Here is a 288,358-nt window from a genome sequence, read left to right on the forward strand (position 1 = left end):
GATCCTGCACTGAGCTATGCAAAGGACACTTGCCATTGAGATGATCCTGCACTGAGCTATGCAAAGGACACTTGCCATGGAGATGATCCTGCACTGAGCTATGCAAAGGACACCTGCCATGGAGATGATCCTGCACTGATCTATGCAAAAGACTCCTGCCATGGAGATGATCCTGCACAGAGCTATGCAAAGGACACCTGCCATGGAGATGCTCCTGCACTGAGCTATGCAAAGGACACCTGCCATGGACATGATCCTGCACTGATCTATGCAAAGGACTCCTGCCATGGAGATGATCCTGCACTGAGCAATGCAAAGGACACCTGCCATGGAGATGATCCTGCGCTGAGCTATGAAAAGGACACCTGCCATGGAGATGATCCTGCGCTGAGCTATGAAAAGGACACCAGCATGGAGATGATCCTGCACTAAGCTATGCAAAGGACATCTGCCATGGAGATGATCCTGCTCTGTGCTATGCAAAGGACACCTACCATGGAGATGATCTTGCACTGAGCCATGCAAAGGACACCTGCCATGGAGATGATCCTGTACTGAGCTATGCAAACGACAAATGCCATGGATATGTTCCTGCACTGAGCTATGCAAAAGACAGATGCCATGGAGATGATCCTGCACTGAACTATGCAAAGGACACATTCCATGGAGATGATCTGGCACTGAGCTATGCAAAGGACACCTGCCATGGAGATGATCCTGCACTTAGCTATGCAAAGGACACCAGCCATGGAGATGATCCTACACTGAGCTATGCAAAGGACACATGCCATGGAGATGATGTGGCACTGAGCTATGCAAAGGACACCTGCCATGGAGATGATCCTGCACTGAGCTATTCAAAGGACACCAGCCATGGAGATGATCCTGCTCTTAGCTATGCAAAGGATACCTGCCATGGAGATGATCCTGCACTGAGCTATGCAAAGGACACCTGTGCTTATCTATGCAAAGGACACCTGCTATGGAGATGATCATGTACTGAGCTATTCAAAAAGACACTTGCCATGGAGATGATCCAGCACTGAGCTATGCAAAGGACACATGCCATGGAGATAAGTTGGCACTGAGCTATGCAAAGGACACCTGCCATGGAGATGATCCTGCACTGAGCTATGCAAAGGACACCAGCCATGGAGATGATCCTGCTCTGAGCTATGCAAAGGACACCTGCCATGGAGATGGTCCTGCAGTGAGCTATGCAAAGGATACCTGCCATGGAGATGATCCTGTGCTTAGCTATGCAAAGGACACCTGCCATGGAGATGATCGTGCACTGAGCTATGCAAAGGACACCTGCCATGGAGATGATCCTGTGCTTAGCTATGCAAAGGACACTTGCCATGGAGATGATCCTGCACTGAGCTATGCAAAGGACAATTGCCATGGAGATGATCCTGCACTGAGCTATGCAAAGGACACCTGCCATGGAGATAATCCTGCACTGAGCTATGCAAAGGACACCAGCCATGGAGATGATCCTGCACTGAGCAATGCAAAGGACACCAGCCGTGGAGATGATCCTGCACTGAGCTATGCAAAGGACACCTGCCATGGAGATAATCCTGCACTGAGCTATGCAAAGGACACCAGCCATGGAGATGATCATGCACTAAGCAATGGAAAGGACACCTACCATGGAGATGATCATGCGCTGAGCTATGCAAAATGACACCTGCCATGGAGATGATCCTGCACTGAGCTATGGAAAGGACACCTGCCATGGAGATGATCCTGCACTGAGCTATGCAAAGGAAACATGCCATGGAGATGATCCTGCACTGAGCTATGCAAAGGACACCTGCCATGGAGATAATCCTGCACTGAGCAATGCAAAGGACACCTGCCATGGAGATGATCCTGAGCTGATCTATGCTAAGGACACCTGCCATGGAGATGATCCTGCACTGAGCAATGCAAAATGACACCTGCCACGGAGATGATCCTGCACTGAGATATGCAAAGGACACCTGCCATTGAGATGATCCTGCACTGAGCTATGCAAAGGACACCTGCCATGGAGATGATCCTGCACTGAGCTATGCAAACGACAAATGCCATGGAGATGATCCTACACTGAGCGATGAAAAGTACACCTGCCATGGAGATAATCCTGCACTGACCTATGCAAAGAACACCTGCCATGGAGATGATCCTGCACTGAGCTATGCAAGCGACAAATGCCATGGAGATGATCCTGCACTGAGCTATGCAAAGGACACCTGCCATGAGATGATCCTGCGCTCAGCTATGCAAAGGACACCTGCCATGGAGATGATCCTGCTCTGAGGTATGGAAAGGACAACAGCCATGGAGATGATCCTACACTGAGGTATGCAAAGGACAACAGCCATGGAGATAATCCTGCACTGAGCAATGCAAAATGACACCTGCCATGGAGATGATCATGCACTAAGCAATGCAAAGGACACCTACCATGGAGATGATCCTGCACTGAGCAATGCAAAGGACACCTGCAATGGAGATGATCCTGCGCTGAGCTATGCAAAAGGACACCTGCCATGGAGATGATACTGCACTGAGCTATGCAAAGGAGACCAGCCGTGGAGATGATCCTGCACTGGATAAGATCCTGCACTGAGCTATGCAAAAGATTCCTGCCATGGAGATGATCCTGCACTGAGCTATGCAAAGGACAATTGCCATGGAGATGATCCTGCACTGAGCTATGCAAAGGACACCTGCCATGGAGATAATCCTGTACTGAGCAATGCAAAATGACACCTGCCATGGAGATGATCCTGCACTGAGCTATGCAAAGGACACCTGCCATGGAGATGATCCTGCACTGAGCTATGGAAAGGACACCTGCAATGGAGATGATCCTGCACTGAGCTATGCAAAACGACACCTGCCATGGAGATGATACTGCACTGAGCTATGCAAAGGACACTTGCCATGGAGATGATCCTGCACTGAGCTATGCAAAGGACAATTGCCATGGAGATGATCCTTCACTGAGCTATGCAAAGGACACCTGCCATGGAGATAATCCTGCACTGAGCTATGCAAAGGACACCAGCCATGGAGATGATCCTGCACTGAGCAATGCAAAGGACACCAGCCGTGGAGATGATCCTGCACTGAGCTATGCAAAGATCACCTGCCATGGAGATAATCCTGCACTGAGCTATGCAAAGGACACCAGCCATGGAGATGATCATGCACTAAGCAATGCAAAGGACACCTACCATGGAGATGATCATGCGCTGAGCTATGCAAAATGACACCTGCCATGGGGATGATCCTGCACTGAGCTATGGAAAGGACACCTGCCATGGAGATGATCCTGCACTGAGCGATGCAAAGTACACCTGCCATGGAGATGATCCTGCACTGAGCGATGCAAAGGACACCAGCCGTGGAGATGATCCTGCACTGAGATATGCAAAGGACACCTGCCATGGAGATGATCCTGCACTGAGCTATGGAAAGGACACCTGCAATGGAGATGATCCTGCACTGAGCTATGCAAAAGGACACCTGCCATGGAGATGATACTGCACTGAGCTATGCAAAGGACACTTGCCATGGAGATGATCCTGCACTGAGCTATGCAAAGGACAATTGCCATGGAGATGATCTTGCACTGAGCTATGCAAAGGACACCTGCCATGGAGATAATCCTGCACTGAGCTATGCAAAGGACACCAGCCATGGAGATGATCCTGCACTGAGCAATGCAAAGGACACCAGCCGTGGAGATGATCCTGCACTGAGCTATGCAAAGGACACCTGCCATGGAGATAATCCTGCACTGAGCTATGCAAAGGACACCAGCCATGGAGATGATCATGCACTAAGCAATGCAAAGGACACCTACCATGGAGATGATCATGCGCTGAGCTATGCAAAATGACACCTGCCATGGAGATGATCCTGCACTGAGCTATGGAAAGGACACCTGCCATGGAGATGATCCTGCACTGAGCTATGCAAAGGAAACATGCCATGGAGATGATCCTGCACTGAGCTATGCAAAGGACACCTGCCATTAAGATAATCCTGCACTGAGCAATGCAAAGGACACCTGCCATGGAGATGATCCTGAGCTGATCTATGCTAAGGACACCTGCCATGGAGATGATCCTGCACTGAGCAATGCAAAATGACACCTGCCACGGAGATGATCCTGCACTGAGATATGCAAAGGACACCTGCCATTGAGATGATCCTGCACTGAGCTATGCAAAGGACACCTGCCATGGACATGATCCTGCACTGAGGTATGGAAAGGACAACAGCCATGGAGATGATCCTACACTGAGCGATGAAAAGTACACCTGCCCTGGAGATAATCCTGCACTGACCTATGCAAAGAACACCTGCCATGGAGATGATCCTGCACTGAGCTATGCAAACGATAAATGCCATGGAGATGATCCTGCACTGAGCTATGCAAAGGACACCTGCCATGAGATGATCCTGCGCTCAGCTATGCAAAGGACACCTGCCATGGAGATGATCCTGCACTGAGGTATGCAAAGATCACCTGCCATGGAGATAATCCTGCACTGACCTATGCAAAGGACACCTGCCATGGAGATGATCCTGCACTGACCTATGCAAAGGACACCTGCCATGGAGATGATCCTGCACTGATCTATGCAAAAGACTCCTGCCATGGAGATGATCCTGCACAGAGCTATGCAAAGGACACCTGCCATGGAGATGCTCCTGCACTGAGCTATGCAAAGGACACCTGCCATGGACATGATCCTGCACTGATCTATGCAAAGGACTCCTGCCATGGAGATGATCCTGCACTGAGCAATGCAAAGGACACCTGCCATGGAGATGATCCTGCGCTGAGCTATGAAAAGGACACCTGCCATGGAGATGATCCTGCGCTGAGCTATGAAAAGGACACCAGCATGGAGATGATCCTGCACTAAGCTATGCAAAGGACATCTGCCATGGAGATGATCCTGCTCTGTGCTATGCAAAGGACACCTACCATGGAGATGATCTTGCACTGAGCCATGCAAAGGACACCTGCCATGGAGATGATCCTGTACTGAGCTATGCAAACGACAAATGCCATGGATATGATCCTGCACTGAGCTATGCAAAAGACAGATGCCATGGAGATGATCCTGCACTGAACTATGCAAAGGACACATTCCATGGAGATGATCTGGCACTGAGCTATGCAAAGGACACCTGCCATGGAGATGATCCTGCACTTAGCTATGCAAAGGACACCAGCCATGGAGATGATCCTACACTGAGCTATGCAAAGGACACATGCCATGGAGATGATGTGGCACTGAGCTATGCAAAGGACACCTGCCATGGAGATGATCCTGCACTGAGCTATTCAAAGGACACCAGCCATGGAGATGATCCTGCTCTTAGCTATGCAAAGGACACCTGCCATGGAGATGATCCTGCACTGAGCTATGCAAAGGACACCTGTGCTTAGCTATGCAAAGGACACCTGCTATGGAGATGATCCTGTACTGAGCTATTCAAAAAGACACTTGCCATGGAGATGATCCAGCACTGAGCTATGCAAAGGACACATGCCATGGAGATAAGTTGGCACTGAGCTATGCAAAGGACACCTGCCATGGAGATGATCCTGCACTGAGCTATGCAAAGGACACCAGCCATGGAGATGATCCTGCTCTGAGCTATGCAAAGGACACCTGCCATGGAGATGGTCCTGCAGTGAGCTATGCAAAGGACACCTGCCATGGAGATGATCCTGTGCTTAGCTATGCAAAGGATACTTGCCATGGAGATGATCCTGCACTGAGCTATACAAAGGATAACTGCCACAGAGATGATCCTGCACTGATCTATGCAAAGGACACCAGCCATGGAGATGATCCTGCACTGACCAATGCAAAGGACACCTGCCATGGTGATGATCCTGCACTGAGATATGCAAAGGACAACAGCCATGGAGATGATCCTGCGCTGAGCTATGCAAAGGACACCAGCCATGGAGATGATCCTGCACCGATCTATGCAAAGGACACCTGCCATCAGATGATCCTGCACTGAGCTATGCAAAGGAGACCTGCAATGGAGATGATCCTGCACTGGATAAGATCCTGCACTGAGCTATGCAAAGGATTCCTGCCATGGAGATGATCCTGCACTGAGCTATGCAAAGGACAATTGCCATGGAGATGATCCTGCACTGAGCTATGCAAAGGATACCTGCCATGGAGATAATCCTGCACTGAGCAATGCAAAATGACACCTGCCATGGAGATGATCATGCACTAAGCAATGCAAAGGACACCTACCATGGAGATGATCCTGCACTGAGCAATGCAAAGGACACCTGCAATGGAGATGATCCTGCGCTGAGCTATGCAAAAGGACACCTGCCATGGAGATGATACTGCACTGAGCTATGCCAAGGAGACCAGCCGTGGAGATGATCCTGCACTGGATAAGATCCTGCACTGAGCTATGCAAAAGATTCCTGCCATGGAGATGATCCTGCACTGAGCTATGCAAAGGACAATTGCCATGGAGATGATCCTGCACTGAGCTATGCAAATGACACCTGCAATGGAGATGATCCTGCACTGAGCTATGCAAAACGACACCTGCCATGGAGATGATACTGCACTGAGCTATGCAAAGGACACTTGCCATGGAGATGATCCTGCACTGAGCTATGCAAAGGACAATTGCCATGGAGATGATCCTGCACTGAGCTATGCAAAGGACACCTGCCATGGAGATAATCCTGCACTGAGCTATGCAAAGGACACCAGCCATGGAGATGATCCTGCACTGAGCAATGCAAAGGACACCAGCCGTGGAGATGATCCTGCACTGAGCTATGCAAAGATCACCTGCCATGGAGATAATCCTGCACTGAGCTATGAAAAGGACACCAGCCATGGAGATGATCATGCACTAAGCAATGCAAAGGACACCTACCATGGAGATGATCATGCGCTGAGCTATGCAAAATGACACCTGCCATGGGGATGATCCTGCACTGAGCTATGGAAAGGACACCTGCCATGGAGATGATCCTGCACTGAGCGATGCAAAGGACACCTGCCATGGAGATGATCCTGCACTGAGCGATGCAAAGGACACCAGCCGTGGAGATGATCCTGCACTGAGATATGCAAAGGACACCTGCCATGGAGATGATCCTGCACTGAGCTATGGAAAGGACACCTGCAATGGAGATGATCCTGCACTGAGCTATGCAAAAGGACACCTGCCATGGAGATGATACTGCACTGAGCTATGCAAAGGACACTTGCCATGGAGATGATCCTGCACTGAGCTATGCAAAGGACAATTGCCATGGAGATGATCCTGCACTGAGCTATGCAAAGGACACCTGCCATGGAGATAATCCTGCACTGAGCTATGCAAAGGACACCAGCCATGGAGATGATCCTGCACTGAGCAATGCAAAGGACACCAGCCGTGGAGATGATCCTGCACTGAGCTATGCAAAGGACACCTGCCATGGAGATAATCCTGCACTGAGCTATGCAAAGGACACCAGCCATGGAGATGATCATGCACTAAGCAATGCAAAGGACACCTACCATGGAGATGATCATGCGCTGAGCTATGCAAAATGACACCTGCCATGGAGATGATCCTGCACTGAGCTATGGAAAGGACACCTGCCATGGAGATGATCCTGCACTGAGCGATGCAAAGGACACCTGCCATGGAGATGATCCTGCACTGAGCGATGCAAAGGACACCAGCCGTGGAGATGATCCTACACTGAGATATGCAAAGGACACCTGCCATGGAGATGATCCTGCACTGAGCTATGCAAAAGACTCCTGCCGTGGAGATGATCCAGCGCTGAGCTATGCAAAGGATTCTGCCATGGAGATGATCCTGCACTGAGCTATGCAAAGGACACTTGCCATGGAGATGATCCTGCACTGAGCTATGCAAAGGACACATGCCATGGAGATGATCCTGCACTGAGCTATGCAAAGGACACCTGCCATGGAGATGATCCTGTACTGAGCTATGCAAACGACAAATGCCATGGATATGATCCTGCACTGAGCTATGCAAAAGATACATGCCATGGAGATGATCCTGCTCAGCGCTATGCAAAGGACACCTGCCATGGAGATGATCCTGCACTTGAGATGATCCTGCACTGAGCTATGCAAAGGACACCTGCCATGGTGATGATCCTGCACTGAGCTATGCAAAAGGACACCTGACATGGAGATGATACTGCACTGAGCTATGCAAAGGACACCTGCCTTGGAGATGATCCTGCACTGAGCGATGCAAAGGACACCTGCCATGGAGATGATCCTGCACTGAGCTATGGAAAGGACACCTGCCATGGAGATGATCCTGCACTGAGCGATGCAAAGGACACCTGCCATGGAGATGATCCTGCACTGAGCGATGCAAAGGACACCAGCCGTGGAGATGATCCTGCACTGAGATATGCAAAGGACACCTGCCATGGAGATGATCCTGCACTGAGCTATGCAAAAGACTCCTGCCGTGGAGATGATCCAGCGCTGAGCTATGCAAAGGATTCTGCCATGGAGATGATCCTGCACTGAGATATGCAAAGGATACCAGCCGTGGAGATGATCCTGCACTGAGCTATGCAAAGGACACCTGCCATGGAGATGATCCTGCACTGAGCTATGCAAAGGACACTTGCCATTTAGATGATCCTGCACTGAGCTATGCAAAGGACACTTGCCATGGAGATGATCCTGCACTGAGCTATGCAAAGGACACATGTCATGGAGATGATCCTGCACTGAGCTATGCAAAGGACACCTGCCATGGAGATGATCCTGTACTGAGCTATGCAAACGACAAATGCCATGGATATGATCCTGCACTGAGCTATGCAAAAGATACATGCCATGGAGATGATCCTGCTCAGCGCTATGCAAAGGACACCTGCCATGGAGATGATCCTGCACTTGAGATGATCCTGCACTGAGCGATGAAAAGGACAGTTGCCATGGAGATGATCCTGTGCTGAGCTGTGCAAAGAGCACCTGCCATAGATATGATCCTGCACTGATCTATGCAAAGGTCACAAGCCATGGAGATGATCCTGCACTGAGCTATGCAAAGGACACCTGCCATGGAGATGATCCTGCGCTCAGCTATGCAAAGGACACGTGCCGTGGAGATGATCCTGCACTGAGCGATGTAAAGGACACCTGCCATGGAGATGATCCTGCACTGAGCTATTCAAAAGACTTCTGCCATGGAGATGATCCTGCACTTAGCTATGCAAAGGACACTTGCCATGGAGATGATCCTGCACTGAGCTATGCAAAGGACACATGCCATGGAGATGATCCTGCACTGAGCTATGCAAAGGACACCTGCCATGGAGATGATCCTGTACTGAGCTATGCAAACGACAAATGCCATGGATATGATCCTGCACTGAGCTATGCAAAAGATACATGCCATGGAGATGATCCTGCTCAGCGCTATGCAAAGGACACCTGCCATGGAGATGATCCTGCACTTGAGATGATCCTGCACTGAGCTATGCAAAGGACACCTGCCATGGTGATGATCCTGCACTGAGCTATGCAAAAGGACACCTGACATGGAGATGATACTGCACTGAGCTATGCAAAGGACACCTGCCTTGGAGATGATCCTGCACTGAGCGATGCAAAGGACACCTGCCATGGAGATGATCCTGCACTGAGCTATGGAAAGGACACCTGCCATGGAGATGATCCTGCACTGAGCGATGCAAAGGACACCTGCCATGGAGATGATCCTGCACTGAGCGATGCAAAGGACACCAGCCGTGGAGATGATCCTGCACTGAGATATGCAAAGGACACCTGCCATGGAGATGATCCTGCACTGAGCTATGCAAAAGACTCCTGCCGTGGAGATGATCCAGCGCTGAGCTATGCAAAGGATTCTGCCATGGAGATGATCCTGCACTGAGATATGCAAAGGATACCAGCCGTGGAGATGATCCTGCACTGAGCTATGCAAAGGACACCTGCCATGGAGATGATCCTGCACTGAGCTATGCAAAGGACACTTGCCATTTAGATGATCCTGCACTGAGCTATGCAAAGGACACTTGCCATGGAGATGATCCTGCACTGAGCTATGCAAAGGACACATGCCATGGAGATGATCCTGCACTGAGCTATGCAAAGGACACCTGCCATGGAGATGATCCTGTACTGAGCTATGCAAACGACAAATGCCATGGATATGATCCTGCACTGAGCTATGCAAAAGATACATGCCATGGAGATGATCCTGCTCAGCGCTATGCAAAGGACACCTGCCATGGAGATGATCCTGCACTTGAGATGATCCTGCACTGAGCGATGAAAAGGACAGTTGCCATGGAGATGATCCTGTGCTGAGCTGTGCAAAGAGCACCTGCCATAGATATGATCCTGCACTGATCTATGCAAAGGTCACAAGCCATGGAGATGATCCTGCACTGAGCTATGCAAAGGACACCTGCCATGGAGATGATCCTGCGCTCAGCTATGCAAAGGACACGTGCCGTGCAGATGATCCTGCACTGAGCGATGTAAAGGACACCTGCCATGGAGATGATCCTGCACTGAGCTATTCAAAAGACTTCTGCCATGGAGATGATCCTGCACTTAGCTATGCAAAGGACAATTGCCATGGAGATGATCCTGCACTGAGCTATGCAAAGGACACCTGCCATGGAGATGATCCCGCACTGAGCGATGCAAATGACACCTGCCATGGAGATGATCCTGCGCTGATCTATGCAAAATGACACCTGCCATGGACATGATCCTGCACTGAGCTATGGAAAGGACTCCTGCCATGGAGATGATCCTGCACTGAGCTATGGAAAGGACACCTGCCATGGAGATGATCCTGCACTGAGCGATGCAAAGGACACCTGCCATGGAGATAATCCTGCACTGAGCGATGCAAAGGACACCAGCCCTGGAGATGATCCTGCACTGAGATATGCAAAGGACACCTGCCATGGAGATGATCCTGCACTGAGCTATGCAAAGGACACCAGCCGTGGAGATGATCCTGCACTGAGCTATGCAAAGGACACCTGCCATGGAGATGATCCTGCACTGAGCTATGCAAAGGACACCTGCCATTGAGATGATCCTGCACTGAGCTATGCAAAGGACACTTGCCATGGAGATGATCCTGCACTGAGCTATGCAAAGGACACCTGCCATGGAGATGATCCTGCACTGAGCTATGCAAAGGACACCTGCCATGGAGATGATCCTGAGCTGATCTATGCAAAGGACACCTGCCATGGAGATGATCCTGCACTGAGCAATGCAAAATGACACCTTCCATGGAGATGATCCTGCACTGAGCGATGCAAAGGACATATGCCATGGAGATGATCCTGCACTGATCTATGGAAAGGACACCTGCCATTGAGATAATCCTGCACTGACCTATGCAAAGGACACCTGCCATGGAGATGATCCTGTACTGAGCTATGCAAACGACAAATGCCATGGATATGATCCTGCACTGAGCTATGCAAAGGACACCTGCACTTGAGATGATCCTGCACTGAACGATGAAAAGGACAGTTGCCATGGAGATGATCCTGTGCTGAGCTGTGCAAAGAGCACCTGCCATGGATATGATCCTGCACTGATCTATGCAAAGGTCACAAGCCATGGAGATGATCCTGCACTGAGCTATGCAAAGGACACCTGCCATGGAGATGATCCTGTGCTCAGCTATGCAAAGGACACGTGCCGTGGAGATGATCCTGCACTGAGCGATGTAAAGGACACCTGCCATGGAGATGATCCTGCACTGAGCTATGCAAAAGACTCCTGCCATGGAGATGATCCTGCACTGAGCTATGCAAAGGACAATTGCCATGGAGATGATCCTGCACTGAGCTATGCAAAGGACACCTGCCATGGAGATGATCCCGCACTGAGCGATGCAAATGACACCTGCAATGGAGATGATCCTGCGCTCAGCTATGCAAAGGACACGTGCCGTGGAGATGATCCTGCACTGAGCGATGTAAAGGACACCTGCCATGGAGATGATCCTGCACTGAGCTATGCAAAAGACTCCTGCCATGGAGATGATCCTGCACTGACCGATGCAAAGGACACCGGGCCATGGAGATAATCCTGCACTGAGCGATGCAAAGGACACCAGCCGTGGAGATGATCCTGCACTGAGATATGCAAAGGACACCTGCCATGGAGATGATCCTGCACTGAGCTATGCAAAAGACTCCTGCCGTGGAGATGATCCAGCACTGAGCTATGCAAAGGATTCTGCCATGGAGATGATCCTGCACTGAGCTATGCAAAGGACACCAGCCGTGGAGATGATCCTGCACTGAGCTATGCAAAGGACACCTGCCATGGAGATGATCCTGCACTGAGCTATGCAAAGGACACTTGCCATTGAGATGATCCTGCACTGAGCTATGCAAAGGACACTTGCCATGGAGATGATCCTGCACTGAGCTATGCAAAGGACACCTGCCATGGAGATGATCCTGCACTGAGCTATGCAAAGGACACTTGCCATTGAGATGATCCTGCACTGAGCTATGCAAAGGACACTTGCCATGGAGATGATCCTGCACTGAGCTATGCAAAGGACACCTGCCATGGAGATGATCCTGCACTGAGCTATGCAAAGCACACCTGCCATGGAGATGATCCTGAGCTGATCTATGCAAAGGACACCTGCCATGGAGATGATCCTGCACTGAGCAATGCAAAATAACACCTTCCATGGAGATGATCCTGCACTGAGCGATGCAAAGGACATATGCCATGGAGATGATCCTGCACTGATCTATGGAAAGGACACCTGCCATGGAGATAATCCTGCACTGACCTATGCAAAGGACACCTGCCATGGAGATGATCCTGTACTGAGCTATGCAAACGACAAATGCCATGGATATGATCCTGCACTGAGCTATGCAAAGGACACCTGCCATGGAGATGATCATGCGCTGAGCTATGCAAAATGACACCTGCCATGGGGATGATCCTGCACTGAGCTATGGAAAGGACACCTGCTATAGAGATGATCCTGCACTGAGCGATGCAAAGGACACCTGCCATGGAGATGATCCCGCACTGAGCGATGCAAAGGACACCAGCCGTGGAGATGATCCTGCACTGAGATATGCAAAGGACACCTGCCATGGAGATGATCCTGCACTGAGCGATGCAAAGGACACCAGCCGTGGAGATGATCCTGCACTGAGATATGCAAAGGACACCTGCCATGGAGATGATCCTGCACTGAGCTATGGAAAGGACACCTGCCATGGAGATGATCCTGCACTGAGCGATGCAAAGGACACCTGCCATGGAGATGATCCTGCACTGAGCGATGCAAAGGACACCAGCCGTGGAGATGATCCTGCACTGAGATATGCAAAGGACACCTGCCATGGAGATGATCCTGCACTGAGCTATGGAAAGGACACCTGCAATGGAGATGATCCTGCACTGAGCTATGCAAAAGGACACCTGCCATGGAGATGATACTGCACTGAGCTATGCAAAGGACACTTGCCATGGAGATGATCCTGCACTGAGCTATGCAAAGGACAATTGCCATGGAGATGATCTTGCACTGAGCTATGCAAAGGACACCTGCCATGGAGATAATCCTGCACTGAGCTATGCAAAGGACACCAGCCATGGAGATGATCCTGCACTGAGCAATGCAAAGGACACCAGCCGTGGAGATGATCCTGCACTGAGCTATACAAAGGACACCTGCCATGGAGATAATCCTGCACTGAGCTATGCAAAGGACACCAGCCATGGAGATGATCATGCACTAAGCAATGCAAAGGACACCTACCATGGAGATGATCATGCGCTGAGCTATGCAAAATGACACCTGCCATGGAGATGATCCTGCACTGAGCTATGGAAAGGACACCTGCCATGGAGATGATCCTGCACTGAGCTATGCAAAGGACACCTGCCATTAAGATAATCCTGCACTGAGCAATGCAAAGGACACCTGCCATGGAGATGATCCTGAGCTGATCTATGCTAAGGACACCTGCCATGGAGATGATCCTGCACTGAGCAATGCAAAATGACACCTGCCACGGAGATGATCCTGCACTGAGATATGCAAAGGACACCTGCCATTGAGATGATCCTGCACTGAGCTATGCAAAGGACACCTGCCATGGACATGATCCTGCACTGAGGTATGGAAAGGACAACAGCCATGGAGATGATCCTACACTGAGCGATGAAAAGTACACCTGCCATGGAGATAATCCTGCACTGACCTATGCAAAGAACACCTGCCATGGAGATGATCCTGCACTGAGCTATGGAAAGGACACCTGCCATGGAGATAATCCTGCACTGAGCTATGCAAAGGACACCAGCCATGGAGATGATCCTGCACTGAGCAATGCAAAGGACACCAGCCGTGGAGATGATCCTGCACTGAGCTATGCAAAGATCACCTGCCATGGAGATAATCCTGCACTGAGCTATGCAAAGGACACCAGCCATGGAGATGATCATGCACTAAGCAATGCAAAGGACACCTACCATGGAGATGATCATGCGCTGAGCTATGCAAAATGACAGCTGCCATGGGGATGATCCTGCACTGAGCTATGGAAATGACACCTGCCATGGAGATGATCCTGCACTGAGCGATGCAAAGGACACCTGCCATGGAGATGATCCTGCACTGAGCGATGCAAAGGACACCAGCCGTGGAGATGATCCTGCACTGAGATATGCAAAGGACACCTGCCATGGAGATGATCCTGCACTGAGCTATGGAAAGGACACCTGCAATGGAGATGATCCTGCACTGAGCTATGCAAAAGGACACCTGCCATGGAGATGATACTGCACTGAGCTATGCAAAGGACACTTGCCATGGAGATGATCCTGCACTGAGCTATGCAAAGGACAATTGCCATGGAGATGATCTTGCACTGAGCTATGCAAAGGACACCTGCCATGGAGATAATCCTGCACTGAGCTATGCAAAGGACACCAGCCATGGAGATGATCCTGCACTGAGCAATGCAAAGGACACCAGCTGTGGAGATGATCCTGCACTGAGCTATGCAAAGGACACCTGCCATTGAGATAATCCTGCACTGAGCTATGCAAAGGACACCAGCCATGGAGATGATCATGCACTAAGCAATGCAAAGGACACCTACCATGGAGATGATCATGCGCTGAGCTATGCAAAATGACACCTGCCATGGAGATGATCCTGCACTGAGCTATGGAAAGGACACCTGCCATGGGGATGATCCTGCACTGAGCTATGCAAAGGAAACATGCCATGGAGATGATCCTGCACTGAGCTATGCAAAGGACACCTGCCATTAAGATAATCCTGCACTGAGCAATGCAAAGGACACCTGCCATGGAGATGATCCTGAGCTGATCTATGCTAAGGACACCTGCCATGGAGATGATCCTGCACTGAGCAATGCAAAATGACACCTGCCACGGAGATGATCCTGCACTGAGATATGCAAAGGACACCTGCCATTGAGATGATCCTGCACTGAGCTATGCAAAGGACACCTGCCATGGACATGATCCTGCACTGAGGTATGGAAAGGACAACAGCCATGGAGATGATCCTACACTGAGCGATGAAAAGTACACCTGCCCTGGAGATAATCCTGCACTGACCTATGCAAAGAACACCTGCCATGGAGATGATCCTGCACTGAGCTATGCAAACGATAAATGCCATGGAGATGATCCTGCACTGAGCTATGCAAAGGACACCTGCCATGAGATGATCCTGCGCTCAGCTATGCAAAGGACACCTGCCATGGAGATGATCCTGCACTGAGGTATGCAAAGATCACCTGCCATGGAGATAATCCTGCACTGACCTATGCAAAGGACACCTGCCATGGAGATGATCCTGCACTGACCTATGCAAAGGACACCTGCCATGGAGATGATCCTGCACTGATCTATGCAAAAGACTCCTGCCATGGAGATGATCCTGCACAGAGCTATGCAAAGGACACCTGCCATGGAGATGCTCCTGCACTGAGCTATGCAAAGGACACCTGCCATGGACATGATCCTGCACTGATCTATGCAAAGGACTCCTGCCATGGAGATGATCCTGCACTGAGCAATGCAAAGGACACCTGCCATGGAGATGATCCTGCGCTGAGCTATGAAAAGGACACCTGCCATGGAGATGATCCTGCGCTGAGCTATGAAAAGGACACCAGCATGGAGATGATCCTGCACTAAGCTATGCAAAGGACATCTGCCATGGAGATGATCCTGCTCTGTGCTATGCAAAGGACACCTACCATGGAGATGATCTTGCACTGAGCCATGCAAAGGACACCTGCCATGGAGATGATCCTGTACTGAGCTATGCAAACGACAAATGCCATGGATATGATCCTGCACTGAGCTATGCAAAAGACAGATGCCATGGAGATGATCCTGCACTGAACTATGCAAAGGACACATTCCATGGAGATGATCTGGCACTGAGCTATGCAAAGGACACCTGCCATGGAGATGATCCTGCACTTAGCTATGCAAAGGACACCAGCCATGGAGATGATCCTACACTGAGCTATGCAAAGGACACATGCCATGGAGATGATGTGGCACTGAGCTATGCAAAGGACACCTGCCATGGAGATGATCCTGCACTGAGCTATTCAAAGGACACCAGCCATGGAGATGATCCTGCTCTTAGCTATGCAAAGGACACCTGCCATGGAGATGATCCTGCACTGAGCTATGCAAAGGACACCTGTGCTTAGCTATGCAAAGGACACCTGCTATGGAGATGATCCTGTACTGAGCTATTCAAAAAGACACTTGCCATGGAGATGATCCAGCACTGAGCTATGCAAAGGACACATGCCATGGAGATAAGTTGGCACTGAGCTATGCAAAGGACACCTGCCATGGAGATGATCCTGCACTGAGCTATGCAAAGGACACCAGCCATGGAGATGATCCTGCTCTGAGCTATGCAAAGGACACCTGCCATGGAGATGGTCCTGCAGTGAGCTATGCAAAGGACACCTGCCATGGAGATGATCCTGTGCTTAGCTATGCAAAGGATACTTGCCATGGAGATGATCCTGCACTGAGCTATACAAAGGATAACTGCCACAGAGATGATCCTGCACTGATCTATGCAAAGGACACCAGCCATGGAGATGATCCTGCACTGACCAATGCAAAGGACACCTGCCATGGTGATGATCCTGCACTGAGATATGCAAAGGACAACAGCCATGGAGATGATCCTGCGCTGAGCTATGCAAAGGACACCAGCCATGGAGATGATCCTGCACCGATCTATGCAAAGGACACCTGCCATCAGATGATCCTGCACTGAGCTATGCAAAGGAGACCTGCAATGGAGATGATCCTGCACTGGATAAGATCCTGCACTGAGCTATGCAAAGGATTCCTGCCATGGAGATGATCCTGCACTGAGCTATGCAAAGGACAATTGCCATGGAGATGATCCTGCACTGAGCTATGCAAAGGATACCTGCCATGGAGATAATCCTGCATTGAGCAATGCAAAATGACACCTGCCATGGAGATGATCATGCACTAAGCAATGCAAAGGACACCTACCATGGAGATGATCCTGCACTGAGCAATGCAAAGGACACCTGCAATGGAGATGATCCTGCGCTGAGCTATGCAAAAGGACACCTGCCATGGAGATGATACTGCACTGAGCTATGCCAAGGAGACCAGCCGTGGAGATGATCCTGCACTGGATAAGATCCTGCACTGAGCTATGCAAAAGATTCCTGCCATGGAGATGATCCTGCACTGAGCTATGCAAAGGACAATTGCCATGGAGATGATCCTGCACTGAGCTATGCAAATGACACCTGCAATGGAGATGATCCTGCACTGAGCTATGCAAAACGACACCTGCCATGGAGATGATACTGCACTGAGCTATGCAAAGGACACTTGCCATGGAGATGATCCTGCACTGAGCTATGCAAAGGACAATTGCCATGGAGATGATCCTGCACTGAGCTATGCAAAGGACACCTGCCATGGAGATAATCCTGCACTGAGCTATGCAAAGGACACCAGCCATGGAGATGATCCTGCACTGAGCAATGCAAAGGACACCAGCCGTGGAGATGATCCTGCACTGAGCTATGCAAAGATCACCTGCCATGGAGATAATCCTGCACTGAGCTATGCAAAGGACACCAGCCATGGAGATGATCATGCACTAAGCAATGCAAAGGACACCTACCATGGAGATGATCATGCGCTGAGCTATGCAAAATGACACCTGCCATGGGGATGATCCTGCACTGAGCTATGGAAAGGACACCTGCCATGGAGATGATCCTGCACTGAGCGATGCAAAGGACACCTGCCATGGAGATGATCCTGCACTGAGCGATGCAAAGGACACCAGCCGTGGAGATGATCCTGCACTGAGATATGCAAAGGACACCTGCCATGGAGATGATCCTGCACTGAGCTATGGAAAGGACACCTGCAATGGAGATGATCCTGCACTGAGCTATGCAAAAGGACACCTGCCATGGAGATGATACTGCACTGAGCTATGCAAAGGACACTTGCCATGGAGATGATCCTGCACTGAGCTATGCAAAGGACAATTGCCATGGAGATGATCCTGCACTGAGCTATGCAAAGGACACCTGCCATTGAGATAATCCTGCACTGAGCTATGCAAAGGACACCAGCCATGGAGATGATCCTGCACTGAGCAATGCAAAGGACACCAGCCGTGGAGATGATCCTGCACTGAGCTATGCAAAGGACACCTGCCATGGAGATAATCCTGCACTGAGCTATGCAAAGGACACCAGCCATGGAGATGATCATGCACTAAGCAATGCAAAGGACACCTACCATGGAGATGATCATGCGCTGAGCTATGCAAAATGACACCTGCCATGGAGATGATCCTGCACTGAGCTATGGAAAGGACACCTGCCATGGAGATGATCCTGCACTGAGCGATGCAAAGGACACCTGCCATGGAGATGATCCTGCACTGAGCGATGCAAAGGACACCAGCCGTGGAGATGATCCTACACTGAGATATGCAAAGGACACCTGCCATGGAGATGATCCTGCACTGAGCTATGCAAAAGACTCCTGCCGTGGAGATGATCCAGCGCTGAGCTATGCAAAGGATTCTGCCATGGAGATGATCCTGCACTGAGCTATGCAAAGGACACTTGCCATGGAGATGATCCTGCACTGAGCTATGCAAAGGACACATGCCATGGAGATGATCCTGCACTGAGCTATGCAAAGGACACCTGCCATGGAGATGATCCTGTACTGAGCTATGCAAACGACAAATGCCATGGATATGATCCTGCACTGAGCTATGCAAAAGATACATGCCATGGAGATGATCCTGCTCAGCGCTATGCAAAGGACACCTGCCATGGAGATGATCCTGCACTTGAGATGATCCTGCACTGAGCTATGCAAAGGACACCTGCCATGGTGATGATCCTGCACTGAGCTATGCAAAAGGACACCTGACATGGAGATGATACTGCACTGAGCTATGCAAAGGACACCTGCCTTGGAGATGATCCTGCACTGAGCGATGCAAAGGACACCTGCCATGGAGATGATCCTGCACTGAGCTATGGAAAGGACACCTGCCATGGAGATGATCCTGCACTGAGCGATGCAAAGGACACCTGCCATGGAGATGATCCTGCACTGAGCGATGCAAAGGACACCAGCCGTGGAGATGATCCTGCACTGAGATATGCAAAGGACACCTGCCATGGAGATGATCCTGCACTGAGCTATGCAAAAGACTCCTGCCGTGGAGATGATCCAGTGCTGAGCTATGCAAAGGATTCTGCCATGGAGATGATCCTGCACTGAGATATGCAAAGGATACCAGCCGTGGAGATGATCCTGCACTGAGCTATGCAAAGGACACCTGCCATGGAGATGATCCTGCACTGAGCTATGCAAAGGACACTTGCCATTTAGATGATCCTGCACTGAGCTATGCAAAGGACACTTGCCATGGAGATGATCCTGCACTGAGCTATGCAAAGGACACATGTCATGGAGATGATCCTGCACTGAGCTATGCAAAGGACACCTGCCATGGAGATGATCCTGTACTGAGCTATGCAAACGACAAATGCCATGGATATGATCCTGCACTGAGCTATGCAAAAGATACATGCCATGGAGATGATCCTGCTCAGCGCTATGCAAAGGACACCTGCCATGGAGATGATCCTGCACTTGAGATGATCCTGCACTGAGCGATGAAAAGGACAGTTGCCATGGAGATGATCCTGTGCTGAGCTGTGCAAAGAGCACCTGCCATAGATATGATCCTGCACTGATCTATGCAAAGGTCACAAGCCATGGAGATGATCCTGCACTGAGCTATGCAAAGGACACCTGCCATGGAGATGATCCTGCGCTCAGCTATGCAAAGGACACGTGCCGTGGAGATGATCCTGCACTGAGCGATGTAAAGGACACCTGCCATGGAGATGATCCTGCACTGAGCTATTCAAAAGACTTCTGCCATGGAGATGATCCTGCACTTAGCTATGCAAAGGACACTTGCCATGGAGATGATCCTGCACTGAGCTATGCAAAGGACACATGCCATGGAGATGATCCTGCACTGAGCTATGCAAAGGACACCTGCCATGGAGATGATCCTGTACTGAGCTATGCAAACGACAAATGCCATGGATATGATCCTGCACTGAGCTATGCAAAAGATACATGCCATGGAGATGATCCTGCTCAGCGCTATGCAAAGGACACCTGCCATGGAGATGATCCTGCACTTGAGATGATCCTGCACTGAGCTATGCAAAGGACACCTGCCATGGTGATGATCCTGCACTGAGCTATGCAAAAGGACACCTGACATGGAGATGATACTGCACTGAGCTATGCAAAGGACACCTGCCTTGGAGATGATCCTGCACTGAGCGATGCAAAGGACACCTGCCATGGAGATGATCCTGCACTGAGCTATGGAAAGGACACCTGCCATGGAGATGATCCTGCACTGAGCGATGCAAAGGACACCTGCCATGGAGATGATCCTGCACTGAGCGATGCAAAGGACACCAGCCGTGGAGATGATCCTGCACTGAGATATGCAAAGGACACCTGCCATGGAGATGATCCTGCACTGAGCTATGCAAAAGACTCCTGCCGTGGAGATGATCCAGCGCTGAGCTATGCAAAGGATTCTGCCATGGAGATGATCCTGCACTGAGATATGCAAAGGATACCAGCCGTGGAGATGATCCTGCACTGAGCTATGCAAAGGACACCTGCCATGGAGATGATCCTGCACTGAGCTATGCAAAGGACACTTGCCATTTAGATGATCCTGCACTGAGCTATGCAAAGGACACTTGCCATGGAGATGATCCTGCACTGAGCTATGCAAAGGACACATGCCATGGAGATGATCCTGCACTGAGCTATGCAAAGGACACCTGCCATGGAGATGATCCTGTACTGAGCTATGCAAACGACAAATGCCATGGATATGATCCTGCACTGAGCTATGCAAAAGATACATGCCATGGAGATGATCCTGCTCAGCGCTATGCAAAGGACACCTGCCATGGAGATGATCCTGCACTTGAGATGATCCTGCACTGAGCGATGAAAAGGACAGTTGCCATGGAGATGATCCTGTGCTGAGCTGTGCAAAGAGCACCTGCCATAGATATGATCCTGCACTGATCTATGCAAAGGTCACAAGCCTTGGAGATGATCCTGCACTGAGCTATGCAAAGGACACCTGCCATGGAGATGATCCTGCGCTCAGCTATGCAAAGGACACGTGCCGTGGAGATGATCCTGCACTGAGCGATGTAAAGGACACCTGCCATGGAGATGATCCTGCACTGAGCTATTCAAAAGACTTCTGCCATGGAGATGATCCTGCACTTAGCTATGCAAAGGACAATTGCCATGGAGATGATCCTGCACTGAGCTATGCAAAGGACACCTGCCATGGAGATGATCCCGCACTGAGCGATGCAAATGACACCTGCCATGGAGATGATCCTGCGCTGATCTATGCAAAATGACACCTGCCATGGACATGATCCTGCACTGAGCTATGGAAAGGACTCCTGCCATGGAGATGATCCTGCACTGAGCTATGGAAAGGACACCTGCCATGGAGATGATCCTGCACTGAGCGATGCAAAGGACACCTGCCATGGAGATAATCCTGCACTGAGCGATGCAAAGGACACCAGCCCTGGAGATGATCTTGCACTGAGATATGCAAAGGACACCTGCCATGGAGATGATCCTGCACTGAGCTATGCAAAGGACACCAGCCGTGGAGATGATCCTGCACTGAGCTATGCAAAGGACACCTGCCATGGAGATGATCCTGCACTGAGCTATGCAAAGGACACTTGCCATTGAGATGATCCTGCACTGAGCTATGCAAAGGACACTTGCCATGGAGATGATCCTGCACTGAGCTATGCAAAGGACACCTGCCATGGAGATGATCCTGCACTGAGCTATGCAAAGGACACCTGCCATGGAGATGATCCTGAGCTGATCTATGCAAAGGACACCTGCCATGGAGATGATCCTGCACTGAGCAATGCAAAATGACACCTTCCATGGAGATGATCCTGCACTGAGCGATGCAAAGGACATATGCCATGGAGATGATCCTGCACTGATCTATGGAAAGGACACCTGCCATTGAGATAATCCTGCACTGACCTATGCAAAGGACACCTGCCATGGAGATGATCCTGTACTGAGCTATGCAAACGACAAATGCCATGGATATGATCCTGCACTGAGCTATGCAAAGGACACCTGCACTTGAGATGATCCTGCACTGAACGATGAAAAGGACAGTTGCCATGGAGATGATCCTGTGCAGAGCTGTGCAAAGAGCACCTGCCATGGATATGATCCTGCACTGATCTATGCAAAGGTCACAAGCCATGGAGATGATCCTGCACTGAGCTATGCAAAGGACACCTGCCATGGAGATGATCCTGTGCTCAGCTATGCAAAGGACACGTGCCGTGGAGATGATCCTGCACTGAGCGATGTAAAGGACACCTGCCATGGAGATGATCCTGCACTGAGCTATGCAAAAGACTCCTGCCATGGAGATGATCCTGCACTGAGCTATGCAAAGGACAATTGCCATGGAGATGATCCTGCACTGAGCTATGCAAAGGACACCTGCCATGGAGATGATCCCGCACTGAGCGATGCAAATGACACCTGCAATGGAGATGATCCTGCGCTCAGCTATGCAAAGGACACGTGCCGTGGAGATGATCCTGCACTGAGCGATGTAAAGGACACCTGCCATGGAGATGATCCTGCACTGAGCTATGCAAAAGACTCCTGCCATGGAGATGATCCTGCACTGACCGATGCAAAGGACACCGGGCCATGGAGATAATCCTGCACTGAGCGATGCAAAGGACACCAGCCGTGGAGATGATCCTGCACTGAGATATGCAAAGGACACCTGCCATGGAGATGATCCTGCACTGAGCTATGCAAAAGACTCCTGCCGTGGAGATGATCCAGCACTGAGCTATGCAAAGGATTCTGCCATGGAGATGATCCTGCACTGAGATATGCAAAGGATACCAGCCGTGGAGATGATCCTGCACTGAGCTATGCAAAGGACACTTGCCATTTAGATGATCCTGCACTGAGCTATGCAAAGGACACTTGCCATGGAGATGATCCTGCACTGAGCTATGCAAAGGACACATGTCATGGAGATGATCCTGCACTGAGCTATGCAAAGGACACCTGCCATGGAGATGATCCTGTACTGAGCTATGCAAACGACAAATGCCATGGATATGATCCTGCACTGAGCTATGCAAAATATACATGCCATGGAGATGATCCTGCTCAGCGCTATGCAAAGGACACCTGCCATGGAGATGATCCTGCACTTGAGATGATCCTGCACTGAGCGATGAAAAGGACAGTTGCCATGGAGATGATCCTGTGCTGAGCTGTGCAAAGAGCACCTGCCATAGATATGATCCTGCACTGATCTATGCAAAGGTCACAAGCCATGGAGATGATCCTGCACTGAGCTATGCAAAGGACACCTGCCATGGAGATGATCCTGCGCTCAGCTATGCAAAGGACACGTGCCGTGGAGATGATCCTGCACTGAGCGATGTAAAGGACACCTGCCATGGAGATGATCCTGCACTGAGCTATTCAAAAGACTTCTGCCATGGAGATGATCCTGCACTTAGCTATGCAAAGGACACTTGCCATGGAGATGATCCTGCACTGAGCTATGCAAAGGACACATGCCATGGAGATGATCCTGCACTGAGCTATGCAAAGGACACCTGCCATGGAGATGATCCTGTACTGAGCTATGCAAACGACAAATGCCATGGATATGATCCTGCACTGAGCTATGCAAAAGATACATGCCATGGAGATGATCCTGCTCAGCGCTATGCAAAGGACACCTGCCATGGAGATGATCCTGCACTTGAGATGATCCTGCACTGAGCTATGCAAAGGACACCTGCCATGGTGATGATCCTGCACTGAGCTATGCAAAAGGACACCTGACATGGAGATGATACTGCACTGAGCTATGCAAAGGACACCTGCCTTGGAGATGATCCTGCACTGAGCGATGCAAAGGACACCTGCCATGGAGATGATCCTGCACTGAGCTATGGAAAGGACACCTGCCATGGAGATGATCCTGCACTGAGCGATGCAAAGGACACCTGCCATGGAGATGATCCTGCACTGAGCGATGCAAAGGACACCAGCCGTGGAGATGATCCTGCACTGAGATATGCAAAGGACACCTGCCATGGAGATGATCCTGCACTGAGCTATGCAAAAGACTCCTGCCGTGGAGATGATCCAGCGCTGAGCTATGCAAAGGATTCTGCCATGGAGATGATCCTGCACTGAGATATGCAAAGGATACCAGCCGTGGAGATGATCCTGCACTGAGCTATGCAAAGGACACCTGCCATGGAGATGATCCTGCACTGAGCTATGCAAAGGACACTTGCCATTTAGATGATCCTGCACTGAGCTATGCAAAGGACACTTGCCATGGAGATGATCCTGCACTGAGCTATGCAAAGGACACATGCCATGGAGATGATCCTGCACTGAGCTATGCAAAGGACACCTGCCATGGAGATGATCCTGTACTGAGCTATGCAAACGACAAATGCCATGGATATGATCCTGCACTGAGCTATGCAAAAGATACATGCCATGGAGATGATCCTGCTCAGCGCTATGCAAAGGACACCTGCCATGGAGATGATCCTGCACTTGAGATGATCCTGCACTGAGCGATGAAAAGGACAGTTGCCATGGAGATGATCCTGTGCTGAGCTGTGCAAAGAGCACCTGCCATAGATATGATCCTGCACTGATCTATGCAAAGGTCACAAGCCATGGAGATGATCCTGCACTGAGCTATGCAAAGGACACCTGCCATGGAGATGATCCTGCGCTCAGCTATGCAAAGGACACGTGCCGTGGAGATGATCCTGCACTGAGCGATGTAAAGGACACCTGCCATGGAGATGATCCTGCACTGAGCTATTCAAAAGACTTCTGCCATGGAGATGATCCTGCACTTAGCTATGCAAAGGACAATTGCCATGGAGATGATCCTGCACTGAGCTATGCAAAGGACACCTGCCATGGAGATGATCCCGCACTGAGCGATGCAAATGACACCTGCCATGGAGATGATCCTGCGCTGATCTATGCAAAATGACACCTGCCATGGACATGATCCTGCACTGAGCTATGGAAAGGACTCCTGCCATGGAGATGATCCTGCACTGAGCTATGGAAAGGACACCTGCCATGGAGATGATCCTGCACTGAGCGATGCAAAGGACACCTGCCATGGAGATAATCCTGCACTGAGCGATGCAAAGGACACCAGCCCTGGAGATGATCCTGCACTGAGATATGCAAAGGACACCTGCCATGGAGATGATCCTGCACTGAGCTATGCAAAGGACACCAGCCGTGGAGATGATCCTGCACTGAGCTATGCAAAGGACACCTGCCATGGAGATGATCCTGCACTGAGCTATGCAAAGGACACTTGCCATTGAGATGATCCTGCACTGAGCTATGCAAAGGACACTTGCCATGGAGATGATCCTGCACTGAGCTATGCAAAGGACACCTGCCATGGAGATGATCCTGCACTGAGCTATGCAAAGGACACCTGCCATGGAGATGATCCTGAGCTGATCTATGCAAAGGACACCTGCCATGGAGATGATCCTGCACTGAGCAATGCAAAATGACACCTTCCATGGAGATGATCCTGCACTGAGCGATGCAAAGGACATATGCCATGGAGATGATCCTGCACTGATCTATGGAAAGGACACCTGCCATTGAGATAATCCTGCACTGACCTATGCAAAGGACACCTGCCATGGAGATGATCCTGTACTGAGCTATGCAAACGACAAATGCCATGGATATGATCCTGCACTGAGCTATGCAAAGGACACCTGCACTTGAGATGATCCTGCACTGAACGATGAAAAGGACAGTTGCCATGGAGATGATCCTGTGCTGAGCTGTGCAAAGAGCACCTGCCATGGATATGATCCTGCACTGATCTATGCAAAGGTCACAAGCCATGGAGATGATCCTGCACTGAGCTATGCAAAGGACACCTGCCATGGAGATGATCCTGTGCTCAGCTATGCAAAGGACACGTGCCGTGGAGATGATCCTGCACTGAGCGATGTAAAGGACACCTGCCATGGAGATGATCCTGCACTGAGCTATGCAAAAGACTCCTGCCATGGAGATGATCCTGCACTGAGCTATGCAAAGGACAATTGCCATGGAGATGATCCTGCACTGAGCTATGCAAAGGACACCTGCCATGGAGATGATCCCGCACTGAGCGATGCAAATGACACCTGCAATGGAGATGATCCTGCGCTCAGCTATGCAAAGGACACGTGCCGTGGAGATGATCCTGCACTGAGCGATGTAAAGGACACCTGCCATGGAGATGATCCTGCACTGAGCTATGCAAAAGACTCCTGCCATGGAGATGATCCTGCACTGACCGATGCAAAGGACACCGGGCCATGGAGATAATCCTGCACTGAGCGATGCAAAGGACACCAGCCGTGGAGATGATCCTGCACTGAGATATGCAAAGGACACCTGCCATGGAGATGATCCTGCACTGAGCTATGCAAAAGACTCCTGCCGTGGAGATGATCCAGCACTGAGCTATGCAAAGGATTCTGCCATGGAGATGATCCTGCACTGAGCTATGCAAAGGACACCAGCCGTGGAGATGATCCTGCACTGAGCTATGCAAAGGACACCTGCCATGGAGATGATCCTGCACTGAGCTATGCAAAGGACACTTGCCATTGAGATGATCCTGCACTGAGCTATGCAAAGGACACTTGCCATGGAGATGATCCTGCACTGAGCTATGCAAAGGGCACCTGCCATGGAGATGATCCTGCACTGAGCTATGCAAAGGACACTTGCCATTGAGATGATCCTGCACTGAGCTATGCAAAGGACACTTGCCATGGAGATGATCCTGCACTGAGCTATGCAAAGGACACCTGCCATGGAGATGATCCTGCACTGAGCTATGCAAAGCACACCTGCCATGGAGATGATCCTGAGCTGATCTATGCAAAGGACACCTGCCATGGAGATGATCCTGCACTGAGCAATGCAAAATAACACCTTCCATGGAGATGATCCTGCACTGAGCGATGCAAAGGACATATGCCATGGAGATGATCCTGCACTGATCTATGGAAAGGACACCTGCCATGGAGATAATCCTGCACTGACCTATGCAAAGGACACCTGCCATGGAGATGATCCTGTACTGAGCTATGCAAACGACAAATGCCATGGATATGATCCTGCACTGAGCTATGCAAAGGACACCTGCCATGGAGATGATCATGCGCTGAGCTATGCAAAATGACACCTGCCATGGGGATGATCCTGCACTGAGCTATGGAAAGGACACCTGCCATAGAGATGATCCTGCACTGAGCGATGCAAAGGACACCTGCCATGGAGATGATCCCGCACTGAGCGATGCAAAGGACACCAGCCGTGGAGATGATCCTGCACTGAGATATGCAAAGGACACCTGCCATGGAGATGATCCTGCACTGAGCGATGCAAAGGACACCAGCCGTGGAGATGATCCTGCACTGAGATATGCAAAGGACACCTGCCATGGAGATGATCCTGCACTGAGCTATGGAAAGGACACCTGCCATGGAGATGATCCTGCACTGAGCGATGCAAAGGACACCTGCCATGGAGATGATCCTGCACTGAGCGATGCAAAGGACACCAGCCGTGGAGATGATCCTGCACTGAGATATGCAAAGGACACCTGCCATGGAGATGATCCTGCACTGAGCTATGGAAAGGACACCTGCAATGGAGATGATCCTGCACTGAGCTATGCAAAAGGACACCTGCCATGGAGATGATACTGCACTGAGCTATGCAAAGGACACTTGCCATGGAGATGATCCTGCACTGAGCTATGCAAAGGACAATTGCCATGGAGATGATCTTGCACTGAGCTATGCAAAGGACACCTGCCATGGAGATAATCCTGCACTGAGCTATGCAAAGGACACCAGCCATGGAGATGATCCTGCACTGAGCAATGCAAAGGACACCAGCCGTGGAGATGATCCTGCACTGAGCTATGCAAAGGACACCTGCCATGGAGATAATCCTGCACTGAGCTATGCAAAGGACACCAGCCATGGAGATGATCATGCACTAAGCAATGCAAAGGACACCTACCATGGAGATGATCATGCGCTGAGCTATGCAAAATGACACCTGCCATGGAGATGATCCTGCACTGAGCTATGGAAAGGACACCTGCCATGGAGATGATCCTGCACTGAGCTATGCAAAGGACACCTGCCATTAAGATAATCCTGCACTGAGCAATGCAAAGGACACCTGCCATGGAGATGATCCTGAGCTGATCTATGCTAAGGACACCTGCCATGGAGATGATCCTGCACTGAGCAATGCAAAATGACACCTGCCACGGAGATGATCCTGCACTGAGATATGCAAAGGACACCTGCCATTGAGATGATCCTGCACTGAGCTATGCAAAGGACACCTGCCATGGACATGATCCTGCACTGAGGTATGGAAAGGACAACAGCCATGGAGATGATCCTACACTGAGCGATGAAAAGTACACCTGCCATGGAGATAATCCTGCACTGACCTATGCAAAGAACACCTGCCATGGAGATGATCCTGCACTGAGCTATGCAAACGATAAATGCCATGGAGATGATCCTGCACTGAGCTATGCAAAGGACACCTGCCATGAGATGATCCTGCGCTCAGCTATGCAAAGGACACCTGCCATGGAGATGATCCTGCACTGAGGTATGCAAAGATCACCTGCCATGGAGATAATCCTGCACTGACCTATGCAAAGGACACCTGCCATGGAGATGATCCTGCACTGACCTATGCAAAGGACACCTGCCATGGAGATGATCCTGCACTGATCTATGCAAAAGACTCCTGCCATGGAGATGATCCTGCACAGAGCTATGCAAAGGACACCTGCCATGGAGATGCTCCTGCACTGAGCTATGCAAAGGACACCTGCCATGGACATGATCCTGCACTGATCTATGCAAAGGACTCCTGCCATGGAGATGATCCTGCACTGAGCAATGCAAAGGACACCTGCCATGGAGATGATCCTGCGCTGAGCTATGAAAAGGACACCTGCCATGGAGATGATCCTGCGCTGAGCTATGAAAAGGACACCAGCATGGAGATGATCCTGCACTAAGCTATGCAAAGGACATCTGCCATGGAGATGATCCTGCTCTGTGCTATGCAAAGGACACCTACCATGGAGATGATCTTGCACTGAGCCATGCAAAGGACACCTGCCATGGAGATGATCCTGTACTGAGCTATGCAAACGACAAATGCCATGGATATGATCCTGCACTGAGCTATGCAAAAGACAGATGCCATGGAGATGATCCTGCACTGAACTATGCAAAGGACACATTCCATGGAGATGATCTGGCACTGAGCTATGCAAAGGACACCTGCCATGGAGATGATCCTGCACTTAGCTATGCAAAGGACACCAGCCATGGAGATGATCCTACACTGAGCTATGCAAAGGACACATGCCATGGAGATGATGTGGCACTGAGCTATGCAAAGGACACCTGCCATGGAGATGATCCTGCACTGAGCTATTCAAAGGACACCAGCCATGGAGATGATCCTGCTCTTAGCTATGCAAAGGACACCTGCCATGGAGATGATCCTGCACTGAGCTATGCAAAGGACACCTGTGCTTAGCTATGCAAAGGACACCTGCTATGGAGATGATCCTGTACTGAGCTATTCAAAAAGACACTTGCCATGGAGATGATCCAGCACTGAGCTATGCAAAGGACACATGCCATGGAGATAAGTTGGCACTGAGCTATGCAAAGGACACGTGCCATGGAGATGATCCTGCACTGAGCTATGCAAAGGACACCAGCCATGGAGATGATCCTGCTCTGAGCTATGCAAAGGACACCTGCCATGGAGATGGTCCTGCAGTGAGCTATGCAAAGGACACCTGCCATGGAGATGATCCTGTGCTTAGCTATGCAAAGGACACTTGCCATGGAGATGATCCTGCACTGAGCAATACAAAGGATAACTGCCACAGAGATGATCCTGCACTGATCTATGCAAAGGACACCAGCCATGGAGATGATCCTGCACTGACCAATGCAAAGGACACCTGCCATGGTGATGATCCTGCACTGAGATATGCAAAGGACAACAGCCATGGAGATGATCCTGCGCTGAGCTATGCAAAGGACACCAGCCATGGAGATGATCCTGCACCGATCTATGCAAAGGACACCTGCCATCAGATGATCCTGCACTGAGCTATGCAAAGGAGACCTGCAATGGAGATGATCCTGCACTGGATAAGATCCTGCACTGAGCTATGCAAAGGATTCCTGCCATGGAGATGATCCTGCACTGAGCTATGCAAAGGACAATTGCCATGGAGATGATCCTGCACTGAGCTATGCAAAGGATACCTGCCATGGAGATAATCCTGCACTGAGCAATGCAAAATGACACCTGCCATGGAGATGATCATGCACTAAGCAATGCAAAGGACACCTACCATGGAGATGATCCTGCACTGAGCAATGCAAAGGACACCTGCAATGGAGATGATCCTGCGCTGAGCTATGCAAAAGGACACCTGCCATGGAGATGATACTGCACTGAGCTATGCCAAGGAGACCAGCCGTGGAGATGATCCTGCACTGGATAAGATCCTGCACTGAGCTATGCAAAAGATTCCTGCCATGGAGATGATCCTGCACTGAGCTATGCAAAGGACAATTGCCATGGAGATGATCCTGCACTGAGCTATGCAAATGACACCTGCAATGGAGATGATCCTGCACTGAGCTATGCAAAACGACACCTGCCATGGAGATGATACTGCACTGAGCTATGCAAAGGACACTTGCCATGGAGATGATCCTGCACTGAGCTATGCAAAGGACAATTGCCATGGAGATGATCCTGCACTGAGCTATGCAAAGGACACCTGCCATGGAGATAATCCTGCACTGAGCTATGCAAAGGACACCAGCCATGGAGATGATCCTGCACTGAGCAATGCAAAGGACACCAGCCGTGGAGATGATCCTGCACTGAGCTATGCAAAGATCACCTGCCATGGAGATAATCCTGCACTGAGCTATGCAAAGGACACCAGCCATGGAGATGATCATGCACTAAGCAATGCAAAGGACACCTACCATGGAGATGATCATGCGCTGAGCTATGCAAAATGACACCTGCCATGGGGATGATCCTGCACTGAGCTATGGAAAGGACACCTGCCCCTGCACTGAGCGATGCAAAGGACACCTGCCATGGAGATGATCCTGCACTGAGCGATGCAAAGGACACCAGCCGTGGAGATGATCCTGAACTGAGATATGCAAAGGACACCTGCCATGGAGATGATCCTGCACTGAGCTATGGAAAGGACACCTGCAATGGAGATGATCCTGCACTGAGCTATGCAAAAGGACACCTGCCATGGAGATGATACTGCACTGAGCTATGCAAAGGACACTTGCCATGGAGATGATCCTGCACTGAGCTATGCAAAGGACAATTGCCATGGAGATGATCCTGCACTGAGCTATGCAAAGGACACCTGCCATGGAGATAATCCTGCACTGAGCTATGCAAAGGACACCAGCCATGGAGATGATCCTGCACTGAGCAATGCAAAGGACACCAGCCGTGGAGATGATCCTGCACTGAGCTATGCAAAGGACACCTGCCATGGAGATAATCCTGCACTGAGCTATGCAAAGGACACCAGCCATGGAGATGATCATGCACTAAGCAATGCAAAGGACACCTACCATGGAGATGATCATGCGCTGAGCTATGCAAAATGACACCTGCCATGGAGATGATCCTGCACTGAGCTATGGAAAGGACACCTGCCATGGAGATGATCCTGCACTGAGCGATGCAAAGGACACCTGCCATGGAGATGATCCTGCACTGAGCGATGCAAAGGACACCAGCCGTGGAGATGATCCTACACTGAGATATGCAAAGGACACCTGCCATGGAGATGATCCTGCACTGAGCTATGCAAAAGACTCCTGCCGTGGAGATGATCCAGCGCTGAGCTATGCAAAGGATTCTGCCATGGAGATGATCCTGCACTGAGCTATGCAAAGGACACTTGCCATGGAGATGATCCTGCACTGAGCTATGCAAAGGACACATGCCATGGAGATGATCCTGCACTGAGCTATGCAAAGGACACCTGCCATGGAGATGATCCTGCACTGAGCTATGCAAAAGATACATGCCATGGAGATGATCCTGCTCAGCGCTATGCAAAGGACACCTGCCATGGAGATGATCCTGCACTTGAGATGATCCTGCACTGAGCTATGCAAAGGACACCTGCCATGGTGATGATCCTGCACTGAGCTATGCAAAAGGACACCTGACATGGAGATGATACTGCACTGAGCTATGCAAAGGACACCTGCCTTGGAGATGATCCTGCATTGAGCGATGCAAAGGACACCTGCCATGGAGATGATCCTGCACTGAGCTATGGAAAGGACACCTGCCATGGAGATGATCCTGCACTGAGCGATGCAAAGGACACCTGCCATGGAGATGATCCTGCACTGAGCGATGCAAAGGACACCAGCCGTGGAGATGATCCTGCACTGAGATATGCAAAGGACACCTGCCATGGAGATGATCCTGCACTGAGCTATGCAAAAGACTCCTGCCGTGGAGATGATCCAGCGCTGAGCTATGCAAAGGATTCTGCCATGGAGATGATCCTGCACTGAGATATGCAAAGGATACCAGCCGTGGAGATGATCCTGCACTGAGCTATGCAAAGGACACCTGCCATGGAGATGATCCTGCACTGAGCTATGCAAAGGACACTTGCCATTTAGATGATCCTGCACTGAGCTATGCAAAGGACACTTGCCATGGAGATGATCCTGCACTGAGCTATGCAAAGGACACATGCCATGGAGATGATCCTGCACTGAGCTATGCAAAGGACACCTGCCATGGAGATGATCCTGTACTGAGCTATGCAAACGACAAATGCCATGGATATGATCCTGCACTGAGCTATGCAAAAGATACATGCCATGGAGATGATCCTGCTCAGCGCTATGCAAAGGACACCTGCCATGGAGATGATCCTGCACTTGAGATGATCCTGCACTGAGCGATGAAAAGGACAGTTGCCATGGAGATGATCCTGTGCTGAGCTGTGCAAAGAGCACCTGCCATAGATATGATCCTGCACTGATCTATGCAAAGGTCACAAGCCATGGAGATGATCCTGCACTGAGCTATGCAAAGGACACCTGCCATGGAGATGATCCTGCGCTCAGCTATGCAAAGGACACGTGCCGTGGAGATGATCCTGCACTGAGCGATGTAAAGGACACCTGCCATGGAGATGATCCTGCACTGAGCTATTCAAAAGACTTCTGCCATGGAGATGATCCTGCACTGAGCTATGCAAAGGACAATTGCCATGGAGATGATCCTGCACTGAGCTATGCAAAGGACACCTGCCATGGGGATGATCCCGCACTGAGCGATGCAAATGACACCTGCCATGGAGATGATCCTGCGCTGATCTATGCAAAATGACACCTGCCATGGACATGATCCTGCACTGAGCTATGGAAAGGACTCCTGCCATGGAGATGATCCTGCACTGAGCTATGGAAAGGACACCTGCCATGGAGATGATCCTGCACTGAGCGATGCAAAGGACACCTGCCATGGAGATAATCCTGCACTGAGCGATGCAAAGGACACCAGCCCTGGAGATGATCCTGCACTGAGATATGCAAAGGACACCTGCCATGGAGATGATCCTGCACTGAGCTATGCAAAGGATTCTGCCATGGAGATGATCCTGCACTGAGCTATGCAAAGGACACCAGCCGTGGAGATGATCCTGCACTGAGCTATGCAAAGGACACCTGCCATGGAGATGATCCTGCACTGAGCTATGCAAAGGACACTTGCCATTGAGATGATCCTGCACTGAGCTATGCAAAGGACACTTGCCATGGAGATGATCCTGCACTGAGCTATGCAAAGGACACCTGCCATGGAGATGATCCTGCACTGAGCTATGCAAAGGACACTTGCCATTGAGATGATCCTGCACTGAGCTATGCAAAGGACACTTGCCATGGAGATGATCCTGCACTGAGCTATGCAAAGGACACCTGCCATGGAGATGATCCTGCACTGAGCTATGCAAGGGCACACCTGCCATGGAGATGATCCTGAGCTGATCTATGCAAAGGACACCTGCCATGGAGATGATCCTGCACTGAGCAATGCAAAATAACACCTTCCATGGAGATGATCCTGCACTGAGCGATGCAAAGGACATATGCCATGGAGATGATCCTGCACTGATCTATGGAAAGGACACCTGCCATGGAGATAATCCTGCACTGACCTATGCAAAGGACACCTGCCATGGAGATGATCCTGTACTGAGCTATGCAAACGACAAATGCCATGGATATGATCCTGCACTGAGCTATGCAAAGGACACCTGCACTTGAGATGATCCTGCACTGAACGATGAAAAGGACAGTTGCCATGGAGATGATCCTGTGCTGAGCTGTGCAAAGAGCACCTGCCATGGATATGATCCTGCACTGATCTATGCAAAGGTCACAAGCCATGGAGATGATCCTGCACTGAGCTATGCAAAGGACACCTGCCATGGAGATGATCCTGTGCTCAGCTATGCAAAGGACACGTGCCGTGGAGATGATCCTGCACTGAGCGATGTAAAGGACACCTGCCATGGAGATGATCCTGCACTGAGCTATGCAAAAGACTCCTGCCATGGAGATGATCCTGCACTGAGCTATGCAAAGGACAATTGCCATGGAGATGATCCTGCACTGAGCTATGCAAAGGACACCTGCCATGGAGATGATCCCGCACTGAGCGATGCAAATGACACCTGCAATGGAGATGATCCTGCGCTCAGCTATGCAAAGGACACGTGCCGTGGAGATGATCCTGCACTGAGCGATGTAAAGGACACCTACCATGGAGATGATCCTGCACTGAGCTATGCAAAAGACTCCTGCCTTGGAGATGATCCTGCACTGACCGATGCAAAGGACACCGGGCCATGGAGATAATCCTGCACTGAGCGATGCAAAGGACACCAGCCGTGGAGATGATCCTGCACTGAGATATGCAAAGGACACCTGCCATGGAGATGATCCTGCACTGAGCTATGCAAAAGACTCCTGCCGTGGAGATGATCCAGCACTGAGCTATGCAAAGGATTCTGCCATGGAGATGATCCTGCACTGAGCTATGCAAAGGACACCAGCCGTGGAGATGATCCTGCACTGAGCTATGCAAAGGACACCTGCCATGGAGATGATCCTGCACTGAGCTATGCAAAGGACACTTGCCATTGAGATGATCCTGCACTGAGCTATGCAAAGGACACTTGCCATGGAGATGATCCTGCACTGAGCTATGCAAAGGACACCTGCCATGGAGATGATCCTGCACTGAGCTATGCAAAGGACACCTGCCATGGAGATGATCCTGAGCTGATCTATGCAAAGGACACCTGCCATGGAGATGATCCTGCACTGAGCAATGCAAAATGACACCTGCCATGGAGATGATCCTGCACTGAGCGATGCAAAGGACATATGCCATGGAGATGATCCTGCACTGATCTATGGAAAGGACACCTGCCATGGAGATAATCCTGCACTGACCTATGCAAAGGACACCTGCCATGGAGATGATCCTGCACTGATCTATGCAAAAGACTCCTGCCATGGAGATGATCCTGCACAGAGCTATGCAAAGGACACCAGCCATGGAGATGATCCTGCACTGAACTATGCAAAGGACACCTGCCATGGACATGATCCTGCACTGAGATATGCAAAGGACAACAGCCATGGAGATGATCCTGCACTGAGCTATGCAAAGGGCACTTGCCATGGAGATGATCCTGCACTGGGCAATGCAAAGGACACCGGCCATGGAGATAATCCTGCACTGAGCTATCCAAAGGACACCTGCCATGGAGATGATCCTGCACTGACCTATGCAAAGGACTCCTGCCATGGAGATGATCCTGCACTGAGCAATGCAAAGGAGACCTGCCATGGAGATGATCCTGCGCTGAGCTATGAAAAGGACACCTGCCATGGAGATTATCCTGCGCTGAGATATGCAAAGGATGCCTGCTATGGAGATAATCATGCGCTGAGCAATGCAAAGGACACCTGCCATGGAGATGATCTGGCACTAAGCTATGCAAAGGACACCAGCATGGAGATGATCCTGCACTAAGCTATGCAAAGGACACCTGCCATGGAGATGATCCTGCTCTGTGCTATGCAAAGGACACCTGCCATGGAGATGATCCTCCACTGAGCCATGCAAAGGACACCTGCCATGGAGATGATCCTGCACTGAGCTATGCAAACGACAAATGCCATGGAGATGATCCTGTACTGAGCTATGCAAACGACAAATGCCACGGAGATGATCCGGCACTGAACTATGCAAAGGACACATTCCATGGAGATGATCTGGCACTGAGCTATGCAAAGGACACCTGCCATGGAGATGATCCTGCACTTAGCTATGCAAAGGACACCAGCCATGGAGATGATCCTACACTGAGCTATGCAAAGGACACATGCCATGGAGATGATCTGGCACTGAGCTATGCAAAGGACACCTGCCATGGAGAGGATCCTGCACTGAGCTATTCAAAGGACACCAGCCATGGAGATGATCCTGCTCTTAGCTATGAAAAGGACATCTGCCATGGAGATGATAATACACTGAGCTATGCAAAGGACACCTGTGCTTAGCTACGCAAAGGACACCTGCTATGGAGATGATCCTGTACTGAGCTATTCAAAAAGACACTTGCCATGGAGATGATCCAGCACTGAGCTATGCAAAGGACACCTGCCATGGAGATGATCCTGCACTGAGCTATGCAAAGGACACCAGCCATGGAGATGATCCTGCTCTGAGCTATGCAAAGGACACCTGTCATGGAGATGATCCTGCTTGCGAAGAACACCTGCCATGGAGATGATTATGCACTGAGCTATGCAAAGGACACTTGCAATGGAGATGATCCTGCACTGAGCTATACAAAGGATAACTGCCACGGAGATGATCCTGCACTGATCTATGCAAAGGACACCAGCCATGGAGATGATCCTGCATTGAGCTATGCAAAGGACACCTGCCATGGACATGATCCTGCACTGACCTATGCAAAGGACACCTGCAATGGAGATGATCCTGCGCTGAGCTATGCAAAGGACACCAGCCATGGAGATGATCCTGCACTGATCTATGCAAAGGACACCAGCCATGGAGATGATCCTGCACTGAGCTATGCAAAGGACACCTGCCATGGAGATGATCCTGCACTGAGCAATGCAAAGGACACCTGCAATGGAGATGATCCTGCGCTGAGCTATGCAAAAGGACACCTGCCATGGAGATGATACTGCACTGAGCTATGCAAAGGACACCTGCCATGAGATGATCCTGCACTGAGCTATGCAAAGGAGACCAGCCGTGGAGATGATCCTGCACTGGATAAGATCCTGCACTGAGCTATGCAAAAGACTCCTGCCATGGAGATGATCTTGCACTGAGCTATGCAAAGGACAATTGCCATGGAGATGATCCTGCACGGAGCTATGCAAAGGACACCTGCCATGGAGATAATCCTGCACTGAGCTAGGCAAAGGACACCTGCCATGGAGATGATCCTGCACTGAGCAATGCAAAATGACACCTGCCATGGAGATGATCCTGCACTGAGCGATGCAAAGGACATCTGCCATGGAGATAATCCTGCACTGAGCTATGCAAAGGACACCTGCCATGGAGATGATCCTGCACTGAGCTATGCAAAGGACACCTGCCATGGAGATAATCCTGCACTGAGCAATGCAAAGGACACCTGCCATGGAGATGATCCTGAGCTGATCTATGCAAAGGACACCTGCCATGGAGATGATCCTGCACTGAGCAATGCAAAATGACACCTGCCATGGAGATGATCCTGCACTGGGTGATGCAAAGGACATATCCCATGGAGATGATCCTGCACTGAGCTATGGAAAGGACACCTGCCATGGAGATGATCCTGCACTGAGATATGCAAAGGACACCAGCCGTGGAGATGATCCAGCACTGAGCTATGCAAATGACACCTGCCATTGAGATGATCCTGCACTGAGGTATGGAAAGGACAACAGCCATGGAGATGATCCTACACTGAGCGATGAAAAGTACACCTGCCATGGAGATAATCCTGCACTGACCTATGCAAAGAACACCTGCCATGGAGATGATCCTGCACTGAGATATGCAAAGGACACATGCCATGGAGATGATCCTGCACTGAGCTATGCAAAGGACACATGCCATGGAGATGATCCTGCACTGAGCTATGCAAAATACTCCTGCCATGGAGATGATGCTGCACTGAGATATGCAAAGGACACATGCCATTGAGATGATCCTGCACTGAGGTATGGAAAGGACAACAGCCATGGAGATGATCCTGCACTGACCTATGCAAAGGACACCTACCATGGAGATGATCCTGCACTTAGCTATGCAAAGGACACCTGCCATGGACATGATCCTGCACTGAGTTATGCAAAGGACAACAGCCATGGAGATGATCCTGCGCTGAGCTATGAAAAGGACACCTGCCATGGAGATGATCCTGCGCTGAGATATGCAAAGGATGCCTGCTATGGAGATAATCCTGCGCTGAGCAATGCAAAGGACACATGCCATGGAGATGATCTGGCACTGGGCTATGCAAAGGACACCAGCATGGAGATGATCCTGCACTAAGATATGCAAAGGACATCTGCCATGGAGATGATCCTGCTCTGTGCTATGCAAAGGACACCTGCCATGGAGATGATCCTGCACTGAGCCATGCAAAGGACACCTGCCATGGAGATGATCCTGTACTGAGCTATGCAAACGACAAATGCCATGGAGACGATCCTGCACTGAGCTATGCAAAGGACACCTGCCATGGAGATGATCCTGTACTGAGCTATGCAAACGACAGATGCCATGGATATGATCCTGCACTGAGCTATGCAAAAGACAGATGCCATGGAGATGATCCTGCACTGAACTATGCAAAGGACACATTCCATGGAGATGATCTGGCACTGAGCTATGCAAAGGACACCTGCCATGGAGATGATCCTGCACTTAGCTATGCAAAGGACACCAGCCATGGAGATGATCCTACACTGAGCTATGCAAAGGACACATGCCATGGAGATGATGTGGCACTGAGCTATGCAAAGGACACCAGCCATGGAGATGATCCTGCACTGAGCTATTCAAAGGACACCAGCCATGGAGATGATCGTGCTCTTAGCTATGCAAAGGACACCTGCCATGGAGATGATCCTGCACTGAGCTATGCAAAGGACACCTGTGCTTAGCTATGCAAAGGACACCTGCCATGGAGATGATCCTGCACTGAGCTATTCAAAGGACACCAGCCATGGAGATGATCCTGCTCTTAGCTATGCAAAGGACACCTGCCATGGAGATGATCCTGCACTGAGCTATGCAAAGGACACCTGTGCTTAGCTATGCAAAGGACACATGCCATGGAGATAATTTGGCACTGAGCTATGCAAAGGACACCTGCCATGGAGATGATCCTGCACTGAGCTATGCAAAGGACACCTGCCATGGAGATGATCCTGCTCTGAGCTATGCAAAGGACACCTGCCATGGAGATGGTCCTGCAGTGAGCTATGCAAAGGATACCTGCCATGGAGATGATCCTGTGCTTAGCTATGCAAAGGACACCTGCCATGGAGATGATCGTGCACTGAGCTATGCAAAGGACACCTGCCATGGAGATGATCCTGTGCTTAGCTATGCAAAGGACACTTGCCATGGAGATGATCCTGCACTGAGCTATACAAAGGACACCTGCCATGGACATGATCCTGCACTGAAATATGCAAAGGACAACAGCCATGGAGATGATCCTGCGCTGAGCTATGCAAAGGACACCAGCCATGGAGATGATCCTGCACTTATCTATGCAAAGGACACCAGCCATGGAGATGATCCTGCACTGAGCAATGCAAAGGACACCTGCCATGGTGATGATCCTGCACTGAGCAATGCAAAGGACACCTGCAATGGAGATGATCCTGCGCTGAGCTATGCAAAAGGACACCTGCCATGGAGATGATCCTGGACTGAGCTATGCAAAGGACACGTGCCATGGAGATGGTCCTGCACTGAGCTATGCAAAGGACACCTGCCATCAGATGATCCTGCACTGAGCTATGCAAAGGAGACCAGCCGTGGAGATGATCCTGCACTGGATAAGATCCTTCACTGAGCTATGCAAAAGATTCCTGCCATGGAGATGATCCTGCACTGAGCTATGCAAAGGACAATTGCCATGGAGATGATCCTGCACTGAGCTATGCAAAGGACACCTGCCATGGAGATAATCCTGCACTGAGCAATGCAAAATGACACCTGCCATGGAGATGATCATGCACTAAGCAATGCAAAGGACACCTACCATGGAGATGATCATGCGCTGAGCTATGCAAAGGACACCTGCCATGGAGATGATCCTGCACTGAGCAATGCAAAATGACACCTGCCATGGAGATGATCCTGCTCTGAGCTATGCAAAGGACACCTGCCATGGAGATGATCCTGCACTGAGCGATGCAAAGGACACCTGCCATGGAGATGATCCTGCGCTGATCTATGCAAAATGACACCTGCCATGGAGATGATCCTGCACTGAGCTATGGAAAGGACACCTGCCATGGAGATGATCCTGCACTGAGCTATGCAAAGGACACCAGCCATGTAGATGATCCTGCACTGAGCTATGCAAAGGACACCTGCCATGGAGATGATCCTGCACTGAGCGATGCAAAGGACACCAGCCGTGGAGATGATCCTGCACTGAGATATGCAAAGGACACCAGCCGTGGAGATGATCCTGCACTGAGCTATGCAAAGGACACCTGCCATGGAGATGATCCTGCACTGAGCTATGCATAGGACACTTGCCATTTAGATGATCCTGCACTGAGCTATGCAAACGACACTTGCTATGGAGATGATCCTGCACTGAGCTATGCAAAGGACACATGCCATGGAGATGATCCTGCACTGAGCGATGCAAAGGACACCAGCCGTGGAGATGATCCTGCACTGAGATATGCAAAGGACACCAGCCGTGGAGATGATCCTGCACTGAGCTATGCAAAGGACACCTGCCATGGAGATGATCCTGCACTGAGCTATGCATAGGACACTTGCCATTTAGATGATCCTGCACTGAGCTATGCAAACGACACTTGCTATGGAGATGATCCTGCACTGAGCTATGCAAAGGACACATGCCATGGAGATGATCCTGCACTGAGCTATGCAAAGGACACCTGCCATGGAGATGATCCTGTACTGAGCTATGCAAACGACAAATGCCATGGATATGATCCTGCATTGAGCTATGCAAAAGATACATGCCATGGAGATGATCCTGCTCAGAGCTATGCAAAGGACACCTGCCATGGAGATGATCCTGCACTTGAGATGATCCTGCACTGAGCGATGAAAAGGACAGTTGCCATGGAGATGATCCTGCACTGATCTATGCAAAGGTCACAAGCCATCGAGATGATCCTGCACTGAGCTATGCAAAGGACACGTGCCATGGAGATAATCCTGCGCTCAGCTATGCAAAGGACACGTGCCATGGAGATGATCCTGCACTGAGCGATGTAAAGGACACCTGCCATGGAGATGATCCTGCACTGAGCTATGCAAAGGACAATTGCCATGGAGATGATCCTGCACTGAGCTATGCAAAGGACACCTGCCATGGAGATGATCCTGCGCTGATCTATGCAAAATGACACCTGCCATGGAGATGATCCTGCACTGAGCTATGGAAAGGACACCTGCCATGCAGATGATCCTGCACTGAGCGATGCAAAGGACACCTGCCATGGAGATAATCCTGCACTGAGCGATGCAAAGGACTCTGTAACGCTCACCTGGTTCCCACGGAGGCGCAGCGTCGAAGGCGCAGAACTCTGAAGATGGACAGGAAGGGCCCCTCTATTCTGGCTTCCCTGGCTCGTTGGATACCCTCCTTAGGGTTTGGAAGGATGAGCTCTCCATCCTGCTTCTGATGCAGGGGCGCGTTGAAACCCAGTTACTTCACTGGATTGACGATTGATGGGAGTTCAGGTAAGCTTGACTGTTCAGGTAAGGCGCTGTAAAAGTTCTGTTCAAAAGTTCAAGCTTAATAATAATGTTCGTTGTCTAATTGCAGCAAGCGCTAATGCTCATTTCTTTTTCCCCTTAGGGGCCGGGGTTCGGGGTGCCGGAGATATGGCGCCGACCCGAAGTGAAACAGTTCTGGATGAGCGCTCAGGTAATGTCTTTGCATTCGCTCATTCAATGTCTTTGTCTTTTTTCCCCATAGGGGCCGGGGTCCGGAGATGCCAGGAAGCGGCAGGACCCGAAATGCAGTGGGAGTAATCCAACAGGTAAGACTTAAAAGGAAACTGAGCTTTCCTTATTCCTTTTCTCCCTCTCACCTTTGTTCTTGTCTTTTTTCCTCTAGGCGCCGGGGCGTAGCTGAATCCGGAAGATCGCTGCTGAAGATGGAAGCGCCTTGCAAAGGTGAGTAAAATGCAGCGCTGCAGCGATCGAAACGAAATGCCTTTAAAATGATGTCTTCCTTTTCAGGGCCGTTGGAGAAATGACTCCAGGATGCAGATTTAGCAGGTAAGGGCTTTTCTTCTCCTATTCTCTTCCTTTCTTCCCTTACAGGTGTTCCAGGGTGCTGGCAGGCGTGGCTGAAGTCAGGATGCAGGAGCTGACACGGTGAGCGTCCAGCTGCTAGGTGCAGAACAACGCGAAGCATGTGTGGCTGTTCGGGTGGGGTTTAAATAGCCTTGGAAGAAGTTCCTGGTATGTATCCTTCCACCAATCAGGTATGTATCCTTCCCCGACCACACCCGGGTGGTGAAGTAGTCCTACAGGTTAAGTAGTCCCATTCAGGCCTCAAGAGGGCCTGGATGAAGCAGCAAGGTCTGCATCAGGTAAGTGTGCACCCAAGCACTTAAACACATATCCTCTTCTATGAGCCTGGCGCCTAAGGCGCCAGGACTGGGGTCCGCTATGAGCCTGGCACCTAAGGCGCCAGGACTGAGTCCAGAGGGCCCCGACTTGGGCCCGCTGAGACTTCCCTGGGAAAAATGATGTCTGCCTCTGGGGTTGCTGGGCCCGGCCTGGCTCCTTAGAGGTAGGCATCATGACAGTACCCCCCCTCAAGGCCCCTCCCAAGGTCTTTTCCTCCGGGGGTTTTGGTTTGTGCGGGAATCTTCGATGGAATCTTTGAATTAATCGTGGTGCGTGAACATAGTTACTGGGTTCCCAAGATCTTTCCTGAGGTCCATATCCTTTCCAATCAACAAGATAGAAGAGTTTCGACTTAACTATCTTGGAATCTAAAATGTCTTTCACTTCGAATTCTAATTCTCCATCAATTTGGACAGGGTCTGGGGGCTCAGACAGTCTGGTTCCAGGTTGTACTGGTTTTAGAAGAGATGCGTGAAAAACGGGATGAATCCGCATGTTGGATGGTAAATCGAGTTTAAAGGCCACTGGGTTGATAATAGCTTTGATGGGGTAAGGCCCAATGAATCTGGGATTAAAAGTTCGCTGACCCTTGAGGGGTAGATGTTTAGTTGCTAGCCATACCTGATCTCCTACTTGGTAAGGAGGAGTTTTACTTCGGTGCAAATCAGCGTTTTCTTTATACTTTTTCTTGGCTTGCTGTAAGTGGGTTGTAGCTTCTTTGAAGGCTTGGGTTATTGTGGAATGTAGGTGATTTACTGCAGGCATCTCCAGGGTCAGAGGTGGATCTAGGTCAGAGGTCCGAGGATGGTGACCATACAGGGTATAAAAAGGAGTCTGTCCGGTTCCAGAATGCACTGAATTGTTGTATGCATATTCTGCAATCCAAAGGATGTCCTTCCAATTCAACTCGGATTGGTGTAACATGCACCGCAGATATTGCTCGAGAGTCTGATTGGTTCTCTCGGTTTGTCCGTCGGTCTGGGGGTGGTGGCTGGTGGATAACCGCACGTCTATTTGTGCTAGTTGGCAACATTTCTTCCAAAAGCGGGAGATAAATTGACTTCCACGGTCTGAGACTAATATGGAAGGGAAACCATGTAACCGCACTATATTTTCCATAAATTCCTTGGCCAAGGTGGAAGCTGACGGCAATCCTTTTAAAGGGATAAAATGGGCCATTTTGGAGAATAGATCCACTATTACGAGAATCGTGTTGTAACCACCACAAGGAGGCAGGTCAGTAATAAAGTCCATTGACAAGGTGTGCCAAGGTGCTGGTGGAATGTACAAAGGTTGAAGTAGGCCGGCTGGCCTTTTCTTTTGACTCTTATTTTGGGCACAGATTCCGCAAGACAACACAAATGACTTTATGTCTTTTCTCCAAGAAGGCCACCAGAAGTGGCGTTTGATCTTTTCTTCTGTTTTCGCGATACCGGGGTGTCCTTCCATTAATGATTCATGATGACGGGTAATGACAAGTTCCTGCAATTCTTTACTTGGCAGAAATAACCGCTCTTGGAAGTAGGGTAAAACATCCTTAACGGTGTAGTGAGGACCCTTTTGACTCCATTCCAGTAAGGCAGAAGAGTCAAAAAGCTGTTTTACTTGAGCTTGGATGTCCTCAATGGTTTGCAATGAAGTCAAGCCCAGAATTCTTTGTTCCGGTATGATTGGCACAGGTTCTAAACTCGAATTGGGTTCTTCCATGCCTATCCGGGATAAGGCATCTGCCTTACCATTCTTGCAGCCAGGGCGATAGGTAATTACAAAATCAAATTCCGCAAAGAATAAAGCCCATCGGAGTTGTCGCGAAGATTGAGCTTTGGCCGTCTTTAAATACTGCAAATTTCTGTGGTCCGTAATTACGGTGATGGTGTGTCTTGCACCGAGAAGATAGTGACGCCAAGCCTTGAAAGCTGATTTAATAGCCAGTAGTTCTTTGTCGGTAATTGCGTAATTGAGTTCAGGTGGAGAGAATTTTCTGGACCAAAAGGCTACAGGGTGTAGTTGGTTAGTTTCTGGGTCTCTTTGCGACAGGACAGCTCCCATGGCCGAACTGGATGCATCAGTTTCCACGATGTAAGGGAGATCTGGGCGCGGGTGCTTCAATACAGGTGCAGAGGTGAATTTGGTTTTCAGGTCCTGAAAGGCTTGTTCAGCCTCAAGAGTCCATTCAAAGCGTTTGTTTTTCTTTAGGAGAGCTGTGATGGGTTGAACAGTTCGAGAAAATTCCGGGATGAACCTTCGATAGAAATTGGCAAAGCCAAGCATGCTTTGCACTCCCTTCACAGAGCTAGGAGATGGCCATTTGAGAATGGCGTCCACTTTCCGCGAGTCCATTCGGATTCCTTGAGGTGTCAGGATGAATCCGAGAAACTCCACTTCTGTGGTATGAAAAACGCATTTTTCGAGCTTGGCCAATAATTTGTGCTGGCGCAATTTCTCAAGAACTGCCCTAACATGGTTTCTGTGATCAGATTCTGAGGAGGAATACACCAGGATGTCGTCAATATAAACGATGATACAAACATCGATAAGTTCCCGAAGAACATCATTCATGAAGTACTGAAAGGCGGCAGGTGCGTTGCACAAGCCGAAGGGCATTACTTGATATTCGAAGAGACCAAATTTGGTGCGGAATGCAGTCTTCCACTCGTCGCCCTCTTTTATACGTACCAGGTGGTAAGCTCCTCGGAGATCTAGCTTGGTGTACACATGAGCATCTTTTACTTGGTCGATAAGCTCAGGTATCAGGGGCAAAGGGTAACGATTCTTAATCGTTATCTGATTTAGGGCGCGGTAGTCAATACAGGCCCTAAGGTCTCCTTCCTTTTTAGGTACGAAGAACAAAGCGGAAGAGACTGGTGACTTTGATGGGCGAATGAAACCATTGGCCAGGTATTGATCCAAATACTGGCGCAAATGCAGATTCTCAGGTTCAGTAAGAGCATAAATCCTACTACAAGGTAGTTGTGCATTGGGTACCAAGTCGATTTGGCAATCGTAAGATCGATGGGGAGGTAAGGTGTTAGCCTGCTCTTTCTGAAAAACGTCTTGGAATTCTTGATATTCAGATGGTAGCTGTACAGGGGTGGAAGTTACAGAGGCTAGACCCATAGCTGGATCCCTTGGGTAACAGGTTGGTTCACAATCAGGAAAAGTTATCTTCTTTGCTCGCCAGTCTATTCTCGGATTATGTGTTTCTAACCAAGGGATTCCAAGAAGTACTTGAAATTGTGGGGCCTTGATCACATCAAACACGATTGCTTCCCGATGTCCGTCCTGACCCACCAGAGTGATTTCAACTGTGGAATGCGTTACAGGCCCTGAAGCTATTTCGGTTCCATCAACTGTAGTAATTACATCTTGGGTTACTTTCGGGCGGAGAGGAAGCTTAATCCTGGAAGCCAATTCACGGTCTATGTAATTTCCAATAGCTCCACTGTCTATGTATGCTTTTATAGCATGCAACTGCTGAGGCTGTTTTGGGTTCACAAGCACCATTGGCATGACAAAATGCGAGGTCAAAGAGTTTGTTTTCAAGCTCGGCAAGCGGACTCCTACGCTTGTCGGGCTAGGTCGTTTCCCGAACCAGGTGTCAATAACTCGTTATCAGTGGCTCCAACCACCTTCTTGGGTGGTTTAACTGGACAACTTTGAAGAAAGTGACCGGAAGTTCCGCAATACAAACAAAGTTGCATTTGTCGCCTTCTCTCTCGTTCCTTCTGCGTTAATGGTCCTTTAACACTGCCAATTTGCATAGGTTCGGAAACGTCAGTACTCTTGGAGTTAACGTGGGTCTTGATAGGTACTCTGGTTTCATACTTGAGCCGATCTGCTTTTCTATTTTGAAGTCTGTGATCAAGTTGAACCACTAAGTCTATGTAGTCTGCGCAGGCCTGGGGTGGATCTACTATCTGAGCTATAACATCTTTAAGCTCTCCGCGCAGGCCTCGATGAAACAATGTGATCCTTTTGTTTTCAGGCCATCCGGTTTCCACAACTAGTCTATTAAAGGTGGCGATATAGGACAAAAGATCCTGATTACCTTGTCGTAAGGATAGCAGTTCATTGTCAAGGGCCTGTCCCTGCGAGTGTCGAGCGAACAATCTTTCCATGCTGGCCTGGAAGCCCTGGAAATCCCGGAGAATGGGATCATCCTGATTTACCAATGGAATAGACCAATCGGCAGCACAGCCATTGAGGTAAGATAGTACAAAGGCTACTTTGGTCTGGTCGTTGGGGAAGGCCCCGGGCCTGCATAAAAAGTGTAAACGGCATTGGTTCATAAAAACGGCATATTTCTTGGGATCCCCCGCAAAACGTTCCGGCGGGGCCAAAGGCATGTGTCCAGGTAGATTGATTTGTACCGGGTTATTCGAACCCATTGTTGTAGAAATATCTCCGGAAACAGGTAAAGGAGTGTGCTCTGCCTGGCCCTGCAATAACCTTTTGGCCAGATCATCAGTTCTTTCCTTGGATAGGATTAGTTCCCTTCTGAGAGCATTAGTCTCCTGGCGGGCTGAGTGCACTTCTGCCTGTAATTCCCCTAAAAGATGGGTCAGCTGATCTGTCTCGGAAGTCTCCATAGCGCCCAGGTGGGAAATTGTGGTAAGGCTTCGCGTTCTGTAACGCTCACCTGGTTCCCACGGAGGCGCAGCGTCGAAGGCGCAGAACTCTGAAGATGGACAGGAAGGGCCCCTCTATTCTGGCTTCCCTGGCTCGTTGGATACCCTCCTTAGGGTTTGGAAGGATGAGCTCTCCATCCTGCTTCTGATGCAGGGGCGCGTTGAAACCCAGTTACTTCACTGGATTGACGATTGATGGGAGTTCAGGTAAGCTTGACTGTTCAGGTAAGGCGCTGTAAAAGTTCTGTTCAAAAGTTCAAGCTTAATAATAATGTTCGTTGTCTAATTGCAGCAAGCGCTAATGCTCATGTCTTTTTCCCCTTAGGGGCCGGGGTTCGGAGTGCCGGAGATATGGCACCGACCCGAAGTGAAACAGTTCTGGATGAGCGCTCAGGTAATGTCTTTGCATTAGCTCATTCAATGTCTTTGTCTTTTTTCCCCATAGGGGCCGGGGTCCGGAGATGCCAGGAAGCGGCAGGACCCGAAATGCAGTGGGAATAATCCAACAGGTAAGACTTAAAAGGAAACTGAGCTTTCCTTATTCCTTTTCTCCCTCTCACCTTTGTTCTTGTCTTTTTTCCTCTAGGCGCCGGGGCGTAGCTGAATCCGGAAGATCGCTGCTGAAGTTGGAAGCGCCTTGCAAAGGTGAGTAAAATGCAGCGCTGCAGCGATCGAAACGAAATGCCTTTAAAATGATGTCTTCCTTTTCAGGGCCGTTGGAGAAATGACTCCAGGATGCAGATTTAGCAGGTAAGGGCTTTTCTTCTCCTATTCTCTTCCTTTCTCCCCTTGCAGGTGTTCCTGGGTGCTGGCAGGCGTGGCTGAAGTCAGGATGCAGGAGCTGACACGGTGAGCGTCCAGCTGCTAGGTGCAGAACAACGCGAAGCATGTGTGGCTGTTCGGGTGGGGTTTAAATAGCCTTGGAAGAAGTTCCTGGTATATATCCTTCCACCAATCAGGTATGTATCCTTCCCCGACCACACCCGGGTGGTGAAGTAGTCCTACAGGTTAAGTAGTCCCATTCAGGCCTCAAGAGGGCCTGGATGAAGCAGCAAGGTCTGCATCAGGTAAGTGTGCACCCAAGCACTTAAACACATATCCTCTTCTATGAGCCTGGCGCCTAAGGCGCCAGGACTGGGGTCCGCTATGAGCCTGGCGCCTAAGGCGCCAGGACTGAGTCCAGAGGGCCCCGACTTGGGCCCGCTGAGACTTCCCTGGGGAAAATGATGTCTGCCTCTGGGGTTGCTGGGCCCGGCCTGGCTCCTTAGAGGTAGGCATCATGACAGACACCAGCCGTGGAGATGATCCTGCACTGAGATATGCAAAGGACACCTGCCATGGAGATGATCCTGCACTGAGCTAGGCAAAAGACTCCTGCCGTGGAGATGATCCAGCGCTGAGCGATGCAAAGGATTCTGCCATGGAGATGATCCTGCACTGAGATATGCAAAGGACACCTGCCATGGAGATGATCCTGCACTGAGCTATGCAAAGGACACTTGCCATTGAGATGATCCTGCACTGAGCTATGCAAAGGACACTTGCCATGGAGATGATCCTGCACTCAGCTATGCAACCGACAAATGCAATGGAGATGATCCTGCACTTGAGATGATCCTGCACTGAGCGATGATAAGGACAGTTGCCATGGAAATGATCCTGTGCTGAGCTGTGCAAAGAGCACCTGCCATGGAGATGATCCTGCACAGATCTATGCAAAGGTCACCAGCCATGGAGATGATCCTGCACTGAGCTATGCAAAGGACACCTGCCATGGAGATGATCCTGCGCTCAGCTCAGCTATGCAAAGGACACGTGCCATGGAGATGATCCTGCACTGAGCTATGGAAAGGACACCTGCCATGGAGATGATCCTGCACTTGAGATGATACTGCACTGAGCGATGAAAAGGACAGTTGCCATGGAGATGATCCTGTGCTGAGCTGTGCAAAGAGCACCTGCCATGGAGATGATCGTGCACTGAGCTATGCAAAAGACTCCTGCCATGGAGATGATCCTGCACTGAGCAATGCAAAGGACACCAGCCATGGAGATGATCCTGCACTGAGCCATGCAAAGGACACCTGCCATGGAGATGATCCTGCACTAAGCAATGCAAAGGACACCTACCATGGAGATGATCCCGCTCTGTGCTATGCAAAGGACACCTGCCATGGAGATGATCCTGTGCTGAGCTATGCAAATTACACTTGCCATGGAGATAATCCAGCGCTGAGCTATGCAAAGGACACCTGCAATGTAGATGATCCTGTACTGAGATATGCAAACGACAAATGCCATGGATATGATCCTACACTTAGCTATGCAAAAGACACATGCAATGGAGATGATCCTGCACTGAACTATGCAAAGGACACATGCCATGGAGATGATCTGGCACTGAGCTATGCAAAGGTCACCTGCCATGGAGATGATCCTGCACAGAGCTATGCAAAGGACACCTGCCATGGAGTTGATCCTGCACTGAGCGATGCAAAGGACACCTACCATAGATATGATCCTGCACTGAGCTATGCAAAGGACACCTGCCATGGAGATGATCCTGCACTGAGCGATGCAAAGGACACCTACCATAGAGATGATCCTGCACTGAGCTATGCAAAGGACACCTGCCATGGAGATGATCCTGCACTGAGTTATGCAAAGGAAACCTGCCATGGAGATGATCCTGCACTGAGCCATGCAAAGGACACCAGCCGTGGAGATGATCTTGCACTGAGCTATGCAAAGGACTCCTGCCATGCAGATGATCCTACACTGAGCTATGGAAAGGACACATGCCATGGAGATGATCTGGCACTGAGCTATGCAAAGGACATCTGCCATGGCGATGATCCTGCACTGAGCAATTCAAAGGACACCAGCCATGGAGATGATCCTGTACTCAGCTATGCAAAGGACACCTGCCATGGATATGATCCTGTACTGAGATATGCAAACGACAAATGCCATGGATATGATCCTACACTGAGCTATGCAAAGGACACCTGCCATGGACATGATCCTGTACTGAGCTATGCAAAAGACACATGCAATGGAGATGATCCTGCACTGAACTATGCAAAGGACACATGCCATGGAGATGATCTGGCACTGAGCTATGCAAAGGACACCTGCCATGGAGATGATCCTGCACTGAGCGATGCAAAGGACATATGCCATGGAGATGATCCTGCACAGAGCTATGCAAAGGACACCTGCCATGGAGATGATCCTGCACTGAGCGATGCAAAGGACACCTACCATAGAGATGATCCTGCACTGAGCTATGCAAAGGATACTTGCCATGGAGATGATCCTGCACTGAGTTATGCAAAGGAAACCTGCCATGGAGATGATCCTGCACTGAGCAATGCAAAGGACTCCAGCCGTGGAGATGATCCTGCACTGAGCCATGCAAAGGACACCTGCCATGGAGATGATCCTGCACTGAGTGATGCAAAGGACACCTGCCATGGAGATAATCCTGCACTGAGCGATGCAAAGGACACCTACCATGGAGATGATCCTGCGCTGAGCAATGCAAAGGACCCCAGCCGTGGAGATGATCCTGCTCTGTGCTATGCAAAGGACACCTGCCATGGAGATGATCCTGCACTGAGCTATGCAAAGGACACTTGCCATGGAGATGATCCTGCACTAAGCGATGCAAAGGACACCTACCATGGAGATGATCCCGCTCTGTGCTATGCAAAGGACACCTGCCGTGGAGATGATCCTGCACTGAGCTATGCAAAGGACTCCTGCCATGGAGATGATCCTGCACTGAGCTATGCAAAGGACACCTGCAATGTAGATGATCCTGTACTGAGATATGCAAACGACAAATGCCATGGATATGATCCTACACATAGCTATGCAAAAGACACATGCAATGGAGATGATCCTGCACTGAACTATGCAAAGGACACATGCCATGGAGATGATCCTGCACTGAGCTATGCAAAGGACACCAGCCATGGAGATGATCCTGCTCTGAGCTATACAAAGGACAATTGCCATGGAGATGATCCTGCACTGGAGATGCAAAGGACTCCTGCCATGGAAAGTGAATCTTTTCCATTATCATTCACCCCCAAGTCTCAGTCTTCACCCATGTCCTTAGCAGCAAGCCTCATGATTCCTTCAACCGTAGAACAGTGGGGTCTATGTGGCACCTGCATGTGGCTGGCTCCCTTCTTCTTACCAATATCCACATGATTAAACATTACATCATCTGGATTAAGTGGGCCCTCCTCAAATTCATCCTGACAAAGACGATATTCAATAATGTAGCTATTAGTGAACTATACTATTGCAGCAGCATCCTTGTTGATGTGTCACAAAGCACATGTTGTTGGGTTAACACATGTATAAATGTTGCCACACAATCTGCTTTCAGGTTTTCAGACATGCTTGTGCATCCTCCAAACCATTCCATCTCCAAACTTCCTGGCTCTCTTCACATCAGTATGGCAGTCTCTTTTAAATCATCTCACTCTATACAGCAAGTCACTGTACATAATTGCAATACCAGCATTTCCTAGCCGACCCTGTGTTAATGAGCCACACCTCAATATACAGATCATTTCTTCTTTCTTCTTTGATAAAATCCCCACCTGCCTTACACCACAACTCTACAACGACATCTTGCTGTGATGTACTCAGAGAACTCAGTCATTTATTACACTCTTCTAGACCAATGGTATCTGTGACAGGTTTCTGAGTGTGCTACTATGTACCTACTTGTATTATCTCACTCACATTTTCTTTCACTTTTTGTTTGGCTGTAGCCACATGTATCAGTCTTTCTTTTGATCACTGTTTTCAGATGATTATTCTCTATGTCTTCTCTTTCTCTATTTCTATCTGCCTCTCTCTCGTTCCTGCTCTTCATTCATTCTCTAATTGTCGCCCACCCTCTTCTCTTGTCCATTAAGTCTTGCTTGTGGGTTTCTTGTTTCTCAGTGCCTCACTTGATCTAATCCACTTGATCCCTATTTACACTGTAATATTTCCTGTGTGCTCTATCTTTCACTCTCTGTCTCTATACTGCTCTATTGTGTTGTCTTCCGTTCATTGCCCTATTTCTCTGCCTCTCCCTTTCTTTCTTTACTTCTATGCCTATAGGTCTGTTTGCTTTCCCCTCTCTCTTGTATTCTCTCTTTCTCTTTCATTCTCCCTCTCCCTGCTCTCTCTTTTCCCTTCTTCTCATTATCTCTTTAACTCACTCTGTCATTTAACTATACTTTTCTTCCTGTCTGTATGGTTGTCTCTGTATGTCTAGTCTTTTCCTTTTTGATTTTCCTCTTACACTTTCCTTCCTGTTTTTCTATCCCTTAGTGTTTGTCCGATGTATTATGTTTCTATCAATTATAATTTCCCATACATGTTATTATATTTTCAGTCAAAGCTTCTAAGAATAAAATACATTTAAACCTCCAAACATAACCCTTCTTTAACTCCTTAATATTAATATTAACATCTATTTTGATATCACTGTTTCCTCCATGTGCAATATATATATATATATTTTTTTAATGAAAGTAGGCTATGTATATTTTTTTGCGCACAACATAAGTAAAGCACTGTTGATGGTATTTTGGCGATGCTTTTATTCATTCATTTATTTGTTCAATATGCTCTTTATAATCGCCAACTAATAGCTGCCGCAGGAATGCTGACAGGCATGAGAGGTGAGCATTATGCCAACCTAGACACACAATTGTTCAAGCACTGTCACTTTAATAACAATGATTTTATTGCTTATGTTCACATTTTAGTATCAAGCACTGTCACTTTAATAACAATGGTTTTATTGCTTATGTTCACATTTTAGTATCAAGCACTGTCACTTTAATAACAATGATTTTATTGCTTATGCTCACATTTTAGTATCAAGCACTGTCACTTTAATAACAATGATTTTATTGCTTATGTTCACATTTTAGTATCAAGCACTGTCACTTTAATAACAATGGTTTTATTGCTTATGTTCACATTTTAGTATCAAGCACTGTCACTTTAATAACAATGGTTTTATTGCTTATGTTCACATTTTAGTATCAAGCACTGTCACTTTAATAACAATGATTTTATTGCTTATGTTCACATTTTAGTATCAAGCACTGTCACTTTAATAACAATGATTTTATTGCTTATGTTCACATTTTAGTATCAAGCACTGTCACTTTAATAACAATGATTTTATTGCTTATGTTCACATTTTAGTATCACGCACTGTCACTTTAATAACAATGATTTTATTGCTTATGTTCACATTTTAGTATCAAGCACTGTCACTTTAATAACAATGGTTTTATTGCTTATGTTCACATTTTAGTATCAAGCACTGTCACTTTAATAACAATGGTTTTATTGCTTATGTTCACATTTTAGTATCAAGCACTGTCACTTTAATAACAATGATTTTATTGCTTATGTTCACATTTTAGTATCAAGCACTGTCACTTTAATAACAATGGTTTTATTGCTTATGTTCACATTTTAGTATCAAGCACTGTCACTTTAATAACAATGGTTTTATTGCTTATGTTCACATTTTAGTATCAAGCACTGTCACTTTAATAACAATGGTTTTATTGCTTATGTTCACATTTTAGTATCAAGCACTGTCACTTTAATAACAATGATTTTATTGCTCATGTTCACATTTTAGTATCAAGCACTGTCACTTTAATAACAATGATTTTATTGCTCATGTTCACATTTTAGTATCAAGCACTGTCACTTTGAATGGGTTCATGTGTTAAAGTCTTTCTTTCATGGCAACTATGTAACAACTATATTTTTTTTACCATGGGTTTATGGGAAATGGAGTGCAAATTAAATAGGATTTAAAAAATGGATTGTCACGTATCATTTGTTATTACCATGATTAATCTGCAGCATACAACAAAATGCTGGCTGAATGGGATGTGATCCCTTTTGGAATTTGTTTTTATAATTGAAGAAATGTTCAGATCATTTAAATATCACATAGCCCTCAGAGGTGCTTTCCTTGCAATGTTCTAGTCTAGCAGTGCACACTCGTTTTTGTGGTTTCTATAATCCTTCTTTAACTTTATTTCCAAATTGCATTTTTCCAATTAAATATTGTTTAGTGTTTTCTTGAGGCTTGAATAATATAATGTAGCATTTGGGTATGAATATGCAGCCGAGCAGCCCCGCGCTGGAGCAAAAGATGGCAAACACCTCCACGGCCACCATGTACTTCCCGCGCGTGCTCAGGTACGCTGGGATGAAGGAGATCCAGACACTGACAAACACCAGCATACTGAAGGTGATCAGCTTGGCCTCGTTGAAGCTTCCAGGGAGATTCCTGGAGAGAAAGGCCACGATGAAGCTGACGGTGGCGAGGAGGCCCATGTATCCCAGCATGCAGTAGAAGAAGATGGCGTCTCCCTCATTACATTCAATGATAATCTTATCAATATAAGACTTCATGTTCAGTTCTGGAAATGGAGGAGACTTCAATAGCCAAATAAAGCAGATTATCATTTGGATAAGTGAGCAGAATATGACTGTACAAAAGGGTGTCTTTGATCCAAGCCATGTCCTTGCATGGCTGCCTGGATTTGTTGCCTTAAAGGCAAGAACGACAATTATTGTTTTAGCCAGAACAGATGAAACACTTATAGAGAAAATGATGCTAAAGACAGTCTGCCGGAGCATACAGTTGACCTTGCTGGGGCGGCCGATGAACATGAAGGAACAGAGGAAGCAGAGCATGAGTGAGACGAGGAGGAGGTAACTGAGCCCGCGGTTGTTGGCTTTGACGATGGCTGTGTTGTGATACCTGATGAAGACGAACAGCACAGAAACAGAAAGGAGAAACATGGAGGAGGCAGAGATGGTGAGTGCTAGACCCAAGGGCTCTTCGTATGAAAGGAACTCAATCACTTTTTGGATGCATTTGTCACGTCTGTGATTGGACCATTGGTTTTCAAAACATCTTGTGCATTTAACTGTATCTGAAAAATAAACATGGTATTTTGCAAGTTCATAACTTATATAACAATTAAGAATTGCCAGAAATAACAAGGAATGAGCTTTGGAAGTAGTTGTCTATTATGGAATTGTCAGTGGCTGTACACCTGTTTGGTACACAATATTTATCACAAAGTGGATATTTTTGAGGTATACAAGCAATAATTAAGAGTACCCTTACAGTGAAATTGTACCCCTTTGTTTTTGCAATAAACACATACACACATGTCTTGCAAATATTCACTAAATGTGATTTAAAAAATATATTATACCAGGGTAACAAAATGGTGTTCACCCTTTTTCCTTCACCACTTACAATCATAGCATTTGCTACATCAAACATTGGATTAGCGCAGGATAACTCTCAACTCTCAGATCTTCACCAATATGTTTTCTAAATATTGTGGCATCGTAAATCTATGTTTTTCCATTGGATCAAGAGTTAAATAAGTGAAGGTTCAAAGCAAAACAACAATGGGGCAGCTACCACAATCCATGGCAATGCAGTATAACTTTCAATGTCAATATCATGGTGGGAGAAGAGCTCAAACAAGGTGGCAGAGGTCAGGCTCAGCTCGATTGGACAGAGGCGTCCTTGAGTTGGGAGCAGCATTTTGTAAAATAGGCGACTTTTGGAGTTAGAAACGGTCTTGGAGCTCACATATTACATGGCGGAGCTTGTCAAAGACATGCATCAAAGATAAGGCAAAGGAAACTACTCAAGCTTAAGATTGTCATGATTGTCCCAGAACAGTAGCACTGCAGAGATAAGAAAGATCCTGGCTGAAAAAAGGCATCAAGCACTGAAGCGTGGCATGTCATTGCAGGCTGTAAAAGGCACCAGGCACTGAAGCGTGGCATGTCATTGCTGGCTGTAAAGGGCATCAGGCACTGAAGCGTGGCATGTCATTGCTGGCTGTAAAAGGCACCAGGAACTGAAGCGTGGCATGTCATTGCTGGCTGTAAAAGGCACCAGGCACTGAAGGGTGGCATGTCATTGCTGGCTGTAAAAGGCACCAGGCACTGAAGCGTGGCATGTCATTGCTGGCTGTAAAAGGCACCAGGAACTGAAGCGTGGCATGTCATTGCTGGCTGTAAAAGGCACCAGGCACTGAAGCGTGGCATGTCATTGCTGGCTGTAAAAGGCACCAGGCACTGAAGCGTGGCATGTCATTGCTGGCTGAATATTGTGACAACTCGGTCGCATGGTTAACACTGATGCATATGTAGCCCAGCATTTTAGCAGCCAATGGCTTGAGGCGTGTGCTGTGAGGGCTTCACAAAATCACAATGCGTGAGACATAATTATTTAGCTGGTGAGAGGTAGGGGGCTCCTAAGGTGACCACTAAAATGGTGGTCCAGCACAGTGGTGTTTCTAATGATGGTGCTGGTGGCATTTATATCCCTGATGCAAGACATCATCACAAGTGATGACTGACACTGGGCGTTCAGTCTCAGATGTTACAATAGATCTGAATGAAGAGTGTTTGCTCAGCAGCTACCTCTGATGGATTACAAGTAGGGTGGATTCAGTCAGCCATCATTGCTTGATTTGCCTGGCAGCAGTAAAATGCTGCTATGCAGATTTGATGTATTCTTTAAATGAATTATTTATTGCCTAGACACGCTCTAGAGTAGTGGAACCCTGTATAGAGTGTCTGTAGCCAGCAGTTGGGCTGGGGTCTTTAAAAAAGGTGATGGCTGGAAGGTTTAGAATTAATCTCAACCTCTGGCACAGCTCTGGGCAATCCTTCAAACTATCTTTAGCCTGCCGAGCCATTTCAGAGAGGGGAAACACCATATGCAAAACAGGCTTATTCCCACTCCAAGAAGGGGCACCCCATCCCAAACTGCTGGGTGACAGCCCTTCTGAATGAGACCACAAGCATCTCCAGACACGTTTTGCCTCTTTAGGCATCATCAGTGCGTACCTTGGGTCTTTAAGCTAGGCAGTCTCGGGACCCATGTCTGTGCACACCCGTCCCACACGGGGGACTATAGAAAAACCAAAGGTGATGGCTGGAAGGTTTAGAATGAATCTCAACCACTGGTACAGCTCTGGGCAACACTCCCTTCACTGTCTCGTCAGATATTGTTGAAATGGTTACATTTTGAGAGATTCGCTTAGTCGCAGAATTGTGGGGGCATTCTGAGCTGATACTGGGATCGAGTTCCTTTTTTGTGCTGACCTTTGTTGAAGCCCAAATTTCTCACCATACAGTCCAATCAGCATTCTCAGAAAGCAAAGGTAGAGACATGATTCATTTTAATAAAGCTGTGCAGAAATTAGCATGGAAATTGGCATAGTATCCCAGTCCCGTAAGGAGGCAAGCAAGCTCACAAAATGTAGGTTTTTACGCAATGAGCCTTATATTCATGAGCCAGTTTAATACATCTAGTCGGATACATTAACTATGAACTTCCTAACAGAGCATCATCCATCCTTGGAGGGTATGGCTTTGCAGCACCATCAAAACCTATACAATTCAGCTTGGCCAACCCCTGAGATACCAACCACCGCCTCTGGCCAATCTTTCCAATACATGTAATAAGATGTGACCTGGTGCCCATGCGTCTCTTATGCCAGTTCTCTGATGGCTAAGCACACCTTCATGTGATGGTGTGGGGAGAGTTGCTGATCAAACATGGACCTCAGACAGTGGATTAGATCATTCCCTGATCTCCATATGGGCTTTAACTGCACCACATTCCTAGACATGGCCGTGGTGTCTGTGGTTCTGTTCTGTATGTGGTTCATGTGTCCATTGATCATCAGAAACTCAATACTGTCGGCTATGACTCCTTCAATTCATAAATATTTTTAACTAATGCTGGAAATCGCACACTTGTCATGTCCCTTATAATTCTTGCGGTACAACACACTACTTTACTGCACATCTTCATACTTTAAGGAGCTGCTCTGCAAGTCTCCCATAGAGACCTTTGCCTTTAACAGTAACCGGCCGCTGTCAAAAACCTTCAAGCTCTTGAGGCTTTCATATCAATATCAAGGAAGCAAAATCAAGTCACAGTACATCTGTGTCTCACTGACCTAGGAACAGGATCTCTCAAGATCAAGTCACAGTACACCTGTGTCTCACTGGGATAGGAACAGGATCTCTCAAAATCAAGTCACAGTACATCTGGGTCTGGATTAGGATCTCTCAATATCAAGGAGGCAAAATCCAGTCACAGTACAATTGGGTCTCCCTGGGCCTTGAGCAGGATCTCTCAATATCAAGGAGGCAAAATCAAGTCACAGTACATCTGGGTCTCACTGGGCCAGGAACAGTATCTCTCAATATCAAGGAGGCACAATCAAGTCAGAGTACATCTGGGTCTCACTGGGCCAGGAACATGATCTCTCAATATCAAGGAGGCATAGTCAATTCACAGTACATCTGGGTCTCCCTGGGCCAGGAACATGATCTCTCAATATCAAGGAGGCAAAATCAAGTCAGAGTACATCTGGGTCTCCCTGGGCCAGGAACAGTATATCTACTGATCCCACAATGCAAGTGTAAAGAACATGCCTTCTTGCACCAAGAGAGTCAAGCCGCAGTCAGGATGCTCCAGGAATTCTGGCTTCCAGTGTAACGTTTTAGCCGACAAAAAACCTTTTCTAATTGGTGCACTTATTACCACATCATTTGCACTAAAATGTACTCTTCTGCCAGTTATTACATGCCAATCGTATTACTGCACTGTGCTTTAACTTGCTGTGCTTTAACTTGCACAGGGATATCCATGTTATGTCACAAACGATCCAGATCCAATATGGCCATAACATATTTTTTGTGAAATTGCTCCCTAGGTTGGTCAGTCAAACCAATGGAATGTTGTCTCTAGGAGGAAGTAGACATCAAAGGTTGTGTGCCACAGCTCTAATGATGTTTGCCTATTGGTAGAAAAAGGATACACGTAGATGTGGGCATACCTGTCTATCCTTTCGTGGTTCTAATTTTTCATTCTTTTTTTTTATTTTTTTTTTTTTTATTTATTATTATTGCATCAATTAGTTACCAAAGGAAACTTTAAATGCATTATGAAGGTAAAAGAGAAAAAAAAATTGCAAAAAAAAAAAAGGAAAAAAAAGGAAGAAGAAAGAAAAAACACAATTATATCAGTTATATATATAGGGGAGAAACAGTATAGCTCAAGTAAAATAACTAAATGTCCAGAATTGTAAAAGTTTCTCTCATAAAGTTCAGCAAAGCCAAGGTCACAGATACTTTTTCCCCCCTTCTCAGAATTAGCCACCTATCTTGCAAGGTTAAAGTACTTAGATTTGAAAGGTGCGTCCCCAACCATTTCTCTCTGGGCTTAGTTAAGGGGACACAGTTCATCACTAGATGCTGTAAGGTTTCAGCCTCTTGCCCACATCCTCGACACAGCAAACTAGGTTTTTCCTCTTTTTTGTTTCTTCTCCCTAGAACTTCTCTTGTGTGGAAGAGGTTTAGTCTAAATTTTAAGAACCACTGTCTTTCCCTATTTGAGGGAAATTTGTCCAAGTAAGGGTGGACAGTGCCTCTGCAATAGTGCTCGTCCATACCTTGGATGATTGATGGCAAAGCACTGAGCCTGTCCAGGGTGGCTGTCCAGTCCCAGTCCAAGAGTTTCCTCTTTACCATAAGCGGATTTAACATAAGATTGTCTGGTTTTAGTGCTATGGTGTTCAGGATTTCTAAACAAATTATTTGCCACTTGGTGAGGACCGGAATCAGTTGTCTTTTGATTGCTTCATTAATTGCCACAAATCCACTTCTTTCCTGGGGGTGCAGACATTTGCCAAGGAGTGTCAGGGATTTCCAGACCGTAGCTATGTAAAGGGAGGATAGGCCTGGTTCCTTACGCACACTTTCCATTGAAATTGATGTCGGTAAGCCCAATACTCTTTTCCAGAATAGGCACTCCAACAGTTTCCAAACATCTGAATTGATGAAAAAGTTTGCCTCCGCTGCGTAAGTGAGAATTGGCACAACTTTAAGTTTATAGAAATCTGTCAGAGGACGAAGGGAAAAAGAGCAGTATCGTCGCTTGAATAACAAAGCTTGCGAAGCTAAGTTCATAACTTTACTTCTAAGCCTGCTGATACCTGGACCATCTTGGATGCTGTTGTTTAAGGTTACTCCAAGGTATATCATGGACGAGACCACTGGTACTTCTTCCCCGGAAAGGTACCACCTTAGGTTTTTCATGCCGATAGTAGGTCCTAGCCTCAAGATCTTTGATTTTTTTGGGTTTATACGGAGGCCCTTTCCTTGTGTGTATGACTCGAGTGCCTTTAGTTGCCGCTGAAGTCCGATGGCCGTTTGGTCTAGCAACAGAAGATCGTCCGCAAATAACAGCCTTCCCACGGCGATCTCCGCGATTTTTGGGGGGGAAACACCTCACTGCTTCGAAAGCTTCCTGCATGTCGGATATAAAAAGGCAAAAAACAGCAGGAGCCAACCGACATCCCTGTTTCAGACCATTCATGGCCACCACATTGTTTGAAAGGTTGCCCTGTCTATCCAACCTTACTTTGAGTGTTGTCCCCGTGTGTAGTGCTTCGAGAGGTTCTCTCAGGTTGGTCGGACATCCCCATTTCCTCAATTTATGCCATAGCATTCTGCGGTCAACAGAATCGAATGCCTGTTCCAAGTCTATTGACGCGATATAGATGTTCTTATATTTCTTGGCCTTAACCATACATTTGATTATATTGATAAGTAGCACATTTAGGGATGTTCCAATGCCCTTTCGAAAGCCTGATTGCCAAGGGTCCAAATGGTCTGCCAGCCGACTCCAATCATTTAGATGTTTCAAAATTAGTGCTGCAAATATTTTGCCGACGACATCCAAAAGGGCAATCGGTCTGTAGTTTGTGGGCGTGCACCTGTCTCCCTTCTTAAAGATCGGCACAATTATGGACGTCGTCCAAGATTTAGGTAACTTTTTTAGTCTTGTTATATTGTTGTACAAAACCAGCATGAACGAAGCCCATTTTTCCGGGTCCCTTTTAAGGATGTCGTTAGTAAGTCCATCGGGTCCTGCGGCCCTTGAATAATTGGACTGTTTAATAAGATCTAGAATATCTTGTTTTCCAAATTGGAAGTCCCAAGGCTTGTTCGATGGTAAGAATGAGGCAGGACCACAGATTTCCCCCATAGAGTAAAGGTTCCGAAAATGAGTTTCCCAAACTTCTGAGGCTATTGGATTTACCATTTTTGAGTCGGAAGGGATGTTTATTTCATTGATCAACTTCCAAATACCAGTGATGTTCTTAGTAGATAGTAGGTGAAGCATCTTCTCACTGTCTTGTTGCATTATTTGGTATTTGTGTTGCTTAAACCAATTCCTGTAGGTGTTTCTAGCTTTAGTGTACAGGACTAAGTCAGCTGGTGCACTGGTTTTAACATATAACCTCCTGGCTTTTTTACCAGTTTTTTTTTTGTCACTACTTGATGATCGTAGTAGTGCTGCTTGCATTGGTGACTTTCCTTGGCAACTACTTTTGGGCAAAAGATCTTCAGTGTTTCAGCATATTCTGTCAAGTTGGGACCTTGGTCCTTGATTAAGGAATCCAGTACCAGGGCCATCTCTTTTCTTCCATGCGTAGTCTATTGCCCCCAGGAGTTGACTCAAGAAACTGGTTTGGTAGATGTTTGCCTGGTACAGACGGGAGCTTGTTCCAGGCCTCAGATTTGAGTTCCAGGATGTTGTGATCACTCTGGATCGTGGGGATCACTTCCAACGATATTAATTTGCCAAAGAGGTTTTCAGATGCAAAAATATAGTCCAATGTACTTGTTTGGGCACCCCGTTTCCATGTACGGGCGGCCGGTTTGTCGCCCGACAAGTTTCCGTTTACCATGTGTATATTTCTGGCTATTAGTTCCTTCTCCATGGCCACGCCTCTCGTTATATTTTTTGAGGCGTTCAAAGGCAGGAACTCTATTTTCCTCTGCTTCTTGTCTTAACATTCCATGTTCAAGTCACCGCATAGCAGAATTTTGAGTAATGGACATTCAATCCTGGCGTCGTCTATGGCTTCCAGTAGGACTTCCATGAGGTTGTCCTCATCTCGGGCTATCGGGCCCCAATATACGTTGCATATGAGCAACTGCCAGTCTGGAGTAAGTGAAGCTGGTTCTGACGTGGATGAAATCGTAGTAAGTTGGATCCAAGGGTTTCTGTTTAGAGAAGAGAGCACTTTTATGCCACTAGTGCGCTTTACCCCCAAAAGTAAACCCGAGCTCGGTCTACCTTTCGTGCCCTTTGTTGCGGGGTTTAAATATAACTCGAACCTGTCCAGAAGAGGTAGATCACACAACCAGGTTTCTTGCAAGCAAAATAGGTCGTAAGAGGACAGATGTGTTTCTGAATTGCCAAGTAGATGCACATAACCCCTTGTATTCCAACTCATGATCTTTATCCCTTTTGATTTGGAGTTGGAGTGGGCACTCGTAGATAGGTGTTGGCATTATGACTTAGCAGATAGAACCCCAGCCAGCCAACTCCAGTCATCTTGACTATTCACCAAGTTTAATCCTGCTTTTTCTGATTGAATATGCACTTGGTCTCCTCTACTATCAACCTCTCGGGTCCCTCTACCACTATTTCCTGCTTTCATCGGATGATCCTTATAGGGTTTGTTGGTGGTACTTCGGTGGTTATGTAGTAGATGTTTCAAGTCCTTTGTAGCTACACGGTCGGATCTGTTTTCCTCCCTCTAACTCCCTAAGCACGAATCCACATAGGTTAAGTTTTGGGCCCAGCTCTAGGAGTGAGTTTTTAGTATTTTGATCACTTGTGTGAAGAATCACACTATCGTGTCGCTGCTCATTGTGAAATTCGATCCAGTCAAAATCCCTCGATTTTAATTTCTCCGGATGATCCAGGGATTGTAAGAGCCTGATAACGTTGGCCCGATTCATAATTAAGTTGTCTTCGTAGCCTAAAGTTCTTTCCAATAGTATTCTATAGTGTTCCTTGGCATTTTTTGCCCCCGGTCCTTTATGGGCATTCTGATTGTTAGGCCCACGTGCCGGCTTTCTCTCAATCGTTTCTGCCCATGACACTGTTCTTTTTATTTCCTTTGACGCGCCAGGGCAGACTCCTTTATTACTGGTGGTTTCCAGGCATCTCTGGACAAGAAAGTTCCGTCTGTCTTCCAGAGTTGTGTAACCCAAGGCGTTGGATGGATGTGTGTCTGACCTTTCTTTTTCTGTGGGGCTGGCTGATTTTTCTCTACCAGAGTGCACTCTAGTTTTCCACTTGAGTTTTTTGTCGAAATCCGAGTTCACAATCGACAACGTGGGCATTGAGGGCTTTTTAAAGGACACTAGCCGCACCACCCTGTCTTTGATTGTCTGAGCCTTCGTCTCCCCTTTAAATTCGACTTCTTTTGTCTTGCTGTATATTTCTGGATCTTCTTCCTCGGTACCACTTTTCGATCCTGACTCCCCCTCCCATGAGGTGTTTATGTCTGAGTATACAGATAAGTCCATGAGAGAGATGTCCGTGTTGTCATTTGTCAACGTGATGTCCAGTGGGCGAGGGGACTCATCAGGACTTACTTTTGGGCGGGCAGCGGAAGCAATTTCTATTTTTTTTATTACTGGTCTCTCATGAGTAGGCAATTTGCAGGGAAGTGCCAAGTTCCTTGGAAGGGATAGACCAGTTGCGATTTTAGATCTCAATGTGGGTTTCCTTGTAGGCAAAGGGCTCTGTCCTATAGGTTTGTCCGTTGGTGTAACCATTTTCCCATAGTTTTTATCGCCTTTCTTGTTTACTTTAAGTAAACCTTCCTTCATTGGGGATAAACCTGATTTTGGTTTCTTAAATAAGTCAAACAATTTGATGTTGCTAATTGGCACTGGAGCCTCGAGCTGATCCCGTGTAACCAGGGGCAGAGTATTAATTGCAATGGAAGACGCTGAACATCCTACTTTCGGTGCTTGCCTACCCTCCTTCGTTGCTGGGCTAATTGCCCACACAGAGGGGTCCGTGTTGGTAGAACTGTCCTTATATTTAGTAGTGGAAAATTCCTCAAGAGTACTCTTTGTAGGCAAAACCACCTGTTGGTTGTGAGTCTGTTCCAGGGATGACGGACCACTCTCCGGGCCACCTACACTCCCTAACCGAAGACTTGTCCTTTCCGATCTTCTTATTTCTTTTTCTTTTATGATTGGCTCTATGATACTTTTCAAAATGTTTGTCATGTGTTTGTCATTTTTTTCGAGTTTCGACTGAATTGCAGAGACGAAGCCTTCTATAAAAATCATTTTAGAAAACATCATTGCAATTGTTGTTGTATGGTCCCGAAGCTGATCGTTTTGCGACTCTATAAGTTTCATGAAGGGGGCCATTACCAAAGCAAAAGCTGTGATCATTCCAGGATCGATTTGGGGATCCTTTTTAGAAGGAGCATCACCTTGAGTTGATTCCAAGACAGACAAGAGATCCTCGTCTGTGGGAGAGGGTTGTCTTCTTTGCCGTTTACTTGGAAACAGCGCTTGCTGAGGGAATACTCCTTTATGGAATCTTTGCGGGGGTCCCTGAGGTAAAATTTTGTTGACTGAGGCAAGAGTCCCCCCCATTTATTTGGTGGTGACCCCTTACGCTCAGGTATAAATGTGTACGACCCTGAGGTGATCATTTGTTGGGATCTAGGCCGTGGCGTAGAGGGGTCCAGAAGACGCTCTCGAGTAGTCACCCTGTTTTGCTGGTTCTTACTTGAGTAGTTTGTGTGGAAATCGGTGTTCAGTAAGGAAATCCCGAAGGGTTTCCAGCCGTTATCCGATTTTTTTGCTGGAGGCTGATCTCTTTTGTTCTCATTTAAGGAACCGAAGACAAAGGGGTTCACAACAGGAGATGCGGTTGGCCTTAGAGAACCCATCTCATCAGCATAAATTGCGCCCAAATCCTTTGGGGAGGAGAGAGTAGAATTTAAGGGAATTGAATTGGGGGAAACCTCCCGCACTGTGTCCTTAGGGGACAGTCCTGTTTGTGGTTTCGTGTTCTGACCCCTATCATCAGTGTCCACCGCACTAATAAAAGGTCCCCGAGTTTCAATTTCTATGGGGGGCACTGATGTATCCAAGGTCTTGGGAGACTGTTGGGGCTGTAAGTGAAGCTGTGTGTGGGAGCCTTCCCCTTCTCCTAAACTTGATCCGTTCACCACCTCCTCAGCCGTTTCCACATTTATTTGTAAAATATTTTCAAATGAGGCAGTGCTGCATGTAATAGCTACCTCGGGGTAGCAACCCGCCCCAGTCCTATGTGGCGAGGGCTTTGTGACCATGGAGTCAGCCATTGTAAACAGTTAGTCAGTAAGACCTGGCCGAATTTACTAGGATTTCGAAAGTACCAAGTTGATGTACAAGTCTTTCAGAGTAAATAAATCTCGCAATTACCTTGCTGCCTTCTTGTCTCCCTGCCGCATACTGCACTTAGCCGCACTTCCCGACTGGATGTGGCACCACCAGCGCCTAACAGCCGCAAAACAGCCGATGGGCTTTTCCCCGCCGGGCTTAACGCCGCAAGGGTGGGTGGCTTTCCGTGAAGTAGCTGGTCAAAGTCACGTGATGTGTCACGTGAGCCGAGTAAGCTCCGCCTCCTACAGGAAGCGACACGGCACCACAGGCACCAGCAAGAGCCCCTTCACGGCTCACGATGCTGGAAAGAGCATGTACAAGTGTTCGTTTTCAGTTACAGTGCAGTTCAGATGAAGCTGCAGCGTTTAATTTTTCATTCATGTAATTTCAATTAGGTCTACAATGGAAATGTAATTGATAACATATAGATTAATTAGCATATGTCACCTTACTAAAGGTGGATTGAACCTTTGAAGCACTTTAAATACAAATAAATCCAAAATAGCTGTGGGATCTGATATGTCTTTAGGCTGGTTCGTACAACATAATTTGGACCAAAGCAAGGGCGGAATGTCCAATCAATACTTGCCCTTTTACAAGTGGGCATCCTAGCTGAACATATTTTTCCAAACTCCAGCCCAGGGGGAGGGTATCAGAACTATATAAAGACAAGTAGGAATTAGTTAGTGTAGATGTTTGAGAGCCGAAGGGAAGAGAGAGATGGAGAGAAAGGTGTGACTTGCGAGCTGGGCTGAGACCTCAGAGTGCTGCCCAAAGACCAGAATGTTAGTGACGAGACTCATATGCCAGGTTCTTATTAATATTAAGGTCCCAAAAGATAAGCTTAAATTATTATTATTATTATTATGATTATTATTATGATAAGTATTATTGTATTTGTTGAGCACCAACCGAGCTTTGAAAAGCAATTGAGCACTTTACAGAGTTATACAACAATACAGATGCATAACGGAGCACTTGAAAGAGGTATAGATCAGTACAGATGCATAACGGAATGCTTTTCAGAGGTAACAACAGAACAGGTATACAGTGGGGGTAGGATAAAGAGGGGCACAAAGGAGGGGTACAGGTGTACCGGGTGGTGGGGAAGTGAGGGGCGTCTAGCGAGTCAGATGCTACCAGGGTTGATGTGATGGCCTAGGTGTTGAGGAGGAGAGACTCCTTGAAGAGGTTGGTCTTGAGTTCTTTTCTGAATTGTAGGAGCGTGGAGGCAAGTCTGATGCTGATGGGGAGGAGGTTCCATATTCTTGGGGGATAGGCAGAGAAGGTTTGTTTTCTGGTAATTTCCTTTGTGCAGCAGTGAATTTTAAGTCGGCACATGTCCTAGCTTCTGGTGGTGCACTGTCTGGCAGAGATGCAGAGTCTCTCTGTGAGGTAGCTGGGTAACTTGAGGGTGACTACCTTATAGATGATGCAGCAACACTTGAAAGTGATTCGTTCATGCAGTGGGAGCCAGTGTAGTTCGATGATGGCCAGGTTGATGTGGTTTTTTCTGTGTAAACCCTTGATGAGGTGTGTGTCTGTGTGTAGGACACTTCTGAGGGGCGCAAGGGAGGATTACAGGAGGCCTTTGAGGAGTGCATTCACCCGTCTAGGTGGGATAGGAGCAGTGCTTGAACAGTGGATCTAAAGCTGTCCGCAGGGAGGAAGGGCTTGACTTTCCACAGACGGGCAAGCTGATACCAAGCTGTCTGAGTTTTCTTAGCTGTGTGTCTTGAAGGAGAGCTGTTTATCAATGTGGAACACAAGGGAATTGGCGCCGGAGGTGAACTCGGGTGTGAAGCCCTCAGAGTTCATGGTTGATAGCCAGTTCTGCATGTATGGGTGTTCAGTGTTGTTGGTGAGGAGTAGGAATTTGGTCTTGGAGGGTTTGAGCTTCAAAACGACCAAAGTGAACCCCTCTCCACCATTAAGGTACACGAGGTACTAAGGAACTCAAAGATGGCCGCCGCGACATGCCTGCAGCCCCCCATGCCTAACGTGGCTACCAGCAGCCTGCTGATTGGCTACTCGGCCTACATTACCCCCCATTGGTGCCGGCAGGCGAAGCCGGCCCACTTTACCCAAGGCCCACGGAGACAAGGCCAGTAGTCCCCACCACCAAACTGAGGAGGAGGAGCTCCAGGTTGCGTCCCTGCAGGAGCAGTGGACCCACAGAGGAAAGCATCCAACCAACCAGGAATACTGGTAAGCGCAGATTCACCCGCGCCACCTTTCCAGAATTTGCCACTTAATCCTGTGCATCACTGCAGACGAGTGATTGCCAAAGCCTGCAGAAGGAAACCCCTTCATGCGCTCAATTTCGGCCAAAACGACCAAAGTGAACCCCTCACCGTCATTAAGGAACACAAGGTACCTAGGAGCTCAAAGATGGCCGCCTGCGACATGCCTGCAGCCCCCCTTGCCTAACGTGGCTACCAGCAGCCTGCTGATTGGCTACTCGGCCTACACTACCCCCCATTGGTGCCGGCAGGCGAAGCCGGCCCACTTCACCCAAGGCCCACGGAGACAAGGCCATCACCTGTTTTATGCCTGTTTGATGCCGTGACTGCCGTTGCCGGTCCCTCTGGCACTCCTTCAAGCGCTCCTTTCAAAAGGTAACATTTCCACCTCTCCCCAGGCGCTACAATACCACTGCCCAACCCAAAGTTGACTAACTCGCACATTCGATCTATTACACGTATGCGTGACCGATTGGCATAAGAACTGCTCCTATATGCCGCCTGACTGTTCCTACCAAGTCTCTAGTCTCTCCATCACCCCTCTCACAACTCGCCCCCACCCATTGACAAATGTGTGCGTACAGCTCCTCCTACCATCACTTCTAGCGATCACTATAACCCTATGCTCATCGCTGTTTTTGCTCCCGTGACTAGACCTATTGTGCTTGCAACTGTTCCATTCTACCCACGCACATTTTATGCTTTAAATGGTATTTACTGCGCGATTCATATGAATACCCAATTCATCTGGCACTCCTTCAGTAAAATCGAACGTGCCCACCACCGCATTGCATTAGCCAAATCAAACTTACCTACTTGCGCACTTTACCAAAAAAGTCGATTTAGCCCACTTTCACACTGCATTAGCACAACTGAAACTGCCTATCTTTGCATTCTACCAGCATACTTGACCTAGCCTATTGTTGCACCTTACTCGCATAGCTGCATTTAGCCTGTTTTGCACTGCATTAGCAAATATTGAATCTGCCTATCATTGCATTCTACCAGCATATTCAATTTAGCCTATTGTTGCACCCTACTTGCATAGTTGATTCTAGCCTGTTTTGCACTGCACCAGCATAATTGAATCTGCCCACCTTGCTAAAATATAGACTAAGTCACACCTGCATACGCCTAATCTCCTATAATTGCCCACTGTGCCTACCTGCATTTGTCCTGCCCACAGCACCTAGCACCACGCTGCTCTACAGCCTTACCTATACTGCTTTCCCAATTATGTCCGCCTGGCTCATCCTCATCATGTTCCCTTTCTGAGCCATGCCCAACAATACGCCATGCAGCAGAAACAGCTTCATATCACTTAGCAATGGACTAGCCAAACTCGGCTGTCCAAGACATTACCCTATCCCCTGCCCCACACCCTTCCTCCCCACTCTGACACCATTCTCCCACAGTGCCCACTCATACCACACCGTTAAAATTAGTGCCACCTCAGACAACTTGCTACCCAACCCCACCAAAGATGGCTACACCTTTACCAACCAGAACCCCCCCCCAAGCTACCAGAATACCGGCCTTCAGCCTATCCTAATCTTACTACACGCAACAACAGACTAGGCTCCAGGCTCCACATCCTACCCAGCACATGGCCTGCAACATCTATGACTAAGGCCACGAAAAATAACACCACCAGCGCTGCTAACACTGCCTCGCTAAAAGGTACGTTACTCAATGTTAGATCCCTTGTTGTCCATCCCACTGCAATTGCTGACATCATCCGCTCAGCAGATCTAGACTTCCTTGCTACCACAGAAACATGGCTACATGATGCAACAGGTCCCCATCTAACGCTTGCGGTTCCCGACAATTTCTCCATCCTTAGGGCCGACAGACCTAATGCCCGCAGAGGAGGGGTAGCTATCATATTTAAATCCTAGCTTGGCATTAGATCTGTTACCTCCCTCCCCCTGAAATCATGTGAGCGACTCACCATTAAAATACAAACCACCCCTAATAATACTATCACTCTGGAACTAATATACAGACCCCCTGGTCCCACAGGTACCTTCGAGGAAGTCATTTCCTCTCTCATAACCGGGAATTCTAAGCCTCTCTCACAAAATATCATTCTAGGTGACTTTAACCTAGGGTACAATGACCCTAACGACATCCCTGCGTCCTCCCTTGCTAACACACTCTCTGAACACGACTACACTCAACTCAACACATTACCTACCCATCAAAAAGGCAGAACCATTGAGTGGCTTGCTGCCCACAACTGCAATATTACCTGCAAAGCACCCCAACCTCTCGTATGGACTCACCATTGCCTCATATCGTTTGACATTAGCATTAACAACCAGAACCTCAAACAGTGCCCCCTTGCACCAGCCTGTCTGACCAGAAACAAGTGCAACATTAGTGCGGAAACCCTTATGACACTGGCTCTCCCTATCCTAAATACGCTCCCTGCCACTGCTGACCTTAATCTACTAGTAAATACCTACAATGACGCCATGACCAAAGCCATCGACACCGTTACCCCATTAAAACTACGCAAAGGCAAATCTAGAGCTCATCTGAACTCAAAATACTCCGAAAAAAGAAAGCCAAGTTGGAAACCTTATGGAAAATGACTCCATCAGCTGAAAATAAAACTAACCTCACGAATATCTCCTACCTCTATAAAAAGGAAATAATCCGCACCAAGAAGGAAGCCTACAATGTCAGAATAAACAATGCAGGATCCAGTGCTAAAGAACTCTTCATCATCCTAAAGGAGTTAGAAAACCCTAACCCACCGACAGACACGTCTGTGAAAGACAAACCTTGGTGCACAAACATCCAAGATGCTCTTGCTAATAAAATCACTGGCCTATAAACTAAAATTGAGGTCAAAAGACTACAACTTTCCAACAACAACTCCTCCACCCCTAGCATACCTACTACCACTGATACCACCTCTGGCTTCACATTCAAAAAGGTAACTATACCAGAAGTCCAAAAAATCATAACATCCCTCAAACCATCAAATTGCAAAGGGGACAGCTGCCCCGCACAGATCATCAAGGATGCAGCAAGAGACCTATCCTCTTTCATCTCCAAGATAATAAACCTTTCATTCTCCACTAAATCAGTATCCAACAACCTGAAACAATCATGGGTTCTCCCTCTTCTAAAAAAACAATCTCTAGACCCAGCCATTCCCACTAATTACAGGCCCATCACCACGGTTCTTTTCCTGCTAAAAATCCTTGATAGAGATGTCTACCTGCAAATTCAGGATTACCTAGAAACCAACCAACTGTCAGGATTGCGTCAATCTGGCTTTCGACCTCAACATGAAAGAAACCGCCCTTGTTGACCTCAAAAGTCAGATTGATGACATTAAAGACAAAGGAAAGGCTGCCATCCTACTCCTTCTAGACCTCTCAGCAGCTTTCGACCTGGTCGACCATAAAATACTTTGTAACCACCTCTTTTCCACTGCCCTTTTCTCCTCCTCTGCTGTCACGTGGATACAATCCTTCTTGGCCAACAGAACTATGAGGGTCTTTTCTTCCGTGGCAGCAGCAGACCCTATCCACATCACCTGTGGTGTCCCACAAGGTTCCTGTGTTTCCCCCACCCTATATAACATCTTTACAAAGCCTCTCTTTGACAAACTGGACCATGTGGGTGTCCCTTACACCAACTATGCGAATGACACCCAGATACTCATCGCCATCTCGGGCAACTACAGCGCTGATGTCACTAGGATTAAAAAACTCTTTTCTATCATTCAGGAATGAATGGCCACACATGGACTTTGCCTGAATGATGAGAAGACTGAACTTCTCATTGATAGATCACCCAATAACTTACAAAAACGGAGCCCTGACTACTCCAACATCACCATCGACGGCAACACCATCCCAGTCACTAAAAATGTGAAAACCCTCGGCTTTTATCTGAACACCAATACCAACCTCACCAAACAAGTTAACACGACTGCCTCAGCTACCGCCTACACAGGGAAACTAATTAGAGCCTGTAGACCTTTTTTATCCACTAATAGCTGCCTCAAGCTGGCTAGGGCTCTCATAAAATCTAAGCTAGACTATTGCAATAGCCTCTACCTAGGTGCCAACCAATCTATAATCAACAAACTTCAGGTTCTCCAAAATAATGCGCTACAAGCAGCACTAAACATTCCGAGGCGTGAGCATATATCCGCCATCAGAATTTCATGCAAATGGCTTTCCATTCAACAAAACAATTGACTTAAAAACGCTTTGCCTTACCTACAAAGCCCTTAACCACATAGTCCCTCCCTACCTCACCAACAAATTCACCATGAAACCTGCCACCAGAATCACTAGATCTTCCAACACGCTATGCCTCACCGTGCCCAGATTCACTGCTAAAAGAGCCCGCGGCTCAAGCTTCACGGTCCTTGCCTCTCAACTGTGGAACACCCTGCCTTTGAAAATGAAATCGACTAAATCCTTCCTATTATTCAGGAAACTTGTCATTGGTTGGTTACTGACTAAAATCCAATCCTAAGTTTGATCCAGCCTACCACAAAATTGTATATATTGTACATGCCTCACCTATGCTTCAACTGCAAGTCTTAACTACCTCTGTCTGTATATATTATACATTACTTTACTACTGTATTACTGCAAATTCTATATATATTGTGCCTTGTAACCTGTCCTAAGCGTCCTTTTACTCCAGGGTCTGGAGCGCTATATAAATAAAATAAACAAACAAACAAGTATGCACTAGACATCCACGACTGGATCAGGGAGAGATATGTTTTGAGCTTATGGATGTCCTCGATGGAGTTGATCTTGAGGTATAGCTGTGTGTCTGTTATGTTCTCTAACTGCGCCGATGACACCCAGTGCGTCATTCCCCTAATAGGCTCTCACTCGCAAGATGAATTGGAATTTAACAGAGTTTTTACCCTGATAGAGAACTGGATGATGTCTAGCAACCTTGCCCTAAACAGAGGGAAAAAACGGAACTTATGATTGTGGGTACTTCTGCTACCTTGGCTAAGCTTGGTCCTGCTTACAACAGATTCCTACTGGGGGATGTGAAAATAATCCTGTAGCCGAAAGTAAACATTCTTGGAGTGGTCGTGGACAAAGTGTTGAACATGAATTCTCATGTGGCCAGTACTGTCTCAGCAGCCGTCTACTATGTTAAATTACTGGCACACCTCAGACCATACATTTCTTAGACAAATGCAGAATCGATTGCGAGAGCAATCATTAATTCTAAGATTGATTATTGTAGTAGCCTTCTGGTTGGAATCTGCAATGCAGATACAAGCAGACTACAAATGGTATAAAATGGAGCGGTCAGAGTGGTTGTGGGACTTTGTCGCTGCAACGACGTCTTGGAGGTCAGACGCTCCCTGTACTTGGCTCCCACTTGAGGCTTGGGTTGGGTTCAGACTCTTGATCATCACCTTCAAATTCAGACTGGGGTTGATGCCTATGTACCTGCAAGACCTAATTACAGTGAAGGTGGCCGGCAGGAACCTTAGGACCAGCAATGAGAATTTTCCTGTTTCTTCCTAGATGTAGAATGAAGAAGGTAGAAAAAGTAGCCTTCTTCATTGCCGCCCCTAAGTCATGGAATCTTCTGCCATCTGAGCTGTGAGGACAAATATCACTAGCAGTCTTCAAGATATAACTGAATACATTGTTTTTCTCATGAGTAATAGCTCTTAGTTTCCAAGTGCCTCTGAGCCATCTGGTCAGTTAGCGCCCACCGCTCTCCTTTTTTTGTATGTTTGTCCTTGTTTGCGCCCTAATGCTTAAGAGTCCAAGGATGTGCATTACAAATATCGTAAAGTAAGTAGTGTCATCGGTGTATTGGTGGATGTGGATGTTGAGTGAGGCTAGTAGGGCTCCCAGCAGCTCCATGCATAGATTGAACTGGAAAGCTTGAACTAAACATAGCACAGGAGCTATGCCAAGGGTCTAGCTGGAGAGTCCAAGATCCCAGTACAGAAGCTGGAGTCCAGAATACAAAGAGTTAAATGATAGTCCCTAATGTACATTTATATGTTAATCTAATGTTTGAGAATCAGACATTTTGTGAAATCAACTGCATGAAGAAAACAATAGGCTGAATCACAGATGTTATTTCTAAGAAGCAGACGATTGGCTATGATGATTACTGGAGGACATTTTAGATCAGCCTATGACATCATCATGACAAGAACACTGCCATTTTAACATAGTCAATGGGAGGTATATAGGAAACAAAGCTCCCAGGAGGCTTCTGATATGGCTGATTTAATGGTCTAATCTTTGCTGTGGGGTGGCTCTATGTTTGGAGGAGCTTACTGATCACGTTTGACTGACAAACTGTCACTTCTACAAATCCTGGCAGAGTCTATGAGAGTCAAATCTCTGGGCAGGATCAAAGATTAAAACTAGAGATTAAGATACTGACACCCACAAGTCATGACTGGATGGCCAGGAATTAAATGGGGATCAAATAAATCTCTCTGCACTTAAAGTAGTGCACTAAGCACAGCCTTCATGCAAAAGGTTCTGCATCTCCACATTTTCATTATCACACTTCTTCTTCTATGCAGGGATGGGCCAGCCTTTCTTTGTCTGATGATTGCTTAATTGTTTCCAGGTGAGAGAATTTGGAGAAATATGATGTTGCCTGGTGTCATTTTCCCAGCTTATAATGTAACGCTATTTGCTTCAATTGGAGATTGCACCAATGTTCTCCAATTTTGTTGGTGCGATTGCAAAGCAACATTGGCACATGTTGTGGAGGTTTTTGCTCTTTATATAGTTTGGTGCAACTTGCTGCATTTTACAACAACTTTAAATAAACGATGTTTGCCCCTTTACAATGAGTGCTAGATTCACGCTTAGTGTTACACTGTGGATGCAATCTTTAACTGCAAGCAGTTTTATGTTCACCCACTTGGCAACATCATACTTTTTATATAATGACTCGCTCACTAGAAGAAGAGCAACACAATGTGATGACTTTTTAAATGTAACCAGATCATGCATTTCATATATAGACGATCAAACGTAATCCCACCTGTGCCATTGCTCATCTCACCCTGGGGACATGGGACACAATCAAAGCAGCAGACGGGCTGCCCCTCTCTGGCAGCCTTTCTGTACCCTGGAGGACAGGAGTCACTGCAGACAGAGCGTGGGACCTGCAGGAGGAAAGGAGAGGGCATTCATGAAAAAGGTTGCAGAGATCTGGACACTCAGGTGGGATGGAGAATGCATTCTTGGAAAAGGTTACAGTGGTTGGGACGAAATCTTTGATCCAGCAGGGCTATTTGCTGAAGTTACACCATACTATCTCTATTCTTTTCGTCAACGTCCCAAGCACGCGAATATTTAAGCTGCAAACGAGCCCTTGGGATGGAAGATTATCTGGATATCATTGGTACACCATTGATGAGAATCCTGTATATTAAACATCGTCTGGGCATGCTGACCATCAATACATTATCATTCTAGTGGCACGCGGCTGCACATGAGACTTGCACAGCCTGCACATCGACAGGGAATCAATTGAACCTTTCTTGTTTATCTGCCCCTATTATCTGGCTCTTAGGAAAAGGTCCATGAGGCCCATTCTGCTGAAATGTAATATTAGACACCTCCATGAGGCCTTACCACTGTCCAAAAGCACAGCTGACGATCATGTGGTCTTTGCCTTTTCCCACTACATCCAGCGGGCATTGGCCTTCAGGAGAACATTGTGTAACCATCAATAAGGGGCGCATGGGGCTTATTAGGGTACATGTATACTCAGGACTGCACATTGCACTTTATTTCCTGTGACTCTTACACATCCGTGAGCTGAGTTTTGCTGCAAATTCCCTAATGTCTCTGATGCAGGGTCTGCATTCCACATCAAATCAGTTATCAAATATGGTTGTGCGTGGCATTTTTAGTCTAGTAGTCCCTATTTTGGTTTAGGTGGGTTGTCATTGTCTTAGGTCACAAGTGTATGCCAAATTGTTATGTATTGACATTTTGCAATATTTTTACATGATTTTATTTTATTTGTATATATTGAAGTTTGGACATGTGTTTAGTTTTACTGTGGCTCGATTGTGAATTTTTGAATGTCTTGATTGGTGTCTTGCATGAACCTTTTATGGCGTAAGCTGAAATGAAAGTATAGATGATGATCTAAAAGGTTGCAGAGATCGGGTCGCTCAAGTGGGATGGAGAATGCGTTCATGGAAAAGGTTACAATGGTTGGACCTGCAGGAGGGATGGAGGGACTATCAATTGTAAAAGAGATGGGGATCAATAGGAGGACTTGAGAGAGTAGTCCTGCAAAGGAACAGTGTGGACGAGTTCTGTACGATGTAGAAAGAACATTAATGGCGACTTCAGCAAAGCATGGGACCTCCAGGTGGAAAACAGAAGCTTATGATAAGGATTACACAGCAAGGAGTGAGCAAACAGAGAGGATTGCAATCTGAAAGATCACATATAAAATGTGCAGGTTGCAAGAGAGACAAAGGACAGTATTAAAGACTCTGTAGATTTCACAATTCGGCTTCATTAAGTTTAGTAAATCCAAGTTTAATCTCATCAACTTATTCCAGAACATCTCATCTTTAGTTCTAAACCTTAAAACCTATATATCCCCCATTAGACTTTTGGCAATTCTGAAGAATTTGAGAATTCACCCCCACAATGTATTTCCCTTTCTCTCAGTTAACAATGCATTTGTTTCTTTACCACCCAATGTCCTTTTGAGGTGAACAAGTGCTTTAAAAAAGCCTTTCCGCAACATACCATACACAAATAATGTGTGCAGGGTGCGTTATATAGGATGATTTAAACGGGAGACATCTAGATTGGGGGAATTTTCTAGGTACTGCAAATCAGGCATGCACAATTTTCATTTATTTAAGAAACTTTTTTTATGATTCTGGGACATGCCCGTTTAACAGAATCGATTCAATATAGCCTCTCTCCCCTTTCGGGACATGAAACACACAGGTTTACACAGTAAGTCTATGAAATAATGAAATAGAGACAATCAAATCAATTAAAATATAAACAGAACATTATCTTTACCATTCTCTGTGAATGAAATCCCAATGTGAATGGTTACTATAATGATATATGATCATGTCCTGGTCAATTGAATTGTTAAAGCTGCATTTTACTTAAATGTTGACTTTTTAAAGCATACACATCACAATGATATGATACGATAGGTCATTTAGAGCGTGCTTAAAACCCAGAGGTTTATAAGCGCAGACCCGGGGATCGAACCTGTGGTGCTTCATGTCCTCTTGCTTCCAAGGTGATCAAGTTGCCTCTGAGCTATCCTCCCGAGACAATATGTACAGTTGGTTTACCCTAAACATACATTCACCATGCAATTAAAATTGAATGAGTATTCAGGACAAAGCATTCCTTTCCCAGAAAACAAAATTAAAAAAGAGCATCTCTGCCTACCTATGTCTCTCTATTTTTCATGTATTCAAAATAAACACCTCCCCCTCACACAATAGACATGTCAGTAGTTCGAAAGATATTAGAGAAAACTCCATTTAAAAAAAGACTGCTTGAAATTCCCGGATGTAAATTGCTTCAAAAATATATATTCAGCGTGTAAGTTAACTAGGGTCCCCTCAATCGTGCTTCTGTTTCATTATTATGCAAAAAGTGTACATTTGTAATTTTTTCAATGGGGAATTTAAAGTGGGAAAAATGGGTGGCAAATAAAAACCCTCTCCTTATTCTCTTGAGTGGTTCAGAGTTAGAAACTGGAGTATGCTCCGTGATATAACCAGGAAATGACTTCAATTACTTTGTTTTCCCGGCATGTGCAAAGGGAGATATTATGTCCCTCAGAGTCAGTACTTGGCGATTACACAGAAAATAGATTTCAGTGTTGTTCACAAACTAAGATTCATAAATGCACCCAAGACTAACAAAGAGACAACAATGAACCACAATGTAAAGCGCAAATGAAAATCAACAAATATAATACTCTTTCTTCACAGCTTAAAAACATATCACTCATCTCAAAAGTTCTTGTGCATAAGTGTGAATCGAGTATATTTAAAAACGTTGTAAATATAGTCAATACACAAGCATTAAAATCAGAAAAGTCAACAGGTTAATAGTAATTACTAATATGCTAAAATGCTTTCCATCACAATTAGTTCCTTTTACTTTCAAGCAATCATTCATGTGCACAATCTTAGTTAGTTTAAACCCAAAGAGAATAAGGCAATTGTTAAACAAAATTATATGGATAAGGCTTGTATTGAAATGACAATAGGGACCAGCTCACCCGCGGGTTCTTTGCCCATCTATCTATCTATCTATCTATCTATATATATATATTCACTGAAACAACTTTGTTAAAGGGACGTTATGGTTAAGTTGCACTAACAAAAACCTATAAAATTCACAGACAACATTTTGTTAAAGGGATCTTATGGTTACAAGTAAAATCGAAAAACGTCAGTAGTTAGTCGTTTATGGTAGGCTAAGCAACCATAACTCACGCCACCACCCTGCACTGCTAAGACTAACACACAGGACATCAAAGATGACATCACAAATGTCATTGATGACATCACATATGAAATTAATGTTGATGAAAAGTCCCTACAAGGGATTGTGTTTATGATGTTGGTAACACAATGTCACAGGTGATCGGGAGACCTATCATGAACTACTTAATCTGTTAAAGAATGTACTTATTTAAACAAAACATTATATTATCACAACTGATGTTGACAACATGCAAGTATACCTTTTTGTACAAATACCTATGTTTAAAAATACAAATTATTTTTTTAGGTAAGACACATTGCAATGGAATGCACCAATCACAAACCATAACTATTTATTTTTCTATTATTAGCTTTCATTACATAAACATGTGTTATACGACATAAGCCCTTTTTTTTCTTACAGAAATGGCAAGCACACTAGAATGGTTGGAACAAAACTTCCTGAGAGATGAAATGAGGGACGATAACATCTTAAATGTTATGCAATAGCATATTTTACTGTCAACAAATAATCTACTTTGTACAAACTGTACTAAAATAATTATTTCTATTTCTCTTACAGTACATAGTGTTCATGGTGAAAGCACGCCCCAGTTTAATTGAATTTTTTTCAGTCCCTAGAATCAGAAAGAGAAGTTGTATCCCAGAATGTAAATACTCACATCAAGAACTTGTCCCAAAAAATTGGATAAACTAAGTAATGATGTCAATGAACTTGTATAATACATCAAAAAACACCTGATTAAACATGTTCCTTATCACTGTCCTACTTGCACCTGTACCCTTGTCCCCAGCAATCATCCCCATCCAATTCTTAACATTTTAATCAAAGACGATTTGATGAAACCTCAGTCCCTTCCTCCCCCATGATTATTCTACACAAATGCCTAATTCTCCCATTTTTGTTTCCCATTCTGACACCACATCCATTTCCTAAAAGTATATATTTCTTGTAATACAAAGGTTTTGTTCATTGTTGTGTGTTATTTCTTTTTTTTGAAAACTCCCATTATGAATCCGCGGACTATGCGACTGTCAGGGGTGTCCGCACTCAAAATGGGTGTGCCCCTGGACAGGCACAATGTCCGGACATGTCCATTTATGTGTGACACACTTTAATTAGTCTGTGGACAGAATGACTACCCAGGGGTTTCCACACTCAAAATGGAGGTGCCCCCGGACTGGAGGGTTGTCTGGAAATGACTGCACGCGTGCAGTGTGCCGGCTGTGTCCGCGAATGGTGTGCGTGGCCATGTACAGTTTAGAAGTCAATTTCCTGCCAATCTAGGGTGTTTCAAGCAGAAACTGTACCCTTGCATATCTCCCAGACCCATTCTACATTGATCTGGCAACTTTTTACAACTTTTCAAGGTATTTTTGTGACTCGGTAGTCAGCGGACAGTACGACTTTCCACGGATGGTGCCTCTAAAGGGACTCACCCATTATTTTTCTTCATTCTCAATATGGTTATCCAGGGGTGAGCATCTTGCAGGGTACCATACAAAAATGTCGGCCTCATTTGTGCGCCCCCACAGTCACTGTGACATAGGAGGCACACAAAATGAGGGTGACATTTACTGCGTCCAAGCAGAGCAGGGGTTGCGGGGGTGTCCCCCACTCTTCCTGGGTGCAGTAATGGGATCGGGAGTTGCGGGGGTGTCCCCCGCTTACCATTTCGGAAAGCGGGGGACACGTAAAAAAAAAAAGCTCCCTGTGCATCAGCTCCAACCCACATTAGTGGGAAGAGCTGACACTGCAGGGATCGCAGAGTGCGGGCAGCACACGCAGAAGTGTGCCGCCCCAAAGGTAAGTGGGGTGGGGGTTAGGGAGGGGTAATGCAGGCCAGGGGAAGTGGGCACAGTGATCCATATGATCACTGCGCCGCGGCATAACTTCCGTCAGCATTTTCGGGTCGCAGTTGCGGGCCTCGCAGTGATCACATAGATCCTCTTGCAGGACATTCTTTGTAGAACTTTCTTTGTGTACAGTGGACAGCATCAAGGCATCTCCTATGGCCAGTTCTGCTCCCCAACCACCCCCACCATCACCATCTGGAGGGCCTAGACAGGGGAACAGGATTGATGATGGAGAGGAGGAACAAGCAGAAGAGGAAGATGAGGTAATGGAAGTCCTGGGTGTGGCGGTTCTTTAAGACCATGGGTGGAGTCCCAAAGGCAAAGGCTGTCCGTGTTGAATGTATTGAGTGTGGGGTGAAACTCAGTCACAGACAACAGGGGCACTAATCCTTCAGGACTACATAACGTGCCACTACGTCTGTGCCAATCACCTGGTTGCACTGAGAAGAGCTGTCCATTTCTCAAGGAGAAGCAGGCTATCTTCCTCTGCACCTTCTTCTTCTCCAGCTTCTCCTGTGGGGGAGAGGATCCCACTAGCTGCCTTGCAGGCCATACAGGATGCTATAGATCCTTACCTTTCGAGGGTCACAGTAACATACAACGTTTCAGGGAGGAACAGTTTTGCAATGCTTTTGAGGCAGAGCACGAGTAACAGTGCCCTTTACCTTGAATTTAAGGCATGCCCAACATCTTCCCCTGTCCACCTGCCCCTCCATCTCTGTAGTTGGGACCCCTTTCCTCCCTTTCCTTCCTTCCCTTTTCCACCTTAACTTCCCTCTCTTGCAAAACAAAACCTGAAAACGCAAAAAAGAATACAAAACCAGAAAAAACACACAAAAATGGTTCCTTTAGGAGCCACCTTCCAAAGTTAAAAAATGAAAGTGAGAACAAAGTCACAGGCATGGGACAGTTGAAATCATTTTAATTGTTTTGCATTCAAAAAGGGTGTCTCTTCAAATAACCTTTTTTGTGTTTTTGGCTTTTATATTTTTTTCATTTTTTTCTTACAAACTGAACTAAGAAAACATTTCACTAATTTTGATATTTTCTTCTCACCTTCACAAAAACTGCTTCAAAGCATTTTGAATGTTTTCCACACAAATCTGATTACCCACATCAGTTAAAAAACCCAGGTGGGTAAACTGGACTCCCAGTGCGCAAAGCCCTGTCTATAGTCAATCAATTTGCCAGCCGCATTGACTAGTATGGCGGTGCTACCCTTATAACACAGTAAAGTACATCACAAAACTGAAAATACTGGTCCAATGCGCTTAGCAACACAAGTTTTTATTTATTCATTTTTTCACAGTAGTCGGTTGCCCATGTGGTACCGTGTTTCAACGATTTGTCTTTATCAAGGCCGCCCTATGATTCTGGGGCTGTGGAGAAAGAGCGCGAGCAACAGCGCCCCTACGTTAAATGTAAGGCACGCCCAACATCTTCCATGTCACCCTGCCCCTCCATCTCTGTTGCTGATGCCCCTTCCCTCCCTTTCTCCCTTTCCCAACTTTAACTTCCCTCTCTTGCTCCCTTTCCCCACTTTAACTTCCCTCCCTTCCTCCCTTTCCCCACTTTAACTTCCCTCTCTTGCAAAATTTCCCCACTTTAACTTCCCTCTCTTGCAAAATAAACCCTGAAAAAGACCAAAAAATAGAAAACCAGAAAAAAGGGTTCCTTTAGGTGCTACCTTTCACAGTTAAAAAATAGAAGTGGGAGAAAAAGTCATAGGCATGGGAAAATTCTGTACATTTGAATTGTTTTGCATTAAAAAAGGGTGGCTCTTAAAAGAACTTTTATGTGTTTTTGGCTTTTATATATTTTTGTCATGTTTGGTCTTACAAACTGAACTAAGAAAACATTTCACAAATGTTGAATAATTCTTCTCACTTTCACAAAAACTGCTTCAAGCATTTTTTATGTTTTCCACAAAAATCTGATTACCCACATAAGATGGATCCATCTCACCTAAAAATGTTGCTCCCATCAAATTCAATGTTCTCATTGTGAAACAATGTCATGCCGACATCACAAACAAAAGCACACACGGCTTTATTGACGTTGTGCTTCATTGTTTCCATTTGCGGACCAAATGAACTGGAATGCATCCACATCTGTCTCTGCACAATGTGTGAAAAAGATGTTTTGGAATTAAGGAACATTTCCATCTCCTCCTGTACACGACACTCAAGAAAACCTGATTGGCTATTCCTCTGAAGTCTGCAGATACCGCGACTGTTCGTGGCTTCTGCAGGCCCCTTTCAATGCCAGGCAACCTAAAAAGATCCAGATGTGCCATGTGCCGTCCAGACGTGCTGTCCGCGGACTACCGCGGTGTTCAGGAAGAGATCATCCAATTGAAGGGGGTAGGGGTACTTAAACACAATGTAAGTTATTTAATCTTTAGTGATGGCTCTGAAAGTAATCATTTTGGTTCTTTGGGGGTTTGTTAACAAACACCTTTTTTTCCTTTTTTTGCATTTATGTTTTTCTCTTCAATGCATAAGATTGTAAAGGAAAAATACATTTCCAACATCTGTGAAGTGAACCCAATCTGGACAAAAAAAATCACACCCTGAGAATTAATATTATCATTCTCAAAATATGGCATTCCTGCAGCATACAAAAAAGCAGATACACCTTTATTGACAATCTGCCTTGATTGTTCAATTTGAAGACTGATAAAGGTGGACATCTCCATGTGCGTCTCTGATTTATTTTTGAAAAAATAATGTGAGCAGCAGGAAACAGTTGCATTAGGCTTTTTTAAAAAATCCTTCAGCGCAACTTACAAAGACACTGGAGTCACAACCCCCAAACTGTCCCCTTCACAATGGAATATCACAATATCTCGACTTTTAAAGTGAGCCTTACTCTCACAGAATGAAAGCAAGCTTGTCCTGTTTGAGCCACAAACTGCATGCCAGGAACCCTCTACTTCTGCCAATCCAATATTTCCAAGGATGCAATGATTCTCAGTATATGCCTTCAAAGACTGAATTGAAGAGTCCCCAAGAATCCACACAGTCTGCCTTCTCAAACAAATAGCCATTATCCCTGCTCTCACAACTCTTGCAAACAAAACTCCTACTACCCGCTCTTCCTGTACACCAAACCTAGCTAACCTAATTGGCTGCTTCCTACAGTCCCCTTTCCATGCCAGGCATCCACAAAAGACCTGGATGTGGCACGTGCCATCAACGGATTACCACAGTGTCCACGGACCTGCTTACAGGGGGCAGCCCCTCTACCCTTTCCACTTCCATGTTCTCAACACTCCCTCATTGGCTGCTTTCAAAGAGTCACACATCCATCCACCAATCTATTACAAAACTGCTACACCTAACCATGTCATCTCACTTCAACACTTCAGATGTACACTTGCACTCTCAGAGTACATAGCTCCTGTTAATGAAAGACATCTGCATCAAAAACTACTGTTCAACTACCCAAGATTTATATTTCCAGATTCAACAAGATCTGCATCTTTCAAAACAAAGTACAGGCATGAATATATTTTTTTAAAAAGTGTTCTTAAACTTTATGTACATATGTACATATACATATGGTTCCTGCTACTTACCCTGTAATAAGCTTTTCAATGAACATATTCTCTTTTTTAACGACTCAGGCAAATGCCATGCAGTGCAGCGTTCAGCACCTGCTCACATGAAGCAGCAACCAATTAGAATGCTCTGCATTTCAAAATGATTATTTTTACAAGCTTTTCAATGAAAGCTAAAAAATACATATGTGCATGTACAGCAGCACTGTGTCACTTTTCCATAAAATAAATGAAAATCAGATACAATAGACATGTACACCATTTTGAAATGGCACTCACAGTTTAATATGTTGGTAGTACATGCATTCATCCCAACACCGCCCCTTCCAATGCATAGGTGCATCTTAAGTCTTTCTTTATTCCTGGACATGCAATTGACTTCACCCATTATAAAACTGAAACTACAAGTCCCAGAATGCAACGAAAACAAGACAACTAAACTTCACAATTCCAAACTGTGACATGTATATCAAATAAATATCAAATGTATGTATATGTATATCAAATAAACTTTTGAAATGCTGTATCACTTTTTCATAAAAGAAACTAAAAGCAGAAAAAATAGATTTGTAGACCATTTGTAATTGGCACTCAGTGTGTGTCAGTTTAATAAATTAAGAGTACATGTATTTATCCTAACATAAGCCATTCCAATCTTCAGCTGCTTATGCAGTGCCACGTTTTTCTCTACATTCTGTGACTTGTACTTCAACTTTCACAATGGTAAAAGTGGAACTACAAGTTCCATAATGCAAACAAAAACTCTATGGTTACATAAACACCTAAAAATTAGAATGCATCATGTTGGCAAGTATGCATATACTCCTAAAACATTAAACTTATACACGACAACTGCCATTTAAAAGTGTACTACAACTCTTTTCCATGAACTTTTTCTATCTTTTAGAACATGTTACAGAGTGTCTGCAAATGCACATACATATTTCTTAAATTTCATGAAAATGCTCCTAAAAGCAACAATTTCTAACTGTCCACCAATTTTAAGAACTTTTTCCCCACCACTCCTTCCTCCATTGTAAATAAAAACCTTGCTTCCTTACAGTACTTTGCCATTACCACATATCCCCACTAACTTTATTTTGCAATTAGCGGAAAGGAACACATCATTGCAATCACAGCACAGTTACACTATATATATCACGCCAGAATACTCTTTTCAGACCAACATTTCTTTCATTCTACCCATTATATTCCACTGTTCACACTACTGCTATTCCCATCTACACACCACCATTGCAACACCCACTCTCATTCTGAAAACAGTACAATCACCGTACAGATTCCAACACACCACGAATGCCTTCCTAACTAACCCAACACCATCACACCTCTGTACACTTGTGTTCTCACAACCTTCCCAACCACACCTACTATACCACCTCACAAACAGCACTTTAATCATCTCTACAATCACACCCATGAACCATGCATGCATATACATTGCACAACTTTCCAATACAACCTTTCTCTTTTCCCAACAGACACAACAAAATGCCTACTAAATAGCAACTCCATAGAAAAGAAAGAAAAAGTAGAGCATGTACGAATAAAGGTCCACCACATAGTCATCCACCTCTCAAGCAATTTATAGAAAAAATTAAAACGAAAGAGCTTGTAACCTCACTCAAAAAAACTAAACCAACCACGACTAAAAAAGGAAAGGCCCCTCTTGCAAAAACAAAAAGTAAAACATTATGTACAAAGAAAAGCAGACCTACTAACAAATCCAATCCTCTATCTTCCAGTGTTAACGTAGTCACATCCGAAAACCCAAAAAAAAAAAAAAAAATGTCCCCCCGTAGTCTTCTTCACAATCTTATAAAAACATCTGAAAAGTCACAATCTACCCTTAAAAACTACCACAGGAGACTAATCCTGCAAGCTCTAATTGACAACACTTTTCTACTGAAGAGAACATTGTTTATATTGATTTTAAACAGAATGAAACCACTAACTAAATTAATCAATAAATGACAAAAAGTACTTCTCAATACACACAGTCTCAATATAGAGACCTTTTCAAACTTCTGTGATGGTGAATGGATTCACACAAGGAGCACAGAACCATACTTCAATGAAGACGCTTATAAACAAGAACAACAAAAAACAATTGCCATAGACAATAATGGTCGAGGGAATGAAATAATTTGCCATAATGGTGGAACAAGCCATTATGGCATAAGAAACCCTTATAAGTGTGGTGGTGCCTAGAGATGTGACTGAAGCACTTCCTGCAGTACTGGTGGTAGTGGAGGCTGCTGCTCCTCCACGCTGGACTATCCTGTATTGCCATGGTGGTATTGGGCTGCTCGAGCTCTCGTAGCGGTGTCTGGAGCAGTGACTGAAGCAAAACCTGCAGTAGTGGTGCTGATGGAGGCTTCTGCTCCTCCACACTGGACTGTCCTCTATTGCCATGGTGGTAATGGGCTGCTCATGCTCTGGTGGTGGTTTCTGGAGCCATGACTGAAGCACCGCCTGCTGTAGTGTTACTGGTGGAGGCTTCTGCTCCTCCACGCTGGACTGTCCTCTATTGTCATGGTGGTATTGGGCTGCTCGAGCTCTGGTAGTGGTGTCTGGAGCAGTGAATGAAGCACCGCCTGCTGTAGTGGTGCGGGTGGAGGCTGTTGCTCGTCCACTTTGGGATGCAGCTCTGGTGTTATATTTGGGTTTGTATAGTGGGTGTGTGTTGGTGGTCTGTTGTGTGCTTGTGTGTGGAGGGCTGCCCAGGGCAACTCTGTGAATGGGCACTATTGGATGGCACAGGCTTCTGGAAGGGTGTCTGGGTTCTTTACAAGGACTGTTGAAGGAGCCTGAGATGGCTATGTTCTCTGGGGAAGGGGCCTCTACCCACTATTTGCCTTGCATATACCAGTAAGAAAAAAGGAGAAGAGGAAATATTTACTGGTCTGGACATGGTCATTCATCCTGCTCAGAATAAAATATCCAACCTCTATTGTGGGTGAACAACTGACAGGGTGGGGGGGGGGTCGACAGTCATCTGCAAAAGCACAGCCTATGTTGGTGTGGGCTGCTGTTTCTCTTCTCCATGGGCCTTCTTTGTTTGGGGCACAAGTTGTCCTCTTAATTTTAAAAGCTCCACCTTACTCTCCTTCCCCTTCCCCCTTTTTTCTTCTACAACTGTAGCCTTCCATCCTTCTCTCTCTTCTCTCTCTCTCTCTTTCTCTTTCTGACTCTCTCTCTCTCTCTCTCTCTCTCTCTCTCTCTCTTTCTATCTGTCTCCCCTTTCTCTCCCTATCTGTCTCCCCTTTCTCTCTGTCTCTCTCTGTCTACCCTTTGTCTCTCTCTGTCTCCCCTTTCTCTTTCGGTCACCCCTTAATCTCTCTCTCCCCCCTTTCTCTCTCTCCACTCTCTCTATCTCTCGCTCTGTCTCCACTCTCTCTGTCACCCCTTTCCCTCTCTGTCTCCCCTTAATCTCTCTCTCTCTCTCCTTTCTCTCTCACCATCTCTGTCTCCACTCTCTCTCTATATCCCTATCTGTCTCCACTCTCTCTGTCACCCCTTTCCCTCTCTGTCTCCCCTTAATCTCTCTATCTCTCCCCTTTCTCTCTCTCCATCTCTGTCTCCACTCTCTCTCTATCTCTCTCTCTTTGTCTCCACTCTCTCTGTCTCCTATTTCTCTCTTTGTCTCCACTGTCTGTCTCCCCTCTCTCTCTCTATCTCTCAGTCTCACCGCTCTCTCTGTCTCCCTTTTCTCTCGCACTCTCTCTCTCGTTCTCTCTCTCTCTCTAGTTGTTACTCGCTATGTCTAGAAAGTCTGCAGCAAACACTAAGAATTGCGACCTGTGACTTTAATCGATTCAGCACAAGTTATTAATATGTGTGAGTTGACTTGACATGGTGCAAGCCAATTCATGCCTGTTAGCTCAGAGCATGTTGAATAGGGGCGAGCTAAAATCTCTGGAGGACCAGGCAAAGCTAATTATTGTGTGTGGTCCAAAAGGCTTTGAGTTTGCTTGAGCTGGTATTATCGTTTTGTTAGGGAGAATTCTCCAGAATGGCTAATTGCCCTTACCTTTTAAATCCCTCAATAGCTTTGCTGGATTCTAGGGTGTAATATTTTTACCTGGTAAGAGTATGAGCCTTTTCCCCACTATTACATGTGTTTTGCTGTGTGTTGTACATTGTATGCTCATGGACTATGGAGTCTCACCCACCCCATAGGGATTATCTTTTTACTGTGTGTCACCCATCACCTTTAGTGCAGTGACACAGGGTTGTCTTTTCAGACTTCCCACTTTAAACTCCATTTTCTGGGACTGACTACTGTCTCCCAGAACATGTAAAGTTACCATTGACTTTACAGTTCTTTTAAATTAACAGACCCAGTATTTATTTATTATTATTTTTTTTTCTTCACATTTGTATAGCGCACATGCAGCCCAAAGGCATTTCGGCACTGTTACTTGTGGCAGTCTTAGTTACATAAAGGTAACATACATGTCATGGAAACAGATTTCAAGTAATCAGGTAACGGAGCGTGGGAATGGGGTTAGGGTACTTTGAACACCCTATCTTCCAATAGAGTACTAGAGGAGTTAATAGTTATGCCCTTTTGTCTGATTCTCATGGAACATTAGTATGCTCGCCTTTCTCCAAGATTTGCTGGTAGCAGTGGTATCTACCATTTTTATTCTACCGCAGACAATGAAAATAGCCTTTTGTACCTTTGAAGGCTATGGTGGTAGCCTCAAACTCAGCCCCGGTAATCCACTTTTAATTTTACTTGGTTCTGGTCGAGTTGTTTCGCCATATCTTTTTGTAAAAGTCTTTCTCGTGTTTTACTCTACGCGCCAAACCAGGTTTGGTTCCTTTGTTCGCCGTCCTTTAGCGGCTTCTGAACAAAAGCCCTCCTTAGTCGCCTGAGTGTCTGGGGGGACAGGATGTGAGGGAGGGGTTTGATGCCCCCTGCACAGGGTCTCCTTGGAAATCCAAGTCGCACTCTTGTTTGATTGGCTAGGTGGCTGCCCTGCCAGGCCAGCAACCCGGCTGTGTGATTGACAGCCGGGCTGTGTAAATGGGGGATTTGGTGCATAAAAAGCCAGTCTCTGGGACTGGAAGGCAAAGTCGCCACTGGAATGAGAGAATCAATGCGAAACTGAAGGAAGACGACGGCTGCAACTACTGGACACCCGGTGAAGCCCTGCTGCAGGTCCGAATTGCCTGAAACTTAGACGATAGAGGAGATCTGCAAGGAATCTTCTTCCCTTGAGCTTGTTGAGAACAACCAGATCACCAAACACCAGACACCGGTCCTCATCCTGGTTGAATTTACTGTGCATCTCTGCAGTAGATCGGATAGCCAGTGGGAAGAGAACCAGTTTGGGTTTTAAGGAGCGCACCTTTTATTTGTCGTTCTGCTCCACTGCTGGTTTCTTCCCTGGGCAGTGCAGGACCCTCCAGCCATCCTCCTTCTTGTCACCACGACTGAAGCTTCAGGAATCCGGAGCCTGCAGGAACTGCCAGGAACAAATGCCTCAGCTACAGCCTTCTTCTTCTTTTAAGGTACTGTGCAAATTTGGTCGTTCATTTCATCCGACCGCGGTGAAAGTGCGGGTAATCTTTCGCCTCTCCAAAGGCTGGTCCTTCTCTTCTCCTTTAAATAACTTTTCCTCCGACCAACTTCGTTTTGAACTCTTGGCAAAGACTTAACCGTAAACTACTTTGAACTGTGTGGTCCTCTGCAAAGACTCTGAACCATTAACATTGGCCAAAACCTATTGGGCCTCATTACGATTTTGGCAGTAGCCATGCCACTATTGGCAGCATGGCTGCCGCCAAAATCGGGTCCGGGTTCCCAGAATGGGGAATTACCGGGCCATTCCGAGTTCAGAGGGCCCGGTAATTCCTCCCTCCAGGAACCCGGGCCCGGACCTTCCCCATTCCCATTTCAGCCCCCATAGGGCTGAATGGGAATGGGGGAGGGAGCTAACAACGGGCCGATTACAAGCGGCCCGTTGTTTGCACCCTCCTCCACTCGCGGGACCCGCTCTTCACGTCTGGTAAAACCAGACGTGCAGAGCGGGTCCCGCGAGGGGACCTAGTAATGAGCCGGTACGGGGTTAACGGCGCCGGAACCTTTACCAGCGCCGTTAACTCCTTACCGCTTCACTTATAATGAGGCCCATTGTCTTGAATCCTAGTTGTAGTAACCTTTTCTAGATTGCCCTGCCTATAACGTGTTGGTGCTATTGATTTTGAATAACCTTGTCTTTCCTCCCTTTCAAATTGCTGCAGTGCCATTTTGCTCACACTTCTATGTGAGCTTAACTTGTCCACAATTAATTGGGTGTTGTTGTAGTATATTAAGACTGTGATTTTCTGCTGCTTTATGATAGTGAACTGTTTTATAAATGATGGTGTAAATAAATGTATATTCTTTTACTCGGAAACCTTGAGTCAGTGTTTGTTTGAACCATAGTAATTGTTGTCCTTTGTGTAAACTCTTGTACTGCTCACTTTCCTCTTGAAATAAGTCTGGCTGCTCAGCCATCGCTACCACTTTACTGTGTAGTACAGGCTTATACCAAAAGTGAAATTGTACTTACACTTGTAGTCTTAATTCTGTGTAGTGTTCCCAAAGGGTAATGCATATGATTCTGCCTAACATGCTTGGTGACATACATCCGGTTCTTATCCTAACTAGCGAGGTGATTGGAGCCAGGCGCCAGTCGATTCAGGAATTGCCAGGCTCGTCTCATCGCTTGATGACATACATCCGGTTCTTCCCCTAACTAGCGAGGTGAATGGAGCCAGGCACCAGTCGATTCAGGAATTGCTAGGCTTGTCTCATCGCTTGATGACATACATCCAGTTCTTCCCCTAACTAGCGAGGTGATTGGAGCCAGGCACCAGTCGATTCATGAATTGCCAGGCTTGTCTCATCGCTTGATGACATACATCTGGTTCTTCCCCTAACTAGCGAGGTGATTGGAGCCAGGCGCCAGTCGATGCAGGAATTGCTAGGCTTCTCTCATCGCTTGATGACATCCATCCGGTTCTTATCCTAACTAGCGAGGTGATTGGAGCCAGGCAGCAGTCGATTCAGGAATTGCCAGGATCGTCTCATCGCTTGATGACATATATCCGGTTCTTATCCTAACTAGCGAGGTGATTGGAGCCAGGCACCAGTCGATTCAGGAATTGCTAGGCTTGTCTCATCGCTTGATGACATACATCCGGTTCTTCCCCTAACTAGTGAGGTGATTGGAGCCAGGCACCAGTCGATTCAGGAATTGCCAGGCTTCTCTCATCGCTTGATGACATACATCCGGTTTTTATCCTAACTAGCGAGGTGATTGGAGCCAGGCACCAGTCGATTCATGAATTGCCAGGCTTGTCTCATCGCTTGATGACATACATCTGGTTCTTCCCCTAACTAGCGAGGTGATTGGAGCCAGGCGCCAGTCGATTCATGAATTGCCAGGCTTGTCTCATCGTTTGATGACATACATCCGGTTCTTATCCTAACTAGCGAGGTGATTGGAGCCAGGCACCAGTCGATTCAGGAATTGCCAGGCTTCTCTCATCGCTTGATGACATACATCCGGTTCTTATCCTAACTAGCGAGGTGACTGGAGCCAGGCGCCAGTCGATTCAGGAATTGCCAGGCTTCTCTCATCGCTTGATGACATACATCCGGTTCTTATCCTAACTAGCGAGGTGATTGGAGCCAGGCGCCAGTCGATTCAGGAATTGCCAGGCTTTTCTCATCGCTTGATGGCATACATCCGGTTCTTCCCCTAACTAGAAAGGTGATTGGAGCCAGGCACTTGTCGATTCAGGAATTGCCAGGCTCGTCTCATCGCTTGATGACATACATCTGATTCTTCCCCTAACTAGCGAGGTGATTGGAGCCAGGCACTAGTCTATTCAGGAATTGCCAGGCTTCTCTCATCGCTTGATGACATACATCCGGTTCTTCCCCTAACTAGGGAGATGATTGGAGCCAGTCACCAGTCGATTCAGGAATTGCCAGGCTCGTCTCATCGCTTGATGACATACATCTGGTTCTTCCCCTAACTAGTGAGGTGATTGGAGCCAGGCGCCAGTCGATTCAGGAATTGCCAGGCTTCTCTCATCGCTTGATGACATACATCCGGTTCTTATCCCAACTAGCGAGGTGATTGGAGCCAGGCGCCAGTCGATTCAGGAATTGCCAGGCTTCTCTCATCGCTTGATGACATACATCCGGTTCTTATCCTAACTAGTGAGGTGACTGGAGCCAGCCGCAAGTCGATTCAGGAATTGCCAGGCTTCTCTCATCGCTTGATGACATACATCCGTTCTTATCCTAACTAGCAAGGTGATTGGAGCCAGGCACCAGTCGATTCAGGAATTGCCAGGCTTCTCTCATCGCTTGATGACATACATCCGGTTCTTATCCTAACTAGCGAGGTGATTGTAGCCAGGCACCAGTCGATTCAGGAATTGCCAGGCTCGTCTCATCGCTTGATGACATACATCCGGTTCTTCCCCTAACTAGGGAGGTGATTGGAGCCAGGCACCAGTTGATTCAGGAATTGCCAGGCTTGTCTCATCGCTTGATGACATACATCCGGTTCTTCCCCTAACTAGGGAGGTGATTGGAGCCAGGCACCAGTCGATTCAGGAATTGCAAGGCTTCTCTCATCGCTTGATGACATACATCCGGTTCTTATCCTAACTAGCGAGGTGATTGGAGCCAGGCACCAGTCGATTCATGAATTGCCAGGCTTGTCTCATCGCTTGATGACATACATCTGGTTCTTCCCCTAACTAGCGAGGTGATTGGAGCCAGGCAGCTGTCGATTCATGAATTGCAAGGCTTGTCTCATCGCTTGATGACATACATCCGGTTCTTATCCTAACTAGCGAGGTGATTGGAGCCAGGCGCCAGTCGATTCAGGAATTGCCAGGCTTCTCTCATCGCTTGATGACATACATCCGGTTCTTATCCTAACTAGCGAGGTGACTGGAGCCAGGCGCCAGTCGATTCAGGAATTGCCAGGCTTCTCTCATCGCTTGATGACATACATCCGGTTCTTATCCTAACTAGCGAGGTGATTGGAGCCAGGCGCCATTCGATTCAGGAATTGCCAGGCTTTTCTCATCGCTTGATGGCATACATCCGGTTCTTCCCCTAACTAGAAAGGTGATTGGAGCCAGGCACTAGTCGATTCAGGAATTGCCAGGCTTCTCTCATCGCTTGATGACATACATCCGGTTCTTCCCCTAACTAGGGAGGTGATTGGAGCCAGTCACCAGTCGATTCAGGAATTGCCAGGCTCGTCTCATCGCTTGATGACATACATCTGGTTCTTCCCCTAACTAGTGAGGTGATTGGAGCCAGGCGCCAGTCGATGCAGGAATTGCCAGGCCTCTCTCATCGCTTGATGACATCCATCCGGTTCTTATCCTAACTAGCGAGGTGATTGGAGCCAGGCGCCAGTCGATTCAGGAATTGCCAGGATCGTCTCATCGCTTGATGACATACATCCGGTTCTTATCCTAACTAGCGAGGTGATTGGAGCCAGGCACCAGTCGATTCAGGAATTGCTAGGCTTGTCTCACCGCTTGATGACATACATCCGGTTCTTCCCCTAACTAGTGAGGTGATTGGAGCCAGGCACCAGTCGATTCAGGAATTGCCAGGCTTCTCTCATCGCTTGATGACATACATCCGGTTCTTATCCTAAATAGCGAGGTGATTGGAGCCAGGCACCAGTCGATTCAGGAATTGCCAGGCTCGTCTCATCGCTTGATGACATACATCCGGTTCTTCCCCTAACTAGCGAGGTGATTGGAGCCAGGCACCAGTCGATTCAGGAATTGCCAGGCTTCTCTCATCGCTTGATGACATACATCCGGTTCTTATCCTAACTAGCGAGGTGATTGGAGCCAGGCACCAGTCGATTCATGAATTGCCAGGATTGTCTCATCGTTTGATGACATACATCTGGTTCTTCCCCTAACTAGCGAGGTGATTGGAGCCAGGCGCCAGTCGATTCATGAATCGCCAGGCTTCTCTCATCGCTTGATGACATACATCCGGTTCTTATCCTAACTAGCGAGGTGATTGGAGCCAGGCACCAGTCGATTCAGGAATTGCCAGGCTTCTCTCATCGCTTGATGACATACATCCGGTTCTTATCCTAACTAGCGAGGTGATTGGAGCCAGGCACCAGTCGATTCAGGAATTGCCAGGCTCGTCTCATCACTTGATGACATACATCCGGTTCTTCCCCTAACTAGGGAGGTGATTGGAGCCAGGCACCAGTCGATTCAGGAATTGCCAGGCTTGTCTCATCGCTTGATGACATACATCCGGTTCTTCCGCTAACTAGCGAGGTGATTGGAGCCAGGCACTAGTCGATTCAGGAATTTGGAGGCTCATCTCAAATTAGATGGTGACTGACCAAGTTGAGCTAATTGAAAATATCTTTTAAAACAAGTTGAGTTGACATCGAGTGTAGCAGTTTAAGGCTCACATAGCTCTACTTTGTATGTTCCTGGGTGGGGATCACACATCCTTATCCTACTGTCTGTATGATGATGTGTGTCCTCTGTGCTTGTGTGTGCACCTCATGCAGTTCCTGTAATGGGATTGTCATCTTTGGGATGTCTTCCAGTCGCAGAGCATGGCTGGCTGCAGTGGTGCCAGTGCACAGGCAGATAACCTGTCACAGAGCATGGCTGGCTGCAGTGGTGGCAGTAGCTGGCTGCAGTGGTGGCAGTGGCTGGCTGCAGTGGTGGCAGTGCATGGGCAGATAACCTTTCGCAGAGCATGACTGGCTGCAGTGGTGGCAGTGCACGGGCAGATAACCTGTCGCATAGCATGGCTGGCTGCAGTGGTGTCAGTAGCTTGCTGCAGTGGTGGCCGTTGCTGGCTGCAGTGGTGGCAGTGCACAGGCAGATAACCTGTCGCAGAGCATGTCTGTCTGCAGTGGTGGCAGTGCATGGGCAGATAACTTGTTGCAGAGCATGTCTGGCTGCAGTGGTGGCCGTGCACGGGCAGAAAACCTGTTGCAGAGCATGGCTGGCTGCAGTGGCGGTAGTGCACGGGCAGATAACCTGTTGCAGAGCATGTCTGGCTGCAGTGGTGGCAGTGCATGGGCAGATAACCTGTCGCAGAGCATGGCTGGCTGCAGTGTTGGCAGCACAGGCAGATAACCTGTGTTGTATGCCTAAGGCTAACCACAGGGTCTGTATGAATGCCCTGCACCTAATACCAATGAATTCTATTGTTTTAGGATTCAGTGTTATATGTCCAACTGTTGAAAGATTGCACAATGTTTGCCCCATTTCATCAGTGGCATACTGCGCTTGTTTGCTGAACTGTTCCCCACGTGTCACATGTTGGGCTGCTATCACATCATTGGTCTTTAAATGGAACCCCGAATAATGCATGTGCTTTCATTAATACACATGTTTTAAAGTTTCTCACTATAAGCATGTGCACAGGTGTGAAGGCGTGAGGATTCTTTTTCCTGTTGATGGCATTAATGACGGGTGCGTCAATGTAAATGCAACAGTAATTGCATGAGCAGTCGCTAAGCACTGGAGGATACTGTGTAATTTTCCTCTGACTGCGTGTTTGTACAAACTGATATTCACATAAGTTTGGTCATTATGCTCTATTTTAGAGGGCGTACCCTTCTGGGTTTCATAACTCCCCTTAGGTTATTCTAATTCCAGTTCAGATGGATGTATCTCGCAGAAAGAATGACACACAAAGGAGGGAGTGAGTGAGCACTTGTATGATGTGTTCCAATCCTTGAGTGGCATCTGCAGGAGGCATACAGAAATCAGTATTGTACATGGAGTCCTTACATATGTGGGCTCATTATGGCCCGACTGTGACCCAGGCGATAGAGATTTGCAAAGCACTGCTTTCGTGCATCCAAAGGGCTAACTAAGGCTACACGTAGTGAAACAAATAGCCCATGGCCACAAACGGACAGCAAACTCAGGCTGTCCTCCGGGTTCAGTTAACCCCACCACATAACGCATGCACCTAAAATATACAGGAGCTTGTTTTCAATGTGCTTTTCTTTTGACAGTGAGGAGCCGATATGTAAGCACTGCAAAAGTTCCCTGCTGAAAATTTGTTGTCATTTGCTCAGCAGAGTGCAAATGTGCAAGGCAAAAGGCAGCGTACACAGTATACACCACATTTTCCATGCACTATTGCACGCTGCTGTGCAAAGTGAGCCAACCCTGCCTGCTATTTACTTTTAATTGTGTACACTGCTTGCCATGCTTACATGGTAAGCAGCTCTCACAATTACAATTGATGTTTAATTTTCATTGTGAGCACTGTTACCATGCATGGTAAGCAGTGTTCACAGTTACAAGTAAACGCTGCCTGTCATGCTAGCATGTTGGGCTGATTTTAATTGTAACTGTGCACGCTGTCTGCCATGCCAGCATGGCAGGCTGGGTGTACAATGCATCCCTAGTCCTTCTGCCTACTTTATTCCATTGCATAAAGAAGGTGGTCCCCATTAGGATCTCCAGCATTTGTGTCGGCATGAAAATCCAAGCCGGTACAAAAAAAGTGGAAGTTATTTAAAACGTTGTGTGGTGTGAATGCAAGGCGTTATACAAGGCTTTTACGACTTTCATTCACATTACATCACGATGGAACATGAGCTCCGCAGACACCACATACATGTTGGATGCTGCTTTTGTGTTTATCCATATTTCCCTTGGGCCCCACAATCATCAGTGCACCGGAATCACATGACCTCCTCCGTTTTAGAGCCCCTTTTCAGCAGGACTGCACTAGGTGCATTGAAGCAATGACGCAGTGCATGCACCGATCCGGCGCATCATCTCTGAGCCACTGCCTGAACACACAGCATGATGAATAGGAACGACTCAGAGTTATTGATTCCGATGACATCAAAGGCAAAGGCCTAGACTTCCCATATTCAGATAATCAACTTCTGACTACTAGTCCAACATCATCCTGGCTATGCACAGTGACTTACTAACTTCTTACACAAGCTCTGCTCTGTCCCTGCGTGCCCTCCAGAACGTGCCCACCATAGGTCGCAGACCCTATCTTGTCATTATTCATGTTAGTCACATGTGTAGAACGCTTAGCGCTGCTTAATGTCTGCTACAAAATGTGGCTCGAGATCTCTGGAGCATAACTCTCGAAAGACTCTGTGAAGTGGCATTAGATTCTATGTGCCAGTAAACATTGATGAATCAAGAATAGATGTCCAGCACACTAGTGCGAAGTGGTGTCTAAGTGGTCTGGCGTGGTCGGAGTCTGTTCTTCATTGCCACTGTTTTGAAGGAGGAGCTGCAACAACTATAAAACACCATCCGCGGCGCGGAGCGCGCGCGGGGCGAAGTGGTGTCTAAGTGGTCTGGCGTGGTCGGAGTCTGTTCTTCATTGCCACTGTTTTGAAGGAGGAACTGCAACAACTATAAAACACCATCCGCGGAGCGCGCGCGGTGCGAAGTGGTGTCTAAGTGGTCTGGCGTGGTCGGAGTCTGTGCTTCATTGCCACTGTTTTGAAGGAGGAGCTGCAACAACTATAGAATACCATCCGCGGCGCAGAGCGCGCGCGGTGCAAAGTGGTGTCTAAGTGGTCTGGCGTGGTCCGGCGGAGGGCCGCGGTTGGGTCGGTGCCCTCATCCACAAATACAAGCTCAACTCATGCGGTAAGATCTCTTAAGCTTTCTTTGAACCCAGCCCCACAAGCTCCAAATCCAACACCCATCCCTGTGGAAATCATTAACATTGCAGTTCATTAACTTAAAACACACGCACAAAATCAGCTTACTCCAAGCATGGACGAAGAAGACGGGCGTCGCCTCCGTGGCTCGAGGAAAGGAGCGGGAGGGCCCCGAACCGGTGTGGCTATTGAAAGTAACGAAACAAATAGACCAACAAAGAAGAATGACGCTCCCTCTGAAGTCATCAATGCACCTTTAACACCCCTCATGCAAACAAGTTGTGAACACACCAGCCCGCTGATAGTCAATCTTGAAAAAAACTACAAAACCGTGCACACTCCCACCACAATTACAGAAATTACTGCAAACGAGGAAACAACAACTAGCGTCAAAAGTTGTAACCAGTTGGATAATGAAAAGAGCGAGGACGGGAAGACGTCAACTTCCCCACAACTTGGCACTCTCAAGCTAGCCACACCGTCAACCCCCAGAGGGGGGTCGGAGTGCAGGCATGAAGAGAGCCTAGAGCAAAGTGAGGAAATAGACACATGCCCACGAAACGAAGACGCCGAAGAAACGTTGCAATCAAGCCCCACCAAGTTTCGACTGTCAACAGTCACCACTGAATTGCCGTCGGATGGGGAAGATCGTGCGCACATGAAGGAGACGCGACTCGCAACCGAAGTAGAGAGCTCTGAATCGTGCAAACGGAAAGGAAAAAAATGTGAAAAACAGACTCAGGACCAATCACCAACGAGGGCTCATCAACGAGTAAAAGTCCTAGTACACGCCTCAAACAATGAAGAAGATCTCCAAGAAAGTGTAAATTGTATGGAACACGCTCCACCAGAGAAGAACTGCGTAGAAAGCGCACTAACATCAGCGCGAAACATGAAAAAAAGAAGCAGAGATTGTTGTGAAACCATACTCGGACAATCGAGCTCGCATAAATTCACCAATCAGAAGAATAACAAATCAAACCTGCATGCAAGAACCAAAGTGAATCGATCCACCAAAAACGCATCACACACTGTGAAAGAGCGCATGATTAAAAGCACAAACATCGCGAAATCGAAAAAAACAAACACCATGCGTATGTTGACTGACTTCTTTGAACTCCAGCTACTAAAGAAATCACGAAACTTCGCAGAAATTTCTGATGCAGATATGTTAACAGCCATAAGCGAAAACATACCACATGCAAAACAACGAAAAATGGACCTCCCACCTGAAGCAGGTTCGTCACAAGCAGACAAATCCGCAGCTCAAAGGCTCATATCAACAGACTCTAGTCTTGAGGAAGGCGAAAAAACAAATGAAAGCGATGAGAATGCAATAAGACAAATGTCAAAAGCCGACCTCTCCAAGAATATAGGCGAAGACATACCCAATGGAAAAAACGCACCTAAGCAAGACAATGTAGAAGGTGAGCCCTCAACACCGTTTAACATGGACCAGGAGAGCACGACGAGCGACGAACAACTGATTCAAGGCAGCAAAGAATCCAAAGAGCCCCAAAAGGCCACTGCGGTCACGGCCAAAACACAAGAACGAGAAAGCCTGCCCCAGACCTCTGCGTCAGAAGCATCTACATCTCCAGCTGCATCCAGTCAGAATCTCAGTCCATGCTCAACCAGTCATCACGTGGCAGATGCAAGAGAACCATATAAACGCCCAAAGATAGTGGAACTCGACATTCAAGTGAAAAAATCCGACAGAAAAAATAATACAAACGGAATCAAGAAGCTCACAGCAACCACGAACACCCAGGAGAAGTCAGAGTGAGTTTGAACATCAATCAGGCAGAACTTCATGCCCACAAACGCCAAATGCAGTACAAGAGGCATCCTCGAAAAAAACGGACTTACAAGGAATCATGTCCGTCATAACTATTGCACTCAATCCTTTTTGCAAACTATACGAGACCATGAATGATGCAGTAAAAAATCAACAAGTCATCCTAGCAATGCTTCTGACGAAAATAGTATACTTGGAAGGCTACATTACAGCAAAAGAAAATCCAATAAACAACAAAGGTACGACTGAGCCACGCATCGATGAGATGATTAACAACTGCACAGAAATGACAAATGAAACAACACTGTCCAATCGACTGAGCAAGTCAGTCAATACAAATCAAGTAGGACCACAAACAGAGACCATCATTGACTTAACAGTCGATACAAAAGCAACTGACAAAGAAAAAACCCAGCAAAACACAATAAGCAATAACGAGATAACAAACAGTATAAACAATGTGACCACGGGACAACAAACGCCACTGGTAATGTTGGTGTTAAATCAAGCAAACGCCAAAGACAAAGGTGAGATCAGAGTTGCAACCCCCTCATATGGCATTTTCGAGGTAACTGGCCGGAAAGACAAACCGAATAACGATTTAGAAACAGCTGCAACCCGCACTAAAAAGGATGTCCCAAAAAATACCTCCAGTAAACAAAACATAGAAAAAGAATCGAACTCAAGTCTTGAAATAAGAGCACCAGTCGCAGTACCAAAATGGAATGCGAATAGCTCAACGGCCACCACAATGAGGGAAAACGAAAATTCAAAAAACTATAAAAACAAACTGACCAAAGAACGGAACTCCAAGGATAAACTGGATTTAACGGATCCCCTAACGAACCTGAGCACATATTCGGATGAAGTCATTGATTCACCGACAGCATTAGTTGCAGTCAATCAAAAGGCGGAACAAACACAATCACCGAAACAAAAGACTGCAGCAACTACAGAAGAAAAATATGCGGAAATGCTGCAAGAACGCGACTTTGAAACCCTGGAACAAAAACGAAATCGTCTAACAAAGTGTGCAGCATACCGTGAGAACAAAAAAGAGCACAAGCAAATCCATATCACAGATGGATGTACGGAGACTATCCAAAGAAAGAACATCAATAAAACAAAATATATCAGAAACAAATCAGAAGAACGCCTTACAAAAAAGAAAACAACAACGGACAGAGAGTCAACAACCACTCTATGAACACAAAACAAAACACAAGAACCTCAAGGAGAAAAAAAACTAACACTAAAGGTGTACAAAGATACACCCAAGAAACGAGAACACGAAGTAAGAAAAACTAACAACAATACCAAACATGATCCCAGCTCAGGATATAAACAACAGAACGATCCACACAAACGAGCATCTCACGCTCCAAACACAAGAAACACAGAAACTGAAGAAAACGACGGGAGATACCACACAAAAAATGTCTCAAAATATTCAATTAGAATGACCCAACGAAGTTGCATCAAAGAAGAGACTATTTTAAATCGAAGAACGGTCTTGAAAATACTGCATCAAATTAAAGATTTACAGAGACTTCACACAGACGACTTGAAAATCGTTGAACCATGGCATACGCAACATGGGGCAGTCACAATACTGCATCTAACGTCCTCAACGATATTCAAAAAAATGCTAAAACATAGAAGAGACATCTACAATTCTGGTTACTACGTGGAAGACCTCACAGTACCCAGTAACGAAGAACGCATCGAATCAGCTAAAACTAGAGAGACTGATGCCACGGAAAACAAACCCTTAACCACGAAGTACAAGACGCATGCCAAAAAAGATACAGAGTATTATCCTCAGAAAGACCACAAAGTAACAAAGGGACTTGAAACATCAAAGAAATATCAGAGATCACATTACGATAAGAGCAAAAATGAGCACTATAAAACCAAGAATGACTCAGTACACAACAAAACAACGGAGAAAGAAAAGATGGTAAAGCCACAACGGACACCAATCATAGATGGTACCACAAAAATAACCTGCACGCAAAGAGTCGGCTCAACACCGATGGCTCAATTCAAGCAAAGCCCAAATACAAGCAGTAAAACAGGAATCTGGGCTTGGTTGCCAAAAGCACTAAACCTACATCGCAAACAATAGCCACTCAAGCGGGCGGAAGCAGTCACATGTAATGAACCCATAGAAGTCATCAATGACATCAAGTTATGTTCATGGAATATGCAAGGTCATATGCATCTGACTGCTCCAGGAGGCCCCAATCTTGGAGAATTTCACATAATCTGTCTACAGGAAACTTGGCTTCAGCAAACCCCCACACTAGAAGGATATCAGATCATTCTATCCCCTGCTGCAAGAGGAACCAAAGGACGTCCAACTTCAGGTCTCCTGAGAGCCTGCCGAAACGGCTCTGGAGCCTCCATCGTACAAACGATAATTGCAAATCAATCAATTTTGGCAGTAGAGATTGCCTGGCAAGGCGACGAAAATCATAAGACAGATTTACCAAAAATTGTTATAATAAATCTTTACTGGAACCCAGCTGCGATCATCGCAAAAAAATTCATAGACCTTTGTGAAAGGACAATTGATGCAGTAAGAACCGAACATGACATAGAGGACATTTTGATATGTGGAGATCTAAATGTCACCCAAACAACTAGTATGAATGCAACGGAACTACAAAAGGCGTCCACACACCGTGGCACAATTTGGCGAAAGTTCTCCGACTCGCGTGAGCTATACAACTTGGATGAAGTGTTCGTGGAAACAGACAGAATAGCAACTTGGGAGCGAGCATCCTCGGCCTCCACGATCGATTACATCTATGTATCCAAATCCATGTTGCACTGCCTACAACTTTTTAAAGTGCGGCACACTCCAACAAGCGACCACAACCTGCTTGAAACCGCATGGAACCTCAAAACCAACACAAACTGTCAAATGAACACACAAATTGAGGCAAACGCGAAAGGCACCAGAATCAAACTAAGTACTGCTGAAATTCTCAAAATCACAGCAAAATACAAGGCTATTACCTCAGCGACATGCCCCAGCATCGACTACCAACCTTTACTGTTGCCGTATATACAAACAACAAAAAGAAAAGGAAACGCAACAAACAGAAATACTAAACACGCATACAATAAAGTTCTAATTGATAAAAGGCGCGAGCATAGAAGAGCTCTTCGAACAGCCTCCAAGCAAATTACCACAGATGGTACATCAGAGATTCAATGTATCAAAACAAAATACAAAGCCTGGGTAAGATCATATAGACATAAACTGTACCAAGAGGACGCTGAATAAATAACAAAAGCGCTTATGAACAACAACAGTAGGAATTTCTGGTCCTTAATACATAACGTTGAACAATCCCAGGACAATCAAATTTTAAACAACATCAGTCAACACACTTGGGAAAGTCACTTCAGCAAAGTCTTCAAATCTGATTTAAATGTAAAACCACAGGTGCAACAACTAAACGCTGTACAATGGTCGAACCTAGATAGAAAAGGGGATATTATCGACATCATCAAAAAATTGAAAAACTCGCGTGCACCAGGCCCAGATGGCATCAGTAATGCAGAACTAAAAAGTCATCCAGAAGAATGGGCTACCTTGCTAAGCGTCATCTTCAAGCGATGCACTGAAACGAGATCAGTGCCACAATCATGGACCAAAGCAATCGTGGTACCGATTTATAAAAAAGGCAGCCTCACCGATCCAACGAACTTTCGACCGATCGCCCTACTAGATGTCATGGGGAAAGTATACGCCTCATTACTCTTGACGAGATTTCAAAGATGGGCGGCCTCTGCAGAATGTAATGATGAAATGCAAACAGGGTTCAAGAAACACACAGGTACAACATTCAATATACTAGTGTGCAGTATACTAAAAGCAAAAACCCTAGAAAAGAAGCACCGTCTGTTTGCAGCTTATATTGACTTCTCTCAAGCCTTTGACAGAGTTGAAAGATCCCTCTTGTGGAACAAACTTGAAGCATGGAAATGTCCCCACGCTCTGTTAGAGCCAATTCAAGCATTGCATCATGACACATCCATAAGAGTCAGACTCAGCCGTGAAGGAGACCTATCAGCCGAAATAAACACCACACGAAGAGTCAAACAGGGTTGTCCACTGGCATCAGCACTCTTTATAACCTATATCGGCGACATTCAAAATATGGGAAGTCAAACACGAGTCTTCCCACCAACACTGGGGAAAACGCAAATCGGACACCTACTTTATGCTGATGACCTAACAATTTTTGACCAGACCCAAATTGGGCTGCAGCGCAAACTTGACGCCCTTCTAATCTACGCCAACAGAAATCATTTGGAAATCAATATCAATAAAACAAAAATCATGATTTTCCAATGTCACCCAAGAAAGGAAAACTTTCAGTGGCATTTGGGCAAGACCAAAATTGAAGTGGTCTCAAACTTTAAATATCTAGGAGTCTACATGGATAGTTCCCTCCATGAAACCACAATGCAGCAGGAACTACATACAAAAATGAGTAAACTAGCAGCTCAAGCAAAAAAAATTGACAGCAAATTTGGAAAATTCTCCCTGAAACCAATAATAAACTTCTACAAGATGAAGGTCGTCCCCACCGTCACTTATGGCATAGAAGCCAAGATGAAGGTCGTACCCACCATCATATATGGCACAGAAGCCATGCTGACGATTCCACAGAAAGTTTGGTGCAAATTAGAAGCACATTTCTGGCGCAAAGTTCTTAAACTACCAAATTCGACTCCAGGGGTAGCAATACGACGCAAATTAAGTTTACAATCTCTAGAATGTGCCGCAACTTGCAATGCCATCATGTTATACCATAAATGCAGAATGGACAGCAAAAACAAAATCTTCAGCATCATTAAACAAGAAATGAACAACAACACTTGTGATATGATAACCAACTGGCAAAAGCAAAATCAAAAAGTATTAGATGCAATCATCTCAGATGAAGACGAACTCATCACAAATCCATGTAAAGTGCTAAAGAAAATAAAAGATATGGACTGGGCCAAAACGATTGACGATACCGCGACATTAAAACTCATCGCTCATTTACCAAGTTTCAATGTAAAAAGAAATGAACTGCAAAACTACATAAAGCAATTTCCAAATAGGCAAGCACAGAACCTAATTCTACGAGCTAGGCTCAACCTGTTCAAAACAAATGAAATAAGATATGTTCGAGGACAAGCACAGTCAAACATCTGCAGATTCTGTTCCAACGACACACAACCTCCAAAGGAGACAATAAGACATTTACTTATGGCATGTACAGCGACTGCAGCACTTAGACAGTGCTATCTGCCAATGATACCGGGTTTCAGCACACTGCCAGAAGAGCAATTGTGGTGGTGCAGACTCATTGGGGGAGATGAAACAACGTGGCAAATAGCAACTGCAAAAATGCTAGAACACATTGACTCGAATCTACTAAATGTTAACAGCGAACAGTAAAGAATAAGCCTCAAAAATAGAAAACACAAAGACATGTTTATTGTAGTTTACTACAAAGTTTCAGTATTGTAAAATCACATTTTGATCAAACAATAATAAAAAAAAAATGTGCCTAGACATAACTCAATTGCCCCTAAGGGATCTCCCCAACTACGAGCAAGCTACCCAAAACTATCCAGAAACCTACACAACTTTCAGGAAACAATATTGACAATTCAACAAAAGCATGTTCTTAAAATTATAAAACACTTAAACAGGCCTAAGATAGGAAAGGGTTAATGTATCCAAATTCATTCACATGTCAATCATTTTGTCTCATTTTGCACAGGGCACATACATCTAACTTCCCCAACCTTTTTAGGAAATGACATAGGGCCTCATTACACGGTAGGCGGTAACCATGGCGGTATTTTACCGTGTCCGCCTTGGTGGATGGCGGAATTACCGCCCTATTCCAAGGTGAGCAGGGGCGGTAATTCCCCATTCACCAAGGCACTTCCCCATTCCCATTTTTGCCCCCATAGGGCATAATGGGAATGGGGAAGGAGCTAATTACGGTACCGCAAATTGCGGTACCGTAATTAGCACTGAGGTCCCTTTGTGGCACCCTACTTTAACAGCTGGTAAACCCTTACCGCCTACCGTGTAATGAGGCCCACAGTCTTCTGCAACTCTCACTACAAATGATGTACATTATTCAAATGCTTTAGGTTCTGAAACATGTAGGCCCTGATTCACAGAGTGTTTTTTAATGCGGTTTTGCCATTATAACACGCTTCTGTGGATTAGACCTTTAGACCTTTAATGTGGGCAAGTGTTAACTTGCAAATCTTTACTGTGACTTTTGATATCCAATCAAAAATCAGTTGCCTCCAACTTTTGCAGAGGAGAAATGTGACCTGATGTGCAATTCTCCTATGAATTTCATGCACTAGTTTGCCCTAAATTTTAAAATATTCGTGTTAAACACAAATTCCTAACCAATGCTGCACCTTTCTCTTTTTTAGGCTCAATGCACATATGCGAACGTGTGGCAATGCACTGTGGTCAAACGGAGGAGCCATTCCGCCTTCTCTCACTGTTTTAAAAACCACACCAAATAGCAATAGAGGCACTCAATTGTGAACAAGCTTTCCCTTAAAAGACAGTAATATATCGCCCTATCAAATATTCACTACATAAAGATTCCAATACATTAAAGTACCCCATCCCATCAATCCTAATTGTCCAAGAAAAACTGCCCAGATTTACTGAGCGGTTTTCAATGGGACTTTCCCTTTCAAAAACGCAATTGTAAATCAGGCCTACTGTGTCCCAAATCCACACAACACCAGTGCACAAACCTTAGGGGAGGTTAGGGTGAGATTAAAGTTAGGGTTAAGAGTAAATAGAGAATTAAAGGGCACTGTCAAAGAAAGAGTTTCTAGAAACCTACATAGAGTTCGAGACAAGGAAACACTCGCCCAACATCAACCTTGCCCATAAAGTTTCTCCTGAGCACTGAAAAGGAATATTTATCAACGAAGCACAGTGTTTAGTTCTCAATACACACATTTCCTGGCAATGAATGACCAGATGTTTTAGTGTTTCAATGTCATGTCTGTCAGTACAACATCGACAGATATAATGAAATGTACCCTGTGTGACAAGTTGTGAGATTATGGATAACTTTATTTGCAAGTATGAGCACCATATGTGTTCGATACCTGGAGTCCGGCACTGAGTCCCAGTCTGCTCCAGTCTTGCCTGCTTGTTCGTGTGTGAGGAGCTGCTGCGACGCTGCAGGGAATTTGAATACTGTGGCTTTAATGGAACTCTTTTTCTGCATATAAACGAGATCTCAGTGCGGAGTCCGGCACTGAGTCCCAGTCTGCTCCAGTACGCTGCTGTTGGCATGTGGCAATGCCTAATGCAAAACCTGGCCGGTGACACCACAAACAACTCTACAATAATGCCATAAAGTCAATCCGTGGACACTTGCACAATCGCAGCCTCCATGCAAGGAAAGGTGAGCGCGCATCTTGCTACATTGACTGTTTTCAATACCGAAAACACTGAACTAACTGACTCAAATGAGCCATCAACGGTAATTGGGCCGTTACCATCTGTTATTGACATTATTTCTGAAAGTATTGTGATGCCTGATGACTCCTTGACAAAGTCGATTCACCCACACACATTAAATAATCTTTGAAGCACTCACTGCTTTGACTTCTGGAGATATTGAGACGCAATTTGGCAAGTTTGCTGTGGATGGTCATTTTTCTCCGTTTGATGTGACAGACGCGGAGCTAATGGGTGCTTCATCCGTGGGCACCTTGAGCCCTGCAAGGCAAGTTCATTTTGCCTGTCAGCTGGCAGGATCTATTTCCTCGCAGCCCGGAGGCAAGGAGATACAAAACTCTCCAATTTCCAATAGTGTGGATGCTGCAGGACCAGCCAACATAACCGACCATTTTACTGATGCTGCTTTAAATGTCACAATTGAATCCGATGTGCAACAAGACTTTTCAGTGCCTGCTGATTACGAGAATAATGGGTTGGTAAAACTTAAGAACATTATAAAGTGTAACAGCAAGCAACACACTGCTGAATACAATGCTGATTTTGAGAGACATCACAGTGAAGCACCAAACCATACTGAAGATGTCAAAAGAAAGCAGCTCAGGTGTGTGGACCTTACAGTAACTAAACTACCTACAGACATAGCGGTGCCAAGCCATGATGTTACAAATAACTCTCCCTTTACTCGGCTTGAAGTATTGAAAGGAAATGCTAGCACCCCACGTCCAACCAACCTCAAGGCTGTACCACATAGAAACATTCCTAAACAAGTGGGTGACCTTACTCCAGCGGCTCGTGACCAAAGCCAACTATTGTCAAATTCATCCTCCGCACAACACACTGGTTCCTCAGATTCTGGTTCAAGGTCCAGTTTATCTGCGGTGGCTTCAAACCAGATCCATAATAACGTCTTGGAAGCATCCTCATTGACAATGATTCCCTTTGTGAAACTTTACAAAGCTTTAAATGAGACCATACGCCATCATGGGGCAATGCTTCTAGATTTGACCAAGAAAATTGACCAATTTGAAACACTCAATCTTTTTCTGCAACATCAATTAAAAAATGAAGCCGACTTGACGGCTCGTTGGCAGCTGCGGTTGACGGACCTCGCTGCGCGCCATCATTGCCAAAATGACAACTTAACTGAAGGGCTCCTCGAAGCAGTAAAGTGGATGAGACACAATACTAGTGGCCTAAATAAGAGAACTCAGTGCAACTGTGCAGATAAAGACTTCACGCAGCTCCCAAGGGGTGATGTGACAACACTATCTTCAAGGCCAAACTCCAAAACATCTATAGAAGCCGTACAATCAAAAATGTCTTTTGCCACTTTGGCGACTGTGGCAGCCAATAAGAAAGTAACCATCTACTACCTAATCAGGTCCCTGTGCCCACCTCAAGTGACACTCAAGACATCTTAGAACTTGGTTCATCTGGGCGTATGTGTGTCGACTCTGGTGTGATGTTTGGTCAAACCACTAATGACACACACAATAATATTAAAGATGTAAATGTCTTACCTGCGTAACCATTTACTTGTTTTGGAATTTTTTCAGGATCTGCAAAGACGGTGGAAACTGCAAAAAAAAACTTAAAGCCTTCTCTTAAGGAATCAGCTGTCAAAGAGACCAATATTCAGAAACTGACCGACAAAACAAATAAGAAATGAAGTGGTCAGAAGGCTAAGACCTTTATCCGAAATTTGTCGACTCCTCCAAGTCTATTCAACTGGCCCTCCCAAGAAAATGCAATGAATCCTCGTGTAGTCCCAACAATAAATCTGTTCAGAACCCTGTGAAGGCAATTGACAAACCTTCTAATAAACAAAGAAGAATACTTTCTGATGAGTCTTTAGCTCCTTAATCGCCCACGTCTTCAGAGATCAACTTGTGTAATTTGTCAACTTACTCCCATCGTGAGGTTTCACAAAATGACTAAATACTGCTGGCTGAGGAACCCTCGCCTGCTTCCGTTGCATTGATTATTCCAACACTGCCACGCAACAAAGTGATAATATGTCCTCAAAAAAAATTGAGTTCAACAAAAGAACAAAGAACTAATGGACGTGAGACAGTCTTATCAGTCCTCCAGCCTATGGATTCCAAGCTCAATCCGAAATTTACTGCAACTCAACGTAATAATCGGACACATTACACCTCGCAAGTGCACTTGCAAAGTAGCGCTCCCCATCGGCCTCAGACTTGTAAATTAAGGCTTCAAAACATCCAGGCTGATGACTCCGAAGTCAACCTAAATCGAACAAACTTTATGAAGTTATTTAAATGTGTTCTCTCTCTGAGGACTATTCAATCTGATGACATAAAAATCGTCGAGTATGCCACCGAAAAAACATCGGACCAAGTTCTTCTACCCATTGAATATGCAGTAATACGCAATACCATTTTGAAGGCAACCGATGAATTGCTGTCCTTCAGGCTCGACATTCGTTTAGAACCCGATGCTGGAACCCAAACCTCTGCAAATGCTAATTCAGATTGGGTCGCTCAAAATACCAATGTAGACAGTGTATCTACACTGAGGAATGTGTTGCGGGTGGCTCCATTAAAACAGCAACATGGTCTGCATTATGCCTTCAAGACCTATAACAAGGTTGTTGCTCCTGAAAGACAATATAACTCACAATAGGATTCCTGGCAATCACAAGAATGTCCTTGTGAGATTCTTTCCTGGAACACTCGTGGACTCATGTATTTATTCAATGACTTTAGCATCTCCTTGGAAAAAGTGTTAGTCATTTGCCTACAAGAAACGTGGTGGCGGATCAGTCTGCACTTTATTTGGGTACTAGCAGCAACAAACGTAATAGTCCTTCAAGATACCTGCTACATTGCCCTTCACGCCATCACCGTAATCAATTCTTAAGATTCAAATTGAACGCCTTGAGCACAAAAGAAAATAAAGGGCGTCAATGAGATGGAGCTGTGGAGGATAATCTCTGCCGATTTTGCAGACAAACAAATGTTATCTTCTGAGCACCTATTAATCCGATGTGTGGGCACTTGTGATCAAGGAACCAAACATCTTGCAAACTTTGCGCCTTCAAATGACGACATTGATGCGTGGTGGTCTTATGTGGTTGCAGGGAACAACATGAAACTTACCTGTGCAGTGGTTGACTAAATAGATTCCGTTCTAGCGATTGAATTTAAATGAAATAATCCTGGGCCATGAGACAATGAAAACGAGGTGCCACATTGGTTATGATTGTAAATGACTTAATGAACGATTAGAACATCTGTCTTCTTAAATCCTGTAATGAGAGATGGCTTTAAATCTAAAAGTTAAAATGACCGAGAAAGTAGAGGATTGAATGTATGAATGTATGAATGTATGAATGTACTAAACTGAAGTCTTTTTCAATAAAAAAATAAATAAAAATACCTGAAACGTCCTCAAAATAAACATCCCATTTTCTTGGACCAGTCAAGATAAGCATCATCTTTGTTTGCTCATGCTTAATTATGCTTAAAATCCCCTGAAATAGACATTGTTCACATTACTCACTTTTGTGGCAGTGCGTAGTTTTGCTCAATCTGCCTTTCAATGTCAAAACATCAAGGAATATACCCCAACACTTTGCACATTTCATGTTTTGAAACCTGCAGCACTATGCAGAATATTCCATGGACTTTGACAGAGCAACCCACAAGTTGTTCACGGTAAGCACCTGTGTGCTTAGTTCACCCAAATGACGCAAAAGACAAATCAAGTTCAGAAAAACTTTGCTTAGGTTATGTGTTCAACAGCCAAACATGGTCCTGCAAATATTGCAGCATTTAGTTCACACTCTGCAAATTATTGACATGAAGGACTTTGTTGTGTGCGTTTAGCACGCACAGAGGGGCCAAAACATAGACCATGTCCTGCTCCTGTCATGTTTCCGACTGTCCATACATAACCTGTAGACACATATCATTTGTTGGACCAGTCTGAAGGCTATGTACATTAGACACTTTGTGCCTAAAAGTGCTAGAACATACACAACAGACACTTTGTAGACACTCTTAAATGGTGTTGAGCCATTGGAAATCCAACCTTCAAATTATTCGAATTAATACAGCTTTACCCTCTGTATCACGCCCCTGCTGTATATCGGTTCTGTTGTTACCTTGGTAAAGTGCTCCGTTATGCATCTGTAATGTTGTTACCTTTGTAAAGCGCTCTGTTGCTTCTCAAAACTAGGTCTGCACTCAGTAAATACACTAATAATAATAATAATAATAAAGCAATATGCCCCGAGCTGCGGGGGCATTACCGAGTCAAGTAATGCCCCGGGGTCCACAGTTATATGCCCAAGCGAAGTGAGGTCCTTAACGAAGGCCCCAGGTCATTATCAAACTCGGTAATGCCCCAGCGGCGAGGGGAATATTGCTATTAGGATCCCGGCCTGCAAGACCGGGGTACTAATAGCATTATTTTCTGTTCCGACACGCTGCAGCGTATCGGAACAGAAAAAAAAAAAAATGTCCAAGGAACTGGCCGCCAGGAAAGGAAATACAGAGTCCGTTTTCCCTTTCCATAGCGGCCATCGGGAGCGGACGCGCTGGGAACAGAAGTGTTCCCAGCGCGTTTGCTCCTTGAAAAGAAGAAATCAGAAGGTAAGTAGGGTTGGGAGGGCGGGGACCGGGTAGGAAAAAAAAACACATTCCTGAATCCCCGGCGGGGGACGATGGCGGCCTCCAGCCAAGGGATGGCCCCGCTTCGAGCCTCCTCATTGGCTGAGGGGCTGCCACGCCCCCCGCCAGGGACAAAGGAGTGGAATCCCAGCCAAGGGATTCCCGGCCGGGTAATAATAATTTTGCCCTTATTTGGAAGTACTACATGTTCCTTAACTTTGATGGCCTGACTTGCAAGTTCTTAATGCTAAGCAGTTTTATCTAAATGCTAAACATTGCTTAATGTGTCTAAAAGTGTTGACATACAAATCATGGGCTATTGAAAATGTGTGTATGACATGTTCCCAAATAGATAACCATATCCTATTAATACCATGGAATTTGGAGGCACAACATCAAAGGTGTTAACATTAGGCATGTTTATTATGCAGTTAATGTTGCTTGATGTACCTAACAGTGCTAGAACATAAACCACATGACTAGGAACATTTAAAACATTTTCTTTTTGCATGTGGTTCAGCAAGCAAACTTTACACACATCTAATTACAATAAATTAAGGAAGCGGAAAGGTCATTGCAAAACTATAAACATTAACAATGCAATTCATTAAAACCAACAATACTCTGTAAACATTACAATTCAAATTACAGCAGTAGAAATACTAACAAGGATAACTAACAAAACATCATGTATTTAACTCTGAAAACCTATCCTGAAAATGTTGCAGGCTTTGGCAATCAAACCGACAATGTATTCATATTAGTCGGCGGTGCTTAATCTTGCTTTATGTGCCGAAAAGTGCCAAAGCATAACAATTACTTCAAAAGTTTCATGTTTCCAACTCCCCAAACCTATGCTAATGCCCCTTTACAACTTGGTGGTCAACCAGCAAGTTATTGAAATGACACACTTTTATGCAAGTACATAATATAGAAATCACCCCTGAGTTGGGGGGGCGGACCTGGCAAGTAAAGGTCGGACAGCCCAAGCCTAGGCATGCCAGTGTGAACCGAGGGGCTTGCGAGGGCTTTGGGCTCTTACCGGAAATGCCGGCCCCCTGATGAGAGGGTGATAGCTATATTCGCACCCCAGGATTTGCCTGGGGTGAACATAGTTTATTACATTTCTTTTTCAATGAGCGATGTACTCTGCGCATGTTAAGTGAGCATAATCTCCTGTAAAATAAAAAACAAGATGGCAGCTGCCATTGGAAAAGGGACTGGTGCGGGGTAGGGTGGGGAGGGACCAGGAAGAGTCTCTGTTACCTCCCCAGAATCATCATGGCTCCCCCAGGGAAGGGCTTTTGGGTGGCTGGAGAGAGTGGGCAGTAAACAGTGTGTTCTGGCCCACTGTTCCAGACAACTGATTGGCTGAGCGTCCTTCTCCAGGTGCCTCCAGGTGCAAATATTGTTTAATGTGCCTAAATGTGACAACACTGTGTTGTTGTCCATAAACCAATTTTTAATGTGTTATTCCAGAGAACCCACTGTAAAGTGCAGGACTTTTCAGATCATTCCTCCCCAAGAATGTGCTGAAAATGCATCATTACAACTCATTACTTTAAAAAAGGTCTTAGGGACAGAGCACACCCAATCTCGACGCTCTCGAGGCTTCAGTAGTCTCGGGAGGATAGCTCAAAAGGCTCACCTTGGAAGCAAGACAATGCAGAGCAACACAGGTTCGAGCCCTGGGTACACGCTTAGAAACCTCTCGGTATTACATGCGTTATAAATAACCAATCATAATCATAATCAAACGCTGGTACTAATATGGGTCAGAAGTTCATTTTGCTCCACATAAAATATTCTCCAGGCGCGACTGCCTTTGATTTGAATTGCCTGATTTGATTTTCCTCTCTGTACTTACCCAGAGACGCACTGCCCTGGCTGAACTTACTCAGAGCAATGCTGCCCTGATTGCACTGCCCCTTCCCTTTAGCTGGCACTTGCCCCTCTCCCTTCCCCCTGCATCTGACATTGTATCACTTGAATGATTTGAATGACACACGGCCTAGTAAGATCCTTTGTGTGGCCCTCCCTCTGTTTTGGTCCACCTTCCTTGCCCTTCGAGGTAATACACTTTGATTTCATTAAAATGTAGCAATGTCAAAATCTTGAATATGTGTTGGTGATCGTTTGTGTGTTTAGAAAATGGGTTGAAGCTTTTCCTATGAAGAACAATACAGCCATCCCCAATGCAGAGGATATGTTAAACGATTACTTTCCCTGCTTTGGATTACCAAGGGTGATCTGGTCTGATAATGGGCCGCATTTCACAGCCTCAGTTATATAGCACGTGTGTGAAGGGTTACATATAAGGAAGAAATTCCATGCAGCAAATCATGGGCAACTGGCTGGTTTGGTGGAGAGACATAACTGTACCCTCAAAAACAAGTTAGCAATACTATGTGCACAGTAAACTAATATAGCCCAACGCTCTCCCATTGGCCTTAATGTCCATGAGAACCACAGTTCAGGCAAGAACAGGCCTCTATCCGTATGAGATTGTGGTGGGGAGACCTGCCAATGTGTGGAGCGTACTGAGACCAAACAAGTTGTCAGAAATTGAATATCCATTATGGTTTGATTACTGTAAACGGTTGACTCAAAACTTGCGTTTGATTCACCAACAAGATCGCAAAGCACTGCCGATAAATACGTGGGTCCTTGTCACACCATTCCACTGGGAAATGACGTCTTGGTGAAAGATTAGAAGGGACCCTGTCAGGTGTTGCTAGCTACTCGAGCTGTTGTGCTTGTGGAAGGGAAGAAACATTGGATACACGCAGCACACCTGAAGAGAGTAACCTAGCCTTTGCATGTTACAAATGGGTAGAAGAGGTGGTAGGTACATCCCTCAGTATGTACCCTTCAGTGACGGAAAATATATCGACCCTGATTTTGAACAGCCAGACTTTTCACCCACTACAGACATGAACACGCTGTTTGAGGATCATTATGTGCCTGGAGTGCCCAGGAATAGTCTCCTACCAAAAAAATAGATAGGGAAGGACTTCTTGAAGGTAGTACAGTGCAGCTGTCAGTTACACCCACAAGAAACCAATCATGTTCCTTCCATACCCCCAAACATGCCTGGAGGTAGATGGGGGCAGGGAGCATAAGACTTCAATCAAGGCAGGCCACATGGTCAGGTGTCACTCACAGATGAACTTTTAAGGCTATATCTGTAAGGCTTCTTAACAGACACTGAGAAACTATGCCGCTTTTTGGACTACACAGGCGTGAGGATATGTAAGGGTTTATACTGGAATTGTCAGGACCAAACGCCTGTGATCAACCATAAAAAAATATTTAATAATTGGTCTGGTTCATTGTGTCATGATAATATTGATTACTGTTTTGTGGGTCATTGAGAGCTCACACCCACTCAGACTGCTGTTGCTCATGTCTAGCTCACCTGCCATGTCTCCTGTCTGTGTGCACACTTGGAGAACAGGGACTAGCATGGTATGTACATCCCCTCCCTTTGTCCACAGCATGTTATGCATCCTTTAGGGCCATGATCCTGTGTTCAAATGCAATGACAGCACTACAGGGAACTTTGATGGGACAAGTATTAATGCTTTCGATCGACAGGTGCTGTTGACTTGGAATGTGCAGTGTTAGCTAATACAATTGTAAAATGCACTGCCTCTACCAAACACACAAAAAGGGATTCCAGGCCATATCATTCACTGATATCTTTCCCAATGGCTTCAGTGGGGACAAAAGAAGCAATTCCACCAGCATATACTATTAATAATGATCCTGCTGCGGCTCCTTTATGTTTAAGTAAGGAAGGATCCAGATACATGGGTACATATGATGTGTGTATAAATACCACTGTCTTAGTGAACCAAACAGGGCCCTTATACATTGGCGGGGACATTTATTTTGTTTGTGGAAGGATGGCGTTCCCATGGTTACTTAAAGATTGGAAATTAACGTGCTATTTAGGAATACTGCTACCAGGGGTGTATTTAACAACTTCCTATGAACTTTTGAAACACCGCCCAGATGAGATTTAGAGGATTATTCTACTGGAGAGGTATTGGGGGATTTGGCAAAACCGGTAGTGCCCTTCTGGGGCCCTGCTATGAACTCACAAGACATTAGGAGATTAGCACGGCTGTTAGAAGGAACTATAAATGAGACAACTCACATACTGTCTAATATAGCTCTGGAGCAGAGAGCAATTAGATTAGTAACACTACAGAACAGGATGGTGCTAGACACAATGCTAGCTGAATGGGGAGACGTTTGCAAAATGGTGGGGACCTCATGTTGTGTTTAAACACCTGACTCCTCCCCTTACAGTGTTTCAGGCCATCAAAATATTGCACACCATGGGAGCTGAAATTCATACAGATGAAGGGAGTTGGGACATTAGGACCTGGACTTGGCATTTGTTTACAGATTGGGGTTGGAAAATATTTGCCTCACATGCATTGTTTGCTGGTGTTATTCTATGCTGCTGCATGCAGTGCTTATCTGGTTAACTGGTAGGGTCAGTGCAATGTCAGTGTTGTTCCAGGGCTCTAGAACACCAACAAACCAACCCCTTGCCCCTGGTAAATGTGTCTAATGACCTCATTGTGCAAGATATGGAGATCCAAAAATTCATGGCAGTTGACATGCAGAAATATAATGACCCATAACACAAAATGTGTTAGCTTAGGCTAAAGGGAGGGTTTGTGAAAATATACATATCAGGTTAGCCTTAAGCTCCTCCATTTTATTTCCACTGAGGAATCCATTTTGTCATATGTATGCAACTGGAGAGGACTTGTGAACTCTAATCATGGTGTATGTGCGAAGGATAGTTAAACATGCAATAACAGGAAAGGCTTATCTTAAACAAAGTATAGCTCCAGCTGCAGAGTAACCTTCATATCGGATGAGTGGGAATGTCTCATCTTCTGGACATCGTCTGTTAGCTGGCAAGGTCAGGTTGTTTGTGTAAAGAAGTGCTGACAAATGTATTTTTCTCAGAAATTGTGTACATTACAGGAAACCATAAAATCTCTGCACAACTGACAGCTTCTGTAAGTCAATGTGTATAAAAAAGGAGATTTCTCTTCTGTAAATTGCTCACTTCACTACTCTCCCTGAAATATGGGTTGTGTTTAAACCTGGGCCCACTCAAGTGAAAATAAAACTTGGTATTTGCTTTACTCCATGTCTGATGACTTTACAGATATAAACAGGGTCTTCAACCAAGACTATGGACTATGGAACCTCCTCCCCATCAGCACCAGACTCACCCCAACGCTCCCACACATTCAGAAAAGAACTCAAGACCCACTTTTTGAAGAGTCTCTCCTCCTTAGCACCCCAGTTATCATGTCGCCCCCGGCGCCACCTGACTCGCTAGACGCAGTCCGCCCTTTGCCTCCCCTTTACCCTTTATAATTGTACAATCCTCTGTGCCCCTCTGTATCCTAGCCCCTGATGCATATCTATTCTGTCATTGCCTCGGAAAAGCACTCTGTTGTCTTTCTGTATCATTCCAATCGCTATGCAAAACTGCTCATTTTATGCCATGAACAGAGATATTTATCACTACCATGGTGGTATTCAATATTGTGCACCCAATTAAGGGTTTAACACTGACCCAATGGCAATAAAAAAAGTTATTGAAGGAATACCACTGGTGGTATTTCAGCATCCCGCCTTTTCATAAATATATCTTTTACTGTTTATATCAATTTCCCACAACATGTTGACAGTGGAAATGGATAATCTAGAGTGGTGCTTTCCCTAAATAGCTGTACTACCTTTAACCTAGAAAAAGGCTACATTTCAGGGATCAAATGATACATTTTAAAATTGTGTGTTGTCAATCTTCTATTAGAAAATTACTTTTTGCTGGTTCAAGCTACACACATGTGTTTCTCATGCTTTAGAGTTGACAATCGTTATTGTATTATTTGGGCACCGTCTTTAAAGTCATACCAAAAAATGATATTCATGATTTCAGAGCTAAAGTTGTCAGACCCCATCAGCAAGCATACTCTGTCTGCCAGTTGTCAATACCACTTAGCGCAAGAAAACAAGGATTTAAGAAGAAAAGGCAAGTTGGTTATTTGGTTCCCATCCTCTTGCGACTTCCTTCTCACCTGAGATGAGCCGTCTCCCCACAGGATGGCATCGGTGTTGACAATGATGGCTTCTCCTTCGTGCGCTGTTGAATCTAACTTGCCCACTTTTACTAGTCGGAATTCCTCATCCGGGGATATCTGCACATTTACGATATCATGCGTGGCTGGAGTGTCTCCATTTACATCAAATGATATTTCAACCCCGGTGAGGGTCTTGAAGCGCACGTTTTTCAGATAGTGAAGGATCTGCAGGGAGAGAGATGGTAACACATGCATCAGTGTGCATCTTACTCCTTAAGGTTGGTTACACAGGGGTAGGGTAACACACATGCCAGGAGGATGCCATGCGTCTCTCCATGTTCAGCTCCTTCCCTAGGATGCTTGTCTCATGTCTGTTTTTCATTCTCTGTACTCATTTCTGCAAAACTTTGTTTTTCTGTTTGTTTCATTATATTTCATAGGATTTTTTCAGATGGTATTTAGACTCTGATAACCACGTTAGAACTTTGATAACTGACCAAGCTAAGTACATACCTAAGGTTTTCATGTGAAATCCCCAATTCTAACTTCAGAACATGGCACTGCCCATGGCACCCCAGTCCCTCATATAGAGAAACATGATCATATTATCATTCTCTTTTTGCATTACTCACGCCCTAGCCCTCACCCTGAAGCTTAACCCTCCCACCCTATCTTCCCTGCTAGTTTCTTCAGCTATAACTTTCCATGCCTTCACCCCTCCCAAGCGCTACAGCCGACAATGAAACCTAACCCACACACCACATCTGTCCATCTAAATGTTTTTACATTTTCTATTTTGTGTTGATTTCATCAGAACACCCATCATCATACTTGAAATGGTTGATAGGAGATGCATTGCTCATTCATTATAATGTTATTTCTGATGAATCCCTCAAAACTAACACGAAGAGTAACAACCCCGTCTTGAAAACGATAAAAGCATACCTTAATTTACTGAACAACTGATCACAAATGGATCATTTTTCAAATTCACAGAAAGCACTAGCGTTGCACAAGCTGCGCTGAGGATATCACCCTAGCAGAGTGGCTTCTGTCCTCGCTCATCTTGCTTCTAGTCTGATTGCAGCATGTGCCACTTGCAGGTAGACCAGCATGCCACTCCCCATTGGAGTTCCACTAAGCTTAGAGTTTTTTCAGACCTGTGATCCTGCCCACTCCCTGACTAATGTATGCTGATGCTGAGGGTGCAGTAGCAGAGCTTTGGAACTGCAGAGCAGCAGAACCTATGAAGAAGGAGGTGGCCCCTGAGTGATGATGCTGGTTCCTAGCTCATTGCATTCTCTATGAACCTAAGATTATCCTGGCTGGGAAGGTAGAGAGTGAACTTTGGAGTGGACAGGGGATAGTTCATCAATATTTCATCCCTCCCCTGTGGCTCTTACTAAGAGCGGAAACACATACCCCAGACACAATGTTGTGGCGTGAAAGCGGTGGAGAGGTGCACTTTTATTTTGCCTGGCTGCCTCACCTCTCCCCTACGCACCCATTCCCCACCATCCGGCACTATTGGGACATACTTGCTGGGACCTTGAAGCAGACACGTAAGGTGAGGAAGATGGAGGGAGAGAAAACATTGCATGACCTAAGACTTATTTTCTCGCCCTCCAGGCATTCTACCTTTTAGCCTCAAATCATGTGTGGATATGGCAGCACAACACAGTTGGCTTTTCCAGGGCATACATGATTGCCAAGTGTGGCATGAAACCTATACATATTATACTTTCCTCCAGATATTAAAATAGTGATACTGTAAAAGGGCACAACACTGAAAAGAAGTGCTGCTGATACAGAGTAGCCCATAAGATGGTCCAGCATCCAGTGACTCTGTACAAGGGCAGACATACTAGGAGCCTGAGTACCTGCGTGAGGGGCTAGGTGTAGTGCCTGTCAGGGAACTGACTGGTAACTCAGGGATGGCGGTGCATCCAGAGGGCAGGTTTCCCTTTTCCCTTCCCATCTACACAGAATCATTGCAGACGCAGGTCAGACAACTGCCTTGTGGGTAATCATGGAACTGTATCTCCCACTGGAGTTCATGTCCTTCTTCTGATTCAAATCCTGCACCCTGGGCCTGCGTGGACTCGTTCCCTATTGGATTTGTTAACCTTTCATCTTTCTGGAGACTGGACTTCTGCTTGTTGATTATATGACCCTGCCACCTCGATTTTGAAACTGCAGATCTCTCTTGAAATCCATTCTTCCTTGCAACAACTGAAATGAGTGCCCCTCTATGTGGGCTGTTACTTCCTCCCACTCGGGCTGTTACTTCCTCCCACTGGAGCTGTTACTTCCTCCCATTGGAGCTATTACTTCCTCCCATTGGAGATGTTACTTCCTCCCACTGGAACTGTTCCTTCCTCCCACTGGAATTGGTCCTTCCTCCCACTGGAACTGTTCCTTCCTCCCACTGGAATTGTTACTTCCTCCCACTGGAGCTGTTACTTCCTCCCACTGGAACTGTTACTTCCTCCCACTAGAACTATTGGTCACCACAAGAAATGTGATTAATCCCACTGGAATTGTTGTTTGACCACCTACTCTGCTAACTATGTCACCCACTCTCTGAAACGTTGGTCCATCACTTGGTCACTGTTAATTTGCCCCCTGAGACGATGTGCTTCCTGGCAGTTCTACTGGCGGGTTGCCGCCTGACTCGTTACACTTTTCTGGCACCTGATATACCAGTGCCGCCGAGTGTAAAGGACCGGTAGGGGGTGTCTGTACCTCTGCTCTCTATATGGTAGAAGAGAGGCACAGAAGACCCCAGCCAAGATTCTCTATTACGGTAGCAATGGACGAGCAATCAAGGCCTAGCTTCTCAGGAGGTGATGCAGGCTGGTTCTTAAGTACAGTGTAGTCCCCAAGCCCCCACAAAGGAATGTCCACACACTGTATTGGTTAGAACACAGTCTTTATATAATCAATATTCAAGGTTATGTACACTTATCATAATAACTCACTTTGTACTTAGGAAAATCAACAATGGCAAATATATACAATTCTAAAGTGGTACCACCCTTTGTATTAGATCTCATTAAAGTGCATCAACAATACTGTAACAATGTCACACAGATCAATAGAGTGAAACCAGCAATAGAGGGAGGAGAGAAAATAAAATGGTTGAGCAATAGGCAGAATACTGGCCCCTACCACTAGACACAGTTCTGTGTGGAGATCCCCCCACCTGGGCAACCTGTAAAATAAAGATATAGCACAAGCCCAGTCCATATATTGTTCTGTAAGTCTTATTCCCTCCTATAATGTTTTTACCCCCCCAATGTACCTGGTGGAGTCGAGTTCTTCGAAGAGGCGTCGACAGATCCTTCTTGAGCGACCCCCTTTCAAGCGGGAGTCACGGATCGTCGAGAGGCGTCGAGAAGCGTCGAGGAACTCGGCGTTCGGCGGCGGGGAATCGATGGCCCTTCTTGAATGCCTTCCCTTTCAAGCGGGAGACAAGGGGCGTCGAACGTCCGTCGAGGAACTCGGCGTTCGGCGTCGGGGAATCGACGGCCCTTCTTGAATGCCTTCCCTTTCAAGCGGGAGACACGGGGCGTCGAACGTCCGACAACAAACAGGGTAGAACGGCGTCGATGAGGCGGCAGCTTCGTCCGAGCGGTGCTCGTCGGCGTCGGAGCGTCAGCGTCCTGCAAGGCAGAGGCGTGCGGGGCACCTCGGTGACAATAGTTCTGGACCACAAAGATTGTGGAGACGGTGGCCCAGCAAGGGCGTCGAGTCGTTCGAGTCTTTGTGGTCTTCGGGTGGTGGGAAACCCACCGGCAGGTTTCTCCTCGGCGCGTTGGTCGTCCTCGACTTTCTCCGGCAGGATAAAGCGGTCGACGGTGCGGACGAGGGAGTCCTTCGATTCGAATGTTCTTAGGCAAAGGAGCGGGCTGCTCCGGTCGTCGGCGGCACGGCGTCAAGTGGTCCCCACGGCTGGGCAACACAACTTCGACGGGCCTCCAGCGGTTACACAAACCTGCGAACCCTGGTCGACGGCAATGGACTTCGACGGCGGCCATGTCCGGGTGCTTCACTTCGATCTCCTCGGCGGTCCCGTCTCGGGTCGGCAGCCTTTCGAGGGTCTGTCTTCCAGGGCGCTTCAGCGAAGATGGAGCGGTGCTCGATGGTCCCTCGGAGCACGGGAAGAGGGCGCCTTACCAGGTCCTCTCTCGGGTCAGTCTTCGACGATTTCGGCAGCCTTCGGATCGGTCGAAGCAAATGTAACAGCAAGTCTTCTTCTTCCAGCTGGACGTCGAGGATCAGCAGTTCCAGTTACTCTTAGAGTGGAGACTCAGCTTCTGAACGCTTCTGAACAATTACCAGTGGCGAGAGGTCCCCAGATATACTATTCTGTCTCTCATCCACACTGCTGGCACACACTCAGCAGCCAATCATACAGAAGGGCATTCATGCAGTCAGTCAGCCAATCAGGCACACAGTGCATTCAGGCCACACTCCTCCCTTTCAGACACTCACACCAAGGAATGTGGATTGGGACAAGTACCCAGCCATTTAACACTACACACTGCATTCAGGCCAGTTTCGGGCAGGGCTGTCTCAGTCTTTGTCTCTCATGCCAGAAACCAGACAACCACAACAAGGAGTGTATATTGGTCACACACTCCATTCACCCAGGTCCCACCCACAGGAGGTACCCACAACAGACAGTCACTGGGAAGGCTCCAGTCAGTCTAGCTGGGCCTTCACAACAACACCATATATGGAACTTCCACCCAACAGCCAGTCAGGGGGAAGGGACAGAGTCAGGGCTTCCCAGGACTTTGGGAAAACAAGGTAACAGGCAATAGAAAGCAAGAGGCCACAGGGGCCATCTTGTTTCCTATCAGGAATCAACTGATCCCAATGGCAGGGCCTGGGTATCCCAAAATGGAGGACACCCAGAGCACCTGTCAAATTCAGCATGGAGCTGCCACCAGCCCATACCCTGCTCTGTGGGCCACCCATAGGTGCCAAAAACATACACTAGGGGCACAGGGTTGTACCCCTACCCATGGGTGCCATAAGGGTATCCCATGGGTCTGTTCACCAAACCAAAAGAGAGAGCTGCACTGCCAGGAGTCCCACATGGACTCCTGGGCAGAAAACATGACAGAACACACGATAAAAAGCAGTAAAGGACAAGGATTCAGAGGCCCTGTCCCTCTGATGCATTTCCAGCATCACACCGAGACATTACAAATCCCTGTGAATCGAGAAGTCAGGTGCCGGAAAATGTTTTTCCCTATTTCTGTGGAATGCAATAGGACTCGATGGGATTGCGGAGACAGAAGCACTGGCACCATTGCTAACGGTGCTGGTGCTTCCATGACAAGTCTGCCTACCAGGACTGTTGCGCCCGGCAGGTCAGACCTGAAAGGGAACACCGGCTGCTGCAGGCATTCTTGTAGGTTGGCGATTGGGAAAGGGTGCCGGTACGTTGCTACTGACACCCTTATTTCGGGACTAACGAATTTTTTTATGCGGCCCAATGTCTGGATTCGAAATACTGGTTTGGTTGTCAAAAGGCAAAGCAAGTTTGCTGGGCCCATGTGTGTGCCTAAGGTTATGAGTGATGCTGTGGTGCTTGATGATGGAAATTGCTGTGAGACGATGTTTGGGTTGTAATTGTGTGAGAAGGGGAGGTTTGTTATATTGGACTGTATTTACTGTAAATATGTTGCCATTTGCATTCCATTTGTGCAGGCACCTTGGACCTTCTTCTTCTTCTTCTTCTTCTTCTTCTTCTTCTTCTTCTTCTTCTTCTTCTTCTCCTCTTCTTCTTCTTCTTCTTCTTCTTCTTTTTCTTCTTCTCGTTCTTCTTCTTCTCCTTCTCCTTCTTCTTCTTCTTCTTCTTCTTCTTCTTCTTCTTCTCGTTCTTCTTCTTCTTCTTCTCCTTCTCCTCCTTCTCCTTCTCCTTCTCCTTCTCCTTCTCCTTCTTCTTCTTCTTCTTCTTCTTCTTCTTCTTCTTCTTCTTCTTCTTCTTCTTCTTCTTCTTCTCGTTCTTCTTCTTCTTCTTCTTCTTCTCCTTCTTCTTCTTCTTCTTCTCCTTCTCCTCCTTCTCCTTCTCCTTCTCCTTCTCCTTCTCCTTCTTCTTCTTCTTCTTCTTCTCGTTCTTCTTCTTCTTCTTCTTCTTCTTCTTCTCCTCTCCTCCTTCTCCTTCTCCTTCTCCTTCTCCTTCTCCTTCTCCTTCTTCTTCTTCTTCTTCTTCTTCTTCTTCTTCTTCTTCTCCTCTTCTTCTTCTTCTTCTTCTTTTTCTTCTTCTTCTTCTTCTTCTTCTTCTTCTTCTTCTTCTTCTTCTTCTTCTTCTTCTTCTCCTTCTCCTCCTTCTCCTTCTCCTTCTCCTTCTCCTTCTTCTTCTTCTTCTTCTTCTTCTTCTTCTTCTTCTTCTTCTTCTTCTTCTTCTTCTTCTTCTTCTTCTTCTTCTTCTTCTTCTTCTTCCTCCTCAAGGACTGGAGCTGGCTTTTTCCATCTGGAGAGATGCTGTTTACTGTTAGTCAGCTATGTCAGCCACGCACCTCCACTAACGTTCCTTCCACTTCCCAGTCTCCCTAACATACTGAAGGAGGAACCTGCACTGCATATCCTCTTACCCCATTCTAATGTGAAACAAGACAGATGTACTCCTCACTGCTTGTCATCCGGGCTATTAGCAATTCCCTCGGAATTCTGAACATTTCACATCCTATCATGTAGTGATCCACCATTTCTGGGCTTCTGCACGCATCACAATACGCAGAAGTGACTCTACCGATCTTAACCTAACATCCTTTCAAACCTGCATGGCCCACTCTTAGCCAATTCAAGATAGTTTCCTCCTGCGTGCCAACTCTGCATTCCCTCCACATCTCTTACACTGAATCTTCCTTTGTACCGCATACAGTTGGTTGGAGCTGGAAGGGGGGCATTTTCCCCTGTAAATCTCCCAATCTTAATAAAGGAAGCTTCAGGGACCCTAAATGTCTTGGTGCTCTGATGTGACTTATCTTATACTAAGGCAAACAAAAGAATCAAGGTGGGGTTGACACTGACAATTTGAAAGTGCTCTCAGACATACACATAAAAAGTGTGGCGTTGAGAGAGCAATCTGCATTCAAAGCTTCTGGACATTTGAGCAAGACTCCATCCGTTATCGTAGAGGAATATACTTTATAAAACATGGACGCTGTTACATTAGGGTTGGATAGATGAAGTAGTCTTTGGGCTCGATAATCATTTGTATTTAAAACAAACAACTCATAGTTTTCCATGATAGTATTTATTAGACTAACATATTGCTGCAGAAAAGACCTTGGGGCCTGAAAATTGGTTCTGAACTCTTCAAAAGTTAGTGGGGTACCTTGAGTGAACTGTTGTCCAATATATTTAATGCCGAGAGATAACCATGGTCTCCAACAGATAGCCCTCCAATTAATTTTAATTATGGGGGGTCATCCAAATATACTGTCATATAAACTGAGATCTTTTTGTACAGGGCACGAGTAAGTATGCACGCAGGTACTTAATAGAGATATTAATACTAGTCCTTGTAAAGTATCTATTACTGTTATTAATGTAGGGACTGTCTAGGAGAGCATGAGGGGAGACCATCGCTCTCTCTGTGAGAAACCACTTTGGCATATAAGAACTGTTAGGAAAGAGCCATAACTGTGTTTGTCTTGGAACAAAAGCCATACAATATTTTTTATAATCCGGGAAACCCACTCCACCTTCAGATCTGAGTTGTTTGAGTTTACACAATGAGATTCTCCTTTTATCCCTACCCCAAAGAAATGTGAGGCTACAGGAACCTAATGATTTAAAGAAAGAGGCAGGAATGGGAATAGGGAGCATGTAAAGAAAATAGAATAAAACAGGTGAAATCATCATTTTAACAGCTTCAAGTCTACCCCACCAAGATAGGAAAAGAGATGACCATGTATTTGTTAGTTCTTTTACTCTAGTATTTATATTAGCTGTATTTTGTTTAACAATATTCTTAATCAAGGATGTAATTTGAATACCTAGATATTTATTACCTGTTGGACACCATTTCATTCCAGAGCCTGAAAAATGATGGCTTGTGCCGTGTATGTTAAGCGGTACAATTTCAGGTACTTATCTGTGTTGAGTCTGTACCCTGATGCAAGTGAGAACTGTGTTATGATACGGGTCAGATGTTGTAGACAAGTATCTGATACATTCAATCAGAGTAAAACATCACCATTTTAATCTTAATGTCTTTATACTGAATACCACTTATATTATGTTCTTTTCTTATTGCTTCTAGAAGGGGTTCTAATGCCAGGATAAGCAGAAGAGGGGAGAAAGGACAGCCCTGACAAGTAGCGCTTTGAAGAGGAAATAAGGGGGGCATTTGAGGGGAGAAAGGACAGCCCTGACAAGTACCGCTTTGAAGAGGAAATAAGGGGGGCATTTGAGGGGAGAAAGAACAGCCCTGACAAGTACCGCTTTGAAGAGGAAATAAGGGGGGCGTTTGAGGGGAGAAAGGACAGCCCTGAGAAGTACCGCTTTGAAGACGAAATAAGGGGTGCATTTGAGGGGAGAAAGGACAGCCCTGACAAGTACCGCTATGAAGAGGAAATAAGGGGGGCATTTGAGGGGAGAAAGGACAGCCCTGACAAGTACCGCTTTGAAGAGGAAATAAGGGGGGCATTTGAGGGGAGAAAGGACAGCCCTGACAAGTACCACTTTGAAGAGGAAATAAGGGGGGCATTTGAGGGGAGAAAGGACAGCCCTGACAAGTACCGCTTTGAAGAGGAAATAAGGGGGGCATTTGAGGGGAGAAAGGACAGCCCTGACAAGTACCGCTTTGAAGATGAAATAAGGGGGGCATTTCATTATTTATAAAGACTGATGCTGTAGGGTTTGAATACAATACTTTAACGATTGATAGGAAAGAATCGGGAACCCCATGCCAAGCCAGGGCTTCAACCAAAAAATCCTGTTCAACCCTATTGAAAGCTTTTTCAGCATCTAGCGCTATTGCACAAAAGGATTAGGAGAATTTTGAATGATACTAATAATATTTGTAAATAGTCTAATATTAGCTGAGGGCAGTCTACCTTTGACATAACCCACCTGGTCATTACAACATCTTAATCAGTTGTGCTATTGCTGCTGTTTCTCGTCTTTATTTGAGTATATGCTATGTAGCTCAGCTTGCAAAATTGTGCTATTGCAAAATGTAATCCTAACTTTGTTTTCTTTTTACTAACTTCTGCATCCCACAGAACATTAACCATTGCTTTATTTGCAGCCATTTTTCAAGTCTGCTGGATTACAACATTTTACGTCCAAACTTGCATGTGTTCTGCATAGGCACAGCTGCTAAAGGAACATCCAAGTCACTTATATTCTAGCATTATTTTCCAATATCAGCATGAGAATATGAATGGAGATAGCATCAATATTCCTATTAGTCCAGATAATACCTGTGTCTTTCCCATTGTGTGTTCAATGGGCCCATTCACTTATATTGTAACGGTGGAGATGAAGACCACTCCACCTTCAAAGTCATGTTAACAGGATCACTTGCATAATAATTGAATTCTAGTCAAACTCAAGTATTCAAAATGTCAACATTTGCAAATATATAATCAATTGTTGATTTAGAGAAGGCATCATATTTTTTGAGTAGCAATATTACCATAACCCAATTGCTAAAAAAACTCTGCACACCCCTGTAGTATTACTCAGTGACAGTAGTACATGGGGTCCCCTTCCCTCATCAAGTACATTTTGACAGCTGGCAACACCCCCTTTGTGTCTTTAGTCCCGCCCCGTTCATATTTTATTTATTCATGTATTTATTTATTTACATTTGTAAAGCGCACAAACGCCCCTTTGGCATTTTGGCGCTGTTGCAGTATTCTCACTTAGTTGCATGAGTAGTACAGAGAAATTACATTTAGGACATTACACTACAGTAATGATAAAAACAAACAGTAGAAATACAGGTTGTGGGGAGTGGTAGGCGATGTGTTCCTTGGTTACAGTGGAAAAATGTTGAAGTATATGAAAGCTAAGTACATTTACAGATTAATTAAACAGTTTAGTTTTAAGAGAAAATTGTGTCTGATGCTTCATTTCTGAGAGCCGTGGGCAGGAATTCCAGTGTTTGGGCGCTAGATGTTGGAAACTGGATCCCCCAGCTTTAGTTCTTTTCAGAGTGGGAACATACATCATGTTAGAGTGGTGTGATCGAATGGGTCTGGTGTATTTGAGAGCTGTAATCTTTTCTGATAGGTACGGGTGGCAGTGCAGGAGATGCACCTGTGAGGCTATCATGGTCTACGAGATCGAAGGCAGCCGACACATCTCATAGGAGGAGAAGTGCCAGATGGCCTTTATTCATAATGTCACTTAGTTGGATCTTGAGATCTAGTACGGAAGACTCAGTCCCATGTCTGGGACAGAACCCTGATTGCCAGGATGCTACTGGCTTCTAGGAACTGCTGAATTTGAGTGTAGGCAACTTTGTCAAAAATATTCAACAGGAAAGGGACCGTGGTGATAGGTCTGTAATTATTGGGTAATTCCGGGTCTAGGCTGTTTTGTTTTTAGTTATGGGTGCTCCCATGCTTCTTTAAGGCATGAGTGGACTGTGTTGGTGTTGAAAGAGGCATTAATGAAAGATGTCAGGAAGGGGGCTAAAGAGTCCACTCAGTCTTTGACTAGTCTGGCTGGGCAAGCATCACTTTTACAATTAAACGGTTTGGTTTACGGATAATGTCCAGGACCTCTGTCTCAGTTACTTCACTAAAGGCGAATAGTGCTTTGTCCTTAATGACTGTGCTGGTAGAGTCCTTAGTGACTGTGCTGGAGGTAGAGCAGGCAGTCATGTGATCTTTGGAAAGGTAGATGAGGTGGTCCTTGATCTTATTATGTAGTAGTTCAATTTTATTTCTCATAGCTTTTCGTATATTGGTGCACCAGGATTCGTCTTTAAGCACTTATTTTGTGTTGGTGACAGGGGTAGACAATTCTTTAAAGATGGAGAACAGCTCCTTTGATTCAGAGGTGGCATTAGAGATCATATCGTATGCAGACTTAGCTATCACAATAGCTTTTTTGTATTGATTTGCCTCAGTTTTTTAGGCAGTTAATGTGGAATCCTGTTGTGATCTTTGACACTTGTGTAAGGCTATGCGTTTGAGGGAACGCAGTTCTTTGAGTTCGGAAGAGAACCACGAATTGGAATGTTTCTTTTTTTTAGCTTTCTTGACTTCTAGTGGGGCAATCGCCTCTACTGCTTTGTAAAGCGCGGTGTTGTAAGCCTCCGCCAGCCTAGAAGAGTCTGAGGAGAGTGGGAGCTGTAGAACCGGGATGTCTAGGTAGGGGAGGATCCTGTCTTTGGTTAGATTGCGTGAGCTTCTGGCTAAGGCAGGTAGGACAGGCAGCCATTTTTTTAAGGCAGTATTGTTGATAGGGATGAAGAAGTGAATAAGGTAATGGTCAGTCCATGGAGACGGGGTATTGGAGCTACTGTCCACATCATAGTTGTGGTCTACTACCCAGTCAAGTGTGCACCTTTTGCAGGGGGTAAAATTGACTATTTATTGCTGGAATCTCATTTCCTGTAGACCTTTGGCTAGAGCTTTGGGGTGTTTGTCTATAGGGTCATTTATGGCCCAGATTGAAGTCCCCTAGAAGAATGGCTTTAGTAGAGGTTTTTAGGTTGTCCCCCAGGTGATGGATTAGGTTGCCATGAAAGTCAGCTAGTGGGCCGGGTGGATTGTAGGCTAGAAGAATATCAATGGTGGTGTTTGAGGAGATAGTAATCTTGACGGAGAGGGAGTCCACATTCTCATCTAGATGTGAAGAGGTTTGTCTTGCTGCTAGAGTGTCTTTGACTATTTGTATTTGTATTTGTTTTATTTGTAGCGTGTTCCCTCAGGCCCGGAGGCATCAGGGCACAACTTTGACAAGGTTACATAGCAAGCATACATATATTCAAACTATAGGTACAGTGCAAAGTATTCAGAACATACAGCTATATACATCAATTACAGAGTAGAGATTAGCGCAGGCACATTACAGACACATAAGCAGTCAAGGTTTCAGGACTGATTGAAGAGCCAGGCTTTTGTTTTGGCCTTGAAGGCACTGAAGCATTCTTCCGATCTGATGGTGAGGGGAGAGCATTCCAAAGCTTGGAAGCTAGGACGGGGAAACTTGATCCGCCCGCTTTTTGTAGTTTGAACCTGGGGATAGTTAGACAGTGGGTCTGGGTGGTTCTTTGAGGGCGGGTAGGCGCGTGGCGGGATAGCCGGCTGCAGAGATACGGGGGGCTTGGTTGGCTAGGCATTTGTGGGTGAGGCCTAAAGCTTTCAGTGAGATTCTTTGTTTGACCGGTAGCCAGTGTAGATTGGATCTGGATTCCGAAATGTGGTGGTTTCGCAGGATATTTAGAGCCGCTCTAATGGCGTTGTTATGGGAGATTTGCAATTTGTTCAGATTCTCTTGGCTTGTTCCTAGGTAGAGGGCGCTACCATAGTCGATTTTTTGGCCATGATGAGGGTTCTGGCCAGTGTGACCGTGTTTGGCGTGGTCAGAAATGACCTGCAGGCTGCAATGAGTTTGCAGGTGTATGCTGAGGCAGATCGGACTGCATTTGTTTGTCGGGATAGGGATAGGGTGGCGTCAAGGTAAGCGCCTAAGGTTTTCATGTCTTTCGAGACTTGGATGGTGTTGCCATCGATGATGAACGATTAGTAAGACATTTTCAAGGTTACTAAGACGTTGCGTAGTGCCCAAGATGAGGAGCTCAGTCTTGTCATTGTTGAGGCATAGTTGGTGTTGTGCCATTCAAGCTTGGATGACTAAGTAGACATCATTCAGGGCCTTGGTGTCAGCCAAGTAGTCTCCAGTGATGGGAATGAGTATCTGGGTATCGTCATCATAATTTGTATAGAAGACACCCAGATAGTCAAGTACATCAAAGAGCAGTTTTGTAAAGACATTATAGAGAATTGGCAACACGCAAGATCCCTAGGGGACACCACAATGAATAGGGGAAGGATCAGCAGCTGTAGATTGAGAAAAGACCCGAATAGATCTATTACTCAAAAAAGATTTGATCCAAGCTGTAGCTGACGGGGAGAAATGGGCGGCAGAGTGCAGATGCTTGCATAAGATTTGGTGACCAGATCGAATGCCGCGGAGAGGTCGAATAGGAGTAACAGGGCCAGTTTGCTGTTGTCCTTTAGAACTTCAATTTGAGTTTTTAATTCTAGTAGAACTGTCTCATTTCCGTGTCTGGGGTGGAAGCCAGATTGTCTGAGACCTACGAGATTATTAGCTTCCAAGTACTCTTGGATTTGCAGGTATGCTGCGCGGTCCAGGATTCTTAGCAAGAACGGGACAGTAGTAATGGGTCAGTAGTTGGTGGGTATGCTCGGGTCCAAGGAGGGTTTTTTGAGCGGGGGGATCACCCATGCGTCCTTGAGGTTGTCAGGGACAGTTCCTGTTTTAAAGGAGGCGTTAATGAAGGATGTGATGAATGGGGCCAAATCATGTGCTGAATCCTTAATGATTGGGGCAGGACAGGGATCACCCTGGCATTGGATGGTTTGAGCCTCAGGATAATGTTTTCCACCTCTGCAATGGTGAGCGGAGCGAAGGCAAACCGTTTGAGATTGGGCAAGTCAGGGGAGGGGGCCCCAGCTGGAGTGGGAGGGCGATTGACCAGTTTCAGACTGTCTTGCTTAGCTATAATTTTAGATTGGAGCATGGTGATTATGTTCAGTGACGCTGCCTGAATGTTAGAACACCATTTGCTATCTTTGATGCAGGTGTCGGGGGGGGGGTAACGGGAGTTTCAAGCTCTTTTAGGATCTTAAAGAGTTCCTTGTAATTGGAGTCTGCTTGCAGGATGCGATTATTGAGGGACTCTTTTTATGCCTCTATAATGGCTGCTTTGTAAGAAAGCGATGCCAAGAAGAAACCGTCTTTGTGTGCGTCAGAAGGGTGACTTTTCCAATGATTTTCAGCACAACGTTTGGTTTTACGGAGTACTCTTAGCTGTGGTGTGAACCAAGAGTTAAGGTGTGCCCGTGGTTTGGCCTTCCTCAGTTTGATAGGGGCAATAACGTCTATAGCTGTGAGCATGCTAGAGTTATAGATGTCAGCTAGAATGGTGGGGTCATTGCTGGAGTCAATGGAAGCTTTAAGCGAAGGGAGTAGCAGAGGGAGCAGTTTCTCCTTGGTTATGTCCTTTTTGTTTCTGGTCGGGAGGGCAGGCGCTATCAAGGTCGGGATGCGGGGGGAAGCTTCAATATTAAAAGTGATAATGTGGTGGTCTGTCCATAAGCATGGGGTATTAGCCAAGACATTAATGTTGCAGTTAGAGCTGGCTATCCAGTCAAGGGTCCTGCCTTTGGAGTGTGTGGGCTCTTGGATGTGCAGGGTGAAGCCAGAGTTAGAGAGGGCATTTTCCAGGTCTAATGCAATGGGGTCTTTGGGGTCGCCAAGTCCTAGGTTGAAGTCTCCAAGGATAATGATTTGTGAGTTTGTTTTTGCATTGTCAAGGAGGAGGGTAGAGATTTCGCCGAAGAAGGAGGGTGCGGGGCCTGGGGGCCTGTAAATTAGGTGAAGGGTGGCTGTTTTATTAGGCGTTAGTGAGAGTTTGACTGATAGTAGTTCAGCGGACTCGAGTTTGGTGTTTGTCGATACTCTTAAATCGAGAGTAGTTTTGTGGATGATGGCTAGGCCACCACCTCTGGTGTGTTAGGCAGAGGTGCGGTCACATCTCATGATGCCGAAGCCGGGTGGTATGGCAAGGGATAAGGAAGGACCAGATGCCGCATGAAGCCAAGTTTGAGCTACGGCAATGAAGTCGAGATCAGAAGATATTATAAGGTCTGCAATATCTAGTGTGTGCGCTGGGAGGGATCTGGCATTAATGAGGGCGCCCTTGATAATTGGCAATTTCGCCTCTGTAGAGGGGGATTTGCTATTGGTGGGTGCAGTAGATGAGCACAGTGGATTGTGTTGTGTTTGTTTGTGGAAATTACTACGGGTGGTGCGTATACGTAATCTGGTGCCTAATCTTTTGTTTCGGAGAGATAAGGAGCACGGTTGATTCGGAGTAGGTTTACTAGCGAAGTGTTTCAGCCAGAGGGCTGGGTCATTGAAGTATGGGTTAATGTCAGTGTTGAGGTGCTGGAGGCCTATGGTGGGAGTCATACGGTCCATTGTGGGGGTCGCCATGCGCGGGGTCGGGGGGACAAGGCTAGGGAGAAATAAGGTGGCTGATGGCTGGAGGTGTGTCGGCCGTATGAGTGGCTGGGTAATAATTGCTGCTTCAACAGGCAGAATGTGGTACAGTATGAGGAGTGCCCTAAAGAGCATGGTGGATAGGCACCTAGGAGGAGGTGCGTCGTGGCAGTAGGCAAATTTGAATATACTAAGGCGGAGAAAAGTCAACAATAGGCAGGTTCAAATTTAACTAAGGCAGTGCAAAGTCAACAATAGACAAGTTCGAATTTAACTAAGGCAGTACAAAGTCAACAATAGGGAAGTTCGCATTTAACTAGGGCATTGCCAAATCAGCAGTATGCTGAGATACACAGGGCGGGGCAGCACCTAGATTTGACACAGCACAGTTAGGCTAAAAAGCATAGCGCAGGGCACCATCTAGAATTGTAATGTCACAGTAGCACAGTTAGGCTAGAAAGCACAGAGCAGGGCACCATCTAGAATTGTAGTGTCACAGTAGCACAGTTAGGCTAAAAGCATGGCGCAGGGCACCATCTAGAATTGTAATGTCACAGTAGGCTAGAATACACAGGGCAGGGCAGCACCTAGATTTGACACAGCACAGTTAGGCTAAAAAGCATGGCACAGGGCACCACCGAGAATTGTAATGTCACAGTAGCACAGTTAGGCTAGAAAGCACAGAGCAGGGCACCATCTAGAATTGTAGTGTCACAGTAGCACAGTTAGGCTAAAAAGCATGGCGCAGGGCACCATCTACAATTGTAATGTCACAGTAGGCTAGAATACACAGGGCAGGGCAGCACCTAGATTTGACACAGCACAGTTAGGCTAAAAAGCATGGCACAGGGCACCATCTAGAATTGTAATGTCACAGTAGGCTGATATGCACAAATCAGGGCATCAACTATAATGATGGTGTCACAGTAGAATGCAATGCACAGGGCAGGGCAGTACTTTGGGGTCCAGGTATGGATAAGGGGAGTGCTGATAGGTTGAAAACTCTGTGGCACATTGATACTGGAGGCGAGAAAGTTACCTTGGTGGGCGTGTTTTGAGGGCCAGGGGGTCTGGCAGACGGCAGAGTCGGCGGAAAACAGGCGTAGAACAGGCCTTTTCTCCATGGCCTTCTCTACAGGTGGCCGGCTTCCGCCTGCCGGTGTGGGCTTCTGGGGGAAATGAAGCTCTGTTGCCTAGCAGCGGATAGGGAGCCTCGCTTCCATGCCGCTCGTAGCGATGGCCATCTTGTGATCAGGCATGCCAACAGCTGATCGAGTGTGCGCTCAGGATTGCAAATGCAACAGGGCTCACCTCTCTGCAGATAACGATGAGGGAGATCCTGTGTGGCCAAAACGGGGCATCAGTTGGGATAAGCAGGTGGGGGGGGCTCCTCTGCCTAAGATGCAGCATCAGGCGAGCAGGGCACTGCTTGCACGCAATGAAGAGCTGTGGCTGGGGAGGGGCTCCTGCCCGCTTCAGATCTCCGGATGCAATGGGGGAAGTAGGCATAGAACAGGCCTTTTCTCTGTGGCCTTCTCTACAGGTGGCCAGCTTCCGCCTGCCGGTGTGGGCTTCTGGGGGAAATGAAGCTCTGTTGCCTAGCAGCGGATAGGGAGCCTCGCTTCCATGCCGCTCGTAGCGACGGCCATCTTGCGATTAGGCATGCCAACAGCTGATCGAGTGTGCGCTCGAGACCACACATGCAACAGGGCTCACCTCTCTGCAGATAACAATGAGGGAGATCCTGTGTGGCCAAAACGGGGCATCAGTTGGGATAAGCAGGTGGAGGGGGGCTCCTCTACCTAAGATACAGCATCAGGCGAGCAGGGCACTGCTCGCACGCAATGAAGAGCCGTGGCTGCGGAGGGGCTCCTGCCTGCTCCAGATCACCGGCTGCCCGTACACTGCATGGACCCGACTATAAGGGCTACCCCACCACCTTTGGCAGTTGGTCTGTCTTTTCTGAAAATAGTGTATCCTGGTGGAAGGGCTAGTGCAATGGCGGGTCCTGAGGCTTCATGAAGCCATGTTTCGGTGATGGCTATCGCATCCAGATTCTGGTTAGTAATAAGATCAGGGCATTCGGTCGCATGTGCTGGCAGAGATCTCGCATTTATGAGCACACATTGTAGGGGGTATGGTTCAGCTTTGGTAAAGGTTGTGCGTTTAGGTGGCTGGTTGGTTGTGGAAACCCTAAAATCAGAAGCTGGGTACTGCGTAGGAGTCACAAAGGGGTGTGGGCAGTGTGAGATGGTTTTGCGACATTGGTTTATTGAGGTATGTCATGATCTGTGACCTAGTGGTTTGTTTCTGGTGCCTGTTGATTTGGGGCACTTGTAAACATGGTGGGGTCTAGGGCAATGTCTTCATATTCAGGCGGTCTTATATTGGCCATAACGGGTTAGCACAGGGAGAGCGGGCAGAAATTCTAGCATGAGTAGTAATGAGCGCTTTTTATTTGTAATACGCTTTTCTATGCCATATCTGTTTGTAATTGATGGGCCATTGTTCTAGGGGAGGGACTAATGTGTAGAGAATGATGAGGGAGTACAGCACAATTTGGTTCGAGTATACAGTCAGATATCACATTACATACCTGTTCAGGGAGTACAACACAATTTGGTTCAAGTATACAGTCAGATATCACATTTCATACTTGTTCAGGGTGTACAACACAATTTGGTTTGAGTATACAATCAGATATCACATTTCATACCTGTTCATATAAAAAACGGGCCATTGATTCAAGGTAAAGGTTTAATACGCAAGAAGTGAATAGGGGATGCAGTCCAATTCAAAATGGAGTATTCAATAGGTATCACAATCGCAAGACAACTATATTTTCAAATACGCTGTTCTTATGAGGAACATACCCAAAGAGTTGTTTTCAGATACGGGGCAGATGTGCGCAAACATATTCATACAGATATAAACATAGGGGGTAGTGAACGTGCAGCTAGAGCACCAAAGCTATGCATCAGACACAACACAGGTTTCGATGGGTATGGAGCTGGCGTGGCAGGCCCACACTGTAGCTGGTTGGCAATGAGAGGGGCAGATCGTAGTGGATGCTCACCACTGGGCTGGTTTGTAATGAGCGGTCGCGATGCGGTCACGGTGCCGCTGCAATCCCATTAGGTGGAGGTAAGATAGAGGGGAAAGGGAGGGTTGTGAGGTGGTTAAGCACACGAGGAGCAGTGAGTGCAATATCTAGTAATAGACGATGGCGCAGACCCTCTGTACAGTGGTATGGGTCAGTGGCCTGTTGCAGTAGTGAGGTGGGCAGCTGATATGGGGGCTAATAGCAGTGGGCAGTGAGGAAGGGCTGTTAACAAAGTGACAAGAGTGACGTCATACTTCAGCAACATAGTAGTGGCGAAAGACCTATGCTATGGGGGAGACAGTAGCTGTAATACCTTGCTGGCAAAGGGATGGGGAGAGGGAGAGATGCTATAAACGAGGTACTATTAGGTTTCTTACCGCAGATTTGTACAGGAGCACATGCTAGTCAGCAATGTTCTGGATAATGTATCCAGGAGCTGACTTGAGGAGCACAGGAATGGTAGAGAGTACGTGGAGCCCTCCAGTCCTCCAGACTGATTTAGATATCAATTTTAATATAAAAAATGTGTGATATCAAAAATATATCAAATTGATATTAAATGTATATTTGTATAGAAAGGTTGTTTTTGTATTATGATGTGTTTTGATATAAAGTGAATTTTGATTTTCTATTAAAATAATTTTAATAAAAAGTTTATAGTAAAATGATTTTAATATGGGAGCCCACATTTGCGCTGTTGCTTGGTCGAGGGCAAAGTTGTGAGGAGTTAGCAGCAAGTGCGAGCTAGTGTTGACGTGTCGATGACACACAAGTGGCTTGGAGCCTTAATGGTATGATGTTATTATTTTATATAAAGCTGGTGTGGATTTTGATAAGCCTTTGAATAATTTTATATAAACTTTATATTATTTCTATTTATTAACAAAATGTGATACATTTTTTTTATATCAACAATTTTTGGTAGCAAAATTATGTCAGAATGTTTTAATATCAAAATAAAAAAATGATATAAAAATGTTGATATCAAAATTAAAACAAATTTGATATCCATATGTATGATATCAAATGTATATCGGAATTTTTTGTATATCAACATTAAAAAAATGTGTTATCAAAATGTGTTGATATCAATATTAAAAACATATAAAAAATGTATATCAAAATTATATAAGTTTTTGTTTATATCAAAATGAAACGTTTTTGATTTCAAAATATCTTTATATCAAAATGATATCCTGACATGAAAGCATTGTGAACATATTATACCAAAAGTTGTGCTGTTTAAAAAAAAAACAGCTGAGTCACACAGTCTGTGAATATATATTTTATGAGCATTATTTTTGATGGAATCAGAATAAGGGTTTTTAAATGAAAAGTTAAGATCTAATTCCAGGACTACAAAAAAACACAGACCCATTTGATAAGCCTTTGAATAATTTTATATAAACTTTATATTCTTTTTATATAAAGCTGGCAGGGTTTTTTTAAATCAGAACCTGAATAATTGTATATAAACTTTGAATAATTGTATATAAAGCTGGTGGACATTTTGATCAGAACCTAAATAATGTTTGTATGAACTTTATATTAGTTTTATATAATGCTGGAATACATTTGATAAGCCCTGAATACATTTTATATACACTGTATATATCATTTTAATATAACATTTGATTGAAATTGCTGGCTTTAGGCTAGGGTGACACAGGGGTGGGCTTTAGAACCCGGATATATAGTTGTTTGCAACGGATGGAAAACACAGCACTTTTTGAGCTATCCAAGGGCTATTCAGAAAATGGCGACTATGACCAGCTATAGATATGAAGAGGGGAGAAACAAATCTAGGAACCCTGGTGGATTTTATGGTGTATGACGGGATGGATGATGCTCAGGATTTAATGGCTGGTTATGAACCCAATGAGTTTTCGGACAATGATGATGCAGTTATGGAGCAGCCATTTGCAGTCGATGCAAGCTCTGATGACAAAAACTGTGAAGCTATGATGCTGCAGGCGGATGCAGCGATGATGCCTGAGACGGATGCCGTCCCCGTGAACCGTGATGAAAATCAAGGGCGTGTGTGCAGGGATCGAATGATCCAGACGGCGGTCGGAACTATTAACACTTATTGTGTCAGTTGTTCAAACCTACATGAAAACACATGTTATTGTGAAAATAGCCTGTGTAAGACCTGTCTTCTGTTGATGGAGACCGATAGCCTTCAAGACAGTGCTATTATTCAGTGTGCTTGCTGCTCAAAACAAATTGAAAGCCTGAGGATAACATTCTGTGTAAGGACTGTCTGCTAATGGAGACTGACATGGACACAGCAGCCCCGCTTTGCACCAATATTCAAGCCGTTCAGGGGGTCACGGCCATAGTGGCTGTGGCATGTTTAAAACAACAATTTTACAGATGGTGCTATGGACAGAAAATTAATGATCCCCAGCAGGATGCTCACGAATGTCTGGAACTATCTTACGCAGATAATTTGCTACATAAAATATGTTTTGTGTTGAGCCCTAAATGCATTGAAGATTTGCTGCGCTTGACGCAGATAAGGATCAGTGCTGGTACTGAACGAGGCGTATATAAAACATTATGTGCTATAAAATCTGCAAATAACCAGCTCTTGAAAAGGAAGCAGTTTCGACACATGTGCTAGATGGGGGTTAGAAACATCATTTAGAAAACAGATCCCAATTGGGCAGGAAGCGCCTAATGGAGTGTAACGAAGTAGCGGCATGCAATGTGTTTGTGCGGTATTCACTTGTATTATGGATTCTATAAACGGCGGATTATTTTAGTATTTAAATATGAATATATATTGAATAAAAATTGCTGTTTTAAATATGAATACAAATCTGTTGTTTATAAAAACAGATTGTGTTTTTATGTTGAGCTGTTACGGGGTAACATGTCTTATCGAAATCTGTTGAAAATACATTATGATGAAGGAGTTGTCGGCAGTTATGGAGCGGTTGACAGCCTGTATTGTAAACTGCGAACCGATGGCGAGTTGTCACAGGGAGCGCTTAAGATGTGACTTTCAAGGGAGGATGCCTGCATGCTAAATAAACTGGCCTGAACACATTTTAAACAGAGAATTACAGTGGAATGCAATGTCAATCAGCAGTGGCAGGCAGATATTATGGATCTGAGTCAGTTTCGCGAAGATAACAATGGTTTTCAATACATTGTATTCTAGCTGTCATCGACGATCTATCAAAATATGATTATGTTGAGGCTTTGAAGAACAAGACGGTCCACAGCGTGGCAATGGCTTTTAAGTGCCTATTTAACAAAGGCAGAGTTACCACTAAACTACAGACGGACACTGGTAAAGAGTTTTTAAATAAGCCGTTGCAGAAACCTCTAAAGCAACACAGTGTGCACCATTTTGGAACACACTCTGAAGTTAAAGCCTCCATTGTAGAATGTTTTATAGGAAAATTTAAAACACGACTCTGGTGATTTTCTACAGCTAAAAACATCCAAAGATATGTGGGGGTGCTACCCGCATTTATAAATGTATATAACAATACGCATCATAGAACTATTAAAACCACCCCTGCTGATGTAACGTCACAGAATGCCCTGGAGGTCTGGAAAAAACTGTATGGTGAAAGACTTCTTAAAAAGACAAAACCTATAAACCTTTAGAGGGGGATCATCTGTGGGTTTCAAAACACAAGTCGGTCTTTACAAAGGGGTATGAGCAGAACTACAGCAACAAGATCTTTATCGTAGACGGAGTGACTCACAGGGAGGATGTCTATATATGCACACTAATTAATTAATGATTCGGGCAAGGGTGTTCAAGGTGTTTTTTATATGGAGGAGATCCAGAAAGTCAGTAATGACCACAAGCGAGTACCTCCTCAGAGGGATTCTTCCTTTCCTCTCCTTCCCCCAGAAGCTCACTGTCTCCAGAGCTCTGGTTCTCTCTAGACTGGACTATTGCAATAGCCTCCTCCTAAATCTCCCTGCTTCTACTCTCCGCCCCCTGCAACTCATCCAGAACAGGACTCTGAGATTTGTCCTTGGCATCAAGCCCAGGCATCGTATCTCTCCAGGACTGAAATCCCTGCACTGGCTCCCAGTGGCTGCGAGGATTAAGTTCAAAACACTCTGCATTGTCCACAAGGCCTTCTGGGGCATGGGGCCTCAATACCTTCAACTCTTGCTTCCTAAATATCTCACTCTCGAGCTCTTCGCTCATCCACCTCCAACTCCCTCAGGGTCAGTCTCTTCTCCAAGCAATGAGTTGGTTGTAGATCTCTTTCTTCAGCTGGGTCCTCCCTCTGGAACAGCCTCCCTACCTCCCTGAAACTTGATCAGAACCATATCTGGTTCAGGAAGCATCTCAAAATCTTCTTCTGTGCTTCTGCTTTCTCTCCTCCTCTCCCCTGCTGAAGTCCTGGCTGAAACTGTACAGGTTACGTGGCCACCCTCTAATCTCAGGCCGAGGTTCCCTCCCCCACCAGGTACACACCTGCACTGCCTCCCTGGCAACTCCCACACTTGGGGACTGTTGTATGTATCCTTACATTCCCCCACCAGCATTTGACACCTGATGCCTTCACTTACCCTTGCACTTGCCACCAGTTGGCCCTACTTCTCTTATTGTTTTTATTGATTCTATTACCCCATGTACTGCACTGTCCCCTCCCCCTCCACTCTGCACTTTCCCTCTTCCCCCTTCCCCTGCACTTAAGCCATCTGATTGGCACTTGGCCTAGTTGGATCACTGTCCCTGTTTTCCCTCTGTTCCCCCTCCCTTGCCACATTGCGCCTTGAAAAACAGGTGTATAGGTGTGTTATAAATGCCATATCATATCATATCATATCATAGAATCGAAAAAGTCATAAAAAGTAAAGGCCGTGGAGCCAGAAAACAATATTTAGTTATATGGCTGGGGTGGCATGACAAATTCAACAGATGGGTACCTGCCGGATCTCAAGAGACACAGGTGTGTCACGGTGGTCGAAATGGAGTCTGCATCTTTTTATATCGGGCTCTCCAGCAACGCTTCTACCTAGACCTTTCCAGGGTACAAAATATCCAACTGCAATGTGATGCTGGCCCAACCCCTAAATCTGGGGTACGACGTCCTTTCGTCGCGGGATGTTTTTACACAGGGATTTTTACCGGAATTTTATTTTCAGAGAAACCCATCGAATTTTTTAGAAAATGGGGGGGGGTTGGTGGGGGAATCCCCCACAAAAAAAATTAGATGGGTTTTGTTCGAAAAAAATCGCAGTAAAAAACCAGGTGAAAAAACATCCCGCAATGAAATGACATGGAACCAAATCTGGAGGGGCAGTGGATGGTGGCGCTCACTGAAGTTCAGTAAGTCTGATCATGGGACACTTTAGCCCCAGGGGAAGGAACCTTTATTCATTAACAAGGGTGTATCAATCACACCCGAATATGAGGACCCAGCGCTACAACTAAACCCACAGCAGTGTTACGTTTTTCCACAGGGTCCAGACCCATCTGTTAGGTTTTCAACAGCGGGTAGACTGCGCAGCAAATTGGGGACAAGCTTTGCGCAGTGGCAGTATTGTAGCTCATGATGTTTAACCCAGGCGCGATTATTGCTTAACAAAAGAAAAAAAAACATCTTGGGGACTGTGCAGCCCATTGCAGTAAAGAACCGTGGGATAATACCTACGCTGACATTAACAGGGTATTTATAGCTTATTGCTCTATAGCAATGCTGTGGAGTATCAACGGGTGGGGGATAGCCACGCCCGCTACTTACAACCGTGGAGATTAAAGGGGACAACAACAATATTTTGAACATTCAATACAACAAACCTGACTATGTTCCCATGTGTAAAAACTATTTTGACACCATCAACATTCATTTAAGAGACAACCAAGGGCAGTTTGTATCATTTAAATATAGACAAATTTGGCTGCAGCTGCACTTCAGACCGCTCCGGCTGAAAGATTAATAAAACAGTATTCTAGGGGGTGGAGGGGGCGTATCAAGGCCGCTGCCTGAGAGATAAAACACGGTTCCCACTGAGCTTACAAGTTGGCAAAGCCATCAGCCGTGGTCAGAAGATATTGAGCATCAGCAGTTCCAATATCGGAAGCTAACGTGCAGTACTAATGCTTAAAATGCTGCCGATGTGTCCGAGGTTGCAGCACCAGGGTGCCTATATTGAAGACGGAAGCAGGGAGGATGAAGGGAGGAGAGTCTGTCCTCCGGGGAGTGAATGATTGGAGCAACTCCCATAGCTTGCCACAGCCACGCGGCAAGTGGACATGCTCGCTCGACTTTGCATAGCAAGCCGAAGATGCGCGGAGGGTGTACGTGATACCAGTGAATGCCCCAGAGTGCTGACTAGGAGAAGCGGGAGGTGACTTGCCCCTCCTCCATGCCGGGCCGCAGTGAGAGAACTGGCCCCCAGGCAGGTTACAATGCCTGGGCGGCTGCAACATCTTCAGCCAAGGAGCCCTGTGCTGCGCTGAGCTGCGGATACCAACAAGCCAACACAGCCAACCTCTCCAGTAGTGCAGCCCAAGAGGAATACTCTCTGCCGCAGAGAAACCTGCAGTACACACCGGGGTCCCCAGGGTAGCAGAAAACAACACTATGCCACGAACGGTTGGGCCGGCTGGTACTGCAGGAGAGAAGCTGCTCACCCCTGTTCGAGACATGTCGGTGAGCCCACTGGGCATAGACGGGTGTATCTGCTCCCCTCCGCTTCACTGTACGCATGACACTGGGGAGAGGTGCAGTCAAAGGAACACCAGCGTGGCAGCGCTCTTGTAAATTGTCCACACAGAGTTGAAGAGTGGGACAGGCTGAGGAATGCCAGCTTGGCAGCACACTCAGGACTTCAGCTTAGTAAACTAAGGTGATTCAACTGAGGGGATAGGAAGGCTGCCCCCCCGCACTGTGAATCCTGGTTCCACAGCAAGGGCAGCTTCTCCACGCAGTTAATCCTGGACCTAAAAGGGATCACCCCTAGCAGCATTGTCACCCAAACTGACCATTCCTTTTGAGGGCCCAATGAAGCAGCTTCTAGGCCATCGGGATAGCAAGCCCCCTTACCCCTTCTGCTCTATCCAGGGGTGGCTAGGGAGCCTTCAAACTCACAACATCTTACCAGCTGACTCCCCCCGCCATAGAGAAAGCGGGTCACTAAGGCATGGACGCATTCCAACAGTCACCTCAGTAGCATGGATCCTGAAGTTGTGCACCCCTAGTAACAAGGGCGAACAAAGGCAAACTTTCCTGGCTCCTGAGAGGCATCCACCGGTCAGCTCCTACAACAGCAGGAAATCTGCATTGCTCAAGGAGATATCCCTACTATGTCCAAACACCTTAAAATCCCTAAGAGTGGAGATATCTCTATCATGTTGCTCCCGGTGGAAAAAGGGAAGAAGCCAGAGACAACCACAAGATTCACCTGGGGGAGCCAGACAACTGGCGTTTATGATGGATATCAAATCAGAATTCCGCACCTGTATGACAGAACTCGCCACCAAACTCAAGCGTACAGATCAAAGAGTGATGGAGGTAGAGCGAAGACTGGGAGAAGTAGAGGACCTGACTCAGGAGCATTCCGCTTCAATTCTTGAAGCAGGAGGACTTGGAGAACAGGGCCCGACAAAATAATCTGCAAATTATGGGGGTGCCTTCTTCGATCCCAGATCAGAACCTGGCGCAATATGTAGGGGACCTATTTCAATCCCTCCTGCCACATCTTGAGAAGTAACAACTCTTGTTGGATCGCACCGACAAACTGCACCCTCGAAGAGGATTGGAAACAGAATCCCCCCAGATGTGATCACCCAAGTCCACTTCTATACAACAAATAAGAGGCAATAATGGCGCTAGGCCACTCCCGAGATGAACTGTCATTCCAGGGGTATCCCCTCAAAACTTCCAGGATCTAGCCGCAGTAACCACACAGAAACGGAGGCCCCTCAGGCCAACAACGCTATTCCTATGAGATCACAAGATCAGGTATCGCTTGCTGTTCCCCACCGTGATCCAATTTTCCTACAAAAGGGTCTCCTTAGCGATTGAACATCTAGAAGATGCAGAAATTATCCTGCACCTCACCTCGCCAGATAAAGGAGGTGGCTCCTCTCTCGCCTCTCCCTGGGGTGCAGACAACCTCCCCCGAAAATGACGCCCGGTCTGGTCAAGGGTCCAGAAGGGTCACAATAGGAGATGAATGTTCCCCGCAGCCTGCATCCTCGGGTCCCAGATGGTGTCGGCAACACCGAAACCTACAGTACCTTACCCTGGACGCCCCAGATGGCTGGTCCGACAGAGTTTATGGAAACTGGGAACATGATGATAGTAATAATGGGCTTCACACGGTCCAAGCCCAACTCCAAGGTGGATGTCACCTGAAAGCCCTTGGAGTGTACTGCCAGTGGTTTGTGGCAGTGGAACAGTTTGGAGTCCAGGGTTCAGACTCAGTTCAAGGTTATTTAGTTCGACTTTAGGGAAAAATTCAGTTGGAGCATGTACGCATTAATTCTTATACTATGACTGGCAACTTCTGATCACTTGATTTCTCCCCTCCCCTCACCCCCGCAACGGCAACAGAGGATAGCTTGGAAACACCATTTCAGAAGGTGAACTTTGAATGTCAAAGGCCTCAACTCACCGGTGAAATGGAAGTCCATACTGAAGCGTCTGAGAGATCTAGAGGGAGCAGTGATATTTCTTCAGGAAATCCACCGGCTCCCAGAGGACTATGCCCGTCTCCGGAGCAGGGATTTTCCAAAGCAGGGGGGGCAGCAATCTGGGAGTGCTGGATGCTTGGAGGGTGCTACATCCAGAGAAAAGGAACGATACCTTCTTCTCACAGGTCCACTGCACTTCCTCGCACATTGATTTGCTCCTGGTCTTGCCCCATCTCTTATCCTTCACAAATAAGGTGGACATTTCCCAAAGTTTCTCACAGACCATGCCCCGGGTTAGATCTTGGAACCCGGCCCCCGGATCCAGACCACAATGGCGTCTGTATAACCCAATCTTGAATAATATGGGTTTAAGAGATGAGGTGGCAAAAGCAATTAAGGACTACTTCCGAGAAAACCTCAGGGAACTAACTTCCCCGCCCACAACATGGAATGCCATGAAGGCGGTTATTAGAGGGCTCTTAATAGCACACGTGGCAGCATATTACAGAAGGAAGAAACAGACGAGATCCCGCCTGGAACAAGAGATTATGGATATTGAAGGTAAATAGAAGAAGGGATGGTCCCCTAAGGTTTGTGCTGCCCTACGGGTGGCCCATAATAAACTAGAGGCTCTTTATGCGGAGGAGACGGCACAGACCCTATTATCAGTTAGGAGATTGCAAAGTGAAGATAAGTCCAACGCGCTGATCCTGAGTATTATCAATAACATTAATCCAAATGGTTAAGAATTGTTTTTGTTGCTTTGACATCAGATCTTGTAATAAAGTATCTTTATATGTGTATCAATTGTTGTGTGGAACCAGCTGACACGGGTTTCGACCCTCTGGGTCATTATCAAGGCGTGTGTCTGTGTGGGCGCATAAAAAAAGCGGTCAATGGATTGCTGTTAAGGCACAAATATGAGGCCACCCTGTTTGCAAAGTAGCAAATGCTAAAATAAACGTGTGTATAGTAGATCAGTCTGCTAACTGTTGGTCCAAACCCCATGCAATGAAATTCAGGTGTCCAATTCCCATCTCTTTGTTGTTTGAGCACCAAGTATGATCTACTATACTTGGCACTCATTCAACATCATTCATCAGAGGTTGCCAGCAACTGTAAAACCAAATAATATATTCGGGAAATGTGATACCGCAGTGTGGGCATTTTCTAAAGGTTTTTTGACAAAGTAACTCATCCCGCAGCTAGAGGGACGGGCCAGCACACACGCGATGTGTTGTTGTAGCCTGGTATCCATAATTACAAATACCTGCGCAGTAGCAAAGTATTTACAGATATCCATGTGTGAGCATCTCAGGTGAGTTTAAATCACTGCGGATGGCTAGCCTTTCAATTGTATAAAAGTTGATAAAACAAACATTGCTATATCTGCTCCCTTCTATGCAGTGTTTAAACGCTATGTGGAAACTTACACTGAATTGTACATAAAAAAGCTGTCAATAAAAACAATGATGCAGTATACATCTTGAAAACTCTATAAAACACATGTATTATATATCACACACAACATAGCTTTAGAAGTTATGATGAATCATTCAGCATATAGCATTGCATCACACCTGTAAAAACACTGATCACACCTGTAAAAAACATTGGGCTGTGATTTGGTAGCTGTATCATGACACCTGTTTTAAGAAATAAAAGAACAACTCTGCTTGTTGGGGCCTCAGGCCCCTCGGGATGAATCAAAAGAACTCTATGCTTTGCCCCCCCCCCCAGACAATCCTGGGACCCCTTGGAAGAATCACTAACAACAATAAAAACCAACTCCAATGGATGCAAGCTGTAATACAGGCATGACTAGTGATGGAATTACCAAACAACTCCTTAGCTTCGGGCCCCGCAAACCCATCAGCCCTTGCAAAACATTGGACCAATCAACCTTGGGGCATTTAAAACATTCATGATTTGTTGATCCCAAGAGAGTCAGGCGGGTCTGTTGATAAATTTACAAAAGAACTCTGCAGCATATGCCCCCCAGATCCGCTGGGCTTTCCCGCGGTAACAACACTGTCGGACTGCATACTTGGGTCGTTGAAACATTCCAAATCTGTTGTTCTGTGCAATCAGGCCCCATCCCATCCCCGTGCTCTCGAAACATTCAGAATTTGCTGATCCACACCACGCACCCCGGCCCTTGGAGACTTTTGTATAACTTATTAGTCCCAGGACATTCTGGCCTGTGTTACAAAGACTCCAGAACCCAGCGACACCGTTGATGATTTCACAAAAGACATCTGTGGCGGCGGGCCCCCTGATCCATTGGTCCTTGCTGCTGTAACAAAAGCATTAGACCCTGTCCTGGTACATGAACACATCCAAGGTTTGTTGATCCAGAAACAACAGGCTACCCCATTCCAAAGTCCTCGAGTTGTCCACCAGCACAGGCTGTTTTTCCAGAAGCTCCCTGTTGCAACATCCAATTGCTAAGAGCCATTTCTGTAAAAAACATAAAAACATAGAGTCAGCATCATCATATTAAACCCATATAACAACCAAACACAGGGTACTGAAAATTGAAATGTCAATCCACATATATATATATATTTATATAAATGAATCTCGGCTACAACACTTTGTCAATGCATGATCTGTGCCACATTGGCAGAAGCACAATTTTATAAAAGTTACAATGATATTCTCAATTCCCGGCACACAATGAATAAGTCCCAGTGCAACTCTTAAATTTTTAAAATGACTAACACTCTAATTCAGCCTTCACATGTTTTCCAAACACCCTGGTGTATAAATGAATATAATGCATTTCAAAACAGCGCCCACAGGTCCAACACCGACAATAAGACTGCACATGACCATTTATAAAATGCAATCTCCAACCATATACAATCAGTGTTAATATTTTCACCCTGATTCAAAATATAACATCCTGAATCTTGGTGATCATAAAAATGTCAGCCGCCATTGTGATCTGTGACACATTGACAAAACGGACATTCAAGCTCTAGTTATATTTTAAAATCATGGCACACAGTTAAGAACCCAGCACAATGTCGCCGGCACAACCGACACAGACAGCAGAACAAATCCCTGCCGCCAAGCCCTGTTTATAAAATAGTGTTGTAGCGGCTGCATTGGTTCTGCTGTTTGTGATGGTTTTGTGGTTCTGTGGTTCAACTGTCCGTGATGGTTAACTGTGATCTCCAACAAATTTGAAAGAGCTTGCAGCAAATGTATTTGGTATAAACACTACTTCAAAATACCTTTCTGCATCACTATATAAAAGTGACGCCTATTCCCTTTGTCAATGTATTTTTTTCTTGTGAATGTGTGCACACAGTTTCAGGCACTAAGTGCCCATGTATCATTTTTATTTTGTCACTGTGATTACTTTAAACAAGGCTCACCACACCCAGTCACTTTGTCAGCGGTCTACAATTAAAAACCACACCAACAAAGCACGTATGCCGTGTGTGTGCACAGCTGTTTTCCTAGAACCAAAAGTGTTGATCACATTCTAAATACTTATACATGTCTAAAACTCTCTCCAATCAAAACAAATATATTTTTTTTAAATTACAAATCTTTATAAATGCCATGCCTCTTGGGTCTGTCAATGGCTTTTTCTTTCTTCTAAAAATAGGATCTGCGTGATTTTTTCGTTGCGGAAAAGTCAGCGACGGAAAAGTTTGCATAAGAAATGTGTGAAGCACAAACGGTTCACAAATTGCCCATGTGAACATGCATTTAAAACCCCTATATACCGACACCCCCACCCACATCCACAACATACCCACAACATTCCCCCACCCACACCGTCAACACACCCCCACCCAAACCCCCAACATAAACAAATCCTACTTACCTTTTTTACACGCTGAGACCCTGCAGCACCAGTTCCCTTTCACTTCCGTGATCGGGGGCTGGCGCCGCAGGGTCCTTTTCTTTTTTTTTTGGGAGCTGCAGGGGTGTCCCCTGCAACTCCTGCTCACTATACTACACGGTATAGCGAGTGGGGTGTTGTGGGGGACACCCCTGCATCCCCAGTTCATTTATTTTTCATTTTTTTTCGTTTGTGCTGCCGGGGTGTCCACCGTAACACCCCACTCACTATACCACAAAGTAAAGCGAGCAGGATGTTGCGGGGGACATCCCCGCAGCCCCACAGTTTTTTTTTTGTATACTTATCTACAACCTACAATGCTAACACCAAAGGTTCGAACATTTGGTGTTTGAACTTTTGGTGGTACCATTGTTCAGTCTTTTTGTACGGTCTGACCTTTTTTTTCAGTCCGATCATACAATTCATAAAAATGTGCTAATTTGTAGCATTGTTTATCGCAGCATTTTCGTTTTTTTAGTGCTGTGCCATAAATAAAAGTGGGATTTTATTCACAGTGCCTCATGTGTGCATAGTCAGAGCTCAACATTTAAAAAAGTGTAATTGCATAAAACCAAGTGAATAGCTACAAAAGGTTATAACTGGCATTATTGTGTGTGCGATGTCAGCTCTGTATGTGGCGAGCAACCCTAGCCCAAGGCTTTTCATTTACACAAAGAATGTAGCCGCTACTGGAAACTTCGTAAACAAGCTGGACATTTATAAAAGTTAAATTGCCTAAAACCTTGCATGTCAAAGAGCCTCTCCAACAAAACAAACATAAAATGAGGATTACAAAATGACCTTATCGTGCCAGACAGATCCCAGAGATAATGTTTCCATTTCCAGGCACACTCTAACTTAAATATAGAAAAATGCAGGCTGGCAGTTAATCATGCCTGCAGCTAAAGAATACACACATTTTGTTTTAAAATCTCTGTTTGCACCATTAAACAAAAATACACAGGGCTAGATTCTAGAACTTACACTTTTAAATAAAAATGTTTTTCACATTGTGTTGAAATATATCACACTTTTAAACACAGCTATTTATTTACAAACTTGCATTAAATAAATAAAATCATCTTACTTTTTTAAAAGTGGAATGCCTCTTTCGTCACCGGACTTGTAGATGGCCTGGGATCCACAGGGGCCTGCAGATCTCTTGAAAACCACTGCGCTGTTCTGGCAGGGGTTCAGAGTCTGGGTTTAAAAAAATCGAACACCCCCTTAGCACTCCGCAATCTGGCCTTTTAAACGAGCAGACTGCTGCGGGCCTTTCAAAACCTCTAGTCCCGGGGAGTTTACAATACAATGGGGTCATTCAGATGCACTTTAGACACAGCAGCCACATTCTGGTTGGAGATTACATGCGCCTTGGGGCTACGCTTCCTTTACAATGAAATGGGCAATGCAAATACAGTTTAGTCACACCAAGTAAATGGTCGCACGTGATTACACTAGCCTCACGGTTTCATTATAGGGACGTGGTTTCATATAATTTCTAATATACAGAGAACCAAAATAAATGAGCCAGAGCGATGGGCCTCGTGTGTGTCGTCATCTGTGAATTCTCTGCCCTGCTGAGGCATCTTCATAGATAAAGGCCAGCTGCAGCAGTGTTGCTGTGAACTCTGAGTTTTGCACACCAGGCAGAATGTCAGAATCCAGTATGCCAGCATTTTGCTTGCCTGGGTCTGTGTGTATTGTTTTTGTAGCCTTGGATTTAGATCTTCATTTTTCATTACAAACCCTTATTCTCATTCTATCAAAAATAATGCTTGCAAACTATATATTCACAGGCTGTGTAACCCAGCAGTTTTTGTTTGTTTAAAACATAGCAAAGCTTTTGGTATGATATGTTCTCAATGCTTTCGTGTCAGAGCATGCCCGGGCATTCACTGGCAACTCCCCATTTAAAAATGTGTATATCAAAATGTGTTGATGTCAGCCCTTTCTATGAATCCAATATAATTTTGATATCAAAACATTTTTATATCAACATTTTTAAACAAACGTTGATGAAAACATTTAATTTTGATTTAGAAAAAGGAAGATATAATTTTGATATCAAAACATGTTCATATAATTTTTTTACTTTTGATATCAAACCATTTTGATATACATTTATTTCAATTTTGATATAAAAAAATCTGATATAATTTTGATGTCAATTTTTTTAATATCAAGTATGATTTCATTTTTATATAAAAATATCTGATATTTTGATATCAAAAATTTTGATATGACATTTGTTTAATTTCGCTATAAAAATATTCCGATGTAGTTTTGGTATCAAACATTTTTGATATCAAAACAATTTTTTGAAATCAATTTCTTTTTTCTTTTTTTATAAGTAGAAATAATATAAAGTTAAAATTATTCAAAGGCTTATCAAAATCCCTGCCAGCTTTATATAAAATGATAACGTCATACCATCAAGGCCCCAACCTACTCCTGTGTCATCGACACATCACCACCACCTCACACTCGCCGGCTAAATCCTCACAACTCACTTTGCCCTCGACCAAGCAACAGCGCACACGCACTCTCCCATATTAAAGTAATTTTAATATAAACTTTACATCAAACTGATATAAAAAAACATTTTTAAATCAAAAATATCAAAATACACAAACACACTTCCTATAAAAATATACATTTGATATCGATTTGATATCTTTTTGATGTCTTTTTGATATCAAACATTTTTTATATTAAAATTGATATCAATATCATAGCAAAAGGGGGCAGGACTAAAGATGCAAAGGGGGCATTCCCACCCATCAAAATGTACTTGATTAGCAAAGGGGACCCCATGTACTAGTTACTTGTAACCCCTTAAGTGCCAAGGCCGAGTGTGCTCATTCTTTTTGCATAGACTTGCATAATTGCCTGGCACGTAATTAAATGATTTAGCGGTTCCTTATCAATGTGCCTGGCATGTTGTATATTTATTGTATTTGATAATAAAAATGATTTTGAACACAAAATAAATATTGGAACAAGTTACTTTCAACTGGGTGTTTTGACCAATGTAACAGCACTCTCTTGGTTTACTCTGAACTGCATTCTATAGCTGATTCTGTAGCAAAGCTGTCCCTACAGGTCCGCACTTTCACTTACATGTTCATGAATGCCTTTAATATCCGAACGCATATCATACATATGGATCTCTTTCACGCTCCTTATTCAGAAAGAAAATGTTAATTTTAAATTGTTTTGGAGTCTAATATGATGTGTTGAGAGTATGATTGCTTTTACATATTTTTTATTTAATTGAGCTTGTTTTTGATAGCAATGCTTTTTGCACCCATTCCATTTGTTAGCAATGATTCAAGATCTCTTAATCTGTTACCTGCCAAGACCGGATATCCCTGACGTTAGCACATGATCGATAGAGGAACGGTCCTTGGCCTGACTTGCATGCTATCAGATCATGCAAGGCATGTGCGATCGCGTAAACTGCTGTGTAACTATGATATGTGTAGCTAAGATCATTCAACTCAAATACAGATCTGATCCGCTTCAATGCCACATCCCCGAGGCAAGAACCTGGCATCTTTCCCAGATCTTCTGTGGCCATACTATGATTCTCCTTGGTCTCTGAAATTTTACATGGGAAAGCTTTTTCCATAAACAGATTAATGAATATGTCGTCAGGGTATTTAAAAGGATGCAAGTCGGATAAGAACTCTTCAAAACCCAGCATTTGATCTGTGAAGGGGGCAATTCCCAAAGATCCATTCATTATCTTCCAAGCCTTATTGTCCAGTAGCCCTGGCGTTATAATAAATATTGCTGTGAAGATCAGTACTTTGCTGGTTACATTCAGTTCGTATAGAGTTTGAAGTAACACCTTGACGTGCACCTCAATGCTGTGAACAAGTATCACTTTTACAGAATGTCTTCGTATCATTTCAGCAATTTGGAGGACCTTCTCCTTGGAGAATCGAAGGCTAATCTTCTCCATGAAAGCCACACAGCCACCATTGTCTTCAATTCCTTTCTGTATACCCTGCCCGCCCTGCAGACCCACCTCATCATTAGATATGATCATTCCAACCCACGTCCAATTCAAGTGCATCAACAATCTTGCAAGGGCAGTATTCTGGAATGTGTACCCAGGCAAAGTGCGGAGGAAGGAAGGGAACTGCTGCTTGTCACTCAGTGAAGGAAGCATAGCGGAATGACTGATCTGTGAGAGAAAACATCAGAAAGCATGAATCAAAATTAAACAGAATATAACAGAAAATTATGTGTGAAAAAGTGGTTCGATTATATCAATTAAGAAACATGACTTTTTGAGTTCCAATACAATCAGATCGTGTAATTTGAACATGTTGGTCACACAAGTATGTATTGTCATTTTTTGGAAGCATTTTCCTTTAGCTAGTTGGGAATTATCTTGCTCTGTCTTAGTTGATTTCTCGTGAACAGGTTGAACTCTACTATGCACAGTAAGGGTGTTTGTTTCACATAGATCTGCATAGTCTTGCACAGTATATTTTCCTTGGTTAGGTTTGACAACTGCATCTGCAAGACTTCATACCATTATACAAGGTTTCTCAAGGCTCCTTGGTTGTGGCACATTTTTGTGGAGCTTGTGCTATAAAATTGCAGAAACCATTATCACAGAAAGAGAGACAAGGAATGGGGATTCTGAATTGAGAAAAACTGGTTGGCATGGCAACGGCAGTGCCATGGTATGAAACAGCCGAATCACTAAAATCTCTTTTTCCAAACTCCTCTGCCGTTCTACCTAATGTGAAGTTCCCTAACAATATTTGATCCAATCAACAGCTTTGTAAGACACAAGTCGGGTGGTGGGCTTTCCATTTTCCAGCTGCGAAAGGATTTCATGTTGGGCAATTTTAGGGTATTTCTGCTGTTATTTGGGGTATTTTTTCCAGTTGAATCTGACATTCTACACCCTTCCCACTGTTGCTACCACCACCCACCCTCACACATCTCTTTTCTGGGTGATGTTTGGGTTATGGTTTGGCTATTTTGGCTACATTTGAAGGCTGCTTTGTTTTTTGCTCCCAAGCAACTACCATCACCCATCGACCCCCAAACCCAACTCCACTCTCTCTAACCCACCCACTCACTCTACCCCTGCCTTCTCTAGCCCTACCCACACACTCTGCCTAATAATCCTCATTCCGACTGTGCCTAACAAAGCATGGGAGGATATATACAGCACTTGCATGTGTAGGCGAGTGCAAAGCATGGGAGGATATATAGCGCACTTGCATGTGTAGGCGAGTGCAAAGCATGGGAGGATATATACAGCACTTGCATGTGTAGGCGAGTGCATAGCATGGGAGGATATATACAGCACTTGCATGTGTAGGCGAGTGCAAAGCATGGGAGGATATATACCGCACTTGCATGTGTAGGCGAGTGCAAAGCATGGGAGGATATATACCGCACTTGCATGTGTAGGCGAGTGCAAAGCATGGGAGGATATATACAGCACTTGCATGTGTAGGCGAGTGCAAAGCATGGGAGGATATATACAGCACTTGCATGTGTAGGCGAGTGCAAAGCATGGGTGGATATATACCGCACTTGCATGTGTAGGCGAGTGCATAGCATGGGAGGATATATACCGCACTTGCATGTGTAGGCGAGTGCAAAGCATGGGAGGATATATACCGCACTTGCATGTGTAGGCGAGTGCAAAGCATGGGAGGATATATACAGCACTTGCATGTGTAGGCGAGTGCAAAGCATGGGAGGATATATAGCGCACTTGCATGTGTAGGCGAGTGCAAAGCATGGGAGGATATATACAGCACTTGCATGTGTAGGCGAGTGCATAGCATGGGAGGATATATACAGCACTTGCATGTGTAGGCGAGTGCAAAGCATGGGAGGATATATACCGCACTTGCATGTGTAGGCGAGTGCAAAGCATGGGAGGATATATACCGCACTTGCATGTGTAGGCGAGTGCAAAGCATGGGAGGATATATACCGCACTTGCATGTGTAGGCGAGTGCAAAGCATGGGAGGATATATACCGCACTTGCATGTGTAGGCGAGTGCAAAGCATGGGAGGATATATACAGCACTTGCATGTGTAGGCGAGTGCATAGCATGGGAGGATATATACAGCACTTGCATGTGTAGGCGAGTGCAAAGCATGGGAGGATATATACCGCACTTGCATGTGTAGGCGAGTGCAAAGCATGGGAGGATATATACAGCACTTGCATGTGTAGGCAAGTGCATAGCATGGGAGGATATATACAGCACTTGCATGTGTAGGCGAGTGCAAAGCATGGGAGGATATATACCGCACTTGCATGTGTAGGCGAGTGCAAAGCATGGGAGGATATATACCGCACTTGCATGTGTAGGCGAGTGCAAAGCATGGGAGGATATATACCGCACTTGCATGTGTAGGCGAGTGCAAAGCATGGGAGGATATATACAGCACTTGCATGTGTAGGCAAGTGCATAGCATGGGAGGGATTATTAAAGATGTCTGCAGCCTAATTCAAAGGAAATTCCCACCGTTTCTTCTAATAAGTCATTTCTGTGGCTGCAAAAACATGTGTTGACACAAGGGAATCACCCTCCAGCACAGGTTCAGCAACTATTAGATGAATGTATTGAAAGATGAAACAACGTGGTGGGGGGGAATATTGGCACAACAAAACACTCATAAGTAACACTTACTCCTCTCCATACTGGAACACAGGAACACAGATTCACCAAAATTGTAGGGTTGGAGAAAGAGACATCACATACCCACTGTTATCACACGAAGCGACAGCACCTGAAGTTTGAACTTGGCAACATCAAAAGAAGTGCTGTCATATGTCATTTCCCCTGGTGACTGCACAGAAAGTGACATTGCAAGAGTTAAAAAGACAAAGTGCAATTAGTATATGTTTCCTAAATAACAAATATTGCTTTAGTGGTGCAGGCATAACCTGCCATGGGCGCACCCCACAGAGCCATCCTACTCTGGGAGCACTGCTTTCCCTTGCCAGGACTGCCTCCTAAGGTCAGTCACTGGCATCTAATATCAGCTGACGCCTCACAAAGCAGATGTAACCATAACATGCTGAATACTGCCAGGCATGGCAGGCACTGCTACTAAATGCTAAATGCAACCTCATACATCCACCCATGTTATGTCAGGTTAATCCTACGCCATGTGTAGTCATCATAAGGAAGCTATAGCCCCACAAGCTATAGCCCCACAAGCACAAGTTCTGTGGTTATTGCCAAGTACATAGGTCAGTGCTTGTGCATTGGCCCCCATTGTACAAGCAGTGATGTTCTGGGAACGCTGGGAACGCTGAATTGGATTGAACACACGTAGATGGTCATTTTAACACATGTGCTGACTGCAGGCAGAGGACCGGAACGGCGGCGGGCAAAAGTAAAGAGGACATGAAGGTGGAATCTCCATTACTTATTACTTTTATACTTCATTTTGCAGGTGCTAAAGCAAGGCAGTATCCACAGAAGCCCTCTGTTTTACACCTGCATGGAAATCTCATGCTGGAGAGAAATGCGGCGTCCCTTATCCCTCCCCCTGGCCCCCAAGCTAGAGGAGGAAAGAATGGTGGAGTTGGAAACTCAGCTTCATGCCCACTCTGCACCTTGGAAGAGATAACCATGATGAGGAATGGTAAAGCAAGACCAAAACATATTACGCCTTCCATTTCTGCCCTGTTCTAATGTTCTTCCCCAGTGTGGACGGAAGCCTTTGGAGAGCCGAAAATAGGGCTGCGCCGAAAATATATTTAGTCTTTGGCCGAATACCGAATAATTTGTCAACTATTCGGCCAAATATTAAGCTGAATAGTTGCTATATTTAATAAATCAAGTTCCAAACTTGAAAAAACACACTTATTAAAAAAACAAAGCACCATTTTAAATGCATTCTATACTTATATTTCTCTTCATTGTATAAAAGCTAGAAAAAAAGATTTAACCAAAATGAAGGGACCAAATGTACAGAAGGTTGTTGCATATTCTAAACCAGTGGCAGTCAAAGAAGGAGGCTTCACAAATGCAAAAGGACTAGGTTGCAATGAACAAAATGCATATTGCAATTTGCAACTGCCTATGTGAATCAGGCGCTTTGCATTCTCCATCAAGGTGCAAAGTTGTAGCGGTCGAGTTTCGAACCTTATTTGCAGCTCACATAGAAATGTATAAAGTGGTTCATGTCAGCTCTTGCAGGACACAAGTCAAGAGGGAATCTGAAATGTATGAACTCCATCTCACAACTATTCAATCCACCACCTCATAGGCCAAACAACGGAGAGGACTCTCCCAGAGAGGCTGTTGGTGTTTGGTGAATGGGTAAGCACCCGTTCATTTATTGCAAATGATTTTGCACATCAAATTCTGGATCATACATAAAGGAAGTTGCTTTATGTAACTCTGGTGACCACCAAAACAATTAAACAAATTATAGCAGCACTAAAATATACTTCAACATTTACTTCATACTTGATCGAAATATAGATCTATTCTAACCAATACATTTTCTGCATTGTTCCACCAAATTTGCTGTTGCTTTTGTCAATTTCGTCTCTTTGCCTGTGTGGTGCTGTTTTTGGTTTATTTTGATTTCTTTGGGCAATAAAGAAAGCTGCTTGGATAGTTTGGTGTCTTAAAGCAGTGGCAACCCTGAATTAATCTGAGTGGCTTGCAGGTCTCACTCGATTCAGCCTTTCATTCTTCAAAGGGTAATTTCATTTTTACTACAAAGCAATATATGTACAACATAGACAGGTGTGCAAACATAAATGGAAATCTGCCCCATATATTGAACTGCAGCCCTCTGGTGACTTTGAGAGTGAGCTTTGCAAGATCGTCCTGTCTCCAGCCCCTCTTCCAGTTGTGTTCAGCTGAAGGCTCCCAAGGCTAGTCTGACCTGGCCCCTTCTCCTGAGCACTGCCGGTATCTCTCCTTCCCCTGTATTCAAATGCTGCTAGAAGGGATTAAACAGTAATTATGACCTGCACCCATTTCTGAGTAAACAATGGTCTGCAATCACTCGTGCTGATGGAAAGGTGTTGTGACTCACCCTGTTCTGTTCCTTTGTCATCTTTGCAGTCCCGAGACCAGCTGTTAACATGTTTCTCAAAAGAGCAAAATGCTAATTTTGAGTAACAAGCATGTGAAGGGGCTTACCATTTAGGAGAGCAAAAGCACGTATCCAAACCCCTTTCATATATTAACTAGACAGAAATCCCCCTAAATTCACATTCTCGTTGGAGAATTGCTTTATGTCAGAGTTGAACCCACTGCCACTAGCCCAAACCAAATTAAAGACGCTTTAAAGGAAACATTTCAGAGGAATAGTCCTATGTTTTGCAGAACAAAAAGGCAATTTAATCTCTACTACTTGATAGATTCTTTTTGTATTCCTCGTTAAAGCAGAATCCTTTTCTGGCTCTGGGTGGCTTCATTGTCTGATTGCTCAGAATAGGTGCGTGTTGTTATCTCACCGCATGGTCTGGGGAGGTGGGAGGCCATGCAGAGATTTATGTTTAGTAGGGATGGGCAAGAAGAATTCCAGGTAGGGGATATGTGTTGTTGGGGTTGGTGGTGGAATGAAAAAAACACACCTTTTTATTGAATTGCTTGAAATCAATGAACGGGTTATGACCAAGCTTTGACTGGTAACACACAAAAAGGAAAGGGGTGGGAAGGCAAACCCCAGCATTAGAGCACTGACAAGCATGTATAATGTTCGTAGATGGGACTACATGTCTCAAAGGAGAAACGAGGACAATGCTCAACTGTTGTGCTGTAGAATGTTATGAATGGCTGCTTATGTGATCTGCACCGCAAATAACAACACAAATATTTGTTTGGGTCTGTCAATAGTGCAACAGAGCAGTGGATAGCAAAAGGGGGACAGGGAGGTTCTAACTGTCCCTACCTCTGAGGGGTACTATCGCTAGACAGCACTGGCGTGCCGCCTATCTAACAGTGGATAGAAAAAGAGTAGCAGAAAATGATGCTCAGTTCTTAATCCAATCTCCACTTTCATGGACCTTGTTATTTGCATAGCCATATAAAATGTGAGCAAGACAGATGGCATTGATCGGACAAACCCTTTCCTTTTTGAACAATTTAAACATGGGGGTGCTAGGGCAACTTTATGACTTTATTGGCCATTGCTGGAGGTAAGTGGACCCCTTATTTAAGAACATGCTGTCTCGAATTGCAAGACTAAAATGTGGTTCTTTGTGAAGACTGTAATAGGTGAGAGAGTACTAGAGTTACTTACTCTACCCTTAATACAAGCATGATATGCAGCAGCAAAATGAATGCCGTGGGTGGTGGAATGCCATCTAAGGTGTTTGTGTTAGGGGGGTGGCAGGCTCCAAGTAGGAAGTGTGTGGGGGGTTGGGGAGGCAGGATGCCAGTAATGGGGGCTTGCACGTTATACTGGCAGTGTCAGCAATGGTGTCTTTGGTTCCAAGACTTACATGATCATTTTGCGGGTTCAGTCCATGTTTGCCACTTGGAGCCAAGCCGGACTCTAAGGCTCGGGTCTGACTTGGCCCTTCCCAGGAATTCTCTGGCTCTCCCAACTTTACATCCTACAAATTCAACCAACATAGCATAGCTTTCATACTATCTCATACAGAGTCCTCACACCTATCTTTACACGCTGTCACACAATGGCCCACTTTGGGACTGGGGAGATTACCCAACATAAATTCCTCTGAGAGGCCTGTGGGGGGGCATATCACTCTTCCTGACATAACAGAGCCTTGCTAGTCTCCACTGCCTATTGTGAATTCTTAATGTTTCTCCATGGGCACAGCCCATAGGAACAAAGGCCTCTCACTTTTCACTTATCCTCGTCACTCCTTCTCGCCAATACACAAACATATGCACCTTATCATTCCTGATAAGATATCAGATAATGTTAAACTCAGTACGCAAGTCCTTAAAAAAGAAAAGAGGGGATCATGACCTGCGCAATGGGAAGTGACATGACAGGAACTGAATGTATCCTAAAGTGAAATATGCACATTTATTTCAGTTTGTCTTTTCCAACTGAAGAAAGTGCACATTGAATATAAACAAACGCCAAAAGAAAAGATGTTCCTGTATTGTTGCTGGCTAATTATAAAAGGTGAGAACCTTTTATGTCTAAAAATCTGTAACAGAACATGCCCTAAAGTGCAGATTACAATATAGGATATTTTACATCTGTGTAATAGCAATTTGTCTTGTCTTGTGACTAAGTGTCTGGCAAACTGAAGTCTGTTTTTGCTTTTCTGAGTTCTTGTTGGATTGTATTCAAATGAGAATGACAAAGTATTCGGCAAGAGCCGAATAGCAAGAAACTATTCGGCCGGAGCTGAATAGCTTTTTTTCAGCCGGTATTCAACCGAATACCTACTCAAAGCCGAAGTTCGGTACACCCCTACCCGAAACCAAGCTGATTTATTTCAGGCCAACAATATTTTTTAACTGCGCAATATATCACTCTTTCATATCTAAGTATGAAAGCCAGTAGTCAAGTGGTTGCAGAATCACTGCAATGTGGTATCAAGGACACTGCCAGGGGTTGCACTTAGTCCCCCTGCTACTTGCAAATGCCGTCCGTGCTGCCACAGAAGCATCCCTACGTTTACTCAAAGATGCAAAAATTCAGATCCGAGCCACATGCACACCTACACATGAAACCCTGTATTAAAGACAGGAGAAACTCCATGCCGCAAGGCGTAAACCACGTCGTGGGAAAGCTTCCATAATGGGGCACTCCAGAGATTCCCTGTGTCGATTCCTGGTGTGGTGGGACCATTCAGATTCCATCATATTACCCAACAGTATGAATCCATGTTGCTCTCCACCTGGCAGCATGTAATGCAATTGTAAGGATTTAAACATAAAGCTAGAATTACTAACCCACAAATATGCTACTTCCAGTATTCCCGCCACAATGAGCAGTTTGCAATGAAGTTACCGCTTTACAAACGTAATGGCGGACTTGTACTTGATGAAGATTAGTAGAGCGCCAGTGATTGGAGTTCATCATTAGATACAAACCTGCCAATGTTTAATTCAGGTCACTATTGTCCGCTCTAGTTGATGCCACGCGATACAAGTTATTCTAACCCATAACACGTTATCCATTCCTTTTCTAGGGGAGCAAATCAGGACCACCCAATGTAGCTGGCTTAACTAAATAGGTTGCTACATGCAATAAAATTCTCTGTAGTGGTTTTGAAGAAGTGGGATCTAAATGCCCCATTCTACACACGTATCTGAAGAACTTCCAACCCGGGCCCACAGGAAAACATTCTACATCTTTTTAATCAGCATCACCCCCTTTCCCATCAGTGGTAGGGTCTTTGCATTGACAATCTCCATTAGTTCATGGAGGACCTTCATCTCAACAGAGCCAACCTTTTCGCAGAGCAATAACCTCAAAAGTGACCAACTCTTAAAACCCTTTCAAGCCTAACTCTCCCCATCACCTTGCAACATTCACTTGCAATATCTGTGCAATGCCCACACTCCATGCAGAACACTGCATTATGTGAACATTTCAAGTGTCCCCCCTTGATGTGGCCCCTGTAAGAGTTGTATCTGTTCAATGTACGTCATGAAAACCATGGCATAATCCCCATAAACCGAAGGCTTTATCTGGACACTGGAAACCACCATAATTCCCAGGATCTGGTGAAGAGCAGCCATCAGCAGCTCTAGGGTAAATTGAACAACAGAGTTCCCTTCCGCAGGATTAATGCAGGATAGGGAACCGTCCTCTTGTTGTGGTGGAGATGCAGGCACAAGTTCCTGAGTACTGTTAAGTGACTTCAATTCAGCACTCCAACTAAGTCAATGCCTAGTCTGGGATGGTATAACGCCCCTCTCTTTGAATCCCCCTGACCTCATTGAGCCAAGAAGTGGGTTTGTTTTGCAAATTAAAAGATGTATTTGAAAAATTAAACAATATATATATATATATCACACTTTTATGAATACTTTAATATTTGATAGCACACTTATGAATATAATGTTGATCAACAATGGGTAATGTTACAATTGCACACTCTTTTAAATCAGTGAGGAGTTAGTATAGAAAGGATAAGGTAGCAGAGAATAATTTTATGGTTTCAAGGAAAAGCAATGATGGAAAGAATGCAGCACAGAAATAAACTGATATGGTTTCAACAAGAGATAATATGATCACTTTTTCTTTTGACAATTCACTCCCCCCCTATGCAATATAAGGAGATGGAAGGGGACCACACAATTTTCAGGAATACAATCAAATGCAATACCAATTCAGTTCCCCCCTAGCAAGCGTAGAGCAACAGGGATGATTTTAAAACACAGGCAAAAATACTTTTAAATGAGATTCAGGGTAGGTGACAGCTACTTTGCACTAGTTCAGGTCAACACTAGCAATTAATCAGGAATGATTATCAGATTGAAAACGAATTTCAGCATTTGCAAGCAAAAGACAGCGATTTTTGACAGGTGGAGAAATTGAGTCAAATTGCAATTCGCGGCACTTTTTCCAAGTGAGTAAAGCGCGATTACGGAATAACTGTAAGTCGGTTTGGGGCCTGATGGAAAGCTGAGGATCATAGCTTTAAAATGAAAGTTAAATCTCGTTCCTAGCACGTCTGGTTCAAAAGATACGGACGATTTAATGGAGGTAGATTTTCAAAAGTAAATTTAAAGTTCAGAATGACAGATGCGCTTTGGAAGGTTTCAACAGGATGGACACACAATTCTATGATGCAGTTCGGGACAGGTTAAAAATGGTTTGAATTAGATTATTTTAAACTAAGAGATTGGTTTGCACAGTTCTGGCTGGATGCTCACACTATAAATTTGAAATAGGCCGTCAAGATCTGGTCAACAGGTTTAGACTGGATATCTGGCGGGTGGTTCTTTAGTCACAGCTATCTGGGTCAGCTCTGCTCTGCTGGTCTGGATCTCTGGTTCTGGCAAAAGTTCTTGGCACTGCACAGCGGTCTGGTCTGGGTCTGGCCTGCGGTTGGGATACAGCTCTGCTTTCTGGGTCTGGTACTGGCAACGCAGTCTGGTCTGGGGCTCTGGTTCCGGCAATAGTTCTAGCCAGAAGCGAACAGCACAGCCCAGCTGTTTTATTCTGATGTGCCCCTTGGAAGTCTGGGGTAAAATCAGTTTGCAAGATTGTAAGGCCAGCTGAGAATACTTTTAGCTTGCAGTAGGCCTTGTGCTTCTAAGTTCTGGAGTCTGGAGTCTGGTTTTCTAAGTTCTGGCCTCTGGATATTGCCTGAATTTGGAAGTCGTCCGTCAAAGTGCTTCGCAAGAAAGTGGAAAGTGAATGTGTCTGCCTGGGTCTCAGTGGCTCTTTTTGTGTCTTTTGAAAATGGGTAAGAAGGCTGACTTTCTATGCCCAACCCTCTGAGGATCCTGATAGGCTAGAGGATTCTCTGTCGCCTGACTGGGGAACTGAATTGTGAGTCATCGTGTGTCATCAGGCATCATTTTTATGGCATACAGAAAGAACCCTCCCCTATTTTTGATTCCAATGCATATTTATCTATGTACAATTTTTCTAATATTATATGTCCAGTTAACATATTTTCTGTAGCGCCAAACCATCCGATCCCTGTCTTTGTAAGATGTTGTGTTCACTTCTGACAGAATTCTGCCCTTTTTATCCAGAACACAGTCTCTAAACTTTTCCAGAATTTACACAAATGTGCACAGGGAATATGGGCATCAGATGATGAAGTGTCAGATTTTTAACATACAGACATTTGGAGTAATACCCTATTTTCCGCTACTACCCCCCAGAACATACCACAGAGTCCTAACACCTCTTAAAATGTGCATAGAAAGATCACAGGAATAATGATATTATTCATATAATTTTGACAATTTTGTACTATGAATTAACCATCTTTCTAAAATTATGCTCTGGCCCAGATGGGCGTGTTTAGGTCCCAAAGCACATGGGGGAATTTCTAGTTCGTCCACTTCCTCCAAGCTCAGCTGGCTCACAGAGGCAGTGCCCCTCCCATTTCCTTCTAAGAAGAAGCCATTTACGACCCCCTGATTTAGCAATTGCTTGGAGCAAAGGGAAGTTCACTGTTCTGTTTCCCTGCAGTCCCAGGTACCCCTCCCCTGATTCAAACAGAGAGGTGTGATCTCCTTTTGGTGGTGCAGCAAAAGGCATGCCAGGCCTGTGAATACAGTTTCTGGGCAAGTTTCAACTCCTGTCGGGGGTAGTTGCCGGGCAGAATTCAGTCCCTTTAAGCCAGGCTTCAGGCAAAGGTCACTTTGGTCCCATTTTTCTTCATTCAAATCAAACTTACAATTTTGACACATGCAGCTAGAACACTGATTCTAAGTTCAAAACCATGACATTTAAGCAGTTGCAACCTATGTGACACTGAAAAGTAGGTCACTCATTTATTTTAAACATTTCGATTTCAGTGGCTTTAAATCCCATTTCACTTAAGCTGCTGACATCCACAGCTCAGCCAGTTTTGTTATGAACATTATTTTAGGCTCTTTATCTTTCCAAATTTTGTATGCACACAAGACTTCATTCTACCAGACGTCTGCTGGTGTTCAGTAAGATTTTTGAATATCTTGCAATGTTTGAAATAGGCATTTTGAGCTTTCACTCAGAGAACCAAAGGTGATTTCAAAGCGCTCTTTGAGCTAACAGGCACTGCTGTTTCTCCTTTGGCACCACGTTTCACTCATGGCACTTCTGGCCCATCACGCTCGGACTGGTGGGTGGCGGGTCAGGCGACCATTTTGATGTGTGCAAAAACTGAGCGGTTTTCCTGGATTCCGGCACAAATGTGGACTTTTCAGCCATCTTGGATTTTCTAAGCCCACAGCACCAAATGTTGCAGCATAATAACTTGAACGTGGGTCGATACACCTGACAGTACATACACATCCATAGAAATGCACACAACATGTTCACCAAACCTTCATTTTGGAAGCATGAATTCTAGGAATTCCAAACTCATGGAGTCAAAAATGTATGTGTTCTCTCTAAGGAAAGGTGGCTTGAAGGTTATCATATGCAGAGGGGGATTACACTTAATAACGTTTTTCTGTAAAACTGTAAGAGTTTTTAGTTGAGCGTTGTCCTTACTGCCACAACCACACACATGTAGCTTGTCCCTAATAGTTCTCGCATTCTAAAATGTCTTTCATTTTTAGCTAGACATTGTTCAGACGTTCCCTTTGCTACCAGAATATCTACCTCGCCTGTTCTTTTGTCGTCACCATGAAAGGTTTATTAAGGAATGTAACTTCCCTGCCAGACATGGTCTTAACATCATCCAATGTCAGTGTGGGGCAATGCAGAAGCACTGCCTCTTGAGACATGGCATCATTGGTCCACTGTGGTTTTACACGCCTCTCCATCTCGTGTCTGGTTATTTATAGAAAGACTGCATCAGCCACAGTTTTAAAACCCTAAAAGCCTCCCAAGAATTGAAAATGGGCAGGGCAGAACCTTTTCATGTCGAAAAGGGCAGTTGCAACAGCTTGAAAGCAATACTCTATCTGCTAGTGGCAGGGATTCAGATCATCACGGCTGATGCGCCAGTCAACACCGTGTGGGGCAGATTGAAGCTTAATCAGAGAGTGGTCTGAGGAAGTATGTGGTAAGATTGGGCAGTCGGATCATGCCAGTGCCATTACTGGGGAACAAGAATCAGTCACACCCATCATCAAGTGCTTCTTGTGCACCAAAGGGTGAAGGAAGACATGTGCACACCCCTGGGTACACAACTTACCAGACATCTACCACCTGAAAATTAGACAGCATGCAGGATATCCTGCCCTGACTAAGATAGGCCCTGTCACTGGTGGTCAATCTACCTCTGTCACGTCCAAAACTCTATAGAAGTCCCCCTCCCGAGGATGTAAGTGTCCTCAGCTTGACAACATGTATTGTTCAGCTTCACGAACAACGAAGGGTTAACTAGATTGCAAGCACATTAATCCATTATTTCTATATAGTGCCAGTCACAATGACACATCATCCTTCAAAATGTGTGGCCACTGTGCTAGCCAGGGAGAAAGGAAAGTGATTTCTGGACCAACGCAATTGCCCTTCTGGAACTGGAAGAACAAGACATATGGCATCTCCAATCATTGCTGGATTGCGCAACACATTTATTTGAGTGGCCTGACAAGTGTGACTCATGCAGTCTGAAAATCCTGAATCACTGTCTGTCAAAGTGGAGCAGGATTCATCTGAGATGCTTTCAAGCAAGAGACAAGACCTCAACCACCCGCTTGCCAGGAAACGTTAAAGGTGGACATGGGGCGCCTACGGAAGCATTGCCACCTGCACCACTGGCACATGCACCGGCTCTACGCAGGTTGCCCTCAAGAGATTCACATTTAGCATCATGGGAACCCCCTTCCAAGTGCACGCTTCTCACCGTGCCTATTAGCAACCCCGAAACTGCAGTGAACTACCCACCACCCAATGGCAAACACATGAGAAGTAAGTGATAGCAGCTTAGACAATTTCCAAGAGCTGCCAATAGTAGACCAACCCAGTACCAAGTTAATTTCTCGAAAACATTACAGAGTGGTACATTTCAGAGTGGACCATAATGCAGAAAAACACTGAAAACATTAAATAAATATATAAAGGGTAGAGGGGTAAGGGGTTAAAATTAGTCGGGATGAGGTTGTGGCGGTGTTATAAGTGTAGAAAATCAGGGGGCTTAAGGGGCACCACACCAAATGAAATTGAAAATAAAAAATATATGTTTTTTGATATTTTGGCCGCAATTAAATGTACCACTCTGTAATGTCCATCGGTAAAATCACATATAACCGAACAACCCATGAAGATACCTTTGTACAAGGACAAGAAGAGAGTAATTCAACCAAATATAGTCTGCTTTACTACATTGTGAGGCTAATTTCCTGTGACCCCCCAAACATTGCAAGACAACCTAGAAGTGCCATTGAATATCCTGCCGCACACTAGGAAAACATAATGTACAGTGGGGATCGGCATTGTTCTTACATGAGCATTATAATTCATGCACTGATGTGGTCATGCCATGACACATAGGAGATTATTGCTGGATCCAAAGCATCCTGACTAGTTCCAGCCAAGGAGTAGGAGACATAGTGAGGGATCATCAGTCATTATTAGTAGCAAGTACATTGTGGCTAGGACATGACGGTCCTGACCGAGTGGAGGCAACAGACCGTCTCCCAAGAGATCTGGCCGTAGCACCTGGGCATTGAAAAATGTGCACTGTTCTAAGATCACTGAGCTCTGGAGGAACAAGCAGAGGCCTATTTGAGGCTGCTTCCGCTTGGATGTGGCTTAACAGCACATGTTTGACAGAATGAACTGAAAATGTGAAATCAGGCTTTATAGTGAAATGTAAACCCTAAACTCCAGAATATCCTGAGGCCTGCCACCACCTCTTAGCCATCCTAAATCTGAGTAATTATCACTGTCAGGTTGCTGGAGGTACAGGACTATTTACAGAATGTTGAGAAGGACCTTGACAGAGTTGGCTCTCCCAATGGGACTCAGGTGCCATTTCATAAGGGAATCAAGGCACGCTTGCCCCCCATTCTTGCTATGCAGTGAAAGGTGTATATCCGCAGAGACGTGATGGGCTGTGAGAACACGCCTGGACACTTTCACCCTAACACAATGACAGATGTTATGGACCACCTGGGTCTTGTATAGTTACTCAATTTAAATCCATGTTGTAGGAGGAGCAAAGGGTTCCAGAACAAAGGAATCTTCAGAAACAGCAGTGTGCAAATCTATGCAGAAAGGCACACGACAGGTACTGCTGAGGCGTGGCAGCGATGATCACCGGAGCACAAGGCAGTGAGGAGTAACAGAGGCACATCAAAGCAAGTGCTGAGTCAGGTGGCAAAGCACAGAGCTATGCGCTCGGCAAGCTGGAATGAGACAGAAGGCAATGGGCGGGTAGAATGCTGGTCAGTCATAATATCGGAAAAAAAATGTCGAAAGACAATAATTTAGAGAAAAAAAATGTCAAAAAAAAATCGAATTCTTTATTTATATATTTTTGGGGGGTTTCGCGAGTAAAAAAAAGGTTAAAAAAAAGGGGGGTTAGGGGAGGATCCCTCCCAATTCGAATAAAAAAACGTAGTGAAAAAGAAATTCAATGTTTTTTTTTGACATTATTTTTTCGAAAAAATGACTTTCGACATTTTTGTATCCGATATTATCACTATGAACCGGGTAGAATATCCACGCCCGCAGGCCTGCGAGTAAGGTCAACAAAACGCCCTTTGTCGGATCCATAGGGATCCATGGAGAGTATGTGGCCTCCAGACTGGCCAATATCCAAGATGGCTACAGGGTCTCTAGCGGTGTCTCTAGAGGTGCCAAACGAAGGCCATGGAATGACGTGATGCTGAGTGATGTGCATGGCACAGTGTGGTCTGTAAAGTGTCCTCAGCAGGCAGGAGCACTTTCTACTAACTTATCATTTGCGATGAGAAAAAGGAGGTCAGTTACAGTGTCATGAACCCGCTGGCGCTTCTACTCGTGCTTGCATTCCAACTTCCAAAAACAGGGAATTGCGTCTATATATTTGGGCTTAGAATTTTAAGATTCCCTCTGACAAAAATATTGACTGAACCACTGATGATGTGGAACACATGCATATTTTGCATCTTGTGCAACCAGGTTGTGGTCTACTGACCTCTGAATTACAGAATAATGCCCGTGTGTCTCTGCAGAATGTACACCTTAACTCTAGACATGCCATAGATAGTTATTAAAGGCAGCCCACTTTCTCCACAGTACCTTCATTGATTTCAGACACATGTACTCTTGAACATGTGCATAACCGTTCGGAGGTCTCTTACGGAATGCTAAAAATAAGACCATCATTTGTTTTAAGGTGGTTATTATTAATTCTGTTCGAGACAATTGTTCATGTTTCATCAGACCCTCGAGACAATCACTAGACCACTCACAATACATACTGGCCTGAATTCTGATCTTCTTGACCTTTCTGCTCAGATGGTGTAATGATTATCTCTCTCACCGCGTCTACTCCGCTTGCTTCATCCTATCTATTTCCTCATGGTGCGCCACAAACTTATGTTCTCAGCCCTCTCCTTTTTTCTTTGTATACGATTCCTCTGCCTGATCTGATTTCCTCATGGAATCTCTCTTCTCACTCCTCTGCTGAAGATACACACATTTTCTTTACGTTTCGCACATGTTCCTCTTCACCTCACTGCATGACAGTGTTTCTTTTTGTTTGATTGCTATCAAGTCTTGGATGACCTCGCAATATTGTCATCTTAATCACTATAATACAGCTGTTATTTTCTTCCCCTCTTCTTTATCGCCCCCTGGTCTATTCTTCTTTTTTCCTCTTCTGCTCTTAATCTTGGTGTTACCTTCGATCCCTCTCTTTCTTTCTCTCGGCACATTACCAATACTGCTCGCTCTGCTCATTTTCATCTTTGTAATCTTTGGCATGCTCAGCCTTTTCTCTCATTTCAGGTTACTAAACTTCTGATCTATTCACGTGTTTTTTCCTACTTAAATGAGTGTTCACTTCTTCTACTTGGTCTTCCCAAGTCTCATCTTACTCCTTCACGCTGCGTCTTTAACTCTGCGATGTGTCTTCTTTTGCAGCTGCCTTTACGTTCTTCTGTTACTCCATCCCTTCATTCTGCTTCATTGCTTTCCTTTGATCTTTACATTATCTTTCATGTTCTTTGCTTTGTCTATAAAGCCCTTTATGGTCTTGCTCCTCATTATGTTTGTTCTCTTGTTCCTTTCTACTCACTTCTTCGTTCCCTTTGCTCTCACGCTCTATTTCTTGTTCCTGTTCCTCAGCCTCCTTGTGTTTCTGCTCCATTTTGATCTTTTTTCACTTCGTGCACCTAAGCCGTGGAATGTGCTTCCACTTTCTATCCGTGCGTCTTCTAGCTTTCATATTTTACGTTCTCTACTCAAACCACTTCCATTCTTTCTCCTTCCTCTATTTAGTTCTAGTTATTGATTTTGTCATCGTGTCTCACTGTTTATATCACTGCTGTTGTTCATTGTGTAAAGTGCTTTGGTGAAGGCACGGAATAAATTAAATAAATACAAATACAAAATATCATTGTCTCATATGGCGGCAGACCTCAAACCACAATTCTTTCGACCCTTAATCCATGATATTTACACCACCTGTAAACAAAAAGAAACATAGAACAAAAACACTTATGATTCAAGCAAAAGTTATATCCTTGGGCCTTCATGTGGAATGCATACCATAGACCTAGGTGTGCAGTATGTACTCTTACTGTGCGCTTTGTTTTCCCAGTGGGCTGCAGTGGACAGAGTGGGAGCATATGCAGTCCATGAGTGAAGGGTCCACTCCATGGTCTCCTACATCTGGGGGTACAGTGCCACCTGGGATTCACCCACATGATGGGGGTGTTGGGGAGAGCCATTAGCTGCTACCAAAGCACTGCCCAAATAAGGCCTGCCCTGGGCAAGCAGAAATTGACCAACAGAAGGATCCCAAAGTCATGGGCCCATAGCAGCTAGTAAATTGAGCCGAGGACCATTGAAAGAGTTCCCCCAAAGACATTCATCCATTCATCTGTGCCAAATGTAGTATTCCTTCTTGCAGTAATCACCAGTAATTTAGGTCTATTTCACCAATGGTAGTATATATCTGCAGTAATATTGAGATTATTGAATGTATTAAATAAAATATTTCTAACATAAATACAGGTAATCTTCATGCTCTTTTATCTTTGGCCAGTTTTATTTACCTGCGGGTAGTGAAGCACCCCCATAATCCTGGCCATAGGCACAGTTAATGATGACATTGTTTCCCCAATGATTCCTGCCAACAGTGGGTGTGATGGGCACCGATAGCCCGGAACCAGCCCAGCTTCTCCTGAGAGAAGCTCCAGAACACTCTCAACGGCTCTGTTCTCAGCCATGCAGGAATCAAAGATCCGGAAACCGAGGGAGATGTTTGGCAAGAGATCAGGAGTTCCATTGATTTCTTCTGTGGCATAAACCATGGCCAGCACATCCCGGTAATATCGGATATTGAACCTATAAGAAGGTAGAGTGCATAACTATTAATAATGTGTCAATAAAATCGTATATTTTGCATGGTATGGTGGAGTAATGTACACAATTATCATTGTCATTCAATCGATATCCATAACAGCAACAAACACAATATATTATAACTTTTAAATTTACAACTGTGCCATTTTAAAAGTAAATAATCCTTGCATTTATGTTTACAGGTTACCCCAACTTTATTTCGTTGATGTGAAGTTCTTCGGGGGGGACGATTGTGTAAGTGCCCCTGAGTAACTCTAGTTACTCTGCATGCCATAGTTAGTAGTGTGGGCTTCACTGGTAGGTGGCAGAGTATAGGGAAGGAGAGGGAAAGTAAGGCGGAAGGGCTTGTAAAATGCCTTTCTGCTAATAATGTTGGCCTCGCTGCACATGGCTCTGTAGAGGAGATGAATGGGGACCTCTGCTATTGTGTTGATGAGTGCAGGTCAGAAGCACCGATTACCTATGTAGCATTATGGATGATCTGAGAGGAGTGGGAGAAATTACTCTGATTCGGATATCCATAAGGGAGGCCTGAGGGTGGGGAATCTGTAAGGGAGGTGGAGGGTGGAGAAATCTGAGAAACATGCATTCCCAGGGTTCTCTCTGACAAGAGAGTGTGAGAGGATGTGATATGTAAGCTGGGCCTTGTGGGCTGTCTGATAGGGAGTGAGTGATGTGTAAAATCTGTACGATGTTAGCTGTGAGATTGTTAGTGGGGCTGGAAATATAGGGAACAGGAGAAAAGCTAGTGAGTGCCCAGATAAGAAACTGCCTCAGATGCAGGGTCGAAGTTGAAGAGCTATATCCTGAGCAGTTTCATGAAAATCTTCTGGTCCTGCTTAAAGACATTTGTGATGACATCTTTGATGTCCTGGGTGTTAGTCTTAGAAGTGCCCGCTGGTGGCGCAAGTTATGGTTGCTTAGCTTACCATTACTCGTGAATTTCTGAGGTTCTTCGGTTTTACTTATCACCATAACGTCCCTTTAACAAAGCTTTTTCATTGAATTTCATGGGTATTTATCAGTGCAACCTAACCACAATGTCCCTTTAACAAAGTATTTTCATTGAATGTCATAGGTTTTTATTAGTGCAACGTAACCATATCCTCCCTTTTATCAAAGTTTTGTCAGTGAATTTTATAGATTTTTATTGGCGTAACTTAACCATAACGTCTCTTTAACAAAGCTTTTTTCAGAGAATTTCTTGGGTTTTTACCAGTGCATGCTATTATACTTACCCAATATTTTTTGTCCAATTTGCAATATTTAACCTGAAAACTCTGCCATTTCCCACCTTCTAGGATAATTTTTAACACTTCTATACTTTTTCCACTGTTTTTGCTCCCGTCGACGTCCGCAAACATCTGACATCATCGCAGACCTTCCGGACAGTGCCACATGACCATGCACTCGCGTGTGGCATGATGACATGTCCATGAACGCATTCGCACTTTGCGTTCGGGTCATTGCTTCGAGGACAGTTTGGAACTGCATTTTCTACTGATCAGGAACTTTCAAGCTCAAAATGTCCCCTTGCACAGCTCCTACGCCTATTCCTACTCATTATCCATTATCAATCTAGAACAAAGCACATACTTGGAAGAATAGTAGCAAAACTGCTATTTATCTTAAAAATGGCATCAGCTATTGCCATCCCTCCTCCCCAAGAATCACCACCACCACCAGCTGGAGGACCCACCCAACACAAAAGCGCAGTATTTCCAAAGACAATGAAGAGAACCAAGAAGATGAGGTAGACGAAGTGCCTACCTCTAGCACCCAGAGAGAATCATGGGTGGGGCAGTTCTTTGCTACTGTTGGGAGTCTACCAAAGGCTAAAGCTACACAAGTGAAATGGACTAACTGCAGCTTTGCACTCAGTTGCGGACTACCTGGACATTACTCCTACGGGACCACCTCCATGTGCCGCCACACCAAATCCAACCACCGCAATACTCTCAGAAAGATTGTTCCTTTCTTAGCAAGTAGTAGACCGTCTTCCTCCACATCATCTTCCTCAACCAATACTGGAACCACACCGCCTACCTCTGTGGGAAACACAATCCCACCAGCTACCTTGCAAGCAATAAAAAAGGATGTTGATCAATGTCTTTCGAAGACAACAGTCCTCTGTGTATACTGCAACACATCACTCTGCAGGGGGAAGCAATTTCAAAGTGCTCTTGAAGTGTAATCAAGGAGCATGAGAAACACTAATCAATAAATAAATAATGAGGGGACCGGACCATTATCCTCCATTCCAGGCCCTGCAATGGGGGATAAAGGCCATTAGCACGCCTGGTTCGCAAAGCGGGAACCCAAGGTGCTACGAAATAGATGTTTCTTCTTATAGCGGGACACTACAATCAATTTCCAAGATGGCCACCATGGAAAGGGAAGGCAGTGCTCCATACAGAGCCCCTCTTCCCTTTCCATAGCAGCCTGCAGAAGGCGAAGACATAACCACATAACCATATTACCACAAGCGATGTTTTTTCCCTCTTCCCTTTCCATGTCAGCCTGCTGAAGGTGAAGACAGAACCCTATGACCATATTACCCCAAGCACATTTGTTTTACTTTCAAACCTATCCCACTTTCAAATAACTCTACCACATAGCCGGTCCCAGGTGCACATGGCCACTTTACCCCATTTTTTGTCCCTCACGGTCATGGCCAGTAGCCAGATTATCCAGGTCTATTTTTTGTACCTACATTAAAACACAGGCACATTTGCAAACCCATGCTTTCAGGTCCTTGCCAATGCTCCTTACACGAGTTTGCTTGAAATCCGCCCATGTTTTATTTTTTCAAAAGTATCAAAATGTATGTACATACAATAGTCATATAACTTTCCCCCAAAATTGACAAAATCCAATCAGACTTTACACAAACATTCAAGGTTGGGTCTATAATCCTTCAGAAAACATTTGTCCACATTCGTCAAATGGTTATAAAGTTATAAGCCATCTAAAAATGTTGAGACCCCCTATAATTTAGCCCCCTCTTGAGAAGATCCCACCAAACGTTACAAAAACATCTATATCTAGATTTATAATCGTTTTGCAAACGTATGTGCAGATTCGTCAAAAGGCGCCACATTTATAAGCCTTTATGTCATTTTTGGGACTCTCCCTCTAATTTTGCCCCCTCGTCACAGAATCCCACCATAATTTGCAAAACCTTTCAGAACGAGGTCTAGAATAGGATTCAAAAACTTCATGCAGTTTCATTGAGTGGTGCTAAAGTTATAAGCCATCCAAGAATTGCTTTTTACCAACCCTGTAAGTGTCCGTGAACTTCACAGGACCGCTGAGGACATTTACGGTGAAAACACCAGCTTTTTGGCTTCTTATGGCCATAGCCCATCCCATCCTCACAGAGATTGTTTGATAAGTTTGACAAGTGCAATGTTGTGTTTTTTTATATGTTTTTACTGCGATATCCGCAGAAACCGGCCAATGTCTGCAAATCCAACATGGCGGGCGTTTCTAAAAATCAGACACACTGCACGCTTTTTACCATCCAATCAGTGGGCGCGTCCGATGACTGCAGACATCATGTCACCATCTAAGCCAATCGCAGGCCTGTCTGCGGACCGAACAGGGAAATGGGTCCGCAGACCGAACCCAGCTATCACAAACTTTTTAGGACCTAATTTATGGTTGTTTAAAAAAAACTACTGGACGTATTTCCACCAAATTTACAAAAGCATGCTTTCGGGACCACGCTGCCACTCCTGATGAAAATGCATGCAGCGGTTTGGGCTGTAGGCGTGAGCAAATTCTTTTCAATTCAGTTTATGAAAAAAAAAAAATTGGAACCCCCCCAAGAACTTTGCTCCCCTTGACGAAACCTCACCAATCTTGCCATAATTCAGAGTGGGCCACATAGTTTTTCTGCAACGTATGGTGAGGATTCGTCCAGGTGTAGCAAAGTTATAAGCCGCCCAAAAAGTGCTCTTCCTATGAGTTGAGCAACTTCACCATAACTACATGGCTACTACCGCAGTCCGTGTAATATATATATTTATAAAACCAACAAAAAATGTTGTTAAAGGGACGTTTTGGTTAAATTGCACTACTAAAAAACCTACGGAATTCAATGGAAAATGGGGACGTTATGGTTACAGGTAAAACCCCAGAAATTCACCAGTTATGGTCAGGTACGCAACCATAACTTGCGCTACCACCGTGCACTGCTAGGACTAACACCCATGACCTCAAAGATGACATCACAAATGTCATTGATGACATCACTGGTGCCATCACATGTCTGGTTCGCACTTTTTCTGTTCACTGACATATGTAGGGCAGGTGGTTTTATTCACTGAGAGGCAGAAAGTGAACATTCAAAAGGTACTATATTCGTAGACCTTACCCTTCTCATATGTCCTTACACTCTTTTCTTAAGGGTTAAGTCACACCATTTAATACATGTATATAGGGGAAGAAGCAGGCTTGAAACACAGCAATTATTCTGTGCATGAAGACAATCAGTTAGGTTATGAACACTTTCTCGTATTACAGCTGTTTTTTTGCTTACTTTACTTTCCCGATATGTGGGCATAGTTGTGTGTGTTGTGCTATCTTTATGGTTTGTGTGTAGTAGTACACATATGTTGTAAGTGAGGGGGTTTTATGTACTTATTACATGTTTCACAGTATGCGAAACTCTGAAAATAAAGCATTCAGCACTGTACTATGTAACATGCCAAACATTTGAATATTGGACCTCTATGGTGCATGCTGCAGACAATGCCTACGTTTCTGCATGAGGTGGTTGCTATACTGGAAAGACGTCTGTAGTGCAATGGTGTTTATAGAAATGGATTGTATATTGAATTATGTATCTCATGATAGTTCTCCGAATGACCTCTGATAGTTTTGTGACAATATTATATTAACAATCCCTTGTAGAGGCTTGTTATTCAAACTAAAGGCACATGTGATGGCATCAGTGATGTCATCAATGTCATTTGTGATGTCATCTTTGAGGTCATGGGTGTTAGTCCTTGCAGTGCACAGTAGTAGTGCAATTTTTTGTTGCATACCTTACCATAACTGGCAAATGTCTGGTGTTTTTCAGTTTTACCTGAACCATAAGGTCCCTGAGGCAATGTTTTTCCATTGAATTTCATAGGTTTTTTAGTAGTGCAACTTAACCATAACGTCCCTTTAACAATGTTTTTGGTTGGTTTATTTCATAGGTTTTTAGTAGGGCAGTCGATCCCAAAAGTTTCTTCAGTATAGATTTTTCAATGAAGGTGATAGGTTTGTAGTAGCGGAATTTAACCATAACGTCCCTTTAACAACGTTTTTCAGTGAATTTGATTCTTTTTTATTTGCGCAACTTACCCATAACATCCCTTTAACAAAGTGTTTTCACTGAATTTCATAGGTTTTTACCAGGAAGCCATTTATTAGTTTGTGTAGCTGTGCCATACAGCATACGAAATTGATGTCTCCATACCGATGAGCATATTAACCACAAACTGTACGTCTGTGCGTATATAGCGGCTGGCATTCAAACTGCTGGAAACAGCATGAGTTCTCTTACATACTGCTACCATTCACCAAAGTGAATAAACATGTACAAATAGCATCATGTATGCACATTGCAAGTTGAATGAAGTAAGTTAAGTGTGCAAACTCTGTACAAACAAACAGACCAAAGGCATAGAGTATGCACCATAATGGAATGCACCAGTACACAAAGTGACGTGTGCGTCCAACAGTATTACCATACTGCCGCTGTACATGGAAATTAAGAAGTAAATAGCAGAGTAAGGAATGCAAAATATTGAGAGCAGAACGTTACTGCAACGTGATAACTACACTGAAGTCTCTCCTAGGATTGTGGAATGTGTGCAGTGTACAACAATAGCAAACCATGGTATTTTTTTTTTTTCACAACAATACCAAACACTCTAGAATGGCTGGAAGAGAACGCCCCTCTTCACTAAATGAGTGACAATAGTAACTGCATTGGCAAGCAGCACAGTCTTAAAAGTAATGTAGTTAATATGTATTGCTTTACGTACACTTCTTACATATGTTTGTGTGTAACAGGACATACCTTACATTGAAGAAATGCATCAGAAGCAGCACTTGTTCCGCAAGAGCATATAGCCACACAAAATCAATGAGACGCTGTAAAAAGCAACGTACATAGCCTGTACGTAAAAATTGAACGATTGCTAAACATTTACTACTACCCCTACCCTGTCCTAATACTGCCGATGTTTCTTACAAATTAAACGTTTACATGTAAACTGTTTGTTTGTGTGTGCATAGTTGTTGCTTTGGTCTGTAATTGCATTGTGCCTCTGTAGTGCACAGTGCTACCTGAGATGCCTGCAGGTAAGCAAATTGGAGGTTTCCTACTGAGAGTGCACCTGCCCGGCGTATGTCCAGTCACAACGGCAGTGCCCGTAGGACTACAGTACTGGCATCATGTCCGCATCTTCTCAGTAACTTTCAATTAGTCGTAGCACCAGACGTCTGTTGGTTGCACAGCTATACGTATGTGTATGTCATCCTCTGTTTCCTGGTAATGCTGCCCCTGTCGCCAACCCTACTGATTCATGCAAACACTCCTGCTGCCAACGGATTTTGTGTTGCAAAGCTACTGAGTTATGGCTGCGTCAAGCCTGGCTGCCTCATGCCCATTAAGAACAAGGAGCAGGATGCTCCAGTGTACAGTGGGCGTGTTAAATGGCCCATTGCTTTGATTGATGAGCTGCTTGCCCTTCCATGACCCGTGAAACTGACACACCGTCTCTGCACTTAGCACCTCGAGCTCACTTAACAAGTTGCTCACTGCAGTTTGTACAGGTGCATAAATTATTGCACTGCACATATGACAGTCCGTAGTGAGTCTGGGAAAAGTGAACGCTGTTGCTGCATGCTTACTCAGGGACAGTTAAATGTAAGCACAGCTAAGTAAACAACACAATCTTCAGATCTAAAAGATTATGAGTGCCAGTTGCAAAGGTACTGTGGCCGCCTGCAGCTGCCTGAACAACTGTTGTGTTGCCATGCCTAATGTAACTGTGTGTCTCCTGATGAAAAGCTTTCCTATGTGGCAAAATGCACTCCTCTTCCTCGTGCCATCAAGTGACAGTACTTCCCTTCGTTGCACAGATTGCAATATTTGAAGATATACAAATAGCAGTTTTGTGGCATAATACATGTCATTACCTGTGGTGAGACATTCAGACATATGGCAGCGCCACTGCACAAGCTGTTTAGGACTAGTGCATCAGACGTTGGATATATAGATTCGCTGTAGTATTGTACTGTTCATAGCAACATGGAGAGTGGCCCTTTGTTCACAGGCAAGAAGAAAGGAACACAGTGGGTATTGGGAGAGAGTTGCAGTCGATGGCTTTCATTCGCAATGTGTGTCCAAGTCCCTGCCCACCCTTTGCAGTAGCTATTACAATTACCTGCTAGCAAGATGATATACAGTGCTATAATATTTCATTGGTGACTATTTTGCAAACGTTATGCTTCCAACACATTCTTGCTCACACCACACCCAGAAGCATTATTACACAATCTCTTAACTTCCACAGACCCTTTTCCATGTGCACCATTCTGCAAATGGGCCGGATGTGTCATGTGAAATCCCATAAGTAACTCGGTGTCGGCATACTTTTTGCGCTGTCTGCAGGCATGTCGGAATACATTTCAACCAGGACAGCAGATTTCATATGTAGTGGTGGCTCTAAAAAAAGCCTTTTGTGGATCTATTTTTTAGATGCTTTTAAGGAAACACTGTTGTTGTGGTTTTTATAGAGAATTACATTTTTCTGCACTCTGCCCATTCTTACAGTAAGCTCTTCACTGCATCCTGTAGATGGAACAACAAAATACCATTGCCAATATTGGACAAAGAAATGCCATTGTCATGGAATAAGTCCGCATTTTTAGAATCAATCATGTCATTGTTGCAGAAGAACATTGCAGCATTGTACAAAAAAGTAGCCATTCTTCAACTGATGATACACCTTCCGCCCTCTCGCTGTGAACAAACTGCATTAGAGCAGTTGCATATTCTTAGTGGTATGCATAAGAAAAGGATTTTCACTTTTTATACAGATTTATATTTTTCTGTACTCTGCACATTCTTACAGTAAGCTCTTCAACGCATCTTGTAGATGGAGCAACAAAATACCATTGGCAATATTGAACAAAGAAATGCCATTGTCATGGAACAAGTCTGCATTTTGAGAATCAATTATGTAATTGTTGCAGAAGAACATTCCCGAATTGCACAAAAAAGTAGCCATTCTTCAATTGATGATACACCTTCCGCCCTCTGGGTGTGAACAAACTGCATTACAACAGTCCCACCCTCTTCTTGGCGGTATAGATGACAATAACAACAATTGAACCTTGGATATGGACAGATCACTATCTGATTTCATTGACCATTTCAGACCTTCCTCAACCTAAATCTACTAAACCTCATGCTCCTCCTGCCCTCGCCCGCTGCAAAAAAAATATAACACTCGCAAATCTTCTCCCCCTGATCCAACCTATCACTAATCACTCTAGCCAGATCTCTAACCCTAATGATCTAGTCGACCTGTACAATAACACCATCAACTCGGCGATTGACGCCATTGCGCCGCTGAAACTCACTAAATCTAAACCTACTGCCCATCTTAACACCTGGTTCACTCCCACACTAAAAGCCTTACGCAAAGAGAAACGACACACAGAAGCCTGTTGGAGAAAAAAACCTTCTCCACACAACAAAAACCTTCTCACTACCCTTACTAACAGCTACAAAAAACAAATCATTCAGGCAAAAAAAGAGACCTTTAATGACAGAATCAATAAAGCAAACTCGAATACCAGGGAAATCTTCTCCATTCTGAGTGAATTAGAATCCCCAATTGCACCCATGGACTCTTGTACCAAAGACAAAGCCTGGTGCACTAACATTCAAAAAGCCTTATGCAACAAAATCACTATGTTACAAGACAAAATATTAGCCAAAAAATCCACCCTCCACAACATTGCCCTCTCTACGCAAGAAACTATCCTCCAGGAACTTGCCGCCGACCAAACTAAACCCCCGAACCAATTTAGCTTTGGAGCCATTTCTATTGTGCAAACTAAGAACATCATCATGTCCTTGAAACCGTCCCTATGCCTTGGTGACACCTGTTCAGCCCCAATTATTAAAGAGGCTGCACACAAACTAGCCCCCTTCGTCACATCATTTATTAACTCTTCATTTAAATCATGCACTGTGCCAACCAACCTTAAAGATGCCTGGACATTACCTCTCTTAAAAAAGTAAACCTGGACCCCAATGTCCCAACAAACTATAGGCCCATAACAACTGTCCCGTTCCTCCTTAAAATCTTAGATAAAGCTGCATATCTTCAGATCCAATCGTATCTGGAGATCAACAATCTACTAGGGACAAGACAATCTGGATTAAGACCGAGACATGGAACCGAAACGGCTCTCCTTGATCTTAAAAACCAACTAGATGAGTGCAAAGACAGAGGAGACATCTCTATTCTCCTACTCCTAGACCTATCAGCTGCCTTCGACCTGGCAGATCACAAGGTACTTTGTAATCACCTCAAATCGGCAGCCAACTTATCTACAAAAGCCACGGCATGGATAAATTCATTCCTGGACCAGAGAACCATAAGAGTCTTCTCACCCTCATCAGCAGCGGATCCAGTCCCCGTCACCTGTGGAGTCCCTCAAGGGTCATGTGTTTCCCCCACATTGTACAATATTTTTACAAAGCCTCTCTTTGATATATTGGACAAACTAGGGGTCTCACATACCAATTACGCCGATGATACCCAGATTCTTATCCCAATCCAGGGTGACTATGAAAAGGACACCATGCTCATAAATAAAATCTACCAAATCATCCAAACCTGGATGGCCATACATGGCCTATGTCTTAACAACGATAAGACTGAGCTCTTAATCATCGGGTCTACCAATAAACTGACTAAATTAACCCCGGCTTTACATTTCCATCATGATCAATGGCATCAAAATCAAGGTAGCCAAGGAAGTTAAAACCTTAGGATTCTACTTAAACTCAGCTCTCACCCACGACAAGCAAGTAAATGCTACAGCCTCAGCAACCAGTTACACCTGCAAACATATCCACGTCTGCAAACCATACCTATCCACAGATAGCTGCACCACCATAGCGCAAGCCCTCATCCTCTCCAAATGAGATTACTGCAATGCACTGTACCTAGGCACCAGTAAACATAACATGAACAAACGCCAAACCCTGCAGAACAATGCCCTTAGAACAGCCCTAGGAATTCCCAAAGGGCAACACATATCTGTCCATAGAAGAGCCATCAACTGGCTGGCCATCAATGATCGTATCAAATTTAAAACTCCGAACATTACACACAATTGTCTGAACAATAAAGCACCTGCATACCTCACAGAAAAATTCACAAAGCACACTTCTGAACGACCCATCAGAAAGACCCTCTCAAACAGCATCAAAGTCCCTAACTTTAAACTGAAAAGAACTGGTGGGTCCAGCTTCCCAGTCTAGCAGTTCCTCTCTGGAACTCCATCCGAGATGCACTCAGAGCCACCCCTTCCTTCAATGTGTTCAAAGCTAATGTCAAACTCTGGCTTAACACCAACGACTGCTTAATGCCCTAACTGCACGTAATACTCTGTACATTTATTGTAAAATACGTGTAACTGTAACATATCCTACATGTAAGTCATCCGACATTGTAACATAAGAAATGTTTGATATATGTAACATATCTCACTTGTAAGTCTTCCGACATGGTAACATAAGAAATGCTTGATAGATGATCCTGAAACATAGGAAATGTAACTTATTTATGTACCTGTAACCTACGATTTATTTTCTGCAAGCGCCCAGTTGCTTAACGGCCAGGTGCGCTCTATAAATAAATAAACAATACAATACAATACAATATAATTTTCGCAGTGGGAAAAAAACACTTCACTGCTTTCATCGATCTCTTGAGTTGATGCAACAAATATGAATAAGGCGCATAACCCAAATGCTGAGCTCCGTACTGTACCACAACAACATGAAAAGGCGCGGAAGTGACCACTTTGTTGCAAAGGTCAATGACAAAGCCGAATTGCAGACATCGGCAGCGCACCACAATGCCTCTACTCCTACCAACCCGAAATTGCCATGCAAGTCTCTTTCCTGGGCATACTTGTGCAAGTGTACCACAAAGGCATCACCCAGTAACAGCACTCTGTGTCTCTCCATCTCTGCCAGTCTGAATGCACTAAGTAATGCAAGAAAATGTCACCGCCCCATCCTATGAAGCCGAACCTAAGCAGCTAATTGGATAATCCTCACAGTCACATTCCCATTGGCCAGCATGCCTAGAATGGCAGAATGTGGCACGTGCGCTTTGCGAACTAGTGCAAGTTCCGTGCCCCAGTGAAGCAGGAGGAGTACTTCTTCCTATTGGTGCGCTTTCCTGTGACGCACACCCTGAGCACCTGATAGGACAATCCCTAAGTCCCATTTCCATACGCCAGCATCGCGAGAAGCTCAGAATGTGGCACGTGTGCTTCCCCAAGTACAGCGAAGGCCAGGCCCGAGTGAAGCCGGAGTCCTTCTTCCTATTCCTGCACACCCTAATCACCTGATTGGACAATCCCCACAGTCCCATGTCAATTTGGCAATATGCTGGGAAGGGCAGATTGTGGCACGGTTGCCTCCCAAAGTACCGGAAGGGCCGCACCCCTGTAAAACGGGAGCAGTCCTTCTTCCATTTCCACTATCTTCTCTGCTGCACTACCTCATTGGGTTACACGTAAATAGGCACACACGTGTCCACCAATCGCATCAAAGCCGTCATCATCCAACACTGTCACTCCCGTACAACACTTCAAATGTACTGTTGCACATTTACAGTACAAGTGTCGTGCTATTCCAAAGCACGTCCACTGCAAATTTCAGTAAAAGTTTGCACAATTTCTCCATCCCCATACATCCACATGGCTACCCAGGATGTGGCACGTGTAATCCTGAAAGTACCATGGAATCCGCTACCTTTTCGTGATAGTGAGGGAGGTGTAGGGGGTGGCAGGGGAAGCAATATCAAGCTGGGTAGGAGATTGAGTCTACCATCCTAGATGTATAAAGTTTTGCTTTTTTCTTTTTTTTATGTGCTTGCAAGCAACTTTTTTTGTTTTTTCTCTTTCTATGCATTTCTGTTTTGCCTCTACTCACTTTTTTACTACATTCCGGTCAATGCTTCTTGCACAGTGTAAAAGAAAACAGCATTGCCAATGGCACTCAAATAAATGCCATTTCTATGGTACCACTGCATATGTTGCCACCTCATGATCTCATAGTGGGTGGAGAACATGCTAGCAGTCTGCATAAATTCACACATGCTTCTGTTTCTAACACACCTTGCGACCTCTGGCTGGAGACAAATTGCACCGGCATGGGCACTTACTCCTCTTGGTGTTATGGATGAGAAAACACCATTGGCAGTAGGAAAAATCTGCATCACTGCATTCAGCAACCTCTTCAGGTGACGGACTAAACGTCCACACGACAGTTAACCCTTATGTAAACTTCCATAGTGCACCTTGACAAAATCTACGTTCGTGATGGAGGCCACATATCTGCAAAGCTGAACCATCCTGCTGAAACTACAGTCACCCTGACAGACCCAAAAAGCGTCTGATCCTTCCAACCCGAAATTACCAGCAACGCCTCTTTGCACACAACACCTGTGCAGATGGCGCACAAAGGTATCACCAACAATTAGCACTGTGTGTCTCTCCATCTCCACCAAACTCATGACTCAGAATTGGAAAGATATGGTACCGCCCCTTCCTGTCAACCACGCCCTAAACACCTTATTGCCTATTTCCCACAATTCCATTTCCATGGCCAGCATGCTCGTAATGGCAGGATGTGGCACGTGCGCTTTCCCCTCTACAGTGAGGGCCACGGCCCAGTAAAGCTCAGACAATACTTCTTCCCTTTGCACTTGCATTTTTGCAGCACTCCCCCATTGGGTGCTGTCAAATTTTCAAACACGCATGCAGCAATCACATACAACACCTCTGCATTGCACAGTGTCATTTCTATACACCACTCCATATGTACTGTTAAACATTGTTAGTACACGTTCCGTTTGATTCCAAAACCCAGCCACCAGAAACTTCTGCTAACAAATGCATGATTGCAGCATCACCAAAGATCCTGTGGCGCACCCAGCACACCTTTGGTCATGCACACAACAGTGCAGCCCTTGCCCACACCCACCACAACACTATGGATAAATGCGTGCAACCATGTGGGCAGCTAACATTATGCACAAACATAGCATACGTACTGGCACTTCTACCCAACTCCCCCACACCATAGAACATCCATTCACAAAAATGTGTCACAATTAGCAGAATCCACAAACATACCACAGCCTGCACCGCCCCTACACACTACCATTCACAAAGTCTTGTGTCACTGGCAACCATTCATTACTTCAATAAATCTGCACACATCACACTAACCAAGCACATAAAAGCTGCACTTCAACCATACCCTTTTCCATACTCACATTATATAAACACTGCAGCCTGTGGCCACACTGCACACCTTATCACTGCACCACAACCATGGAACGCACAATACACGCTTTTCAAGTCTCTTGTGCTGCTGTAGCACGGCTAGAATGTGCTCCACACCCATTCTCTAAAGATCACCACTCTATGCCTCATGTACTGTCAAACCTGCATTGCTGAAGTGGGTGTGCTCCTTGCAAACATTCCCTGCACCGTAATGCACCCAGGCATGTCAGCATATCACAGCTACCACTGTGCACATACACACCACTGGGACCAGCACTCCTACCCAACCTCTGCACCGCAATGGAGCTATAGAGCGTTAAATGTAACAGTTACCATATTCTACAAACATTACACTGTCTCCAGCACCCCTACACCCTTTCATTCGCAAACTATGGTCTTACCCACTTACCGTCAGAAAGTATTGTGTCACTGCCAACCTACCCACAAACTGCTCACAGCATTGCCCCTACTCCAAGCAATCTGTACACAGCGCACTATCCAAGCACATATAAGCTACACTTAAACAATACCCTCTTCCATACTGACAATATGCAAACACTGCACCCGGTGTCCACACTGCGTGACGTTTCACTGCTCCATCTCCAACCACACATGAAATACTTTACCATGTTCTAACAGTGACCTGGGAGTATAGCTCAACGGCAACGTGCGTGCCTTGGAAGGAAGACGACACGAAGCAACACAGGTTCGCTCCCCGGGTCCGCGCTTAGAAACCTCTGGGTGTTTAAGCGCGTTATAAATACGCAACTAAGACAAAAAAAAAATAATTACGCATCCAAAAAACAAACAATTCCTGTAACAGCGCCTCGATGCCTGTGGGAGAGAGCGAGAGCACTTTAAAAATGTAAAATAAATAAAATAAACCTCACCTACAAAACCAAACGTACACGCAGGGCAGTTCACTTCTGCTGGTCTATTGCATTTGAAATGTGCTCCACACCCATTCCGTACAAGTCACCACCTCTAACTGATGTAGAGTAACAAATGCATTACTGCCGTGAGTGTGCTCAAGCCCTAGGCTCTTGAGTGCATGGCCTACGGCATACGGCCTTCTACTGAAGAGTCATAAATTCATTACTGCCATGAGTTTTCTCAAGCCCTAGGATCTTCGGCCATACACACAATAGGCTAGGCCTTGAACACAGCCACTGCAACCTAATGCCCCCATGCATGTCACCAAGTACGACAATCCACATACAAAGCACTGCCACCAGCACTTCTACCCAACCTGTGCACTGGCATGGAGCTATGCAGCAAAAGTGGAACTGTTACCATAATGTAGAAAGAAGCCACTGTCTCCTGCCCCCCTGCGCACTTTCATTCACATACTATGGCCGTACCTACTTCCATTCACAAAGTATTCTGTCACTGCCAACCTACCCACATACTGTTCGCAACTTTGGCCCTACTCAAACCTATCTGCACACACCACACTATGGAAGCACCATCTCTACCGAAGGCAGAGTCAGACATGCATTGCTGCGGTGGGAGTGCTGAATGTCTAGGCTCTTGACTGCCTGCCCTATGGCCTACGGCCTTGGGCCATGCACCCAATAGTTTAACCCTTCAACAGACCCACCTCAACTTCATGCACCCCTGCATGCCACCATGTGCCCAACTACCGCAATACATCCACACAGTACAGCCACCCACGCTCCCACCAAACCTATGTTATGTGCAAATCACTCCCTTCTGAAAATCACCTGCCACCACTCACCACGGAAAGAGGATGGTGCAAACAGGTCACGGCACAAGCTATCGGGCTGTTACAACAGCTGCCTCCAATCATCACACAAAGTAGTCACCTGTCTAGGTACCCTGCAATTTGGCACAATACGTAGCCACTACTCCAGCTTCTTCCACCTATAGACATATCTCACATGAACCACTTCTCACTCCCTCACTCTTTCCCTCCCATCTTGCTACCAACACATGGCGTACGGTATATTTTCCAGACCCTTTTGCTGGCGCACTCTCCTCCGATACACCATGTTGGCGTTTCCCAAAACCTTTGACTCACAGCACGCTTGCCTCCAGCCAACCACTGGCCATGTCCAATGTTTGCCGATATAACTGCATACCGTAGGCCAATGAGACTTTAGTCCACGGAGCAAACAGGGAAATGGGTCTGCAGAGCAGAGCCAGATATCACAAATATTGAGAGACGTACATTTCAGTAATTTGCAACAAAAGTACTGATCAGATTTGCATCAAAAACACAAAAGCACGCTTTCTGACCCAAGCCCCCGTTCCTGCCGTAAATTTGGTGCAAATCCGTCCAGCCGTTCGGGCTGTAGCCGTGCATAAAGTTTTTGCCCATTCAGTCTATAGAAAAAAAGTATACGGCCCTGTCAGGTTGATTCTGTGAAGTATGGCGAGGTTTTCATGCAAGGCAGCAAAATGTGTGGTTTTTCCCACAGATGCAATGGAAACAAATAATTTCTCACACCTCCAGCACAAACCGCTGGATGGATTTTCACCAAATGTGCGCCAGGAGCAGCAGCTTGGTTCCGAAAGCTAATGAACATTTGATGTAAATCAGTCCAGTAGTCAAAGTAGGTAAAAATAAAATAATGATATCTGGGTTCGTTCTGCGGATTCACTTCCCTGTTTGGTCTGTGGACAGGCCTCAGATTGGTCCGGTGGGTGGCATGATGTCCACGGACATCAGACACGCCCTCTGTTTAGATAGTGAAAAGCATGAGGTGCGTCATATTTTTGGGAAACACCCGCCATGTTGGATTTGCGGATGGCACTGTGTTAGAAACCTGAGGCGTTTCTCCCAGGTTATCCCCGGGGATCGCTCGGCCTTGGATCCCATCACCCTTGGATACAAACCTTGGAGGCGGATAAGCAAGGGACGATCGCCTGTGATGGGGTGCTTGGGGACTGCGGGAGGAGTGCTGTTGGGCGGGATACGGTATCCCCCCCACCCAACATTCCCTCATTCAAAATAGGATACTGTTGACAAAGTTCCATTATGCCCCAATACCTTTCTGTAAAAACACAAAAACCCATTTGTTCACCATCATACACTTAACCCCTTCACCCTGAGAAAAACCTACATAGTTTTTCCATAATCACTTGGAAAAACTATAACTCCCACAATCCCTCCACACTGCCTTTTTTCCAGAAACCATGAGTTCCTATTAGCAATCTCCATTTTGTCCCGCTAATGAGGCCAGGCGAAGTCAGGCCTCCCTTTTCAACCACTCACACCTGATGGTAGTTGACTCTCCCAGGAGTGTAAAGGTGAAACACACAAGCACACTCTGAGGTAACCGGTGGTGGCTGAGTGGATCTTGCTGTCCATAGGAGCCAAGGAGAAGCTGCAGAGACCCTGAGAAGGAGGACAGGCTGCCAAGTCACTGGGCCTGTGAGTGCAGGAAGGGTGTGGTGTGGCAAGAGAGCTGAGCTTCTAGTCACCCAAACATGTAGCAGTAGGAGTTATCTAGCAGGACCCAAGCCAAGACTCATCCCCTTGGTGTAACACTGAAGCCCAGGCCTTTGAGGGGCAGGTGGTGAGACATTTACCTCATGGACATCTCATTAAGGCCCACAGCAACTCCCAAAATCACCAGAGCGCTATAAAGGGGAGCTAGCGAAGTGGGAGCGAAAAAGACTGTTGCATTCTGGGACTCAAAGTCCAGAGACATTTTGTGCACGAGAAGGAGCGGCCCTTCTAGAGCGGTGGCAAACCAGGCGGAGGAGAGCAACATGCCAGAGGGCTAGGGCGAAGAAGCTACAGGCTAGAGATCCCTTTTGCTAGAAATCGTTGTCAGGAATGGATGGTCTACACAGGTCAACCCAGCTGGAGAGAAAGAAGAGTGTCTGAAGTGCTACAAGGTTGCAAGCCAACCTCCTGAGTGAGCCCCATAGTAGGGGAGGCACGGATGCAACAAGACTGATGAACTTGATTTCTACAAAATACTCGAAGGCAAGGATCCTCCTGACATGACCGGTGAGTCAAGAGAGCACAATGAAAGTCTGGTCTGTGTGTTGGAGTGCTTTCAACAGCTAAGAAGACGTGAAGATGACACGTAGGTTTATGAGACGCAAAAGAAAGAGAGACTATTCTTGTGAACTGTAAATCACAAATGCTAAGTTTCAGAGTGGTCCGGCATGCCCATTCAAAAGACTCTGAGAAAGGTTGTGACACTGCAAGGCTGTGAGGAAGCTTGAGAGGTCCGAGCCAAACAGAGGGAGACATATTGTGAACCTTTGCTTTGGTAGGTCCAAGCCCGACAGAGGAAGACCCAATTGTGAACCTTTGTTTTGGTAGGTCCAAGCCTGACAGAAGGAGAGCAATTGTGAACTTGTGTTTAAGGTGGTCCGAGCCAGACTGAGGGAGACCAATTGTGAGCCTGTGTTTAACCCAAGAACTTGTGAAATGTGGTGAATGTGAAAACCCTTAAAGAGAAAGTAACTTTGGTACTTGTTTGTTACGCCAGACACTCTGTTGAAAGAGCTCTTCATTGGGAAAGAAGGCCCACATACTTATGTTTTGAACTGCATCTTTGTGGCAGAGAAGCCAGAGCGTGCTCAAAGTTTGAGTGTGCCGCCTTGCCCCAATGCTGAAAACGTGTGAAGGGAAGCCAACTGCTCAACTATCCTGACGTATTGTTTCTTGAACACCTTTCTTTTGCATACATCGTTTTCCCACACCATTTGTATTTGGAAGTAAGGATTGGCAATATGTTTATTAGTCTAAGCCCTTTTCATTTTGACAGGGACTCCACTATGACTGCGTTATTATTATTATTTGATGGTCGTGGCTTGCTCCCATCCTTAGATTTTGGGTTAGATAGGCGTTCAACCAACCCATTGAAGTTCAATAAACACCCTTGACCTGTGATCACTTGTGTCCATTTTCACTGTTTGATACCATGACTTCCTTACACCCCGTAATCTGTGAACATCGCAGTAAAAACATTAAAAATCTCAACATTGCACTTCTCAAACTAATGAAACAATCTCTGGGGAGGTGAGAATGATGAGGATGGGATGGCATATGCCCATAAAAAGTAAAAAAAACAGGAGTTTTTCCATCTCAGATATCCACAAACGGTTCGACAGCCCTGTAATGTTTACAAAAAAAACTCAGATGTTCGGGGGCATCCATACATATTTTTGCATTACAGGGTTGGTGAAAAGCAGTTTTTGGATGGCATAAAACCTTTGCAGCACTCAAGTAAACTGTATGATATTTTGGGATATTAGTCTAGACATGACCTTGAATGGTTCTACAAGGTTTGGTGGGGGTACCTAAAATAGTTGAAAGTTGAAAGGCTTATACATGTGGTGCTGTTTCACGAATCTGCACACAAGTTTGCAAAATGATTTAAGACCCAGATTCAAATGTTTTTGCGAAGTCTGGTGGGTCTTTGCGAAGAGGGGGCGAAATTAGAGGGAGGGTTCACATTTTTAGATGGGTTATAACTTTGTTGCCATTTGACGAATGTGCACAAAAGATTTTAGAAAGATTATAGACCAAACCTCGAATTATTCTACAAAGCGTAAATGGAGATATGTGTTTAATCAAACATGTTTTGGAACACAGAAATAAGTCATTGATATCTTTAAGGTCAAATATACTTTATTGTGTTGACAAAATGCCAATGGCAACTACAGTAAGTATAGCAATATTCTACTGGCAATATACAAAGAAAAGAAAACAATGTCTCCCTAGTAACGTCTAAAATGTTGGAAATTGATTTTCTTACGGAAAAAACCAAAGGCGTTCCCGGGTTACTGTCCTATATAAGTAAAGGATGAGACACTCGGGGGTCATCTACCTGGATGCATGACAGATCATGTAACTGGAAAGCATAACAAAAGTGGCACTTCTCAAATGAAAGCACACTGAAGCGCACCTCCTTTCCTTTAAACACTGGCATTAAAACATCGGGGCTTCCACTAGTAGGAAGGCCAGTGATGAGGACTTTCATGATGCTGAGCAGAGTCGTCAGGGGTAGACTGTTACATAAACAAACTCATTGCTAGGTTACCCCTGTGTCATACATCCCCTTGTACCTCCACCCTAATTATTTTTCCAGAAGATTCTGGGGTTTCTTTCCTCGGAGCATCCCCAAGACCAGTGTCATGGCTTCTTTCATGTGGCTTTTGGCTCCTCCAACTGCCCTCTCTGAGCCGCATCAGTATCAGTGGAGCCGGTGAAGGGGCTGCAACCAAAACTGCCGTCAAAGGAAGGGGAAGGGCCAGTGGGAGCATGCACAGCAGCAGCTAAGTCTATTTCATGAACTTAATGAAATTCACATGGCATAGAAATCATCATCAAATGAACACAAAATAAGGCACATTTTCCTTGAATCCCATTTCTTAAAAACAACATCAGCAAAAACAATTGAAATATAATCCCCTATTAAAATAAATGCACGATGGGAGAAAAGGCCCCACACGCAATCGAGACCCATGGTGTGGTGGGGCAAACGGATACAACTCACCCGAATGAGGTGACAATGGACCACGAAAGGGGAAACTACCGGGCGAGCACCAGAGAACCAACCCAAGCCAGTGAACCAAGCCAAACCCCGGGGGTCCCCCCTCATGCAAACACAAGTCGGCTGATCGCTGTTACAAATCCAGAAAAAGGAGAAAGAGCTAGGGGGGAAAATCAAAATCAAAATCCCCCGCTCAGCACTCTGCAAAAGGAAGGCCCACTCGGCAGACCCAAGGCCCCTCAGGTAATGGCAATGATTCATACAAACCCTAGTGGATCGTCCCCCATCTTAAAACAAGCTAAAAAAGCAATCAAAAGGTCTAAAAGACGATCAAACGAATGCAAGCGCCTCTTGGAGACGAGCAGTAGCGAAACGGATTCAGACCTAAACATGGACTTAACCAGGGATCAAGAATCTCAGCTGGGATCTGACGAGGGGTCGGATGTGGCAGTGATAGAAGTGGACTCTGACACTGAAACTGCCGAATTGTCGGTCCCGATAAAGAAACTGAAGAACTCGAATCGAACGCAGAAAACCTGGAAAAGGGGGGAACTAAAAGTCCAACCAACCATACCCTCTTAAATCTAGGAAGAAAGAGGATACTGCAAGACACCAAAAAAACTGCCTACAAAAGAGCGAAGTCCGTCTCAGAGACGATAGACCTAAAGGGTAAAAAAGAAAGATCCAAAAGAGAGGCTCACTCAAAGGGGCTCCCCAACCCCTTAAACCAAAACTCTTTAAAAGCCTTATTTACACGCCACCAAAAAAGAAAAAGTCAAACAGAAGATGAAGTATCGGACGCTGATATGCTGGAAGCTGTAGGGGACCTCCCACAAGCCGCTAATTTGCGCAAATCTTACCTGCATCTAAATCACATCCAGAGTCAGGAGCAGCTAAACGAAAAAGCAAAAGCCCAAAACCCAAAAGATAGGGCAAAGTCACTAAAAATCGATACAACAGAAGAGAGAATGAACAAAGACGAGAGGGTAAACCTGATGGAGCCACCACTTAGTCACCCCACTTCACCTCGAAAGAAACCTGATCAAGAGATGACAAGCCTTACAGAAGACCCTAGTACGGGTATAGAGGAGAGTAAGGAACCAGAAAAGCAAAATACCAACGACCCAATCCCTGGGAAAAATCAAGAAGTTGACAGGGAGCAGCGGGTGGCCTGGACTCGACCACACTTGACGCTGGTTTCTCCAACCAAACAAGCCCCAGAGATAAGGGACTCGTCCAAAACCATCTGGGACCAGGTTCTAGCGAACAAAGGGAGAAGAAACCCAACCATGCTAATCAATAATGGCCACAGTCCGAGCCGAGACTCCCTGTACAGTGACCTCCCGGCAACTACACGAAGAAAAGAACAAATCTTGGCCTCTCCGAAAAAGAGACGCTTAAGTGATATAGCGGCAACAATGTAAAAGGAGTCGCCGAGCAAAAAGCCTGACATGATTGCGATCATGTCCGCTATGACGATCGTGCTGGCCCCATTTTGCAAATTATACGAGGCGATAAAAGAAGAGGTGAAAGACAACACTGCTATTCTATCTAACATGATGACCAAAATGTCCAACGTCGAAAGCTTTATCTCAGCCATAGAAAACCGTGCCACCTCTCCTCATTGCAACTGCGAAAGTAAAATCATTAGACTTTAGAAAAAGATAGAAATTATGGCTCAAATAAACAGCCAAAAACCACAACCCCAGGTATCACAGACGTACCAGAAGGGTACAAGAAACTCCATATCAACGCTGTTTCTGTGGAAAGAGTTACCCATCACAAACAATAACGTAGTCAAAAGGCCTGACGAAATCCAATACCAGACAGTGGATCTAAGTAGCCCACCCAAAGAGGCAAGCCTGCCCAGAGCCCTAACAAACATCACAAAAGACAGGGCAAAGCCGCTAGAAAGGGAAATCCGTAATACTCAATATAGATCGGCAAATGAGGCGTCCTCTCCCAAATCACCGCAAACGGCAGATGAATTTATGGCAAACTCTGACCTAATAAACATGTCGGTCTACGAGGAAAACGAGCAAACTGAGAAAAGCAGAGACACAAAGCAGATTGGGCAAACTGCAGGAGTAGACATACACCCACAGGCTCAAAATGGAGACAACAGAAGGGCGGAAAAGGAAAATGGAAGTAAAGACGCCACAGTGACACCGCAGCAAAATCGGGTTGTCCGTGACCCAAAGGAGAGACCTCAGACATCTCCAGACAAGGCAAGCATCGAGCCCAAAACACGCAGAGAAAAAAACAGCCCACTGAAACAAAGAGCCCAAAGAGGCGTAAGGGGTGACCAAAAAACAAACAAAGACGAGCTAAGAGTGTTCAAGTGAGAGCAAAGAAAGCCAGAGAGCGGCCACCTTATTTTGAATAGATCCACGGTTATGAAGATTATGAAGAAAACAACAACTCTAAACAAAATCCGACCGGAAGAAGTGGTGTTAGTGGAACCATACCACAGCGAGAAAAGGGCTAAATCCTACGTCCACATCAAAGCAATAGGTATAGAGCGGATTGACCAAGTGGCATATGAGGAACTAAAGTCGTTGGGCTTCACTTTGACAGAGATAACAAAATCAAGGGAGTCAGCTTCCCCGAGTGAGAAAAAGGCAGATACCGTCGCTATATCAACACACTATAAATCAAGGACGGAAGAGCTGTACCGCCAAACTCGAAGGCAAGAGGCAGCCAAGAATGACGGATGCCGAAGGGCCTACCACGACCATCGTTGGGATAAGGATTCAAAGAATACCACAAGAAAGAGATACCACGACTCTCCTGCCGAAACCCGGCAGTGCTACAGAAGAGAACAGCGGGACAGGGTGTATAGTCGTGTAGAAGGCAGCCCGCCACATGGAAGAAAGATGGAGCAACGGAACGAGGTAGACATCGAGCCAAGGAGGAGAGACGTAAAAAGCAGCCCACAAGAGCTCAGAGACGTCGCTAAAGCTGCTAATCAAGAACTAGGCCCCTGGAAATGGTTCAGCCAAAAATGGAACAAAAACAGAAAATAGCAACGACCAGGGCCGTTCAGCGTTGGCGATTCAAAACTATGCAGCGATGAGGAGCGGCCAGAAAAGGAAGCCTTCACATTGTGCTCGTGGAACACAAGAGGGCACGCCCACCTGACAAAGGTCGGCGAGACAAACCTGGGGTTTTATGACATGATCTGTCTCCAAGAGACATGGCTGATGGCCAAACCGGCTTTGGACGGCTATACAGTCGAAATCTCAGCAGCAGTAAGAGGCTTACTAGGCACACCATCGTCTGGCCTCTTGGTGGTGATTAAATCTGGCCAAGGCCTATCGGCTCCAATCAAATGGAAGGAGGCATACGAAGTACTTGTGGTGCTGACTTCATGGCAAAAGACAAGTAACAGAAGTGAAACCAGGCAAATAAGAACTGTAGCAATTGTCAACTGCTACTGGAACCCTCAACGGATGTCCACGTAAATATTCTGTAACAACATGAGAAGCATTATCGACAAACTGTATGAGAACTTTGACCAGATTGATATTATAATATGCGACGACTTCAACGCAAAATGATTTGACCCAAGGCCCCTCGGTTCGGCAAGTGAAAAAGTAACCAGGTTAAAAGAAGCAGCTTTCGAGCAAGGTAAAGCCTGGGTACAAGTCATCAAAGCAAGAAATATCCAAGACGTCGCCAATCTTTTTCCTTCACAGGTAAATCTCCCTACATGGGAACGAAATTCGGCAAACGCAACCCTCGACTACATCTTTATCTCAGACGGTCTCATAGCAGACATCACCAGCTTCACAGTCATAAAAACTGAACACAGTGACCATAACCTACTCACCTGTGTATGGCAAGGCAGTAGACAACAAAAAGAAACTTATGGTACAGCGCTTGACCTAAACCCCCAAAGAACAAGGCTGAAGATAAGCAAAGTGGACGTCGCCAAAATCAAGCAAGGTTGGGTCGAAAATGTACACAAAATGCAGGAGTTAAACCGGATGGAACGGCCTAACTATCTGCCTTTGCTATTGGCCTACGAGATGAAGGCTAAAAAGTCCTCCAAGCCACCGGTGGCTGAAAGACATGCCTTTAACAAAGCCCTGGTAGACAAAAGAAAAGAGGTTCGCAATCGAAGAAGAATAGCGAAAAAAACAAACCCTGCTACCGATTGGGAGATATTGAAGCAAGTATCTAAAGGATACAAAAACTGGTTAAGACAGCAGAGAGCTTACCAACCACAACTAGACGCTGAGCTGATGATGTCCAAATTACAGACAAAAAAATCCAGCGATTTTTGGGGCCTCATAAAAGATATGTCAAACGTCCCTGGCTCAGCTCAGACAAACGCGGTCGCCGAATCAAGCTGGATCACATACCTGACCGCGGAATTTAAGAGTCCAGACAGTAAAGTGTTTCCGGAGACCAAACGGTCGAATTCATCTTGGGTTGATGTATCTGATTCCAGCGACATAGAAGCATCAATCAACAAACTTAAAACATCAAGAGCTCCAGGTCCCGATGGCCTCACGAATATGGACCTCAAGCGGTACCCAAAAAAATGGTCAGACTGATCAGTGAAATTTTCAAAGAGTGCGGCAGAAAAAAGATGATCCCCAAAACATGGAACAACGCGGTCATTGTCCCGGTGTACAAAAAGGGAGCCCGCAACGAGCCCGTTAGCTACAGACCCATCGCTCTCCTTGACATTATAGGTAAGATCTTTGCAATGCATCTATTGGCCCACTTCAAATCGTGGGAACAAAACAGCCCGTCGAAAGACTTCCTACAAACAGGCTTCCAAAAAAACGGGAGTACTACGATCGATATCTTAATCCTCAACATTTTGAAAGCCAAGGTAAAGGAAGGGGCGCCCAGGATCTTTCTAGCCTTCGTGGATCTATCGAAGGCCTTCGATAAGATTGATCGTAACAGGTTATGGTCGAAACTCCATCACTGGCACTGCCTGTACGAGGTGCTGGAGCCAATAAAAGCCCTCCACGAGAAGACGAAAATCAGGGTCAAATTGAATCACCAAGTGACTCTATCTGAAGAGATTGAAGTTCGTAGAGGCGTAAAACAGGGTTGTCCATTGGCCCCCGCCCTATTCATTGCATTTTTGGGAGATTACGGCCAGACAGAAAGTAAAATCAGGTCATTCCCCCCTAAAATAGGGAATACAGAGATCCCGCGATTGCTGTACGCAGACAATGTCATACTAATTGACCAAACTCCAGTCGGTCTCCAGCGCAAAATTACAAACCTGGCAAAGTATATCAGCGAAAACACCCTGGAGATCAACGAGTCCAAACCCAAGATTACTTAGCAAAATGGATCTTAATTTGTTAGACTTACTGCAGAAGGGGTAACCTCAAGGCATGGACACCCCTATTCCCATATCAGTATGCCTTAAGGGTGCTCCATCTACAATCTGAGCAGTTAGCCCGGCCCCTCAAGCCTCACATATGCTAAAACAGGCATCAGTATCAGAGATGATACTGAAAAGGTGCGTATAATAAAATTCACCACAGAATATGTAGCCCTTGCAGCTGTCAACACCTATGTAAACAACCAAACTAAAGTGCAAAAATAAAGGATAAGCTAACAAAGCTCAGAGAGCAAGTCAATTGTTAAAAACAGCATACCTACAAAAGGTTTTTGACAATTTTTTAAATAAATCAGTAATGTTAACATGATGTTCAAAGATCAAGTGTGAAAATGGAGGACCCATCGCTAGGAGACAGATGAGTGACAGGTGACAGAACCAATGTCTGAAGGACAGACATTTGGAGACTGACAGGTTCTTGGTGAGATGGGAATATATGCATTTTTATACCCAAAGCTGGGGTTCATTCTTCTTCCTATAAAGGGAATTAAATCACAATGCAAGCCGGACCCTTTAAAACTTTGGAACAGTGGCCATACCATGATATTTGCTTGTTAAATGCCCAAATTGCTATTCACCTTTTTTAGTAACGATGCCGGTGCTTCAGTTAAAAATCTGCCGATAGGGTCTCGAACTACCGGCAGCTCAGGCCTGCTGGTAGATCACTTTCCCTACTGGCATATTCGGAGTATGCTGGTGCAGAAAAGGTGGCACTAACTGTTGTTCCCAGCACTTTTGTCCGGACCAGCAAACCTATAATCAGGCCGTATGTATGGACTAGTCCAGGTTGAGCCCGTAGCAGGACTTTGGTTCCCAAGAGCTGTGAGTTATGACCTGAAATATGGTTTGGAAGGAGGACTGAAGAAGAGATGCTTGAAATCAGCCCATGCCAGCCTGAACCTGGAAATAAAGAACGCAATCATGTTAACAGGGTGAGTGTTCTGCAGCCCCTGTTTCTATGGGACTTTCTGTTAAGAAGCTGAGGGTCCAATAGCCCCAACCATCTCCCTAACTGTTTGTACAAACATGGTTAGAGTCCTACAACCCCATACATGTTTTATATTGTTTCAAAGGCAAGGGAGGGCGATGGTTCCTCAGGCATCAAAGCGCAAGTTCCAGAAGAAGCTCAGTCATAATATAGAGAGCAAACACACTTATTTCCTGAGAAGACAACATGTGCTCTAAAGGTTCACCACAGGCCCATTATAGCAGTGCTCACTAGTTAGGGAAGACATGGCGTTATCCTATGACCTGCTGCTGATCAGCTCAAAGTGATGTGGGCGTAAGCGGCACAGTCATTACAAGTGTTACAAGTGTTGTTCCTGAAGTTGCCCGGCACAATATCTCAACCGGGTAATGTTGGCACATCACATACTTCATTTCTTGTATCTTTCTTATGACCCGGCTGCTGCATGATAGCCTGCACAAAGTGCAGGCCTTTCAGGATGCGAAATGATGTGCTGGTTCTGGCAGGAACTTATGGATCTCTGAGTTCTAGCTCTATTTAGACTAATTAATCTGTTATTCACCGGCACAGATTACTGTGTGCGCCGTTAAGTGTGTGGTGTGGATTTGTTACATAGTTTCATTACCTGTTAATGAAATATTTTTTCTGGGCAGTGACCCTTCCTGCCAGCAGTCACTGACCCCCACAAGCTCTGTACTTCCACTTCTGTCCTCCCAAATATGAGTGCCTAACTGCATATCATGCAACATTAGGGGCCTTGAATCACATTTCCATATGGAGACAGAAAGAATTTTATATGGTTGAAGGAAGGGGGCTGTGAGAGTCGCATTATTGGAAGACCATGGGCCTCATGCCAAGTTTAGCGTTAATGTCCCAGTCATTCCGTGCATCTGGTGACACCGTTTCAGGCAGCCGCAGCCACGGAATCACTGGCACATCACAACACCATGGGCGCGCACATCCAGGCATGCCAAAATCGGTGACACCAGCATCCCAGAAAGAAAGGGAGAAACCCAGATACATGCTGTTTCAACATCCCAAATGAAGGTGGCACTGGTTACGGCATCCATCACCCGGAAACACCTTGACTGGAAACAGCATCACCGTTCGGACTGTAAACTCGCTGGTGGCCATCTTGGAAAACACAATCCACAAGAAATTACCCATTTCCTTTTGTCATGTGGCTTCGGTAACACCCACATCATGTCAGCAGCATCTAAGTCTCGTGCTCCTGAAGTATGCTAGAGGAAACCACGTTTCACAGACACTATAGTGGACAATGCTGGGGAGCTGTTTGCAACAGACCACAGGCGCAGCACCCAAATGCAGAAGACATTGATAAGGAAGGAGGTGGCACAACAGGTGTCGGCTCAGGGCCCCATCTGCCACACCTCCAAAGATTGCCACAAGCGTAGGGATGACCTCTGACTGAGAGTCCGTAACCTGTTCTCTGCACACAGGAGGGAGTGCCTCCACAATCAAGCTGATGTCCTGGGAGGCCACTGCAGGGACACATGCAGAGGACGGTGAGTACAACATGCAGCAGAAATAAATGACTGCAAGGCGCCAATGTAGCAAACACCACACAGAGACATGTCCAACTGCATAACAACAGACCACATACACCCCACACTATTGCCTGTTAACCATAGTTGCTGGGAAAGTGTGCACAAACATTGTCCCCACCAAACACAGATACACCGAAATGCCCATATCAGTGCTGGTCATGTGCAGACAATGAAGCCATGTGAAGCAACACATGCACGAGGCACACACCCTCCAAGCCAGCCTGCATGCACCGCAATAAAGATGCCCCCATAACACACTCACATGCATGCACACATACAAAGTGCCCTGATGCACCTGGCACTGGCATGCTTCACTGTCTACTTGTCAGACCGGCAACAGCACGTTTTATAGTGCCCTTCACACCCCTGAACCTCAGTAACCACCTGTGGTGTTCCCATGGAATCGTCCTCTCCCCATGGCCACACAACCCCTGCCTCTGCCCCTCTGGCCAATGTGATCACCACCATAGCTCCCCATGACTGGTGTCCTTCTGATGACACAATGCCCACCCACTGAACCACAAGCTGTACTTCCATTTCTGCCCTCCCAAAGATGAGTGCCTGACTGCATATCATTCAACATGCACTGCTGATGATCCCGGCCTTACTCCCTGCTAGACAGAGAAGGCACTCATTATCACAACCGTGCCTTGTCACCCAACCACTGCCTGGCCAACCTCTGCATGTCCCCTCCCCACGCCCCCCCGGAAGAACACAGACCCTGTTGCCACACCTGACTCATCCCACACTTTGCATCCAAACATCAGAAACCATGGCAAGAGGTCTGACACAGAGCACCACCACCCGAGGCACCCTCCCCTACCCCACCAACCCCCGAAGGCCAATGTACCCTGAGTACTGCTTCCCACTGGCCTTGACAACAGCAATAGGCCCCCTCATTGTACTTCTCACCTCCCTTTGCTTCCTCAATAACCAACGGAACAGCACTGCATGACGCAACCGGACCCCCAAGAACCAGAGCCCCTTCTCTTCTGCTCTGGGATCCCTGCACTGGCTCCTTGTGATGGCACGGTCCAATACCAGGATCGCTGAAACCCCTACACAAGGATACAGGTGGCCTGGTCCCCCATGAGTCACACTGGTATGAGCACATCCATGGCCAATCACCACCAGATCCCCTCACAGGCACTTGCCCATGTACACCCTTCTCTGTACTACCCTGTATGTGGACCACCCCATCCTTCTCACTGTACTACCCTCCCCACTTTCACCCCTTGCACCTTCCCCTGTTGCTGTCGTCTAAACGTCAATGGCCCCTTGTGTATACCACTGAATGCACGAGACACCTCCCATCCTGGTACCCACAGTCCTCCCCCTCCAGCACGACACGGTAACCATGACACAAGGCCCTGAACGGCTGAATATGCTAATTCCTCTGTCCATGCACACCACCATCTTGCTGTTGTTGCCTGGTAACACCTGTGTATATGCACCATACCATATGAGCCGGCATCATGTGAGACGGCAACTGAACAGCATGTAGCAGGGCCATTGGCTTGCGCTGGGGTTATTAACAGCATGCCCATCTCTCCCCCACAAACAAGGCACAGAAATCAAGCCAGTGGATATAAACAAGTCCACTATAAACAAAACAATCCCACCAGTATTCGGGGCGGTCCCTCAATCAACCCCTCAGATCACTACACGTAATACATAGACAAGTTTTTTTAGAAAAATGTATTTATTTTTCTTTATTTAATTAGAAACATTAAAATGATTATTAAATAGATCAGAGCTCATATAAGAGTAAGTATAAATATAGGACATACAGTTATACAACATAAATAAAGTGCAAAATGTGAAGAAAAATGCTAATATCACAATAGAGCTGCTGGGAACTTGCTGCCCAATTACAAGCTGGGTAATAATCACCATCGTCCAAAATAAGTCCAAGTCAATGTCGAAGGATAAAATCCACTCGAGAGAAGGGAATCCCTCGGGTGGAAAAAATCCTAGTCAACCGAATATAGTCAGGATGGTTTCGAAATGAATTTGAAGATGGATTAAATCCTGATAGTGGCAGCAAAAAAAGTCATTTTTGTGAAGTCCTTTCAGTTTCTTGTCTATTGCAATGTTCAAACTGCTAGATTCGGAACTAACAACTTTTTTTGCTGCCACTATCAGGATTTAATCCATCTTCGAATTCATTTCGAAACCATCCTGACTATATTTGGTTGACTAGGATTTTTTCCAGATAAGCATTCCGGGGGTGATAATGCAGAGGCACTGTGGAGAGGTTAGTAGTCACACAGCACCTGAGATGACTTTGATACCAGAAGGGGTGATACTGGCTCTCTGTTTGTCAAGGGGAACGATACTTTTTAGGATCTTCTTTTCGTTGATGAGATTTGCCTGTTGTAGGTTAAGATCACATCTCCCTTTGTCACTAGCCCAAATGTAGACCAGGCTTTCTTTGAGAAATATCAACACGTGCATCTAGTGTAGCTTAATAAACATTCATCATATTCTATGTACAGATGCACACCCCAGGGAATAAACACCCTATTATATCGCAAAATGACAAGTGTGTCTAATGGCTTGTAGTCCTTGGGAAACCATGACCAGTTTGAAAAGGCATGTTACTGAACAATAAAGCACAATATACTGGATCCTGAAGCCAGCAGAGGGACTGCCCCTAGGGGTGGGATTTATGTTGGACTTGTCTGGCGTTTGACAGCTTTTCTGTATGGTATTTACCATCAAAGATAAGCAGTGAAATACAGGAAAGAATGTTTCTCATAGTTAAAGGCCATGGTTTGCTGTTATACATTGTGGAAACTGGGTCTCTTTTCAAGAGTTGACTTGTACTAGTTGGACTTATAGAAAAAGGTCAGAGTAGAAATATACATTTGCATTCCCACCTGGGCAGTCCACCACCGAAATGCTATGGCAATTCTCCTCTGAACAAGAGTACCAAAAGCAACCCCAGACACGTGTTTCGGCCTTTTTGGGCCTCATCAGTGAGGTGCAGCAGAATCCTATTGGTATGCTGTAGAGAGGAATACATGCTATTACAGATTTTTCAAGTTAAAGAACATGCTTGAAAGTAATAGACATATTTCCACTACTTGCCAGGTATTAGAAAATCTGCATCTGTCACATTTGGGAAAATGTATATATATTTCTAATTGAATTAAAATAGATCAATTTGGGACTGTTTTCTCGATGTTGCTCAAATGTCTCTAGTTTTTGCAATAGGTAGACTACGGATTGGAAAAGAAGAGACATTTAAGGGTGTTTGCGTAAACTATGACATGTTTGTGTTTAGTAAGTATATACTATGAATTTGATGTTTTACTGGAAATTATGGGAAATGAGAACATGTACTTATTGGATCTATAGTATTGTATTGTAGTATGTAATTATATATATCGATGTTTTTATGTAGTGTGAAAAGTTATTGTAAACTGAAACACACATACACAGTCAATGCATGTTTTCAAGTATCCTACTTCACAGAATTGGAAGTAGCAGGTTCGTATATATGAATTGTCTCACTCATTAATGTGCTTACACAAAAGAAATCAACTCCAACATGTGCATAGAGGCTGGAGTGACCATTCCCCAGCCCTCCTAGCTCATCCTCTTTGGAGCTTGTCATCTCTGTTACATCTATAGACCTGCCCTTAGCAGGATAGTAGATAGAACATGTCATAATGTTCTGACTCTTCATATTCTAGACTCCAAACATCTATGCACACTTTAGTGGCCTGGTGTTAGCTTCTATACAGACATTGAGAATTGGAAATCCTTCACTAATCATGGCTTATTGATTGTTTTTTTTTACTTTTTTAGGTGCAACAAAGCACAAGGATAACATACATCCATAGAAATTAAAATACAGTACCCTTTCAGCTCTCAACCCCTCCCACACCAGTTACCAACTATGATTACAATTTGCATTGTATAAGCAGACTCTCTCACCCCTCGCACAATATGTGCTGAGGCTCTTCTTTCAATGTGAGACCCCTCACCCCCACACCAGTTACCAACTATGATTACAATTTGCATTGTATAAGTAGACTCTCTTACCCCTCGCAGGATATCTTCTGAGGCTCTTCTTTCAGTGTGAGTTGTAAGGTACGGAATCCTGAGTGCACAACAAAGACTCCCCCAATGAGAATATCCCCTTCCTTAGAGTAGGATTTGATCTCCCCACTCCGGAGTCGACACTGCGGCTGCACCATGCCCACACCGGCAAGAGAGGACAGTAAAAGTGCCAGGCTGAGGCACAGATCCATTAACTCAGATCCAGGCTCAGGGACAGTGCGGCTAACACTCTGTGGCAGATGCAGACATAGAGGAAGGACAAGGCGCAAACCATGGGATAAGTCATTTAACAATAACCCGTTCATCCATGTTATCAATCAGTGAGTGCAGCTGAAGCACACAATTCAGTATCTTTGCTATTAGTGATAGAAGTTGAGGTAACAGTAGTAGTTATATTAGTATTTATGCTAGAATGGCATTCTTGTAAATTAGAATTCTGTTTTGAATTAATATTCAGATAAATGGCAAACACCAATCATTGCTTTAATCTTGGACCCTGTGCAGGGAGGTCTCTATGCATGGAGGAATTTCTTCCTTCTCATGGTTTTATAGGGCCCGGAAAGTCCCACATGAAATCTTGCTCTTGCTCTAGGTGGTAAATACAGAGATTCCATTGTCTCCCTACCCTGGGGATGAACAGTTTATTCAGGTGTCGGATAATTACCATCATTTTAGGTAATAACAGGGCACCATAAAATAGCTTCAGAATATTTTTAATGTTCATTTCATGATATTTATTTTTCAGATGGTATTTCATGGAATGCAATGCAACAGCACCTTTATGTATAGGATCAGCTCAGTTATGGTATGTTAATTCAAAAATAATCCTTAATATATTGCTATTTTTTATTGTGTTATAGCTTACAGAAATAAGCATTTCACAAACAAAGAACCACACACAAAGCAATAACATACAAATCACTTAATAAAAGAAAAACAGTTTGCTGAAAGCATTTGATTTGGTTTGGATACAAAATGTTCCTTTCCCCTAAGAATCTTCTTCAATTTCACTGTGTTGCCCCACATCAGTCAAACCCAAAACATTTCCGATTAAGTCTGTGCACCAAGGTAGCGCTCCCTCGCCTTCCCAAAGGGCGTACAATGCAGAACAATATGCTTTAGTGTTTCCTCTGACTTCTCCAAGCAAAACCTGCAGCTGCAACTCTTCACCGACTCATCCCATTTGCTCTTCCGGTCAAGAGTTGCTAATTGGTTTATACGAAAACACAGATAAACCCCACCCGTTTTTGGGCAGGGGAGCAGGGAAACATACATTAAAATATCCCCTCTTCTTCTTCTGAATGTGCGTATTCTCTATAGAGAGAAAGAGTAGACAACAAGTCCAGGGTTTCAACCCAAATGGCTGTGAACAAATTCCTCTTAACCACCCCGGGAGCAACCTTGGGATCATCTTCTGATTAACCCATCCAGTGCAGGATCCTCTGCATATTAGCCTTGAATGTGTTTAGTGTGGTCACTGTCTGTAGTCTTGACAGGTCACCCGGACACTGGTAAAGGGAATTGTGAGAGGATTTAAGAATTTAGCGTATTCAGCCAACTTCTTCCAGACAGCCCTTGCTGCCAAAGAGATAAGGCCCAGCCCATGACTCACCACCAAATTTGGTACAGAATTTTCCAGGCCCAAGGATCTTTTCCAAAGTTTACCCTGGAGTATGTTAAGGAATGTCCTCCTGTCTGTGCCTGTCCATGCAGTTTGTGCACAAGGACCCTTACGTCAGCCATCACCCTCACAAGCGGCAGAGGAGCATCGAGAACATTTCCTCCATCTGCTACTAGATTGTTGTCACAGTGAGTTCCATGCATAATTCGAACGTCTACACACTCTGTGTTATATGCCATTAGTCATTCCACCATTTTTTGCATCTGCTCACACATTCTCTATGCATCTGGGCACAGCGTTACCTAGTTATTATCATCTGTCATCTGAAGTTGCCTAATGTGTATACCATGCCCTTGAGTACGCTATAACTAGATTACGGCCAGTCATTGCTGTACAAAGCTTTTGTTTGCACCAACTTCAATCTACTAGCATTCTCGCCACTGCAGTATGCTGCTGACCATGTACAGCCTTATCTACTGCCTGTCTGGTTTGGGCTTGCTTATAGCCCCACTAGTAAGGAACAACCACCACTACCATATTCGCTCCAACTGGCAGTGTAACTCTGCCTGATACCTGATTAACACCAATAGCAAACCTATGCAACTGCAAACTAACGGCAAGCGCACAGTCACAATTGTTCAACTCTGCTCTTCCCACGTGTCCGCAGCTCTATTGCAGCCGCTGTTGAACACACGCATTCCACTTTCTGAGGCAGCCGACTGACTAAGGCGCCCACGCTTCCCCTAGTGTGAAGTGCACACTCACAAAGACCCAACATTGTTCTACCCCTGTACATTGGTTTGCTAGCAACACACAGTCCCATTTCACCACAGCCCTCATAATGTTGCGCCTACTCCAAAACTAGTCTTTCTCCTCCTACAAGCCAACCTTTTTGGTGACCGACTGGTGACCTTCTCAGCTCACATCAGCTTCCATAGCGCACAACAAAAGTCGCCCCCTGCCTATGCCTTTCCACAGTTCAATGCCATTCAGCACCTGCGCTCCTCACACCAACACTCGTGCCATGGCCCCGATACCTCCCAACTCAGATGACATCCCCCCGACTTACTTCCTACCCTCTTTCTTCTGTCCTCCCCAGGACCCACACACTCAGCAATGTTATGCCAAGGCTAGCCCCTTGAATATTTGGCCCACAGAATAACTGTTAAACCATATTCGCATAAATATCATCTAATTATGAATATTGTCCTAAGCCATTTCGCATTTGTATTAAAACCTCACGGTAATTAGAATTGTCTTCAAACACCATTTGGGGAAATATCCTCTATCTTGATTCTAACTTCTGCCCTCTGATCAATAAGATTAACCATGTTTTCAGCTGCCAGAGCAGAAACGACCTTTGACCATATTTCAACACTCGGGCTGGCAGAGCAGACTATTGAGATGTCGCACTAAACCTTGGCAGTACCAAATGCGTCCGAGGCCAATAGTTCATAGAAACCGACTACTGGGCTGTCGCGCCTCACACACCTCAGCCCCTATACTCACAGGTTTTCCCTCTAAACATGCTCCAGCTTCCACCCTGAATCTCCCTTCATCTCCCAAGATGACAAATCAGCTACACCCCACTGTGCCAATTTGGTCCATTGATAGTAATCACGCCAAAGCTAAGTCACACTCACGCCACCAACCACATGGTCCCTGCAACTTCATCAGTGACCAACACCGCTCGACTCAACTCATCCCTAGGCACACTCACCACTAATCCAAGCATTCCCCCATCGCACTCCAATGTTCCCTTATAAACGCACGCTCGCTCCCAGCCCACGCTACATAGATCCGGGACTTACTCACCAACCTCAACCTGGACCTTCTCGCCATTACAGAAACCTGGCTTCACGAAGCTGCAGGACCTGCTATCTCCCTAGTGCTTCCACCAGACTGCACCATACACCGGCAGGACGGAGTGCATATGAAAGTGGGTGGTGTAGTGCTCATAGCCAAAGAATCTTTGTCCCTCAGACAAATAAACTCCCCGCCTGAAGGCAACATGGACTCCATTGCCATTAAACTCTCCCTTTCCCCCAATTGCACAATTGCCATTCGCTTATTTACCGACCCCAGGACCTTCCTCAGACTTTCAGGAAAACTTACTCCATTTACTGGGTGAGAACCTAAAAACCACCACCAAACCATCTTACCTGGTGACCTAAACCTCGGCCTTAATAACTCCAAAGACAAGCAAGCCAAATCACTTGCTAAAGCACTACACACCATGGGATTTGTGCAGCGAGTCATTAATTAAACCTACTCACTCTAAAGGACGCATCGTCGACTGGGTTGCTGATCATAACTGTTCCGCCGCCATCAGTGCCCACACTCCATGTCCTTGGACCGACCACCACCTCATTAATTTCTCCATTCCAACATCCACCAAAGCCACTAAGCCTACTACACCATATTCACCAGCACTAGCCCAGAGCTCCTGCAAATTAACCAATGACAACCTCCTACCTTATCTGGAGGTACCAGCCCTCAAACCTCCTTTCTCCAGTGACCCTTTGGTTCTAGCAGAAATGTACAACCTCACACAGTTGACGCCATAGCTCCTCTAGAATGAAAAAAAGCCAAAGTGTCTAGGCATGCCAACTCTTGGTACATATCGGAACTTCAGGAACTACGCACCCTCAAGCTTATCGCACTCACCAAGTGGCAAACTGATCCTCAAGACTCCACTAAAGAAGAATTCAAAAAACGTTCTACACCAATACAAAAAAGCCATTATCCTAGCCAAATCCACGGCCTACAACACAGGAATAACTAAGGCCGAATCAGAATCCAAAGAAATTTTTGCCATATTCATGGAACTCGCGACCCGAGCACCCAAGACATTGTTAAAGATGAATCCTGGTGCTCAAGCATTGAAGCAGCGATGCTCAATGAAATAGACCTTGATCCGACCATAATGCCTTTACCAGATCCGAACCGGCAATCGAGCCCACTATAAACACCCACCCCCAGGACAAGACAGTCTTTTCCTTCAGAGATGTCTCAGAAACTGAAGTCTTGGCCCTCCTCAAACTCATAAAACCCTCCAACTGCAAGGGTGATATCTGCCCTTCCAATATCATCCAAGACTGCGCTGACATCTTAGCACCATTCCTGATAGCATTCATAAATGCCTCCTTTGCCTCTGACATTGTCCCACCATGCCTTAAGGAGGCCTGGGTACGCCCTCTCCTGAACAAAGACCCCTTCTCCCCCAACAACTACTGGCCCACCACCACAGTACCATTTCTGCTCAAAATTCATTGACAAAGCTGCATACACCCAAATCCAGCACTTCCTTGAAACCAACGACATCTTAGGAAAGAGGCAATCAGGTTCCGCCCTGGCCACAGAACTGAATCTGCATTACTGGACCTGAAAAAACAATTAGCAGAAATCATGGATGAAGGCAAATCAGCTCTTCTCCTCCTTCTTGATTTATCTGCAGCTTTTCACCTTGTGCACCGTAAGACCCTCGCAGACATCTGATGACTTCAGCCCAATTCACTCCCGAAGCCAGTGCCTGGATCACATCCTTCCTTGAAGGGTGAGCCATGAAGGTTTTCTCTGATCAGGCCTGCACAGCTCCAACCACCATACACAGCAGAGTCCCACAGGGTTCCTGTACTTCGCCCACCTTGTACAATATATTTACCAAATCACTCTTCGAAAAAGCTGGACGCTCACAGCATAGCATACACAAACTATGCCGACGACACTCAGGTCCTGTTCCCACTCTCTGGCTCACACGAAAAATATGCCAACACACTGCACAATACCTATGCCACCATCAAAGCCTGGAAGGCAGCCAACAGGCTCTGCCTCAACAGGGTCAAAACTGAAATCCTCCTAGTCGGCCCCAAGAAAACCCTTAATAAGCTTAACAAACAATACAGCGCCTTCACCATAGACAACACACAAATCACTGTCTCACCCTCAGTAAAGACTCTGGGGTTGTACCTCCATTCCACACTCTCCATGACCCACCAGGTTAGCGCCATTGCCTCCTCAGCCTTATTCACCACTAAATTGTTTAATGCAAACCCTTCCTATCTCTCAATAGCCAGTGCCACCATAGGTGCAAAACCTGACGACTGCAACATTCGTTTTGTTGGCACCTCTGCCAAAAACCTCAACAGACTGCAAATTATTCAAAATAATGCACTCCGAGCAGCACTGAACAATCCCAGAGGGAGAATATCTCCTATGCTAGGTGTGCTGCACACTGGCTCCCTGTCAAGGATCGCATCATATTCAAGACCCTAGCCATAACCCACAAATGCCTCTCCCTCCCAGCCCCCTCTTATCTTTCTGAGAAAGTAGTCAGAGCCAGTTCTTCCAGACCCAAATGATCTCACTATTCCAACCAACTGAACATCCCCACCATCAAACGGGGCAAAGCGGGTGGCACCAGCTTCCCATTCATAATCCAAAACCATGAAATGCCCTCGCTACTGCCCTATGGAATGAGAATTTGCACCTGTCCTTCCACAAAGCCCTCAAAACGAGGCTTTTCAACTAGTCCACAATACACACTCATGCTCTCCCCTTCGATACCTGTGTCCATTAAGGTATTAGTTGTATCTGGTTCACCTGTAACCTTGAACCGTAGAGCCTCCCCATCCTCTGTAACATTGCACATTTAACTGCTACCTGTCTGGCATTAGGTTCAATGTAACCATGAAACACAAGCAGGCTGTCTTTCCTTCTGTCTCCTGTAACTAAGTAAGCCTTGCTTGTAACAGCGCCACGATGCCCGAGGGCTGCTTTGTGCACATTATAAATGTGAAAATAAAATAATTGTAAAAAATAGATGTCGAGCCCATATACAATTGGTGGCTCAACCATTTGCATGTAAAACTTGATCAAGGGCACCAAGGAATACCGGCAAAGCTGAGAGTACACTCTCCTCTTTTTTGCTAAGAGGGGCAGACAACCTCCCTTGAAGAGAGCCTTCCAAGCTCCCACAGACTGAGTACTGGTCATTGTGGGAGGTTTTTACCCATGCATCCAAGCCCTACCATAAAACTGTGCAGTACTGGCATGGAAAACATCATGATGGCCAGAACTCCCCAGAGAGTGCACAGGAAAAACATGAAGAATAGGCTGCCACCCATTTTTGCCTATGTTGTGAGCACAGGAGGGCACTGCCTAAAACCACCATAGGGCTACACACACAGTAGCCTGAAACCATTGGGAATGGCAATGCTGATTGCCAAAAAGCAATTCAGAACTGTGGGGAATTCATTTTCTTAATCCCAAAAATGGTTGCATTACCAGTACTCACCACTATCAGAAAGCCGGCGTTTTAAAACCACCCGACTTTTGTGTAAAACTGAACAAATGAAACAAAACCAGACCAAGGAAAGACTTTCTAAGAGGTGGATACAATGTAAAACTATATTCTGAAATGACTTGAAGGAAGTAATTATTTAATGTATAGGTAAAAATTGTCAGTTTGATTTGAATGTAGAAAACTGAGAACAAAAAGTGACATTTAGCTGAAACCTGGCTTAATGAAACTGAATTCTGCCTGACAACTACCCCCGACAGGAGTTGAAACTGGATCAACAGCCACTCTTCCCAGGCCTAGCTGCATCCTGCCTCCCCTTGCCAAAAGGAGTTGACAGCTCTCTGATTAGATTAGCGGTGGAGCAGCTGGGGACTACAGGGAGTTGAACAAAGGCCTGTCCTGGCAAATGTTATATTGGGGGCGTTGTAAAATAGCTTCCTCTTGGGAGAAACTGGGGGGCAGCTGTGCTCTGTGAACAAGCTGGCTTGGAGGAAGTGAATAAACCAGTTATTCCACCATGTGATGTGGGAAGCCACACCCCTGTTTGACCAGGGCATAATTTTAAAAAGATAGATAAATCATAGTGCGGAATTGTCAGAATTATATAAGTAATATCATTATTTTTGTGATTTTTCTGTGAACATTTTAAGAGGCGTTATAACCCTCTGGTGTATTCTGGGGAGTTGCTAGCGAAAAATAGGGTCTCACTCCAAATGTCTGCATGTTAAAAATCTGACACTTTATCATCTGAAACCCATATCCCTGGTGCACATTTGTGTAAAATCTGGAAAGGTTTAGAGGTCGTTATCTGGATGAAAAGGGGAGGTTCCTCTGACCATAAAACCTACAGCATCACTCTGACTCACATTTCCTTCCCCCAATCAAGGGAGAGAGGAGGAATTGGCCAATGATAAGTGAGGGGGGCAGGTTTAGTTATGACCAACGCACACACCCCCTTTCCAAAACACATAAAAAGAGACTGCTGGGACAGGTAGAGACATTCAGTTCCATTTGCTGCGGAGCATGCTGACCGACGACTTCACATCCAGAGATCCAGACTTCAAATCCATCAATATCCAGAACCTGTAGCAGAAATTAACTCCAGAATTTGTAGCAGAGATGCCTGAATCCACCAGCTGAATCCTCTTCAGCAGGCCTCAAAACTAACCAAACTATTCAACAGCCGGGCGAGCTGTTTGAAGTTTTGCTGAGAATTTTTGCAAGAAAATTTAGCAGTACCCAGAAAGCAGTGTTACATCCAGAATCCAGAGAGGCTAGACCAGCAGAGCAGAGCTGACCCAGATCGCTGTGAGCAGAACCGGTACCTGATTGACCCACCGAGCAGACAGAACCGCAGCCGGACGTGTTGACCAGATCTGTGACGAGGCCTAGTTAAAATTTATATTGTGAGTACCTAGCAGAACTGTGCAGAACCAATCTCTTAGTTAAAATAATCTAATCCAAACTATTTTATCCTAAGTAGAACTGCCTCCTAGAAATCGTGTCATCTGTCATTTTTAAAGCTGCACAACTGTCACCTGTCAATTCTGCAGCTGCAAACTGTCACCTGTCATTTTGAGTTTACTTTAAATCCGAAAAACTACCTTTATTTAATCGTCCGTATCTCTGGAACCGTTTGAGCGAGAAATGAGATAGAAACTAAGCTTTCCAACAAGCCTAGAATCGATATACTTATACTTATACTTATACCGCAATCACGATTTACGCACTCGCAAAATTTACCGCAATTTGCGATTTTGGCTCAATTTCTCCACTTGTCAAAATAGCAGCTCCATTCTTTCGTTTGTTAAAATCCGTTTGCAACTTGGTAATAACTCATAGAGCATTGCTAAAGTGAGCCTGAACTAATACCAACACGCATCTCCCATTCACCCTGAATCTCTAGAGGAAATTAAAATAAGTTGGCACATTGTCCCATCCATTGCCATCACATTTAAAAAGCATGTGTTTCAAACTCCTACCTGTTTCCTCTAAGCTGGCTGGAGGGGAACTGAATTTCGTATTGTATTTGATTGCATTCCTGAGAACTGTGTGCTCCTCTTTCCATCTCCTTCCATTTCTTACATTGCATAGGGGAGAGGGGTGAATTGCCAGAGAAAAAGTGATTATCTTATCTTTTGCTAAAATCATATCAAGTATTTCTGTACTGCATTGTGTTCCTCATTGCTTTTCCCTTGAAACCATAAAAGTATTTTTGCTACTTTATCCATCTTATACTAACTCCTCATTGATTGTAAAGAAGTGTGCTAGTGCCAGATTACCCATTGTTGATCAACATCATATGTCTAAGTGTACTATAAGATATTAATTTATTATAAAGTGTGATATATATATATTGTTTAATTTTTCAAATAAACCTTTTAATTTGCATAACAAACCTACTTCTTGGCTCAGTGGGGTCAGGGGGATTCTAAGAGGGGGGTGTTATACAAGGGTTGTCATCCAGAATACTGAACTGAACATAAAAATACATCAATAAGGGTTTTCCTCAGCATCCAGGACTAGGCATTGACTTAGCTGTAGTGTTGATTGAATATCGCTTACATAAGTGGGGGCTCAGCCGGGATATTCTGGGCTAGATTTACCACTTGTGCAGATTAATACAGTGTGCCAACTGATCAGATACACATATCCGATTAGATCACCACGCTGTTTTACACTGTGAAAGCATCCCTCAAAGGAACGCTCTAAGGAAACGGTCTGTTTTGCAAAATAAAATACAAACTTCTGTAAGTCAGGAAGGAACTCAAATTCCAGAATGACGACCTTGGTAGATATGAAAATAGCCAGAGAGCACTTCTTACATAAGCTATTTGTGAGAGGTGAGTGGACTCATCAGGACCAAACGGTCTGGTTGCAGGCAATCGCTCAACAGGTCACTGAAACAGGGTCAGATATATGGGGAGATCAGGATCCCCTACATGTGGCCCTGAGTGAACTATATATGGCCCCTAAAGCCAAAGATGAACATAATAAGATTGCCAGGATAGCGGCATATTTGTGACTATATATGGGAGCCATGCAGGACAAATGTGCTGAAGACCAAGATCTGGCAAATAGGCAACAGATGGCGTTAGAGAAGGCCCAATCTGATCTGGACTCTTCTGAGCAGAGGCTGCTCAGGAGCCAGGAGTCAGAAAAGGACAGCAGACAGTACATCACTAAAATAAAGGAGGATATGGATGTGCTGCAACAGGAAAAGGCGGACCAGGATACCAGATTTCTGGCCTTGCAGAAGGAGTACCAAGAAGGTTTGGACTCCCTACTGCAGAGCCAGAAAAAGCTGGAGCAACAATTAGATTGCAATAGGGCATGTGCCGAGCAGGTAGTCACCCTGCAAAGCCACCTAGATAGGGAAAAGGCAGAGCGCAATAAACTGATTTTGAAAGACCTGGATACCCAGGCAGAGTTTGACCAGGAGCGCCAGAAATCTGGTGCCTTCCAAAGGCAAAGGGACGACCTGGCGGCACAGATGCAGGCTCTTAGTCAGGAAAGGGATACCTTAGGCCAGGATGTCTGCCACTTAAAAAGGAAAATGGAAGAAAATCACCTGGCCCTCCAGGGACTGGGTGACCTCCAAAAAGAACACCAGAACTTGTTAGAGCACACCAGGAGGGTGGAGGATGCTCTGGCAAGAAAGGAGCAGGCCAATAGGGACACAGCTCAGAAGGTAACCCTCCTGCAGCAAAGACTGGCCCAGTACTCCAGGACCAATCAGGAGGCACAGAGAGAAAATGAGGCTCTCTGTCAGCACAATGATAGGCTCCAGCAACAGGTAGCGATGCAGGAGAGACTGATAGAGTCTAGTAAGGCCTTAACTGAGGAACTGAAAGCGCAGGCTCTTGCATTGCAACAGGGAGCAGGGGCTGATAGAGACGAGGTGCGCTGGGAAAGGGAAACGCCTGAGCATAACCTCAGGAGCCCTGGTACCAGAGGCCATCATCTATCCCAGTCCCTGGACTCTGCCACCCCCATGTCCCCTCGTGCACATGGGCCCAGGGCCAGGGAGATGGCAGATTACTATCCAGCCAGAAGCATGGGGCTCATAGGCCAGTACCTGCCAGGAATGGATGGGCAGGCATCCGGGTATGGGCACCCAAGCACAGTGCAATTTAGTGGGGAACCCCAGGAGAGTAGGCCCATTAAATGCATCCTGAAAACCTCTGCCCAGTTAGGTCAGTGGGGGGGTACCCATCAAATCCTGGCAGCAAGGAGGGGTCTGAAGACTCCTCTGAGCAATACAGGACACAGGAGACCAGGTCCCCACATTCTGCCAGCCATTCCCAGGCTTGCAGAATCTGGGAAAACCTGGAAGATCAGACGGTCACATCTGGGAGCAGCGCTTCTGAGTCGGAGGATGAATGGACCAGGGTTACCCGAACCAAAAAGGCCAATAAGGCAAAAAGGGCCTTGCTTAAGGACCCATTGAAACAAATAAAGGCAATAAGGAGTGTCATCACGCCTTATCATAAGAACGCCAAGCATTCTGTCTGGGAACACTTGGAGCTCTATGAGCAAATGATGGAGACTTTCCATTAGAAGGACAGCCAAAGCTGTATTCAATATGTACAGTGGACCTTCTCACCAGAATACTCCAGTTTCTTTGCAGGGCTGGAGGATCAAAACAATTCAAGGTTGTCCACATACAGGGCGGCCATCTTGAAACTTTTTTCTGTGCACATAAATCCTCAAGAGGCTCGCAAGGCAGCCTACAATTTGCAATGTGGGGAGGATCAGGCCACACAAGAGTGTGTGCAAGAATTAAAGCGTGGTTTTGCGCAGATCACCAGAAGGGTGCGCACGGATAGCAGAGAATTTATCAATATGTTTTTCCATGCCTTACCCAAATACATAATGACCCAGCTCGTGAGAGATTTTCATGAGAAAAGATCTTTAGACTGGGTCATTGAACAGGCTACCCGGATCTATGAGGTGCAGAAGCCTATCGAAAATAAAAATAATGTGCCGAAAAACCCCAAAACCAACAGCACCCCTGCTGCTGCCAAGGTGGCAGAGGTAAAGGTTGCCCCCGTTTTAGATTTGGAGATGGGGGGCCTAAAAACCTGCCTGCACCAAATAATTCACAGCCCAGAAGGCCCTCGGGCCAGTCACAGACAGGGAACCGAGGAGGTAGTCCCACAAATGGGGTCCCCCGCTCCCCTGACTATGTAAGTCCACGCTACAAGGGAAACCAACCAATCCTGGGTTATGTGTGGACTCCTCCAGCCCAAGGGGGGGGATCCAGCCAAGCACCTAACCCAGGGAACTTCCCTCCCAACTTCCCACAGGAGGGCAGAAATTCTCCAAATCCTGGGCAGATTTTTTTCCCCAGGTATCCACCCAATTTCCAGCCCCAAAATCATCCATCCTTCTTTCCCCAATTCCCTGAGCCCAGACAACCTAATCCGGGAGAGGGGAGGCCAAGGGTGGAGGGGTACCAAAATCTTCCCAACCAGGGGTACTACCAGAGAAGGGATAGCTACCCTTCCCGGGATCAGCCCAGGGGAGAAAATAGAGCTCCGTATCAGCCTGAGCGGGTTTCACAACCTGAGCGCCAGGTCCAAAATATGGCACGGGATATGGGTCACATACTGAGGGCTCAACAGAACCCTCAGATGAGCATGCCACCGCAGAATGCCCCAAACTCTGGACCTGGTGCTCCAGAACAATGACGGGGGCAGCACCCCGATAACCCACCGGTTCCCAGGGAGGAGGCACAAGGGGAAGGGGGGTGTAAAGCCTTGGAGGAAGCTTCCTTCCCAACTTGTAAACAGCTCCTGGAAAACCAGGAACCAGAAACAAAATCTCCTGCCCCTGAAAGCCTGCCTCCCAAGGAGCAGAGGGGGGCTAGGAGAAACAATGGACCCAAACAGACCCACTTTTGTGGAGGAGGTACAGGTCTTCCAATTTGAGGGAGAGGGATCCTCAGAAGATCCTGGGAAAAGGATCTTCTCCTTCAGAGTTGGGGGAACTCCTCCCAAGGAAAAATGGGTCCCAAGGGATGCCAATTCAGACTGGGGAGATGTGGAGACTAAGCTACCGCCGCCCATCATCTCATCCCAGAACCGACAATACCAAAATCCCGTGGGTCAAACCCATCCTGAGGACTGCCTCCAAAAAGAGGGGGGGGGTGGCCCAGAACCCAAAACCATTTCCACTTGCCAACTTTTTCTTTCAGATTCCCCAGGCTCTCCACAGAATTCTGCCCAAATCTCTTCGCTAGCAATGTCCAAAACCAGAATGTTAGCCCACCAGTTGTCCAAAAATGTGCATTATCTGTGCCCCCTTGAGGATAAGGAGGGAAGATATTATGCCCCGGTACAAGTACAGGGGCAGGGTACAATTTTGGCACTGGTGACACTAGATCCTAAGCTACCCTTCTGTCCAAAAGGGCCTTTGATGAACTAAATGCAGGAAGGGGAGAGAATTACCGTATTCCTCTCACCTCTATTCCTGGACAACTGCAGAACTTTGACGGGAAGGAAATTCCTGTCGAGGGGACTGCAGATTTGGTCATCAAAATTGGGCGACACAAGGTGAAACACCCGGTCATAGTAGTGACCCAAGAGGGCACCCCTTGTTTACTAGGGAATGACCTTCTGAGAAGGTTGTCCCCCCTAATAGATTGTGTAAACAAGGTCCTCTGGACCCAGACTAGCCGACCAATAAAATTAAAACAGAGTGTCAACCATGTTAGTTTAAACAGCACCTGCCAGATGGTTGAACAAAAATCTGACCAAGTAGAATTTCACTTCCAGAACAACCAAATTCCAGAAGTGACAGTAATAGCAGTAGGACAACAGACTGGTGATGGGGCGTCCTCTCTATTTCTGAAAATCAACCTTCCTTCCAGTTTAAGGTGGTATTCCACACTGGAAGGAAACACCCTGAAATTCTTTACTAATCCACAATCAGAAACTCCCAATCCTATAGTCCAGAAAGATGTGAAATCAGCTCAGAGCCTGGCTGATATTCAGCAAATTGGAGAGCAGTTGTTCATCCCTGTTCAGTTAAATGATGGGAAGGACGCTGTTCTCACTCGAGTGTGTGTGAACAACGGTAAGAGCTTCATCAGCGAAGCCATGTTCCGCCAACTCCCACAAGATCCAGCCATTCCCACATTTAAACTGATAGACAAATGGGAAATGGACCTGGAAACACCTAATTCCAAACATCTCCTGCCAAGCCGGTGTATGCTCAAAATCTCCCTTGGCAACAAGAGCATAGTCCATAATTGTTGGGTCGTGCGAGACCTCACTGCCGCCTTTTACTTAGGCAGTGACATTCTCAATCGCTTTGCCATTAGTTTGGGCCTAATAAACTTCAAAGCTTGGTCCCGATTAGCGGATAATCCCATGGGCTTTGATGATCCAGAAAAAGCATTTAGGTCAGCTCAATTGCTACCTTATGCAGTTGAAATTCAGATCAAAGAGGAAGTCACCATCCCAGAAAGGACCTGACAATTCTCCCTGGGAGTGAAAGCTAAAAGAGGACAAAAATTGAAAAACCCTGATGCTTATATTCATCTAAATGCTTCTCTCCAACAGCAAGGGTTGGGGGTAAACCCAACACCATTAGTCAACATAGAACATGACACCATTCCAATAGATGTGGATAACAGCGACTTAAAGAGTATTACTCTAGCCGCAGGCACCATTATTGGAATGGCGATTGATGACCGACATTTCTCCATTGATTTAGGAAATGAACTGTTAGGACCAATCCCCAAGGACTGTTTTGACAGTGACAGTGAGGACAATACAACACCAGACAGGATTTTCACCCGGCATGGGGGGAACTTCCTGGTGTACACTTCTTGCCCTTATGGTAAGGAAGATGTGACTTGTGACTTCAGGAGGGATGAGGTGATTTTCCAGGTCCATGAGGGCTGCCTTTCCCACCTGAAGCCTCCAGTCTAAATCAGCACTCTGACCAGGGACTTCTCCACCCAGCTGGAGGAGGCTGCTGAGATAGCCAAACCAGAAGTCTTTCCAGGCTTCAGGCAGATGGTGGAAGAGAGAGTCAACCTAGCTGATGCCTGTGTGACTCTGGAATAGAAGCAAAAGTTGAAACAAGTTTTCTTGGATTTCCAAGATCTCTTTGCGGTAGACTCATATGACTGTGGTCGCACCGACATCCACACCACAACAATTCCCACGGACCCTGGAATGACTCCAGTGTTTGTGAAGCAATATCGCTTGCCTCTCGCATCCATGGAGTCCCCTACTGAAATAATTAAGAACCTTGAGCCCCGGGGAATAATCTGTCCAGTCCACAGCACTTTCAATAATCCGGTGCTGGGAATATTGAAGCCAAACGGCCAGTGGAGACTCTGCGCCTACCTTAGGGAGCTCAACAAACAGGTCCATACTTCCCGATGGCCTCTGCCCTACATTGACCAAGGGCTGGCCCAGATTCAGGGGTCACAGGTATTCACAGCAATCGACCTGACCAATGGATACTGGACCGTGCCTGTCAGTAGGGAGGACCAATACAAACTGGCTTTTACCTTTGGGGGCCAACAGTACACATGGACCCGGATCCCTTTGGATACCTCAACTCCGGCAATGAATTCAACATTTTCCTACATAAGGCCATGCCTGACCTGGGTGCGAGGGGTAACCTGGCTTATGTAGATGATGTCCTCATCAAAAGTTCATCTGTGGAGGAACACATAGCGGAGATCCATTATGTTCTGACACAGTTGAGGGCCGCCGGAGCAAAACTTTCCTTCCAGAAAGCACAGTGGTGTAGAACCTGTGTTAATTTCTTGGGGCATGAGATTACTCCTCAGTGGCTCTGTCCCCAAGAAAAGAAAGTGGAAGCACTCCAAAAACTGAAGGATCCCACAACTCTGCGGGAACTAAGGAGCCTCCTTGGACTGACTAATTACAGCAGAAAGTTCATTGAGGGCTACGCAGAGATCACTAGACCCCTGATTCATCTCTTGAAGGGGGGTCAAGTGGCAATGGGGTCCAGAACAATCCGAGGCGGTAAGACAACTCAAAAGAAGCCTCTCACAAGCGCCTTGCCTAGCTTACCCTGTCAGAAACAAGGAGTTCTTCCTGGAGACGGGGTTCTCTAATACGTGCTTGATGGCAGTATTATACCAAAAACATGACAAGGTCTCCTATGCGAGCAAAACTTTATCCTCTGTGGACGAAAAATTCAACGATTGTGAGAAGGCACTCCTGGCAACGGTGTGAGCATTGAAGAATTACCGCCCGTTTATCCAGGGGGAACACATCATAGTGGAGATTCAGGTGCAGAATTGATGGCTGTGCATCAGGCCATCCTCACTGCTGTCCAGCATCAACTCCACGAACTGATCATAATCACAGATTCAGATTATGTGGAGCACCTGGTTAATTGGAAAACCAGAGGCATGTTATGTGCTAATAACAAACCCTTGAAACATGGGAAGTTAATTCAAAACATTGATGATCTGGTCACATCGAATGGGATGACCATCTACTGGAAAAAGATCAAGGGTCATTCCAAAGTAGAGGGACCAGACAAAACTGAAAATGACTTAGCTGATCAGCTGGCCAAAACCGGGGCCATCCAAGGGGATCTAATCAAAATAGAGTCCCTGTTGAGGGAAATCCAGATCACTGCTATCACTAGGTCCCAGACAAATGCTCACAATGATCTTTCAACTGCCCAATGGAGTAAGGAGACCCCTGATGCTATTTTAATTACAGCTCAGAAGGGGGATCCAATTATTGGTAAGTTTTACCAACACCTTGAGGACCCTCAGAACTTTCCCCTGACGGATACCGATTACATTGGGAAAGAGGACCTAAGAGTGTTGATGACATGTCCAAAAATGTTCCGAATCCAAGACGGTTTGCTGGTAAGGAAATCCCAAGCTGGCCATGATCAGTGGGTAGTTCCTACCTCATTCCGAAGCCTGATGTTAGGTCACGGCCATGATGCGGCCACCGCCGTTCATAGGGGTTTCACACAACACTGGAAATCTTAAGAGAGGTTGCATACTGGCCACACATGGGGCACAACCTCGACCAATACTTGAAGGGGTGTCTTGTGTGTGCACAATTTCAGCCATCATCCCTCACACACCGTGCGCCTCTCCAAAAGAGGGGGATGACACTGCCATGGTCAGATTTGCAAATCGACTTTGTAGACCCTGTAATCCGCTCATCTAGAGGAAACAAGTACATGTTGACAGTTACATGCTTGTTTACCAAGTGGGTGGAATGTCTCCCAGCCCCAAACTGCAAGGCAGAAACAGCAGCTGCCCTGATGATTAACCACATCTTTTCCCGTTTTGGTCTACCTCAAAGGATTGAGTCAGACAGAGGTAGCCACTTCACCAGTGAAGTAATGACAAAGATGTGGGAGATACTGGGGGTTAAAAGGAAGCTACACATTGCTTACAGGCCAGCTTCTTCTGGAGCAGTGGAGAGTTATAACCGAACCATTGTGAGCATCTTAAGAAAGTTTGTGGCAGATTCTGGGCCAAGTTGGGATATCCGATTACCTCTGGTCCTAATGGCCATCAGATCTACGCCTTCATCAGCAACCAAAATGTCACCATTTGAGTTGATGACTGGATGCAAGATGGTGCTTCCCCAGCATTTGCTCTACAGAGCCCAAGAGCAAACATTGATAAATGCCTCCACAACTCATGAGTATGTGGAGAATTTAAGGAAACACCTTCAGCATGCTTTTGCCTATGCTCAGCGGAATCTAGAAAGATCAGCTGAGAGTATGAAAACCCACTATGATTTGAAAACTACCCAAAAGGAATATAAGGTGGGTGATCGGGTCTATCTATACAATTTCCAAAGGAAAGAGGCCAAACAGCGAAATTTCTTGCCTACATGGAAGGGACCGTTTGAAATTATAGACAAGATCTCCCCTGTTGCCTATAAGATCTGCATCCCCAAAGGCAGTCTGGCAGAAGGGGAAGACAAGTGGGTAAATATAAATCAGCTAAAGTGTTGCCATCCCAGGCACACTCTGCAACAACTGGAGGAATCAACTGGAATGCCAGAGGGGGCCGCTCCAGAGTAATTCAGTTCCAGCCCTAAAATATTCCACATATAGCATATAAAATTCTGTGATCCTTGTATATATATATGTTCTTGTCTCCTAATTTAAAAAAGAAAATGTATATGTTCATATCTTATGATTCATAAAATGTATATGTTCGCCACACCATTAATAGTGGTGGGAAAAATGTCTAGGAATGTTTATTTCCGCTTTTGCTTTATCATCCTAGGAGAGAGGAAACCATGGAGACTGACCAAAGAGGCGAGCTGGGGACCGGAGCGAAGATCCGAGGCGCCCGGGGTGCCGCCCAATCCTCCCATCAGGACCAGCAAGGAGAGCTGATTGATCGACTGGAGGGAGGAAAAGATGCTGAACTGTGCCATCCATGGAATTAGAAGAAGAGGAGGCGAACATCCCAGATCTTGCGAGTTCCATCAGTGAAAGGACAGAATGGCCATCACAAGAGGGGGGGCTTGTGGGATGTTTTTAGCCATGCATCCAAGCCCTACCATAAAACTGTGCAGTACTGGCATGGAAAACATCATGATGGACAGAACTCCCCGGAGAGTGCACAGGGAAAACATGAAGAATAGGCTGCCACCCATTTTTTCCTATGTTGTGACCACAGGAGGGCACTGCCTAAAACCACCATTGGGCTACACACACAGTAGCCTGAAACCATTGGGAATGGCAATGCTGATTGCCAAAAAGCAATTCAGAACTGTGGGGAATTCATTTTCTTAATCCCAAAAATGGTTGCATTACCAGTACTCACCGCTATCAGAAAGCCGGCGTTTTAAAACCACCCGACTTTTGTGTAAAACTGAACAAATGAAACAAAACCAGACCAAGGAAAGACTTTCTAAGAGGTGGATACAATGTAAAACTATATTCTGAAATCACTTGAAGGAAGTAATTATTTAATGTATAGGTAAAAATTGTCAGTTTGATTTGAATGTAGAAAACTGGGAACAGAAAGTGACATTTAGCTGAAACCTGGCTTAATGAAACTGAATTCTGCCTGACAACTACCCCCGACAGGAGTTGAAACTGGATCAACTGCCACTCTACCCCTGGCCAAAAGGAGTTAACACCTCTCTGATTAGATTAGGGGTGGAGCAGCTGGGGACTATAGGGAGTTGAACAAAGGCCTGTCCTGGACTCAGGAAAATGTTATATTGGGGGCGTCGTAAAATAGCTTCCTCTTGGGAGAAACTGGGGGGCAGCTGTGCCTCTGTGAACAAGCTGGCTTGGGGGAAGTGGATAAACCAGTTATTCCACCATGTGATGTGTGAAGCCACACCCCTGTTTGACCAGGGCATCATTTTAAAAAGATAGATAACTCATAGTTCAGACTTGTCAGAATTATATAAGTAATATCATTATTTTTGTGATTTTTCTGTGAACATTTTAAGAGGCGTTAGGACCCTGTGATGTATTCTGGGGGGTTGCTAGCGGAAAATAGGGTCTCACTCCAAATGTCTGCATGTTAAAAATCTGACACTTTATCATCTGAAACCCATATCCCTGGTGCACATTTGTGTAAAATCTGGAAAGGTTTAGAGGTCGTTATCTGGATGAAAAGGGGAGGTTCCTCTGACCATAAAACCTACAGCATCACTCTGACTCACACTTCCTTCCCCCAATCAAGGGAGAGAGGAGGAATTGGCCAATGATAAGTGAGAGGGGCAGGTTTAGTTATGACCAACGCACACACCCACTTTCCAAAACACATAAAAAGAGACTTCTGGGACAGGTAGGGACATTCAATTCCATTTGCTGCGGAGCATGCTGACCGACGACTTTACATCCAGAGATCCAGACTTCAAATCCATCAATCTCCAGAACCTGTAGTAGAAATTAACTCCAGAATTTGTAGCAGAGAGGCCTGAATCCACCAGCTGAATCCTCTTCAGCAGGCCTCAAAACTAACCAAACTATTCAACAGCCGGGCGAGCTGTTTGAAGTTTTGCTGAGAATTTTGCAAGAACCTGTAGCAGTACCCAGAAAGCAGTGTTACATTCAGAATCCAGAGAGGCTAGACCAGCAGAGCAGAGCTGACCCAGATCTCTGTGAGCAGAACCGGTGCCTGATTGGCTCGCGCAGCAGACAGAACCGCAGCCGGACGTGTTGACCAGATCCGTGACGAGGCCTAGTTCAAATTTATATTGTGAGTACCTAGCAGAACTGTGCAGAACCAATCTCTTAGTTAAAATAATCTAATCCAAACTATTTTAACCTAAGTAGAACTGCCTCCTAGAAATTGTGTCATTTTTAAAGCTGCACAACTGTCACCTGTCAATTCTGCAGCTGTCACCTGTCATTTTGAGTTTACTTTAAATCCGAAAAACTACCTTTATTTAATCGTCCGTATCTCTGGAACCGATTTGCGATTTTGGCTCAATTTCTCCACTTGTCAAAATAGCAGCTCCATTCTTTCGTTTGTTAAAATCCGTTTGCAACTTGGTAATAACTCATAGAGCATCGCTAAAGTGAGCCTGAACTAATACCAACACGCATCTCCCACTCACCCTGAATCTCTAGAGGGAATTAAAATCAGTTGGCACATTTTCCCATCCATTGCCATCACATTTAAAAAGCATTTTGGGCCTGTGTTTCAAACTCCTACCTGTTTCCTCTAAGCTGGCTGGGGGGAACTGCATTTCGTATTGTATTTGATTGCATTCCTGAGAACTGTGTGCTCCTCTTTCCATCTCCTTCCATTTCTTACATTGCATAGGGGAGGGGGGTGAATTGCCAGAGACAAAGTGATTATCTTATCTTTTGCTAAAATCATATCAAGTATTTCTGTACTGCATTTTGTTCCTCATTGCTTTTCCCTTGAAACCATAAAAGTATTTATGCTACTTTATACATCCTATACTAACTCCTCATTGATCGTAAAGAAGTGTGCTAGCGCCAGATTACCCATTGTTGATCAACATCATGTGTCTAAGTGTACTATCAGATATTAATTATTATTAATAGAAACTAAAGATAGGAGGGTGGAGCAAAACCAAGACTGGAGTTAGAACTTTCCTTTGTGAGTCACTGTGGACTATCGGAAGCGACCGCAATCACTCGTACTCACTTGTACTCGTATGTTAGCGGTGCCGGCTTGATAGTCACGTGACACGCTGTGTGCGAGGTCCTTTACTCTGATTCCTTCGCTAGGAAAGCGAGAGGCGAGAGGCGAGAGGCGAGAGGCGAGAGGCGAGAGGCGAGAGGCGGTGAAGGCAATACCGGCGACGTGCGGAGTGCGGCGCGCGGATAGCGGGAGCTGTCAGCTGTGACCCGCCGGACCACGGGACCCGTTGCCGGATTAGGACCTTTGCGTTGGGCGTTGGGCGCCGACGGAAAACTGGAGTTGACCACGAGGACCTGGGCTGCAATTTTCCTGCCTTTACTGCCTGTTACGCCGACGCCGTCTCTTGCGCAGTCTGCGTACTAAGGTGAGCTAACGAGCCCAGTGAACTGGGGGCGGAGGAGTGAACTCGCCGACGCTCACATTGAACAGATGGCGTTTCGGCGGATTACACGAGTACGTGGGATATAATATTGTGATTCCCTGGCCTGCCTGTGAATGGGATTTGGTTGCCCCCAGATTGGTTAACTGGGGGTGAGCATACCCTAAGCACCTCACTGAGGGAAATTGTTGAAACCCTTACGGAGACTGTGGGCCTGGGTCTGGGCCTTTGATCTGGCATGGGGAGCACAAAATAAGAGTAGGAAGTCAACACTGTGGGTGGGGAGTTAGGGGAATTTACCTAACCACAGTTACCTAACTACTTGTACAATATACCCCATATATTGGGAATAATAGATATCGGTGGAGTCTAGGAAACAGTGTGATTAATATCACAGACATGCAGCGGGGACGTAGAGCCCTCCACTCGATATACAACTTGAGGAAACCCAAGTGCCTACCGACTAAGGAGGCTAAAGAGTGTGTAAAGAAAGTGGGCAAAGCCAAAAAGAATGCTAAACACAATCAACCGGTGTCTCAAGGAGCCATAACTGAATTTTTCCCGGTGAACCCACCCCCTGCTATTAACTCAACAGCAATTGAGGAAACAATTGCATCTAAAGATAAGGACGAACATCCCCCTGATATCACTAATTTTGAAGATATCGACAATAATTCCTTGCTGGAGCTCTGTCTGTCTATACAGAGAGGGATGCGGGTACCAATTTCACCGCGACCAACAAGCTCCATAACTATCCCCAAAGATAATTGTGTGAACAGTTCTACAGGGGTGTATCAGGTGGATGGAAGGAGTGAACGTCTGTCTGTCTCACCTAATTTAGTAATGACATCGATGGAGGATGACCCTGTGAATGGGACGGACGATAACATCGAGGTCCACTCTAGCGCAAACAAGATAATTGAATTGCAATCGTCGGTAGCGGCATTACAATTTGCCCTCAAGATATTGCTCCAGATGTCGGGGCGCATTCTGGCTAATACAAATGCCATCACAATGTACTTGGACACTAAAGATCTACCCCGTGAAGATGCAGATAGTAATCTATCAGCAGCGCTATGTGCAGGTGAAGAGATCAATGAACAAGAAATGGAGATGGAGGAGATAGATGCCCCGGAGGCTCCTAACAACAGTAGCATACTGGAGATACCCTTGGAGGAGGCGGATGAACAGGAGCAGGAACCTAGACTTAGGTTACCTCTCACACGAAAACAACGCAGACGTGCAAAAAAGGCAGAGAAGAATAACTTGGTGGCCTTAGATGTTCAACATCCCACACCAGGGATTAAACCTGTACTGGAGACACGAACGAAAAAGGCCAGAAAAAGAATGATGAGAGCAGCCCAACGGGCAGCTAAGGCTAGGGGCTCCTTGTCAGACTGGCTGATACCTGAAAAGAAGGCTGATAAAGTGGATGATAATGAAGTATCTGTGATGTGTGATGAATCAGTTCTGGAGACCAGTATACAACCACAGGTGGAATGCATACACGAGGCATCGGTATCGATAAACCCTGGGGAGATAGTATCAATAGACCAGAAAAAAATAGAGAATGATGATACCACTAATCGCATAATCTTCATTAAGAATCTATATCCTAGTGGCAAAAATCCCTGGTTAGCACGCTCGGAACTGTTGGAAAGATTATATCATATACCGCAATTGCGTGTCCTGAAAACAGAGGATTTTATGTTCATCGAACCACTGGGATGCCCTAATCCGAATGTATCAGCCATACATTGTATGTTTTCGTCCACAGCCCAATTGATCAAGAAACATAAAACAGAGCTTATAGCAGTGGACATTGCAATTGATGTGGACCCTCTGGAGGAGCAATCAATCCAGGAAGTAGAAGTTAATTCAACACCCGAGGTGGAGATGGCCTCTAAACCTACGGAGGATGAGATTGCAACTAAATCTATGCAAGATGGCAACCCTGCTCTTATTGAAATACAACAAGCTCTAAAAACATTGTTAGAAGCTATCCCGCGATTAATAAAGAAGCATTGATGCCTAACAATACTTTCCTGGAATTGTAGAGGCTTTTCTCATCTACTAAGACCAAAGGGGTCCGCAGAATTATTGGCACAATATAGCTGCATCTGCCTCCAGGAGACATGGTTACTGGATCCGTGGTTACTTGATGGCTATACCATATATCAAGCAGATGCCAAGCGTGGTAGCAGTGGACGTCCTTTTGGGGGTTTATTAATTGGGATAGTGAATTCTATTGTATCTCATAAAATTAAGTGCAAAGCAGAGGAGCAGTTACTAGCGGTGGAAATCGAACTCCATGACGACAGAGGCCCGGGACGGTACCTATTAATTAATCTTTATAACCCCCCAGGTGCACGGGTTCGGGACCTGTTGCAGGAAGCGATACAAGATCTGCTGTCGACTTGGTGGCTAAAAACAGGAAATGTGGCTGTAATGATCATGGGGGACTTTAACTGTCATATGATTGATGAAACACGCTTACCCCCCAACTTGGACCTGAACAGCAGGTGCATTATGACTCATGAGAAAATGGACGCTGAGGGGCAGGGTTGGCTACAATTGTTTGGAGCTTGGGACATGGCCATGATAAATGGCCGAACTTTGGGTGACCGGCCGGGGAAACCCACTTGGACAAATGGAAAGTCAGTCAGTACATTGGACTATATATTTATGTGCCCGGAGCTGCAGACAAGAGTAGTGGATATGACTGTCGGGCGCAATGAATGGAGCGACCATGCCTCATTGCAGTGTACTTTAAATATTCCAATATACCCGCAGATGCCTTCGAACATTGGCACCATCCAAACTAATGTGACAGGAACCAGAATTGTATGGTCAGAAAGAAATATCAGCATGGCCAAAGAATCACTTGAAACTATTGCATCCTCGGGTTTCCATGATTTTGAATGTATGTCGATCAATGAGATTGAGGACTGGATATCCAGATTCTCATGTAAACATGCCGTGGCAAATAAGCGATCAACGCTAAAAATAGGGGGAGTAATACCTCCATATAACAGGGAAATTAGGGATGCCAAGAGAGGACTAAGAGCAGCTACCCGAAGATTGAAATTGATGAATTTACCTGGATCTATGCATCGTGAGAAAATTAGGAAAATCAAAAATCGATATAGAGCAGAAATTAAATATATCAAGAACAGTGAGAAAAATAATAGGTATCAAAAACTAGTGCAAACTATCTGCACTAGAAATTCCCGTGGTATCTGGGCACTCCTAAATGAGAATAGGGAGAAGATTAAAGGTCCCTTAATCAATCCTATAAGCAGGGTGGTATGGGAAAAATTCCTATTGGAAAGGAATATTGGAGGGTCAGAAACCCCAAGGAATCTTGGGGGAATAGTACCCCCACGTCCACCTTTTTCTGTCACACCTGAGGCAATATTGGAGAGGATAGCTACCCTTAAGGCATCTAGAGCACCTGGCCCTAATGGCCTGGCTAACATAGTGATCAAGAGCCACCCTCTATTTTGGGCAGATCTGCTATCCCTGCTCTTTAAGAAAATCCTAGAGCAGGGGAAAATACCCTGCTCCTGGCAAACTGCCATTTTGATACCAGTATTCAAAAAGGGCAACCGCATGGAGCCTAATAACTACAGATTATTATCTATGTTAGATGCCTCGGGCAAGCTTTTCTCCTCATTAGTCCTCAGTGAGTTACAGAGATGGGCGGATAAGTGTAACATTCTTAGTAGATTCCAATGTGGATTTAGGAAAGATTTCTCCACTTCCCACAATCTTCTGGTTATGGACATACTTCGCTCACGGGCGCTTAGTAAGGGACAGCCTCCGCTGTATGCTCTATACATCGATTTTCAGGCAGCTTTTGATACCATCCCCCGAATGAGGTTATGGGCGAAACTAGAGAAATTGGGATGCCCGCCCGGCTTGTTATACTACCTGAAATTACTACACCACAATACTTCGGCCTGCCTCAGACTCGATCAGGAAGGCAATCTAACACGAAAGATAAATCAAGACTGTGGGGTAAAGCAGGGATGTGTTACTGCACCCCTTGTCTATAACCTCTATGTATACGACATCCCGGTAGCCCTGTGCGAGGCTAACAACTGTCCCCCCAAAGTTGGTAAGATACCTTGCATAGTGTTAGCTTATGCAGACGATCTGGTGATCTTCGATACTACCATTGGTGGTCTGAGACGCTCTGCTTCCGCCCTGTGGGACTATGCGAAATTAAATGGCCTGAAGATTAATTTAGATAAAACAAAAGTCCTAAGATTCACTAGAAAAAAAACAACTCGGGTAAATCTGATAGTTCACGGAAGCATTATACCCTATGCTCCTTCGTATCGATATCTGGGCATTGACATTGAGCCCCTCGGTGACTACTCACTTTGTAGACAAGGGCGGAGTATAAGAGCGCTGCAAGTTACCTCGCTTATCGCCTCGTTTACAAAAAAACAGGGCGGTTTCACTCTCTGGGGAACGCGGCAGCTCTATATCCAAGTAATGGCACCTATGATTATATATGGCCTTGATGCTCTGCATACGATGGATCTTGGATGGCTACAAATACTGGAGGGCAATTTCTGGAGGCGGATTCTGGGTTTACCCCCAGGGGTGCCGATGGCCCTGATTAGATTAGAATTGGGCCTATTGTCCCTCAAAGCCATGGTATTGAAGAAAAGAGCTGGCTTCCATCTCAAGATGACAAATGACACTGCTAATCCCCTACTCTTTGCAATCCACCAAGAGGTGACCAAAAAATATTCGACGTCACCCTTACATAAAGACATGACTGCATTTCTTACTGAGATTGGATGGATCCTAAGAGGGAATCTGGTCTCCAGGGAAACCCTTCATATATTGGGTAAAAAAGTGGATTTATGGGATTGGCTTGAGAACTTTGCCCACCTAAGCACTCTTAGGTCCTACCAATTTATTAAATATCGCTTGTTTAGTTACATGAAGCCTCAAGCTTACTTATCCCTGTCCCCCTCCAGTAGACTTAGACGTTTTATTATCCTATTTAGATGTGAGCAACTACCGACCCTGTCTAAGCGAGGCGCTTGGGAAAAAATCCCGATAGATAAACGTATATGTCGCCTCTGTAAAATCACAGAATGTTTAGAGACAGCTAGACATGTACTCACTGGATGTGTTGCACTGAGAGCAATAATTATACGTCATTTGGGGGATTTTGTGCACGATCATGCGACCATTCCTGAAATGCCCTTTTGGCTGTATTGTACCAATACTAGTAATATGCACCTATTCGTCGCATTATATAACATCTGGCAACAAGTTGAATTGGAACTAAAATGCGAACTGGAATCATCACAGGATGGATGATGCCTAAGGGAGTGCACAGTGAATCCGTGTGGTAATAGCAATCAAGTGGACAATATAAAGGTTCCATGTATTGCAGTATGATTTTATTTTATTAATATATATGTGTTCACGGTTGAATGGAATATGTTTTAATATTTGTACTATATCTAATTGTAATATGTAAATTATATGTGTAAAGTTTGAAATTATTTCACACTGTATCACATTAAAGAATTTGAATATATATATATTGTTTAATTTTTCAAATAAACCTTTTAATTTGCAAAACAAACCTACTTCTTGGCTCAGTGGGGTCAGGGGGATTCTAAGAGGGGGGTGTTATACAAGGGTTGTCATCCAGAATACTAAACTGGACATAAAAATACATCAATAAGGGTTTTCCTCAGCATCCCAGACTAGTCATTGACTTAGCTGTAGTGTTGATTGAATATCGCTTACATCATGTTGGAGCCTAGATATCTTATCGACTTTACCTTTTCAAGGGGTTGTTCCTCCACTTTCCATACATTGGATTTATGAAGTTTTATAGTGGAAAAGACATCCACCTTGGATTTTTGCCCATTAATCGTTAGGTTGTTTTGGACAGCATAATGGGTGTCTTATCGAAAAGAATAATGTCATCTGCAAAGGCTAACCAGTCCAGAATCAGTTTTCCCATTTTACAGGGTTTTTAACTCCCGCTCCCATACCAGCACCAGGTCTGACATATTATACATTGAAAATGAAAATTGGGGAAAAAGAAACATTCATATTGTCATTAAAATACAATATTTGCAAATGAAGCGCCCTCCCATACACCATGACCCAACAGCACAGACCATCAGGACAGCAGAGGAATGTATAGAGTGGCGTGCTCAACGCCATAGGTTAGTGCGCAGCAGAAATCAATCAGGATCACATGGCTAACTTTCCTGAGTGGACCCTCGGTCCTCCTAACTGTGCAATACATGGTGGCCATGTGGTCAACATGTTGAATGTAATTTTATATGGTGTGATGCATGTTACACAATTCAACAGAGTTCTGAGAGCCGCTCTCCCGAGAACAAACACTGCCAAATAACCTGTTCTATGGATAGATGAACACTTGGGCAGGTCTACATTAACATTTTGACTCAGTGTGCCTTTCACATAGGAGACATACCCATTGGTGTATCAATCTGGTCACATCGAGCTGGACAGTCCAGCATCGATATGCTGGCCAACTCTCATCTGAACAAGAGTACCAACTGCAAATTCAGACATGCTTTTCAGCCTTGTTGTACCACATGTCTGAGGTGAAGCTGTTCCTCTCTAAGCACAGTGAGCACCTCTTGATTACCCCGGGAAAATTAGGGTAAACCCGAAGCCCCTAAACATTTCATGAAAGGTCTGAGAGCACCTCTACCGAAACCTGACGGATATGGAAATGGACATTCTACTCTGTAAAAGGTTCAGTGAGCTCAAACGTGGCTGCAGGCCCTCTTGAGTGCGAACCTACCCATAGAATAGGTTATTTGGCCCTGTGTGTTCCCGTTAGAAAGGCTGCTAGGTCTTTTGCCTACATGTTTAAGGAACCTACATTTTACCCTAATTTACCCAGGGCAATCCAGACGTGGAACCGTGCTCATAGTGCTCAGAGAGGCACAGCTTCACCTCACAGATAAGGCCCAACAAGATCGAAACACGTGTCTGGGGTTGCTGTTGCTACTCTTGTTCAGAAAAGACTTGCCTAGCATTTCGGTGCTGGACACCTCAGGGTTCTGTGACAAGCCTGATCTGCAAATTGATATTTCTCTTCTGTGAAAAGCCACAGTGAGACAAAACATGGAGACGCTCGTTAGTGGGAACCTACTTATAGAACAGGCTATTTGCCGGTCGTCTTTCTCGGTAGGGGGCTCCCAGATCTTTTCCATTTATGTTACACAATATCTGCCTGAGTGTGAAAAAGGCCAGTAGTAGAGCTGGATGTGCCCGCTGGCAGAGGCTGCTCTTCTGCCAGCATGCCTGCACAGTTTGCGGTATGAACTGTGCACGCTGGGAGAGCGGTATTTGGCAGGCAGCATATGCAGAACATCTATGATATCTTCTGCTTCCTCTCTTTGTCTCCCTCTCCTGCCTTTGTCCCTGACATCACCAACGGCATAAAAAGAAGTAATGGGTGCACGTGTCTATTCTTTGTTTATTTTTCCATTGCTGTACTTTGCTCATTGGCCTGTCCTCCATAGCTTTAAAATATCTAATCCTTGATTTCCGGTCCATTTAGAAGCTAGCAAAACATTCTCCTGCATGATAGTCGTTTTCCCCTTTTAAACCTTGCATGCTCGACGTAAATTTAAAGATTTAGAAAAATCAGTGGCACCAGACACAGGCGATTACTTATGCTTATCATCCTAGAAGGAAGGTGTTGCTAACCTTCTTCCTCCTGGACCGTCTCCTAGGCCCAACTTGGGTCCTTACTCTCCACCACCTCTCTCTCCACGTGAGGTGTCCCACAGTGCTCGATCCTCTCACCCTGACTCTTCAATGTCCCACCTTATCTCCACCTTCTCTTCTAACTTTCAGTGTTATGTGGCTGACACTCAGCTCTCTTTCAGACATCCCTCAGCCTCCTCTCCTCCCTCGCTCATTCCTGACTGTCTTGCTGTGATTCAGGATTGGTCCCACTACAATGATCTTTGCCTTGATGTCAGTAAGACAGAGATCCTTCTCATTGGGACCCCTGCTCCCGTTTTCCCTCTCTCACACTGGCCGCCCTACTTGGGCACTTTACCCTCGCCTTCCTGTGAGGCAAAAAACCTTGGTGTCATCTTCGACTCCACTCTCTCCTCACATCACAGAGCTTGTCAAAAGACCCACTTCCATCTGCACCTCCTCAGAGGTATTCTACCTTTCTCACTTTCCCCAGATGCTCACTGTCTCTAGAGCCCTCGTACTCTCCAGGCTGGACTATTGCAACAGCCTCTTTCTTAATCTGCCTACCTCTACACTTCACCACCTGCAATCAATCCAGAACAGAACTGTGAGACTTATCCTTGGCCTCAAGGCCAGGGACCATATCTCTCCAGCCGTGAAATCTCTCCCCTGGCTCCCTGTGACTGCAAGGATCAAGTCCAATACCCTCTGCATTGTCCACAAGGCTTTCTGGGGGAGTGGCCTGCACTACATCCAACGCTCTTTCCCAAAATACCCTCCTTCTAGAATCCTACGATCACCTACCTCCATCTCTCTGAGGTTCAGTGTGTCTCCGGGCAGAGAGTGGGGGGTAGATCTCTCTCCTCTGCATGTGCCTACCTCTGGAACAGCCTCCCTGCACCTCGCAGACTTGAGCCAGACCCCCTGAAGTTCCAGAAACAGCTCAAGACCTTCCTTTTCTCCTCTGCCTTCTTACTTTTGCTAACTTACCTCTCTGCTTTGCTGACTGGTTGCTTGGTTCCCTCACAGTCTCATTGGGTACTAGGCTCTTCCACAACCAGCCTTCCTTTACACTGCCTTCAGGTCTTCCTTGCACTTGGGGCCATAAATGTAACCACTTCAGCCTCCTGCCTCCTTGCACTTACCCAGAGCTGCGTTTCCCTGGCTGCACTCACTCAGAGCCAGCTGCCCGGAACGCACTTCCCCTTTTCCTCTCCACTGCACTTCTCCCCTCTCCTTCCCCCTGCACTTCTCATTGTCGCACTTGCACGTTCTGAATGACACAAGGCCTAGTAGGATCGTTTATCATGTCCTGCCTATGTCTACCCTCACTTGTCTTGTCGTGCTTAGATACACTTGTGTACAAGCGCGTTATAAATGCCATATCATATCATATCTATGTTATAGAGCTCCAAGCCTCCAAATACTAGCATGCACCTGGCTGATGATATATGTACATGAAATACGCCCTTTCTGGGGATTGACATCTTTCTCCCTTTCACACTCCCACTCTTCAGCTTTACTTTGCTGGCCTGTGGGAGCAATCTCGTGCACTCTCACTCATACTACCAAGATTACACTGTTACTCAATCGAGGACAGGGAGAATAGGGGATACTCCATACCAAATGTTGCATGATAGATACCCCCTTGCCCCAGCATAACTAGTTCCCAGTAGAGCCCTCTCGTGTATTTTGGCAAAGCCCCTCTGCTCCCCTTTATCTTCCCTACTCTTGGCAATAAGTTAAACCGGGTTGTGTTTCTATCATTATTTGGGATTTCATTTCTATCTTTTCACCTAGTTTACTCTTGTGTCAGTCTACATGCCTTGCTCGCCACAGTGAATAAGAACATGAGTTTTGCTGCATGATGTGTGCCTGCCAGCTCAGAGGATTTTGGAATGTTGTAAGAGTGCTTTTTAATCAATGTTCTGTGTGGAGTGTTAATTGTTGGCTGACGTGAGTAAGGTGGTCGGCGGGTGTCCCCTTTTCCTGAATGTTCTAAAAAGGCTTGATGAATGTATTGTATTGATAATAAAACCTACCTAAACCTACAGTGCTTTCTCTGGCCTCTGTTTCATGTGACAAGGATGCGTTTGAAACACGTCAGCTAACCTCTCTGCCATACATTTCATTTAAAATAAGATGCCTTTCATGCAGCCCAAGGCGAGACACACACTTCACAGAAGGCCCTGCCTGAACACTGCTTTGGTGGTCCCAGGAACGCCTCTTACCTATCATTTGTACGCACAGGGGTTCGATGGAAGGGGTCCGATACTCCTGTTACTGTCTCTGCAGGGCATGACTAATGTGAGTCCTTAAACACAAGCTGTGACAACTGACAATTCATCCAATTGTGGTAACCACAGCAACAACAAGAGTCTGTTTTATTTTCTGTACAGCTTGAGAGAAACAGAGAGGTGACCAGGTAGCATATCCCCATCCCATTGATATCGTCTCTGAGCACAGATTTATTTGAGTTTATATGAGGTTTTCTGTCTCTTCAGCTGTCTCTGCACTCCACCTCCTTCTGTACCTCCAGCCGTCTCTGCACCTCCACCTCCTTCAGTCCCTTCCGCTCTCTCTGCACCTCCACCTCCTTCTGTCCCTTCATATCGCTCTTCAAGTCCCCCTCCTTCTTTCACTCCAGCTCTCTCTGCACCTCCACCTCCTTCTGTACCTTCAGCTCTCTCTGCAACTCAACCGCCTTCTGTAACTTGAGTGCTCTCTGTACCTCAACCTCCTTCTATTCCTTGAGCTCTCTCTGCACCTCCACTACCTTATGTACCTTCAGCTCTCTCTGCACACTCGAACTCTTTCTGTACCTTCAGCTCTCTCTGCACCTCCCCCTCCTTATATACCATCTACTCTCTCTGCAAATCCACCTCCTTCTGTACCTTCATATCTCCCTGCACCTCCACCTCTTTCTGTACCTTCAGCTCTCTCTGCATCTCCACCTCCTTCAGTACCTTCATATTTCTCGGCGCCTCCACCTCCTTCTATACCTTCAGCTCTCTCTGCACCTCCACCTCCACCTCCTTCAGGCGCCTCATATCTCTCTGCACCTCCACCTCCTTCTGTACCTTGAGTTCTCTCTGCACCTCCACCTCCTGCAGTCCCTTCAGCTTGCTCTGCACCTCCACCTCCTTCTGTACCTTCAGCTCTCGCTGTACCTCCACCTCCTTCTGTACCTTGAGCTCTCTCTGTACCTCCACCTCCTTCTCTACCTTCAGCTGAATGTGCACCTCCACCTCCACCTGTCCCTTTAGCCCTCTGTGCACCTCCTCCTCCTTCAGTACATTGAGCTATCTCTGCACCTCCACCACCTATTGTCACTTCAGCTCTCTCTCCACCTTCACCTCCTTCTGTACCTTGAGCTCTCTCTGCACCACCACCTCCTTCTGTACCATGAGCTCTCTCTGCACCTCCCCCTCTGTCTGTACCTTCAGCTCTCTCTCTGCAACTCCACCTCCTTCTGTACCTTCAGCTCTCTCTGCACCTCCACCTCCTTCTGTTCCTTCAGCTCTCTCTGCACCTCCTTCTGTACCTTCAGCTCTCTCTGCACCTCCACCACCCGTCTGTACCTTCAGCTTTCTTGCACCTCCACCTCCTTTTGTACCTTGATCTTTTGCTGCACCACCACCTCCGTCAGTCCCTTCAGCTCTCTCTGCATCTCCTTCTGTCCATTGAGGTCTCTCTGCACATCCACGTCCTTCTGTACCTTGAGCTCTCTCTGCACCTCCACATCCTGCTGTCCCTTTAGCCCTCTGTGCACATACTCCTCCTTCAGTACCTTGAGTTCTATCTGCACCTCCACCTCCTTCTGTCCCTTCAGCTCTCTCTGAACCTCCACCTCCTTCTGTACCTTGAGCTCTCTCTGCACCTCCACCACTTCTATACCTCCAGCTCTCTCTGCACCACCACCTCCTTCTGTACCTTGAGCTCTCTCTGCACCTCATACTCCGTCAGTACCTTCAGCTCTCTCTGCACCTCCACCTCCTTCTGTACCTTCAGCTTTCTCTGCACCTACACCTCCTTCTGTACCATCCACCCTCTCAGCACCTCCACCTCCTCCTTCTGTACCTTCAGCTCTCTCTACACCTCCACCTCCTTCTGTACCTTCATCTCTCTCTGCACCTACACCTTCTTCAGTCCCTTCAGCTCTCTCTGCACCTCCACCTCCTTCTGTACCTTCAGCTCTCTCTGCACCTCCTTCTGTACCCTCAGCTCTCTCAGCACCTCCCCCTCCTTCCATACCATCTATTCGCTCTGCACCTCCACCTCCTTCTGTCCCTTCAGCACTCTCTGCAATTCCACCTCCTTCAGTACCTTCAGCTCTCTCTGCACCTCCACCTCCTTCTGTACATTGAGCTCTCTCTGTACCTCCACCTCCTTCTGTACCTTCATATCTCCCTGCACCTCCACCTCCTTCTGTACCTTCAGCTCTCTCTGCACCTCCACCTCCTTTTGTACCTTCATATCACTCTGCACCTCCCCCTCTTTCTATACATTCAGCAGTCTCTGCACCTCCACCTCCTTCAGTACCTTCCCGTCTCTCTGCACCTCCACCTCCTTCAGTCACTTCATATCTCTCTGCACCTCCACATCCTTTTGTACCTTCAGCTCTATTTCTGCACATCCACCTCCTTCTGTACCTTGAGTTCTCTCTGCACCTACACCTCCTGCAGTCCCTTCAGCTTGCTCTGCACCTCCACCTCCTTCTGTACCTTCTGCTCTCTCTCCACCTCCACCTCCTTCTGTACCTTGAGCTCCCTCTGTACCTCCACATCCTTCTCTAACTTCAGCTCAATGTGCACCTCCACCCCCACCTGTCCATTTAGCCCTCTGTGCACCTCCTCCTCTTCATTACATTGAGCTATCTCTGCACCTCCACCTCCTTCTGTCCCTTCAGCTCTCTCTGCACCTCCTCCTCCTTCAGTACCTTGAGATCTCTCTGCACCTCCACCTCCTATTGTCCCTTCAGCTCTCTTTCCACCTCCACCTCATTCTGCACCTTGACCTCTCTCTGCACCGCCACCTCTTTCTGTACCTTCAGCTCTCTCTCTGCAACTCCACCTCCTTCTGTACCTTCAACTCTCTCTGCACCTCCACTTCCTTCTGTACCTTCAGTTCTCTCTGCACCTCCACCTCCGTCTGTACCTTCAGCTCTCTTGCACCTCCACCTCCTTTTGTACCTTGATCTCTCGCTGCACCTCCACCTCCTTCAGTCCCTTCAGAGCTCTCTTCACCTCCTTCTGTCACTCGAGATCTCTCTGCACCTCCACCTCCTATTGTCCCTTCAGCTCTCTTTCCACCTCCACCTCATTCTGCACCTTGACCTCTCTCTGCACCGCCACCTCTTTCTGTACCTTCAGCTCTCTCTCTGCAACTCCACCTCCTTCTGTACCTCGAACTCTCTCTGCACCTCCACTTCCTTCTGTACCTTCAGTTCTCTCTGCACCTCCACCTCCCTCTGTACCTTCAGCTCTCTTGCACCTCCACCTCCTTTTGTACCTTGATCTCTCGCTGCACCTCCACCTCCTTCAGTCCCTTCAGAGCTCTCTTCACCTCCTTCTGTCACTTGAGGTCTCTTTGCACCTCCACGTCCTTCTGTACCTTGAGCTCTCTCTGCACCTCCACCTCCTGCTGTCCCTTCAGCTCTCTCTGAACCTCCACCTCCTTCTGTACTTTGAGCTCTCTCTGCACCTCCACCACCTTCTGTTCCTCCAGCTCTCTCTGCACCGCCAACTCCTTCTGTGCCTTGAGCTCTCGCTGCACCACCACCTCCTTCTGTACCTTGAGCTCTCTCTGCACCTCATACTCCTTCTGTACCATCAGCTCTCCCTGCACCTCCACCTCCTTCTGTACCTTCAGCTCTCTCTGCACCTCCACCTCCTTAAGTACCCTCATCTCTCTATGCACCGCCACCTCCTTCTGTTCCTTCAGATCCCTCTGCACCTCCAACTCCTTCTGTACATTCAGCTCTGTCTGCAACTCCACCTCCTTCAGTACCCTCATCTCTCTCTGCTCCTCCACCTCCTTATTTTCCTTCAGATTTCTCTGCACCTCCACCTCCTTCAGTACCTTCAGCTATCTCTGCACCTCCACCTCCTTCTGTTCCTTCAGCTCTCTCTGCACCTCCACCTCATTCTGTACCTTCAGCTCTCTCTACACCTCCACCTCCTTCTGTACCTTCATCTCTCTCTGCACCTCCACCTTCTTCAGTCCCTTCAGCTCTCTCTGTACCTCCACCTCCTTCTGTACCTTGAGCTCTGTCTGCACCTCCACCTCCTTCTGTACCCTGACCTCTATCAGCAACTCCCCCTCCTTCTACACCATCCATTCGCTCTGCACCTCCACCTACTTCTGTACCTTCAGCTCTCTCTACACCTCCACCTCCATCTGTCCCTTCAGCTCTCTCTGCAACTCCACCTCCTTCAGCACCTTCAGCTCTCTCGGCACCTCTACTTCCTTCTGTACTTTGAGCTCTCTCTGCACCTCCACCTCCTTTTGTACCTTCATATTTCTCTGCACCTCCACCTCCGTTTGCACCTTCAGCTCTCTCTGCACCTCTACCTCCTTCTGTCCCTTGAGTTCTCTCTGCACCTCCACCTCCTGCAGTCCCTTCAGCTTGCTCTGCACCTCCACCTCCTTCTGTACCTTCTGCTCTCTCTGCACCTCCACCTCCTTCTGCACCTTCCTCACTCTCTGCACCTCCAACTCCTTCGGTCCCTTCATATCTCTCTGCACCTCCACCTCCTTTTGCACCTTCAGCTCTCTCTGCACCTCCACCTCCTTCTGTACATTGAGCTCTCTCTGTACCTCTACCTCCTTCTGTACCTTCATATCTCCCTGCACCTCCACGTCCTTCTAGACCTTCAGCTCTCTCTGCACCTCCACCTCCTTCAGTACCTTCCTGTCTCTCTGCACCTCCACCTCCTTCAGTCACTTCATATCTCTCTGCACCTCCACATCCTTTTGTACCTTCAGCTCTATCTCTGCACATCCACCTCCTTCTGTACCTTGCGTTCTCTCTGCACCTACACCTCCTGCAGTCCCTTCAGCTTGCTCTGCACCTCCACCTCCTTCTGTACCTTCTGCTCTCTCTCCACCTCCACCTCCTTCTGTACCTTGAGATCCCTCTGTACCCCCACATCCTTCTCTAACTTCAGCTCAATGTGCACCTCCACCCCCACCTGTCCATTTAGCCCTCTGTGCACCTCCTCCTCTTCATTACATTGAGCTATCTGTGCACCTCCACCTCCTTTTGTCCCTTCACCTCTCTCTGCACTTCCTCCTCCTTCAGTACCTTGAGATCTCTCTGCGCCTCCACCTCCTATTGTCCCTTCAGCTCTCTCTCCACATCCACCTCCTTCTGTACCTTGAGCTCTCTCTGCACCACCACCTCCTTCTGTACCATGAGCTCTCTCTGCACCTCCCCCGCTGTCTGTACCTTCAGCTCTCTCTCTGCAACTCCACCTCCTTCTGTACCTTCAGCTCTCTCTGCACCTCCACCTCCTTCTGTACCTTCAGCTCTCTCTGCAACTCAACCGCCTTCTGTAACTTGAGTGCTCTCTGTACCGCAACCTCCTTCTATTCCTTGAGCTCTCTCTGCACCTCCACTACCTTATGTACCTTCAGCTCTCTCTGCACACTCGAACTCCTTCTGTACCTTGAGCTCTCTCTGCACCTTCCCCTCCTTATATACCATCTACTCTCTCTGCAAATCCACCTCCTTCTGTACCTTCATATCTCCCTGCACCTCCACCTCTTTCTGTACCTTCAGCTCTCTCTGCATCTCCACCTCCTTTTGTACCTTCATATTTCTCGGCGCCTCCACCTCCTTCTATACCTTCAGCTCTCTCTGCACCTCCACCTCCACCTCCTTCAGGCGCCTCATATCTCTCTGCACCTCCACCTCCTTCTGTACCTTGAGTTCTCTCTGCACCTCCACCTCCTGTAGTCCCTTCAGCTTGCTCTGCACCTCCACCTCCTTCTGTACCTTCAGCTCTCTCTGTACCTCCACCTCCTTCTGTACCTTGAGCTCTCTCTGTACCTCCACCTCCTTCTCTACCTTCAGCTGAATGTGCACCTCCACCTCCACCTGTCCCTTTAGCCCTCTGTGCACCTCCTCCTCCTTCAGTACATTGAGCTATCTCTGCACCTCCACCTCCTATTGTCACTTCAGCTCTCTCTCCACCTCCACCTCCTTCTGTACCTTGAGCTCTCTCTGCACCACCACCTCCTTCTGTACCATGAGCTCTCTCTGGACCTCCCCCTCTGTCTGTACCTTCAGCTCTCTCTCTGCAACTCCACCTCCTTCTGTACCTTCAGCTCTCTCTGCACCTCCACCTACTTCTGTTCCTTCAGCTCTCTCTGCACCTCCTTCTGTACCTTCAGCTCTCTCTGCACCTCCACCTCCCGTCTGTACCTTCAGCTTTCTTGCACCTCCACCTCCTTTTGTACCTTGATCTTTTGCTGCACCACCACCTCCGTCAGTCCCTTCAGCTCTCTCTGAATCTCCTTCTGTCCATTGAGGTCTCTCTGCACATCCACGTCCTTCTGTACCTTGAGCTCTCTCTGCACCTCCACATCCTGCTGTCCCTTTAGCCCTCTGTGCACATACTCCTCCTTCAGTACCTTGAGTTCTATCTGCACCTCCACCTCCTTCTGTCCCTTCAGCTCTCTCTGAACCTCCATCTCCTTCTGTACCTTGAGCTCTCTCTGCACCTCCACCACCTTCTATACCTCCAGCTCTCTCTGCACCACCACCTCCTTCTGTACCTTGAGCTCTCTCTGCACCTCATACTCCGTCAGTACCTTCAGCTCTCTCTGCACCTCCACCTCCTTCTGTACCTTCAGCTTTCTCTGCACCTACACCTCCTTCTGTACCATCCACCCTCTCAGCACCTCCACCTCCTCCTTCTGTACCTTCAGCTCTCTCTACACCTCCACCTCCTTCTGTACCTTCATCTCTCTCTGCACCTACACCTTCTTCAGTCCCTTCAGCTCTCTCTGCACCTCCTCCTCCTTCTGTACCTTCAGCTCTCTCTGCACCTCCTTCTGTACCCTCAGCTCTCTCAGCACCTCCCCCTCCTTCCATACCATCCATTCGCTCTGCACCTCCACCTCCTTCTGTCCCTTCAGCTCTCTCTGCAATTCCACCTCCTTCAGTACCTTCAGCTCTCTCTGCACCTCCACCTCCTTCTGTACATTGAGCCCTCTCTGTACCTCCACCTCCTTCTGTACCTTCATATCTCCCTGCACCTCCACCTCCTTCTGTACCTTCAGCTCTCTCTGCACCTCCACCTCCTTTTGTACCTTCATATCACTCTGCACCTCCCCCTCCTTCTATACCTTCAGCAGTCTCTGCACCTCCACCTCCTTCAGTCACTTCATATCTCTCTGCACCTCCACATCCTTTTGTACCTTCAGCTCTATCTCTGCACATCCACCTCCTTCTGTACCTTGAGTTCTCTCTGCACCTACACCTCCTGCAGTCCCTTCAGCTTGCTCTGCACCTCCACCTCCTTCTGTACCTTCTGCTCTCTCTCCACCTCCACCTCCTTCTGTACCTTGAGCTCCCTCTGTACCTCCACATCCTTTTCTAACTTTAGCTCAATGTGCACCTCCACCCCCACCTGTCCATTTAGCCCTCTGTGCACCTCCTCCTCTTCATTACATTGAGCTATCTCTGCACCTCCACCTCCTTCTGTTCCTTCAGCTCTCTCTGCACCTCCTCCTCCTTCAGTACCTTGAGATCTCTCTGCACCTCCACCTCCTATTGTCCCTTCAGCTCTCTTTCCACCTCCACCTCATTCTGCACCTTGACCTCTCTCTGCACCACCACCTCTTTCTGTACATTCACCTCTCTCTCTGCAACTCCACCTCCTTCTGTACCTTCAACTCTCTCTGCACCTCCATCTCCTTCTGTACCTTCAGTTCTCTCTGCACCTCCACCTGCGTCTGTACCTTCAGCTCTCTTGCACCTCCACCTCCTTTTGTACCTTGATCTCTCGCTGCACCTCCACCTCCTTCAGTCCCTTCAGAGCTCTCTTCACCTCCTTCTGTCACTTGAGGTCTCTTTGCACCTCCACGTCCTTCTGTACCTTGAGCTCTCTCTGCACCTCCACCTCCTGCTGTCCCTTCAGCTCTCTCTGAACCTCCACCTCCTTCTGTACTTTGAGCTCTCTCTGCACCTCCACCACCTTCTGTTCCTCCAGCTCTCTCTGCACCGCCAACTCCTTCTGTGCCTTGAGCTCTCGCTGCACCACCACCTCCTTCTGTACCTTGAGCTCTCTCTGCACCTCATACTCCTTCTGTACCATCAGCTCTCCCTGCACCTCCACCTCCTTCTGTACCTTCAGCTCTCTCTGCACCTCCACCTCCTTAAGTACCCTCATCTCTCTATGCACCGCCACCTCCTTCTGTTCCTTCAGATCCCTCTGCACCTCCACCTCCTTCTGTACATTCAGCTCTGTTTGCAACTCCACCTCCTTCAGTACCCTCATCTCTCTCTGCTCCTCCACCTCCTTCTTTTCCTTCAGATCTCTCTGCACCTCCACCTCCTTCAGTACCTTCAGCTATCTCTGCACCTCCACCTCCTTCTGTTCCTTCAGCTCTCTCTGCACCTCCACCTTATTCTGTACCTTCAGCTCTCTCTACACCTCCACCTCCTTCTGTACCTTCATCTCTCTCTGCACCTCCACCTTCTTCAGTCCCTTCAGCTCTCTCTGTACCTCCACCTCCTTCTATACCTTGAGCTCTCTCTGCACCTCCACCTCCTTCTGTACCCTGACCTCTATCAGCACCTCCCCCTCCTTCTACACCATCCATTCGCTCTGCACCTCCACCTCCTTCTGTACCTTCAGCTCTCTCTACACCTCCACCTCCATCTGTCCCTTCAGCTCTCTCTGCAACTCCACCTCCTTCAGCACCTTCAGCTCTCTCGGCACCTCTACTTCCTTCTGTACTTTGAGCTCTCTCTGCTCCTCCACCTCCTTTTGTACCTTCATATTTCTCTGCACCTCCACCTCCGTTTGCACCTTCAGCTCTCTCTGCACCTCCACCTCCTTCTGTCCCTTGAGTTCTCTCTGCACCTCCACCTCCTGCAGTCCGTTCAGCTTGCTCTGCACCTCCACCTCCTTCTGTACCTTCTGCTCTCTCTGCACCTCCACCTCCTTCTGCACCTTCCTCACTCTCTGCACCTCCAACTCCTTCGGTCCCTTCATATCTCTCTGCACCTCCACCTCCTTTTGCACCTTCAGCTCTCTCTGCACCTCCACCTCCTTCTGTCCCTTGAGTTCTCTCTGCAATTCCACCTCCTTCAATACCTTCAGCTCTCTCTGCACCTCCACCTCCTTCTGTACATTGAGCTCTCTCTGTACCTCCACCTCCTTCTGTACCTTCATATCTCCCTGCACCTCCACGTCCTTCTATACCTTCAGCTCTCTCTGCACCTCCACCTCCTTCAGTACCTTCCTGTCTCTCTGCACCTCCACCTCCTTCAGTCACTTCATATCTCTCTGCACCTCCACCTCCTTCTGTCCCTTCACCTCTCTCTGCACTTCCTCCTCCTTCAGTACCTTGAGGTCTCTCTGCACATCCACGTCCTTCTGTACCTTGAGCTCTCTCTGCACCTCCACATCCTGCTGTCCCTTTAGCCCTCTGTGCACATACTCCTTCTTCAGTACCTTGAGTTCTATCTGCACCTCCACCTCCTTCTGTCCCTTCAGCTCTCTCTGAACCTCCATCTCCTTCTGTACCTTGAGCTCTCTCTGCACCTCCACCACCTTCTATACCTCCAGCTCTCTCTGCACCACCACCTCCTTCTGTACCTTGAGCTCTCTCTGCACCTCATACTCCGTCAGTACCTTCAGCTCTCTCTGCACCTCCACCTCCTTCTGTACCTTCAGCTTTCTCTGCACCTACACCTCCTTCTGTACCATCCACCCTCTCAGCACCTCCACCTCCTCCTTCTGTACCTTCAGCTCTCTCTACACCTCCACCTCCTTCTGTACCTTCATCTCTCTCTGCACCTACACCTTCTTCAGTCCCTTCAGCTCTCTCTGCACCTCCTCCTCCTTCTGTACCTTCAGCTCTCTCTGCACCTCCTTCTGTACCCTCAGCTCTCTCAGCACCTCCCCCTCCTTCCATACCATCCATTCGCTCTGCACCTCCACCTCCTTCTGTCCCTTCAGCTCTCTCTGCAATTCCACCTCCTTCAGTACCTTCAGCTCTCTCTGCACCTCCACCTCCTTCTGTACATTGAGCCCTCTCTGTACCTCCACCTCCTTCTGTACCTTCATATCTCCCTGCACCTCCACCTCCTTCTGTACCTTCAGCTCTCTCTGCACCTCCACCTCCTTTTGTACCTTCATATCACTCTGCACCTCCCCCTCCTTCTATACCTTCAGCAGTCTCTGCACCTCCACCTCCTTCAGTCACTTCATATCTCTCTGCACCTCCACATCCTTTTGTACCTTCAGCTCTATCTCTGCACATCCACCTCCTTCTGTACCTTGAGTTCTCTCTGCACCTACACCTCCTGCAGTCCCTTCAGCTTGCTCTGCACCTCCACCTCCTTCTGTACCTTCTGCTCTCTCTCCACCTCCACCTCCTTCTGTACCTTGAGCTCCCTCTGTACCTCCACATCCTTTTCTAACTTTAGCTCAATGTGCACCTCCACCCCCACCTGTCCATTTAGCCCTCTGTGCACCTCCTCCTCTTCATTACATTGAGCTATCTCTGCACCTCCACCTCCTTCTGTTCCTTCAGCTCTCTCTGCACCTCCTCCTCCTTCAGTACCTTGAGATCTCTCTGCACCTCCACCTCCTATTGTCCCTTCAGCTCTCTTTCCACCTCCACCTCATTCTGCACCTTGACCTCTCTCTGCACCACCACCTCTTTCTGTACATTCACCTCTCTCTCTGCAACTCCACCTCCTTCTGTACCTTCAACTCTCTCTGCACCTCCATCTCCTTCTGTACCTTCAGTTCTCTCTGCACCTCCACCTGCGTCTGTACCTTCAGCTCTCTTGCACCTCCACCTCCTTTTGTACCTTGATCTCTCGCTGCACCTCCACCTCCTTCAGTCCCTTCAGAGCTCTCTTCACCTCCTTCTGTCACTTGAGGTCTCTTTGCACCTCCACGTCCTTCTGTACCTTGAGCTCTCTCTGCACCTCCACCTCCTGCTGTCCCTTCAGCTCTCTCTGAACCTCCACCTCCTTCTGTACTTTGAGCTCTCTCTGCACCTCCACCACCTTCTGTTCCTCCAGCTCTCTCTGCACCGCCAACTCCTTCTGTGCCTTGAGCTCTCGCTGCACCACCACCTCCTTCTGTACCTTGAGCTCTCTCTGCACCTCATACTCCTTCTGTACCATCAGCTCTCCCTGCACCTCCACCTCCTTCTGTACCTTCAGCTCTCTCTGCACCTCCACCTCCTTAAGTACCCTCATCTCTCTATGCACCGCCACCTCCTTCTGTTCCTTCAGATCCCTCTGCACCTCCACCTCCTTCTGTACATTCAGCTCTGTCTGCAACTCCACCTCCTTCAGTACCCTCATCTCTCTCTGCTCCTCCACCTCCTTCTTTTCCTTCAGATCTCTCTGCACCTCCACCTCCTTCAGTACCTTCAGCTATCTCTGCACCTCCACCTCCTTCTGTTCCTTCAGCTCTCTCTGCACCTCCACCTTATTCTGTACCTTCAGCTCTCTCTACACCTCCACCTCCTTCTGTACCTTCATCTCTCTCTGCACCTCCACCTTCTTCAGTCCCTTCAGCTCTCTCTGTACCTCCACCTCCTTCTATACCTTGAGCTCTCTCTGCACCTCCACCTCCTTCTGTAGCCTGACCTCTATCAGCACCTCCCCCTCCTTCTACACCATCCATTCGCTCTGCACCTCCACCTCCTTCTGTACCTTCAGCTCTCTCTACACCTCCACCTCCATCTGTCCCTTCAGCTCTCTCTGCAACTCCACCTCCTTCAGCACCTTCAGCTCTCTCGGCACCTCTACTTCCTTCTGTACTTTGAGCTCTCTCTGCTCCTCCACCTCCTTTTGTACCTTCATATTTCTCTGCACCTCCACCTCCGTTTGCACCTTCAGCTCTCTCTGCACCTCCACCTCCTTCTGTCCCTTGAGTTCTCCCTGCACCTCCACCTCCTGCAGTCCCTTCAGCTTGCTCTGCACCTCCACCTCCTTCTGTACCTTCTGCTCTCTCTGCACCTCCACCTCCTTCTGCACCTTCCTCACTCTCTGCACCTCCAACTCCTTCGGTCCCTTCATATCTCTCTGCACCTCCACCTCCTTTTGCACCTTCAGCTCTCTCTGCACCTCCACCTCCTTCTGTCCCTTGAGTTCTCTCTGCAATTCCACCTCCTTCAATACCTTCAGCTCTCTCTGCACCTCCACCTCCTTCTGTACATTGAGCTCTCTCTGTACCTCCACCTCCTTCTGTACCTTCATATCTCCCTGCACCTCCACGTCCTTCTATACCTTCAGCTCTCTCTGCACCTCCACCTCCTTCAGTACCTTCCTGTCTCTCTGCACCTCCACCTCCTTCAGTCACTTCATATCTCTCTGCACCTCCACCTCCTTCTGTCCCTTCACCTCTCTCTGCACTTCCTCCTCCTTCAGTACCTTGAGATCTCTCTGCGCCTCCACCTCCTATTGTCCCTTCAGCTCTCTCTCCACATCCACCTCCTTCTGTACCTTGAGCTCTCTCTGCACCACCACCTCCTTCTGTACCATGAGCTCTCTCTGCACCTCCCCCTCTGTCTGTACCTTCAGCTCTCTCTCTGCAACTCCACCTCCTTCTGTACCTTCAGCTCTCTCTGCACCTCCACCTCCTTCTGTTCCTTCAGCTCTCTCTGCACCTCCACCTCCTTCTGTACCTTCAGTTCTCTCTGCACCTCCACCTCCGTCTGTACCTTCAGCTCTCTTGCACCTCCACCTCCTTTTGTACCTTGATCTCTCGCTGGACCTCCACCTCCTTCAGTCCCTTCAGCTCTCTCTTCACCTCCTTCTGTCACATGAGGTCTCTTTGCACCTCCACGTCCTTCTGTACCTTGAGCTCTCTCTGCGCCTCCACCTCCTGCTGTCCCTTCAGCTCTCTCTGAACCTCCACCTCCTTCTGTACTTTGAGCTCTCTCTGCACCTCCACCACCTTCTGTTCCTCCAGCTCTCTCTGCACCGCCAACTCCTTCTGTGCCTTGAGCTCTCTCTGCACCTCATACTCCTTCTGTACCATCAGCTCTCCCTGCACCTCCACCTCCTTCTGTACCTTCAGCTCTCTCTGCACCTACACCTCCTTCTGTACCATCCACCCTCTCAGCACCTCCACCTCCTCCTGTACCTTCAGCTCTGTCTGCACCTCCACCTCCTTAAGTACCCTCATCTCTCTATGCACCTCCACCTCCTTCTGTTCCTTCAGATTCCTCTGCACCTCCACCTCCTTCTGTACATTCAGCTCTGTCTGCAACTCCACCTCCTTCAGTACCCTCATCTCTCTCTACTCCTCCACCTCCTTTTATTCCTTCAGATCTCTCTGCACCTCCATCTCCTTCAGTACCTCCAGCTATCTCTGCACCTCCACCCCCTTCTGTTCCTTCAGCTCTCTCTGCACCTCCACCTCCTTCTGTACCTTCAGCTCTCTCTACACCTCCACCTCCTTCTGTACCTTCATCTCTCTCTGCACCTCCACCTTCTTCAGTCCCTTCAGCTCTCTCTGTACCTCCACCTCCTTCTGTACATTCAGCTTTCTCTGCACCTCCACCTCCTTCTGTACCCTGACCTCTATCAGCACCTCCCCCTCCTTCTACACCATCCATTCGCTCTGCACCTCCACCTCCTTCTGTACCTTCAGCTCTCTCTACACCTTCACCTCCATCTGTCCCTTCAGCTCTCTCTGCAACTCCACCTCCTTCAGTACCTTCAGCTCTCATGGCACCTCTACTTCCTTCTGTACTTTGAGCTCTCTCTGCACCTCCACCTCCTTTTGTACCTTCATATTTCTCTGCACCTCCATCTCCTTTTATACCTTCAGCTCTGTCTGCACCTCCACCTCCTTCAGTACCTTCCTCGCTCTCTGCACCTCCACCTCCTTCAGTCCCTTCATATCTCTCTGCACATCCACCTCCTTTTGCACCTTCAGCTCTCTCTGCACCTCCACCTCCTTCTGTCCCTTGAGTTCTCTCTGCACCTCCACCTCCTGCAGTCCCTTCAGCTTGCTCTGCACCTCCAGCTCCTTCTGTACCTTCAGCTCTCTCTGCACCTCCACCTCCTTCTGCACCTTGAGCTCTCTCTGTACCTCCACCTCTTTCTCTACTTCAGCTCAATGTCCACCTCCACATCCACCTGTCCCTTTATCCCTCTGTGCACCTCCTCCTCCTTCAGTACATTGAGCTATCTCTGCACCTCCACCTCCTTCGGTCCTTTCAGCTCTATCTGCACCTCCTCCTCCTTCAGTACCTTGAGCTCTCTCTGCACCTCCACCTCCTATTGTCCCTTCAGCTCTCTCTCTGCAACTCCACCTCCTCCTGTACCTTCACCTCTCTCTGCACCTCCACCTCCTTCTGTTCCTTCAGCTCTCTCTGCACCTCCACCTCCTTCTGCACCTTCAGCTCTCTCTGCACCTCCACCACCTTCTGTACCTTCAGCTCTCTTGCACCACCACCTCCACCTCCTTTTGTACCTTGATCTCTCGCTGCACCTCCACCTCCTTCAGTCCCTTCATCTCTCTCTGCACCTCCTTCTGTCCCTTGAGGTCTCTCTGCACCTCCACATCCTTCTGTACCTTGAGCTCTATCTGCACCTCCACCTCCTTCTGTCCCTTCAGCTCTCTCTGAACCTCCACCTCCTTCTGTACCTTAAGCTCTCTCTGCACCTCCACCACCTTCTGTACCTCCAGCTCTCTCTGCACCGCCACCTCTTTCTGTACCATACACCCTCTCAGCACCTCCACCTCTTTCTGTACCTTCAGCTCTGTCTGCAACTCCACCTCCTTCAGTACCTTCAGCTCTCTCTGCACCTCCACCTTCTTCAGTCCCTTCAGCTCTCTCTGCACCTCCACCTCCTTCTGTACCTTCAGCTCTCTCTGCACCTCCACCTTCTTCAGTCCCTTCAGCTCTCTCTGCACCTCCACCTCCTTCTGTACCTTCAGCTCTCTCTGCACCTCCACCTCCTTCTGTACCCTGACCTCTATCAGCACCTCCCCCTCCTTCTACACCATCCATTCGCTCTGCACCTCCACCTCCTTCTGTACCTTATGCTCTCTCTACACCTCCACCTCCATCTGTCTCTTCAGCTCTCTCTGCAACTCCACCTTCTTCAGTACCTTCAGCTCTCTCGGCACCTCTACTTCCTTCTGTACTTTGAGCTCTCTCTGCACCTCCACCTCCTTTTATACCTTCATATTTCTCTGCACCCCCACCTCCTTCTATACCTTCAGCTCTCTCTGCACCTCCACCTCCTTCAGTACCTTCCTCTCTCTCTGCACCTCCACCTCCTTCAGTCCCTTCATATCTCTCTGCACCTCCACCTCCTTTTGCACCTTCAGCTCTCTCTGCACCTCCACCTCCTTCTGTACCTTCAGCTCTCTCTGCACCTCCACCTTCTTCAGTCCCTTCAGCTCTCTCTGCACCTCCACCTCCTTCTGTACCCTGACCTCTATCAGCACCTCCCCCTCCTTCTACACCATCCATTCGCTCTGCACCTCCACCTCCTTCTGTACCTTATGCTCTCTCTACACCTCCACCTCCATCTGTCTCTTCAGCTCTCTCTGCAACTCCACCTCCTTCAGTACCTTCAGCTCTCTCGGCACCTCTACTTCCTTCTGTACTTTGAGCTCTCTCTGCACCTCCACCTCCTTTTATACCTTCATATTTCTCTGCACCCCCACCTTCGTCTATACCTTCAGCTCTCTCTGCACCTCCACCTCCTTCAGTACCTTCCTCTCTCTCTGCACCTCCACCTCCTTCAGTCCCTTCATATCTCTCTGCACCTCCACCTCCTTTTGCACCTTCAGCTCGCTCTGCACCTCCACCTCCTTCTGTCCCTTGAGTTCTCTCTGCACCTCCACCTCCTGCAGTCCCTTCAGTTTGCTCTGCACCTCCACCTCCTTCTGTACCTTCAGCTCTCTCTGCACCTCCACCTCCTTCTGCACCTTGAGCTCTCTCTGTACCTCCACCTCCTTCTCTACTTCAGCTCAATGTCCAGCTCCACATCCACCTGTCCCTTTATCCCTCTGTGCACCTCCTCCTCCTTCAGTACATTGAGCTATCTCTGCACCTCCACCTCCTTCTGTCCTTTCAGCTCTCTCTGCACCTCCTCCTCCTTCAGTACCTTGAGCTCTCTCTGCACCTCCACCTCCTATTGTCCCTTCAGCTCTCTCTCTGCAACTCCACCTCCTCCTGTACCTTTACCTCTCTCTGCACCTCCACCTCCTTCTGTTCCTTCAGCTCTCTCTGCACCTCCACCACCTTCTGTACCTTCAGCTCTCTCTGCACCTCCACCTCCTATTGTCCCTTCAGCTCTCTCTTCACCTCCACCTCCTTCTGTACCTTGAGCTCTCTCGGCACCGCCACCTCCTTCTGTACCATGAGCTCTCTCTGCACCTCCCCCTCTTTCTGTACCTTCAGCTCTCTCTCTACAACTCCACCTCCTTCTGTTCCTTCAGCTCTCTCTGCACCTCCCCCTCTTTCTGTACCTCCAGCTCTCTCTCTACAACTCCACCTCCTTCTGATCCTTCAGCTCTCTCTGCACCTCCACGTCCTTCTGTACCTTCAGCTCTCTCTACAACTCCACCTCCTTCTGTTCCTTCAGATCTCTCTGCACCTCCACCTCCTTCTGTACCTTCAACTCTCTCTGCACCTCCACCTCCTTCAGTCCCTTCAGCTCTCTCTGCACCTCCACCTCGTTCTGTACCTTCAGCTCTCTCTGCACCTCCACTTCCTTCTGTACCTTCAGCTCTCTCTGCACCTCCACCTCTTTCTGTACCTTCAGCTCTCTCTGCACCTCCACCTCCTTTTGTACCTTCAGCTCTCTCTGCACCTCCACCTCCTTCTGTACTTTCAGCTCTCTCTGCACCTCCACTCCTTCTGTACCTTCAACTCTCTCAGCACCTCCACCTCCTTCTGTACCTTCAGCTCTCTCTGCACATCCACTTCCTTCTGTACCTTCAGCTCTCTCTGCGCCTCCACCTCCTTCTGTACCTTCAGCTCTCTCTGCACCTCCACCTCCTTCTGTACCTTCAGCTCTCTCTGCGCCTCCACCTCCTTCTGTACCTTCAGCTCTCTCTGCACCTCCACTCCTTCTGTACCTTCAGCTCTCTCAGCGCCTCCACCTCCTTCTGTACCTTCAGCTCTCTCTGCACCTCCACCTCCTTCTGTACCTTCAGCTCTCTCTGTGCCTCCACCTCCTTCTGTACCTTCAGCTCTCTCTGCACCTCCACTCCTTATGTACCTTCAGCTCTCTCTGCACCTCCACTTCCTTCTGTACCTTCAGCTCTCTCTGCACCTCCACCTCCTTCTGTACCTTCAGCTCTCTCTGCACCTCCACCTCCTTCTGTACCTTCAGCTCTCTCTGCACCTCCACCTCCTTCTGTACCATCAACTCTCTCTGCACCTCCACCTCCTTCAGTCCCTTCAGCTCTCTCTGCTCCTCCACCTCCTTCTGTACCTTCAGCTCTCTCTGCACCTCCACCTCCTTCTGTACCTTCAGCCCTCTCTGCACCTCCACTCCTTCTGTACCTTCAGCTCTCTCAGCACCTCCACCTCCTTCTGTACCTTCAGCTCTCTCTGCACCTCCACTCCTTCTGTACCTTCAACTCTCTCAGCACCTCCACCTCCTTCTGTACCTTCAGCTCTCTCTGCACCTCCACCTCCTTTTGTACCTCAACTCTTTGTCATTCTGCTGCTTAAGACTGTAACAAAAACATGTGGAGACTGTGTGGTAGTTCATTAAGGTTTGAATGTGTCATCACTATTGGCCACCATGATTGGGTAAATACCAGCCGCACAATCACTTCAGGTGGGAAGGATTATAAATCATTGCGGCTTCTCAGTGCATTTACCAAACCTACGAGAGTGTGCTGGACCATCTTAGAATACAGTTTAATATGAATGCAAGATTAAGTAAATGTATGGATGTGTGAGCAGTGCTGCTTGCGAGGAGCTGAAGAGGCCAGCTCGCCATGCGCTGCCTGCTCTTCTCCATTGGTGGGCCAGTTCGCCACTCGCTGCCTACTCTTCTCCATTGGTGGGCCAGCTCATCCTTCGCTGCCTACTCTTCCCCATTTGTGGGCCAGCTCGCCATGCACTGCCTGCTCTTCTCCATTGGTGGGCCAGCTCACCATTCGCTGCCTACTCTTCTCCATTGGTGGGCCAGCTCGTCATTCGCTGCCTACTCTTCTCCAATGGTGGGCCAGCTCACCATTCGCTGCATACTCTTCTCCATTGGTGGGCCGGTTTGCCATTTGCTGCCTACTCTTCTCCATCGGTGGGCTCTGATATTTTCTCTGGCCTGTGGTTAAGGTTTCCCTCACTATCACAATTCCCTACGACTGCCCATGAACAATGCAATACCTGTGGGGTGAGGATCCCCAAGTCTACATGAGCCCTGCTTATAGACAAAGAGAAAGGAGGAATTTCTAGTCATCAGAAACAGCATGCACTATCCTTGATTATTCAAGTCTACCATCAATTACAGAAACATGTTTTTTTAAAAGACAAAAGAAAAAGTCTGAGAGCAAACTTTGGCAACACTAATAAGTCGTCAATGGTTTTGACATTTGATTGTTGGCTTATGGTTTGACTGGACCTCCCTGAGATGCTCACCTGGTTGTGAAATGGCTTCTTATAGTTTTGTCTAATACACAGCGGTTCATTTGCTCTCTGCTGCCTTGCATCGTCATCCTTTCCATGGAGCGGAGTCTGTTTGGATGGGCAGAACCTACAGAACTACTGAAAATGAGTTTCCATCAATTAAATGACCCAGGCTATATTCCTAGGTTCAGACACAGCGTAGTGAGCCTGTTCAGTACATGGTTGAGGAGCCATATTGCTACAATGCAGATGTAAATGCTGTGATATGGGTGGTTAGGTTCTAATATTAATAGGCTCATGGCTGAATCTTATTATAAGAGACACATCTATGTTGGCATTGTGCCCAGAGATTGGTCTGGGAACCAGAAATTCTCCTGGAAACATCTGTCAAAGTGGCCCCATATTACATTATGTGAGCAAACCCAGCTCTTCTAAATAGGGTTTGCTAGATTCTACCAAAATAAAATGTGGGAAAAGTGGGTCCATATGGTGCATAATAAATTACTCTTGTCCATCTATAGTGATTAAAAATAAGTTACACATAATACAAAAACTGACATGAACATTTCTTAAATGTGGAATTGCGTACTAGAAACCTCATAACACATGTTTTGCTTCAAAGGGGTGTGGAATGAGGAGGGGTGGAAAGAAGAGGTTGGGGGAACATGGACTAGATGAGCAAAGAAGAGGGTACTCACACACAAGAGTATCATTGGTACAGAGGCCCAGGTATGTACTACCTTGAACATGCAGTGCTTAATTAACCCAAAAGTGATTACCCTACTGATGTGGGATAAGTGACCCCATGAGACGCCAATGGATTATCCTCAATTTGAAAGGTTGATGGTCCCAATGTCCCTTTTATTGGAGGCCGACCTGCTTATTGGAGACCAACCTGCATGATGTTGTATTTCCCGAAGTCTTGTGGTATTGGGTGGGCATTGGGATCGCTTTATCCACTATCAATAAGTGTGGCGGTCTATACATCTCAGTGAGGAAAGGGATTCATGTGTCTGCTTTTATAGCATATCAGAGGTCACTGGTCACCCAGGTATTCAGTTGTACTGTCCAATTTACTATTTAATGCATATGTCTGGACATAATGTAACCCAGAGTTTTTGAATGAGATTAAAGTGATGCTATTGTTCCAGATGTATTCATTGCTATAGTGGGGTGGAGGGTGGGGGGGGCAGGTGCAGGGGTTTGCTGAGACCAGGGCAAAAATGTTATGGTGGTCCCAATGCTATTTTTTCACTGTACTAGGGACACCTCAAAAATGAGATGTGACATGACTTCCTTTGAATGTATGTGTGGTGGGCACAGATATGGTGGTGAGGCCTTCTGAAATCAGGTGATCGAATTTCAAATATTGATGTAGGTCTATTGCACTTGTCATCAAAACACTTTTCAAAGTAAGCCTGGAAACTGAAAAACACACTGAAAATCATGCAGGGGTCATGTTTTAGTTGCCCACCATATGGCAGCTTCCACCAGAGTCTAGGTTTAAGAGCCCTGAGCCTATATTATGAACTCTAGTGAGTTGAAATCTCTGTGCACTGCTGATAATGTAAGCTACAGTAATGACATGTCCTTAACAATTCCCCAAACCGGAAACCTTCCTTGTTTCCCACATGTCTTGGCTTTCTCTAATGTGCTATATTCACAATTGTACAAGTGGAGAGTAGCGGTTGTCTATATAGGCCAAGCAGACTGGATTCCCCAGACCGAGAGCTCCTTATTTAGAGTCATTCCTGAGGCCTATCATTCTGTGCAACAATATTACACTTTTTTAAGTCACTGTAGACTAGATTTTGTATTATCCAAGTATAATAGTTGGTAAATTTGTATTATGTAAAATAAAAATATGTATACTGCTTAATGTCTGACTGCTTCTGCCTCTAAGTGCTATTAAAGAGGTGTTATTGCTAACAAATATAATAGTGCTTAATTTATCAATCCGAGAAAGATTAAGGGCTGATTCAGCCCTGCTGAAATTTAAACTTGGAGTATGTAGACGGGCACATGTTAGACTTGAGCTTTTAGCTCGCTAAGCTATGAACATTTGACACAGTATGCAGTTTAATCAACTGTGCACTTAAAGAAAATATTTTAGGATACCTACCCAGTACTTTCTCCTGGCCCATCCAGTCCCTTTAAAAAGAAAATTAAACCTTTCTATAGTCATGTTTACTAGTGTGCCATGAAATATTCCTCCTGCTTCTAAGCACTGTAATAATAAGTGTTGTATAATTACAAATGTACCCACATAGCCAAGGCATTAACAAATACTTCAGTGTGTATATTTATGGAGCTATGGCTTGTAAGATAGTTTGGCGAGTCAAATGCTCATTGTTGAAATCAAAGAATGATTTGCAGGTCACCAGTTTGAATCCTAGCAAGGATTTCACGAGTTTGTAGCCTTCTGATGATTAATTTTAGTTGCTGGTAAATCATACATTTATATGAGCTGTTTATGTTACGTGCTTTGGCGAAAGCACTGTATAAGCAATGAATTAGTACAAATGGCTAATTATTAGCATCAATAAATCAAAGCACATGCTCAGAAAATGTCTCTCTCGTAAATTAGTGCCCGTTTAAGTGTGACCTCTGTGACTCTCATTCAACTTCACACATGTCTGTATACAAATTATATCCAAGTGTTTCCTTCCTTATTTTAGCCATGTGTGAATCTTATTTCATGCAGGCATGTCTAAAGCTGAATGAGAAATGTATGAATGTATTGGCAGTGAGATGAGGGCTCCTGCACAGAGGTTGCTGCAAACACAAATCAGGATGATCCCGTTTTAAAATGTGTAACACGCTTCTTTGAAATGCTGCTGGAATCCTCTGGTAGGAAAACAACCCACATGGTGTAATAAACAAAGTCAGATGCCTATATCCTTCTGTTAGTATGATCTGGTGGTTACCCAGGACAAATCTAATGCTAGCAGCTCCCTGTACACAGTTCAGCATGTCGGTGATAATCGGTAGTGGAAACTTGTCGATCAAGATGTTCTTATTTAATTCCCGTAAATCGAAGCATACTCTGAACTTTCCTGTTTTTTTTTAAAGCCAACACAATAGGTCTAAGCCATTCCACTGAGTCTAACTTTTTTTGCTAATCATTTTCCATCTGAACATTCCACTTTTTGTGCATCCCTGCAGTTTGCTTCTTCTTTTACAATAATCCTATGGGAATAACTCTTAATATATTCTCTAGAGTAGTTGAATACTTCTGAATACTTCTCCAGAAATGATTGCTTATGAATTTGAATACTCATTACCTGTTCTTCATTTTATATGCAAGGCTGCCTAATCTCTATAGTCCAACACCTCTCCCTTTTTGGCAACACATATCTTTATTATAGCCGTTCCGTCACTGAACTCCACCAGCAAATGCAAAACATCCTATTATGGAAATATGTGTGCCTTAGAACTATCCTGCATTATTTATGTCCCTTTTTTAGGTGAATGTTCAGTCCTGTATTTCTTAACACTCTCCATTTCTTTTCGGAGGTTATGGAAAATTGTGAACAACTGTCCATCATGACTGAGATTGAAATTCCTCCAATATGAATAATACAAGTTGGACTTTTCATCCCAGCAAAAACTTCTGTTGTATCATCATCACCCTTTCCTCTCCTGTGGTGCAAGCCTGAACTATTTTCCTTTGAAAAACCACTGCAAATTGTCCTCTGGTACCCTAGTTCGAGCAGCCTTGGCTTAATCCTTGGCAAACCCAAGAATGTGAGTAATGTCCAGTCCAACCACATGAGAAAAATGCTTTTCTCATTATCTACAATAGCTCTCAAATTCTTATCATCAGTGTTTGCCATCAGTGCAGTGTTTGCCATCAGTGCAGTGTTGCCATCAGTGCAGTGTTTGTTTTTGGATTCTTATATTCCTTGGCTCTTCCCTCTTTATCCTTTGTCTTCTTAACTAGAATGTTGACATAGTTAGCGATGGCGTCCCACCTATCATCCCCAAAATCTCCCTCTTTTTTGTTTCATGGCTTTAGCACACAGCGCTTTGTTCAACTTTTTAGTGATCACCAAAGTCTCTTCCGCCAAGGGGTCTCCACAGATTCATGAACCATCTTGAATGATTGGGCTGTTTAATAGTTTGCTCCCTGATCAATTCATCAGCTTTTATGCCTGCTGCAAATCTGCATCATATGGCCAGGTTTCAAAGTGACAAAACATCTTCGTTTGCACTCTGTCCTCCTTTTACTTTCTTCATTAGAAATTGCATCTGTTTATTGCCACATTGTTTTTTTTGTGCATAGTATATGATCATTTGTCCTAATGCCATCTCATAAACATTTACGTCTCCACCACCCTCCACTACTTTTAAAGTGGGCATTTTGCTGCATGTTCACTACCTTTCTAGTCCCAGAGCATCAAATAGTATTGTCCTTTTATTTTAACTATTAAACCTTCATGTTCAAATGCACACAGATAATTTTCCCAATAATCTTTTCATTCATTGAAAAAACCTTTGTTAAAGGGACTTTATGGTTGGAAGGTAAAATCGAAAAACCAAATAAATTCCCCATTTATGGTAAGCTATGCAACCATAACTAGCGCCACCACCATGCACTGCTAAGACTGCTGCGCGGACGTTTATGAACTAATGACGTTGTGTAGTGTTGTACTTATCTATTTGCACTGGGTGCACACAGTGCTGCTGATGGTAGAACACAGCTATGTCATATGGAATGTGATGGGACCTGAAGGTTCCAATAACTACAGTTGGTGACACAGGATGGGAGAACCTTACTGAAAGGATGTCATCTGTTTAGCTCCCTGCCCCTTTCTATATAACTAGCCCTGTAACTCTGTAACTTACAAATAAACTTACTCCTTTTATATATACTGGACTCCTGTGCCTTACCTGAATCCAGATGTCTTCTTACCATCCCCGATACTACAAATGGCGACGAGGATGGGATGAACAGGTGTTTTCTGGCTCCAGCTAAGCTCATATACTTGGCCTGTTCATCCCAAGATGAAAGGACCCACTGGAGAAAATTCTGATGACTCCTATCATCATAAAAAATGCTTTTGGCAGAGGTCCATGATGAGCCCACCAGTGCACAGCCCATCGCCAGTTTCCAGTGAGATGACTTCATATCATCAGCCCACATAGGTATAAGTCCTGCTATTTTACATTTATGTGGCAGGCAGCCTCCTGAGAAGTATCCTGATTTTTCTACAAACTGAGGTATTGTGTGGCAGGTGATGGGGCGTTGCAGCAGAGTTTAAATTAAGAACCAGACTGCTTTTACAAGCTGCTGAGTTACAGGGCTAGTGATGCAGCGTTTCGCCTAATATAGAATCAGTGCTGCCTGGGAGCGTTTAATAGCAGCGTTGTAATACTACAAGATGCCACTACAAAATGTTTTTCCTTCAATTATTATGGCACTGGATGGGTGTTGTTTACTCTGCGCTGCACATGATCCAAATACTGTTGCTACGATATCTGAATCCAAGTATATAATATTAACTAAGCATGTATCTGTACTGCCATTCAACAGTCATGCGGAAGGTATTATTGTATCATGGGTTTTCTGAGAGAAGCGCTGTTTCAATGCGTGTGTCAGGTATTTCCCATGTCAATACAGTGTTCCGCCGTTGACCGTTATCCAATTTCGTCACGGAGCTCTGCGAGGCTCCGTGGGTGCAGATAAAATGATGACGTACGTGAGTGGCTGGGCGTATTGGCGGAGCATCGAACGTTGGATTGTTCACAGTTCTATTTCGTAATTGCGGCTGCACGTCATTTTCATTCCCTTGATTTGTGAATGAAGAAAAACATTAGAGGAATGGCACTATTAACGTGGCCGACGTGTTGACTTATGCGGAAGGTCAGCATTTATAATGCAAGTTCCCGACGCAAGGATAAAGCGTATTGGCTGCAGGAAACTTCAAGGGAACATACTGTTCCCCGACGCAGAGCATTTTCTCTTGTTTTACTTAGACATGCGGGGATGTCAAGGACAATTTATTGTGCATCGGCGAGGAACACATTTAGTTTATGCAGTGCCGTGTTTACCTGGATGGAACGTGGGGGCACTAGCTTGACTGCAAGGAGCCCCAGTTAAATGATCTATCTCGTGTGTCTTCCATGTGTGGTATTTCACTGATGCCATTTCCCGCATCGAAATTATAGATGAAGAATGCAGACATAGAATGAATCATATCTTTGAAGTAATTGGCGGGTTAATGCTGCACGGTAATGTTTCCATTCAGTAATGACACGGACATTGAAGGTACTGTTTTCTTCATTTTAAATACAGCAACCTGCAAATGATAATGCTACATCTGTAGCTCTAGCAATGTTTTCTGCATGTGTCTCCATTAACCATTCAACGTGCAATTCATGGACATTTTGCATTTTGCGGAATTTTAATGCACATTTATTTCTGTTGGATTTTATTATTATGATGGTTAAACAATTGCTAATACTGTCATGACGTATTGTTATGAAGTGGATCGTATATTGGCAAGTGCTAATATTTTAAAGGTGATGCACTTACTATATGAGGATGAGTGGGTGTATTTATGCATAACACTATATCTAACCATCAAACAACACAAAGAAAAAAATGTTTTTTTCCTGAGTCTAGTGTTCAACAATATTATAGGATGTTCAGGTTTTCAAATGCTGTATTTCATATATGTTGGCAATGCATATTGATATTTTAAATGTGTTATTTCCAAGTGGAAATATGTTCATTAATAATATATTATCCAAGATGTGGATTGGAATAAGTATAATTTAAGTTGCACAGCATCGTTCTGTTGTCATGTTAGAGTATAATATTTTTTTTCTTGGCACAGCATCGTTCTGATGTCATTAAATATATAAGTGAAATTGCTGAGTGATCTCCACGTTAAAGGAGATAGCCCTATGGTTAAATGTGACATGAATGTTGCATGGTATGTATACCATTTTTTGGGCATATTACATATGGCATGCATGTGAAAATACTACCGGTTTATTTTCCTTGGCCTAACATGTTTTTTTTTAAACCTTGGATGCTTTCAATTTTGGCTGCATTCAAAACTATTTTTTTTTCAAATATCTTTTGCACTTGGACTCAGATCTGATCAGTCTCTGTCGCGGTGTATTCTCTTCTTGCGCTGTTCTTTTCCAGCTGCGTTGTTTTAATGTGATCTTTGTTTTGTGAGTTTTCTTTTCTGTATTTTCCCACTTTTCATTGTTTCTTATGGCAGGGTGTGTATGTGAATATGTGATGGCGCAAACCACAGGTATTTCTGAGAGGAATGGTGGTGTATGTAGTTATGCAGTTATGGTTGTGAGGCAAATGTTTATAAGGATAAAATATAATAGGTTCATATGAATGTTAGATAGTTCCTGATGGTTGCGTGAGTTCGCGGTTGTGCTGGGTGTGGCAGACCCTTGTCTCCATGTGGCAGGTGGAGTGGGAGGAGATACACTTCGATGGTTGAGAGTGTGGCAAGGAACGTATGTGCTCGCAAGTGGCAGTTGTGAGGCCCGGGAGTGGCAGTCCCGGGCAGGTGGTGATTTGTGTACTTGATTGTTTTGATTGTTAGTTACGTGAATGTGGATACGCTTTCTTGGTTGTGAATGTTGTAATGGTTTTACGGATTTGTAGGAGTGTGTAATTTTGAGAGCTTCTTTTAATGCTTGGTTTGTGATACTTTGTTTGGTGTTCAATTGAAGAGAGGGAGATGTGTAGTGTTGTACTTATCTATTTGCACTGGGTGCACACAGTGCTTCTGATGGTAGAACACAGCTATGTCATATGGAATGTGATGGGACCTGAAGGTTCCAATAACTACAGTTGGTGACACAGGATGGGAGATCCTTACTGAAAGGATGTCATCTGTTTAGCTCCCTGCCCCTTTCTATATAACTAGCCCTGTAACTCTGTAACTTACAAATAAACTTACTCCTTTTATATATACTGGACTCCTGTGCCTTACCTGAATCCAGATGTCTTCTTACCATCCCCGATACTACACGTATCCACAATGCTGCAAGGCACTTTTAATTAGTTTGTGAATGATGAGCCTGGTCGCGGTCACCATGCAGATGTGCCAACATTTATGAACCCTGTGGGGAACATAATGAAATGACTGGTCGCGTGCAGTGTGTTGATGTGCCTGCAATCGATGTCTGTCAGCGCACATTTTAAAATCCAATTTGCACCCATCCTAAAAACTCTCATGTTCAAACTTCGATATTTTCTGTACTTTGTACAGTTTTTACTGCACTTTTTTGGCCTCTGAAATTAGCAGGCAGGAGAAAATCCATGGACCGTACCTCCAAGGGGACCCACCCATTTCTTTTACTCATTCACAATGTGGTAGACCTCAGGAGATGAGAACGACTTGGAAGCTGAGAAATCCTAAATGATGGTATCTGTCATGGCCACCCCTCCCTCTCAGGGGCCCCCACTGCCATCACCACCATCACCACCTGGAGAACCTGGAGAAGGGAATAAGGGCAGTGCAGGAAATGAGCTGCAGCAGGCAGAGGAGGATGAAGATACAGCACAGGAGGTATCTTTTATGTCTGGTGATCAGAGAGAGTCCTGTGTGTGGTAGTGTTTTACCAATTTTGTGGGGGGTGCTGAAGGCTCAGGCTGCCTGTGTGTGCTGCACAGAACGTGGAGTCACACTCAGTTATGGCCAGAAGGGGCAGTACTCCTTCAGCTTCACCTCCATACGTTGGAACACTTTCCACCTGACTGCCTTGAGAAAAGCAGTTCCTTTCACGCCATCAACATCCACTCCAACCCACACTCATTCCACATCAGTGTGTCAAAGGATGCCTCCTTCTGCACTTCAGGCTATCCACGAAGCATTTCATCCCTACCTTCAGAGGACAACTCTCTTATGTGTATACTGTGATGCACTCTTCTGCAGGGGTAGCAATTCCACAGTGCCTTTGAGGGAGCTGTGAAGGTCCATGAAAGGAATTGCCACCTGCCTTAGTCCTTAGTTTTATGAGCAGTGCTCAATATCTTCACTTCTCCACCTGTCCCTTCTTTATAGTGGTTGGTACCCCTCCCCTGCCCCACCTTCCCTTCCTCCCTACATCCCTCCTTCTGCCAACAAACTAAAACAAAAAACTAAAAAAAGTTAGGTTCCACGGATTACACCTTTCTCAGTCTAAAAATAGAATTAAAAATACACGTACAATAGGTCTTTTAAGTCGGTGCATAAAGCAGGTGGACTCGATAGGAATCTCCATACTTTCCATCAGCATTAAATCCATGCCGGTGCAAATACTGAAGCATTTGTATAGCGCAGAGGAAAACGTTCCACCCGGTTACCAGACATTTGGTCGAAAAAAATTGGTCGACCAGACAAATGGTCGAACCAATTTGGTCGAAAACCAAATGGTCGAATTTTTTATTTTTTTTATTTTAACCCTTTTTTTTAATTTTTTTTGGGGGGGGGTCCCCCCCAACCCTTTTGGGGGGGGGTCCCCCCCAACCCCCTTTTTTTCTCTAAAAACCCCTTTTTTTACAAAACGAAACCAGAAAAATAAATATATAAATAAAAAAAAAAACGACCATTTGGTTTTCGACCAAATTGCGTCGACCAAATGACTGGACACCGTTCCACCCCTCTTCACTGCCATACAAACCATTAAAAATGCAACGTGACATGAATAGAAGGCATTAAAGCCGTACTGAAGGTTTTTACACCTTCAATTCACTTTGAACCACCAAAGGAACTCCCTTCCTGTGTCTCACCCTTGATGTACGTGGACTATACCATCACAAAACATAGAATGGAAGCTATGTGAATTGTACTGCTTTTTTTGGTACACTTTAATGTTGGCTCTTAAAAGAGACTTTTTGTTTTTGTAAGACTGATCCTAATATGTAAACGTGCAATATGTACTAAAACATTGTATTATTGAATGCTCCAATTTAACTTCTTTCACAAAATGATGGTCCCAGCATTATGGATATTGCAAAGAAAATGGTATATTCCAACATGTATAAGATGTTTGCCATTGCTTCTAAAAATATTCACTCCATCATGTCTTATATAATAATAATAATAATAATAATAATAATAATAATAATAATAATAATAATAATAATAATAATAATAATAATAATTTGGCATTTATATAGCGCTACAAACACTCAGGCATCTGAGCGCTGCTTATTATTACCCACGATGTGTGGTGCTCATTTATCAACCTCGGAAAAACAGAAGTCTGAGTTTGGCCCTGCCGGGATTTGAACCTGCGTCAGGGAGGATAGCTCAGTGGCAACGTGCTCGCCTTGGAAGCAAGACGACATGGAGCAGCACAGGTTCAATCCCCGGGTCCTTGCTTAGAAACCTCTGGGTATTAAGCACATTATAAATAACCTATCATATCATATCATATCAGATTTCCAAGCAAGCGCTTGTCATGATGTATACCCCCGGGCATCCAGACCACGTCCATCAGCCCCGGGAGCAAGCATCATGTCGCCTTGAGAAAACCCAGCAACCCCTGCTAGGGGCTGTCTGGGTTCAGTCCTGGCGCCTATGGAACCAGGCTCATATGGGAAATCAGTCCTGGCGCCATAGGCGCCAGGCTCATAGGTGCACACTTACCTGATGCAGACCATGCTGCAAGACGATCCAAGCCCATGTGAGGCCTGGAAGGGACTACTTTACCTTAGGGACTATTTTGTCACTCGGGTGTGGTCGGGGAGGAATACCTACCTGGGACTACTTTGGGGACTATTTAAACCACACCCGAAAAGCAGCACACGCTGCACGTCATTCTGCATCCAGCAGCATAACGTTCACCGTGCCAGCAGCAGCATCCAGCCTTCTGCCACGCCTGCCTCGAACCTGGAGCACCTAGAAAGAAGGAAAGAAGCAAAGGTTAGAACAAGAGTATTATCTGATTTCTTACCTGATTCCGGATTCATCACATCTTCAAACCAGAGGAAAGACTTTGTTTTAAATGCGTTGCATTGCCAGCAGCAGCGCCGCACCATACTCAACGTTCCACGCAGCATCTCTTCGATCCGGCGCTGTCTCCATCTTTACATCGCCGAATCCCGGCACCTAAAGGGGGACAAGAAACAACAAGGTGAGCAGAGAGAACAGACAGAGACAATCTCTTTAGCCGCCATATGCTTACCTCATTTTTACCGCCGGAGGTATAATTCATCAGCACGCCACATCTTCTTATGCCGCACCTGTAAGATAAGGAGAAAGCAGCAAGTTTAACCCTTGGCATTATTCACCGGACAGTGTTGGGTAACACAGACTTTTACCGGAGCGCTTTCAGCTGTCAATCTTCTTATTGGGTCAAAGCTGCAAGATAAAAGAGGAATTGGACAGGAGTGAATTCCAGACATTTTGAACTCTTACAAGCTATATACTTACGGCTTTTCGCCAGGACCTTTTGGAGTCAGGATTCGTCTACAACTCTTCCAATATCTTCAGGCCAGTGAAGTAACTGGTCATCAACGTGCTCCTGTGTGCTTCGCAGGATGGAGGGCTCATCCTTCAAGAATATAAGGTGAGATTGCTGAGAGGGCGCTTCAGAGGTGATTAGTGGGGAGGACAGTGGGGGTGCTATCACTTGAAACCACAAGTGGCTAAATCCATCTCTCCACTTGTAGGAGAATATTTCTACGGGTCAAGCAGACAAGATTAGGAGGGCAGATCCATCAGTCATCGCTGCATAACGCATCACGTGGGTGGAGGCCGCAGCAGTCCGGGTCCGACCGACGCCCCTGTGGGAGCCAGGTGAGCGTAACAGAACGCAAAGCCTATCTACAAATCCCCACCGTTATGGAAACCTCAGAAACCAACCAACTGGCCCAACTATTGGGGGAACCTAGGGCGAAAGTGCACTCCGCTCGCCAAGAGACTAATACCCTTAGAAGAGAACTAATTGTATCGAAGGAGCGCACAGATGATCTTGCTAGACAACTGCTGCAAAATCAAGCTGGACAAGCACCCCTTCCTGGTTCCGGGGGAAACCCAGCTCCTGTGTTAGCGAGTAACCCTGTGCAAATAAACCTACCAGGAAATATTCCATTAGCTCCACCCGAACGCTTTGCCGGAGATCCCAAAAGGTTTGCTGTGTTTATGAACCAATGCCGCTTGCACTTTATATGCAGACCAGGAGCCTTCCCAAACGATCAAGCCAAGGTAGCCTTTGTATTATCATATCTCAGCGGCAGTGCAGCTGATTGGTCAATTCCACTAGTTGCTCAGGATGACCCAATTCTTCGGGATTTTCAGGGCTTTCAAACGAGTATGGAAATACAATTTGCCCGGCACTCCCAAGGACAGGCCCTGGATAACAAACTTTTGTCCCTACGACAGGGTAACCAGCATCTGCTAACCTATATTGCAACCTTCAATAGATTGATAGTGGAAACCGGTTGGCCTGAGGAAACACGAATTACATTGTTTCATCGTGGCCTTCGGGGAGAACTTAAAGACGTCTTGGCTCAAGTTGTGAACCCACCTCAGGATTGCCCTGAGTTTATAGACTTACTGGTCCAGCTGGATCATCGACTCCAGAATAGAAAGGCTGATCGAGCTAAGTTCAAAAATCGGGTATTGGTTAAATCCAACGTTGCCCCCAAAGGAACAGATGCATCAGAACCTATGCAAATCGGGGGGGGGGTCAAAGGACCCTTAACTCAAAAGGAAAGGGAAAGAAGGAGACAGATGCAATTGTGTCTGTACTGTGGAACCTCAGGACCTTTTCTACGGGATTGCCATATAAAACCACCCAAGAAGGTGGTAGGAGTTGCGGATAAAAGCCCAAAAGAGCCTGATTCGGCAAACGACCCTGCCCGACAAGCGTAGAGGTCCGCTTGCCGAGCTTAAAGAAGGACACTCAGACCTCGCATTTGATCATACCAATGGTCCTAATTGATCCTAGACAACCCTCACGTATGCACACAGTAAGGGCATACATTGATAGCGGGGCCATAGGGAACTATATGGACCACGAATTGGCTTCAAGGATGAATCTCCCTCTTTGCAAAAAGACCACTTCGGATGTCATCACCACAGTCGATGGAACTGAAATTGCCTCTGGGCCTGTAACTCATTCCACTACTGCGATGACACTGTTGGGTCAAGATGGACATCGAGAGACTATTGTGTTTGATTTAATCAAAGCCCCGCAGTTTCAAATAATACTGGGGATGCCGTGGTTGGAAACACATAATCCTTGTATTGAATGGCGAGAGAAGAGAATAACCTTCCTGGATTGTGCACACACCTGTTACCCGGAGAAAACCCCGAACAAAGGCCTGGCCACAGTCATCAACCCAATCGTGCAGTTACCTCAGGAGTATCAAGAATTTCAGGATGTTTTTCAAAAAGAACAGGCCAATACATTACCACCTCACAGATCGTACGATTGTCAAATTGACCTTCTACCCGGTGCTCAACCCCCATGCAGTAGAATCGACACCCTCACAGAACCTGAAAATCTTCACCTACGGCAATACTTGGACTAATACCTGGCTAATGGCTTTATTCGCCCTTCCAAGTCTCCTGTATCTTCATCTTTGTTCTTCGTGCCAAAAAAGGAAGGTGACCTTAGAACGTGCATAGATTACCGCACACTAAATCAGATTACGGTAAAAAACCGGTACCCATTGCCTCTGATCCCCGAATTACTAGACCAAGTAAAGGATGCTTGTATCTACACTAAGTTAGATCTCCGAGGGGCATATCATCTGGTATGAGTAAAGAAAGGCGACGAATGGAAGACGGCCTTTATCACCAAGTACAGATTATTCGAGTATCAGGTGATGCCCTTCGGGTTGTGCAATGCACCAGCAGCCTTCCAGTATTTTATGAACAATGTCTTTCGTGAACTCATTGACGTCTATGTTGTCGTATACATAGACGATATCCTTGTGTACTCCTCCTCAGAATCAGACCATGTTAAGCACGTACGTGCAGTCCTTGAGAAACTACGCCAGCACAAGTTATATGCAAAATTGGAAAAATGTGTTTTTCATGTTACGGAAGTTGCATTCCTTGGATTTATCTTGACTCCAAAAGGAGTCCGAATGAACTCACGAAAGGTGGATGCAATTCTCAAGTGGCCATCACCTAGTTCAGTTAAAGGGGTACAAAGCATGCTCGGATTTGCCAATTTCTACCGCAGATTCATTCCAGACCTCTCACATGTTGCACATCCCATCACAGCACTTTTGCGAAAGAACAAACGTTTCTTGTGGACCGAAGAGGCTGAAAAGGCCTTCCAAGAGCTGAAAGCGAAATTCACGTCTGCGCCGGTCTTAAAGCATTCACACCCAGAGCTTCCATACATAGTGGAAACTGATGCATCAAGTTTAGCCATGGGAGCTGTCCTGTCCTAGAAGGATCCTGAAACTGGTCAACTTCACCCAGTGGCATTTTGGTCCAGAAAGTTCTCGGCACCCGAGTTAAACTATGCGGTTACCGATAAAGAGTTATTAGCCATCAAAGCCGCCTTCAAGGCTTGGCGACACTATCTTCTCGGTGCCAGGCATACCATTACTGTAATCACTGATCACCGGAACTTGCAGTATCTAAAAACAGCCGAAACCCAATCATCGCGCCAACTTCGATGGGCATTGTTCTTTGCCGAGTTCGATTTTGTGATCACTTATCGACCAGGCTGTAAAAATGGCAAGGCAGATGCCTTATCCCGAATAGGAATGGAAGAAGCATATGCGAACCCGGAGCCGTTGCCTATAAATTCTCTGCAGCCAGTGACCCTGATAATTTCCAGCATTGAAAATTGAATAGATGGCGTGACAGAGGTGCCCCTTAAAGGATTCTTCAGTGATTTGGAACTTTTGCAGCTCTTGGTGTCAAGCAACACTATGCCAGGGTAACCCCTCTTCTGGGCGATCCTCAGCAACTGAGCTTCCAGTGGCCATGAACACTCCTTTGGACCCTGGGCAACATAGGTGGACTTCTTGGCTTCACTATGTCCAGGTACTCTTCTTCTGGACTCACGAATATCCATTCACAGATCAACAGGCACACAGGTGTGGCTTTCAGGACACTTCAGATGAATAGCAGCAGTTGCAAGATGTTCCCTCATTGCTACCAGCAGAGGTCACCTATCCTCGTCCTCTATGGTTAAGTCCTTAAGTCAGCAAAGCAGTCTTTAGATTTCCTCCTCCAGCTGGAACCAGGTTACAGCTTAAGATGACTTCAGCATCTTGCTTCAGCTGCTGAGAATGAGGGGAGTGTGAGGGCCCTCTTATACCCAACACTCCCCATCTGCTCTGGCTAAGCCAGGCTCGTTCAGCCAATCGCGCACAAGTGCATTCATGCAGGCAGCACCCTTAGGCTCACATGAATTCAGGCCATTCACCTACCCCTGAAACCCACAACACAGGATGTGGATTGGGAGCAACTCTGCAGTCTTTCCAGTTTCAGTCAGGGCGGGCTCAGGCATTGTGTCACACAACCAAAACCAGACACCCACTACACAGGATGCATATTGACTACTCACTCCATCCATTCAGGCTCCACCCTAAGGGTGTACCAAAACCAAGCAGTACCTGAGAAGGCTCCAGCCAGTCTGGCAAGAGGTAACCCCAGAGATGGCCCTTCCAGCCAACAGCCATTCAGGGAATGGAACAGAGCCAGGGCACCTCAAGACTTTGTGAAACAAGGGGGAAAAGCAAAGGAAACCAAGTTGCTGCCAGTGGCCATCTTGCTTTTGTGCAGGAATCCATTGATTTCTATGGCAGGGCCTGGGTTTCCCAAAAATGGAGGATACCCAGAGCCACTGTCAAGTCAGAATGTAGCTGCCACCAGTCCATTCCCCGCTCTTTGGGCAACACACATGTGCCCAAAACATACACTGCGGGTACAAGAGCACACCGCTACCCATGGGTGCCCTAAGGTGGGTACTGTACACCAAAAGGTAAACATTAAGAGCTTCACTGCCAGGGGCCCAAACTGGACTCCTGACTGAAAAGGCCCACATAAAACGCCAACAGAGAAATGGTAGGACAAGGTCGAGGGGGCCCTGTCCCTCCAAAAGCATTTCCAGCATCACTGCAAGCACTTCTTCCTTGTCTACTGTATCTGATCATCTCATTCTCATCCTCACTGAAGATGAGACTGTAGGGTGGATCACCGGCAACCAGACAATTAAATGACAATCCACTAAGGCAACATGCTTGGTGCACCTCTTGCAAGGATAACACCATTTTATTTCCCAATAAAATCATAACATGTCAGCAGGGCATTCACTCCCAAATACCATGGAGTGCAAACTGGTTTCTTCAGAGCAAAACAGTATGTTTTAAGGAACCTTTTCATCACAAGAGATGCAAGCAATATACAGTGTTGGTTCCCCTTTCTTATTGGTCCTCCCCTATGTGCATATCACCCACTGCTTATGGCCTGCCAGACAATTGGTTCCAGGTCATTGTGTCAATAGCCTTGCACGTGGTCTTTTACCGAGCCACTCTAGACTCCTGCGATATTATTGGATCCACAGTTCTGAACACTTCTCTCCCCACAAACACCTCACCTGATGTGCATCTGGTAATTGGACATGAGGTCAGAGGATTCTCTCGATGTCAACCACAATGCACTGTGAAGAAGTGTAGGAGGCGGCGGTAACTCCCTGTTGCTGTGCGGCCTGATGCTCAATATCAGTCTAGGTCCTTTCCTCTAATCGTTTTCGCCCCGAAGGTGTGTGGACCGCAATCCTCCAGTTCCAGCCACGCTCTCCGTGGGTCTCAGCGCCGCGATGTGGAGCCTGGTGTCGGATTCAGCAGCTACCTCATAGCCATTCCGGGCGAGGTCTAGAAGAGAGGTAGGATATTATGGTTCCCAACACCCCGCCTGTGAAATCCATAAAAGGACAGCTTAGTATGGTGTCTGTCCCGTCAATGCGGTAAGAGTTAGTAAGAGTTAGTTTTTCACTGCCTATTTCACTGTGACTACCCTCCCATGGCAAGATGTGTTGTGTAAACTTTCTGCTGCTGCTTGCTACCTGCTGTGGCCGCTGGCCTTTTTCCCAGTGATTCTGTCCCTGTGTCATCTACCTCATTCGAGGTTTGTGGCGGATATCATGGCAGGTAGAAAGAAAGGTGGTGCCTGTAATATATCATCCAAGATGAAGGAGCAGAAACATCTCACCCCCGGGCCGCGTGACAAGCCAATTGTAAGATTGGCTGAAACAGACCCTGCAGGACTAGTGGCCTCTTCCCACCTACCACCAGAGACCGTGTTTTAGAGGTCTTGGCTTTAAGCTCCCAGAGGAGACTGTGGCTACAAGGTAGCCACTCTGATTCAGAAATACATAAAGTAGAGTACTCTGTCCAATGTGTAAGGGATCAACCCAACAACTGGTTATTTCACCACCAATTCTCGATTCTATAGGACCTGTACCCTTGGAGAGCATACTTATAGCTGACAATATTTATACCATGAAGCCACTCCCTACATCTGCTGCATTCTCTTTTCTTGAAGGGTGCAAGAAACGCACAGGTAGGCACATGGATCACTTCCTACCATCCGTTGTGGATATGCAAGGGGGGGCTAGGCCCACCCCGTTTCAATCAGAGCCTACGGCTCCCTCTCAATGGCCATCCCTTATGGTCAATATTGCTAAAATGTTAATCCTTTGTACTAGCCCCTTCGATCTGGGCCTATTGGTGGATGCACTGAATAACTGGATGTCCGATTTTCGTCCACCCAGAGTTAACACTGCTTCACAAACAGATGGGCTTTATAGCCTAGTCGTCAGGTCTCAGTCACCTAAAAGTGGACAATGCCTGCCAAGCCAACATACAAAGTGAGCTGTTAGATCAAGCCTCACAAACTGATCTATGTAGTAGTGGGCCACCGGGGCACAATAGGCCAACTACGGTTTCCAATGAAAGGGCTAGACTTTCCAATGTGGATACTACAGGCATCACACAGGATTCACTTCCCTCCCCACCGGTGCCTGCCTTGAAATTGGGTCAAAAAGTGTTTATACCTCCTACAGCGGTAAAGGGTCTGCCCAAGATGGAATTCCCACAGAATCTGTGACATAGAAACCCACAAATGCCTAAAATTGAGGACAACAATACACATGATTTCTTTATGGACCATAGGAACTTATTTCCAACATTCGTACGGTTAAAGGTCTGGAGTCCAGAGAGGCCTTGCGTAATAAGGTTTTAGCATGGTTTAGACAGAGAACTGGGCCAGGCATGGTGAGATTATCGGATCTGAAGATTCTCCGCAGGCCGGAACTAAGAGATTGGTGCTCGCAACCAAATATTGACTATGTCCTAGTGGGCTGTGGTGCCAGTTCCTTAAGTGCTTTCTTAAGACTATGCAAATACTTTCCCAGAGGGGCATATAATTGTAAATTGATTCTCTGATGTATTCCATTTGAAGGAATGTCGTCTATACGCCCTTCCATTTTTTAGGCTTAATTGTGTTGTAGTTTCATTTTCCTTGCTACGTTGTTGCTTCCTACTTCCCTCAGGATGTTGACAGACCCTTGCCGATTGCGTTTTGTGTTATCGGTAAAGCTGCTTGTATTTACGGTGCTTCTATTGTATGTGCGCCCTGGGTCTATAGGTGCATGATATAAGTGAATTAACTGTAACTTTGCATCTTTTGTGTTCTTTTCTGTTTGTTTTGTTGACACGCCCTGATGCCTGCTGGCTTCCAGCGCGCTATAAGTATATAAGTAAAAAAAATAAAAAATAAAATAACCTAGCCCTCTGAAAGTCAAGGTGCTTCTTCGGATCCCAGACATGTAGGTGCCCTCACCATGCCTCCCCGGTAGTAACCTAGATGCGTTATCCAAGTTTTTTCAGTGAATTTTATAGGTTTTAATAGTGCACACTTAATCTTCTACAAGTTCCCCATATTATACTCACCCCCAACCCCTGTGCGCCTCGCAGTACAAATCATGAGACATCCTGCCCTGAGCTCCCCCCTTGGCAGCAGCCCCATCGTTGGGCCTTCACCTGGATTAGCCCGGACTACATTAATCAGTCTACTTGTGTGGGATTTACAAATTCTAATGGGCACCATCTGGTAGTTCAATGGAGTGAACAGTATCATAGGGGCATGGGGTGGTGGCTAAATTTGGGCTGCACTGTTTTGGCAGCTCAGGCCCTCAGCCTGGCTCACAGGAGATCGTCCTTCAAAGCCAGGCAAAGCCCTGCTCACACTTGGCTATTCTCATTCCTTTCTAGTTGCATAGTCCTGCTGCCTGGGACATTAGGATAATAGTATCTATTTGATTTGAAGGCCTCTCTATTGGACGCTTGAGCTGGGAGCACAGGGTGGGAGAGGTGTGTTGCCACTAAAATGCAAGGGTGTGCTATTGCAAATGCTGGGGCCTGGCCTTTCTCGGCCTTACTCTCAGAAATGTCAATGGTTCCGTTCTCCATTACTTTAAGCTGTACTGCTCTTTCACCTCTACAGGGTACCTCTTTCCCCCGTACCATCCACTTTCAACATTACACTATATCCAGTCTGAACCACGTTGGGTCACATGGGACTTGAATATACAACCAAATATTTGTTGCTTTAGTTATCCTACATTAACTAACTCTTCTGCCAATCTTGCCTCTTCTTAGGCCCTCCAAGTTCCTTCCTTAGGTACCCAGACCCTACACACATTGCGCACGCTTTCCCCTACCTGGGCATATTGCTCTATAAAATATAAAATAGATACACCCTCCATCACCTGATATGTTGACCCAGTGTTCTGTATAGTCCTCTGAGTCTGCTGGAAATGTGGTTACAGTCCCTGGGGGATATACAGGTCCCTCTATTCTTACCATACAGGCATTAGTTGGGTCACCTGTTTGTCTTTGGATATCTTCAGTGGCTGTGGGAAGTGTCGGGCAGCAGTGTGGTAGGGATATTTGAGCTGGAAAGCAGCGACGAGAGCAATGGCCCAAAGTACGGGAAGAAGCGGCCCGAGCAGTGGAGGGGCTAGCCAGCAGATCGGCAGTGGAATGGAGCTCCTGGTCTGGTGAGCAATGGGCTCAAGAGATTGGCAACAGCGATTGCGCCCTTCGTTGTCAAAATGCTTTAATGTTATAGCGGAGACAGGAAGGGCTTCCCCTTCTTTTGGAAAGGCCTTAATTGCTCTTAATTGCTGTCATCCTCAAAGTGGGCAAATATCTTAAGAAATGTGCCTCGTACAGACCAATACCGTTTCTCAACTTGGACGCTAAAATCTTTGCAAGGACAATGGCGTCTGTATTTGAGCAGGTCCTAGCAAAAGTGTTTCACTCGGACCAGGTAGGGTTTATGCTGGGGACGCAGGGGGTGCATACTATCTTATCTTAATTGATTTGGGGAGAGGGTACCCTGGTGCACTTGCTTTACACACAGAGAAGGGGTTTGACATGGTGGGGTGGGAGTGTATGTTCGAGTGGATCAGGGACATTTATAGGGCCCTGAGTGTGTGGGTGGCGGTCAATGGGAGACTTTTGTGATGGTTTCCCTTATGTAGGGGAATGAGGCAAGATTGCCCACTTTCTACATTGCTTTTTGCTCTCATGCTGGAACCACTAGTAGAAAGGTTGATGGCTGCTTCCCTGTTGAGGGGCTTGTGTATGGGTGATGAAGAGTTTAAACTGGGGTTGTATGCGGATGACCTACTTCTGCACCTTAGAGAGCCGATGGTGTTGGTCCCAGCAGTGTTGGATAGAAATCGAGGAATGTGGGGTTATTCTCGGGATTTAAAATTGACAAGGAGAAGTCAATTCTCTTCCCATTTGGGGATGATTTGGAAGTCACAGGAGCGTATGGGCTGGAGTTTTGCCAAGGGAGTTTTACTAATGTGGGTGGACTGGTGACTCGGATGAGTTGGCGGAAGCAAACTTTCATCTGTTACTTGAGTCCTTGTACGGGGAAATGGCTCTTTGAAGAAGGTTAACTCTTTCCTGGATGGGGTGGCTGAATGGTTTGAAGATGAACTTTCTTCCCAGGGCACTGTATTTGTTCCAGATGCTGCCGATTAGGGTACCAGGCAGGTATTGGGAGAAGTGAAGGGTAGGATGTTGCATTTTTGTGGCAGGGTAAGAAGCAACGGGATGAGAATAATGCCCTCATTTTGCCTCGGAAACAGTAGAGATTGGTCTACCGGATTGGGTAGCACAATTGTGGGTACTGATCCGTCATCTGAGAATGGATTCTTAAAAGCAATCAGTCTACCAGAAAAACGTTAGACTGTGACTGGTTATGATTGGGGAGTGGTTATGGGACCCACGGGCTAAGCTTCCCAAAAGGATTAGGGAGCATGGGGGATTTTGTGGGTTTTGTGGGAGACAGCACTCAGGAATGCAACAGGTGAAGACAAGGTCATCACCATTGAGTCATTTGTGGGAGCCTCCTTTGAGGGATTTGTTTCCGGATCCTATGAAATTTCAGGCCTGGTACAAGGCAGGGCTGGAGAGGGTTCGTCAACTCTGGCTGAAGGGGATGTACATCTCCATACAGGAGTTGGAGACTGCGATGGGTAGAAGTTAACTCTCAGCATTTTTTTAGTTGCATCTCAAGTGAAGGTTGCTGCAGAAAAGTGGGGAGCCAAGACTCAGGAAGAGTGACACCAACAGAGAAAATTCTGGATACGGGTTGGGGGAATAAAGAATTGAGTTTGACTATCTACACAGCTTTATTGGTGGCAATGGGGGGCAGCACGGAACATGTTAGGGGCAAATGGGAGAGGAAAATCTGTCAGGAAATTAGCAGAGATCTCTGGGGTGTAATGTGCAGGAGAGTGTTTAAGACATGTCATTACAAGGTGCAATGCACGGGGTGCAGCTCCTGCACGAGGCGCAGTATGATCCCTTGCAGCTGTCTAGGATGTTCCAAGCAGTGGACCCTAGGTGTTGACAGGGGTGTGGGCACAGAGCTTCCTACTGTGCGCATGCGTATGTGGTGGTCACATAGCAAGGTGTAGGCCTTTTGGAAGGAAGTGCAGGGCTTTTTGAGGGGGTAGAAGGATTTTAGGGGCAACTAGATCCATTACGAGTGTTTTTCGGTCTGCAGGAAGACAATGAGCTCTGAAGACCGCTCCCACACATGGCTCACTTTTATTGTTGGCCACTAGGGCTTGCTTGCTGATTGGTTGGACAAGGGAAAGTCTGCCCTCTGAAAGGGAATGGGCGCGTAGAGCCAGGGAGCTGTACTTGATGAAAAAATAAAAGGCCTCTTTACATGATGTTTGCTCATCAAGAGAGGTGGAGTGGGGAGCAGGCGTGGCCTAAATTGTATGAGTGGGACCAGGATGAATGAGGGATGGAACGTCACCCTCAGAGGTACTTTCCTAGTCAGGATCATGGCCTTTGACTCTTGTTGATGGATTGTTAATTGTTTCTATGGATGTTGGAATTCAGAGAATCAATGGCCTTTCTATAATTGTATTGTATGGTATGGCACAGACAATTTAGGGGGGTGGTGGGGCTGCTACAGGGTGGGAGGGGATGGAGTGGTACAACCGCGGTTAAGTTATGATGAGTTTTTAAAAGTACCTAATGTTGTACTGTATCTTGAAACATCAATAAATAAAGAATGTATTTTAAAACAAATGTTATGCAGGACTGGCTGACTGAAGCCGCTAAATGCTGGAATGATTTGCCTCCCACTAGTGGAATGCAACCCTCCTTTTGTGCTTTTAGAACCAGAGTAAGAAGTTGGCTCACTGATCAGCTTCCCTCTGAAACTACAGTCCACACCCAGACCACTGACGATCTCTAATTCGTGTTTATTTCACTGCCCTGATTTCTATGCTCTTATTTGTAATTTCTGCCTATTGACCTATCTTTAACTGTTGGTCAACCCGTCTGTTTTTTATCCTATTATTAATCACTGTAACATTCCTCAGTTTTCCAGCGCCCAGTTACCTCAGGGTTCGGTGCGCGATACAAATAATAAACAAATTGGAAACAAATTACAAATTAGAGAAGGGTGACTCCCGAAAACCTACGGAGAAAGATTTTCCATGAACTTGAGTCACGATTAGACCCAAAAACATAAAAGATAAAAAGGGACCTCAAAACAAGTAGAGGACAGAAAATTTGCACAGTGACATGCTCTGAATAGTCAGTATGATCTTGAAGGTAATTATGTGCAGTTGTAATCTTGTGGAAGCCATCAGAGCTGTGAATACCAAGCCATTCTGTGCCAATCAGAGCTTTGGGAGTGCTAATGACCAGCTGTTGCATTCCTTAAGAAAGAAAGAAAGATCAGTCTGCACCTTGACAGCACTCGTGGCCTTCCCCATAGAGGGGAATTTGCTTGCAGTGGGAAGTGCAATCTGAATATTTCTTGCAACAACACAGACATAACCTTTTGGACATAAAGAGGTGATGTGGAGAATGGAAAAATGTAGCAATTGTCAAACTCTGAATATCATTTATGACATCCCATGAGCTTGCAATGTTGTGCATATGTGCATGACTACTAGCCAGTGACAGTGGTCAAGGATAAAATCCAAACACCTACTGGATCATTTTGTAACACTGCTACATTCAGATATGGCCATAACATGGTTAGTCGTGGAAGGCATTGGAACACGTCAGGAGGGAGATGCGTGCAGAACTCTGCATAAAAAGAGCCTTCATTGTGCAGTAGAGTGGCATCATTTTAATTTGCTGAGCGATGCCTGCCATATATGTTTGATATAGTACATGCCTTTGCTTTCTTAAACAATGTTTCAAAGATGTCTGTATCCCTGAGGAAGTCCTCATTTATGAGAGAAGCTAAGAGGCTAGTGACATATCATGCAGTTAATCCAGGTCGAGAAGTCTGTTGAAGACAGTAATGAGCAGCTTATGCTCATTACACATTACATCTTTGCTCCAAGCAATCTCATCTCTTAGACCATTCCAAGATGGGAGCACAGACACACGCTGGGACTGTGTGTCTTGAATGTATTGCAGCACCTGATACCTTAAGGAATTGGGCATGCTGACAGGTGCAGAGCCACAATATAGGAGCAAGGCGAGATTTCTGGATGCAGGATATATGTATTCTCCAGTTGGGTGGATTGCCTATCGGTTCTTTACTAGTGCATAGCAGGCCATGTGCACCTCTTATGCCAATGATAGCTTTTATATTACACTTCTTTCTTCTTCATGCCTGCAGGGGTATTGATGTCCAGGAATGTACTACCTGTCTAGGTGTGCACACAATTTGGGTGAAACACGAGCATAGCCAAAAGGGCCTATCCCCTGTACACACAAGAGACTGTGACCAGAAATACCAGTGTGTGCTTTTCAAGTAGTTTTTGGCAGCCAGTACTTTACCATTTCGGAATGATCAGAGTTGGTATGTCATGGAAGCATCCTCATGACAGAACAGTGTTACATGTGTCTCTATATTTTGTAGATCTGAGCCTTAGGATGGCCTCTGCTGTGGCATGTGTGATGACGCCCTAGAGTGGTTCTGCTGCTCTGAGCCGTACCCTTTCTAAGAGTGACCACATACTTCAGTCATTCTTTGTCTGTGTATTGGGTTTCTCTAGTAGCAATAGCATGACTGGGCTGGTAGACCCTGCTGCTGAGACATCTCCTCTACATGCAGCACCAGGACTGCCATGTAATTAGCTTCATACATTCATTTCTACAAGGATAGTGACCATATATTAACCTGAGAGGTGTTCTTCATGTCCTACTCCAATAGCACCAGTTATGTACTTTGAGATCATCTTATGACATATTGATTTGTGCAGAACAATATTCTATAAAGGTGTACTTCTCATGACTGGACGAAGACCTTTCCACCTTTCCAGTGGACCCCCCCACTTGTTCCCTGTTATAATAGTTAAGCGTCCTGAAAAAGACTGGGTCATTTAAGTAGTCTTTGGGCCTCATTACGGCCTGTGCGGAATGGGTTAACGGGTCCCGCTAATGGGTGCGGACCCATTAACACCATTCCGCACGATTAGAATCTCCCCTCGCGGGACCTGGTAAGGAATGCCTGGTCAAACCAAGCGTCGTTACAGGGTCCCGCGAGGGGAAGAGGGAGCAAACAACGGCCGCTTGTAATCGGCTCTTTGTTTGCTCCCTCTCCCATTCCCATTGAGCCCTATGGGGGCTCAGAAGGGAATGGGGGAGGTCCGGGCACGGGTTCCAAGAGGGAGGAATTACCGGGCCCTTCGTACTCGGAATAGCCCAGTAATTCCCCATTCTGGGAACCGGTAAAGGAGCCCGGTTTGGCAGCAGCCATGGAGCTAATAGCTCCATTGGTGCTCGCAACCAAATATTGACTGTGTCCTAGTGGGCTGTGGGGCCAGTTCCTTACCTGCTTTCTTAAGACTATGCAAATACTTTCCCAGAGGGGCATACAATTGTAAATTGATTCTCTGATGTACTCCATTTAAAGGAATGTCGTCTATACGCCCTTCCATTATTTAGGCTTAATTGTGTTGTAGTTTCATTTTCCTTCATACGTTGTTGCTTCCTACTTCCCTCAGGATGTTGACAGACCCTTGCCGATTGCGTTTTGTGTTATCGGTAAAGCTGCTTGTATTTACAGTGCTTCTATTGTATGTGCGCCCTGGGCAGCCATGGAGCTAATACCTCCATGGCTGCCGCCAAACTAGTAATGAGGCCCTTATACTGTGAAGTTGGAACTAACGGCAAGGAGTACAATGACAATTGAGATTGTTCCGGAATGATTCCTTACAGAAACATTTCTTCCTTACTACATATAAAAAATGATGCCCTGCATGCTAAAATAAACAAATGTGCCTGTGATTATCACTTAAATCACTGAACTATCTTTCAGGCTCATAGGTCATTTTTTAGTGATTTTCAATAAAAGCTGTTTGTTCTTGTGTATGATACATGGACAGTGTGTTATATATTAAATAAATACTTGGCTGTAAAATCGCCTCAGGATTCATCATTTTAAAGTTTATTTCAGATGTTCTATAAACCTGTAAACAATACACTGTACATATCCTCACACCCATACATGACACAGAAAGATGTTAACTCACACAGCAATTATATGAATTGTATTTTTTATAAGAAGTGTATTTGTGTTTTAAATGGTCAATTTTCAGGCCTTTTGATAAATGCTGTTGCAGTCTGAGACGCACGAAGATAGTTTAGTTTTCTTTATATGGAAAATCTACACACCGCCATCATCCATTTAAAACGTATTTACTGTCTGAGATAAAACACAGTGGCCCTCATTACGACCCTGGCGGAAAGTAACTGACCCGACCGCCATAGCGTAAATAGCGTTTCCGCCATTGCACGATGGAGTAAAGTGCGGCCAATTATGACCCATCGGGCACGAGCATTACGCCATGGCGGAAGTGCAAAGTCCGCGATGGCGGAAATGTCCCCAAAACGCCCCTCTCCGCCGTCGTACGGCTCCCTAGGTGCAATTCCGCCACCCATCATAGCGGTCACCGTAATGAGCGCCAATCGCAAAATACGGTGACCGTAAATATACGGAAACGGAAGTAAAAACATGGGGCCGGAACGGGAAACAGCACGCCGCACACCCATAAAATCAGAATCCCAACACAACCATTAAAAATCCGACCCTGAGACACATCCCAACCCGACAGCCACCCTAGTTAAAACAAACAAAATGGGAAAAGTAGCAAAAAAAGCGTGCGACCGCAAGCGGCAGGTCCACTTCTCCCATGAGGAACTCACCGTGCTCACAGAGACCCTCCAGGAGAATGCTGCCGTCGTCTTCTCGACGCAAATGACCAGGACGGCACTTGCGAACAAGAAGGCCACATGGGCCCTGGTGGCACAGCGGGTAAGTGCGGTGGGGACCGCACCCCGCAATCCACAGCAATGCAGAAAGCGATGGGACGACTTGCGGATACGCGTACGGAGCATACTATCAGCCAACCGTAACATTGCCACAGCTACCGGGGGAGGATCGGAATCACCCATCAAGTTGACCCCCTGGGAAGAAATCTGTGCCTCCACCATTGGAATGGAGAGCATAGAGGGAGTCGGAGGGATGGAGAAAGGAGTGCAGACATCCGAAGAATCAGGTAGGTGGGCCAAATAAAACAATGCTAAATCCACAATGTCCAATCATGTGAAGTACCATGTGGCCACATAGTGCAACAGAAACACATGTCCAGGAGAACGGCCACATACATTGGCCTGATAGCGCACTTTAAAAGTCACATTAAATACATAAATAACAAAAAATCCTAAAAACACCCTCTACACGTGCAGCATGCACACCCTAACTGCAGGCTGCAAAACAACTGCATCCTCAATCCACACAGAAATGAAACCACCTCCAAGGCCCTGACCCAAATCACCCTCAGGTACCACCCCAATGCATGTGATACATTGCCATTCCAATTTCCACAGACCCATAAATAACGCTCGCCCTCCTTTACTCCACCACAGGGTCCGAGTCAAACGACGAGCTGCAGGACACCCCTACCAGCACACCTGCAAAGAAGGCCAAGACCAACGGCCAAAGACCCTCTACCTCAGCTGCACGGATCAAGACACGGCAGCAGCCCAAATCAAGTGGCAGCACACAGGAGGGGACTTCAACAGGCACCCCAGCAGCCAGCATGCCCACACCAGCAGCACCACAGGTCCCCCCAATGGATGCCACAGAAGGCACTGCTTCTGATGTCAGCAGCACCATAGGTGACACTGCATTAATGCCAGCATGCTCCGACACAGACAACGGTGCTGTCGATGTAGGACCCATCCATGACCTGTCTCAATCCCCCTGTTTGTTTCATCCCCTACACCATGAGGATACCACGCAGGGGCACCCACAAGACGACGACTGGCCATCCCCCACAAGCCATGTGGCAAGGCAACATGAGTTGATCAGCCCCTCTGTGACACCACCGCAAATGGCCATGGCACAGCAGAGGCAACAGTCCCTCGACCAGGTGATCGTGCAACAGCAGCAACTGGCCACGCTCCTCAAGGACCATGCTGATGAATGTGGGGGTACTAAGGCAGCCATAGAAACATCTACTGAGACACTTAGGGCACAAATGGAGAGAAGCACCGAGAGCCTGAGGGTACAAATGGAGAGAAGAACCGAGAGCCTGAGGGTACAAATGGAGAGAAGCACCGAGAGCCTGAGGGGGGAACTGCATGCGACGTCCAAAGACGTATGTGCTGAACTTGCCGCTGTGCGCCGTGTGCTCACTGAGCTCTCACAAACCCTTATGGACATGCATGGACGTGAGCAGGCAGAGACATCATCCGTTGCAAGTTCCGTCCAGGGCAGCCCCCAACGTAGATCTGGGAGGAACCTGCGCTCCACAGGCAGGGGTGCCCCTGATACCCGGAGAGGGGGCTTGCAATAGCGTCTGCCCACTGACAATGAGCATCTTTGGACACTGGTGTTCGGGGGGGAGGTAGGAGAGTGGAGGGGGGGTGTTGGGCTTTCTTGGGTGGCGGGTCGATGGGGTGTGTAATATAATTTCACATAGGCTATAAACATTTCATAATCATCCAATGAGACGTGTGGACATTGATCTTTGTGTACGAGGCCTTAATAGGCGTACAGTCCACATTGTGCATGTTCCAGACACACACAGTGCCACAAGTCCCGTGTCCATGTATCAGCCACCAGGCGTGAGTGCTAGAAGCATGAATCTATGATACTCTGACGAATTTCACGGGCCTCCTGTGCCTCGCAGACTCCCTGAGGTGCTGCCACATCCCCAGCCTCATCATGACCATCTTCAGGTGCGTGCAGTTCTGCGTCAGGGGGCATGGGCACATTTCTACGTACGCACATGTTGTGTAGCATGACACATGCCATGACTATCTTTGCAACCTTCTCATGGCGGTACAGGAGTGCCCCGCCAGACCTGCTGAGGCAGCGGAAACGACCCTTCAGTAGGCCGAATGCCTGTTCTATGACTACACGGGTACGTGAGTGGGCATGGTTGTAGTCCTCCTCATGCTGGTCCTGTGGGTTCCGGAGTGGTGTAAGGAGCCATCTCTTCAGTGGATACCCGGCATCACCTGTATGTGGACAAGAAAGGATGTTTGTGGAATGACATTGCTACGTACGCATCCCCCTCCCTTCCTGCCAGGTCATTGCCTCATCACATACCCCACATTATCATGCATGAAATGAGACTCACCGAGTAGCCAGGATCTGTTCCCTGCGTGTCGCTCCATGTAGCGTGGTATTGTAGAGTTCCTCAAGACCATAGAATCATGGGTTGATCCAGGAAATCGGGCACAACAATGTGTAAAGATCCTGTTGGAGTCACACACCATCTGTACATTAAGAGAATGATATTGCTTCCGGTTGCAGTACTGGGCCTCCATGGCATGTGGGACAACCAATTCCACATGGGTGCAGTCGATGGCACCAATGCAACCCGGTATGCTGGCCAGTGCATGGAATCCAACTTTTGTGTTTGTAATCTCCTGCTCCGAGCGTGGTAAAGAGATGTAGTCGTCTGCGTGCTTCAGGAGGGCATCGAGCACTTGCAATAGTGTCAGTGAGAACAGTGGCTGTGAAATGCCATGCAACTGTCCGACTGTGTGCTGGTAGGTGCCTGTGGCCAGGAAGTGGAGTACAGACACCACCTTCAGTAGGGGTGGGATGGCGGTTGGGCTATCTATCATGCTGACAAGGTCAGCGTGTGTCATGTCCACAATGGAGATTATGGTGTCCCGGTCCAAACGGTAGAGGGTGTGGATCTGCTCAGCAGTGAGGTTGAACGGATGAGCTCGGAGGCGTGGGATTGCGGGCTGCCTGCGTGGTGGTAGTGGCTGTGCTGGTGGGCCTTGCTGGCCCTGCCTTGCCCTCCTCCTCCTCCTGCGTCTCCTCTGTGCGGCCGGTTGTTGTAGTAGTTGGTGTTTGTCTTCTTCTTGAAGTTGGAGTACTTGCAGTGCTATCAGGTCCCCCAGGCCCAACATCGCTAGTCCTGCCGGTAGCATTTTGGAGTGGGTGTGGTTGTGGGAGGGGGTTGGGTGTGCAATTTATGTGTTTTCAGGCTGTATAGCCTCCACCTGTGGTGATTCATTCCACCTGTGCCAGCTGCAATCCCCTTTGGGCGAGCACTGTACCGAGGTTCACCGACGGGCGGGGCGTCCCATTTGTGAGTGAAGCCAGTTGCCATTTTCACACACTGCCGCACTACATGGATGATTTTGTGATTTCGAGCGCCCACGGATGCCTTTTCGACGTGATGTTGCAAATGAGGAATTCGAAGGACAGCGCTTTCGGTTTTCAGCTAGCGGCGAGGAGACGCCCACAGGTCTGACTGCAAATATAACGTTCTATTGTTTAATGTCCTTGGGACAGGGGCCATGGCGAGAATGCAATGATTGATATGAATAGTATGGGATGCGCAATAGCGTAGTGGATGATAAGGCAGGACGTTCCCAAATACATGTTACTTCACATCACTAGAATTCCGGGCTGGAGCACAGTGGATTTTGCAGGCTGCATTACGCACAGACTCAATGGAGATTTCAAATGTAATGTGAGTTAATAATCATGCGTTTTTATACCGGGATGAGGGAATGATGTATGGATGCATGGACAGATGATTTAATAGAGAGTTTGCCATGTACATGGCTTTTTGGTATCTATCCCCTTCCCCTGCGCTATGTGATGCAGAGCTGCCATAGTGGGACCATCGTCTATCTGCCCTTGTTGAACCCTCCCTGTCTCGACGCGCCTTCCAACACTTGTGTCTATGCACGTTACTAATCCCATCTCATGGATTCTGTTTTAACAGACGCATGCACACAAACACTCGTTTGTAATAGTGTTTTCACCTCGATTTATATTGTTATGATTGGCAAGTGATTCATGGGTGGAAATAATCCTTTTGAGTGGGCTAGCATGCATATGGCTGTAGATTTGGTGTGATCATTGAAGTGAGTGATTCAAATGAAGTTCTGATGGCCATACTATTCTTTTTCATTTCATTTGGGTGACAGGTATCTCCTCCCCTTTTGCCGCTGCCATCTGTATGCCACTCCTGCAGATGGCTTTTACTCCCGACACCTGCTGCTTCGAGTTAATCAGTGGAGCACCATTACGATCTTATGGGACGATCGCCAATGGGCCACATGCCCTTACGCAGTACTAGTGGCTAGGAGCAACATATCTACCTTTCAGATGGACTAGTGCCTACCTAATGGGACGGGCCTGCGGTTCTAGGCGCTTCCATGTTGCCATTTTGGACGTGAATGTAGCCCCTGTGTACCATGAAGGAACAGGGCGTCACACAAGGAGTAGCTGGTCATTTATTGCGGATGCAGCCCACAGTAATGTAGATATTTTGGGGTTCATGGCCTAATAGCTGTATGGGCTTGGTGAATTTGATGTGCATTAAAATTTTAGTCTGATGTTAACCGTGTAGCGTTATTCTTTGGGAGTAATGTAGCATATTCCTATTTGTGGAGCGATGTATTGTGAGTAGATCTGCATTGGGTTCCGGCTTCTGAGTATAGTTGCGTGGTACTGTACTGGCCGCGTTTGCCTACGGAGCCCACTAAGGTCAGGGATAGGGGCTGCCATCATGACTGTTTTAATGATGTCATGCTTAGGGGCGGGGGTTTAGCTTTTGTGTAACAGATGCCGGTCAGCCAGGTGGATTGGTGGAATGATGTGATTATCAGATAATGGCTGGTCACAGGTGCCTGTGTTTGCGTGCGTTTCTTGGAGGGAGACTGAGGTCATGTCCATTGGAATAGCTTCTGTATTCGTGCCATCTGTGCCCTGCAGCTCCCATTGGCCCCTCTTGAGATGAGCCTGGCTGCTCAGTCACTCTGCCAACTTGTGTGGTACATGCTTATGCTGATGGTTGGTTTGTTTACTGGCATGTGTACAGGGCTGGTGCAGTCTCCCTAAGGATACTGCTTTGAATGTTGCCTTACACTGGTGTCAGGCGATGGGGGCCTGTTGTTGTTTTGTCTCATCTTTCAGTTCATTTTGCTGTACTTGAACCTTCGCATGCCTGTGCTGCATCAGTACGGCAATGGTGACATGCCAAATATGGATGGCCACTCACAAGGCACTTGGAGCCCCTACATTCATTTGTTCGTTGGCATGCGTGGGTGACTTGTGCATTTCACTGGTTGCATTTTACTTCATTGCACCTACGAGGTGTTGTGCAATGTGGCCAGGGAGTGGTGTACAGGCACTCAGTTGGGCCATTTACGGTTGGTTCACGATGCCGTATTTCTCGCCATGGCGGATTGGTACTTTCCGCCATGCTTGATGGCGTTATGTAAATGTCCGCTAGGGTCAGAATTCGCGTACCGTTGCGCCATGGTGGTAATTACGGTTTTGCATGGCGCGCGTGCGCGTACTTGGTGCAGTTAGCGTTGGCGTTCACTACGGTGTCGCTAATGGCATCGTACTTTACGGTGACGGGTCATAGTCGCAACGAGCGGTATTCGATGGCGGTATTGCATTTCCGCCATCGTTTTTCGATTTCCGCAAGGGTCGTAATGAGGGCCAGTTAGTTTTATTCTGTATTTGAAATGTTTCCTTCGGTTGCTTCTGGTTTCCTACTTGAAATGTTCACACTCAGTTTAACAGTATGTTGATCTTGTAACTATGTTGCTTTTGCTCATTCTCCTCTCCAGTCTGTTTTCTCTCTGCTCCTATCTTCAAAGAACATGTATCCTCGTGTCTCTTATATTAGAAATTAATGAATACAACAACTCTATTTGTGAATGTATCAAACACTATCGATTACATGTTTATTTATTGTTTTGCCTATTGTTTTAGTGGTTACATAAAAACTTTTTCCATTTAGAATTTTACATTAGAACTATAGAAGAGAATCACAATTTATAATGCCACAATGTACACATAAGAACAAGGAGAGAGCGGGGTTATACAGAAGGGCATCGAGATTTCTTTCTAGTACATTGCAGACACCATTTCTCTTAGATTATAGTTCATCATAGCACAGATCTTACACATTGTAGAGTTATTCAGTTAAAACATAGAATAAAAGAGATAAGTAGCGACTAGAAGGGATATTGTTCTAAAACACAGTTTTAAATATCAATGTAGTTTGCAAGGACAGATAAGATTGTCTTGTTTTAGACTGTGAGGCAGATAACATTCACACATAACAATTAGAAAAACATCACATCAAATGCAAATACATAAACACATACAATTCAATACACTAAATTTACCATGGTAAAATTTAAATTATGACTAAACCCTTTGTAATTAAGTCTCATACAATAATCAACTACAATTTAAGTCACAAACAGAACAGCAATATCTTATTTATCTTCCAATCACTCTAAACAAACATATCAGACAATCAGTCTACACCAATTATGAATAAAACTGAATCAAAATCTTAATGAAGTCACCATATCATTACAAACTACCATGTATCATATCATTCCAAAAGTGATGATCATGGGATTACGATGTTTCAAAGGCTATAGCAACTTTAGACTAGACTCTATAGAGAGCTATGTGCATAGATTCAGAGACAGTGTTCAGGCAGTGATGCCAAAATTCATTCTGCCTGAATAGTAGTGCAATTATGCACATAACGCCCATAGTTCAACTTATTTAAATTTGACAATTTAGGGCAGCCAATCATCACATGTCTCAATCTTTCAAGAGTATTAACCCCTTAAGTGCCATGGGTATTTCTCCCCAGTGCCAGGGCCTTTTTTGGTGATTTCGGTATGTGGCCATTCAATTGCTTGTAACCTTTTTGTTACATGAGGTATCTCAGCCAAACTTGGCTCCTTTTTTTCCCACATGTAGGCGGTCGTAAGGAATCCTAGGTTGCTATAGGGGGGTGAGAGAAAATAAGCAAAACATGCGAAAATATTGGGTTTTTACAAAAAATGCCAATAAAATGATGTACAAAGGAGCCTGTGGTTTTTTCCTTGTAAGAGCTATGAACAAATGGTTTGCTGTGCAGAATTCCCCAATTTCCTGGCTTTCAAGAACAGGTTGAGCGGAAACCAAAAAAAAAATATTTTGATGTGGTTATCAACCGTTTTGTGAGAGGTAGGTGATTTTGGCCATTTTTGCCAATTGGACATGCATGGACGGAATGGAAGAAAAGGGTAGGAAAGCCGAATTGGAGGACAGAAAGGCAAGTATTTCTGAAAAGTAGACAAAATTCCAAGATTTTGAAGGGGTGATTCTCGTAGGTCAGGCAACAACTAGGTTGGAGAAACTGCCATAGATTGGGGGAAAAGTGGGAAAATGACCGAAAAAAGGTATGTGTTGGACATGGTTGGCTTGGTACGGCAATGGCTTCTATGAATTTTGAGAAAAGCAATGTTCTGCTACATTCCCCCGACTCTTGCAGTTAGGAGAGCACACATTTTTTGTAGTGTTTTACAAAACAAGCAATACCAAACCCATCGAAACACGCCCCCAACAACACATGGCCTACCGTCCCGCGTTCCCACAGGTGTCCC

At 46.0% G+C, this 288,358-nt stretch overlaps 1 protein-coding gene across 1 annotated transcript; it reads right to left on the reverse strand.

Annotated features, from left to right (window-relative positions):
• Window positions 1-55,675: 55,675 nt before the first annotated feature.
• On the reverse strand, window positions 55,676-187,604 carry LOC138528211 (extracellular calcium-sensing receptor-like). The gene is made up of 7 exons (XM_069639666.1): window positions 187,546-187,604; window positions 171,584-171,875; window positions 160,267-160,380; window positions 153,147-153,986; window positions 118,961-119,188; window positions 76,258-76,381; window positions 55,676-56,604 (listed from the first exon to the last, which is right to left on the reverse strand). The coding sequence occupies exons 1-7, from the start codon at window positions 187,602-187,604 to the stop codon at window positions 55,676-55,678; spliced, it is 2,586 nt and encodes an 861-aa protein (XP_069495767.1).
• Window positions 187,605-288,358: the final 100,754 nt, after the last annotated feature.

This window comes from Ambystoma mexicanum, chromosome 7q (genome assembly GCF_040938575.1).
Source record: "Ambystoma mexicanum isolate Mex_15411 chromosome 7q, UKY_AmexF1_1, whole genome shotgun sequence".
Taxonomy (NCBI): Eukaryota; Metazoa; Chordata; class Amphibia; order Caudata; family Ambystomatidae; genus Ambystoma; species Ambystoma mexicanum.

Excerpts from the sequence above, each read along its gene's own strand:
- LOC138528211 (XM_069639666.1), bottom strand. The coding sequence starts at position 187,604 with ATGCAGTTATATCGGCAAACATTGGACATGGCCAGTGGTTGGCTGGAG. Across the intron at positions 153,987-160,266 it reads TGAACCCGCAAAATGATCAT|ATCAGTCATTCCGCTATGCT; the intron begins GTAAGTCTTGGA and ends TTTCTCTCACAG. Across the intron at positions 56,605-76,257 it reads TGAGATGAGCAATGGCACAG|ATACAGTTAAATGCACAAGA; the intron begins GTGGGATTACGT and ends TTTATTTTTCAG.